This window comes from Panthera leo, chromosome A2 (genome assembly GCF_018350215.1).
Source record: "Panthera leo isolate Ple1 chromosome A2, P.leo_Ple1_pat1.1, whole genome shotgun sequence".
In the NCBI taxonomy this organism is placed as follows: domain Eukaryota; kingdom Metazoa; phylum Chordata; class Mammalia; order Carnivora; family Felidae; genus Panthera; species Panthera leo.
Genome location: NC_056680.1, coordinates 43,457,875 through 43,746,232, shown reverse-complemented (window position 1 = coordinate 43,746,232; position 288,358 = coordinate 43,457,875). Strand labels below are relative to the sequence as shown.

At 36.3% G+C, this 288,358-nt stretch overlaps 1 protein-coding gene and 1 pseudogene across 1 annotated transcript; both read right to left on the bottom strand.

Annotated features, from left to right (window-relative positions):
• Positions 1 to 3,768: 3,768 nt before the first annotated feature.
• On the bottom strand, positions 3,769 to 5,485 carry LOC122213413 (T-complex protein 1 subunit zeta-like). The gene is given in 2 exon segments (XM_042927537.1): positions 3,769 to 4,723; positions 4,726 to 5,485. Coding segments are annotated over 2 exon segments (1,590 nt in total). The 3' UTR covers positions 3,769 to 3,893.
• A 73,761-nt stretch (positions 5,486 to 79,246) lies between these two features.
• Positions 79,247 to 79,986, bottom strand: LOC122213411 (annotated as a pseudogene).
• Positions 79,987 to 288,358: the final 208,372 nt, after the last annotated feature.

The following is a 288,358-nucleotide window of genomic DNA, read 5'->3' as shown; positions in this document are numbered from 1 at the left end:
AGGAAAAGGTGAAAAAAATTAAAATGTATCAAAATATAAGAAACAACATTTTGAAAAGCATGATAAGATTACATTTAAAAGTCTTAGTGGCTTTCCTTCAACAGATTATCAAAACAGCCAACAAGATCCACAGTTTTTCCCTCCACAGCAAGGATACAATTCCATGTCATTCATTATAGAGATCCAGAACAGTTTCCAAATTCAAACCATTTTACTTGTTTGACTGCTTGTCTTGTTTCTGTAATCTGTTGTTATGGAAATGACTAAGATGTCAAAACATTGTTCTGTTTGATCCCACAGGGGAAGGAAGAGTTTTAGGAGGAAAACTCTGAAAGAGGTTCAGAGGCAAACTAAAAACAAATTTGGACTTTGCACTTAAAAATCAAAACACATTTTTTTGTTTGGCTGTGCTTTGATTTTCAAACCACTTCTCCCATGTGGACACTTAATTCTCTGGTTTGTGAAAGGTTCATGAAGCCCATTTTCAGTTGTTTACCATACACTTGTGAACATGAATAAGTCAATGACACCATTTCTGGCTTTGCACCTCAGAAGTAGTTCAACCATTTTGATCGAATTGACCAGCCAAATATTAATGAAATAAATCAAACCAGTTATTTGGAATAATGGATAGGCTAAATGAGTGCTTAAAATACATGCAGTCTGTCAATAGCTTACTTTCTTTTATAAATGTAGACATTTGTTCCAAAGGTCAACTTTTTATCAAGAGAAAATCTTTTATCCTGAAATGTTTATTTTAAAGATCAAATGAGTTGCTATAACTTCAATATATGCTTTAAAATGAAAAAAAGAAAAATGAGCTTCAAAACACCATTATAAAAAATGTGTTCTTGTAAATGCTTTTATTCATTCTCATTTTAGGATTTAAGGGAATGATTGCAGTAACCACATTCACCTGTCTGTTTTTTTGTAAAGACTGGCTAAGTTAGTTATCTGTAAATAATAAACTGAAACCCTTGCCCTCACTGCCTGCATGCCATGGGTGGAGGAAAGAAAGATAAAGATAAAAGTATAAGATAGCATTTGCTGGGGGCACTTGGGTGGCTCAGTCGGTTAAGGGACTGACTCTTGATGTTGGCTCAGGTCATGAGCTCATGGCTTTTGAGTTTGAGCCCTGTGTTGGGGTCCATGCTGAGCATAGAGCCTGCCTGGGATTCTCCCTCTCTCTTTCTCTCTCTCTGCCCCTCCCCCACTCTTTCTCAAAGTAAATAAAGTTTAAAATCTATTTTTTAAAGATTAAAAAATAAAATAGCATTTTCTGGCCAACAGTCCTCCATTTGCCAGTCGCCCTTCAGAAGGGTAAATCCCCACATGTTTAAGTCTTTAGAAGCAGATTCCTCCCCTGGAGACCACATGAGACATAAAGCTGCCATCATTTGGCAGGTACTAATCTGTCACGGTGATCTACAAAATGATAAAACTGAGGAAGCCTAGAGTTGAGTTTTACTTGTCAGACAAGCCACTGACCCTCTGTGCCATCTTCATCTTGAATTCTCCCCGTGGCCTGTAAGCTGTACAGTGGTGGGGACTCTATCAAGATTATTTAGCAATGGACACAGAGCTCTCCTAGCACAGTGCATAGCACAGAGTAGTTTCACAATAAATATTTGTGAAATGAGATCTAGTGAATCTTAACTTTCCTCAGGGTCCATTTACTGATCTGTAAAATGGGAGTAGGAGAAACTATGACTCAAAATGTGGTTGTTGAGAAGAAAGTGAGACTATACCTGAGGATGTATTTTTTTTTTTTTATTTTTTTAATATATGAAATTTACTGTCAAATTGGTTTCCATACAACACCCAGTGCTCATCCCAAAAGGTGCCCTCCTCAATACCCATCACCCACCCTGCCCTCCCTCCCACCCCCCATCAACCCTCAGTTTGTTCTCAGTTTTTAACAGTCTCTTATGCTTTGGCTCTCTCCCACTCTAACCTCTTTTTTTTTTTTTTTTTTTTTTTCCTTCCCCTCCCCCATGGGTTTCTGTTATGTTTCTCAGGATCCACATAAGAGTGAAACCATATGGTATCTGTCTTTCTCTGTATGGCTTATTTCACTTAGCATCACACTCTCCAGTTCCATCCATGTTGCTACAAAAGGCCATATTTCATTTTTTCTCATTGCCACGTAGTATTCCATTGTGTATATAAACCACAATTTCTTTATCCATTCATCAGTTGATGGACATTTAGGCTCTTTCCATAATTTGGCTATTGTTGAGAGTGCCGCTATAAACATTGGGGTACAGGTGCCCCTATGCATCAGTACTCCTGTATCCCTTGGATAAATTCCTAGCAGTGCTATTGCTGGGTCATAGGGTAGGTCTATTTTTAATTTTCTGAGGAACCTCCACACTGCTTTCCAGAGCGGCTGCACCAATTTGCATTCCCACCAACAGTGCAAGAGGGTTCCTGTTTCTCCGAGGATGTATTTTTAAAAAGGAAGGCTACTCCTATATTTGTTACTTTATAGGTACTTTTGCTTTTCGACTACTTATGGCAGGCATATATAAAATATATACTTTCTTCATTTGGAAAAGATTAGTTACAGGAGGTGTTAGAAAAAAAATTAACTTTAAAACCAGGTGATTTTTTCAACCTTGGATTTTCCTCGTGCAAATTTGATGGGTTTTTTTTTTTTTTTTTTAGTGGAATTATTTCTGCATTATTATGAACTTCTGGCAATATTACCGTAGGCAGTTTGAAATTATTTCTAGATAATTAAAGTATTCTATTATTTAACTATATCATGTTACTAGTCCCCTTACTGAAAGAATATTCTGTGGTTGTGTATCCTGGAATTCTCTAGGTAATGCTTAAAATGCTTAACATTGCATCTTTGCATATTTTATACTTTTATTCAATTTAATTCTTCTCTTTGAGTGTTTAGTTCCTCTGTGGTTTCTACTTATCTTTCTTAGTTTCAGTCAACTACACATAGGTTACTGCTCTAGTCCCCAAATAAGGGAATTAATCACAAGCTTAATGTTGATAAATTGTAACATTAGTTATTCAATGATCAGTCTTTATTATACCACAGAAAAGTTCTCATAAGATAGGGACAGACTGGGGTGCCTGGGTGACTCAGTCGGGTGAGCATCTAACTTTAGCCTGGGTCATGATCTCGCGGTTTGTGGGTTCAAGCCCTGTGATGGGCTCTGTGCTGCAGTTCGGAGCTTGTAACAATGAAAAAAAAAATATCTCTCACCAGCAACCATCAAATTTATGTCATTTTTCAACTGTAGTATACGTGTATGGTGGTTTCAGAATTGTCAACTGTACCCCATGGAAAATAGTTTTACTAACTAGAATACAGTGCTTATGCACAATTCTTTTTAATTTTAGCCTTACAGGTTCCACTCATGTATAAACTTGCTTACACCAGCACCTTTTCTCCCAGCCTCTTCAGTGACAAAATTCTACACATTTTTAATACTGTTAGATTTTTTTTGGTCACTGTCTACATTCCATCCTTTACACCTCTGACCTCCTAAATACTTATATTTTATTTTATTTTATTTTATTTTATTTTATTTTATTTTATTTTATTTTTTTGCTTTTCAAAGAACATTTAATAACAAGGTAGGTAACATACTTGTCTAACATGGTACCTTTAGATCATGGAAGCTAAAGCAAAACATCCTGTTCATTGGGTGAAAACAGCCTGCTTAATGGTGTACACTGCAGTGAAATTAAAAAAAATACTGTAATTATAATTTCAGAACTTCAAAATTTGAGTGTCAGTGTTCTCTTTTTCGTATGGGAAAGGAAATGCTTTTGAAAATCATTTGAAGCTTGGACGAAAATTCCATGGCTATATTCTTAGGATCACTCTGTAGTCTTCATGATACAGATGACACAAGGGAAGCTTCAATTCAACCTTTTAGAGAAGACATTCCAGCTCGCATGATCTCATCAACCAGGAGAATGTTGGTGGCAATCACAGTGCAGGAGTGAAGAAGCTGTTTCTTTACACAATGGTTATCCCATATGCCTACTTCAGCAGCTACCATTGGCTCACCTGTGTTCAAGTCCACACCTACAAGTTGACCTGATTCTGAATGTTCTGCTTGAACTTTAACTAGTGTTTCTTGAAGGTCAAAACCAGAATTCTGAGCAAGAACCTTGGGAATAATGAGCAATGCATCAGCAAATGCTTGCACTCCAAGCTGGGCCCTGCCCTTTACACTGGGCTTATATTTAATCAAGGCTTCTGCCATTGCCACTTCCACTGCACCAGCACCTGGAACTACACAGCCATCATCAATAGCATTTTTAACAGCCCTCAAGCCATCTCTTATTGCATCTTTGATTTGAGTGAGTGTGTGCTTATTTGGTCCTTTGACCAATAATGTGACAGAGCGAGGGTTGTTACATTTCTCAATAAAGGTGAATTTCTCTTCTCCCAATGTATATTCATAGACAAGTCCTGCATGTCCCAAACAATCAGGATTTAGGTCATCAAAAGAATTTAGAGCTACTCCACCACAAGCAAGAGTCAGCCTTTCCATATTTCTCCTTTTAGCCCTCTGCAGAGCTACTATGCCTTCTTTTGCAAGAGCATCTAAGGAAAAGGGGTCAATTCCCTTTTGATTAATAACCACGAATCCTTTATCTGAATCACCACAGACTTTCTTTTTCAGTTCTATTATTTTTTTAACTCTATCATCAATGAATTTTCTTTCAGCTTTTACAAGCTTCTCTCTTCTGCACTCTTGTAAAAAAAGCCAGAATTCACTTCTGTTTTTTCATATTCTAATGACACATTGCATGTGAGGATGTATGCATCTTCTACTCTTTTTTTCATATCAGGATGCCGCGCCCCATGGTCTAAAACAAGACCTCTGATTAAGCTTGTATCAGTTTCAGATTTATGTTTTATCTCCATAATCTCAACCATGAAGAGGTCAATAGGTTCATCTTGTTTTTTAATAGCCAAAATGGAATCCACCACAGCCTCTGTTAAGACATCAGCAAGTTCAGCATGCACTTTAGTACGTAGAGATGTTCTGGCCACATCTATAAGTGTTTCTATGTCCATTTCTTTGCTTACTTTGACTTGTTCCAAAAACTGAAGTGCCTTTTCCTTTGCAGCTTCAAATCCTTCTGTTATTATTCTGGGATGAAGACCTTCAGAAATGTAGAGATCTGCCTGTTTCAGTAGTTCTCCAATGATTAGGACATTGGAAGTGGTACCATCACCAGTTATGTCATCCTGGGCTGTTGCTACTTTGGCTATTAAGGAGGCTGTTGGGTGCTGAATTTGCATTTCATGAAGCAGCACGTTGCCATCTTTAGTAAGCTTGATGTCTCCAGCACCAGAAACAAGCATCTTCATGGTGCCTTTAGGCCCCAAGTTGGTCCTCAGCACGTCCTGCAGTCCCCGGGCCGCGCTGATGTTGACCACCAGCGCCGCCTGGGCTCTGGCTACCTCAGCCTTGGGGTTCAGGGTCTTCACGGCCTCCATAGCTAACCACCACAGGAAGAGGAGGAGACCCGGCGTGCGGAGTGCCTAAAGCCGACTCAGTGTGGCCTCTAAATACTTATATTTTAAATGTCAATTATTCTTATCTAAGAAGCACCCTCACAGAAACATTCAGAATAATGTGTGACCAAGTATCTGGTCACCATGGCTGAGCCATGTTGACACAAAAAAATAAGCATCACACCTTCAACTTCTAGTTGGGTGTTTTGTTTTTAGTGTTTTTGTCATGAATGGGTTTGAATTTCATCAAGTTCTTTTAGTGTAGGTATTAGCATGATCATATGTTTTTTAGCCCAGAGCTGGGATTGTGTTTTTTGCTAGAAATGTAGATGTCCTTATACAATCCTGCTATTGACTTGCTCTCCAAATCTGGTTGATTTATGGAAGGTCTAGATCTACTTCTTTGACTGTAGAATTAAAGATTACATTTAGATGAGCTAAAGGGTCTCTTTCAGACCCAAAAATATGACCTCATTTCTACACATAACAAAACTTGAAATTAAAGGTTGCTTTATGTTTCATAAAGGTCATGGTCTTTGTATTATCTTATCCTCCAGACCACTCCCTGTGGTTGAGTAAAACAGGCATTTTCACTAATGATAGACGGAGTTACTGCAATTCGTAACAGTGATTCATGCTAAGATCATACTGTTTCTACATGGCGTTGGCAGGATTCCAAATCAAGATCTTTGGGCCAGCATGCCAAATATTTTCACTTTTTACAAGAGCACAGGCTTATTGCATTAATAAATAAAATGAACTCTCCTAACAAACTCATCCAAAGACATCCCCATCCTTGCTTTTAAAACTTGTTCCATACATGGAAGTCAAATTGTAAGAAAAGTTCCCTGCAGCTTGGACTTATTAAAAACAATGGGATTTGCTCCTAAGCCTACCTGTTCATTCTCTCTTTCTTGTGCTCTATTTACTAAAGTTCAGTTTTCTACTGCAGATGTAAATCATACGATTACATTTTTAATTTAATTTTTAAAACACAACTTGGCCGAATCAGCAAAAGTGTAACTGTTGTGCAGTCCACATTCCAAAATTAGTGTTAGAATGATATAATTAAATAGCAAGGGAGAGAAGGGAGAGCTTCTGGCACTTTCTTTCCCTTGTGGGAAGGAAGGACCCATGACTCGAATCATATGACAATAACCATCATCATAAAACAGCTACCATTATGAAGTGTTGTGTGTTATGAATTCTAAAAAAAAATACTTAATGCATTCCTTCTCACACTAAACATTTGAAGTAACTATTAATATTATTCTCAGTATGCAGACGAGGAAACTGAAGTTTAGAGAAGTTGAATTGTTGGCTAGATGATATACAGACACTAACTGGGAGAAGCAGGATTCCAGAAAGGTCTGCCACATTAAAAACTTCCTGCTGTTAGTATAAACATTGCATTGCTCTACTCTCTGAACAAATATGCAACATCAGAACGATAATGAATAATTTCTTAGAACCAGTTCATACTTAATTTCATGTACCATGTTGGACAGAGAATGCTAAAATAGGGAAAACCAAACAAAACAACAACAACAAAAGAAATAAACAAATATGGGCTTTACAATCAGAAAAAAATACAATCTTACCTCCTAGAAAGTGACACTGGCAAGAAAAGATAATCCAAAGGACTATTCTTTCAGGGTAGAATAACCAGAACTCTTAAAGCTATCTACCCTTTGGTGTATGCACTAATTTTCTATTGCTCATATAATAAGCTACAACATAGTTATGGCTGAAAATAGCACACTTTCATTATCTTATGTTCTGTATGTTAGATGTCTGTTACAGATCTCTGTGTGTAAAATCAAGAAGTCACAGGGTTGGTTCCTTTCTGGAGCCTCTAGAAGAGAATCTGCCTTTTGTACATTCCTTCTCTTGTGGACCCAAACCTCCATATTCAAAGCTACCAATGTTGCCTCTCTTTGAACATTTTTCCACAGTCACACCTTCTTTAGACCACAGCTGAGAAAGGTTCTGTGATTTTAAGAATCCATGTAATTATATTAGACCCTAACAGATGACCTTGGATATTCTCCCCACGTCAAGGTCCTTAATTTAATCATACCTGCACAGTGCTTTTTGCCTTGTAGCAGGACATATTCACACCTTCCAGCATTAGGATTACGGACATCATTGGGGGGTCATTATTCTGCCTCCCTCAGTGTACAAAGCTTGGGGCCTGGGGAACAGTGAGCTTGAGATCAAGCACAAGACTAGATGATAAACACAGAAAACACTGTGAACACCAACCTCAGAGTAAGATAATTTGCTAAACATTAAAGAGATGTGTTTTCAGTTCAGTCCACCTCTCTCATCTTAGAACTGTAAAAATACTCCCCTTACCTAAAGCTTGATGAAATCTTTTTTCCCCCCCTATTATTCCCTGTGAGGCACCAACAATGTTAGAAGCTGGAACAGTGAGGCACAAAGACACCATGGGCCCTATCTTTCCAGATTCTGCCAGTTCTACCTTTAGGCTGTGAAGACAGGGTGTCCTGGAGGGATAAATATCTGTGTCAACTGATCTTGCTTGGGAATAAATGGCCTTTCAGAGTTTGGAGGGAGCAAGATTCTAAGGACAATTCTATCTGGTTCAGATCAATAATAAGCATCATATTCTTCTTCAAAGAACACCTTTTCCAGTATTCACCCCTGCATTCCATATATATAAATTCCATATATATAAATTCCGCCATAGAAAGAAAGGAGAGAGGGTTGTCACCAGAAATTGCTAATAGGATAGACTTGAATCCTACTTCTTTTAACCTGTGTTTAAACATAACAACAACAACAACAAAAATACCCAAAGAATTCACATAGTAAACACTAATATCTAGTTCAGAAAGTCCTCTGAGAGAATCTAAAATACCAGACACCCTTAAAAATATGCAAACACATTCTCTCCAAGCCACAATCTCTATTCAAAAAAATGAATCGCTAACTTTTACATTTAGGGGATTTGTGTGTAAAATACGAATGAACCCATTCAATTTATCATCCTCGAATAAACCTGTCATAGTGTCACAGGAGTAGGGAATAGCCAATTGCTAATATCAAAAGCTGTAAAAACGGTCCAACTTAGGGTTCCTAGGGAGTGACCCATTTTTGCAGCAGAGTGAAAGTAGGTAGCACAAATTATGCTAGAACAATATCAGTGAAATGTTGAATTTGAAAATCCTACTTGGACAAAGGAAAGAAACCCATGAAAGCATGCTAACTGAAATATCTTAACATTGCCAGCATAATCACACGCCATAGGTTAGGAACCAGATACATTCCCCGCTGCCCCCATCATAATATTCTTCCAATTTAGGTGGGTTAATGTCATTGTTAAGCACCTATAAAAGAGGTCAAGGATGAGAATTTACTTAACATGACAGGAAAATTATGTTCCATCAAGACAGACGATTCTCAAAATTCTGGTCAGTTAGTTTTAAGAAGTTGGTAAAGTATTGGTTTACATCTCAGAACACAGCATACTAAAGGAAAAATTAGTACCACTACATTTAGTCAGAAAAATCTAGGTTGCACCAGGGTAAGAAATACGAAAACCTCAGTGGTTCACACAACCAAAATCTCTTTCAATGTCTGTTGTGGGTCTAGGTGACTTTCCAGGGCAAGTCTCTTCCATGTGGTCCTCAGAATTCCAGGCTTATCACATCTCCATTGTGTATGAGGCTTTCACTTTTCCTGTGATAGAAAGGACTCTGAACGGGAACCCTCTTGCACTATTGGTGGGAATGCAAACTGGTGCAGCCGCTCTGGAAAACAGTGTGGAGGTTCCTCAAAAAATTAAAAACAGATCTACCTTATGACCCAGGAACAGCACTGCTAGGAATTTACCCAAGGGATACAGGAGTACTGATGCATAGGGGCACATGTACTCCAATGTTTATAGCAGCACTTTCAACAGTAGCCAAATTATGGAAAGAGCCTAAATGTCCATCAACTGATGAATGGATGAAGAAATTGTGGTTTATATACACAACGTAATACTACGTGGCAATGAGAAAGAATGAAATATGGTCTTTTGTAGCAACATGGATGGAACTGGAGAGTGTTATGCTAAGTGAAATAAATCATACAGAGAAAGAGATACCATATGTTTTCACTCTTATGTGGATCCTGAGAAACTTAACAGAAGACCATGGGGGAGGGGAAGGAAAAAAATATGGTTAGAGAGGGAGGGAACCAAAACATAAGAGACTCCTAAAAACTGAGAACAAACTGAGGATTTATGGGGGGTGGGAGGGTGGGGTGGGTGGGTAATGGGTATTGAGGAGGGCACCTGTTGGGATGAGCACTGGGTGTTGTATGGAATCCAATTTGACAAAAAATTTCATATTAAAAAAAAAGAAAGGACTTTGGAGAGATACCTATTGGCATACACATAATACAAAATTCCCAGCCCATTTTGCAGAACAAGGTGCAGCAATGCAGTTGGGGGATGTGGTTTCAGTATAGTAGATCTGAAACCATTGGTGAGAACTGGTATTTTTGTCTACCATACACAGGTAGGTAAAACACCTGGAGGTTGTGAAGACCATGGCATATATATGTGACTATCTATAATGAAGAACACAATATTAGGATGTGGTTGGCATTCTATAGGATAGGTACTAAAAGTTGAAACATGATTCACCAATTTTCACTACTGTAGATGTTATTCTTTTATGCACAGTTTAAGTATAATTCTGGCGAGATGATGTAGGAGAAATTGATCTGTAACAACTTTGCTTATCTGTACATTGGTAAGGAAACACTGAGCCACTTAGTAGTTATAGGTAACATTGATTATGATCACTTCTGTCTCAAAGATGTTAGATGTACTGAGTATCCATGTGACAAGAATCTGTACTTCATATATGTTGTTTCTTCTTCCTTGTATTGGCCGTGGTTTAATATCTTTCCTTGGTTAATTTACTTGCTAATGATAAATTCCTTCAGTCATACAACATTTGAACTGCCTTCTTTCAGGATTAGAGCTACATAGAGATGTATCCTTTTATTTTCCAGTTATTTTATTTTTATTTTTTGTTCATTTGTGTGTGTGTGTGTGTGTGTGTGAGAGAGAGAGAGAGAGAGAGAGAGAGAGAGAGAGAGAGAGAGAGAGAGAGATATTGCACATGTATCAGTGGGGAGGGGCAGAAAGCGAGGGAAACACTGAATCTGAAGCAAGCTCCAGGCTCTGAGCTGTCAGCACAGAGCCTAACACGAGGCTCAAAGTTATGAACTGTGAGATCCTGACCTGAAGTCCAGTGCTCAACTGACTAAGCCATCAGGCATCCCTCCAGTTATTTTAAATGTGGGATTCATTTGTATCATTTTAAAACACGTCCAACTATTCATCCCGGCTATGAAGGAGAACATGGTATAACTCTTCGAAGTTGTAAGGAAATGACAGTGAGTGCCCAAATCTTTCAATGAGCCACATGATATTATTAAGTTTTCCTATAATTTTGCAGGCTGGTCTGGTCTCTGCACTAAATGTAACTGAGGCCATTTACCATGTCTGTAACAGTGAATGGGTGTGGGAAACAGAAATGACACATTCCCTCACAATTATTTAATAAAACATTGTAACAACTTTCCTTCCTGGTTCCTATCTTTCCTTTTTTCTCTTCCTGCAACGAATAATTATTTAAACATTTACTGTGTACAAATTAACTGTGCTACGTACAATGGAGTTTAAGACAGATTTGATATGGTCTCTGATGTAAAGGAACTTAAATAAGATCTTGTTTCCACAGGGATACTCTACCATCCACTCCAAAGCCCTTTTGTGATGTCATAGATAGTCCTAATGTTTCTTCAAGGCCATATTCCCTGGCAATAATAAAAGTACAAGTATGTTTCCATGGGGCTAGTTTTGCTTTGGCAGTTCAAAACGTAGGGTTTGCAAAAGTCTCTGATTTCTGGACCTGTGTTTTTGCAAAAAAATCCATGGTGCCTATTATAGTCCCTGAGCATTTTGAAATAATATGCTTTACTTTGCAAGGATAGAAATAGCTCCACCTGTGGACCACCTCTAGGCATTCTTCATTCTTTGGCCCCCTGAACACTTCAAGCAACTTTGGCTTTTGGTTCATACACCATATAAGAACTTACTCACTTGAAATAAAAAGTGATTAACAACATAAATTGTTCAATAAACACCCTGTAGTCATCACTCGGCAAAGAACATGTTCAGCCCACTTTCCCTGTGCTTTCCTCATTTGGAAAGACTGACGTACTGTGAAAGTCTAGTCAATAGTTGTTAGCATTTCTGAAAGCCAAGCGAGTGAATTAGAGATACAAAGAATTCTTTGGCAGACTTTCAAAGTCCCTGATCCACTAAATAACAGTTTCCTATAGCAAGACACTGTTTAAGAATCATGTCATTTTTTCCCTTCTAGATTGGCTTTCTTGAGCTATACTTTTTTTTTTTTTTAAGAACTTAAGCATTTATTAAACCTGAAACCGGTGTTATTGCACATGTGGGATTAGTCATGCCACGCACAGGACAGCTGTATGATGAAATATGACAACTTCAGAAGCTTGACAAGAAATGCAAAATGGAAGATCCTTTGTAAACTATTTTTAGAGGAAAAAGAAAAAAAAAGGTGTTTACAAACATTGAACAAGTGTGAATGTGTTTTCATCGTTTTCTTGACACAGTGTCTTTAAACTTGTAAAGGTAACTAGAGTATATGACTCACTGCTGGGTACAGATAGCTGGTTTGCATTTTGACCCTCTAATAAGAGGCACTGTGATCTATAGTTCATTAACAGTCCACTTAATATGGCACTTAGTACAGCCATGACACGGAAGCCACGTAAGGTGCTCTTATGAAGCTGCCATGAAGGCTTTATGATTATTGGTTTGTATGCCAAACCTTACGATGAATTCAGTAAGGACTAATCAGTATTTTTCAGATATCTGGGGATGAGGGAAGCAGGTTTGGTGTCAGTATGTCTGAAGCAGGATCTGGGAGCTTGTGTTCAAAACAAGCTCCTATGTAATGCTGATGCTGTTGGTCTATAGGTCATATTTGAGTAGCAAGGGACTAGATCTTATCTGAGAAAAGCTATACAAAGACAGAAAAACTCCCTGAAATAGAAAGACAGACTGTCTGGTGAATAAGCTCCTCCGAATGAGACTTGTTAAGTAAAGAAGTATAGATTTAAAAAAGTGAGTTATTGCCTGTAACCTCACTCGTGTCCATCCATGCCTTGTCTACTACTCAGTGAACACTGTACCATAAACCACAAGGACTCAGGTCCCATTGCCAAACTACATTGTGTAATTGATGCATCACAGAAATTCTGAAGCAATTAAACATTTTGTTTATTTACATCATCATCTTCTGATTCTCTGTTTGCTAGGAACTTTTTAAATTATAACTTACCTTCTCATGTAGGATTATTTAAAAGGAGAGAATGAAGCTAATGGACTGAGTAAGCTGAGAATTTCTCACTGAAAATAACAGATTTACAATAGGAAGAGAATCTGCTGATCAAAGAATGCCGGATACTCCAATATTTCTGACTGTAAATTTTTATTGAAAATTAACAAAATGGAATTTTGGTCAGTCTCATAGTCTTGGTTGATGTGTAATTGTATGAAATGGATTAACTCTAGAGTACTAACTAAGCAGTTTTCAGTCTGAAAAGCTCATGATTGATCCTAGACCGAAATGACTATAACGGTGATCTGGGGGAAATAATTTTAGGACAGACAAGGGTGAGGTAAAGATATTTGCCTTATCAGATACTAAAATTCATTATTAGGATTTAATAAGTAAATATTTCAGTATCTATGTCACTATATGCAACATAGCTCAACGGCAAAAGACAAAATGTAAAAAAAAAAAAAAATCCATAAAATACAGCATTTTAAACCAGATAGAGAAAGAATGAATGAGCATAATGATGTGGGACAACTGGCAAATCATTTAGAAAGAAACAAGCTTAAATCCTTACCCCACACTGTCTTCTCAAATGAATATTCTGTGGGTTAAACAAGGAAATCATAAAAGTAATAGAAGTACAGGTAAACACTTTAATTATATTTATTAGTAGGAAGGTCTTTCTAAGGATGGCATCAAGGGTAAAACCATCAAGACTGAGATTAAGAGAAATAACTCCTTTAAAATTAAAGGGCTTACATGGTAACGCTTTTAGCCACGTCTCTGCTATAATCAAATTATGAGTCAACTGATAAATATAAATGCAATAAAGTGCATCAGTAATAACTCTATAAAGAGCTTTTATAAATCAACTAGAAAAAGAGAATCAACCAGTACGAAGATGACCTAGGCGCTAGAATAAGCAATTATCAAAGGAAAGATCAAAACAAACAAAAACAAAACAGGCAAATGAACAAAAATACTTGAAGTGGTCAGTAAACACATTAAAATGCATTCGTTCCCAGATGTCAAGATTATTGTCAGTTGGTTTGTGATAAAAATAGCTATCAAATAGTGTAAAAACATGCATAAGTGTTTATGCAGTAGCTTCACTTTTAGCATGCATTCAAGGATGTTGGCTGAAATGTTAGTAATGGGTGAATTTGAAAAACAAAATAAAAAAAGAATAAAAACATAATGCATAAGTAATTAAATTGTAGTCTTTCATATATAATAAAGGTATCATTATAAGGGTATAGATTTATAGATAGATAGATATGAGAATATGCTCCTCCTATATTTTAGGTGAAAAAGACAGGGTCTACATTAGCATGCATTGTTAGACCGCATATACCATTTATATATTTATTTTGGATGAAACTTTTTTATGTTTAATTGATTTTCTACATTCCACTGTTGTGGATATCGTGGAATCAGGGGGCATCTGATTGAAGGGAAGAAGGAAAAGAAGAGAACATCTTTACTTCTTCACACTTAAAACGTGACATCCTAGGGCCTTTCTGCATACTCTCTTATGTAGCCTTCATTGTTCTACACCTCTTCTTTAAGATGCAAGGTTGCATTCATAGGACAGAAGAAAAATCTTTCCCTGTATTCTTCCACAAGTTTGTTAGGTCATTATTTACAGAAAATTCAGGTAGTCTAACAATGGTGCATTTCTAAATTATTTTAGAAACATCTATTGGTAATATAAATGCATGGTATATCATTCAAAACAGAAAAAGGACAAAAATAAGTATCATGATACACATATCAAGATAAAGGAATCACAAAGTCAATGCTTTAATGAATTTTGGATGTCCTTTTCAAAAGCTCATGTTAATTTTTTTCTATATTTATAGAAATTATTTATTCTTATAAGTTACTTATAATTTGGATCATGTTCATTTACCATTTAAAACCGTTATTTGTATATGTATAGGTAGGACAAAAATCCTAGAAAAATATATAGAATATTCACAGAAATTTCAGTAGCCTGTAGGATTGAAGATAATTTTTACTTTCATATTTTAGGTATTTTCAGATCTGTTTATAATAAACAGAAAATAGCTTTAAAATGTAAAGCAGTAAGGCTATTTCCACATTAAAAAAATAGGATGTAATAACAGATCTTTGGAGAGCTTTTCCTCATAAGTAACACCCACGCATCACTGAAATGGGGCTGAAAGTATATTTATTGAGAAACTTTAAAAGCAGGTCATGAGGCCTGGTGATTTCAGCACAAAAGTTTAATAGGACACCCAAATTTATTTGGTCCAAGATATACTGGGACATCTCACCACTATTTTAGATACAAGAAAGAGCATCAGAGCCTGATGAGGAGTGAAAAGTAATGGATACTTGGTATAATCTTACCAATACTTCGTATAATCCTAGTCCTCCCCTTTCATTCTTACACCCTTTTCTCATCTATTTTTCCAAATCTATTAGATGTATCATATTGTAAGTGTAGGTGTATGTTTCTACTCTAAGTAGACAGAGATTATTAGAATTTTCAATGTAAAGATTCCATTGGTGTTATCAGCTTAAGAAGACAGATATGACTTGTGAATGAGGGAAACAATGAAAATCTTTGTGGTAGAATATGACTTTCTAGAGAATCCAAGGATAATTTCAATAAAGACAGTAGGCAAAATGGCACTCCAGCCGGGAACAACAAAGTTACTAAAGGTAGGAGGGAGAATGCATGGCTTCTTCATGGATTAGAGAAAAGTAGTCTCATCACTAGACTGTGGACTATGAAATTTGAGAGGAAAAATTAGAAAGGAGTCCATCATAGAAAATCTTAATTGGAAGGCCATTTATTTGAAGGTTACAAGAAACAACTGAACTTGTGAGAATGTCTGCAGAAGTGATCACAGTCATAAGTTAGTGTGTGAAAGAGCATGGATTGGACTGGAGAAATGAACATTTATAGACAGGACAGCCACTCAGGAAATTACTGTGTTAATAAAGATGAAATTGTGGCTAGAGATGAGAATGCATTCTAGAGTTAATGCAGATGTAGAACAAAAACAATGAAAGATGATTAGAAATGGCAGGCAAGAGTCAAAGCCCTCTTAATAATGAATATTTAGAGGGGCACCTGGGTGGCTCAGTCGGTTAAGCGTCCGACTTCAGCTCAGGTCACGATCTCGCAGTCCATGAGTTCGAGCCCCCCATCGGGCTGTGGGCTGATGGCTCAGAGCCTGGAGCCTGCTTCCAATTCTGTGTCTCCCTCTCTCTCTGCCCCTCCCCCATTCATGCCCTGTCTCTCTCTGTCTCAAAAATAAATAAACGTTAAAAAAATTTTTTTTAAAAATAATGAATATTTAGAAAGATAATGGAAATGGAAACTTTGGGGGAAGTTCACCACAGGGGAAAAAGTTTATATTTGCTGAGTTACCGATGTACTGATGCGTCCCAGAAGTGGCATCAGTTTTAGGGTGGGGTGGGCTATGGAGAGGATGATGGGCATATAAATATATTGTGGGTGTCTTCAGCAAACAGGCATGAGAAAATGTATAGATGTAGTAAAATTGGTAGACAGCTCTGAGCAAAAAGGCCAAAGGTTCCATGTTGGAAGGTGAGCACATTAAAGAGGTTTGAGGAGGCAAATAGTGATAGAAGAGGTTTTGGCCTGTTTGGCTCACTGTTATATTCCCAATGCCTAAAATTGCGCTTGAGGTGTAGAACGCCTCGATAAATGTTATTGAATGAATTAATGTATAAAGGAGGTGGTTTCACGACAAAGGTGTTTGTGAACAGTGTGGAACACTGCCTAGAAAGAAAAGAAAATGAGGTCTTCTGTATTTAGGAGGTCAACACTGATCTCTGAAAAACCAAATTCAGAAGAAATGAGAAAAGACAGAAAAGAGACCCTTTAATAAATCATCCTTTTGGTTCCACTCTCGTATCTGAGTAGGTATTCTATCTTTCAAACCAAAAATTTTCTGTCTATAACATTCAAGATCTGAGATATGCATAACAGTATTTTGTTTTCTTTTTTGTTGCAGGAGGCTTTTACCCTTGGAGCTTTATGCTTTACTGAAAAACAAAAACAAAAAACCAAAACCAACTGTGAATTAATTAAATCCAAGTAGCAGCACAATGTCAGTTCAACATACAATTCAAAATACTAATTCAGTCCTTGGATAAAGTGGGCTTTGTCCTAAATGCTTAAACATTGATTTTGTAAGGAACAATAAATAGCCACCATGAGTGATACAGTTAATTATTTCCAGTTAGTTTCCCAAGCATTATATTGTGAGTCTCCTGTGTGTGTGTATATATGTGTGTGTGTACCTAGATGGTGATGTTGGTATATGTCACAGCTTTTTGTCTATGTGCCAAATGATTGAGGAATTCAGAGATCAGTGCAACTTATCTCTTTATTTATTTCTTTTTTAATTAAAACTTTTTTTTTTTACCGTTTATTTATTTTTGAGAGAGAGAGAGACAGAGCATGAACGGGGGAGGGTCAGAGAGAGAGGGAGACACAGAATCCGAAACAGGCTCCAGGCTCCGAGCGGTCAGCACAGAGCCTGACTCGGATTCGAACTCACCAACCGCGAGATCATGACCTGAGCCGAAGTCGGATGCTTAACCGACTGAGCCACCCAAGTGCCCCACAACTTACCTCTTTAAATAGAAGAGAAATTCATGAGGAAGTGCTTAGATTTGGAGGGAAGGTAATTGCATTCTAGTTTGAGAGATTTTATGTGTACCACTTCGGAGTGTGCTTTGCTTTTGTTGTTTACTCACACATTTTGGTTAGCATCATGGCATTAAAGTGCAACCTTTGAGTTCACCAGAGAAAAGTAACAAAAGCTTAGCATTAAGAAAAACATCAATTTACTCTGCAGGTACCAGCAGACTGTTTACTTCATACCTTAAAATGAATGGTTATACAATACTTATTTTAAAGCATATTTTATTACAAGACCATAGGATAGATTTTGTTAGATTGGACACTTTGGCAGTGCAAAAGAGATGAAAAATATGTGTAAATTTCACAGATATTCACTCACAGTTACAGGATGTGTTTGGTAGACGACTTACTGCAATTATGCAACTTTGAAAAGGAGCAGGAAACTGTAGTAGAGGAGAAAAAAGCTCTTGAATCAGACCTGTGATCAGTTTGCTTCTCTGTCTCTTACCCATTGTGCACCCACAGGCAAGCCACATAATCTCTCTGATTTCTGTTTGCCCATCTATGTGAAAGCCAATATGGCAGAGTCGCAATGTTAAGAGTCCTATAAAATATGGGTGTTTGGAAAGATAATGGAGATAAAAATTTAGGAAGAAGCTTATGGGGAACAGCTGCTAAATTCAAAATAGATTTATTTTGACTTATTTATTTTGACTATTTATTTATTTTGACTATTTATTTATTTTGACTATTTATTTTGACGTACAGAGGTATTGATGTATTCACGCAGAGGCATCATTTTGGGAGTAGAGACTATGGAGACTGTAAGGTTTAACACAAAGCTACAATAAAAGTTTATTTAGCACATACCACAATATATACAAGTATTGTGCTGAGTATTTTCATTTACTTTATAATTAGTGTATAAGGGAAGAAATGATTACAATCCAATTTACTTGTGAGAAATCTGAGGTTGTAAGATCCTGACACACGCAAGGTCATGCAAATAAATTGAATCAAAGTTCAAACCAGGGCTGACTGAGGTGAGACTACTAACCACCATGCACCCTTTCCCAAGTGCAACAGTACATGTGAAAGTGGGCTTGAAAGTAAAAATACTACCAACATATAAAATGAGATACCTACTCAAAAGCTATTGCACATGAAGACTGACTTAGTACAACAATAATAAATTCCAATATTTGTTGCATGCTACCCATGCAATTATATAAAATTATATATATATTATATAATTTTTTTTCCGAATTATTCAAGTTCACAGGAACTTGACTGCAGGCAATATGGTTTTAGAATCAGAACGTGCAACCAGCCGCCATGCAGCCTCACCTGTGCATGATGATACCATGGCAGTTAGGGATTTTCGCAGAGCCTGAGATTGATTAACTGTTTTGAGAAATTCCGTTTCTTGAGTAGGTTCGTGTCTTATAAAAGGAAAGGCTTGAGTGTGTGTAGTCACTTTTTCATGGAAGAGAATATTCTTGTCATAATAAGCTAAGTTGTTTACTTGTTTTGGTCTGATTTTATTTTGATTTGACTAACTCTGACCACCAGTTGGCGTGGATTTTGTGAAGGGAAAGTGTTGCACATCTCAGAGGAAGTAAGCAGCAGAAGCCTTGCCTAACATCTGGCCACCTTTCTGCACATGGAAACTGAGGAGCTTAAAGTCAGACTGGTAGTTTCCTAATGTCTACCTTCATAATCTGACTTTGACCTTTACTCCTTTTTACAACCCCTCTTCTCTGCTCTTTTCAATTAATGAATAAAATGCAGACCTTCCACTGCAAATATCACAATCCTTCTGTATATTGCAGAAAACTTTAGGAACAACGGTATATATTTAAAAAAATTATAAACAGGTGTTTTTCTTTTTTGGTCTTAAGGCACAGAACCTACTAAGATTGATTAATTAATTAATTATTAATCTTTTTAAAATCTTTTTTTTAATTTTTAGGAGTTTATTTATTTATTTGAGAGAGAGTGTGAACAGAGGAGGGGTGGAGAGGAGAGAAAAGAGAATCTCAGGCAGGCTCAGCACCAGCAGCACAAAGCCTGATGTGAGGCTCAAACTCACCATGAGATCATGTCCTGAGCTGGAATCAAGAGTCGGACACTTAACTGACTGAGCCACCCAGGCACCCATTAAATCTTTTTTTATAAGTAAACCCTATGTCGAATGTGGGGCTTGAACTCACAACCCTGAGATCAAGAGTCATATGCTCTACCAACTAAGCCAGCCAGGCACCCTTAACTTATTAAAATTTTAAATCAAGTATCTCTTTTGCTTACATCACATTCATTCTTTCAATTATTCATTAATTCATGTGTTAATTACATCTTTTCTATGTGTCATGCACTGAGCTAGTCACTGGGAATATTAAACGAATCTTTTCTTCTGAAGTTTTATTTTTGTACGTATTTAAAAATGATTAGTTTTGATTCTGTTTTTCTATTTATTATTTTGTTTAAATGCTATTATCATTCAGTGATTGGCAATTAAATATGTATATCATATCATTAAATCATATTATATAATACATACACACATATTACATATGTATATATGTCATATATATATATTCTTTTTTACAGCTTCTGGCCACTTATTGCACTAAGTAGGAGTACCACTGAATTCTTTTTGTTTATCAGAATTCAGTTCCTTCCTTTGTAAATTTCAGCTGTTGTTAAATTGCTCCTGCTTTATCTCACTCTTATTTCTTTTTGATTCTCTTTTTAACAGACTAAAATCCAGGGTGGCTCAGTGGCTCAGTCAGTTGAGCATCTGACGTAGGCTCAGATCATGATGTCATGGTTCGTGAGTTCAAGGCCCACATTGGGCTGTGTGCTGACAGCTCAGAATCTAGAGCCTGCTTCGGATTCTGTGTCTCCCTCTCTCTTTGCCCCTCCCCTGCTCACACTCTGGGTCTGTCTCTCAAAAATAAATAAATACTTTAAAAAGTAAAAAAAAAAAAAAAAAAAAAAAAAAAAAGATTAAAATCCAATAGGTTTTTAAACTGGTCATTCCCTCCCCTCTGAGTTCAAAGAAGTACTAGCCCAGCAGGCTTAATCCTCCTCAGTGGTAATGGAAAATGAACCCATAAAATTTATTAGGCAGAAAAGAAATCAAACATCCAAAAATATTTTACAACTCCCCAACCTGGAATCTACCCTAAGCTGCCCTAATAAGGTTATAAGATTTTTGTTTGTTTTATTAAACCCATTAGCACTGGAATATTGAGAAGGTTGAATCAATAGTGAATCAGTGATGGGATTTGGGAATTCCTTGCTCTTATTTCGTGGGTAGGTAGGAAACTCAGGGCTCTGACAAAGCACATGACAACATGGGACACATTCAGTAGTGAGCTTTGAGAATTGTTTCTACGTGAATGTCCAGATATTGTAAAATATCTAACTTCCATGACCATTTTGAAGTGGCTGAGCTAAGGAGCATGTGAAAAATTCACGATGATTTACAGATCTTTAAAAGCTAATGTTTCACCAACTAATCACTTCAGAGATGTGCATTTTCCTTTCCTGAACACAAACTAATCATGGAACGTTTTGCATTTCTAGTGCTTCTTTCTCTCTTCTCCTTTTCCAGCATGTGAAAGAAAAATTGCCTATGATGCACTAATGTACCTGGTGACCCAATTCTGTTCTCCAGGTAGAGATATTGGTGCTTCTTTTAGATGGCCTATAAATACAATGTTGGTCAAACTAATTTACAAGTTAACCTGACCTCTGAGACAACTGTCTCCAAGATCAATGGGGAAAAAAAACGAAGAGAAAGCTATGACTCCTTTAATGTTGGTTTACCTGTAACATTAAGAAAGGCAAATGGAACAATTAGAAGAGATACAGAGCTTGGTTATATTCTGAAAAAAGGCTGAATTAAAGAGTGCATTAGCAAAGGCTTAGATGGTACAGAAAGAGCCTACAGACCTAAAGACATATTACATCGTGTCATACTTTCGTAAATCTCAACCTGCCCTACAGAAACAGAGAGTGTTAGAGATGGACAGAGTTTGGGGATGACTGAGAACTGGGAATGCATCTTGAGTGTTGAAGGACCTGCTCTCCTACTCAGAAAGCAAGCAGGAAAAACCCATCTCTGGATCATCAGGTTGGTGGTGGTCTCTTCCCCACCTAGAGTTTATGTTGCTTCATGGTTAAGAATCATGAAACTAACATCTAGAATGTCAAAGTTAACCAATTTGGGTTATTTATAAAATGATAATAATAACGTTTACCTTTTGGATAGACAAATGCTTATAAGTGGAAAGATATAAACATTGTTAACTTTAGGAATTAATAATAATGGGCTTTCTGGTCACACAAATGTCCATTACACATGCATTGGAACTACAGGTATATATATTAACACAGGCTGGAAGTGGATGAGAGAAGGGTTCTGATACCCAGGGGCAAGCTAGCACTTGCTGCTAATAAATGTAGACTTCCTGCCTGATCATATACTGCTTCCTTTCTGTAACTCATCTGGGGCTTATCTGGAGTTCACAGAATGGGTAAAGTGCCCCAGACTGCATTAAATTATTTTCAGTGTTGCTGTTAACATGGGGAAAGATAGCCACAATTAAGTTAACCCAACTCAGCCCAAGGTGGGGCAGAAATAATGAACTCTCTGACTTATCTGGAATTGCTAAATTCAGTAGCATGAGGTTTACATTGAATAGAAAATGTATTTTTCCTCTGGACATGGAGAAATGAATATTTCACTAATGAAAACCAGGGAAATTCTGGCCCTGATTTCAAACACAAATCACAATGTTGGGTTATTGTGAAGTTTTGTATGTAAGTTTTAACTATCTTGTGAAATTCTAGGAAGGTGTATCACCATAGTAATGTATTCTGTTTGCCACAGTGTATGAATAAAACACCCATTTTATGAACACTGTAAGTGGGGTGAAAAATAAACTATCCCAAAGTCAAACAATCAAAAGGAGTATACAATTTTTGAGTTGATTTAGAAGTGATTATGACAAATGGACCATACAAATAACACATAAGGAGGAACTAAGACTTCCAGCATAATAAGAGGCAGGTATCTGATACAGACCATAACAAAACAAACAAAACAACCATGCAAGTCAACCTAGCTTATGCAAAATGAATGTGGAACCCATAAAATTAGTCCATTTGACTTACTTTCTACAAAACCTAAGTCCGTTCAAAGCTTTCTCAGTGCTACTTATTCTTAGCCAATCTAAATGACTACAATGCATTCTAATCTAGGTGGATTAAGCATGTTCAAATAAATATAACTCGAGTAAAATATATATTAACTGGAGGGCATTGCAAACTCATGCCCATCTATTTTTAAATTGTCTCTATTATAAATGATATTCTTTTGGCCTTCTGTCCTCTATGAGAATATACATTTCCAGGTGGATAAGGCCTTAAAAAAATCTTTTCTATAAAATTTGCTAACATGAAAATGGGGCTGTATTGGTCAACATAGGTCTTAAAGCATGTTTAGGTTCCTTGAAACTTCATGTGTAATTAAGACATAAGACATTATTGATGAAATTCAAGCTTTGATCTTTTTTCTGAAAAGATCATCTTTTAATTAATTTTGTTGTGTGAATATTTAAACTCCACTGAAGTGTGGACTCAAAAAGACAAATAAGATAATGCTTAAAAGAAATACACATTGATCTAAATACCCTAAGACATTTCTAAGTACCACAGTACATCATGCCACTGACATTTTCTTTTTTTAAATTTTTTTTTTTTAATGTTTATTTATTTTTGAGACAGAGAGAGACAGAGCATGAACGGGGGAGGGGCACAGAGAGAGGGAGACACAGAATCGGAAGCAGGCTCCAGGCTCTGAGCCATCAGCCCAGAGCCCGACGCGGGGCTCGAACCCATGGACCCCGAGATCGTGACCTGAGCTGAAGTCAGACGCTTAACCGACTGAGCCACCCAGGCGCCCCATCACCACTGACGTTTTCTAAGGCATAAATTAAGATCTTACCATGTTTCTCTGCTACACTTGAAATTTTCACAAAAAGATTGTGTGTGCCTACTGTATGTACAAAATTGTGTTCTCACAGGAGGGAAGAAAAACAAAGGTTATAAAAATGTTTTAATGTTTATTTGTTTATTTTTGAGAGAGAGAGAGAGATAGATAGGGAGACCGATCAAGTTGGGGAGGGGTAGAGAGAGAATCCCAAGCAGGCTTCCCACTTTCACTGTGGAGCCAGATGTGGGGCTCGAACTCATGAACCATGAAATCATGACCTCAGCTGACATCAAGAGTTGGATGCTTAACTGCTGAACCACTCAGGTGCCCCTAAGGGTTATAAATTTTCAATGAGTCATTAGATGTACAAAGATAAAATGTATTAACTTTTTAAAAATATAATTTATTGTCACAAAATTTATTAACTTTCAATGTAATGACTGAGAACCAACCATGCTTTAGTTACTGTGTTAGGTTATGATATAGGATAGCATATAAAAACAGTGTCCAGGCCACTAACAAATTTATAGTGGTAAATGAACACGCATAATATACATATAAAGTAAATCACAGCTGTGAAAAGCAGTGTGACAGAGGAGAGCAAGGTTCTTTGAAAGCACATGATGGGAAGAAATTGACCTACTTAGATTATAGAGGTCTTCCCTAAGGGAATGATAATTGAATGCAGATGTGAATTAAGAGTTCAAGTGAATTAGGTGAAGGGGACTGTGAATGGCATTTTAAAAGTAGGAACTGAATGTGAAAAGGTTCCTAGCAGAAGGAAGCAAGGTTAATTAGGAGATGTGAAAAAAGATTTTTGTGATTGTATCACAGAGAGGGGGAAAGAATTCTGTATGAGGGAGGATGGGTGCCAGGTCATGCAAATTTAAGTAGGCTAAGGATTTCAGTTTGTCCAGAAACCACTGGGAATTCCAATAAAGGTTTTGATAAGGGGTGGCCAGATTTACATTTTAATGTAGAATCAATCTGGTAATAAATTGAGGTAAACACAAGAGAGGAAATAGGGAGACGAATACATGGCTATTGCAGTAATCTATGTAAAAAATAATGATTTCTTGGCAACGCAAATGGAAACCATCCAGATTTGTTGATAGATTAGATATAGGGGTGTGGGAGAGGGAGGTGTCAGTACGTCTTCCCATTTTCTAGTTTTCTAATTTCACCCTTCTAGGAAAAATACATATTTACTTGGTTCTAAAAATTCCTGTGTGCCTGGCTAGCTCAGTCAGTAGGGCATGAGACTCTTAAAAATTACTAGTGTCAAAGGGTAAAAATCTGGTTCCTGTACCTAGACCTTCAACCTCATCAAGGATGAATCTGCTTTTTGGACAGCCACATGCAAAAGAATGAAAGTGAACCAGTTTCTTACACCCCGCACAAAAATAAACTCAAAATGGATTAAGACCTAAATTTGAGACCTGAAACCATAAAGTTCCTAAAAGAAAAGACATCTATGACATCAGGTATAGAAATATTTTTCTACATAGTCTTCTTTGGCAAGGGAAACAGAAGCAAAATTAAACTATTGGGACTACACCAAAATAAAAAACTTTTGCACAGCAATGGAAACCATCAACAAAACAAAAAGATAAACCACCAAATGGGAGAAGATATTTAGAAATGATATATTCACTAAGTGGTTAATATCCAAAATAAATGAAGAACTTATACTACTCGACACCAAAAAAGTCCAAATAATCCAGTTTAAAAAATGAATCTGTAAGAAGTAAGTAACAATATATAAACTGGGCAGGAAAGCCCTTCCTTACTCTGGAAGTGGAGTTTCCATTGCTGTCTGGGCCAAATTATCTCTTTCTACAATACAATTAAAAATTATTCTATAAGCATCTTTATAAAAAATGAAAATTGTCAAAACTTATCAAATCATTGGCAAGTAGCTGGTAATCCAAAACAGCATTAAAAAAACTGTTTATTTACTGGTTTTGATTAAATTAATACAAACATACCAGAATGCTGGAAGTAAATTAGTGCTCATTTATAGTGATTGGAGGGTTCTCATATGTCTTATGGCATTTTGATTTACTCTATTGCACTGACTGTCTTCTTCAACTTTTACTTTCCTGTCCTGATTGCACCATGCACACTTAAGTTTAGTTATAACATATCTTGTGGGTATTAAAACAAAATCACTGCATAATTTTCAGTTAGAATACTCTGAAGCAGAGTAAATAGGAGCTAATATATTTTCCCAGTGCCAAAGCTTCTATATTGCACTTGTGTATAAAAGTGAACTGGTAAACTACATGGGGCCAAATAAAAGCTATCATGTTCTATGTAGAAAAAGAATGTGTATTTGAATGTATGCTTCAAAATATATTAATAGAAGAATAAGTGTTGGAAGATGAGAAATACACACTAGGGATTCCATAAAGGAATGGCTCGTGCATTTATAGCTCCCAGTCAATAACCAACTCATATGAGGTTAAGTCCTCTACTCCTATCTTCTCATTTATAGAATATATATAAGAATGTGCAGCCTACTACTCTTAGTCTGTAGTAGAGTTCAAATATAATATAATTTGTGCAGCATTAGACAAAAACATTATGTATATATTTATATTTATTTTTTGGACAGTCACATGCCAAAGAATGAAAGTGAACCACTTTTCTTACACCCTACATAAAAATAAACTCAAAATGGATATATATACACATATATAGTATCTATCCTTGCCTGTAGAGCTGCCATAAGAAAATAACACAAACTGTGTGGCTTAAACAACAGAAATTTATTTCTCAGTTCTGGAGGCTGGAAGTCCAAGATCAGGAAATTGGCAGGACTGGTTTCCCCTGACGCCTCCCGCCTTTGCTCACAGATAGTGAATTTCTGGGTCCTCACATGGCCTTTCCTTTGTGTATACCTTCCCGGTGTCTCTTCCTATTATTGTATGGACACCAGAGGTATTGGGTTATAATGCCATACTTACGATCCCATTTAACTCTAATTGCCTACTTAAAAGCTCTATCTCAGAAAGAGTTACACTGAGAAAGGGCGTCAACGTATGAATGCGAGGGGGTGCAAATTTGGTCCATAACACCCTCTTTGCTGTTCATATTCTTCAATGAATACTGTACATTCAGGGAGACAAGCATCACATATTTCCCTCATGAACTGACTATAAGAAAGCCTCAAAACCTATGTATTGCTGAATGAAAACAGGAGTATAGCAGAGTTTATTTCTCTTCCTTTGTCTATCTGAAGTAATAATTAGAGGAGAGCTCTCCATGGTAGACTTGCAATAGACATACAGCTGTTCATTCAGTCCCTTTCAGAGCCAAACACACTAGGTAGGACACATAATTTCTAAGTATCTTTGAGAAATGAGGCAGGTGTGCTACAATTAAATGGCTAAAAAAATGTATCCAGGAAGAATAACACAGCAAGAATTCTGCTGAAACCATGCCAAAAAACTGCTCTCCTTTTCCCCATGTTTCAACAGTTGTATATTTGGAGTAGACCAATATGAAATTCCATATTTAGTAACGGCACACAGAGTACAATGTAATAAACCTAAAATTATTCTTTTTGATCTAGGGTAATTTCAGTAAAGTGGCACATTATAATTATAGACAACCTATAGTGTTGTTGTAGTTTAGAAAGTGTTCTTTTCCCCACCTCCCCAAAAATCTTGTAATTGTTTAGTTTTTATTTTGGAGAAAGAAAATTACTTTTCCTCTACTTCAACTGAGGAACATATGCAGGTATTACAAACTAATGTGGGCTTCTTCCAGATGGTCCCTGTATTTTCACATTTTTATCCAACCTTGGAATCTCCACATGACTGCACACAGGCTTGGAAACCCTGAAGTTATCAACATCCAGGGCACAAACAGAATGATCTAATAAGAGGGAATCTGGACGCAGAGTTTTGTAACTGGCACCGGGTATCAAAACAAAGTCTGAACAGTGGCAGAGAAGGAGGTCATCTTTTGAGTGGCTGATTGATTTATATAACTAACTTTCTTCCAGAAGATTTAAGGCAGCTTACACGGATATGTGAAACATAACAAGATATGATCAAGGCAAAGACAGAAGGGAAAGAAAAAGGGAAAACAAAAACGAGAACAGAAAATGAAAAGAGACTAAGAAAATGGCCTGTGATGCGGATTTTTACACTTGCGTCAGCATACAGATTTGGGCTAAGCTTTCCAGCAGCCTAACTTGAAGAGGGAGACACAGCCAGTCACACAGTTCATAGTCTCAAAAAGATAAACCAAACCAATTAACTGCTCATGAGAAGTACAATTATTCTTAGTACTAAAATTAGAAATTTCTACCATGGATACTCATAAAACAGGCAGTGTATGACTTGGTAACATCCCGTTAAAAGCTTATTAAACATCTTCATTTCCAGCTAGAATACGTCAAAGAAAAATCCACTGAAGAGAGAACGGCTGGCTTTTTCAGGGAGCCTTAAATACAATTTTTTAGACATCTGACCTGGTTTCTACCTATTGTCTCATCGTAACTATTAATAGCAGCAAATACACTCTTAAAAATGTCCCAGTTAGGATAAAAGATTATAGGCTCACTCTAGTTAAAAATTAAATGTTTTCTTTAGTATGTCAAGATTTATGTGACAGCCAAGTTACATAACTTTTTGACATTCTAACCCGCTCAAATCTAATATCAGTGGTACAGAGAATAATCATTATTCAAAAATTTTTTTCTCAGTGGATTAGTTTTTCCCTAGGACTGTCATAACAAAGTGCCACACACTGGGTGACTTAAATAAATTACAGAAATTTATTTTCTCACAATTCTGAAGGCTAGAAACCTGACATCAAGTTGTTGGCAGGGCTGACTTCTTCTGAGGCCCCTCTCCTTGGCTTGTACTTGGCCATTTTCTCCTGTGCCTTCAAGTGGCTCTGTTTATGTCTGTGGTCTAATCTCCTCTTCCTACACAGACACCATTCACATTGGCTAGGGCCCACCCATAGGACCTCACTGTATCTTAATCCCTTCTTGAAAGACCCTATCTGCAAATAAGGTCAGATTGTGAGGTCCTCTTATAGGAGTTAGAATTTCAATTTAGGAATTTGGGAAAGAAAACAATATGGCTGATAATACTTGGCATATATATTTATCTTGTTAGTATTACTGAAGATTATTTTATACCAGATTTCAAATGGACTTATAACAAAGCTTTCTGCATGGCTTTCCCCACTGTATGGTCAGAACACACACAGTTTCTACTAAGGTTCTGGTTGAAATTAAAGAGAGGGTAGAATGTGTTCTGTCCTCTTTGAAATACTTCATTCTAGTGTAGAGGCGATAGGTGTAAGTTCCCACTTTAACACCCTTATCTTTACATATTTCTCTGTATAATCTCTGATTTATAGGGCACTACTCCATTTCCCAAACACCCTTTGCTCATTCATGCCTCTGGGTATTTGTTTCCCTTTGATTTCAACGTTTTTCCACCAGTGTAGAAATCCTACATATACTTCAAATTCAAGATTAATAAGCTTCCCTGATTCAGCTCTTCATAATTAGTTGACCTTTCCTCTGTCTTACATTATGATTAGCTATGCTTTTAGAATATCCTTACTAGAATATGCAATTCCATGCAGATAGAGGTTATGTCTTTTTTATTTTTACACCTCTCTTCTCTGATCCACTTCCCTTTCCCAATGTTTCTCCTTCATCCTGGATAAATATTACAGCATTTAGTGCCCAGCTTCATGTCCTGTTTACCGTTACTGAATAAATCATGTGACCGACAACAGATATTTGCTATCTACACAATTATGTCTAGCATTGCCTTATCCCAAGGCAAACATCATATTCTCCACGGGCCATAGCGGCTTTTTCCCTGTCACTGGAAAACTCAATGTTAATTTATACTTCATGACATTTGGCATATGCGATTTCCTCTCCTAGCATTTCCTCCCTAATTGTAATTCAGATCTCAGTTAAACTGTCACATCTCCAGTAGCCTTTCCCTGATTACCCTAGTTAAAATAGTTTACCTGTTAAGTCATTAGTCTGCTTTATTTTTCATAGTATTCATGACTACTTGAAGTTATTTATATATTTAGATTTATACACTAGAATGTAAACTCAATGAAGGCAGTGGACTGTCTTTTCATTAGTAGGTCTGCATTGTCGGCCCAATGAGGGATGTTGTGCAGCAGAGGTGTCTTCGAAGCCACTCTGAAGTTAGGTGCCATGTCTGTATGAGGTGGTACAGTGTGGGCCCATCACCCGACCTCTCACTTGCGTTCTCTTCTGTAGTGTATTAGCACTGTTTATGAGGGATGCGTGATTTGAGAATCTCCATTTGGTCTCTGAGCTTGTCTGTTCTGTGGCCCCTGGGATAGCTTGGTTTGCAGTGTACTTGGAGGCTACCATTGCATCAAGGTGAAGGTACTACGGGCAGATGGTGGCATAGGAGGGCGCTGGGCTCACCTCGTCCTGCCAATCACTTAGATTTAACCCACACCTGCCTAAATAACCCAGCAAACCACCAGAAGACTAGCAGATAGGACTCTCCAGAGTCAAGTGTAGACAAGAGGTCCATGGAAGAGGGTATGAAGGGCGGAGAGGCTGTGCGCTACACGGACTGGTGGGAGGGATCCGGGGCAGTGGAGGGGCAGTCCACCCAGCAAGGCAGAGCTCCCAAGTCTGGCTTACAAAAGCGGAAAGGCTGGACTGCATGAGTTCTGACAGCCAACGGTATTTAACATCTGGAATGTTAAAAGTCAGCAGCTCTGCTCGGAGAGAGCAGGAGGGCGAGAGGACACCAGGAGGGAGAGGTGTTGAGCCCCGGAGGACAGAGCTCAGCTCAGCGGGGAACAAAGGCGATGGGAAGCGCCATCTCCCTCGTCCATCCCCCAGTCAAAATCCCAAAGGGAACCAGTTCCCATCACGGAACTTGCTTGCACCATGCAAACACCCAATGCTGTGCTTCTGTGGATCCATCCCTCCTACGGGTCTGCCTCCCTCCTGGTGCCACAGGGCCCCTCCCGAAGCAGACCACCAAAGGCAAAGTGAGCTGAGTCTGCCCTTCCCGCCCCTGTGCACCTTGTGGATCCACCGCAGCCAATACGCCAGATCCCACAGAAGCAGCACCACAAGCCTGGCAGTGTGCAAGTAGCCTGGACAGGGGCCACACCACTCCACAGTGAGTCCTGCCCCTGGGAGAGGGGAAGATAAGGTACACACCAGTTTGACTGTAACCCCAGTGGTGGGCTGGGGTCTGACTGAAGCCCCGCCCACAAACACAAATTACTCTGGACACCATAGGGGAAGTGCCCTGCAGTTTGGAGCCACTGCAGGGACTACCCAAAATGACAAAATGGAAGAATTCTCCTCAAAAGAAACTCCAGGAAGTAGCGACAGCTAACGAACTGATCGAAAATGATTTAAGCAATATAACAGAAAATGAATTTAAAATAATAGTCATAAAATTAATCGCTGGGCTTCAAAAAAGTATAGAGGACAGCAGAGAATCTATTGCTACAGAGATCAAGGGACTAAGAAACAGTCAGGAGGAGCTAAAAAAAATGTTATAAATGAGGTGCAAATAAAATGTAGGCGACCACAGCTCGGATTGAAGAGGCAGAGGAGAGAATAGGTGAATTAGAAGATAAAATGTGCAAAAAGAGGAAGCTGAGAAAAAGAGAGATAAAAAAATCCAGGAGTATGAGGGGAAAATTAGAGAACTAAGTGATGCAATCAAACAGAACAATATCCGTATCATAGGAATTTCAGAGGAGGAAGAGAGAGAGAAAGGGGCTGAAGGTGTACTTGAACAAATCATAGCTGAGAACTTCCCTGATCTGGGGAAGGAAAAAGGCATTGAAATCCAAGAAGCACAGAGAACTCTCTTCAGACGTAACTTGAATCAATCTTCTGCACGACATATCATAGTAAAATAGCAAAATACAAGGATAAAAGAAAATTCTGAAAGCAGCTAGGGATAAACACACTCTAACATATAAAGGGAGACCGATAAGACTAGTGACGGATCTATCTACTGAAATGTGGCAGGCCAGAAAGGAATGGCAGGAAATCTTCAATGTGATGAACAGAAAAAATATGCAGCCGAGAATCCTTTATCCAGCAAGTCTGTCATTCAGAATAGAAGGAGAGATAAAGGTTTTCCCAAACAAACAAAAACTGAAGGAATTCATCACCACTAAACCAGCCCTACAAGAGATCCTAAGGGGGATCCTGTGAGACAATGTACCAGAGACATCACTACCAACATGAAACCTACAGACATCACAATGACTCTAAACCCATATCTTTCTATAATAACACTGAATGTAAATGGACTAAATGCGCCAACCAAAAGACATAGGGTATCAGAATGGATAAAAAAACAAGACCCATCTGTTTGCTGTCTACAAGAGACTCATTTTAGACCTGAGGACACCTTCAGATTGAAGTGAGGGGATGGAGAACTATCTATCATGCTACTGGAAGTCAAAAGAAAGCTGGAGTAGCCATACTTATATCAGACAAACTAGACTTTAAATTAAAGGTTGTAACAAGAGATGAAGAAGGGCATTATATAATAACTATAGTGTCTACCCATCACGAAGAGCTAACAATTATAAATGTCTATGCACCGAATACGGGAGCCCCCAAATATAGTATGCCTCCATTGTCTAAAACAGCATATTATAATAACTTTAAAAATGTTTGATGAATGACTATGTGACAAAAGCTTACATTTTATGTTATTATGTACCTCAGAAAAGATGATATATATCCTTGTAACTTTATTTCATTTCGATGAAAACTATGTCATCAAAGTAACAATGGCATGTATTTTGTACAATTAATGAAGTCAAAATACTTTCAAACAAAATAAAAACTGGTAATACTCTTATGAATATTCATCCCAATACTCTAAAAAATTACCCTATGGATATAGAGTTACTGCCTGCTTACCAGTACTGCATGTGTGTGAATGTATGTATGTGATTAAAAAATATGTACACAACAAAAGCATAAGCAACAAAAGAAAAAATAAAATGTACTTCATCAAAATTTGAAACTTTCATGCATCACAGGATATTATCAAAAAAGTAAAAATAAAACCTGTGTAATAGGAGAAAATATTTACAATTATATATCTGATAAGAGTCTAGTTTCTAGAATAAAGAACCCTCCCAACTCAATAACCAAAAGAAAACCCTGTTAAATAGCGGCAAATGACCTGAAAAGACATTTCGCAAACATGATGTACAAATGGCTGGCAAGCACATGAAAAGATGATCAACATCTTCAGTCTTCAAGGAAATGCAAATCAAAACCACAATGATGTATCATTCCACATCTACTACAGTAGCAAAAATAATGATAATAATAATATTTAATAATAATAATGGATAATAGCAAATATTGACAAGGATGTCAGCAAATGGTAAACCTCATACATTGCTAGTGGGAAAGTGAAATGTTTTAGCCACTATATAATACAGTTTGGCATTTCCTTAAAAAGTTAAACATTATTATCATATGACCTTAAAATTCTATTCTTAAGTATATACCCAAGAGAACTAGAGCTACTCAACAAATACATGTACATACATGCTCTTAACAGCAGTTTTTCCAATTATAAAAAAAAAGAAAACAGCCCAAATGCAATTTATGCATGAACTGCAAAAACATTATGCTACGTGATAGAAACCAGATACCAAAGTTCATATATCATATCATTCCACTTCTATGAAATATCCAGGACAGGTCAATCAAGAAAGATAGAACACAGTTTGGCGGGTGCTAAGTGCTGGAAGAAGAGGGATTGGAAGAAACATTTTAATGGATAAAGTATTTTACTCTGGAGTGATGAAAACATTCTGGAACTAGACAGACGTGGTAGTTGTACAACAATGTGAATATACTCGATGTCACTGAACTGTAACTTTAAAATTTTATGTTATGTGAATTTAACCCCAATAAATTATTTTCAAAACTTATGGTTATGGTTTTTCTAGACAGTGATATTTAATTTACTTGATATAGATAATGAATAAATTTCCTAAGTAGGATACAAACTTTATTATGTATAAATAATTATGTAAATACACATATTACTTAAGCCTATAACACAACTCAGTATAAGTTGTTTAATTGTATTTAGAGAATGATATTTTTTTTTCTTTTAGGGTAAGAGAAGACTTCCTGTATTACAAAGAGATTTGCCTATTTAATTCCTTATCTCAACCTCTGGTAACTACAGCATTCCCTTTTGGACAATATTCAAAACTCGTAATAGGCACATTAGGATGTTCAACATGATTTTCTTGATCAGTAAGTATTCAAATGAGGCATTTACAATTAATTATTGAATTCTTCTAACTAGGTACTCTTTGGATCATTAAAGAAGCAATCCCATCAGCTATACCAAGGCATCCCACAGAGACCCCACAGGAACTAGTACATGCTGAGACTGGATGTCATATAACAGACCAGGAGGCCAATTCAACTTTGACTTGATGGGCTACAGACACCTTAGCCCTTTGACCCAAATTTCCCTCAATGTGAGAATATGTGAACAGTGTGAATTGCTCAGTCACTTCGCAGTCTGTGGTCTCTATAAGGAGACAGCTCTAACCAATCACACATATTCCACGTAAATCACCCCTATGATGGGTTGAAGGGTTGAACTGTCTCCTCCTCAAGTTCATATATTGAAGTCCTAACCCTCGGTACTTCATAATGTGACCTTGTTTAGATACATTCTTTGCAGAGCTAACAAAGTTAAAGTGAGGTCATGAGGGTGGGCCCTAATATGACTGACGTCCTTAAAAAAGGGAAAATCTAGTCACAGAAATAAGCAGAGAGAAAAGATGATGTGAGGAGACAGATAAAAGATGGCCATATACAAGTCAGGGAAAGAGGCCTGGAGCAGATCTTTCCCTCATAGCCCCAAGAAAGAATTAACTCTGTCGGCACCTTGATTGTGGACTTCTAGGCTCAATTTCTGTTGTTTAAGCCCCCCAGCCAGTGGTACTTTGTTATCATAGTCCTAGGAAACTAATACAATTCATAATCCTTTTCTCACTTGCCCATTTCCCTAGAAGGACTGGAAACAAGAAAGCAAACAAACAAGACTTAAACTTAATATTCATTTTCTCTGTCTTCATTATGGTGGAGGAATCAGAACACTGTTCAAGAATGATTGGTTTCTACTAAAAAAGATATAAACATAAATTTAACTTCAGTCAGCAAGATTAAAGAAGAAGTCTTTTGTGAGAACTTCATGGAAAGCTTGAGTTTTCCTGATAAGAGGAACATATGTCACTGGTCCCTGTCCTTTCTATTTTTTTCTTTCCTTGAACCAGACAGCAAACCAGGGGCTTTAGCAGCCACCTTGGCAGCATGTGGGGAGAAGTTGGTCCATTAAGGATACTAGAGTGGTAATACATAAATGTCCCAGATGATAATATCATGAAGCAGTTGCATGAATACTTTACTGACTACCTCAGTATCTTCTTATTTATTATTATTATTATTCTTGCTGTTGTTTGTGAGACAGAGCACGTGTGAACACAAGTGGGGGAAGGGTGGAAGGAGAGGGAGACAGAGAATCTTAAGCAGGCACCAGAGTGGAGCCCCATACAGGGCTTGATTTCATACCATGAGATCATGACCTGAGCCAAAATCAAGAGTCGGACACTTAACCACTCAACCAACTGAGCCACCCAGGCATCCCCACAATATCTTTGATATGTACAAAAATGAACTCTTAAAATAAAAATCACTCAGTTAACCATTAGTCACCTGTAGTCAATAGTTTTCCTGATACATACACTTAAAACCTTTCTCCAATAAAATAATGTAGACCTTAATTTATTCTTTTTACTCCACAATGCTTTCATCACATCCTCTTTTTTGTTATTGCTTAAAAGGCTCTTCATGTCTAATAAGAAAACCTAAATGAATAAAACTATTTGTTTATTGAAGCTGGAAGAAAATACTTCAAAATCATGGCAATAATTATTCTTGAATATAGGAAGTATGGGTACTTTTTATTCCTTATGTATTCTGTATTTTCCAAGGCTTTTTTTTTTAAGGAACTTTGTTTTCCATCAACCTTATTTCTATTTTCTATTTAAGAGTCTGAGCAAGTACAGTATAAGACTACTTACTGGTTGTTCCTACTGTGGTCTGAGCAGTGGAAGCCGTGGACCAGTCCTCCAAAGGGAACTGCTGGAAAGGCACCAATGGTACCTGCACACCTTCAGACAGGGTGAGTAGCAACAACCTCAGGAGGTGGTGTGGTCTATTCATCCTTCAATCTCTCCTTAGTCATGGCTTTTCAGCCATGGCTTCTCTATAGAAGCAGAGATCAGGCACAACCACCCACAGGTATTCACCACAGATGGTGCCACACATGCATAGAAATTCCCAGGCCAGGACCCATCACATCAGACTTCCTGAGTGCTCTTGTGGTACCACATGGCAATGTCCACACAGCACAGATCGACAGTAGACAGGTTAGCATAAGATGCCTCTGTTAGGTACTGGTAATCAGTCCAGGGATCAGCATCCCCTGGAACTTGTGGCTTCTGGAAAGCTGCTTGGATTGGTTAGTGAAGTTTCCAGGAGTGAAGTGGCCAGCATTAGGAATGTCTCTAGTGGGAGCAACAAACTTCACGTAGATCGCTGACCAGTATTCCTGGATAATATTACACTGACAGATCAGATATGAAACTGAAATCATCAGTTTTCAATGACAACAATAGCATGAGCTGCCAGCTGAAGCCTCTCCCAGGTTTTCTTGAGATTTATGATGTAGATGCCATCACCTTTCCTATTGTAGATGTACTGTTCCATTTCAAAGTCAATACTGGTGTCAAGGTTTCTGCTGCAAGGAATTTGAGGACATCCTCCTCCCTCATTTGCCTGGTATCAAGGGCTCCAGACACTGTGAAAGTTTCCCTTTAACTTATGATGGGAACCCAGAACAACGCCATATGGACCCCTCTCTGGTTAAAATTCCAAGTTTTTTTTTTTAAGTGGCATATATTACTTTGTAAAGTCAAAATAAAATAATGTCACATAAAAAACTAGAATAATGTTAAATTCTATGAATGGGGAACAAAACAGCAATTACTAATTTAAATATATTAGTTTTTATATCAGACAAGGATAGTTGCTTAAATATTCACTCATCACTAAAATATTTTCCATCAGGTTAAGAGCTTATATTCAGTTAAATATTGCATCTTTCCTCACTCACATTTTGATGTGATTTTTAAAATGAGTATCCAGTTACCATGGCAATAAATGACATAGGAATGCATAGATTAAATTGGAATGGAATCAAAAACCAGATAAATTCAGAATGCATGCAACACCTTCATTTCAGACAAGTACTTTTTCTATCCCCACCATCTTCGTAAATGGTAGTCAATCCAAACAATCTGTCCTAAAAAAATATGATCCTAAAATATGCATTTCTGGTGACTGGAGTCCAACATAGTCACTGCAAAAAAATTATGGTGAGATTTTATGTAGATCACTTAATCATGGGCTTTTTGACAAGAGGATAAATAGTTACCAGAATTCTGTGGCCAAATACAATTAATCCTATTTCCTCTGATAAAAACAAGTGATCCTTGAGTAATTAGGTAGTGAATTAAACTCAGAGGGATAAATACTTAATGTATTAGAAATCATATTTTGTCAAAATGGCATATATATAATTTGTATATATACGTTATTAAAATTTTCTTCGGATGAAAAAAATCATACAGCTTTGAGCTAAAACAGAACAATTTCCTCCTTTTTTATTCTTTCAACATGAAGCACTTTTTGTTACCCATGTAGATAGTAAAATGTTTGGGAAAACTGATGAACTTATGAATTTCCTTAAATATCTGGCTAAGAATCGAACTCTATTTTATTTGACTGCAACTATTTTGCTATAATTACACATTTTTCATTTATTAAGAGCTGTTGAAAAATCTTTTAAAGGGACTTAGGCTTACAGGTTGACTAAACTATGAGTCTTTTCCACTCTCCTAACAAAAGGCTACAAGATACTGTTGAAAGTTCGGGGTGGTTTCTCCCTCAAGCAAATAGTGTTTCCAGAGAATAGCTGAGATTCTCCAGTGTTTTGACTGGTTGATCTCCCAGTCATCTTTTAGCCACAAGCCATAGGGATATTGGCAAACATTTGTTTAGTATAAAAATAATAATAATCTTTATGAGAATGTCTATACATGACTAAACCTGCAGGGTCTTAAGAAGCACAAAGTGATTGTGAACATAGGTCCCCTGGGTTAATAGCAGCGAATCAAATGCATTAGGAAGTCCAGCAGGAAGGGGCTGATAAGAAAAATTCTTTGTTCCTTTGGATATAGCAATACTTAAGATAAAACTCAAGTACATTTTAGAGTGTGTCCAAGTCTAACTTCAGAATAAAATATGGAGTGAATATTGAAAAGAACAGCAGGAAAGCATTAAAAAATTTTGTTCTAAATATTTGCAGTTCAAAAAAATTATTTTCTAGTCATTTTAAGGACTCTCTAGTTTTGAAATCACATTGACAAAGAACTGTCAGAAATCTAAAAGAGTCACATGGAGCACTCAATATTTATAAAGATAGAAAAACATTACATTTAATATGACTATCAGAATGTATTTGCTTTACGAAATAAGCTATGTGCGTCATGGGTGGGTTAATGTATTATATCATCTTTTTTTTAGTAATTTCAATTATAAAATTAATCCACACTATCCTATATCCCTGATATAATCACTCTTATAATCATATGTCCCCAATTTTGTTGTTTATCTAAACATACACAATTGTTTATGTGCTACATAATTTATATTTACAAACAATATTGTACTTTGTACCTGTGGGAATAAATGAAAATCAACCAAATGAGAGCAAGCAAAGAGTATTTATTCAGAACATGCTATAAAATATGTTATTTGGCTGCTAATTTTATCAGTAAGGCTTCCAGTCAACAGTAGGCTATTAGTAGTTGAGTTTTGGGGGAGCCAAAAGATATATGGGAGTTTTCAATTACATGGGGTTAGCACCCCCACCCCTGCTTATTGTATATACAGTCTCTCTCTCTCTCTCTCTCTCTCTCTCTCTCTCTCTCTATATATATATATATATATATATATATATGATATATCTTAACTAACCATGGCTGAAAAGCCATGACTAAGGAGAGATTGAAGGATGAATAGACCACACCACCTCCTTCCAAACTTACACATATGGAAACATATACATATGTGTATATATGTATATATACACATATATATACACACACACATACATATATATATATATACACACACATATATATATGTGTGTGTGTATACACACACACCCACACACACACAGTCTAGCATTGTCCATTTGTTTATTAAGTCTCCAATAGACTACTCATAACTTGATATTTTTCACTTCATGTATGTGCTGCCAAAGTGAGCACTGATATTTTCTCTTAAATGTAAATTGCTGTCAGACCTGCAAGTCATTGCTTGTATGTTTTCCCAATTTTTTGAAGAGCTGCATAATAATATACCATAGTAAAATATACCAACAGTTGTAGTCAACTGTTCTGAGGACATCCAGATGGCTTTTAGTATTTTGCTATTTCAAAAAATGCTGTAATCAATGTCCTTAACTAACCATCTTAACTTAATGGTATCATTAACAATATTGGTCAAATTCCCAGATTTTAAATTGCTGAGTCAAAGGTTATGTTTATTTGAAATTTTAATACATACATATGCATCATTTTAAGTGCTTTTAACAAAGTCCCTAAAATGGCCATCACTGTTAAAAGCTGACACCCCTGATGCCCTAGCTCTTGACCTGTAGACATCGATACAAATTAGGTGATAGATATTCATTTCAGGGTGGCAAACTAAGCATACCTGGAAAGTCCATAGTACTCCATTCCTAAAAGTCATATTCAAAAAATAAATGGAACAAGGGAATTTTGAGCAACCACTGACAGAAAGTGAAGAGGGAAACTGCACCCTGAAAGATCAAGGGATGTCACTATTTCAGAAGGAATGTTGTGGTTTTAAGAAAAAGTGGGAGAAACCCATGGAACAATGTCCTAGGTCACTGGAGCAACCTGACAGTTTAACCTCTGCCAAATGCCTCTTAGGACAGGCAGTGAAAATCCAATATTCTGCTTCCAAGATGAAGTGATGAGTGAATTTACATCAGAGACTCAGGGTAGTTCCTTGTTATCTGGCAATGAATGCCTGAGAGGAATGAGATCACTACAGAGTCCTAACTGTTCTGTCAGTGTCTAGTTCTGTATCTTATCCATTCTCACTGATAAGTGACAGAAGGAAAGACCATGGCTGGAGCTGGTGAGCTGGACAAAGAATACAAGATATAGTCTAAGAGGAAATTGCAACTACTATGATGAATACACAATCTCAACACTTGCAGTGAGGCCATGCCATTGGGACAAACTTACACATATGGAAACAAAGTAAGAGGACAAGATTTTGAAAAATTAAAAATAATGTTTTTAAAGGGAGACTACATTTTATGCAATAATAAGATTAGATAGATAGAAGGAAGAACCAACAAAAGCTATAAAAATAAAAACCAATTTGTTGAAACAGGCTAATGCATGAAACACACATAGCTGTAAACGAGAAAGCTGGAAAACAGAAAATAGAAAAGAAAAAACAGTTCACAAAAGAAAATTTAAGACGTGGGTAATAGGTCCAGAAATTCCAGAAAAAGTCATCTACATGGAGCTTCAGAAAAAATAATATGAATACAGAGCAGGCAATATTTACAGAGATAAAAAAGGAACTTCTATAAAGAAAGAATGATATGAGAGATAAAAGGCACACTCATTGTTGAGGAGGGTTTCCAAAGTCAAAGCAAAGCAAATCAAACAAAGCAACGTAAACAAATCCAAACCAATTAGTTCCAAATATATATGTATATATCTGAAATTTCAGAACATTTAGGTTTGAATGAAAATCCTAATAATCTCCAGAGAAAGTACATTGTAAAAATAACGACTGATGTCTACAATTAATTTATATAATTGGTCTGTTGGGAGGCTGCCCCATAATGTGCTACAGAGGATGGTGTATCTGTAAGGCACCCTGAAAGGGCTCTGGTGGGCACCTGTGTCTTATGGTCTCTTTGCTCTAAAACATCCCATCTCTCTGTCCACTTGTCACTTTCACTTAAGCTTCAGTTCGTCTGTTCTTCTGTACTTTGACTCAATACCCTATTTGCTGTCTTATTTCCTCCCAAAAAAGATTCTTCATGAAAAGATCTTGTGTTCACTAATACTACTTTTCTGGGTTGGCCTGAGGAACTGTGGCCATGGCAGCTCCTATTTCATCACCTTATCAATGAACACTTAGGTTGTTTCTTTTTTTTTTTTTTTTTTTTATTTTTTATTTTTTAATATATGAAATTTACTGTCAAATTGGTTTCCATACAACACCCAGTGCTCATCCCAAAAGGTGCCCTCCTCAATACCCATCACCCACCCTGCCCTCCCTCCCACCCCCCATCAACCCTCAGTTTGTTCTCAGTTTTTAACAGTCTCTTATGCTTTGGCTCTCTCCCACTCTAACCTCTTTTTTTTTTTTTTTCCTTCCCCTCCCCCATGGGTTTCTGTTATGTTTCTCAGGATCCACATAAGAGTGAAACCATATGGTATCTGTCTTTCTCTGTATGGCTTATTTCACTTAGCATCACACTCTCCAGTTCCATCCATGTTGCTACAAAAGGCCATATTTCATTTTTTCTCATTGCCACGTAGTATTCCATTGTGTATATAAACCACAATTTCTTTATCCATTCATCAGTTGATGGACATTTAGGCTCTTTCCATAATTTGGCTATTGTTGAGAGTGCCGCTATAAACATTGGGGTACAGGTGCCCCTATGCATCAGTACTCCTGTATCCCTTGGATAAATTCCTAGCAGTGCTATTGCTGGGTCATAGGGTAGGTCTATTTTTAATTTTCTGAGGAACCTCCACACTGCTTTCCAGAGCGGCTGCACCAATTTGCATTCCCACCAACAGTGCAAGAGGGTTCCTGTTTCTCCACATCCTCTCCAGCATCTATAGTCTCCTGATTTCTTCATTTTGGCCACTCTGACTGGCGTGAGGTGGTATCTGAGTGTGGTTTTGATTTGTATTTCCCTGATAAGGAGCGACGTTGAACATCTTTTCATGTGCCTGTTGGCCATCCGGATGTCTTCTTTAGAGAAGTGTCTATTCCTGTTTTCTGCCCATTTCTTCACTGGGTTATTTGTTTTTCGGGTGTGGAGTTTGATGAGCTCTTTATAGATTTTGGATACTAGCCCTTTGTCCGATGTGTCATTTGCAAATATCTTTTCCCATTCCGTTGGTTGCCTTTTAGTTTTGTTGGTTGTTTCCTTTGCTGTGCAGAAGCTTTTTATCTTCATAAGGTCCCAGTAATTCACTTTTGCTTTTAATTCCCTTGCCTTTGGGGATGTGCCGAGTAAGAGATTGCTACGGCTGAGGTCAGAGAGGTCTTTTCCTGCTTTCTCCTCTAAGGTTTTGATGGTTTCCTGTCTCACATTCAGGTCCTTTATCCATTTTGAGTTTATTTTTGTGAATGGTGTGAGAAAGTGGTCTAGTTTCAACCTTCTGCATGTTGCTGTCCAGTTCTCCCAGCACCATTTGTTAAAGACACTGTCTTTTTTCCATTGGATGTTCTTTCCTGCTTTGTCAAAGATGAGTTGGCCATACGTTTGTGGGTCTAGTTCTGGGGTTTCTATTCTATTCCATTGGTCTATGTGTCTGTTTTTATGCCAATACCATGCTGTCTTGATGATGACAGCTTTGTAGTAGAGGCTAAAGTCTGGGATTGTGATGCCTCCTGCTTTGGTCTTCTTCTTCAAAATTACTTTGGCTATTCGGGGCCTTTTGTGGTTCCATATGAATTTTAGGATTGCTTGTTCTAGTTTTGAGAAGAATGCTGGTGCAATTTTGATTGGGATTGCATTGAATGTGTAGATAGCTTTGGGTAGTATTGACATTTTGACAATATTTATTCTTCCAATCCATGAGCAGGGAATGTCTTTCCATTTCTTTATATCTTCTTCAATTACCTGCATAAGCTTTCTATAGTTTTCAGCATACAGATCTTTTACATCTTTGGTTAGATTTATTCCTAGGTATTTTATGCTTCTTGGTGCAATTGTGAATGGGATCAGTTTCTTCATTTGTCTTTCTGTTGCTTCATTGTTAGTGTATAAGAATGCAACTGATTTCTGCACATTGATTTTGTATCCTGCAACTTTGCTGAATTCATGTATCAGTTCTAGCAGACTTTTGGTGGAGTCTATCGGATTTTCCATGTATAATATCATGTCATCTGCAAAAAGCGAAAGCTTGACTTCATCTTTGCCAATTTTGATGCCTTTGATTTCCTTTTGTTGTCTGATTGCTGATGCTAGAACTTCCAGCACTATGTTAAACAACAGCGGTGACAGTGGGCATCCCTGTCGTGTTCCTGATCTCAGGGAAAAAGCTCTCAGTTTTTCCCCGTTGAGGATGATGTTAGCTGTGGGCTTTTCATAAATGGCCTTTATGATCTTTAAGTATGTTCCTTCTATCCCGACTTTCTCAAGGGTTTTTATTAAGAAAGGGTGCTGGATTTTGTCAAAGGCCTTTTCTGCATCGATTGACAGGATCATATGGTTCTTCTCTTTTTTTTTGTTAATGTGATGTATCACGTTGATCGATTTGCGAATGTTGAACCAGCCCTGCATCCCAGGAATGAATCCCACTTGATCATGGTGAATAATTCTTTTTATATGCTGTTGAATTCGATTTGCTAGTATCTTATTAAGAATTTTTGCATCCATATTCATCAGGGATATTGGCCTGTAGTTCTCTTTTTTTACTGGGTCTCTGTCTGGTTTAGGAATCAAAGTAATACTGGCTTCATAGAATGAGTCTGGAAGTTTTCCTTCCCTTTCTATTTCTTGGAATAGCTTGAGAAGGATAGGTATTATCTCTGCTTTAAATGTCTGGTAGAACTCCCCTGGGAAGCCATCTGGTCCTGGACTCTTATTTGTTGGGAGATGTTTGATAACCGATTCGATTTCTTCGCTGGTTATGGGTCTGTTCAAGCTTTCTATTTCCTCCTGATTGAGTTTTGGAAGAGTGTGGGTGTTTAGAAATTTGTCCATTTCTTCCAGGTTGTCCAATTTGCTGGCATATAATTTTTCATAGTATTCCCTGATAATTGTTTGTATCTCTGAGGGATTGGTTGCAATAAGTCCATTTTCATTCATGATTTTATCTATTTGGGTCATCTCCCTTTTCTTTTTGAGAAGCCTGGCTAGAGGTTTGTCAATTTTGTTTATTTTTTCAAAAAACCAACTCTTGGTTTCGTTGATCTGCTCTACAGTTTTTTTAGATTCTATATTGTTTATTTCTGCTCTGATCTTCATTATTTCTCTTCTTCTGCTGGGTTTAGGCTGCCTTTGCTGTTCTGCTTCTATTTCCTTTAGGTGTGCTGTTAGGTTTTGTATTTGGGATTTTTCTTGTTTCTTGAGATAGGCCTGGATTGCAATGTATTTTCCTCTCAGGACTGCCTTCGCTGCATCCCAAAGCATTTGGATTGTTGTATTTTCATTTTCGTTTGTTTCCATATATATTTTAATTTCTTCTCTAATTGCCTGGTTGACCCACTCATTCGTTAGTAGGGTGTTCTTTAACCTCCATGCTTTTGGAGGTTTTCCAGACTTTTTCCTGTGGTTGATTTCAAGCTTCATAGCATTGTGGTCTGAAAGTATGCATGGTATAATTTCAATTCTTGTAAACTTATGAAGGGCTGTTTTGTGACCCAGTATATGATCTATCTTGGAGAATGTTCCATGTGCACTCGAGAAGAAAGTATATTCTGTTGCTTTGGGATGCAGAGTTCTAAATATATCTGTCAAGTCCATCTGATCCAATGTATCATTCAGGGCCCTTGTTTCTTTATTGACCGTGTGTCTAGATGATCTATCCATTTCTGTAAGTGGGGTGTTAAAGTCCCCTGCAATTACCACATTCTTATCAATAAGTTTGCTTATGTTTATGAGTAATTGTTTTATATATCTGGGGGCTCGGGTATTTGGCGCATAGACATTTATAATAGTTAGCTCTTCCTGGTGGATAGACCCTGTGATTATTATATAATGCCCTTCTTCATCTCTTGTTACAGCCTTTAATTTAAAGTCTAGTTTGTCTGATATAAGTATGGCTACTCCAGCTTTCTTTTGGCTTCCAGGAGCATGATAAATGGTTCTCCATCCCCTCACTCTCAATCTAAAGGTGTCCTCAGATCTAAAATGAGTCTCTTGTAGACAGCAAATAGATGGGTCTTGTTTTTTTATCCATTCTGATACCCTATGTCTTTTAGTTGGCGCATTTAATCCATTTACATTCAGTGTTATTATAGAAAGATATGGGTTTAGAGTCATTGTGATGTCTGTATGTTTTATGCTTGTAGTGATGTCTCTGGTACTTTGTCTCACAGGATCCCCCTTAGGATCTCTTGTAGGGCTTGTTTCGTGGTGACAAATTCCTTCAGTTTTTGTTTGTTTGGGAAGACCTTTATCTCTCCTTCTATTCTAAATGACAGACTTGCTGGATAAAGGATTCTCGGCTGCATATTTTTTCTGTTTAGCACACTGTAGATATCGTGCCAAGCCTTTCTGGCCTGCCAAGTTTCAAAGGAGAGATCAGTCACGAGTCTTATAGGTCTCCCTTTATATGTGAGGGCACGTTTATCCCTTGCTGCTTTCAGAATTTTCTCTTTATCCTTGTATTTTGCCAGTTTCACTATGATATGTCGTGCAGAAGATCGATTCAAGTTACGTCTGAAGGGAGTTCTCTGTGCCTCTTGGATTTCAATGCCTTTTTCCTTCCCCAGTTCAGGGAAGTTCTCAGCTATAATTTCTTCAAGTACCCCTTCAGCACCTTTCCCTCTCTCTTCCTCCTCTGGGATACCAATTATGCGTATATTATTTCTTTTTAGTGTATCACTTAGTTCTCTAATTTTCCCCTCATACTCCTGGATTTTTTTATCTCTCTTTCTTTCAGCTTCCTCTTTCTCCATAACTTTATCTTCTAGTTCACCTATTCTCTCCTCTGCCTCTTCTAGCCGAGCCATCGTGGTTTCCATTTTGTTTTGCATTTCGTTTTAAGCGTTTTTCAACTCCTCGTGACTGTTCCTTAGTCCCTCGATCTTTATGGCAAGAGATTCTCTGCTGTCCTGTATACTGTTTTCAAGCCCAGCGATTAATTTTATGACTATTATTCTAAATTCACTTTCTGTTATATTATTTAAATCCTTTTTGATCAGTTCATTAGCTGTTGTTATTTCCTGGAGATTCTTCTGAGGGGAATTCTTCTGTTTGGTCATTTTGGAGAGTCCCTGGCGTGGTGAGGACCTGCAGTGCACTTCCCCTGTGCTGTGGTGTATAACTGGAGTTAGTGGGCGGGGCCGAAGTCCGACCCAATGTCTGCCCCCAGCCCACTGCTGGGGCCACAGTCAGACTGGTGTGTGCCTTCTCATCCCCTCTCCTAGGGGCGGGATTCACTGTGGGGTGGCGTGTTCCGTCTGGGCTACTTGCACACTGCCAGGCTTGTGTTGCTGGGGATCTGGCGTATTAGCTGGGGTGGGTAGGCAAGGTGCACGGGGGCTGGAGGGGCAGGCTTAGCTCGCTTCTCCTTAGGTGATCCACTTCAGGAGGAGCCCTGTGGCAGCGGGAGGGAGTCAGATCCGCTGCCGAGGTTTGGATCCGCAGAAGCACAGAGTTGGGTGTTTGCGCGGAGCGAGCAAGTTCCCTGGCAGGAACTGGTTCCCTTTGGGATTTTGGCTGGGGGATGGGCGGGGGAGATGGCGCTGGCGCCTTTGTTCCCCGCCAAGCTGAGCTCTGCCGACCAGGGGCTCAGCAGCTCTCCCTCCCTTTGTCCTCCAGCCTTCCCGCTTTCCGAGCAGAGCTGTTAACTTATGACCTCCCAGACGCTAAGTCGCGCTTGCTGTCGGAACACAGTCTGTCCGGCCCGTCCGCTTTTGCCAGCCAGACTCGGGGGCTCTGCTTGGCCGGCGAGCCGCCCCTCCGCCCCGGCTCCCTCCCGCCAGTCCGTGGAGCGCGCACCGCCTCGCCGCCCTTCCTACCCTCTTCCGTGGGCCTCTAGTCTGCGCTTGACTCCGGAGACTCCCTTCTGCTAATCCTCTGGCGGTTTTCTGGGTTCTTTAGGCAGGTGTAGGTGGAATCTAAGTGATCGGCCGGACGCGCTGTGAGCCCCGCGTCCTCCTACGCCGCCATCTTCCGGAACCCACCACACTTAGGTTGTTTCAAAAAATGTTTTTATAAAAAGTTCTACAATGTACATTAGTGAACACTGCAGGTGTTTGTTATTCTAGAGCACATGAGCAGGAGCAATGTTGGATCACAGGACCCTCAGGTTTGAAATTTTAATACATGGTGCTAAATTCCCCTACAGGATTACTGTATAGATTGACTTTCTCATTAGCAGTTAAAGAGAGTAACCATCCTCAAACTCTCTTAGACACTGGTTATCAACCATTTAAAAGCATGCCAATTGATTGGGTGAAAAATGAAGTCTCATTGTCAATCTCCATTTGCCACTTTATCATATTTTCTTGTGTGTCCTTATGATTTTTCACAAAATTAAACCTAAAATCACCGAAGTATGCAGTCTTACATTTGTAAGTACCCTGAAACCTGAGAGCCACAAATCATTTCCATATATTTGAAAGTAAATTAAGTTTTCCTAATGAAGTTTTCCGTCAAGAATCTCTCACCCATGGCTAAATAAGGGAGTGTTCTTCCAAAATTAGTAATACTGTGTATTTGTCACACAAAAAATTAAATCATAGAACCAAATTTAAACACAGTGGAAGCTAATTGAAATGTCTGGTCCATGAATTTCAAAAGTTATGGGCCACATTCAGGTTCTGTTCCATAATTCATTGCATTCCAGATATATTTGTATTATGCTTGCATTACTGACATTTTATGATTTGTTTTATTTGTTTCTTCTTTCTTTCCTCTATTATTTCTCATTTCCTCAAGTGTGTTACATGAACAATTTTTAGAATTCTATCTTGATTTATTTATAGCAGTTTTCAGTGTATCACTTTGTACAATATTTTTAGTGGTCGCTCTGAATATTAAAATATGGTCTATTGGTATGTTCATTTAACCACTTTAAGTGGAGTATTAAAAACTTCCTTTTAGGCCCCTTTACTCTTCCAATATTATATGTAATATTATAATATGTATCTTATTATATACATGTGATTGTTTTAATCATTTCCTCAGTGTATTGAATGACACAACAAATGTTTCTATATTTTTATTTCTTCTATCAAATATAACTTAAGACACTCATCAGGAAAATAGTTTATTATATGTGCCCCTATTTTTATCATTTCATTATTCTTCTTTTCTTCTGACATTATGAAGTTTTATACCTTCTGTTATCATTTCTTTTATGTTGGAAAGTTTTCTTCAGACATTCTTTTCTTGTTATTTTTTATTAACAAAATATTTTGATGTTTATTTTTGAAAGAGAGTGAGTGTGAGTAGGGGAGGGGCAGAGAGAGAGGACAAAAGATGCTAGGCATGCTCCACGTTTTGAGCATAAAGCCTAATGTGGGACTCGAACTCATGACTGAGATCATGATCTCAGACAAAACCAAGAGTTGGCCTCTTAACCAACTGAGCCACCCACACACCTCTAGACATTCTTTAAGGGTATTTATGCTTCCAACACATTTTCTCAGTTTCCCTATATCTGAAAATGTCTTTGTTTTTCATACATTCCTGATAGACAGTTTCTTCTAGATATAAAATTCACATCTGACAATTCTCTTCTTTCTGCTCATGAAAAATGTTACGCTCATTTATTCTAGTCTCCATAGTTTCAGATGAAAATTTGGCTGTCATTTGATTTGATATCCCTTTGGTTGCTTTAGAATTTTTCTTTCACTGTCTGTACTTTTCAGAAGTTTAATTATGATGTGTCTTGGCTTGGATTCCTTTGTGTTTAATCTGTTTGGTTATGCTAAGCTTTTGAAAAGATAGGCTTAGGTGTTCCACCAGATTTGGGAAATTTTTAGCCATATTTTTTCAAATGCCTTTTCAGGCCCAAGATCTTTCTTCTCTCTTCTAGGACTCTAATAATATGGACATTACATCTTTTGTCATTGTACCATATTTTCCTAAGGTTCAGTTCATTATCTTTTGCTGGATGGGGGTTCATTTATTCTCTCTCTATTGCTCAGATGGAGTAAATTCCCCTGTTTTGTTCTTAAGGTTCTTGATTCTATCCTCATTGAACTTCACTTTACTACTGTGTCTATCCAGTGAATTTTCAATTTCGGTTGTATTTTCAGTTCTATAATTCCCATTTCATTCTTCTAAATCATTTTTAGAATAGATATATTTTAGAATAGCAAATAATATTGCTAGTATTTTTTTTCTTTTTATTCACTTATGTTGGGGATTTTTAATTACTTTTTGAAAACATGGCTGCTTTAAAGTTTATGTCAGATAGTTTCAATGTCTAATTCATCTCAGTATTGGCATCAACAGTCTTTTCTCATTCAAGCTAAGTTTTTCCTGGTTCCTGGTACAACACGTGATTTTTGGTTGTATTTTGGACATTCTTGATACTATGTTAAGAAACCCTACATCTTATTTAAATATTTTATTTTAGCAGAAAGTCCCTGTTAAGGTTTAACAAGCAGGTTATTGCCTACTTTTCTGGGCAGTATCCTAATGAGAATTCTGTTTTCTGATTTTTTGCAACATTAATCTGGTCTCCTTCATTCTTCTGACTGTGTTTGAATTCCCAGTGAATTTTGCTGGAGTCACCTTGGGAATGGACAGTACTTCTGTGGGCCACTGGGGGAAGGATGCTGGACTCACAAGAGAGTGCTTTCCCTGGCCTATTCTTTAGCTGTCTAGTTCCAGTGCTCGTCCTCTGAAGTCTCTGCTTGTGTCTCTGAGGCAGAGTAGGTAGGCGTCCCCATTCCCAATCTTTGCCCATAGAGAGGAGGCTTTTCTTCTTTCTTTTTTCGTGTTTTCTATGCCAGTTAGCAATTTCAGATCACAGCCATCTGTGGTGCCCACTCTAAGATAGATGATATATGAAAAGAAAATCTAGAAAATTACCTGTGGTTTTGTTCTTCTAGTCTTGAGGTTCCTTGCCAGGGCAACATCTTCTTTCAGTTCTTTTATGACTGTCTGTAAAATTATTTCTAGAGTATTTAGCTGTATTTAGAGAGGGGGAACAGGAAAAACTGAATCTATGACATTTTGTCACATGAAATAATTCTTGAAATTGCAAAACACTCACCTATCTTCTCAGGTGTTTCTCACCAAAGTCCGGTGGGAGTTGCTCTTAGGAAAGTACAACTCTTTTCATAGGTAAAATTCAAAAGGGCTGGATCTATTATAAATATATCTGACTTTTAGGAAGAAAACTGCTAAGAAATAAGCTTCTACTGTAAAACAAAACAGCCAAAATTTAAGAGCTTAAAATAATTCTTCAGCTCATGAGTGTGTGAATAAACTGGGCCATTCAGAATTGGTACTTGGCTAATCTCTGCTAGACCTGCAAATGTGTCTGTGGTCACTTTTTAGGTTGACAAAGTCTAGAATGGCTTCACTCATATGTCTTACACTTGTTGGTTGTTTGCTGGTGTGATGGAGATGATAAGCTCAGATGTTTTCTTTCCACAGACTAGCTCTTTCTTTATGGAAGTGGAAGGATTCTAAGTAGAACAAGAGGAGGCAAGCCCCCCAAAAAAGCATTTTTTTAAGTCTCTGTTTGCCTTATGTTTGATATTATCCCATTGCTTGAAGCAAGTCACAAACCCAAACTTAAAGTCAGTATAAGAGTTAATTCTTAAAGGTGTGGATGTAGGGAGAGGAAGAATTTATGGCTACTGAACAATCTACCACAATCAAGTTCTGACCCAAACACCATCACAAGTTACCTCCTATTTGCATTATTTTACAATTTGTAATGCCTATCATGTCTATTATGTCATTTATGTCTCATAAGTATCAGATGCTTGCTATGTGGAAGGCATAATTGTCCTTCTTGATATAAAATTCAATATGTTTTTGGCTAGTCCAAATGTAGCTAATTTATATTGACAGTTAAACAAACAAACAAAAGAATAAATAAAGGTTTGATATACATTATATTAGGGCATTTTGCAGGTTCTATGAAAGGTTGGGTATAATGTAAGACCTGATGTTTTTATTCTTTGTTTTCTCATCCAAGCTATAATGAGATTGGCTGCATTTATTTTTAAATTAAATTAAATTTAATTTAATATTTATTTTTTAATTTATTTTAATTTAAGTTATTTAACATACTGTTTCCAGAGTGGCTGCACCAGTTTCCATTCCCACCAACAGTGCAAAAGTATTCCCCTTTCTGCACATCCTTGCCAAGATCTCTTGTTTCCTGAGTTGTCTATTTTAGCTATTCTGACAGGTGTGAGGTGGTATCTCATTGGTGTTTTAACTTATATTTCTTTTATGATGAGTGATGTTAAACATCTATCTTTTCATGTGTCTGACAGCCATCTTAATGTCTTCTTTGGAAAATTGTCTATTCATGTCTTTTGCCCATTTGTTCACTGGATTATTTGTTTTTTGAATGTTGACTTCTTTAAGTTCTTTATAGACTTTGGGTACTAACTCTTTATATATGATATGCCATTTGCAAATATCTTCTCATATTCCATCGGTTGCCTTTTAGTTTTGTTGATTGTTTTATTCACTGTGCAGAAACTTTTTATCTTGATGAGGTTCTCATAGTTCATTTTTGTGTTTGTTTCCCTTGCCTCTGGACATATGTCTAGTAAGAAGTTGCTGCAGCCAAGGTCAAAGAGGTTGATGCATATTTTCTCCTGCAGAATTTTGATGGTTTCCTATCTCACATTTAGGTCTTAATTCCATTTTTAATTTATTTTTATGTGTAGTGTAAGAAACTGGTCTAGTTTCATTCTTCTGCATGTTGCTGCCCAGATTTCCCAGCACTATGTGCTGATGTGACTCCTTTTTTCATTGGATATTCTTTTCTGCTTTGTAGAAGATTAGTTGGTCATGTATTTGTGGTATGAATTTCTGGGTTCTCTATTCTGTTCCATTGACACATGTGTCTGTTTTTGTGCCAGAACAATTGCTGTCTTGGTGATTACAGCTTTGTAATATAGCTTGAAGTCCGGAATTGTGATGCCTCCAGCTTTGGTTTTCTTTTTCAACATTACTTTGGCTATTCATGGTCTTTTCTGGTTCCATACAAATTTTGAATTGTTGTTCTAGCTGTCTGAAGAATGCTGATGTTATTGTGATAGGGATTGCAATGAATATGTAGATTTTTTTGGGTAGTTTAGAGATTTTAACAATTTTTCTCTTCCAATCCATGAGTGTGCAATGTTTTTCCATTTCTTTCTGTCTTCTCATTTTATTTCATAAGCTTTCTATAGTTTTCAAAATTCAGATCTTTTACCTGTTTGGTTAGGTTTATTCCTAGGTATTTTATGGTTTTTGGCACATTTGTAAATGGGATCACTTCCTTGATTTCTCTTTCTGCTGCTTCATTACTGGTGTATAGAAATGCAACTCATTTATGTACATTGATTTTATATCTTGTGACTTTGCTGAATTCATGTATCAGTTCTAACAGTTCTTGGGTGAAGTCTTTCAGGTTTTCCATGTAGAGTATCATGTCACTTGCGAAGAGTTAAAATTTGACTACTCCTTGCCAAGTTGGATGTCTTTTATTTCTTTTTGTTGCCTGATTGCTGAGGCTAGGACTTCCAGTAGTTTGTTGAACAACAGTGGTGATAGTGGACAGCCCTGTTGTGTTCCTGACCTTAGGGGGAAAGCTCTCAGTTTTTGCCCAATGAGGATGATATTAGCTGTGGGTCTTTCATATATGGCCTTTATGATGAGGTATGTTCCTTCTATCCCTACTTTCTTGAGGATTTTTTATCAAGAAAGGATGCTGTATTTTGTAAAATGTTTTTTTCTACATCTATTGAGAGGATCAGATGGTTCTTATCCTTTCTTTTATTAATGTGGTGAATCATGTTGATTGATTTGTGAATATTGAACCAGCTCTGCAGCCCAAGAACAAATCCCACTTGATCATGGTGAATAATTCTTTTAATGTACTGTTGAATTCAATTTGGTAATATTTTGTTGAGAATTTTTGCATCCATGTTCATTAGGGAAATTGGCCTATACTTCTCCTTTTTAGTAGAGTCTTTGGTTTTTGAAACATGGTAATACTAGCTTCATATAATGAGTTTGGACACTTTCCTTCTGTTTCTGTTTGTGGGAACAGTTTGAGGAGAGTAAGTATTAACTGCTGTATTAACTCTAAGTATTAATTGCTGCTGTGTTTTAGCTACTCTTTCCCACTGGTCAGAACCCTGCAGAGCCCCTCCTTGCTTGCAGTGGTGAGTGTTTGGACCTGTAAACATGTGTGCTTTGATTTGTTATTAAAAATAAGCCTGGAATAAAGGGGAAAAAGAAAAAACCCATGATCCCCCCAAAAGAGAAAAGGAAGTGAACAACAAAAAACCCAGAGAATCAACAAACTATAAGACTGATTCAAAAAAAAAAGAAAAGAAAAAAGAAAAAGAAAAAAGAAAGAAAGAAAGGATAAAAGAAGAAGGCCAGAAAAAAGAAAGAAAAAGAAAATAATAAAGAAGCCTGATCCAAAAGCAAGAGAAAAGGAAATGAAAAAACAAACAAACAAAGAAACCAAACAAACAAGAAACTATGAGCTTGGTTCCAAATGGAAAAAAAAAAAAAAAAAAAAAAAAAAAAAAAGATTTAACAATAGAAAAAAAGAAAAAAAAGAATTAAGCCTGGTCCTATTTCCACCAGAACTGCAGATGTCATTTTGAAGCATTCTATTTTTCAGTGGACTGAGTGCATCGGGGGTGCTGGCTGTGCTGGTCTTCCAGAGGAGAGGCCTAGTGCACTGGCTCGGAGTCAGTCTTGCCCCAGTAAATAAGCACTCGCCAGGCACAGGAAGGCAGGGCTTGGTGTAAGTGGGTCCTATCTCCACTGGGCGTCGCTGTGTTGCTCTCTGAAGTCCCAAGGTATGGGTGTTGGGGAAGATGGCACCACCCCAAACTCCTGTCCCCAGACTGGGGATCTCAACCCCCCTGCTGTTCAGGAAGTTCCCACAGATATGTGAGGGCAGTCAACTTGTCCTGTGCCATAACTCTCCTGAGTTTTTTTCCTTTGGCAAGCCGCTGGGATTTAAAACTCAAAGTCTTAAAGGACATGTCACTGTGTGGACTCAGTCCTTTTCCACAGTAGAGCCTCTCCAGGCTTTGCCTGAAGACCTTTGTCCCTGAAAAATGCCTGCACAGTGCATGGAATCTATCATGTGGCACCGTTAAAAGCAGCAAGATTATATTCCCTGTGGGTGCACCTCTGTCCCCTGCTGATGAAAGGCCTTTTGCTGGCACCTGCAAAGTTGTTTGTTCTTGGGAAGGCAATATTTCCTCTTTCACAAGTACTCCAGGAAGGGGCATGTTCTGTCCCAACGCATCCCAGAGATCCCTACACCACGCTATGCACTTTGGGGCCAGTTTCCTCCTCCCCTGGAGTGTGTGCCACAGCTCAGTTCCAGAGATAGTAGCTCACTTACAAACCCTCTGAGTTTGAACTCTAAAAGCTGTTTGTAAAAAAAAAAAACAAAAAACAAAAAAAACCACACAAAACCCTGGGACACTCAGTACCTCTCACACCCCAGTCCATGGTCCAGATAGGTTTTCCTCCTGTGCAAACCAATGCCACATTCTTTCAACCCCTCTCTCCCTTTTGTCTCTCCACAGAAAGTGTTCTCTCCTCTCTGCTGCACCGACATTTTTCTATACCTCACTTCACTTTCACACACCTCACACCTACACATTTTCTCCCTCCAGCTGTGGAGATCCTTCAGCCATTCCACCGATCAATTTCCTGGGTTTTCCAAGTGATCTCACCTCAATACAGCTGTGTTTGAGGGATGAGGAAAGCCCAGGGTTGCCTTACTTCTCCACCATCTTAACTCCTCTCCTTGCTTAATTTTTTTGTTGTAGGCTTTGTTGAAAAGTCCATGGCTACCTTTATCACATTTTCCATGAGTTTATACGAAAACTATATAAACTGCACTACATCCTTTGTGCAGGTGGAAATAATGCTTACTTGCAGTCTATTCTTATATACAACTCTTAAATTTATTGATCATATTTATTGTGAGATGCAAAACCACTGAAACTATCATTGTGTCTTCTTTAAGGGGCAGTTATAACAAATATACACTTGCATGTTTTGATTTACTGTAATTTATCCAGAAGTAAGGAGAACACTGTCTTTGATGATTGCTTTGGTATTGGTATTATCATCTATATTTTATTCTATTAAAATATCATTTTAATGTCTGTCTTCAGAATCATTAGTCTAATAATTTCAATTTAAATACTATAGTTCTAGTTCTTCTCTAGAGTTAAAACTAGTAATTTAACATTCATTGTTTCACAAAAATTATTTAGATTTCCTCTTAAATATAACACTCAACTGTAGTTGGGCCTGTTTCTGGGCTCTCTGTGATATCCTTATGAATTCTTTCCACAGCTTATCTTCATCAGCTTGTAACTACTTCAGATGAGCTAAGCATCATCTGAAAACTCACATATTCCATTTTGCATATATTCTTTTAAATCAATTATTACGTGAGAAGCTGAACTGCTTTATTAAAATGTGAAACAAGTCTAGACACAGTGTATACTCCCAGGTACCCTACTGCAAACAATTCTCCATCCACAAAATTAATAAGCTATCCTTTTTCTTTGTTTGTTTTTTTTTTTTCTGTTACGTAGGTGGGTATCTATGAAGATGCCTGCCTTCTAACATTTAATGTCAAGAGTGGAGGGAACCAGTGCTTAGTGAAGGTATGAGATTTTGATACATTGCCAAGGGCTTATAAGACTCAGTAATTGACAGCTATCTCTTCCTTTGGTCTATGCATTTATTTTTCCTCTTGGCAAACCCTAGTAAGGAAAGATTTATACTATTTATCCTTCAGAGTAACAATGTGACATGTTTTCCACCCACCCCCCTCCAGTGTAGGTTATGCTTCCTTAAGTGTGCAATGAACCACTCTATCTTATATATTGCACCAATCAGTTAGGCATGCAAGTGAGTTACTGGTCTGAAATTCTAAATCTTTTCACAATGCTTTTTTTTATAGGTGGTGTCAAAACAAAGGCAAATTCAAAATAAATAAAACCACCACTCTCATTTATAATGTTAGGGCTTAGAACAAGCAACAACAGGCACAAATATAACAGTCCATTCTAATTCACTCTTTCTTAGTCATTACTGATATTGACACCACCAAGATCAGACTAGCCATACGTCACCAGCTGAATGAAACATAAGATGCAAGAAACCTCCTCCTGTGGTGATTACTTCATTTCTCTGGAATATTTGTTTATGTCACTGATTTTCATCTGGGAGAAAATTTGCCCACTTTGGGACATTTGGCAACGTCTGGAGACATTTTTGGTTTTCACAACTTCGGTGTGATGGTTTTACTACTGTCATGCAATGGGTAGGGGTCAGGGAAGCTGCTAAACATCCTCTATTGCACAGGTAAGCCCCTTACAACAAAACACGTGCCCCAAAATGTCAATACTGCTAAGATTGAGAAACACTGGTTTTACATCATCTTTTACATGTGTTCACTGATTTGGTTGGCAACCGCTGCCCACGATTGCCAAAAATTCACCATAATCATGAACCCTGACATGTGTTTTTATAAGTGTTCTGCTGTGTATAGGATTTCACATTTGTAGAACACATGTTTTATAACATATCCACATGAAATACATGATTTCGCTTTTATCTTAAATGATCTGATTATTGTACTTAAATAAGCATTGTCTTATAGTATATTATCTTTGGACAACTCCCATTGACTCCTGTGTTTCCCTAAAACTAAAACACTGCTATCATACTGAAAGTAATTGCAACACTTTTTAATAATGGTCTAGATATCTACATCCAAGATAAATCTGATTTTGAAATTATCCCCATGAAAGTATAGTGTTTCATAGTGAGCATCACACTTGGAAATCACAGTCCACAGCTTCTTGAACTGCATTATAAAGTACAGAGACGGATCCAGCTAGAAGAGCAGGGTTTGAAAGCAAATAGTCATTTTCAAGAAAATCTGACCGAAGGTAAAGTAATTGAGACACAGAAATGATCAGATGTCCATTAGGTCCACTCTTTTAATTCATTTAGACCAAATTTAATTTCTTTCAAGCTAAAGCATAAGAGGAAATGCTAATTTGCATGGGTGCTTTAGCAGTAATATTCCGTAAGACTATTACAGTTCACTGCAATGTCAAAAGATACTCTTTTTTTTTTCTTTTACAAGCTGATATGTATTAATGAGAAACTTACTGACCCCCCTTTTTCCTGTGTGTGACCCATGGAACAAGAAATCATTAGGATAAAATCAGCAATTTCACAGTTCTTATTCTCTGTCAAACAACTACACACTGACAGATCCTTCAAGTTTGATTCATTAGGCGAGTTTTTCGCATGTAAGGCTAATATGCTATGACTTTTAGCTCTCAGTGAATTTAATCATTGTACCATTTATGTGTGCTTATTCACTTTACTTCACTTTACAGGAGGCATATGTGCTTTAAAATACAGTGCCCCATGAGCACAGAATCAGAATTCTAGGGCTTGAGATCATTGAGTCTCAACCTGTCATTTTACAGAGTAGAAACTGAGGCATATAATGAATGCCAGATGGCACATTAATGAGTCAGACTGTGAATTGTCAGTTCTTAACTCATTGTTAAATACTCTTTGTGCTACCATTTTGCTCCTGTCATATGACTACAAAATTAAATTCAAGGTTGATTTTATTACATGATTATTCTTTTCCTACCAAGAACTTTCAAATAATCATTTTATATTATGGATTATAGATCTAGTGAAAGATTTTTTAAATTATGGACTATTTTGTAAAATCATTTTTTTGCAGTATCAAAATTACCTCAGGAATGATTGCAGTCTTTTACTTTTAGAACATGTCTTTTTCTACTATCTTGTATGTAAAGGAGTAGTGGACATATCAGATATTAAAAAAAAAAAATCTACTCCTTACTATTTTTGCAACTTTGGGCAGGTAACTCAGTTTTCTTACTATCAAATGATGAAAACATGTTATTAGCCATGAACCTCACAGAGAGTAATAAAATAAGGTAAATGAGATCACCTTTATAAACTACAAACACCAGATTAATATAAGTTAATGTCATCATATTATTAAAACGTATTTTGCTCAGATCCAAAAGTCAATCCTTTTGGGTTCTTCTACTCTATTTCTTCTTGTATTGCTTACTTTTGTTATTCAAACAACTATAACTAATGCATACTGTCATATATAAATATATGAAAAAGTTGCTAGCAGTCGATTAAACCTTATGCAAGATTTTTTTTTTTAAAGCAGACTATTTTTCGGAGTTCCTGTGTGGCTCAGTTGGTTGAGTGTCCAACTCTTAATTCTAGCTCAGGTCATGATCTCATGATTCATGGAATTGAGCCCCATGTTAGGTTCTGCGCTGGGGATGAAGTCTGCTTGGGATTCTCTGCTGTTCTCTCTGCTCCTCCCCTACTTGCATGTGCGTGCTCTCTGTCACTCAAAATAAATAAATAAACTTTTTAAAAATATATACTATTTTTAGAGAATATTTAGGTTCATATAAAAGTTGAGTAGGAAGTACAGGGAGTTCTCATATCCCCGTGTCCCCACACATGCATAGTGTGCCCTACTCTCAACATTCCCCAACAGAGTGGTACATTTATTTTTTTTAAATTTTTAATGTTTATTTTTTATTCTTGAGAGAGTTAGAGAGATGGAGCATGGGTGGCGGAGGGGCAGAGAAAGGGAGACAGAATCTGAAGCAGGTTCCAGGCTCTCTGCTGTTAGCACAGAGCCTGATGCAGGGCTTGAACTTGTGAACCAGGAAGCACAACCTGAGCCAAAGTTGGATGCTCAACCGAGTGAGCCACCCAGGTGACCCAGAGTGGTACATTTATTACTATCAATGAACCTGTGTTCACACAGGTTTGCATAAAACCACAAATCAAAAACCATTAATAAATATGCAAAGAATAAAGAGAAAGATATCCAAATATACCACTAAAGAAAACCAGCAAACCATGAAAGAAAGGATCAAAGAAAATCTTCACAATCACAAAACAAGTAATAAAATGTCAATAAATACATATCAATAATTACTTTAGAGAGAGTCAAATCAAGAAACAGATTCAACTAGAATCAGAAACAACCTCACTGATGGTTACCAGAAGGGAAAGCTAGAAGGATGGGTGAAATTGGTGATGGGGATTAAGGAATGCACTTGTCATAATGAACAAAAGGTGGTTAACATGAAAATTTTAAATAAATAAATTTAAATATATACATAAATGAATAAAAGAAGAAAAACAAGAAATTTTATTTCACACTGGCTTCTTTTCTAATGTTCTCCCTTTCTTTATATAGATGTAAATTTTTGACATTTATCATCTACATTTAACATTTTTGCAAGGGATGTCTACTTGCAATATATTCCCACAATTTTTGCTTGTTGGCGACAGTCTATTTCTCTTTTCCTTTTGTAGGATAATTTCACTGGATACATAATTCTAGGTTGGTAGGGTTTTTCTCCCCTCTCTCAATACCTTAAATGTTTCACTTCATTCTCTTCTTTCTTGCATAGTTTCTGAGGAGGAATCACATTTGATTTTTTATTCTTGCTCCTCTATTGGTATTCTCTGGATTTTTTTTCTCAATCTCTTAGGGTCGCCTTGATGGTTCAGTCAGTTGAGCTTTCATCTCTTGATTTTGGCTCAGGTCATGATCTCACGGTTTGTAAGCGTGAGCCCTGTGTTGGGGTCTGCACTGACAGTGTGGAGTCTGCTTGGGATTCTCTCTCTTCCTCTCTCTGTGTCCTCCCCCCCATTTGTACTCTCTCTCTCTCTCTCAAAATAAATAAACATTTTTAAAAAATATTTCTTTCTCAATCTTCGATTTCTGCAGGTTTAGGACTCACTAATTTGAACATTTTCATCAGGCTTTGATGTACAGAGGCTCTCACTATTTGTCTGGACCTGACCCTGGGATTATTAGAGCAGATGACAGTGGCCCAGAGTGTGAGAACCACTCGTGAAAGTGGTTGGGCTATGGACACTAGATTGATTCATTTGCCTGTGAAAATCATGTTTATGGGTGAATGATTTACTATTTCTAGGAATTAGCTAATTCTGAGAGAAGCAGTCCCTCCAGAGACAACAGGGCCATAGATGTCACAGCATCAGAAATACAGAAATAAAGACACGGTTAAGATACTTCTTTTGGTCTTCATTTAAAAAAAAATATTAAACAATTCTTTGGTTTTTTGGTGCACCTAGGTGGCTCAGTTAGTTAAGTGTCTGACTCTTGATTTTGGTGATGATCTCACAGTTCAAGATATTGAGCCATGCATTGGGCTCTGCACTGACAGCTCAGAGACTGCTTGGGATTCTCTCTCTGCCCATCCCTGGCTTGTGTTCTCCTCCCTACCTCTCTCTTAAAAATAAATAAATAAACTTTTAAAAAGTTTGCTTTTTTCATTGTCCTATTTACCCCTCCCCCCAAATTATTTAGAAATTATATGCTTTATGTTTATTCCTTAGTGGTTACCTTGACAACATTGATCCTGCTTCTTTTTTAAAAAAAATATTTATTTACTTTGAGAGAGAAAGAGGCAGGGAGAGAGAGAGAATCCCAACCAGGATCCACACTGTAAGCACAAAACCCACAAACCGTGAGATCATGACCTGAGCCGATACTGAGTTGGATGCTTAACTGACTGAGCCATCCAGGTGCCCAGATCATGTTTCTTAATGAAAATCTAAACCAAACAACTTCATTACCTCCTGAACTTACACAGGAGTCTCAGTTTTACCTTTGTGTTAATGCTTGTCTAAGTTTTATTCTGCTGATAGTTTGCACTGTTAATTTGCCATATACCTTTGCTGAATCTTAACTTTGCTTGAGATTTGTTTGCTTGCTGTTCATTATTCCCCATTCTAGTTTCAGCTTATCTTAGATCTGGTGAGCCATGAAATGCATTAGAGACTCTTCATGAAGGAGTCAACGTTTTTGAAGGAGACAGATCTTTTACAGTAACTAAGCCACTTTACTGTTGATGTCCAACTCATTGTAGTTTACAAATTCCCTTTGGCTAAAAGAGCAAGCATGACTACAAGGAGTTATTTCCTAATCTAGAAAATCAACAGTTTTTAACAAAGGGCTGTGTCAAGAACACATGAAGTGACAGTGATGAGACTCCACACCTCCAGCAGCACAGTCAAGAAGGAACTCAAGACTTTGTAAATCTCGACAATTTTCTCACCTTCTCCTCCTTCCTTCCCCCTCACTTTCTGCTCTGAGGTAATCATGAATACCCGCCATTCTCCTGTTTGTCACTCACGAAAAGAAACCCAGCACTCCCACATTGTTTCTTATCTCTTTTCCTCTAATCTCAATGCTGCTTTGCACATCCCACTTTCTGACCATATCTTCCACACGTCCCTCACTAAGATCAATCCTTAGCAAAATCTCCTGTATATCTAATGCCTTTCAGAATGTTTGCTTTGTTATTCCCTTACTTAAAGTGAGCCTGGCTACCTGTGTCCCAGGGTACTGCTTCCCCTGAACTTTATCAAGTAGTGTCTTTTTTTTTCTTTCTGCACCCCTCATTCTGAGCCTAAAAGTGGAATGTATGTGCTTCTTGTTCTTCACTGATTTTCCTTCTTTCCTCCCTAAACTTTCCAAATTTGTATATAAACCATGAATCTTCCATAAGGACCTCCAGCACCCACCCACACAATGGCATCTGTACTTGCTGTTCTTTCTGCCCACTAATTCACATGACTTGCTCCCTCATTCCCTTCAGGTCTTTGCTCAAATGCCATCTTCTTGGGAAAGCCCTTCTAGGTTGAACCTGACAGTCCCTTTCCCTTTTTCCAGGCTTCCTTTTCCTCCATAACATTTACTACCACCCAATATATTATAAAACAGATTTTACATATTTATTTTATTTTTTCTGTCAACTGACTTGAATACACCCTTCAAAAGGGTAGAAATTTTTGATGTTTTAAGAAAGTCCCCTAAATTTCCAGTATCTAGCATAACTACTGGAGCATAGTAGGCACTCAGTAGAGGTATTTAAATGTGTGAATGAATGAAAAGCAGAGTGTTTATCTAGGTGTCACTAGGGGCAAAGACTTGAAATGAACTTTAGGAGGTCATTTGCTCTTTCCCTTGAATTATGTCTTATTAGCTTAAATTCAAGACTTTGCTTGCTATAGAGCTTCTATATCAGAGATCTATGTCTGTTTCCTTTTGATTTATATATGTCTAGATCTAAATCCTACTGTTAGCTCCACCCCCTTACTGCATCCATTTAATTTTCCCAGCATACTTCACAGAAAAAAATTCCCACAATTCTCTTTCTGCTAAAGAAAGAAAGGCTGTAAGGCAAACCTCCCTCCTAATTTCCAGGTTAGTGACAGCCTAAGAACCTATACTCAAGGCATGTGAGTGATGAGAATAGAACATGTGTGTTTTATTTTTCCTCTTGAGAAACTGAGCAGAGCTAGTCAGGATGAATTGCTTCTAAGTGCAAATGAGTTTTGACAAAAATTAATTGTACTATTAACATTTTAAAATCTAATATTTATATTAAATTTGACTCTTCAATGAGGTTCTGCAGTCTGGTACATGTTAAACAAATTCCACATTTCAAAAGATATAATAAAAACAATTTGCATAAGATAGTTGTTAGAAAGATAATTCTATTTCAACATACTCAAAGTAAATGTAGAATCTGGTTTTAGATGTATTTCCTTTTCTCTTTGCCCATTCTGTGAATAACCTTGGTAGCACAGGAAATTCTAATATTATTTCTCCTAGACAAAATATTTTTGGTCAGATGAAACATCCATTTCTTTATGTCTGCTGTTCAACAATGAATGGTTTCAACCTATTAGCAGGACAAAATAGTGTCATATGTTGGAGAGAAAACATCTAAGACATGACAGTCCATGCTGGAGACCATAATTTAAGAGAGACATCGTCAAAATAGGATATGTCCTTTAGTATAGCATATGGTTGAATGAGCAGCTTCTACTATAGTCAAACTGACCTGATTCAAGCTGTACTTCCAATATTTGCTCTATTTGCAATTTGGGGTAATTGATATAAATCCTCTCAGTCTGAAAGGGCTTAAATTGGTAAAATGTAGACAAAAAGGGAACCTAATTTATCAGGTTGCTGTAATAATTACATGAGAAAGTACATGTAAATGCATAAACGTATACACACAACCTAGCACATTGCTCAGTAAATGTTACTTATTTCTGTTATTATTTTTTTTTCTGGGCAGTGAGCAGATGTAAAACTACATCACGAAGTGATTCAAATAACTATAAGCTTACAGAATCGGGGGAGCCATGATAGCTGTCTTCACACATTCCAAAGGCTGTCTTGTAAGAGATGAGTTAGATTTATTCTGTGTGGTTTCAGGGGATACAATAAGCAGTATTGGATGGAATTTAACTGGGAGAAACATGGAACTTAACATCTAGAAGTGCCTTAAGCAGCATAATGGCTACATGTCCACACTCAATCCCTGTCACCTGCAAATACGCTGTGTAACATGGATAGGAATTTACATGGCAGATACGATTAAGGTTGCTAATCAGTTGACCTTAAGATCAGGCGATTGTCCTGAATTCTCCAGAGGGGCTGAATGTAATTCAGTTCAGTTGTTGAGTGTGGAAGAGGTGGGTAGAAGAATCAGTGTGAGAATTATGTGGCATGAAATAACTTGACCAGTTTTTGCTGACCTGGAAGGAGATTGTGAGCATCTAGAAGCTCTAATACTAAAGGAACAGATTTTATTCTAGAACCTCCCAAAAGGAGTGAAGCCCTGCCAACACCTTGATATTAACCCAATAATATCCAATGCAGACTTCTGACTTCCAGAACAAGGGGATAATAAACGTGTCTCATTTTAAGCCACTAAGTTTCTGGTAATTTGTTAAAGCAGCTGCAGGAAAGTAATAAAAAGAGCACACTAAAAACATGAGCTACTTAAACTAGAAAATAAGTATTTCCTGCAAACAGGATGTTCAGAGAGTGGATATTGTTTTGGGGGGCAAGTGTTCTAACAAAGGATCTAGACATGGAATAGAGAGTTTGATTATATGAAGCTCAGTTTTGCTTAGCAGAAAGTATAGTGAGAAAATCATAGTGATTTTTGATACATGGATTCAGCTATTATTCTTGGTAATTCAAATGAAGCAATTACTTATATGCATGAGGTTAAATGCATCACTCTCAAGATGGAGAGCCTATCTTTCAGTGAAGGTTAAAATGTCCCCAGCCCCCTCTCTCTTTTATTTTTCTTCTACTACTTTGAATTTTGAGTCTTTCTCTTAGGCAACAATATAAATGAGAAAGGTGCTTGTCTATTTGACTCTATACCCATATGTACCCTGAATAAGTAACTAAGCAAGTGCAGCTTTTTCTTACCTTTCTGCTTTGCCAAGCCCTTTTCTCCAACTGACGGATGTCATATCTATTTCTTTAAAGGGGAAGCAGATAAGTTTTGACTTAGTGTGGAAACATCTAACTCAGTTAACAGCACCATTTTCTATACTTACTGTCATGAGACAGATGTATGAAGTGAAAGCTAGGTACATTTTGCTGATGAGTAGATTTTTGGTTCACTGCAGAAGTGAAAAAAAAACCACAGTACACTTAATATGGCAGAGGTCGTCAAAGGTAATACGTACATTTGTTAAAGAAAAAAAGTGAAAAATACAAAAGATTGTGGAGTCTGCAAAGAAAACTCAGCAACGTCAATTCCTTTGTTTATTGTCACTTGAAAAGAGAGTAATGATATTTGAAAACCAAACAGTGGATTATAGAGAAACAGCCTAGCATTTTTATTTTTTGTTGGATGACAGGTGAACACTATTAAATGAGCATCCTCAATTTTCATATATTATGTGTGCTTGTGGTCCAATCTGTCATGAAAATTATACTCCTCATCCTACCATTTACAACATAGTGGTGGCAGAGAAACAGGTTTCTGGTACCTAGTGAGTTGATTGGCCTTTGGTGGAACCTACGGATGGCTCTGCTTTTCCTGGAGTACCGGCTGCTGCATGACACAGTCTTTTATGTGGCTTTCCTTTCCATGAGTCAGGGCAGTTTGGCAGCATTTAGCCCAACCACATAATTTGTCACCTCCCTGTGTATTTTTAGCTGGATTATTCCGTCGTTACTACGGGATGCTAAAAATGCAACATTGAACCACTTTACTAACCCTGCAAGAAAACACCCCCACTTTTTCCTCCTCCTCCTTCAATTATTTTTACTACCAGCGGGTAGTGCTGGTACTACTACATCTACTGGCAGTTAACACTGATCAAGAATTCACGAAACACAAGCAGTTTGCGAAATGCTTTACGTACTTCATTTAGTTTTTGCAAAGCATGATAATTATTACCACTTTACAAGTGAGGAAGTTGGGATACAGAGAATTTTGATAACTTGCCGCCAACCACACAAGTATGCAACCATATCTAGTATTGGGCTTAGGGCTGGTGACTCCAAAGTACTGCACCTAAAAGTTTTTCTGTTTTTCTATACTTTTAACTATGTGTCTACTGGTAACACCTGCTGTTTTCAATGAATTCTTTCTCCCAAACAAAATAAGGTAGCTCCAAGAAAGGTTTAGAAGAGGTTAATATAATCAGTAACATCACAATGGATTACTTCTATTCATTACTGGATATACTCTCATATTTCCTCTTCCTACATTTCTCTCTTTCTCAGAAGGATTGTATATACACAAAGACTTCCATAACTGAAAGCCAAGAGAAGCTTCTGTTTTAGACCAGATTTTACGCTTTAGTGACTAAGTCAAGAGATATAGGATAATGATACAGTTAAGAAGAAAAAGCAATCTAAAACTCATGAAAAGAGGAAACTATCACTGAAGAGTTTTGTTTTCCAACTCTTTCCATTTTGTTTCTGTCACATCATTACTAAACATTTTCCTTGAAAATGGAGAGTGTCACCCAGTCTATGCTTTCGACCTAGTCACACCTCCCATCTCTCTTGTTCTTTTTAAGATTCACTACCAAAGCCAGCACTCAGGTGCCAAACAAAAGTGCAACCCTGGTAAATTGCTCCCAGTAGCTTCCTTTTACGCTTTTCAACACGATGTAGAACAGAAGTCTATTCTCTTTAACTCTGGCATCTTTTATTTGGTCACTTTTAAATGGACCTCATTTTATTTTTCTTTTTGGCAGATATAGCATATCAACAGACCTCAGCTTCATATAATTATTAAAACAGTGATACTGGAATATGGTGCCATTAATAGTTTCCCAGTGGTTCACTAGGGATAAACTGACTTCTGGGTTGCATTACCCCATTATTTATAATGGGATACATTTATTTGGGATTTATAATGGGAGACATTATTGAAAACCTAAATCACTTGGCAAATTTCAAGGAGGGGAGAGGAGATTGGGATTACAGACTGGATGAATGCTCCTACATTCTTAACTTATTAAGAATTACACTTCTTAACATATTCTGAAGTGTAGACCATCACTTCTGTCTTCCCACATAATCTTGCTCCCTGCTTTAGAGGCTCTCAAATGAAAGAGATTTACACCACAAATGTATCACATTTATTCCAAAATTTGGCTATCTCTTTTTGTATCTTGATCTTGTTCATAACAAGATCCCTTGTTAGCATATGGAACAGCCTATATTCTGTTTTGCAGAATTGAACACAAAGAGGATATGCCTATCAATATGACTGGCTAGAAAATCCATGATTAAAAGTTATGTTACTCATTACCATGGAAAAATCAAAGTGGGAACAATGCTTACTGACCACTTTTGGGAAACAATGTCTTGCTCATTGCTTTCTGGGATCTTTCTTGAAAGCAAAGCTGTAAATTGCCACATTTCGTGGAGATGGCAACACACAGTACAATTTGTGTTTATGCAAAAAGATCCTATTACTCATTTTTCTTTGAGATTAGTTTCTAAGAGTTTCTACTTGAAGAAGTGCTAACACTGGTAATTATTTTAAGATGTGTTAGCTGCTATTTTACCGATCAAAACCTCCATGTTTTTGGGTTGACAGAGAGCCATCAGTGGTCTTCATTTTCCCAAGGATAATGGCTGGAACATGTGAGTCACAAAATCAATAACGTGAATGATTATTTGCCAGTGAAATCAATAAATATAACTCCTAATAAATGTGTCCATCATGAACGAAAAACATTATGATTATGAAGATTCATATTGGCATAGAAAAGTGAACTCTGAGAGCCCCTCAGTTTGTTTACCTGCAGACAGATTTGGAACAAATATAAGAGCACAGAAGTAAAATAGGCTCAAATATAAATAGGTCTTTGAGGGGTCAAAGGGTTGTCACATGGCCCATGTAAAGCCTGGCAATTCTTATTTGCTATGTACCCCAATAAAATATTATGGCATATTGACATGAGAATATATTATCAACTTTAGGTGACAAATGATATTAAATGTCACTGGATTCAATCCTCTATCTCATACTTGTGTTTCTTTTACTGTGATTTTTTCCAAGTACAGTGCAATACCTCCAGAGATGGGGAACTCACTCTCTTTCCAAGCACTCCAAAATAGAAAAAGACAGCAGGATTGGATTAAACAGTATGGGAGTCCACAGGTAGAGCAGTTCTGTAAGGGTCTTCAACAGTTACATTACAAGGAAATCATCACTCATTCAGGAGGAAGGGAATTATTTATGAGCTACATTTTAAAATGGTGTCTATAAAAATTGTTGACATTTAATAATCATAATTTAGGGGACAAAGCATTAGTGTTCTACAATATTTTATCATATATATCAACTCCTCACTTGTTGATGAAGAAAAAATGAAGCCTCATCACATTAATTTAAAAATCTACACAAGGGCTCATCATTGCAAAGCATCTGTTTGGTTACTGTAAGGTGAATGAAAGAGACATGATGTTTATGAATGAGCAAAATGGCATTAGACCTTTCAGGATTGGGATCAAGAGGGTAAGAAAAAAACAAGGTAAAAAATGTCATTTTTAAGTGTACTGTCATGATCTAGGTTGAACTATCAACATTTTAGCCCTGGTGTCATTGGCATCAAAAGCTATCTGACACATAATGAGGACAGTTGGGATTGACCTATGGAGGAGGAAATGGAATATATACCAGAGGCAAATCAGGGCTTCCACTTAACTTGGCAAACAGCCTATTTCTCAAATTACCCATACTGCTTCCCAAGGAGACCCTGAATACTAATGATAGAAGTTAGATTTAGGAATCTCACCAGCCTAAGGACAAGTACTTAGCCCAGGTCACCAGAATTACATCTCTATGAATCCAAAGGGCAGATACTCACCCTTAAACTTTTTTTCAGTTTAAATTAAGGGACCATCTTTCTAACTAACGGAGCTGTCAAAAAAATGTGCAGGCTACTCTATGATATGATAGCGTGATAACCACTCTGTGTGGTTACTATGTTTAAAAAATTGCATGACCACTGTTACTGACGAGTTTCATGATATTTAGATGATCTCTGATGGGCCCTTCTACCTGTTTAATTCTAGTCACTGACTCATTCTTTCATTCATACAATCCAGTAACAAAACTTGATTCCCTGATTTTCATACAAAATGACCTTTTATTTTTTTTATTTTTTATTTAAAAAAATTTTTTTTTAACGTTTATTCATTTTTGAGACAGAGAGAGACAGAGCATGAACGGGGGAGGGGCAGAGAGAGAGGGAGACACAGAATCGGAAGCAGGCTCCAGGCTCCGAGCCATCAGCCCAAAGCCCGACGCGGGGCTCGAACTCACGGACCGTGAGATCGTGACCTGAGCTGAAGTCGGAGGCTTAACCGATTGAGCCACCCAGGCGCCCCAGACCTTTTATTTTTTATTATGTCTTTAAGTTAACTGGATATTGTGAAAATCTGAAAGAATCAAGGAAGTGAAATATATCTAAGTGTTCGGTTTCATTTATTTTGAGAGAGAGAGAGGGGGCGAGAGAGAACGCACAAGTGGAGGAGGCAGAGAGAGGCGTAGAGAGACAGACAGACAGAATTTTAAACAGACTCCATGCTCAGTGCAGAGCCCAACACAAAGCCCAACATGGAGCGTGACATGAGGCTCCATCTCACAACCCTTTGATCATGACCTCAGCTGAAATCAAGAGTCAGAAGCTTAACCCAGTGAGCCACCAAGGCACCCCAGTTTCATTTTTCAATGTATAGAATCTTAGAACCACCAATCTATTCATTCACTTGATCTGCAAAAAAATAATTGTTTACTAATTCTTGGGTTTCATATAGATAATAAATCATGCTGATTAGTAGTATTTTACAGATTGTATTCATAGCTTGTTCCCTCACCTTGTACAAGGCCCTTTTCAAATGTCCTCATATTGGAAAAGCCTTCTTTGGCCTCCCTACGAAAAATGGCATTCTCACTCAATCACTCTCTACTCTAGTCCTACTTTATGTTTATTGACAAAATTTATCACCTTATGATACTGTTGTTTATTTTCTGTCCTTCTCCACTAGATTGTAAATTCCCTGAAAATAAGGATTTGATTGTTTTGTTCACTCTTATCTTCCTATTGCTATGATAATATATGGCACATAGGTGATGCTCAAAAACATATGTTAAATGAATGAGTAAATAATTGGATGAATGAATAAGTGAATGTAACTGCCTGAATTAATAAATTACTTTGCATAACACGAGTGAGTTTTGATTGCAAGATACATAAAATAGTCAACATAAAATAAAGCTATTGTTTTACTTTACATTTCAATGCTGATTTACACTAATACAAGTAAGCTGAAAATGACTAAAGGAATAATTTTTTTTTAAGAATTTTAACCACCCCCCGACCATTAGAATTCCATATTCTATCCTGCCTTAGAAAAGCAAATGAGACTAACTTGAAACACAAACATTCAAAAACTGTGTCTAAATTTCCAGGTGTTTCAGTCAAATTTAAAGTTCCAGCTCAAGTCACATAAGACCCAGATCAAATTTAATGAGAGAGACTTTTGAAAGTAATTTTTACAATGGTTAATTCTCAAAGGCATTCCATTACTCTGTATCAATTCATGCTACATGACTGCTGGAGAGGATAGAGATTCTAAGGAAAAGACATTGTTTTAATGCTTTGTTATGCATTGGGGATTCTGTAATATATCAAAATGTGTGAGCCTATTGACATTTTAAAATTACTGTGATCTATATAATATTTTCCTGACTGTTGGCCCATCATGATTTACAGTTTCCTATGATCATTTTAGTGCTGAATACTAATTTTCAAAAATAAATAATGTTTTCCATATACATGAAAATATTTTTCCTAGTTATGATCTATTCAGTTGTTTATTTTAGGTACTGCACTATGAAAACTAAATATGGCCAGTGGAGTTTTCTAATTATCTTTTATATCAAATTCAACAATGCAGCTTACTTAGAACATGGCAAATACATATTACTGTGAATAAAGAAAACTAAAATTCCCTATGTACATCAGCAAATTGCACGAATACAGGAATGAATTCCTAAACAATTTTAGAAGAGATTTTGTGATTAGGTGCTAGAAAATGAAATATAAATCAGTAGGTCTCAAAATACTGTATTTCATCTTTTACATTTTTTAATGTTTATTTATTTTGAGAGAGAGGGAGAGACAGATTGTAAGGGGGGGAGGGGCAGAGAGAGAGGGAGACACAGAATCTGAAGCAGGCTCCAGGCTCTGTCTGAGCTATCAGCACAGAGCCCTAGGCAGGGCTCAAATTCACAAACTGCGAGATCATGACCTGAGCTAACGTCAGATGCTTAACTGACTGAGCCACCCAGGTGTCCCTGTCTTTCATTTTTTAAAGTGGCAATGTAGCTCAACCTTTTGCCTCATACAAGAAAAATATTATTTTTCTAATTAAGTTCAAGTTTGAAAACTAATGTTTGCAAGTAGAAATAATATTTTGGTAGTTCTTGTTTTCTTATTATGAAAGAAGGGCAGCATTGTACAGAAGCAGCACTGGGTGACAAGGAATTTTGGATTGAAAGCATATGTCAGCCAATATTTATCTGTGCAACCCTGAGTTAGCTTTTAAAAAAAATTAACGTTTATTAGTTTTGAGAGAGAGAGAGAGACAAAGAGAGAGCAAATAGGAAAGGGGCAGAGAGAGGGAGACACAGAATCGAAAGCAGGCTCCAGGCTCTGAGCTCTCAGCACAGAGCCCGATGCGGGGCTTGGACTCACAGACCACCAGATCATGACCCAAGGTGTAGTCAGTCAGCCGCCCAATTGACTGAGCCACCCAGGTGACCCTTGACTCGGATATTATTAACAGAACTACACTTGTTTCTACCTAGGTCTGAAATGCTATGTAAATATCAATTCATAGCATCAATTATTGCACTTAGAAAAATATAATGCAGAATTTCTGTCCCTGATGCCTCTAGTCACTAGAATGATGCAGGAAATTAGAAGAGTCAACTTTAACAAAATAGCAGAAAGTTGAACCAATACATGAAGTTAATGTTAGAGCTTCAAGGATCGTGGAGATCATTATATCTGACCTCATCATTTTAGATTTGAGGAAACTGTTCTGAAGAGGTAAAGTGGCAGAAATCCATACCATTGGTAATAAGACAACATGAATTAACAGATAAAAAAACAATACTTCAACAAATTTCTCAATACTTCTTTTTCTTTTCTTTTTTCTCCTTCTTCCCTCACTTACTTTCTCTTCTTTTTTTTAATATTTCCTTTCTGTAGCTGATAGTTAGATAACTTTTTGCTTCTCCATTTTTACTAAATAAACACACACAGTGGTAAATTCAGAAATCTAGAGAATCAAGAAAAAGTTTTCCATAATATTATCATTCAAAAATTTCCATCATTTTCTGTAATGGGCCTGTTTCATTATCGATAATTAGGACCATCCTTTATTAGTCATCGAATGGAAATTTCAAAATGCAAAAGAAAAAATTGCAAAGGAAAGTCATAATGGTGAGAACATTCAAGCCTTGCTTCTCTGACTGTAGGAAAACTTTCATCTGTATAGCATTCTGAGACTCTTTAGGCAAAGACCAAGCCTGCTTTTACATTGCTATTCCATTAGCTGACAATTGGCTGGTGGTATTTGTGTAGCATTTATCTTTGGGATTTTCCACTTCATATCAGTTGGTTTGAGCAACTAGACATATGGAAGAAGTAAAGGCTGTCAACTCTTCAGTTTCCTTAAAACTGCTACGTAAAATATGCCAGTGTCCGTGAGTTTAGACAAGGCTGAAGTGGAATATTTAAGGCATCTTATTGGTCACTGAATCAACAAAACTACTTTGCTTTTTTTGTTTTTTAAAAATTATTTTTAGGGATGGGGAGAGATCATATTAGGGATAGAGCTATAATTCATTTGTTTAGTACTACATAGATACCACCTATATGGCATTGTTTGGAGACTCCATTCAATTCCAAGTAAACTCTTATGTCAAATGCAAGTTTGAAGACATGCTAATATTAATAAAGATCTATTTCTTCCATAAATAACAATAGATAGGAAACGAGCAATTGGATAGGGCTGTGCGCATTCAGATAAGCTCCTCATTAAAACAAAATTTACCAATGGTAGTGTTGTCAGTTAAGATACCATGACACATACACAATGAAATCATATATAATTTAAACTGTTCTCACTTTACAAAATAGACAATTGAACAACTGTAATTGATTCATGTAGTGCAATTTTCATTCCATTAGTTGGAATATATATCGAAAATTGGGGCTGTCAATCAGAGAAAATGAAGCCATGTTTTATATTTCATAATATTAATTGGAGGAGGAAAAATCATTCTTTGTATTTAAATTCAACAGGGCTATGGACATTTTAGGTAATGTAACAGTAAATATACATGTTCCTTCTAGTCATATAATTAGTTTCAGCACCTTGGTAAATATATGAAAATAGGTTAGTATAAAGCCCTGTGAAATAATTAGACTGGTTTTCATTTCATTTGAATTCACTTTATTGATTGTATTGCTATATAACATTGTCATTTTACTGACTCCTGTATTTACTTTTGTATTTTGGAGGACTCTGCTTTTATTCAGAGTCTATAAAACTATCCTGACATACTAACTCAACATGGTCATCTCATACCTCTGAGGATCAGTGGACTGAAAGATTTTTGTAATGAAATCTGAGACAACACACACACACACACACATACACACAGATGTAAATATTCATGTTACTGAATTCAAAGGTAAGAGTTTTGCATATTAACTTTCTCCAAAGCATACTCTTTCCCAGGTATTTTTAATTCTTGAATTATTTATGATGTTTGACATATTTTCTGTGTATTTAACTCCAGATTCTTCCAATAGCCAGTTTTGAGCATCATTTCACATATACCCTAAATATACCAGGTGGTAAGTGACATATTTATGTTTTAAAAATCAACTAGCATAAGTCCAGATTAATTTTAAAAGAGCAATGGATAAGCACAAGTTTGGTGGAGGTGTCAAGCCTAACTTATCATATAATGAGTCTTAATTATGATAAAATCCATCTCATTTCCTCACTGTCATGGCATTTTTAAATTTTTCTTTGTTATTCTTACTAAGATAAAAATAATGTGGAATTTTTCACCATAGTGTGGTGAGACATGTAATAACCCTCGAAGAGCACACAGATTGAGAGCCATGTATGTAAATTTAAGTTTCAGACTTGATATACACTTGCTCTATGCACTAAATCTCTGAGCTTTAGAATCGTCAGCAGAAAAATGAGAAGATTCATTCTATTTGTGTTTCTTCACAAGGAAGCATGATAAAAATTGCAAATCTTTGTGAACTTAATGACTTCAGTAGGACAGTGTTGATCATACTGGAGACAGATACAAGACTTGAACATACCTGAGCATTTTGCATTTCACTCCATACAAGTGGTACCTGCAGTCCTTACTCGTGTAGCTGCAGTTCCTTTAGGTCCCAGAGATTCTCAGAGATGAGCAGATGACTCTGTATTTCAGAATTAAAGTAGGATGAGAAACTGTTTTTATTATGCCTAGGACAAACGATAGGAGAACAAATCATAGAAATGTGATCTCTACACTCACCTCAGAATAATAAAATTTAGTAAGATTTTTCTCAGCTACGTAATCTGCTATGGCCTTCTCAGTCTTTTGACTTGTCCATTTACCACAACTCAAGCCACTAGTCAAGAAAGGCAAAGGACAATCTTCCTATATCTCTCTTCCCTAGTCCTTGTCTCTGTTTAGAATTTATTTCTACTAGCCAATCAATCATCTGTTCACCTGTTCTCAGTTTACTCATTCATGCGGTCTATTGATTCATTCCTAAAATGGTTGTTGAGTTCATGGTATGCGGCATACAATCTGCTGAATACCAGGGATACAATGACAAGGTAAGGGAGAAAGCCTTTGCCTGGAAATATTATGATCCAGAGATTAATCAAATAATCACAAAAATATTTCATTATAATTGTGTTAACTGCATCAGTGGGGAAATATAAAATGTTAATACTTTTGATGACAGGGGCCTCAAACTGGATATATGTTTGGAAGGAAGGTGGGGGAAGTGGCAGAACCATCAGAATAGGCCGAACATGTAAAAAATTAGTTAACTACAATACAAAATGTTACATCCTTCCTTAGATATAGGTCTTTATACATAAAGTTAAGTGGAAAATTTTGACATTAGGAGATCATGTGGATTATCTGGGTAGACCCTAATGACCAGTTTCTCTTATAAGAGAAATAGAGAGGGAGGTTTGAGAGAGACCTAAGAGGAAAGGACACAGAAGATGTAGAAACAAAGTGACCATAGAGGCAGAGACTGGAGTAAGGCTGAAGGCCAGGCCAGTGACTGGTAGCTGGAAGAGGCAAAAATCAAAACCTCCGCAAGAGGTCACCGAGGAAGCAGGCATGGTCCTGCTAACACCTGGGCTTAAGACTTGTAGTATCCTGACACATGAGGCAGTATCTTTCTACTATTCTAAGCTACCAATTTTGTGACCATTCTGGCAGCCACAGGAAACATCCAGGATGCAACCTCCTCTCCTAATATCACAGTTTAAAATTTTTACATCCATAAAGGATAGTATTTTTTGCCAAGTCAGAAGTTGTAGTCACAGAATTCAAACTTAAAATAGTCATGAAAACTTCAGAAATGAATGTGTGTGTGTGTATAAAATCTGTAGCTAGGTAGATGTAAATAGGTATTCTAAATATAGCATATACACAGACAATACCCTTCAGGGAATGAGAGATAATTAGCCAAATGCTATGGGGCTGAAGGGCTGCCTCCTTTGCAGGTTTGAGTCTGAAGGGAGCGTTCGGATACCTTTTGTGACAAGAACTACAGTGTGCAAGGGGCTGCCTTGAATACGATTCGTAGACAAAATAGGTAGCTGTGTCACAGGGGAGGAGGGGGGAAGAAACTTACTAGAAAAAATCATGTCATTATTTGCATATGCTACAGATCTTTTCAAAAACAATTGTGGGGTGATTAGCAGAATAAAACACCATACACATCTTTGATGTTCTCTGGAATCTAAGAGTCTTGATTCTCTATCATTTAAGATTTAAGTTAGGGAAACATGCACAGCATTTGAGAAAATAGGAGTGAGCATTTTGGGACACAACGTAGACCAGTGGTTTGCAAACCACATTATGTAAAGAAAAGCCCTGAGGTTTCATTTGCTGGGCGGGGGGTGGGGGGGGTGGGCGTGGGGAGAGGATGGGTTAGGTATGAGAGTCAATGAGCAGAGCAGCCCACAGACTCTCTCTTGCTGCTGTATTTCACAGCACGTCTACAGTTTTGTTTTACATATACTGGCTTTTGTTTTATATTTCTTTTGTGCCATAGGACTCCATCTCCATACTACATTCGAAAAAAAAAAAGCTAGTCTAGATATATTTACTTGGCTCTAAGTGCTCATCTGTGAAAGCAAAAACTGAATGGTGTGGAGCTGAGCCATCTTTCCAATTCTTAGTTTTAAATCATTGTGAAATGAGTAGAGTTCAAACCATATGTTTTCCTTTATGAAATAAGTAGTAGAGGGAAACATTTTTTTACAACGATTAGTTTGTTTCTCTGCTTCCTGTCAACATTGAAGAGAACGATTGTTAAAGACACTATAATTTCTCCTAAAGATGTTCCTGATTTTGAAGGAGTGTTGTTTAACTTTCTGAATGTTACAAAAGGTTTTGAAATCAGGTGGTATTAACTTTTGACCTCAAAAGTTGAGGCTAGCCCTATCAGAAAACAAAGACTTGGTTTACTTACTATCATTGGTAGATCAATGTGGACACTTTGATACCTCTCTTTCCCCCCCAAGTAAAAATTCCATTCTTCCTCTTCTAGACAAATTCTCACTCCTCCTGTACTTCAGGATAATCAGGGAGCCACATTCAGATTCACAAAGTGGATTTTTAGTTTTTGACATCTTAATTGTTTGAAAGTTCATCAGACAATGACCTCATTTTCATGTGAGCCTGAAGACATTTCCTGCCCAGGCCCTGCCCTGTGAAATTTCCTACATATAGCTGCATTTCCTGATCAAATTAAATTTTTCTTAGCTGTATCATTCCTATTGTTGCATATTAAATAATGCTTGCTAGTTCAAAGTAGATGTCCTCTCCACCTTCACTGCTTTCATAGTAGTATGGGTTCAGATTAAAAAAAAAAAAATCTACCTAGGTCTTCCCACATAATGCTATTTCAGTATTTCAATTGATAGTGTAATCCATACACCAGACTCTGTGGCAGTTTCTGACCTAGATTATATCAACGTATTAATCAATCAACATGTAGAGACATTCAAAGTAAATCCCCCCTTGACAGTCACAAAGTTAAGAGAGAAGGCCAGAGGAAGGAAGCAGCACTTTAGATAACACAAATCAAATGGGTTTAGAAAAAACAAACAAACAAACAAACAAACAAACAAACAAACAAAAAACACCTTTAAAGGTCAGTAGGAAAGGAATGTTACATGACAGTTCTCTGGTTTGGTCAACATTTTGAAAAGCTACATTTCCTCCTGTGCCAAACTTAGCATAATGTGCCTAGGTACTGTACATTGAAAATATAATAAATTGGAAAAGGAACCACCATTTGCACTGTTTTTTAATGAAATTGCATGGTATTGTTCTAGAATGTTGCCTGTTCACTTGTTAATTTTGTATAATACTTGGGATTATAAATAATTTAGCAAGAAAACAGAGACATAAATTTGCCATTTGAAGATGTCAGACTGTAAACAATAGCAACTTAAAAAGAAAAATATAAAGACTTATTTGCTTATTCCTACTTCATCATGTTAAAGGAACTTCAGCTGACCTACACTAGGGCAACTCTGTTAGGGAAAACTTTAATGAGAAAGAGTGAAACCGCTTTTAATGATCAAGAGTAAACAGAGATCAGCATGGAGGTTACTGAGAAGCCTGTTTTTCTTACTTAACTAAACAGAAAAATCTTTTACTGACAAGGATGAAAAATTGAAGGTTCAATTTGTTTGCAATTTTCCACAAAGGAACACTGAGTAATCAAAGAAACAACGATGACTGAAACTTCGGAATGGCGATTATGGGGTTATGCTCATTAAAATATTTTTAAACTTTTTTTTAACTTCAGATACTCTGAAATTCATGAGAAACCATAACCATCATCTCTGCAATATTGGTTTCTTCCTATTATTTTGAAAAATTATCATCTTTTCATCCATCCTCCTCATCTACACACAAGCAGGCACTATAAAGTATTTAATACATGACCTGAGACCTAGGAGATTCCTTACCAAAAAAAAAAAAAAAAAAAAAAAAAAACCAAAAAACAACAACAACAACAACATAGTATAGTTGAATATAGTTTTTCTCACACAGATTTAATCACATGGAGAACACTGACCTAGCCTTTTAATATTTTTTCTCCATTAAACCTTGTGTTTTTTTTTTAAATTTATTCTTTTAGCTGTGTATAACTCTCATTCACTATTTCTACTGAATTATATTCCACTAAACAACCCACTGTGTTTATTTTATGTATCACCTTCGTGGGACATCTAAGGTGCTTTCAATTCTCTGCTTGTGTAAAACAATGCTGAAAAGAACACTGTAATGGCCACCATATGGTTCTATGCATGAGTTTTCCTCCGGGCAGTCAGGTTGTGGGGTGGGGAGTAAAACCAGCAGTGATATTAGATTAATGCACATTCAATTTCATTATATCTGAAGGATTGCTTTCCAGAAAGTCTGTGCCCGTTTACATATCACCAGCAGAATCCCAAATGGTTCCATTTTTCACTCATCACCAGTTGAAATTCTCTCACTTTCTCATTGTTGTCAATGTGATGGCATAAAATTATATCACATGATAGTTTCAATAATCTTTTTTTTCTAATTACTAAATACATGGAATCTCTCTTCATAACCACTTTTTTATCAAATTACATTTTTATTTTTTTCTTAAAATTTTTTTAATGTTTATGTATTTTTGAGAGACAGAGTGCAAGTGGGAGCAGGGCAGATAGAGAGGGAGACAGAGAATCTGGAGCAGGCTCTGAGCTGTCAGCATAAAGCCCGACCCGACACGGGGCTCAACCTCACAAATGGTGAGATCATGACCTGAGCTGAAGTGGATGCTTAACCGACTGAGCCACCCAGGCATCCCTTTATTCTTTTGTGTTGTTGTTATCAAGTTTAACAACTTTTTTTGGTATTGTTGATTTGAAGGCATGTATTCCAAAAAGTAATACCTTATTTTATTTTAGATATTAAAAATATATTCTTCCAGACTCTTAATTTGTCTGTGACATCCTATGTAGAAAAGAAATCCATAATTTTGACCTGATCTAATCCATAAACATCTCACTTTGCTGTTTATTCTTTTTTGCATTCTTCAGGTTATCAGTCCTATTTACTTATTTGAGCAACCATCTGATTTATAAAAATATCCAACAACATTTAAAATGATACAAAATATCAAATTCAAAACAACATCACAAAGTGAGTGTATTTAACCATACTCAGCTTGTAACAGAGCAAATGAGTAAGTGGAATAATTCATGCTGTAGCATATGGCTATATGAACTGGCAAGAGAGAAAGTTGGTAAAGGTAGAGGAACTCTATCTTTTAAGAGTTACAACTGAGGAGAGCACCTGGGTGGCTCAGTTGGTTAAGAGTCTGACTCTTGATTTTGGCTCAGGTCATGATCTTATGGTTGTGAGATGGAGCCTCGTGGTGGGTTCTGTACTCAGAGCACAGAGCCTGCTTGGGATTCTCTCTCTTCTCTCTCTGCCCCTCCCCTGCTTTTGCTTTCTCTCTCTCTCTCTGTCTCTCTCTGTCTCTCTCAAAAATAAATAAATAAATTTAAAAAAGAGGGGCTCCATAATCACCTAGCATCCTCTCAATATTGTACCTAAGGTTAGAAATATACATGATGGGAACTCCAGGAATATTCCAGACCCTTCAAGGTCCTGGTCCTGTATTCCTGTATGTTTGTATGTGTACGTGTATGTGTATATATATGTATGTATGTGTATGTGTATGTGTGTGTATATATATATATATATATATATATATACACATACACTGTGTATGTGTATGTGTGTATATATATATATATATATACACACATACACATACATTTTGGCACAATATAACACTTGAGCTGAGTTACTCTGTAGTAAGCAGTCATCTGCCTAGGTTCCCTTGAGTGTGCATGGTAATTGTTCAAATTGGATCCTAGGCAATCCTTATAGCCACTTGATATTTCTGCCCCAATTTCTCAATTTTGGCCATTACACAGTCAGTTATACAAGGGATACAGACGGTCTGATCAGTGACTGTACTAAGTCAAGTTTGGCTTTAATGGAAAGGTTGATAAAGTTGGTGTCAACCAGGATGAGGTAAGGTGGGCCTAGCTGTGTGCTATATGGGAAAAATTAACAGGAAGGATGTTAGGGGACTTCTCTTTCCTTGAGTGTACTAGGATCTTTCTTTTCTTTCTTTGTAGGTTTTAATCTATCCTTCTCTTTAAGCATCTGATCTCAGAGACTAAGCATATGCTTCATTGTCATATACTTTCCTGGTTTCTTTTGCTTCCCCATGTTCATGCTGCACACTTGTCTCTTAGTCCTTACTCTTTAAACAACTTTTTCATTTGGCTTCCAGGACTTGACTTCCTTTCCATTCATTTTAACCATGTCTCTGGCTAATCTTCAGACTCCTTTTATTCATCTTCTTCAGTCTACCTCTCAACATTCCTCACAGCTCCATTTGCTATCTCTACTCATTGCACAGGAAATTGCATCCAGTTTCAGCTAGGATTAATACCTACATGCAATATGTAAGTTTTGTGTTTGATTGACTAACTGGTGACTCTAGCCTAGTCACATGGATACATAAAACCACCAGATGCACGGAGTATATTTCAAATCAAACTCTTACTTCCTTTGTCTTCCTCACCCCAAGTCATCTCCTCACATAGTTTATGCCATTTGAGTTTATGTCAATTCTATTTCGCCAGCTCCTTCCATCAGAAACTGTAGAGTGCTGTCAATCATTGTGTTTTCTTACACTTTGCAAAACTTGTTAGCACTACCTTCAATATATCCATAATATGAGCAATTCCTACTAGCACTAAAGAAATGTGGTTTAAGCCTCAATCAACCTATTCCCAGGTTGATGGTAACAACCTCTCAAATAGGTCTCTGTGCCTTTAAGCTTTGGTGTGCAACGGTGTCTTGTCTGTGCAGCAGGCCACATCCAGATCCTGCCAAGGGAAATCATGTCACTGCTCTCTTCAAAATGCCTAGTGACTTCCTATTACAGGGAAAAAAGTGAAAGCAAGATAATTCATTTTTGTTTAATGAATTAATTGTCTTTATTTTCTATGATTTAAAAAAAATACTTATTTTGAGAAACAGAGTGTGAGAACGAGCGAGGGAGGGGCAGAGAGGGAGGGAGAGACAATACCAAGCAGGCTCTGCATTGTCAGCACAGAATCCAATGCGGGACTTGATCCCATGAACTATGGAATCATGACCTGAGCCGAGATCAAGGTCATATGCTTAACTGACTAAACCATCCAGTCTCCCATCTTTCTATGATTTTTTAAATGGGGGAAGAAACTAATTTGTATGTTCAATACTTGTCCTGTACTGCATAAATGTTTTAATTAATAAGGAGAGTAATAGCTAATATTTATAAAGCACTTACTATGTGCCCTGGCAGTGTTCTAAGAACTTTAGTTATTATCACAGTTAAGCCTGTGACAACACTATGAAACATACTTTGATTGTTACCAGTTTTCATTCAAGAAAATTGATGCATAGAGAGATAAGTATCTCGTCTAAATTCACAGCTTGTAAGTAATGGAGCTTGTATTTGAACCCAGGCACTCTGAGTTAAGTGCTTGTACTGAAATTCATTTATTGTGGGAAGGGGCTAAAATCTTTGTTTATAGGGTTAAAGAAGTTAAGATAATAGACAGTAAGGGAGGTTAAAAATTGTCCAGAGCTTCCAGTATAGTTATAAATCACAAAACCACACACATTTACCACCCAAAAACATGTGAAATTTGCTAAGAAAGATAGATTTATCCAAATTTTTGTGGAAATAATTGGTAGCAAAAATGACCAAATAAACACTGATGGGGTGTATAAATTGCTTGAAACATCTTAGAAAGGATGCTTTAACATGACTGAATTTCTTCAGTATTATTGGGGAAATGATGGGTCTTGCCCAGTCTGTTGCCTGCTTTTTTTGTACTTTAATAACATTTTTATTGGAGAATATCTACCATTGTTTGTTTACATATTGACTGTGGCTGCTTTCATGCTAGGAGGGAGAGTTGAGTAGTTGTGTTAGAAACCATATAATCTGCAAGACTGACAATATTTTATATCTAGCCCTTTACAGAAAAAGTTTACTGACCAATGCTTAGAAGAAAGCCCTTTGAAATTATTATTTAAAAAACACTTCTGCTTTGTTTTTACAATTGTCCCAAAGTGTCCAGTTGGCTTTGAGGTGAATCTGGTCATAGGGTCATGAGAGCAAATACATCCCCCCAAAATACAAGTAGTCATTATGGTTTCTTACAGGTGTTTACATTTAGATAACAAATCTACTCAAAATCATTTAACACAAGTTGCAAGGCAAACTTTGAGCTTTTAGAGTCCTCTGGGAATCATTTGTTTGATTCATTGACTGTTAAACAGATGTCCTCACATTAGAATTTCAGGGTCCATAAAATGTGATAAAATCTGGGAATGCATCTAAAAAAGAGACCATTAAAGGCCAGCTCTCTTCTTATGAATTTCTGTGAGCTCTTCTCCCTATCTGCTAGTCCCTACTTTGTCTCTTTCTTTGCTTGTTTTTGCTGCCCAGGTACTCAGTGGTTAAGCTCTCATCAATTTTCCTACCATTCACCTACAAAAATTAGTAATCCTAGATCATCGGTTGCATGGTTCAGAAACATTTAAAATGTATATTTTATATTTATTATTAAAAATAGAATTTCTTGCAAGGTAAAACAGAAGTATTTAGAGGAAGCTTCTATTTAGGTGGTAAATGAAAACAAGCTCCTGTTGATTTATATTGTTAAAAAATTTTTCTTTTAATGTTTTTTTTTTTTTTTTTTTTTTTTTTTTTGAGAGAGAGACAGAGTGTGAGCAGGGGAGGGGCAGAGAGAGAGGGAGACACAGAATCTGAAGCAGGCTCCAGGCTCTGAGCTGTCAGCACAGAGCCTGATGCGGGGCTCAAACTCATGGACCATGAGATCATGACATGAGCCAAAGTCAGACACTTAACTGACTGAGCCACCCAGGTGTCCTGATTTATATTCTTGTTCTATGGTAAACACTTTGTTAAAAATACACTTATGATATATTTTTATAAATATAAAATTTTATATATAAAATATATATTTATGATTTTTTAAATGTTTATTTTTTGAGAGAGAGATTGACAGAGTGTGAGCAGGGGAGGGGCAGAGAGAAAGAGGAAGACACAGAATCCGAAGCAGGTTCCAGGCTCTGAGCTGTCAGCATAGAGCCCGAGGCAGGGCTTAAACCCACAAACCGTGAGATCATGACCTGAGCTGAAGTTGGACGCTCAACCTACTGAGCCACACAGGTGCCCCATATACTTATGATTTAATAAGTATGGGGAATTAATAAATATTAAATCATTTATCTGCTTTAAAGTTTTTCTTTAGTTTAAAAAAGCAAATAAAAACATCCTCTTCCCCACTGGCATCAAATTTATGTATTTATTTTTATTTCAGACTACATCTATGTGTGGGAAGTCTATATATGAACTTACAAAAGGACTAAATTGGAAATTTCTTCATTCAACAAACATTTCCTCAAAAGTTGCCAAGTTATGAACTTTCTGCAAGTGATGTAGGATACAAAAATTGTTCCAAATGTAAAGAATATAATCCATTAAAAGTAGTAATATTGAGAGCAATAAATATCAAATTATAGGGTCAGCAGCCAAATTATATTCAGAGAACTACTTGTGGGTTTAATTTTTTTCATTCTTAGAGGAATGAAAAATAAAGAATTCATTCTTTCATAAAGAAGAAAAATGATAAGGAAATTAAAATAAAGAAGGAAACAATAAAAAGAAAGTAAAAAACCACCAGTTTTTAATGAAAAATACTATTGTTAAATCTAAGAGCTAGGTTTTGGGGATGAAAGGATCAAATACAACATGACTGTAAGCAGTAGAAAAATATGATCTCCAGACAAAACTCATCAATTAAAAAGAGAAAAACAAAAAAAGATGACAGGAGGGACCTAAAAACACAAGAAAGAGTTAAAAATAAGTTATAAATGAGTGTATGCAAACATATGTTGATCTATGGTAGCCTCATTTTAAAAAGATACATGATTATAGTTTTCAAAGCCACTAAGTTATACTCCCAGATGGTACTTTACCTATAAATTATTTTAAAAATTATTAAAAATTTTTTTTTTAATGTTTATTTATTTTTGACAAAGAGAGAGACAGAGCATGAGCAGGGGAGGGGCAGAGAGAGAGGGAGACACAGAATCGGAAGCAGGCTCCAGGCTCTGAGCTGTCAGCACAGACCACGAGATCATGACATTAGCCGAATTCAGACACTCAAACGACTGAGCCACCCAGGCGTCCCTTTAAAAATTCTATAAAAATATTTCTTAAATAATTTTATACGTATTAATGGGAAGAAGTAAGAGAAAGATAGATTCTTCTATTCTGGGGTAAAGCAGAAAGCATTCTTCCTTTAGATTCTAGCTAATGCTTGAAAGCCAGAGAACTTGTAGATTCTCCTTGGTGGCTAGTGTTTTTCTGTTTTTCTTTTCTTTTCTTTCTTTCTTTTTTTTTTTAAACTCTTAAATAGACTTTATGTTTCAGAGGATTTTTAGGTTCACAGCAAAAGTGATCAGAAAGTAGAGGGAGTTCCCATATACTCCCTACCCACCCCCACAACAGGGCTACCCTCCCCTACTACTAACATCCTTTACTAGAGTGCTACATTTTTCCCAAATGACAAAGCTACATTGACACATCATAATTGTCCAAGGTTCATACTTTACATTAGGTTTTATTCATGGGTACATTCCATGGGCTTTTTTTTTAATATGACATTTATTGCCAAATTGGTTTCCATACAACACCCAGTGCTCATCCCAACAGGTGCCCTCCTCAGTACCTATCACCCACCCTCCCCCACCTCCCACCCCCCATCAACCCTCAGTTGGTTCTCAGTTTTTAAGAGTCTCTTATGTTTTGACTCCCTCCCTCTCTAGCCTTTTTTTTTTCCTTCCCCTCCCCATGTCTTCTGGTAAGTTTCTCAGTATTTACATAAGAATGAAAATATATGGTATCTTTCTCTGTATGACTTATTTCACTTAGCATAACACTCTCCAGTTCCATTCCTGTTGCTACAAAAGGCCATATTTCATTCTTTCTCATTGCCACGTAGTACTCCATTGTGTATATAAACCACAATTTATCCATTCATCAGTTGATGGACATTTAGGCTCTTTCCATAATTTGGCTATTGTTGAAAGTGCTGCTATAAACATTGGGGTACAAGTGCCCCTATGCATCACCACTCCTGTATCCCTTGGGTATCCCTAGCAATGCTACTGCTGAGTCATAGGGTAGGTCTATTTTTAATTTTTTGAGGAACCTCCACACTGTTTTCCAGAGTGGCTGCACCAGTTTGCATTCGCACCAACAGTGCAAGAGGGTTCCCGTTTCTCCACATCCTCTTCAGCATCTATAGTCTCCTGATTTGTTCATTTTAGCCACTCTGACAGGCGTGAGGTGATATCTGAGTGTGGTTTTGATTTGTATTTCCCTGATGAGGAATGACGTTGAGCATCTTTTCATGTGCCTGTTGGCCGTCTGGATGTCTTCTTTAGAGAAGTGTCTATTCATGTTTTCTGCCCATTTCTTCACTGGGTTATTTGTTTTTCGGGTGTGGAGTTTGGTGAGCTCTTTATAGATTTTGGATACTAGCCCTTCGTCTGATATGTCATTTGCAAATATCTTTTCCCATTCCGTTGGTTGCCTTTTAGTTTTGTTGATTGTTTCCTTTGCTGTGCAGAAGCCTTTTTATCTTCTTGAGGTCCCAAAAGTTCATTTTTTGCTTTTGATTCCTTTGTGTCCAGTAAGAAATTGCTGCGGCTGAGGTTAGAGAGGTTTTTTCTTGCTTTCTCCTCTAGGGTTTTGATGGTTTCCTGTCTCACATTCAGATCCTTTAGCCATTTTGGGTTTATTTTTGTGAATGGTGTAAGAAAGTGGTCTAGTTTCATTCTTCTACATGTTGCTGTCCAGTTCTCCCAGCACCATTTGTTAAAGAAACTGTCTTTTTTCCATTGGATATTCTTTCCTGCTTTGTCAAAGATTAGTTGGCCATACTTTTGTGGGTACAATTCTGGGGTTTCTATTCTATTCCATTGGTCTATATGTCTGTTTTTGTGCCAATACCATGCTGTCTTGATGATGACAGCTTTGTAGTAGAGGCTAAAGTCTGGGATTGTGATGCCTCCTGCTTTGGTCTTCTTCAAAATTACTTTGGCTATTCGGGGCCTTTTGATGTTCCAAACAAATGTTAGGATTGCTTGCTCTAGCTTTGAGAAGAATGCTGGTGCAATTTTGATTGGGATTGCATTGAATATGTAGATAGCTTTGGGCAGTATTGACATTTTGACAATATTTATTCTTCCAATCCATGAGCACGGAATGTTTTTTCATTTCTTTATATCTTCTTCAATTTCCTTCATAAGCTTTCTATAGTTTTCAGCATATAGATCTTTTACATCTTTGGTTAGGTTTATTCCTAGGCATTTTATGATTCTTGGTGCAATTGTGAATGGGATCAGTTTCTTTATTTGTCTTTCTGTTGCTTCATTGTTAGTGTATAAGAATGCAACTGATTTCTGTACATTGATTTTGTATCCTGCAACTTTGCTGAATTCATCTATCAGTTCTAGTAGACTTTTGGTGGAGTCTATCGGGTTTTCCATGTATAATATCATGTCATCTGCAAAAAGTGAAAACTTGACTTCATCTTTGCCAATTTTGATGCCTTTGATTTCCTTTTGTTGTCTGATTGCTGATGCTAGCACTTCCAACACTATGTTAAACAACAGCGGTGAGAGTGGACATCCCTGTTGTGTTCCTGATCTCAGGGGGGAAGCTCTCAGTTTTTCCCCACTGAGGATGACATTTGCTGTGAGCTTTTCATAAATGGCTTTTATGATGTTTAAGTATGTTCCATCTATCTTGAGTTTCTTGAGGGTTTTTATTAAGAAACAATGCTGAATTTTTTCAAATGCTTTTTCTGCATCAATTGACAGGATATGGTTCTTATCTTTTCTTTTATTAATGTGATGGATCACATTGATTGATTTGTGAAGGTTGAACCAGCCCTGCAGCTCAGGAATGACTCCCACTTGATCATGGTGAATAATTCTTTTTATATGCTGTTGAATTTGATTTGCTAGTATCTTATTGAGAATTTTTGCATTTGTATTCATCAGGGTTATTGGCCTGTAGCTCTCTTTTTTTGCTGAGTCTATGTTTGGTTTAGGAATGAAAGTAATGCTGGCTTCATAGAATAATTCTGGAAGTTTTCCTTTCCTTTCTATTTTTTGAAACAGCTTGAGAAGGATAGGTATTATCTCTGCTTTAAATGTCTGGTAGATTTCCCCTGGGAAGCCATCTGGTCCTGGACTCTTATTTGTTGGGAGATTTTTGATAACTGACTCAATTTCTTTGCTGGTTATGGGTCTGTTCAAGCTTTCTATTTCTTCCTGTTTGAATTTTGGAAGTGTGTGGGTGTGTAGGAATTTGTTCATTTCTTCCAGGTTGTCCAATTTGTTGGCATATAATTTTTCATAGTATTCTCTGATAATTGCTTGTATTTCTGAGGGATTGGTTGTAATAATTCCATTTTCATTCATGATTTTATCTATATGGGTCATCTCCCTTTTGTTTTTGAGAAGCCTGGCTAGAGGTTTATCAATTTTATTTATGTTTTCAAAAAACCAACTGTTGGTTTCATTAATCTGCTCTAAAGTTTTTTTAGATTCTATATTGTTTATTTATGCTCTGATATTTATTATTTCTCTTCTGCTGCTGCGTTTGGGGTGTCTTTGCTGCTCTGCTTGTATTTCCTTTAGGTGTGCTGTTAGATTTTGTACTTGGGAGTTTTCTTGTTTCTTGAGGTAGCCCTGGATTGCAATGTATTTTCCTCTCAGGACTGCCTTCACTGCATCCCAAAGCGTTTGGATTGTTGTATTTTCATTTTCATTTGTTTCCATATATTTTTTAATTTCTTCTCTAATTGCCTGGTTGACGATTCTTTCTTTAATAGCGTATTCTTTAACCTCCCTGCTTTTGGAGGTTTTCCAGAATTTTTCTTGTGCTTGATTTCAAGCTTCATAGCATTGTGGCTTGTAAGTGTTCATGGTATGATCTCAATTCTTTTATACTTATGAAGGGCTGTTTTGTGACCCAGTATGTGATCTATCTTGGAGAATGTTCCATGTGCACTCAAGAAGAAAGTGTATTCTGTTGCTTTGGGATGCAGAGTTCTAAATATATCTGTCAAGTCCATCTGATCCAATGTATCATTCAGGGCCCTTGTTTCTTTATTGACCGTGTGTCTAGATGATCAATCCATTTCTGTAAGTGGGGTGTTAAAGTCCCCTGCAATTACCACATTCTTATCCATAAGGTTGCTTGTGTTTGTGATTGTTTTATATATCTGGGGCCTCCCATATTCAGTGCATAGACATTTATAATTGTTAGCTCTTCCTGATGGGTAGACCCTATAATTATTATATAATGCCCTTCTCCATCTCTTGTTACAGCCTTTAATTTAAAGTCTAGTTTGTCTGATATAAGTATGGCTACTCCAGCTTTCTTTTGACTTCCAGTAGCATGATAGATAATTCTTCATCCCCTCACTTTCAATCTGAAGCTGGCCTCAGGTCTAAAATGAATCTCTTGTAGACAAAAAATGGATGGGTCTTTTTTTTTTTTTATCCATTCTGATACCCTATGTCTTTTGGTTGGTGCATTTAGTCCATTTACATTCAGTGTTATCATAGAAAGATATGGGTTTGGCGTCATTGTGATGTCTGTAGGTTTCATGCTGGTAGTAACGTCTCTGGTACTTTGTCTCACAGTATCCCCCTTAGGATCTCTTGTAGGGCTGGTTTAGTGGTGATGAATTCTTTCAGTTTTTGTTTGTTTGGGAAAACCTTTATCTCTCCTTCTATTCTGAATGACAGACTTGCTGGATAAAGGATTCTCGGCTGCATATTTTTTCTGTTCATCACATTGAAGATTTCTTGCCATTCCTTTCTGGCCTGCCAAGTTTCAGTAGATAGGTCTGCAACGAGTTTTATGGGTCCCCCTTTATATGTTAGAGCATGTTTATCCCTAGCTGCTTTCAGAATTTTCTCTTTCTTCTTGTATTTTGCCAGTTTCACTATATGTCATGCAGAAGATTGATTCAAGTTACGTCTGAAGAGAGTTCTCTGTGTCTCTTGGATTTCAATGCCTTTTTCCTTCCCCAGATCAGGGAAGTTCTCAGCTATGATTTCTTCAAGTACACCTTCAGCCCCTTTCTCTCTCTCTTCCTCCTCTGGAATCCCAATTATGCATACATTATTTCGTTTAATTATGTCACATAGTTCTCTAAGTCTCCCGTCATACTCCTGGATTTTTTTATCTCTCTTTTTCTCAGCTTCTTCTTTTTCCATAATTTTATCTTCTAATTCACCTATTCTCTCCTCTGCCTCTTCAATCCAAACTGTGGTCACCTCCATTTTATTTTGCAGCTCATTTATAGCATTTTTTAGCTCCTCATGATTGTTTCTTAGTCCCTTGATCTCTGTAGTAATAGATTCTCTGCTGTCCTCTATACTATTTTCAAGCCCAGCAATTAATTTTATGACTATTATTTTAAATTCATTTTGTGTTATATTGTCTAAATCGTTTTTGATCAGTTCGTTACCTGTCACTACTTCCTGGAGTTTCTTTTGAGGAGAATTCTTCTGTTTTGTCATTTTGGATAGTCCCTGGAGTGGCGCGGAACTGCAGGGCTCTTCCTCTGTGCTGTCTGGAGTAACTTGTGTTGGTGGGCGGGGCCGCAGTCAGACCCGATGTCTTCCCCCAGCCCACCACTGGGGCTACAGTCAGACTGGTGTATACCTTATCTTCTCCTCTCCCAGGGGCAGGGTTAACTGTGGAGTGGTGTGGCCCCTTTCCTGGCTACTTGCACAGTGCCAGGCTTGTGGTGCTGCTTCTATGGGATCTGGTGTATTAGCTGGGGTGGATCTGCAAGTTGCACAGGGGTGGGAGGGGCAAACTCAGCTCACTTTGCCTTTGGTGGTCTGCTTCGGGAGGGGCTCTGTGGCACCAGGAGGGAGGCAGACCCATAGGAGGGATGGATCCACAGAAGCACAGCATTGGGTGTTTGTGTGCAAGCAAGTTCCGTGATGGGAACTGGTTCCCTTTGGGATTTTGGCTGGGGGATGGATGAGGGAGACAGCGCTTCCCATCACCTTTGTTCCCCGCTGAGCTGAGCTCTGTCCTCCGGGGTTCAACACCTCTCCCTCCTGGTGTCCTCTTGCCCTCCCGCTCTCCGAGCAGAGCTGCTGACTTTTAACATTCCAGATCTTAAGTCCCGCTGGCTGTCAGAACTCATGCAGTCCGGCCCTTCCACTTTTGCAAGCCAGACTTGGGGGCTCTGCCTTTCTGGGCAGGCTGCCCCTCCGCCACCCCGGCTCCCTCCCGCCAGTCAGTCTTAGAGCGCCTAGCCTCTCCACCCTTCCTACCCTCTTTCGTAGGCCTCTTGTCTACGCTTGGCTCTGGAGAGTCCTATCTGCTAGTCTTCTAGTGGTTTTCTGGGTTATTTAGGCAGGTGTGGGTGGAATTTAAGTGATCACCAGGACGAGGTAAGCCCAGCGCTCTCCTATGCTGCCATCTTCCTCAGAAGCTCCATTCTATGGGGTTTAACAAATTTATAATGACATTTGTATACCACAACGGTAACATGGAAAATAGTTTCCCTGTCCTAAAAATCCTTTGTGCTCTGCCTATTCATCTTTCTCTCTCCCCTAAACCATGGCAATCACTGATTTTTTTTTAACTGTCTACATACCTTTACTTTTTCTAGAATGTCCTACAGTTAGAAACATACAGTACCTAGCCTTTTCAGACTGGGTTCTTTCAGTCACGAATATGCATTTCAGATTCCTCCATGTCTTTTCATATCTTGCAGCTCCTTTTTTTTGTTTTATTTTAGCACTGAATAAAAGTCCATTGTCTGGAGGTACCACATTTTATTTATCCATTCACATACTAATGGATATCTTGGTTGCTTCTTAATTCTGGCAATAATAAATAAATCTGCTAAAAATATCTGACAGCAGGTTTTGTTTAGACATAATTCTCCTACTCGTTTGGGTCAATACCAAGAGTACACTTGTATAGTGTTTTTTAAAGAAATTAAATGTGGAAATTAAATGAGACTTGTTTTCTCTAGTTTACTATAAATGCCAGCATTCTGTATTATTTTATACCCAGCCCTCTTACATTTATGTTACTTACTTTGGGCATTTGGAATTTAACTATAATAGCTTAATGGTGTTTTATTCATCTTATGGCAAGAGAGAAGTATTTGTCATTGAAAAGGAGGGAGAAGGAAAAAATATATAAATCACACTTACTTTAATTCATTTCTGATTTTGGTAAACTAGTCTGAGGATGCCCAGCAAAGAAACCTTTGACTTTTACTAGGTGTCTTCAGGAGAATGCAGAATCTTATTCTTTAGAGATCTTTAATAGTGAAATTGATTCATTTTCTGGTTATATTTTGCCAAGGGCTAGATAGCAGCCTTAGAAAACCTGGTTTTGGTCTGAGTGTTGCAGAAAACAGAAATACTCCACTTCTGCCTATTTCATGATTTTTTAAGGAATATATAAACTAAATAAAAGCTTCATGTGCTATACAGATATCAAAGGGAGCTCTGAATGACCTTTCATTGTGTACTCTATTACTATAACTCTGAGAAATAATTCCAACTTCTCAAACAGTCAAGGCCCAGTTTATCAAACAATTTTCCTCTGGGTGATAGGATGGATTAGATTAATACATTATGAGGACGTTACATGGGGATATTGCTTTGGAGTCACTCCATTCCAGTAGAGTTCATACCACTCTGAAAGAGAAAGCCTGAGTGGGGAGGCACTTGTTTACTGCTATAAATTTGTGTTGTCCTGATATATTTTATAGTGGCAGGATCTGCTGACTGAGAGTATAAGGTGTGAAGAAACCAATAATAGAGTTTGTTTAGATAGTGCCAAGAGAAAGACATGGAGGTAAGAGATGGTAAAAATTTGACTTTGCCTCTAGGTGGAAATGTAGTTCCTTGTTGAAGAAAGTGACATTTTCTAAGTAACGATTATCTACACAGCTATGTGTCTTAATGACTAAACTGTGTGTGAAAATGGCATACAGATATATCAGGGAGTACAGGCATAGTTAATCATGTCTGAAATAATAAATATATGATTTTCACAGGATAAGGTAAACAGCCAATTAAAATAAGATATGATACACACTTTCTCTACTCATTAGTCAAAGCATAAAACATTTTAACATTGCCTAAATAATTTACCTCTGTTAAAATAAAGGGAAATGCTTAAAACATTAATAGGGTACTTTACAATCTTGAAGTCAATAAGTTGTTATATGATGGTTATGTAAATAATTCACAACTCCATTCAGCAGAAGAGGACTAAGGCTTTTCTGCAGAGTGCTAATACTTCAAATTTGCCATAGATTTCTTCACTGGGTCAAGCTATCTTCAATGGCTTCTCACAGATGAAGCTTGGAGACATTTTTATGCTAATATTCTACTTATTTTTCTCCCCATGGAAATATTCCAAACTATGAACTTTTACTGATTGCTGCTATGATCCCAGCACTACTCAGGTGCTATATAAAGGGACAAATACTGTGTGATCATATTTAGCTTCTTAAGGAAAAATAAAATAGAGTTAAGCCAAAAAATTAAGTAACAAATAACAACCTACACACAAATCAGATAAAATTCCCTTTCAATATTCAAATCTCAACAGACTTCATAATTTAGTATGCAAGAGAAACCTTATGTCTATGGAATAATTTGTCCTAATATAATTCATAAAATAGATTACATGCCCCAAATAAAGAATACAAGTAAGAGGTCAAGAAGGCAAAGGATCACAAAACACCTTCAGTAGGATTCACTTGAGAAGCAAGTGTGGATAAAATTTGAAGTCAGGGGGAGAAGGCAAACTATGTCAGAGGGAAGGAGTGTGCAAAGTAGTTCAAGTGAAGAAACTATCAGAGAGGAACACTTGGAATCTTGCTCTCTGAAATGAAGAGTTCTAGCCAACATCCCTGCTTTTGACTAGTTTATACAGAAAACAACATCGTAGATGTGGATCTCTACAGAAGATGACATGTTCTCAATATGTCACCTTATGGAACATTTTAATTCCCCATCCATAATGATCTCATCTCAAGTGAATCTTCCCAAAGTTTTAATTCAATGACTTATTTGGGATATAAGTCTTTTAACAAATATCTAAATGCTTGAATGAAACAGATTGCTAAACCAAGAAAAAGATATTGGCTTATATAACAAAGGTGTGACTACTGCCATTTTATTTTGACATTTCCAACTATAGGGAGCAAACTACAGATCACTACATTATATACAATTACCATGTGTGTTCTTTGATGGCAGTAGGAAAATACAGGCATCTCTGTTTAAAAAAAAATCAATTTTGTAATTGGCTTACCAATGCATCTACACTCTTACCATCCCTGGACTCTGATACATATTTGACATGTTTGCTCTAAGAAATTTGCCACCTTTTTCTGAACAGTTCATAACAGCAGACTGGCCAAATAAGAAAAAAATAAAGTATACCACTAACCCGTTTCTCATCACTAATAGATTCTATAATGGAGTGCAATTGCATCTAATCTCTTCTACTTAAGTGTGCTTGAAGATGCAGCCAGAGAATTAGAAGCTGATACTAGAAAATACTTCCGTTCATGAGGGAAGCCCTTCTCCATCTACAGACTACAAGCATTATCACAATTTCTGGAGACAGACCATTCATCATTTTCTTCTACCCTACCTAAAACTACAACAAGTATTCACCATGCGCAAAACATGTGATTTCCAAGTGAATGCATACACACTCTCCATCACATTCCTTTTGGGACATGATGCTCAAGAGATGGTAATTAATTCAACAAAACATACAGTTCGTAGCTATAATGATCATCACAAAAAGAAATGGCTGATTTTTAAAAACTTAAGCACAACAGAAATACACCTATAACTGAAACTTTACAGAGCAGCATTTCAATCTTCCTTCCTTATAGAGTATTTAAATAATGCAGAGTACCAGAAAAAAAATTGCTAAACTGATTGTTATATTTCACTGTACATTTTAGAAGTTTATAAAGGACCATAATATTGCTGAGTTAACTATTTCAATATATTCACGGTGACTGCTAGCTTTTTTTTTTATCATTTTGTTCTTAATTTGACAAATAAAAGACAATATTCAAAAGGGGATTTCATTTGAGTATTGTTTGTTTGGATTCCAGGCAAATGATAATTTATTAGATTTCTAAAGTTTATATATTGATTAAAAACTACCAAATCACTGACAACTTCAAAGTAGTAAACTCTCACAATAATGCGATTAATATAGCTCTTCCAAATTTGAACAGTTCTGTTTCCTTGCTTTTATAAATGTGTTTGTGTCTACATTAGAAATGATGTTTGAATGAACTATTTTTATGATAACTGCATGTGTTTTGAAAATGTGAAACATCTAAAAATGTCATTAAAATACTTAAAATATGTCCCTGAAAAGTGGATTTGAGGTATATTACCCACTTAAAGCTTGGAATTTTCAAATGATTTTGCCTTTCTGAACACCATGACTTTATTTTCAATATACAGTGTCAATTATTTTCTTAGTACCAGAGAGAAGATGCCTCAAATTAACGCCACAGCGATTGGGGGCACAAGTGATTTGGAAAGTAATTTTTTTTTCCTATTTCCTATATCTTTTCAGGCACACAACATTAAAACAACATCCTATTAAAAAGCTTCATAAAGTCATAATAGGCAAGACGATCTCAAAGTCAAGTGTGTCAGCTAATAAACCTACAGAACCATTTAATCTACGATTTTACCAGCCACTCAGTTTACACCCTACCAAAATAAAACTTGTGGAAATAAGAGGAGCAATTTTAAGCTTCAAATATTAGATGACAACATATTTGGAGTAAGATGGAAACTGAGGTTTTTACTTTTCTAGACGCTATATAGCATGAACCTGAGTAGGGAAGCAGGGGTAAATCACCATGAGAGTAAAAATGTTGGTGATTGAGTTATGTCATATAGTAGACACAGGTATGTCCTTCGGCCCTGTAGCCACTGTCCACACACAGTGAAATTAAACCAACTGAATATAAACTAAGTAACATTAAACTAATTAAAAGGATTGACTGATTAAAATAAAGTAAAAACTTCATTCGCTCAGTCACTTTAAATGACATTTCAGTTGTTTAATAGACACACATGGCTACTGGCTACTGAATTGGACAGCACAGGAACGAACACATTGATCAATGCACAAAGTCTTTTAATTCAGCCCTGGGTAGAATAAAGGAATCACAAATTAGTGTTTCAATTTAATATACCTAATGTTTCAAATAACCTGAGCAGACCGACTCTTTTTAGTCCTAGGAATATGCAAAGTTTGCAATCTTTAACACAGATTCATTTTTTAATATGTTTTGCTAAATATGTAGACAGAAAACTGAGTATGGCTGTCAATCTCCATGAATTTTCACAAAGTGAACTGAGTCCACCCTTGTAACCAGCACCTGAATAAAGAAACAGAATTCACTACTGGAGTCCCAGAAGTCCCCTTCCTCCTTATCACTACCTCCACAAGGTAATCACTATTGTGACCTTTACCAATACCAATTATTTTACTTATTTTATTTCATATAAAAGGGATCATATATTATCTAGTTTTCTGTGTTTGACTTTTTTTTTCCATTAGATTATGCCTGCAGGGCTCATTCATATTATACTGTGAATCTGTAAATGACCAATTTTCATTGCTATATAGCAGGAGCCAGTATGTATATACATGTATATATTTATATGTATATATGTATAATTGTATATATGTATATAGACATATATATATGTATAAATGTATATACATATACACACATGTATGTACATACATACATACATACATACACACATTTTTAAGAGACAGCAAATATTTTCAGCTTTGTGGGCCATATGGTCTCTTTCACGACTACTTAACTCTGCCATTGTGGAGTCAAAATAACCATAGTCAATGTGTAAATGAATGGATGTAGTAGCCATGTTCCAATAAAACTTTATTTATAAAAGCAGGCAGTGGTCTCTACCTGTGCCATGCTCTGTAGTTTGCCAATTCCTGCTGTTTAATTTTCCATTGTGTGACTAAACCACAGTCTATTCATTTTACTATTGATGGCCATCTAGAAAATTGCTAGCTTCAGTTATTGTTAGTGTTCAGGAAGTATTTCAATACATATTTTTGGTGAATATTTGTAACTTCCTTTTTACGCCTCCTCTACTTTCCATGTCTCCCACTCACTGTTCAGGTATTTATCCTTTGGCACATACTCTAAATCTCACCCCCTATTATAGGATCACATTGTGTTCCCCCCAAAGTACTCACCTCCAGTACTGTGAATGTGACCTTATTTGAAAATCGAGTCTTTGTGGATGGATGGTCAAATTAAGATGAGGTCAATAGGGTGGGTCCTAATATAATATGTCTGTGTCCTTACAAAAAAAGGGAAATATGAACCAGTGATAAGCGTAGAGGGAAGGCAATATGAAGATAAAGGAAGAATGCTATCTACAAGCCATGGAAGGCCTGAGGCTACTAGAAGCTAGGTGAAAAGCATGGAAAAGATTCTCCCTCACAGTCCTGAAAAGACACCGACCCTCTGACACCTTGACCTTGGACTTCTAGCCTGCAGGACTGTGAGACAACAAATTCCCACTTGTGAATTTACACCATTCATTTGTTCTTTGTTATGCAATGCTAGCAAATTAATATACCACCTGAGAGAGGTATCCCTTGAGCACATATCTATAGTAGCACTCTTCCCCTTACTATCACTTGGCCTTATTTTACTCATCACTTACTTTTCTTGGTTTTTTATTTTCCCTGCTAGGATTAATTTCTATGAGCAAACACCTCATCCAATATTTGCTCCAATTTTCCTTACACAGCATACCTAGATGATCAATTAATATTTTGAGATAATGGAATGCGCAGGACAGCTGGTGTTGCAATTTTTCTAAAGTATCTAATACTTTAGAACTAGAAGTAGCTGGAATAGTCAGATCCACAAGCCCAAGTCAGTTAAGTGTGGACAAATTAATAGATTTACAAGGCCTGGACTGAGTGACATTAGTATGAGCAGATTAGGGAGAATTTTAAGGAGTGGAAAAATAGAGTTAGTCTCCAAAATTAGTATGTATTGGGGTACCAGGAAACCATTATTATAGCAGGCACTGTCATGTTCTACTGCTATATCCTAGTTTATATAACTTCTGCAAGCCAGGTTCTTCATGTAGGCAGTGAGGAAAGTAGTAATGCCTGCCCTACAAGATTATCACATGGAATTATTTAAAAAATGGCTACAATTTACTCTGCACATGGCCCAATACAGAAAGTGTGCAATAAATGTGAATTTCCCAAATTCACAATGCATTTAATAGAGGCACTAAGCACTGACAATGCCCATAGTCCACAGCTAGTAAGTGCTAGAATCAAGTTTTGAATCCAGGATTATTTAGCCTAACTGATCACTCTGCATTCCTATTAAAATTTTTTAAATGTTTATTTATTGTGGGGGGGGGGAGAGTAGAGAGAGAGGGAGACACAGAATCTGAAGCAGGTTCCAGGCTCCCAGCACAGAGCCTAATGCAGGGCTTAAACTCACGAACGGTGAGATTATTACTTGAGGTAAAGTCAGATGCTTAACCGACTGAGCCACCCAGGTGCCCCTCTACATTCCTAACTATATGCTCTTTCTGGACATTTTTATAGCTATTGGTTTGATTAGTATTCTTTTTGAGAGAGTAAAAGCCTTTTTCTTTTTTTTTAAGAGAAAGCAAAATTGGCTGCTTTGAAAGCTTGCCTCAGTTATATTGAAATATGGTCACAATAGGAGCCTTGACGCTTATGTGTCAAACTCAAATTGTAGACCCCAACGCTTGAAGCAACCATAGAAGTTTAAGAGCTGTGTGTCAGGTCAATTTAAATCCAGCTTGGTAATGACAACATCACAGAGCTCTTTCTGATTCTATGATTTTATGCACTCAGAGATACTTTATTTGGAGAGATTTCAAAGTGTTCACTCTAATGATGGAAATTTGGAGATTTGAAATCTTAATAGAAAAACTGAAACATGATTTTCATCATTGCCAGCAATGACCAGGAACAAAGAGCAATTTTCACTATGATAGATGTCAGTCAGCAGAGGCAAATCATGGTCATCATGAGCGGTTGTGCAGCCTTCAGAAATGAACATAACCTTGGCATGACAATCTGGTAGGTTTGTTTTATTGATTATTTTTTTACTTACTTACTTACTTACTTACTTACTTACTTAAGAGAGAGAGAGACAGAAAGACTGTGAGAGAGAAAGGGGCAGAGAGAAGGAGACACAGAATCTGAAGCAGCCTCCAGGCTCTGAGCTGTAAGCTCAGAGCCTGACACGGTGCCCAAACCCACAAACTGCGAGATCATGACTTGAGCAGAAGCTGGATGCTTAACCGACTGAACCACCCAGGTGCCCTTGGTTGGCTTATTTTCAAAAGACATTGATTGCCTTTATCTTTTGCATCTAATACAATATTACATTTCTCTGGCAATAAAACAGACAAAAATGTTTCATGTTTGTGGAAAATCAACCTTTTTCCTATTGATTTTAATACATGCTGAAACTAAACTGCAGGGACAATAGATTCTTAATTGTAAAGTAGTGATAGTCAGTACTCTAGCCATATACCCCAAAATGCAGCTGTGTATACGAACATATATCTACAAATAAAACAATGATATAGATTTTGTACATTTAACGTGATTTTTGCTTTTTGGGAAGTTTATGTTGATAAATTTCTATCCCCAAACTCAAACCCTCTGTAATTTAAGCATATTCATGGCAAGAAAGGAGGCCCAGAAGCATCTAGTAGGAATTGTTAATGGTCTCTAGTTTCAGTCAGACCAGGCATCTGGAATAACGATTCCATCAATGTGTATGAAAGTCATGTAGACAATGAATCTGAGGGTATTTGCCATAAAATATAGGTGATGCTAAGTGAAATAATCGTAGCATCTTTGAAAGCAAGAACTTTTCCCACATTAACTCAAGGTCCTAACTGCATGCTATTTTGAGATTTTCACCCTAAATAATGGTCCAGTCTTTCTTTCTCATTCTCAATGTGTAGTTGACAAAAAAAATTACAAAGGATTTTGGCTTTGCAATATTTGTTAATCAATGTTTTATTGTGTTAAGGAGACATGAAGTCATTTTATATTACGAATATAAACTTTGTCCTATGGAAGAAATATATATATAGTGTGTATGTATGTATGTATATATGTATGTATGTATGTATCTATATATGTATCAAGAAAGAGAGGGAGAGAGAAAGGGGGGGCAAATGTGTGAAAAATGTGCAACTATGTATCTACAACTGAATACCTAGCCCTTCCTAGAACCAAACGGCATAAAATCTTTGTGTTTTAACTTTTGAGCTGCTCTTGGCTGTCTGATTCAGTGTTTCCTATTCAGGGACATGTCTGCTTCCTTCGGGACATTTTCCGCCTACTGACAACAAGGATGCTGTTCCAAAATGAAATTTGGAACCTGATTTTAAATTGAATCTCACCCTCCAGAGTAAACAATAGATGGAAGCTGCCTATTAAATCATCAACTTTTAATTAAATCCTTTGCAGCTGTAGGATCTCCATACTCAACAAGGTGATAAATGCATTGTATTTTTAATTTAGTTATTTTTTTGTGTTAAACTCAAGGCAAAAGAGAGAGAGAGACAGAGACACAGTGTGTGTGTACACGATATGTAGCAAGTTACCAAGAATGGATTCACGATGACTTCTTCATCACAACATAGTGAAGTGTTTTAAAACACTGGAGTCAGCAATTTAGAGTCAAATCTTGACTCCAGGGCCTACTAACTCTGTGACCATGGACAAATCAAATGATTTCTCTTAGCCTCAGTTTCTTAGGGAGGTTGAATTACTGGTTCCAACTCTCCCTCCAGTTGTCTCTATATCCTCACCATTGTCAGGGCCTAATTGTGAATGGCGGCTATCACTCCTGAACTTGACTTTGAGCTTGAACTTGTTTTCACCAAAGAAAGGTGAGTGGGGGTCAATGTGCCACTTCTGAACTTAGGTCTGAAGAGGCCTTGTGTTTCTGCTTACTCTCTTGCATTCTGTCATCACCAAGAGAAAATTTTATCCTGGCAGCTGCTTCTCTTTATCCTGAGTTTCCTGATAGACATGTGAGGAGTGGAGCTGTCCCTACCCTATCTAGACTAGATGAATTGTCCCAGCTGACTTGCAAGCACATGAATAATAAACACATATTTTATGACAGAGATACTGTGTTATACAACATTAGTAATAGGGAACTGATACGATTTTCTTATTGAGGAAATGAGAATTAGGATGGCCTTTTAGTCAGAGCTTTTGGAAAAATTAACAAGAGCACTCACTCAATTAAGGAATAATAAATAAATGCCAACTATCCATGAGAGCCTTTGGTACAAACTGAGGAGATAAGAGAGATAAAGTCCATGCCATTAGGAAGACTATATTGAATATATAATGTGCATATTTAAATATTCCAAACATGGGGGCGCCTGGGTGGCTCAGTTGGTTGAGCGACCGACTCTGCTCAGGTCATGATCTCGCAGTTCATGAGAGCCCCGCCTCGGGCTCTGTGCTGACAGCTCAGATCCTGGGACCTGCTTCGGATTCTGTGTCTTCCTCTCTCTGCCCCTTCCATGCTCATGCTCTGTCTCTCTCTGTCTCTCAAAAATGAATAAACGTCAAAAAAAATTTAAATATTCCTAACATGGTAAGCATAGTAATAAATACTGAAATAATGACTATGTAAAAAATGTAATACTAATTAATGTTAGTAATTCTGTTACATGTTGATGTAATGGAAAATGACAAACCTAAAATGAAACCATAACATGGCATGAAAATAGAATACCTAACAATGACCTTCTTGAACAAAAATTTTCAATAAATAACTTGTTCAGCAATGAATAATTTGTGAAAAAACTGCAACATTATGAAACATATAGGTCTTGAAATTAGCAATTACTGTACAGGTTTTTGGAGAGTGAAAAATTTAAAGAAGTAAGTTAATTTATTGACATCACCTAGTATGATGGCTAGTTTTATGTATCATCTTGACTGACCCAGTCAAGGGGGCCCAAACACTTGGTTAACTATTGTTCTGGGTGTGTCTGTGGAAGATGTTTCTTGGATGAGATTAACATTTGAATCAGTAGGCTGAGTAAAGCAGATTGTCCTCCCCATTGTAGGTGGTCACTATCCAACCTGGTCAAGGCCTGAATGAACAAAAAGTTAGGCTAAGAGACAGATTTCCTTTCTGCCTTATGACCATGCAGCTGGGACACCTATCTTTTCCAGCCTTTGGACTTGTACTAGGACTGGACCTTATACAATTGTATCTCCTTGCTTGCTGACTGCAGATTATGGAACTTCTCAGCTTCCATAAAAGCATGAGCCAATTTTTATACCCTTATTTTTTTATATCCTAATAATAAATGTCTTTTCTTTCTTTATAGATATATGTGTGTATGTGTCTATATGTGTGTGGGTACATACACACACACACACACACACACACATATATATATATATATATATATATCTTCCCACACACACACACCCTATTGATTTTGTCTCTCTAGAGAGCCCACACTGATACACCCAGAATATAGAAACGGCTCTTTTCTCTTTGACATTCTGTCAGACCACATTTAAACACTGCAAATCTATAAACACATATTCCAAAACAAACGCAAACAACCACAAAAGATATCTCAAATGAAAGAGATGCCATATATTTCCTTAGTATTTTAAATTCTTATCGTAGAGTGTGCATACAAAGAGATAACCTATTTCTGTACTGATGAAATAATAATTTTTAAGTGACACCAGGAAATCTTTGAATGTTACAGTTGAAAGGAAAAATCAGAGAATTACTCATTCATCATTTTACATGAGAAAATTCCCCCCTGGGGGGGAAACTGAAATTTGCCAAGGTCACAGACAATGTCAAAATTGAGATAACCGTACTAGGAAGACATATCATTAATTGAGTTCTTATGTATCTCCCACATGATTTACTATCATCATTACATTGGATAATCACTGAACAAGTATGTGAGTTATGTGTTATGATTATTCTAGTTTTATAAATGACAAAATATCTTAGAAATGTTAAGCAACATCATGTGTGGCCCACAGTAGGGGTCAAATCAGCCTTAAGCCATTTGACTTCAGAGCAGTGTTTCTCAAATTTTAATATACATACAAATCCTTGAAGATTTCTGTTAAAGTACCTAAACCTCACCTCAGAGAGTCTGATAGAATTGGTATGCTTCCAGTATTAGCATTTAAAAAAATCTCTCCCAGGTGATTCTAATGTGCAGCCCTGGTTACAAGTCTTACTTGGAGGCTGTATGGCTAAATTCTTTTTATATCTCCCTTACCCTTTAGAAAAAGCATTCAGAATTAGGCCATTACAAATTACAAAGTACACAATCTCCTTGTCCTTAATATTCGATTTGACTTTTAGCAAGGAGGGGAAACTGGAAAACAGGGGAGTCATTAAAATATGTTATAATTAGGATGGAAAAGGAAGCCACTTGGGAAAAAAGATGTTAATATAACAATGTTATAAGCCAAAATAATATCAATAATATTAACAATAACAATGTTCCAACTGTTTTAGACTAAAACGTAACACTTCTCTTCCTACAGTGGTAGATTGGCTTAGTCCTTCCAATTGATTTTCCCCCTAACATAGAATTAAACATTCAAGACCTTTGCCATGTGGATTTCTAGCACCTCTACCAGAGTAGGCAACAAGTATGTCCTGCCTCTTACTCATGTAGGCACTGCACGCTGCTGGGGCTTTAAGTGCAGGTGCAGTGTTCACACAGATCTTTCGTCCTTCTGCCATCAATTCTGGGAAGATTTTGCCCCAGGTAGTGACTGGCACCAGAACAGGAGTTTCACAGAACAGATCTGAACCCAATCCCCAGCCTGTCTCATCCAAGCCCTGCAGAATCCCAGCTGATTCACAGAGCTGTGAGTGAGGAATGAATGCTTACTATGTAAACCGCTATGTGTTGGCGTTTGTAATTTAGTATTGTTAGGTAAACAAAAACCAACAATACACAAAAACCAACAACAAAAAACAACTAATACAGCTGCATTTAAATAAAAACACTCTGTGTTACATATTGATTATTCTTGTCACCCAACAGCTTGTGAAATACTCCATACCTTCCTAATGTTTCTGGAATGGCTGAATGAATTCTAGTGGAAGGCACACTCCTGCCTGCTATCAAAATGAAAAAGGCCAGCTAGGGTATGAGCACATGCCCAGGCTCAGCACTCAATTATATTCAACTGGTAATTTAATTTTTGTAATGTTTATTTTTGAGAGAGAGAGAGAGAGAGAGAGAGATAGAGAGAGAGAGAGTGGGGGAGAGGCAGAGAGAGAGAGAGAGGGAGACACAGAATCTGAAACAGGCTCCAGGCTTTGAGCTATCAGCACAGAGCCCAACGAGGGGATTGAACTCCAGGATGGCGAGATCATGACCTAGGCAGAAGTCGGATAGTTAACTGACTGAGCCACCCAGGCACCCCTCAACTGGTAATTTGAATCTCAATATAGTTAAAGCAGCAGAAATTGTGGCAAATTTCATTTCTGGGGAACAGGAAATGAAATGCTGTAAGTGATAGCATTAAATTCTGGTGATGGAAGGGATACACTCATGGAGCTCTATATTCAAAGGTGGTTGTAGCATGGTGTCCTAGCTGGGCTGCTTCTGGACACTATTTTGGCTGGACTTGGGCTGCTTCTCCTCTATTTTCTCCTGCTCATTTTCCATGTCTCATTTCTTTAAAAAAAACCAACAACTTTTTTTTTTAATGTTTATTTATTTTTGAGAGAAAGACAGAGAGACAGAGTGCAAGTGGGGAGGGACAGACAGAGAGGGAGACACAGAATCGGAAGCAGGCTCCAAGCTCTGAGCTGTCAGCACAGAGACCTCAAACTCATGAACCGTGAGATCATGACTTGAGCCGAAGTCAGATGCTTAACTGATGAGCCCATGCAGGCCTTATTTCAAGTCCCTCATAGGTCTCCTCTGAGCTGTCGATTAATCTTTCAGTAAACATGACTTCTGCTTAAATCAAGCAGGGCAATGCTTCTCACTTGCAACTAAAATCTTTTCCTGTCCTATTTGTCTTTGTTCATTTAATTCTCAAATATTTATCTAGTACCTGCTATGTATCAGGCACTGTGCTAGGCTCTAGAAATAAAGAGTGAGGCTCTACTGTCAAAAGATACATACGTATACACACAGTTGATTCTTGTTATAATTATGTTTTACCAAGTTACCACAAACACCCATTATTAAATGTCATTTAATAAATGTTATTTATTCATTAAAAGTTGGGGGGCACCTGGTGGCTCAGTCGGTTAAGTGTCCGACTTTGGCTCAGGTCATGATCTCATGGTTCGTGGGTTCAAGCCCTGTGTCAGGCTCTGTGCTGACAGCTCAGAGCCTGGAGCCTGCTTCAGATTCTGTGTCTCCCTCTCTCTCTGCCCTCCCCTGCTTGTGCTCTCTTTTTATTTTTCTCTCTCTCAACAATAAATAAAACATTAAAAACTTTGAATCATGTCAGTGGCACTATAACTCACACCCAAATACAGCTTATCTCACACCTACATTTTCTCTGTAAAGCACAACACAGCATTCCCATGCTTAGTGATACTAGATAGCACTTCAGCCCTACACTTGAGGGTCATTTTAAACAGTAAAATCATCAAGAAAAATCGCAAAAATGTGAAAAATGGGCACTAAATATATTCTGAGAGGGACATGTATTTATAGCATGAGAACTGAAAAAAAGAACTGAAAATAACGTATAGTAATACGCTATTCTCCCTCAACTGGGGATGTACATGTTGGGTGACACAAATTTGTCACCCATCTGTGCATATCTGTGAATAATCATGAAAGCCCAGTGAGTATTGATTTGGGGATTAAAATAAACTCTAGCATATAGATGAATTCACAAATATGAAATGAGTTAATAATGAAGATTAATTATATATAGAGATAAAGGTATATAGATATATAGGCATGTGTGTGTGTGTGTGTGTGTGTGTGTGTGTGTGTGTGTGTGTACAGTTGACCTTTGAGCAACACAGGGGTTAGGGGAGGTGACTCAATGCATAGTAAAAAGTCCACATATAACTTTTGACTCTCCCCAGACTTAGCTACTAAGTAGCCTACTCTTGAGCAGAAGCATCATTGATAACATAAAGCAATTGATTAATACATACTTTGTATATGTATCCTGCACTGTGTTCTTACAGTAAAATAAGCTTGAGAAAATGTTATTAAGAAAAGCATAAAGAAAATGCCACACTATATGTGTCCAAAAACCACATGTGCATGGAAGTGAACCTGCCCAGTTCAAGCCCATATCATCCTAAGGTCAACTGTAATTTCAATGTATGATGTGTTTGTAGTAAGAATATGTGAGACATAAGGTTTCTGAGAATGCAAAGAAAATCAGAGGACAGTAAAAGAAGGAAAGCCCCATGTGTGGCAGGCATAATAAGGCAGACTTAAGGCATCATATTCGAAGTGTCATTTGGAGATGAACAAGAGGTAGGCTTTCTACACAAAGGAAAGCTTATGCAAAATTCTAGACAGGAGACATCACAAACTGCTCTAAGGGAAAAAAAGGTAATGGTGATTGAGTAGGAGAGGAAGGTAAGTTGGGTTCTGAGAATACATCTTAAGTCACACCAATGAGAACAATGGACAGAAGAGGATATGCTCAGATTTGAGCTTTGGAAAGGTAACTTCACAGAAAAACATTAGCACCTTTATGGGTTTCTAGATCTACAGCAGTGTAGATATCCAAAACATGTATGTGGGTGACCTAACTATGATGTGATACTATAAAAATGTATGCCTGATCACATAATATCAATGGTTTCTAGTTAGTGTCCAATAGTAATCCTGAGTGGAAAGTCTTGGGTACATGTTTCTTTTTATTTTATAAATTGACAGAAAAATTAAGCACAATTATAACCTAATTAAAATTATATAGGCAGCACAGTCTTTAGGTATAGCACTATCTGAACTATGTTTTGCGGACCTTTCAAATTAATTAATTATGCTTTTGCTATTTGATGGCTTCCCTTAGCTTATTTTTGTTTTAAATAACAACTTAAGCATAAGGAAACACAAACAAAATAAATATAAAGGCCAACAAGTAGGCAAACTGGCAAGCATCATCACATAAACTCGAAAGCTATCAGAAAGAATGAATTCTGTAACATAGTTATCACTCACAAATCCAAGCTTCAGCCACTTACATAGAATGTGTCTTGTTAATTCTTGCTGGCATGCAAAAATGGAAACCTAGAAGACTGAAACTATCAGAAGATCAATCCTAAAGCCACTTAGGTCATTCCTGTGGGTGGCGGGGAGGGGAACTTCTGCAGTTAAGGAATAAAGTAGGAGTTAAACTCTAATATAGTCATTTCAGAATTTTCCCTCATCACTTACTCACTCAGCAAGTATTTATCAAGCGTGGATTAGTACATATCTATGTTCCTGGCACTGCTCCAGGAGCTTAGGATGTATCCGTGAAGAAAAGAGACAAGGTTTTGCCTTTGAGGACCTTACATTCTACTGGAGAGGCAGAAAATACAAAGTAAACATAATACTAAGTAAATTATCTGTTAGAAGATGATAAGTACCATGGGAAAAAAGAAAGAGTAGAGTAGAGTAAGAGGATTAGGAGTGCTGGAATACAGATTGCAAATATTCACCAGGGTGGTCACTGTAAGCTTCTTTGGGAACAAAATGCTTGAGCCAAGACAAAAAGGAGAGAAGGAGTTAAGCCAATATCTGGGGAAAGAACTTCCCAGAAAACATGAGTTGGAGCAAAGGACCCAAGGCACTACATTCCTAAACATTTAAGGAACAGTAAGAAAGTCAGTGTGGCTGCAGCAAAGTAAGAGACAAGAATAGAAAAGAAGGAGCTTATAAAGGTAACCAGGATCCTGATCAAATAGTGCTTTGTAGACCTTTGAACGACTGTCTGTAGGCCTAGACTTTGACAATGAGTGAAATGATACTCTGCTGATGGGTTCTGAGTGGAGGGATATGATACAGCCTTTAGAAAGGTACCTCTGGCTGCTAGACTGAGAATGAACTGGAGAGGAACAAGGGTAGAAATAGGGAAAACTGAGGTGATTGCAATAAATTGTTCTGCCTTTAAACAATGTTAAAACCATCAAAGCATAAATGATTACATTCTGCCAAATGATTAAAAGAAAAAAAGATTGTGTATAATTATAAATGATGAGGAAGAAGTGTCCCTCTTTAAAATTTTTTAAATGTTTATTTGAGAGAGAGGGAGAGAGAGTTTATGTGTGTGTGTATGTGTGTGTGTGTGAGAGAGAGAGAGAGAGAGAGAGAGAGAGAGAGAGAGAGAGAGGGAGAGAGAAAGAGAAAGAGAAAGCAGGGCAGGGGGAGAGAGACACACAGAATCCAAACTAGGCTCTCGGCTCTGAGCTGTCAGCACAGAGCCCCACACGGGGCTGGAATTCACAAGCCATGAGATCATGACCTGAGCTGAAGTTGGACACCTAACCAACTGAGCCACCCAGGCATCCCTGCCCCTCTTCTAAATTCAGGGGAGACTCCACACATATAAATGAATAAAGGGAATGGACAATGTGGCTTCAGGGTGGAGTTAAGTGGAGACTGATTTGAAATCAGTCAATTTTCAGGTTTCAAAATGTTCTCCCCCCACCCCAGTTCTACTGATATATAATTGACATAAAACATTCTTTTTCTTTCTTTTTAAATGTTTGTTTTTGAGGAAGAGAGAGAGAGCATGCGAGCAGGTGACAGGCAGACAAAGAGGAGGACAGAGGATCTGAAGCAGGCTCTGCACAGACAACAGTGAGCTCAATATGTTGTCTGTGACAGGAACTGTGAGATCATGACCTGAGCCAAACTCAGATGTTTAATGACTGAGCCACCCAGAAGCTCTGCAGTTTACACCTTTTGACCAGCTTCAGTCATTTTTCCCACCCCCAACCTCTGCTAATAACACCAACCTGTTGCTGTTTCTGGATTAGATTCCACAGATAAGTGAGATAGTACAGTATTTGCCATTCTCTGTCTTAGTCCACTTAGCATAATGCCCTCATGGTCTATCCACATTGTTACAAATGGCAGGATTTCCTTCTCTTTTATGGTTGACTGTCTTGACCAAGAATTAGGAGTTGGAGCAGTAAAGGTGTAACTTTCTTATAAGAAGTGTCCCAGAAATGTTATTATCAGTAGAGCATCCTACACATTTTCCTAAGTTATTTTGGTTAGCACATGGTATTTGTTAGCCTTGTGGTTTCTTCATTAGTAAGGTAACTTCCTAAGTGAACTATAGTAGGTACTCCAAGTGCACTGGTCTAAGCTCTACTCTGTAGAGCCCTGATTTTTCTTTTTAGTTTAGCGAACATTTAAACTTGTTAATACTTATTGGCATTATACAACTCCACAGTTTTTCATCACTGAAAATGACCCCAGGAGGAGCTGGAAATTGGATGTACTTTTTAATTCTCTTTGGAGTCCAAATCTAAATCTTTTCTTCCAGCCTCTGAACTGGGAGTTAATGATCTCAAAAAGAAGTACTCCTCCCTCAGCTCCTATTTTGCACCTGTATTTGGAGAATGAATTCAAAGAGGCCCACTCTAAACCACCTTGCTCATTCATATTTAATTGATGTACAGTAGGAAGGGATGCTCAACAGATCCATCCATCTATTATCTTTAAGTGCTTGGCTGTGATTTTTTTCTTCTTCATCACTGAGTTTCTTCCCATATTCAAATCCATATTTAGTAGGGTGATCATCACTGCCTGGCTAAACCCAGGGGACAGCCAACCTGGTGTATGCATCCCACAATTAAATCCTGCATTTGGGAACATGGCTGGGCACATAATACAGCCATAGGGCTTTTGCCCCCTGTAGTGGTGATTTCTATTGCATTTTATGCCTCTATATAAATGTCCCAGAAGAAAAGGACTAAATGAAACATGTGTGAAGTCCTTTGAGCTAACATTTAATGAAGAGCTTTGAAATTCCCAGGTGTAAAGCACCATAAAAGTTTTAAGCATTATTATCTTCCTAATAAATGACTCTTCCATTTTCTTTCCCTTGTGACATTTTTATTGCTGATTTCCCCCTTCATTTGAATTTAATTTTTAAATGAACAAGAATGTCTCTTACAAACTTATTTTTTTAAAAATAAGAGGAACACTTGACTAAACTGCTTATATTAATCAACAGCATTTCAGAAAAAAAATACTGTTTCTCCCTCTCTCTCTCTCTCTCCCTCTCTCTCTCACCAGAGCACTGCATTTTCCTTTCAACTTTATGCTAGGCTATTGACAATTATATTAATAGGAACCTTCCCTCAGAGAGTTCAAAGATGTATTTATCTTGAGTGTATGATCATAAAATGGTCAAATACTAAGTGTTTATATAATTCTCAACACTTATTAAATCCACATTAAAAAAACAATTAAAAACAGTACACAGATAAATGTGTTGGAAAGGGAAGATGATGGATTTCAACATGGTTTCATTTTCCTTAAAAATAGTTTAAACTATGTTAAGAGATCTATTGGAAATTAGGTCACTACCCTTTTTTCTAACACAATGAGTCAGATATATTTTGTATAATGCTAAAGTGGTAGATGGTATATAGAAAATATTACATGTAAAATATGTACTATATGTAAAATGTTATCATTTGTAATACAAGATACTATACCCCAAATATATTATTCAAATTTTACCAAATACGACATGGAAGGAAACACTTCAATTTAAAGGGGTTTTTATATTACTACATGTATACACTTTGCTAGTTTTAACTTTGCTTCTCTAGAAAGCACTGGGAAAATAAAAAGCAGTCTAAGAATACTACAAAACAACAGATAATTAAGAAGCCTGATTAAGAAACTCTTCTTGAGAGGGCAGTATGTTGATTAGTTTGGGCAAAGAGCTTCTTGAGCAGAATCCGGCCTATTTTGCATCCTGAAAATATGGCCATACATTGTGGGTAACTTTTTTCCTAAATATTTTCTCATCAGCTAGCCATGGTGGAAAAGATCTACTAGAGATCAAACAGAGCTCTTGACTTTTCTCCCACAGCACCCTCGTTTTATGGCTGATTCCACATTCTTATCAATGTTCTAGAAACAAATTTTTATCTCAAGTGAATTTTTTATAAGTCTTTGTGTTCTCCACATAGGCTCCTGCCTAGCCAGACTTTTTCCCCTCCAGCTTTACTTTTCTTTCTTTTTTTTTTTTTTTTTTAAATTTTTTTTTTTTTTTTTTTAACGTTTATTTATTTTTGAGACAGAGAGAGACAGAGCATGAACGGGGGAGGGTCAGAGAGAGAGGGAGACACAGAATCGGAAGCAGGCTCCAGGCTCTGAGCCATCAGCCCAGAGCCCGACGCGGGGCTCGAACTCACGGACCATGAGATCGTGACCTGAGCTGAAGTCGGAGGCTTAACCGACTGAGCCACCCAGGCGCCCCTCCAGCTTTACTTTTCTAAATAATCCCTTAAAAAAACTGGTGGGCAAGATCAACTTACACGTTAGTAACACAATAATCTCCTGTCCATTTTAAGCTTATGCTATATGCTCCTGTCCATGCTATCTTGTACCTCAAGTCCCATATGTAAATGGCTGCATCAAAACCTCGTCGTCACTTCCCATTCCACCCCAGATTGATTTCCTTGCCAGCAGCCTTGACATTTTCCAGATATCCAAACTCTCTTCTCCACTTACAGCCTTCCTTTGCCCTGTCCAATTTTGTTACTAGTCCCTGTGCCATATGCTCCCATTCCAAGATATTTAAGCACTTCTGCCTAAACATTCTGTTGGAAGCAGAAGAATAAAGTCTGGAGGTGAAGACAGAATATGGGAGAGTGGCTTAGAGTTTGAACTTTTGAATAATACTATGTCTGAAGCTGGGCTCTAACATCAGTAGCTATTTTATTCAGGGCCACTTATTTGATGCCTTGATCATTCAATTTCTTCAACTAAGAGTCAAACAGAGAAAATAATATTATTGAACTCCTATTTCTTGGGTGAAAGGATGAGGTGATTATTGTAAAATCCTTGGCACACTAGCTACTCAGTAAATCAGCATTGATGTTATTATCACTAGTGGTGGTAGCAGGGGTGGAAGTGATTGCTCACACTTACTTTTCAGGAATGGGTATCTAAACCTGTAATCCAATATATTCTGACATGCATAGCTTGACAAATGTTCCAAAGCCTAGAACCTTCCCCACTCCTTCACTAATAGGATAGAGAAAGAACAAAGTAGGAATGAATTTTGTGTTTACCCATTTGGAATGTGGATAGTCTTATTCTTGGGAGGTCTAACTGTCTGCATAAGTCAAAAGTCCATAGAAGGTGGAGTTGACAGAAGTTTAAGGCAGACCTTGCTCTTGGCCTTTTTTTTTTAGCTAACAAGAATTATAGCATAGGTTAAATCCAACATCAGGATTACTGAATGAAAAAGGTGGAGAGCCTATTCTTATCACTCTTTCCTGGACTGTGATAAAGCTTTAGCAGCATCTTTGGGTAGAGGCCTGAGGAAAAGTTCAAATGCCGAGTAATAATAGGTATAATGAACTGTAAACCCCAGTCCAATGGAACACATAGCTGCTACTATTTTTGTATAGAGTTCCCAAATTAAGAAAGAAAAATTTCATTATATTTTAATACATTTTCCAAGTTTTTAAATATAATTTTGTAGAATTTCAAGTAAAATTTAAATAAACCAAATCATCCATGGTTCAAAAAGGTAAGAACTCTATTTCCCTTGTTCACTTTAAAAAGATGTCAAGAACAAGAGGCCCTTAATAAGCAATATTTGATAATGATCATAAAACCATATAGTATAAACCAAAGCAAAGGGATAACTCTTATAATGAGAAAGATACCACACTTGTGGGTATAAACCAAAGCAAAGGGATAGCTCTTATAAAGATACCACACTTGTGGGTGGAAGATTAACTATATAGTGCCACAGGATGAAGTTAATTCTTCAAACTCAACAATACTGTAGTGGTGATATTAATAAGCAGAAGTAAGCTATGTATGGACTTAACCCTTGTAGCCATACTGAACCGAATGTTTTGTGAAAGGTTTGGTATTGTTTTGAATAAGGTTAACAGTCTATGTGATGCCCTGACCAAAGTGTATATTATGCCAAAGTGACCTATTTTTTAAATCTTCTAATGATAAGGTTTTAGCTATTTTATTGAGAAACTGAATTTCAGTTTAGCTGAGTGCCTGAGGGTATATGACTCAGTATAGTTGGTACATGTAAAGCACTCAACATACTGGCTGCTTATGTGAAGATTCTAATGTGGCAGGGACCTCTCCAGCTCAGCCTAGAACACTTTGAACATGAGATGACCTGGGACTTTTCACAATATCCACACCCAACATTCTCCTTCCAGAAAGCAAGATGAAAAAGATGAGGTCAATGTTACACAACATGTATACCAACACTTTCCTCTGTTTCTGTGTAACTCCTGATAATGAACTATGATATCCTTTACCTCTCAACAGGGCCTTAGTCTTAGACATACTCTCAGATTTGCATTCAGGGAGCCACTATTAATCAATAGATTAAAGGAACATACAAAATAAAAATTGTTTTCTATCTCTTGGCTAGAGAGGTAGAGAAGAGAAACATTTACAAAGAAATGGATGTTTAAATATTCAAAAGGTTTCATTCCAAATGCACACTAAATATTAAGTGCATGATTCTGCCCTTTATTATAGATGTAACCGTCACTGGAAATTCCAAATACACATAAGCTTTTATTTTTAAAGAAGAATGAAAAGGATCCTGTGATTTCAACAAAGCCAATGCTTCCTTTCCTTTTAGCTTCACCATAACTAAATAAATTAACATATCACATGCATACATTTTCTGAACATATTTCAAAGCAAATAATGATGCATTTTATATCTGCTTAAGTGCACTCAGAAGCTCACCAAAATCCCTCCATATGAGGAGTTAATGTTAGTTTTTCAAAATGCACCAACGCTGGGTAAATAACAATTCTTCAGTTTGGTTAAAAAATGGCAAAACTATTAGAGCTAAGGAATTAAAACACAGAAAACATGGATAAATATGCCAACAGTGCCTATGTGAGATGGAACTGATAAAACAACAAGGTGTGCCCTCCATGGTAAGTGGAATACACTATTTAAACAATGCAAAAAAAGAAAGTAATAAAAATTATGAAGGAGAATAGTAAACCTGCCAAAAGTGTGGCCCCCAACTATCAAAATGTTCAGTCAGGTTCTACTACTGATGCCTGAGCAACTGAGAGTAATTAGGGGATTAGCATCATGTATAAAATTGAAAGCATTATTATATCCTTCACTTGAAAAAAAAATCAATTTAGTAAATGACTCCCAGATGTCTCTCTATTTTGGAATCGCTGACTTCATATGACTGGGGAATGTTTCGTTCAGCAGACCTCAATAACATGACCTAACCTTTGCTGAAATATACATAACATCCTAAGATAACAATAAAAATTTTGACTGGATGATAATACTAATAAAATAACAAAACCCTTTTAAACATTGATCCTTGGATGTAAGAGTTCTGATCAATGATTAAATGGACCACTTTATCTAGTTCCCTGAAGACTACTCAACCAGGAAACTCTAACCTCTTCTAGAAGGACAAGTATAGCAAAAGGCAATTCAAAGAACACTACATTCTCTTTCTACCACTTAAAAGCAGTTTGATGTTGGGTAGCTTACTTAACCCTTCTCAGGGTTACATCTGCTTTCCTGATATGTAAAATGGACACTCTTACCTTGTGAGGACCAAATGGCTTATTTTATGGAAAGTGACTTGCATAAAATAGTTCAGCAAATGCTGGTTTCATAATCACCGCTGCCATAGTTTACAGATAGAATTAAACTTATTTCTCACTAGAAGTAGGTCGCGTCAGCTCAATAGTTTCTTTGAACATTCTGTCTTTCAGTATCCTCCAGCTTAGATCAAAGATCGAGAGCTGAAAACTACAGGGAGGTAGTTGTCAACTCACTCTAAGGAAGAAATCTGTAGTTGTGTCATCTTAAAATCAATGAACTTTGGCTTGTAGTGATTTTCCAACAATGAAGCAGAGACTTCGAGACCTTTTGTTGGGGATCTTATTGAGGGCTGTTGCTGTAAATCAATTCCTAAAGACATCCCAACATATTAATTCTTTAAATTAGTTACTTGTGATTCACTTCCTTCCCCAATCACCACTCTATTACTTTTCTATTGTCAAACAACAAATTATCATAAATTACTGGCTTAAAACAAAACATATTTATTATCTCACAGTTGCCATAGATTGGAAGTCCAGCTTGGTTAAATGAGATCTCTGCCTAGAGTCTAATAAGGCTAAAATCAAGGTATCATGTGGTTGGGCTTTTATCTGGAGGCTCTTTGGAAGAATCCACTTTCAAGCTCGCTCAGAGTGTCAGCAGGATTCAGTCCCTAGTGGTTATAAGACCAAAGACCCTGTTTGCTGGGACTTAGCCTGGGGCTGCTTTCACCTTCTAGAAACTGACTGCGTTTTCTTACATGTCCCCTTCCATCTTTAAAGACAACAACAGTGTGTCAAATACTTCTCATGCTTCTGATCTCTCTGATTTCTTCTTCTGGTGCTAGCAAGAAAAAAACTCTCTGCTTTTATAGGGCTTACCTGACTAGGTCAGAACCATTCAGATCATCTGTATATATTCAGATCAATGGACTTGAGACTTTAATTAGATATGTAAAATCTCTTCACAGCAATACTATATTAGTATTGTCTGGACAACCAAGAATAGAAGTGTTGGAAAGTCACCTTCAGAATTTTGCCTACCACACCTGCACAAACCTGGATCAAACTTTTTGCCCAATATCTCATTGTAAGATAATGCCACCAACCACACAGAGTATCCTATTTACATTTTATATGTGCTTATAAGCACATATACCTTTTCTGTTTTTGAGAGACAGAGAGAGAGCGCGTACACAAGGGAGTGGGCAAGCAGAGCGAGGGGCAGAGGGAAAGGGCCAGAGAGAGAATCTAAAGCAGGGTCCATACCCAGCCCGGAGCCCCACACAGGGCTTGATCTCACCCACATATGTGAAATCATGACCTGAACTGAAATCAAAAGTCCGACACTTAACGGAGCTACCCAGGCACCCCTCTCACACCATTTCTTTATGGCGCTTGTTCTTTTTCATAATTATATATTTAGTTTTTGTGATTATTTAAGTTACTGTATACCCATTTGACTTTAAGACAATTCTCTTTATCAGCATCATATCCTCAACACCTAGCATACTGATTGGACTATGACAGGTGTTTAGTACACATATATTAAAAAAGTAATTCTGTTACTATACCTGGATAGAAAAGTCCTCCTTTTTGGCTTGCCAACTTTAGCAAAGCCGAGTAAGAGGGCAAAGTTGGCGTCTGTCCCACAGCTTGAGCAAGGCAGAGGGAAATTGCTAACATGGATTCTGCCAGCATCAGTTCCTGGAGAGTATCTCTTGCCCCTCAGGCGTACAATTTAAATTAACAAGCCTTTTCACACCGAGTTTGGGTGCTTTTAAAAGGCACCTTCCCTGGGCGCCTGAGTGACTGAGCTTGTGATGGAACCTTCTAAGAGCCAGTTCTTCTGGACGCGAGCCTGGTAGGTTTTCAAAGCTAGGTGTATTAGGAGCTCATTTCTGAGGTGCAGTTCTTAAAAGTTGGAGTGTCCTTGTGAGGTTCAAACACTTTGCTCCTCAGGGAGAAGTTCCAGGTTTTGAGGTGGGCCCTGATCCCTGCCCAGGGATGGGGGTGGGGCTAATGGCAAGATTGGGTCTCAGCCTTTCCTACCTGCTTCAAAGTGGTTTCCTTATCTTTCCCCAAATGCAGGAGTTATTCTGTTAATTTCTAGGTATTTTTCTACGGGGAAATTGTCCCATATGTAGCTGTAGATTCTGTGTGTCTGTGGGAGAAAGGGGGTTTAGGACCCTCCTATAACACCATCTTAAACCTGAATCCTTCCTTATTTTTGCAATATAATGTTTTCAGAACTACAAAGTACCACAGGTGAGTTTTGTTTGTATTTTGTGAAAAATACCTCAAAGGGGGACACCTGGATGGGTCAGTTGAGCATCGGACCCTTCGGCTCGGGTAATGATCCCAACGTCATGGGATTGAGCCTCTCATTGGGATTGTCCTGAGCATGGAACTTGCTTGAGATTTTCTCTCTCTCTCTCTCTCTCTCTCTCCTTCTTCCCCTCCTTTGCTTGTGCTCACTCTCTCAAAAACAACCCACAAATGGAAAGGGGATAAGCAAGATTTTCCCTTAACTTTTCACACAGCATCTGATACATGGCTGTCACAACAGATTCCCCATTTTCCCCATTTAAATCTCTTCTTAGGTTAGAAAAATCTTCTGGAAAAATCTTCTTAGGCTGGAAAAACCATATTTTATAAGAGACTACAAAATAATAACCCATTCAAAGACTTCTCTAGTTTCTTTTCATAAACTAAGAAAATATCTGTCACAATCTGTTCTCTCTTGATCTTATATTTTTAGGCAATTCTTACCCTTATACTACTCTCTGCTGTGAATTCCATACTTACATTTGTACTAAGTTTAATAGCATCTTCCCAAAACTCATGTCTATCTGGAACCTTAGAATGTAATCTTATTTGAAAGTATAGTATTTGCAGGTGAAAATAGTTAAGATGAGGTAATACAACATTAGGGTGAGCGCTAAATCCAGTATTACTGGTATCCTTATAAGAAGGCCATGGAGACACACAGACCCCGGGAAAAAGGCTGTGTGACTTGGGAGGAAAAGGCTGAAATTAGGCTGCCAGAAGTGAAGTATCACCAAGGATACCTGGAAATCACCAGAAACTAGGAAGAGGCAAGGAAGGATTTTTACCTAAAGCCCTACTGATGATGAGGGAACATAAGGCAAGCTGAGTGGCAAAGCACAAGCTAACACCACCGCCTCCACAGGCAGGATATGTGTGACATTCCTCCAACACTCCTGGCTGCCTCATAACAAAGGAAAAGGAAAAACCAATGGCTAACTGAAGATCACAGTCATACAGAACATGAGTCTCCATCTGTTTACAAATGTCTTAGTAAATTATAAGAAAAAGGCAATTTCACCAATAGCTTAATCTCCAGAAACCTATAGACTTAGTTTCCTGGAGCCCTAACATCACCCTCCCGTCCATAGTGATGTGGGGACCAAAGGCAAGAAGAAAATTAAAATTAAATTTCTTTATAACCTGAAGCCCATTGACAATTATTTGAGATAGGCAGACTAAAACATTCCTCCAATAAACTCCCAATTGTCTTGCCTTCATGTCAATGCCTTACTAGAGGAAAAAATAAGTTTAGCTCAACAATAGCAAGACCTCCATATCTTATGAGTCCTCTCTGGCATATAAAAGTTCTTTTGGAAACCTCTCTTTTACCTTTATCTCCCCCAACTCCATAGTATATCATGAATCACTCCTCACAACCCCAGTGCAGCTCTTTCTGCCCATGGGTCCTGTCCCTATGCTTTAATAAAATCACCTTTTTGCACCAAAGACATCTCAAGAATTCTTTCTTGCCTGTCAGCTCTGGACCCCCACTACCACTCCAGAACCACATCACTGACACATTGAGTTTGGCCTTCTATCTTCTAGAACTGTGAGCAAATAAATGTATATTGTTTTAAATCAGGAAGTTGTGGTGCTTTGGTACAGCAGCCCTAGGAAAGTAACAGAGAAGGATATTATGTCTCTTAAAAAGTTAAGCTCTATTTCATTTCAAGATTTTTGCACAGCCTCTTTCCTCAGTGGCTGGTACTTGTAGGGGAATGCTTTGTGATACCTTGTGCTTATTCTGTGTCCCATATGATAGCTGGCATTAATCTTTCAGGAGAACTTAGTAAAGAATATCTATCTACCCTGTAGGTATACCTGACTCTACTCCTGCAATGTTGTCTCCATGTCTCTGCTCACAAGTTTTGTGATCCCTGCATGACTAGGCTGAAAGAAGAGGCAAGATAGATGATAACTTTTCTGGTACTAGAATTAGAAACTCTAGCCAAGTATGTGTTGGGGGAGAGAACAGATAATCCCCTAGATAGACATACCAAACGTATGCTATACAATTCCAGAATAGCAGTTGGAAGCCCAACTCCATGGGATCAAAGTCATTTCTGTGAATTATCTTTATTAGTACACGTGAGTTTCTGAGGAACCAGTGAGGTCTTTTTTCCTGCTTACTGCTTGGTTTATTGTCCTGAGTGGCAAATAAACACTGAGGAGAGGCCACATGCAGTTTTAGAGTTGGATTCCAACATTTATAATATTTTCTAGTTTCTGCTACCTTCTGGCTGACTTCTATTCACTTGAACGTGGACAGTGTGGACATAGTCATTACTTCCTGGAGAAAGTTGTCCCTGACATCCTGAGACTGGGGTACCTACATTGTTCTCATGCTTCTCTAGCATAAATACTCTTCCCCATAATGGCAGTGTTAATTGCTCACTTAATTGCCCATATCTTCTACCAGGCTGTAAGGGCCTTTTCCATTGTCTATAATAATGGTAGGAAAATAGTAAGCACTACATACAACTTATTGAAAGGAGAAATGAACTCGTCTGAGGTTCAGAATAATGGAAAAATGCTTTTGGCTTTCTTAAATAGGTCTATGTGCTATTTTTCATGAGGCATATAATAAAAACTGGAGAACTCATTTCTTACTTATAGTGCCAATGTTGTTTTTCAACAGTAGCTTCTCCAGATGTCTATCCTTAAAAGGGCAATAACACTCCACACTTAAAGGATGGCTATCATAAAACAACAGCAATGAAAAACACATACAAAAAACCCAAATGAAAAATAACAAGTGTTGGCAAAGATATGAGGAAATTGAAAAACTTGTGCATGGCTGGTGGGAATATAAAATAGTACAATAAAAAATGTTTTTTTGTACAGTACAGTAAAAAATGTTTTTTGTTTTACAGTACTGTAAAAAATGGTATGGTGGTTCCTCAAAAAATTAAAAATAAAATTACCATCGACCTAGCAATTCTACTTCTGGGTATACACTCAGAAGAACTGAAAGCAGGGACTTGAACAGATAGTTGTCCGTCCATGTTCATAGTAACATTATTCACAATAGCCAGGGAGTTGACGCTATCCAACTGTCCACTGGTGGGTTAGTGGATAAACAAAATGAGGTGTATACATACAATGGAATATTATTCAGCCTTAAAAAGGATAGAAATTCTGACACATTCTACACTATCAATGAAACTTGAAGACATTATGCTAAACAAATCAGACACTCACAAAAGGGCAAATACTGCATGATTGCATTTACATGAGGCATGTAGAAGTCAGATCCATAAGGACAGAAATTAAAATGGTTGTCGCCATGGATGAGAGGGAAGGGGAAATGAGAATAACTTAAACAGTAACTTATAAAAATAAATGTTTAGGTAATTTATAAATAATAATGGGAACAAGGTTTAGTGTGGGAAAATGAGAAAAGTCTGAAGTCAGATGGCGGTGATGGTTGTACAACAATGTGAATGTACTTAATGCCACTGAAGTGTACACTTGAAAATGGTTAAGATGATAAATCTCATGTTATGTATATTTCATCACCATTAAAATTTTTTTAAAAATCACTGAATAATGAAAAGAGTGTCACCAACTGTTCAGGTCTCTCCATTGATTACACTATTTGGAAGAAGGTACCTGTATGTATTCTCCCTAGTACCTAATGTGGTGGGATTCTGTGCTTAACAACATAATCAATAATGATGAAATGTTCTGTTTATTAATAAAATGTATCCAATATATTAAGATGTTTTGAGCTCCTCTTTGACAAGGTTATTTTACAAACACACATTTCAGAAAGTGCTGTGGAATGAAATTAAAGGAAAGCAAATCAGGGAGAGTCACAGGGTTTCTACGTCAGTCCTCTCTGTACTATCTTGCATATTCATATATTCCCTGAGTGTTCCCCACATTGTTGGTGATATCTTAGCACTGACACCCTATCATTAGATCGTTCAAGAAGAAAAGCTTAATAAACTGAAATTTGAAGTTTAAGTTTCTCGATTTTCCACATGAAATAATTTCCCAGGTTATTTAAGTAGAAGCTAAGACAGTCTAGAGAATTATTTGAAATAAATATTGAGAAAGAGAATTCATTTAAATGGAGCTAATCCTCCCAGAAATGGATAGCAACAAGATATTTAATCACTACATATCCAGTTAAATCACATTCAGAAACTGTTGGAAATGGAGTCTAGACAACTTCCTTAATTTAGAGGACAGTGTAATGCTTAAGACTTTAATCCCCTTATGATAGATATTGGACTTAGGACTTTGGCACAGTTTTCATGATAAAACCTTTACTCTTATTAAGATGTTTTATACATGAGTCAGTACAAGTCATTTGTAAATCAACAAAATTTATTCAGGTGGTCTTCTAGTCTTCTCTTCTTGAGAAAACATGAATACTGACATTTAAAAAATATGTGATATTATTTTTTGTTTATGGTTTGGAAACCTGTTTCCTAAGACTGATTTAATTTTTTTTTAAAAATAAGTGAACCCTTTATTATACAAGATTGGAGATGCCTAGAGTCTGGAATCTGTGTATTTGTTTTGAGTACAAAAGAAGACGAAGGAAAGAAAGAACGAAAGAAAGACAAAAAGAAAAGAAAAAAGAGAAGAGAAAAGAAGAAAAGAAAAGGAAAGAAAAGAAAAAGAACACATAATGGCCAGTCAGACTAGTACAGAGACCATAGGGCTTGGGCTCTTTTACTAAATGGAATTGGAATAGTAAATTTTGATCTGATGTATGTCATGTAAAAGTTACAAAGCATTCTCCATCAAAAGCTCGAGAATTAAATTAAAATCATATATCTTATCCCCATTCCAGTAGGTAATATAACCTCAGTAGTGAAATAAAGTCCATGAACAGATTTCTAATTAAATCCCTCATTGTATGAAAATAAAAATCATAGAAATAATACAATTTATTATATGATTTGTCATAAAAAATGCTATAGTAAAGCTTATATACACTTGCATGACTTAATAAATCTTTACCACAAAGTAAACAACTTATAGAATTAAAACTCCCCTGTGAAAAAAGTACAGTAATTTATTGCATCATATAATACCCACATAAGCTGAATAAAAATTACCTTTAAATATCTATAGTCTCTAATGTATTTTAGGAAAGAAAACAAGAAAAAAACTACTTATTTCTAAAGATCAAGTTGGCAAATATAACTGTAAATATATTTTATTACTTGGGAGTAGATCTTTAGAGAAAATAAAACAAAGTTACAGCTTGAGAATATGCATAGTGGATTATTTAACTAAATTAAACAAGTACTTTTCAATAAACACAGAATTTTCCATGGATCTTCACAGAGTCCTAGAAGGAGTAACATTTGCATTTGACTATTGACTAATCTTCAGGAGCACAGGAATATGAGTTGTTTTTACTTTTAATTTATGAACCTTTAGGTACATGACTATATTTATAAAGAGTAGTTATTTTCCTGGTCCAGGATTCAAAAAAGACTTTTACCTAGTATTTTATTTTCAAAATAAAAGTGGTTTTATTGTGTTTGTTTTATTATGAAATATAGTATGCTTAGCCACTCAGAGAAGTATAAAGGAAAAAGTGACAGTCATATATACTCCACAATTCAGAGATCACTAGTATTCCTATCTTGGAACATATGTTTCAAAACTTATATCTATGCATAAGTGTACAAGCATATACATACATAGAGCATGTATTTACTTAAGGATGGGATATTTACTGAAGGAAAGTAGCTGTAGCTTTGTGACTATTTTTGAACTTTATATTTTTGGCATAATCTACATCAATAAAACACTATATCAAATTTTCAATTAGCTGCTTCCTATTCCATTATAGGCAAATATGATTATTTATATTATTATATAATAATATATTATATATTTATTAATATTATTATATTATATATAATATATATAATTATATATATACTTATAATATATAATATATTAATAAATATATTATATATATAAAATATATATATTTTTATAATTATTAAGATATATATTCTATAAAATATTTTATAATTATATATTATGCTATCTATTATGATCTATAATTATTTAATCATCATTTATTTATACAATCACCCAGTGATTATGCTGTTTTTTACTTTATAAAATACAAGTATAGAGGAATTCTTAATCCATCTGTTTCAGAAACTGAAAGGTCAAGTAGATAAAAAAAATGCAAGGATACACATATACACACATATGAATATATATATATATATATATATATATATATAATGACACACATCTATATAATTATAGATGATTAAATAATGCTTTGGACAATAGAATCAACAATCTTGATGTTTTATACACATGCACACAAATACATATTAATGTTGTTTTTTCCTGTAGGATATATGTATTTCTCATTTATGTCCATGAAACAATTAGAAAAGAAATCAATAATGAAAAGAAGTCATTTGGCCACAAAGAGAACTCCCCAAAGTAGAAATTTTATAAGAAAACTGCTGCTCATGTACCTTCTACTAAATTAATAATCTAAAATGGCATTTAATAACCCCATTTCAAGGGGCAAATAAAAATGTAAATAGTGCTCCTTCCAGACTCAGAAACAAAATACTTTTATCAAAATCCATGGGAGGCAGGAAAAGCTATTCTTTGAAAAAAATGTATACAATCTTTAAATGCTTTTATCATAAAAAGAATAGTAGTTACAAAAAAAAAAAAAAGTATTGTGGTTTCTCCAGGGCTAACAAAATGAAATCTTAACTTTTCTGATTCAGATTGAACCTCTACGCATATCACTCTTGGAATTACCTATTTTCTCCATATTTCCCCCTTTCCCCTTCTTTTTTCACACATCTTAGTTTCCACTTCCTGCATCAGTATTTATGGATAAAATGAGCTTGCATTACCATTAGTCCATTGCTAAGTCTGACCCCCTACCATTCCTTGTGGGATTGTTGTCATATCTTTTACTTCTATATATATGATAAGCTTCACTTATAGTACTATTTTTACATGAAACTTTTTAAGATGTTAATTCAAACTTTAATTTCAAATTTTAATTTCTTGAAAATAAATTACAGAAAGAAAGAAAATAAAATCTTTTATATTTACCCATTTACTTACATTTTTGATCCTCACCATTCCCTGTTTTCATATTATCTGTCTACTTTCCAACTATAAGGACAGATTTAAGTACTTGCAACAGACATTGTATGGCCCACAGAGCCTAAGTATTTACTGGACATATATTATCGAGCAAGTTTTCTGATCCTTACTCCAGACCACAGTATTTTATGCAAAAGACATGGATTTTGCTTTTAGCTGGACGCAACTGGTGTTAATGAGAGATGGATAAGATTGTGTGATGCTGGAATGGTACTGACTTTTCTCTAGTATTTCTATTCTTCTATCAAACCCAGAGCAGCAATTCCCTGCTAAACCTCTGGCAGTCTTATCCCACCTGCACAGGCACCTAGCCCTCAGCCATACACATGTGAGGACCTGCATGCACAGAGACATCTGGAAGTTTCTGTCTGCAGAGATCCTTCCTCCTAAGATGCCTCAGTCCACAAATTCCAGTTCTTTGGCCACCCCAATCTCTGACTCTGCAGCTTAGCAGGACACCATGCTCTGCTCACTGTCCATCTCTGCACTCCATTTGGGAAACTCAGTCCAAACTGAACAAAGAACTCACCTTGAGAATTTCCCTTCTCTCAGAGATTGCAGTCTGGCATTCCTACTGTCTATGGTTTCCTCATATATTCTCTCTAATTTAAACTTGTTTATAATGAGGGGAGTAGTGTGGTATTGATTGATATATAATAGCCAGAAGCAAAACTCCCCTTAACAGGCAGGTACTTTCTATAGTTTCTATCAATTTAGTAATGTAAATACTTCAGGGACATGTTACTGTACTTCCATTAATTCCTTAAGATAAATGCTGAAAACGTAACTGGTAGGTCCAAATTATTTTCCTCCTATAGCTCATCTATACCAGTTTGTTCGATTCATCAATTAATCTTCTAAACTTCCTATTAAAAGTTCTATTTTTTGACAATATATTTTCAAATTTGAAGCTTTTTTTTTTTGCCTCTAACTTCTTTCTTTCCTTCTCTTACTCTTCTCTCTTTCTCTCTCCTGTTATTTCATGAGTACAATACCTTCCTTCCTTTCTGAGTATTTAAATTATCACTCCTTTTCCCTTTTCTGTTTCTTCTCTTAGGTTTTCTTTTATCCTTACAGAGCTTTGTTAGTATTTTGTTTCTATGTCTTTATATCATATTCTTACATATCAAAGACTATTCTTAAATTTCTGGTGATCCTGCGTTGTTCTTCCATATTTAATCGTGAGCCACCTGAAAGCTAACTGAAGTTCCATGTATATGGGGCAATTGGCATTTACACTCTGGTGGGTTTCTCTACAGTGTGATCTAATTAACCAGCTTAATTTTTTCTTCAGGAGACTCTCAAAAGTCTTTCCATAGATCTTTTTTTTCCCCCTGAAATATTTCATCTTCTCCGCAGAAGAGTTCTTCAATATGTTTCTTAAGAGAGGTAAAGAGAACTGGGTGTGTACGAGCCTGAAAAACCTACTTTCTTAAAGCCTGCTGATGAGATGGAAGAGGCACTCAATGTTCACTATTAAAAATTTCACCTAATTCTACATTTTATAGTTCAGTGTCTTATTCCCCACTCTCCTTGGATCCTGATACCCCAAGTTCAAAGCTCTTTGCCTCAATTTCTCCAGATAATCAACCTCCATTTCTGTGGGAAGTTGATACCTACAGGTAGAAGAGGTGGGTATCTCTGGTTCTATCTCTTTATATACATATCCATCCAAACCAGGATGTTGAGTTGGAAAACCCTCATGCCTTTTCTTCCTTGTATTCTCTGTGGTATTTGAGATAGTTGGCCACTGGTTTGGCTGCAGTCGCATCCCCTACTTCTAGGATAGCTGATCACTCCAAGGCCTGGGTCTTTTGGAGCTTTTCTGGGAGTAACAGTCTCCATAGCAAATATTTAAATTTAGTTTATTCTTCATGGTTAAATCATTTATGATTCCTCTGTCTACTTTCCACTTACCAAAAAGAGGTATATTTTTATACTAATACTGTTATATATTAACCTTTGCTGTTGTACATTTATACTTTTTAAAAAATACTATTCTAGGGTGCCTAGGTGGATCAGTCGGTTGAGCGTCCGACTCCAGCTCAGGTCGTGATCTCGAGGTCTGTGAGTTCGAGCCCCGCGTCAGGTTCTGTGCCAACAGCTCGGAGCCTGGAGCCTGTTTTGGATTCTGTGTCTCCCTCTCTCTGACCCTCCCCCATTCATACTCTGTCTCTCTCTGTCTCAAAAACATTAAAAAAAAACGTTAAGAAAAAAATGAAAAAAGAATATATAAAAACAATAAAAAGTACTATTCTACCTTTGGAGTGGGGTTTTAGAAAGGAGTAAGATAAGAATAAGCATAAATATAAATAAAAAACATATAGAATAGATTCCTTCATTGAGTCCTCATAAAAGTCATAAAAGTCAAAAGCGGATGGTATTTTGATTTTTAGTCCTTTTATGGTTGACAAAACTGAGGCTTAGTGAATTTAAGTACTTTTCCAAAGTCCTTACTTTCCATAATGAGTAAATCTAGGATTCAATGTCAAGAAATATGACTCTGCAGCAACTTTGGCTAATATATTGCTACGTAACTTGGGCTACAACTCAGTTTCCTCATTTGTAAGCTGCTTGGCTTGGTGTCTAAGGTTTCTTTCAGGTCTAAAAGTAATGTACAAGATGGACAACAGTGTCAAACACCTAGACAACTGCAAGGAGAAGCCAGCTTGAAGGATTTTATATCTAATGTCCAAAGACACTGTGGCAGAAAAGCAAAGGATGAGCCCAAGTTAGATGTGAAATGCAGTATATTGTTTTTTAAAGTTTTATTTGGTTATGTCACATGTCCTTTGGAAAAGTAATAGGAATTAAAAAAAAAGAAAATATATCTAAGCTTATATAGTAGAGAACAAAAGGAACCACATATTTTACATGAGGTCTGAGGACTTTTTATTTAATGTTTTATTTATCTGAGAGGAGAGTGTGCATGAGTGGCGGAAGGAGCAGAAAGAGAGGAGAGAGAGAATCCCAAGCAGGCTTGATGCTGTCAGCACAGACCCCAATGTAGCGCTCAATCCCTGAGCAGAAATCAAGAGTCGGATGCTTAAACAACCGAGCCACCCAGGCAACCCCAATCTGATGACATTTTAAAAGTGACCCTCTACCTGCAGTTTTTCCCACTTCTAATATTTAAGAGTTTTTCAGATGTACATGTAATTGGCTTCTTTACTGGTCAGGATCTGTTTACCATAGAATATTATGTCAACATGTTTGCCAATTAGGAAAATAATTATAGTTACCAAAGAGAGACAATGAATTGTTGGTTCATTTTTGCACTGGTTATTCCAGGAGGTATTAGAAAAGGTATTCTCATTTTATTTTTTATATTAAATGCTGTCACGTTGTGCAGCAGTGTGTGAAAATTATGAAAATGACAATATTTCAGGTAAGAGAACTTCTGTTTCTGGAATAATACCTTTAGGAAAAAGAGAAAATTGTTGAGAGTATGTAAAAAATGAAATCAATGAAGTTTTCTTCCTTCTCTCGGTATTTAAACCACATATATGCATATATATGTATATATATGCAATATGTTTATATATGTACATATTTAATGTAATTTGTTTATGTATATACAATCCTATTGGACATGAATTAATAATTGTTTCTAATTTATCCTCAGTGATAATTTGTACACATATCTTTTCTTGAGGACGATCGGGATTTCCCTGAAGGAGACAAAACTATTATAATGGTTGTAATCAGAAATGGGAACATATTTTTTCTTTAAGAATTAAAAACAAGCCATGGAGTTGAGAAGAGAAAAATTCTACATGCAATTTAGAATAGAAGGCTAATATGGGGTATTTTTAAAAATTTATTTTGAGGGTGCGTGGAAAGGACACATTTAGTGAGATCACTCTGTATTTTCAAATCTGGGGCCAAATGAGAGATAGGACAGAAAAAAAAAAAAAAAAAAAACAGAGACGACTATTAGCCTTATTAGCGGGAGATGCACAACAAAAGTCACATGCTATTATTCCATCTCTCAATCAACTAGGTGGATGTACCCTAATACAGGCAGCGCTGGAAAACTGCCAGCTTCCCTCCTGAGAGCAGGGTCTGTCCTAATGAGCTTATCGCATAGCTGAGAAGGGACAAGAATACACCCACTCTGCCACTTGGCAGATTTCCAAACAAGGAACCTAGGAGGAGCAGAGCTGAATATACTCAATACTTCTAAACCCACCCATCTCTTTTGTCTTTTCTTGTCCCTTTAGAAGAAATAGAGAAACGCAGTGAGGGGCCAAGCTAGGTATATGACTTTTGCCAATGTCCATCCATATGGTATCCTGAGCCCATGGAAAAGGAAGCTAGCCTCCAAAATAATGCTACCAAAAGGGCATTTCTTATCTAAATTATATTTTTTGATTGGGGGGTATGGAGCTTCATGTCACTTAGAACCTCAAAATCAACTAAAATTAATTTACAGCGATAAAGGCTATGGAAATTCTCAGAACTTCACAGACACAAAATGGAAAACTGTCCCACCCAGAATTTGGACTTCCACCATCCAGGAAATAAATGCACTGAATCATCATAGTAATAACTTTTATGGTCTTTGATGAATTTGCCATAAGCTTAGGTAAGACTATGGGCCACTGGTAGGAAACAATGACCACAAGCCATTAGGGGAAATAATCCTTCATCATGTAATATTGAAAAAAGCCACTCATTTAGATTGATGCCTCAAAATAGATTTGTACAATCAATAGATGCTGAGTAACAAATAGGAAAAAGAAAGTAATTATGCTGTCTTATATTCCATTTACATTTTCCCTTTCCTTTACAAACCGTATGAAGTTTGGAAATAATGGAAGAAGTAATACTGAAAACTAAAGTAATTCAAGAATGTGAGGTTTGGATGAGTGAATATTGCTACTGAAAAAATAAGTGTCTGATTTATTATATATCTAAATAGGTTGCTAAAGACTTATAAACATAATTTGAGTAACATTTATTGGGTACTTATATTTTGTCAGGGAACATTAAAGGACCCTTATAATGTATATATGATCCCTATGAGATAGTTACCATTATGGTCTTTGTTTTATCCTTGTTTGGAAATGAAGTTCAGAAAAGTCCCTCACCTGGGGCACCTGGGTGGCTCAGTAGGTTAAGCGTCCAACTTTGGCTCAGGTCATGATCTCCAGGTTTGTGGGTTTGGGCCCCACATTGGGCTCTGTTCTGACAGCTCAGAGCCTGGAGTCTGCTTCGGATTCTGTGTCTCCCTCTCTCTCTGCCCCTCCCCTGCTTGTGCTCTGTCTGTCTCTCTCTCTCTCTTTCTCTCAAAAAATAAATGGATATTTAAACAAAAATTTAGAAAAGTCACTCACCCAACTCTCATGACTAGCAAGTGGAGAGTCACAGTAGAGAACAATGTGACTTAATACAATGCCCAGGAGGCATGGTAGGTTACTGTTATATAAAATATATTAAGATTGAAACCCATAGATTAAATAAAAGTATGATTCCAGCAAGTTTGTACAAGCTAAATACATCACCAAAGGGAAGTAACTTTTATTAAGTACTTACTCCATGTATTTTCTCAATAGAAGCACATCCTCCCCTCCTGTGATTAAATATTTCTAAATAAAGAAGAGAAGTGAAAAGGATTTGTATCAAATACCTGGGCAAAAAGTGAAAATTATTAGTCAAGTAAGTTGGTTTTTCCAAACATTTAACTGTCTAAAGAACGATTACACTTTTTTTCTCCACCCCCCCCCCCCCTTAACTGGTCATTCAGGTACATGTTGCATTACTTAATTTCCCTGGGTTTGATTCCTGGCATGGCCACTTACTTGCTACTGGCATTGAAGCTAATTATGACCACTTCTTAGAACTTACTTTCCCATTTGCTGTGATAGCAGGATAAGGACTCCTCTAAAATATCATGTTTTAGTCCCCAGAGCCTGTGAATATGTAGGTCAGGCAAAGTGGAATCAGGTTGCAAATGGAATTAATATTACTAATCATCTGGCCATAAGATCGGGAGACTCCAACGCAGTCACAAGGACCCTTTAAAGAGTTGTAGAAGATATGACTGTGGAGGACCAAAGAGATAGCACCTTGAGAAGTACCCGGCCTGTTGTTACTGGCTTTGAAGTTGGAGGAAGAGGGCCATGAGCTAAGGCAACCTCAAAAAGCTGGAAAAGGCAAAGAAACGGACCCTCCTCTACATCCTCCAGAAGAATTTATGGCTCTTCTGACACCTTAAGTTTAGCCTAGTGAGGACTCATTTTAGACTTTTGGCCTTCACAATCATAGATGAATTTGTGCTGTTTAAGCCACCAAGTTTGTGGTAACTCATTAGAGTTGCAATTGGGAACCAATATATCAGCTAATTCAGGATATGAAGAGTATGGTTGTTGGGACAATTACATGGCATGATCTCTGTGAAGCGATTAGTGAAATGCCTGGCACAGGGCAAAAAGTCAATAAATGGTATCTGCTGGTAACCTAATTATTTTTATAAATATTAATACATTATTATTATTATAATATTCATAAAAACAGTCAAAACATATGTGGACTGAACTACATTCTGCTAAAAACAGTAAGAACGCCTGGACCCACTGGTATGTGTTATTCCAGAGAATGATTGAAAACCTTAATATTTATGGTAGGCAGGATATAAACTGTGATAAGTATTAACATTTAGAGAAAACAGAAACCACAGGAGAGTCTCAGTATTTTTTTTATCCTACTGAGCACTTTAATGAATATATTTAAATACTTGGAATAAATCTGTGTTTATTTCAACAAAATTTGATAGCATCAAAATTCCTAAGGGTGTAAGATACTTAGAATTTCCATTTTTATGAATAGCCTCATTTTACAGACAACTGAATATATCTAATCTCCATAGGTTGAATTTTGATCGAAATCATTTTAGCTAGCACCTTGTCCCCCAGTCCCAAGATGAGTGAAATCAATTTTAACAAAGAATTATATTCCAAATGACTTCCACTATCCAGTTTCAAAAGTGATTATTCCATGATATAGGTGAAGTTTTTTTGTTTTGAAGTAAAGCATATTTAATGATACTTATTACATTCATTTACACAAAAATAGTGCTAAAATATTCAGGTTCTGTGTTTTAGTATAATCCTTAGCTTTTCACTTCTGTTTTCTTTGACATGCAAGTTGATATTTTAAGCTTAAAGCAGATTTATTTTCTTTTTCAGAATCAGGGAAGAGTTTTGAGCACTAAGCTTATATTTTAAATTTCTTTAGTGACACTCCTCCTTAAAAACACATTTTTATGGCACTGATACTGGGTAATAAATTCTCTATTGCTCTTCCTCATTCAAAGCATTACTCTGAGCAGCAAATGAACTGATGTAACATGGGTAACATAGATAATGTGTTGCATAGAACAGCAATTTAATGGTCAGAGACTTAATGGCCACTCTGTAGGGATTGTCTTTAGTCAACCCTTACATAGGGGACAATAGAAATGGATGGACTTACCTTGGGTTAAATGGATACAATGCATTCATTCACTCATGTATACAATATAAATGTGTTTATTACATAAAAATATTTTCCTTGGTACTAAGGGGATAATACAAAGATAAGTAAGGAGTAGTGAGCAACTCACTGAATTCTGCCAAGAAGAAGGTAGATAAGATTCAGGATTAATGCACACAATTTACACAGGGAATAAGATGTAGAATACTGTGAATAACAAATACGGAGTTAGGAGACTGGTAGGTAAGGAGAAACCTCAATTCACAATAGAAGTTTTCAGAAGCGTTGTATTTGTGGCACATTTTCAGATACTCAAATTATTGCCACTCATGTGAAATTAGTAAAAGATATAAAGCAATTTTTGTGGTGGTTTCATAACTCTGAACATCCACAATTTTTAGACTATTCTTGGTAGCCTCTTAGCAAATAACCATGTACTGGTAAAACAACCCTTTTTGTTTACCCACAAAGACACACCTTCTTAAATATGTTGGTAGTATTATCTTTTGGGGGGATTTCCTTGATGATGTCATTTTCTCTTTACTTTCCATTTGTCTTATAATCTGGCCAATCATGTTCTCTGTTCTGCTTAAATATAAAACATTTAAACATCCTCTTCTTGCTTCTTGGATATTTCATTCAATCTTTATATTTGCAATTTTTCTTTTTTTTCATTATATATTTTTTTCTTCATAGTTTCCGTTTTCTCTTTGTCTATTTTCTCTTTCGGTGTTCGTGGTATTCGTCAGGTGTCTAGCAGTTCTTCTTTGTGTAGTCATATTTGAAAGGAGGCGCTGACAAATTCTTTGGGAACTCTGCAGGGAATTTACACTTGCCCATTTGGGGCATCTATCTAGGATGGTCTGGTTGAATCATTATGTTGGGTACCTCTAAATGTTTATTGCCTTAGGTTTATTCTTTGGGTTGGTCAGGTGCCCAAGGGGGCAATTTTATTGTCTCCTGTCTGATTCACAGTATTCCAGGAATTGAGGGTGGTCTGATTCTAAGCATAATGTAAACATACTTTTAGAGACTTACAATATTTTGTCTGGGAATAAAGAAGTAGGCAAATCCCTAAGTGTTTTTGAGGATTTCTAGTACAAATGAGGTTGTCGCCCTATCCCTACAACCAACTTGATATTTATTTTTCTTTCTCCCTCTGCTTCCCAAATTACAAATTTTTCTTTCCTTCCTTCTTCCCTCCCTTCTTTCCTTCCTTCCTTCCTTTCCTGCTTCCTTTGTCCCTTCACTGCTTCCTTTATCTTCTGTCATCTATCTATCTATCTACCATCTATCCATCATCATCATCCCCTTTCCTCCTTTCTTTGTTCTTGTGATTCTATGCTATTTGGTAACAATGAAGGATACACACATGTGCACATGTATTCCCAGGCACTTTAGTGAATTTGAAAAATTTCCTATGCTGTAATTTTTATCTCCCTTATTTATTTTATAACTGGAAGTTTGTACCTCTTAATCCCCTTCACCTGTTTCACCCATCCTGCCACCTCCTCCCCTTTGGTAACTACCAGTTTGTTCTTTGTATTTATGAGTCTGTTTCTGGTTTTTGTTTGCTTATTTGTTTTGGCTTTTAGACTCCACTTGTAAGTGAAATCATAGAATATTTGTCTTTCTTTAATTTATTTGATTTTGCATAATACTCTCTAGGTCCATGCATGTTGTTGCAAATGCCAAGATCTCTCTCTTTTTTTTTTTTTAGTGTTTTTGCCTTTAATTTATTCTTGAGAGAGAGAGAGAGAGAGAGAGAGACAGAGTGTGAGTGGGGGAGGACCAGAGATAGAAGGAGCTTAGGCTCCAGGCTCTGAGCTGTCGGCTGTCGTGGGGCTCAAACTCACGAACTAAGAGATCGTGACCTGAGCTGAAGTCGGATGCTTAACCAACTGAGCCACTAAGGCACCCCATGATCTCATTCTTTTTTATGGCTGAGTAATATTTATATATAGTCCATATATAGTATGTCCACTATTTTATAATATTTTATACCCAATTATATATTATATATAGTGTATCCAATATTTTATTATATATCCATATTTTATATTTACATATGTGTTAGTATACATACACATGCATGTACCACATCCTCTTTATCCATTCACCTATCAGTGGACACTTGAGTTGCTTTCATATCTTGGCTATTATAAATAATGCTGCAATGAGCATAGGGGTGCATTTATCTTTTCAAATAAGCATTTTCATCTTTGAATACTCAGTAGAATTACTGGATTGTACATTATTTCTATTTTTAATGTTTTGACGAATTTCCATACTGTTTTCCACAGTGGTTGCACCAATTTACATTCCTACCAACAGTGCATGAGGGTTCCCTTTTTCCCACATCCTCACCAACACTCGTTATATCTTGTCTTTTTAATAGTACCCATTCTGACTGATGTGAGGTGATCACGTTAATGTATTTTTATGGAGGGAAGAGAAATTTTAAAAAATGTTTTAAATCACTTTTTAAAAGAACTGTTGGTCTTTTAAAAGTTTTTTTTTAAGTTTTTTAAAAAATTTATTTTGAAAGAGACAGAGAGTGGGGGAGGGACAGAGAGATAGGAAAAGAGACAGAATTCCAGGCAGGCTCCATGTGTCAGCGCAGAGCCCAATGCAGCACTCGAATTCACAACCCGTGAGATCGGGACCTGAACTAAATTTGGACACTTAACCAACTGAGCCACCCAGGCACTCCTCTGTTAAAGTTTTTAAATTAGGTATTGATGTTATAGGTAATGCAAGAATGTGGACTTCCTCATGTGAAATGGTGCAGGCTAGGGGTTCTGCATTCTTATGGATACCTGTTTCCATTGATACACTGAGGATTGTTTAGGCAAAAAACACAATTCTGTCTTTTCCTCCCACTGTAAGGTGCATGGCCTTAATTTCCACGTTTACATAGGCAGACCTTAACAAGTGAGCACAGTGGCATCCATCGGATTCAATTTCCCTTGCTATGGAAGGAATCCCCTTCTTTTCTGGAAACTACATATTTCACATTATGGTTATTTTTCCATATTATGTGTTTTTAAATGTAAACCTATATTTACATATTTTGAAAGACATATATACTGTATCAATTGTATGTTTGCAGTGGGAGTGGAGGATTTTCACATCAAATCAATTCTCCATCTTGATTGCAGTCTTCTTGTTATTAAAACACATTAAAAATGGCAATTTATAATGCTACCTCAATTATTAGGCATAAAATAAAGCAGAAATGAGGCAAGTTTGCTATATGCGAATAGATGACACTTACATTTATATTTTCAGCTTACATTGATATGTTTATGTTGCTACTGGCAGCAGAGAGAAGCTCTGTTCCGCTCACTCACTATGAAGTTTAGTCTGCTAGATCTTTTGATACTTTACTACTCGGCTAATAACATTCACGACATTCCCTGTCTTGTGTCTTGGGCGGTGTTTTCACCCCAGATAATCTTTCCAATCAGTATTTTTAAGCATCTTTACCCTTGTATCTCTAATAAATACTTTCATCATTAGTTTCTGGAGTACCTCCAAAATTTCTAGAGCTCCATTCATCAGCTGCCAAAACCAGGGTAAGGCACATAGCTATCCACTGACTAGAATGACAAGAGAGGATAGGAAGAGGGATTATCACATCCTTGCTTTTCCCCAATAGTCTTTTAAAAATTTCTTTGTTTTTATTCACAGGTTTAAACATTTGGCCAACAAAGTTTATAACTTTCATCATGACTGTTTTTGATGTTTCACAGTTATATTTGCATGGGGGCTTATCTGTTAAAATTCTGCACAGTGTTTTTACTGGGAAAAGAAAGACATTTAGACGATTTGATACAAGATTGACCGACAGCCTACAGGGAACTTCATATATCCTCTTGATTCACCCCAGTGCCATTTCTGAGGAGAAAGTACAAGTACATGAAGAGGAGAATATAAATGGGAAGTGAAGAATGAGGGATGGCTGGACAATTCATTGTTGTCTTTCAGCCAGAAGTGACAATATGCGCCCTGTTTCTTGGGTCAACAGAAAAAGATAACCAGGTCGTGAGCTTACTGTCTTACACTACATTGGTTCCAGTTAGCTCAGGAAATCACACTCAGTTTCTGAAGTGGAGGGCAGAAACGTGCATTTTATGTCATATGGAATATTTTTAAAAAACACAACTGTTTTCCTTCTTCAAAATTATGTTTTAAAAAGGTCGCATGTACACTCTGGAAGAATTGGTAATACAATTAATTCCAGTTTATAACGTAATTAAAACAATTCAGTACATAATTGTACACAGCTTTTTCATGGACTCTAAAGGTGGTGGTATAAAGAGGACGCATCATTATTTTATGTCTGTCAGTGCTGGATGTTAAGCCATTGTGTCTTCAGGCCCATCCTTTGATGCTCTGCTGTACTGGTGATGCTGGGACTCTGAGACCACGCTCTTCGCTGCCAGCTGGCTCACTTTCACATCTCCCTTCAAGAATTGCTGGAGGGAGAGTGTACGTCTGAGGCAGAAAAAGGGACTGACTCCTTCCTGTTTGTTTTCTTTTCTTCTGTCTCTGAATCCCTTGTCACATAAATGTGTTGAAAATATTTCTCTCATCCATGGTTTGCCTTCTCATTTCCCGGGGTACTTGCCATTTTAGTATTTTCATTTCGATGAATTTACCAACTTTTCTTCTACTTTTAATACTTTGTGTCCCATCCAAGAAGTATTGGCCTATCCCAAGGTCACAAAGAGACTCTTCTGTTTCCTTTCAGCAAAACAGTGCTGCTGGGTTTTACATTGGCAGCTACGCTCAAACTTAAAACAACTCTTGTGTACAGGATTATATAGGAGTTGAGACTCTTTTTTTTTTATCATATGAATATTCATTTATTCCAGAATCATTTGTAAATAGAGGCTTCCTTTCCCACTGAATTGCCTTGTCATCTCTGTTGAAAATGACCAACATGTATGAGAATTTCTGGAGTTTTGTTCATTTTCAAATACCTATTTGTGTCTCTATACACCAATACTACTTTTGTTGCAATCAGGAGGTTTAACATCTCCACATATGTTCTTTTTGCTGTTGTTCTCCGTCTTCTCTTCTTCCTCTTCCTCCTCCTCCTTCTTTTTCAACTGTTTTGTGTATTCTAGAGCTGCTGTCCAATATGGTAGTCAGTTGTTCCATATGGCTTTGAGCACTTGAAATGTAGCGAATCTTATTTTTTTTTACATTTCTTTTTTCAATATATGAAATTTATTGTCAAATTGGTTTCCATACAACACCCAGTGCTCATCCCAAAAGGTGTCCTCCTCAATACCCATCACCTACCTTCCCCTCCCTCCCACCCCCCCATCAACCCTCAGTTTGTTCTCAGTTTTTAAGAGTCTCTTATGTTTTGGCTCCCTCCCTCTCTAACTTTTTTTTTTCCTTCCCCTCCCCCATGGTCTTCTGTTAAGTTTCTCAGGATCCACATAAGAGTGAAAACATATGGTATCTGTCTTTCTCTGTATGGCTTATTTCACTTAGTATAACACTCTCCCGTTCCGTCCACGTTGCTACAAAGGGCCATATTTCATTCTTTCTCATTGCCACGTAGTACTCCATTGTGTATATAAACCACAATTTCTTTATCCATTCATCAGTTGATGGACATTTAGGCTCTTTCCATAATTTCGCTATTGTTGAGAGTGCTGAAATGTAGCGAGTCTTAAATGAGATGTCATCTAAGTATAAATGGACACTCATTTCAAAACATAGTTTGAAAAAAAATAATGTAAAATTTTTCACTAATGATTTTTAATACTGGTAACATATTAAAATGATACTTTGATTATATTAGATTGAATAAAGTTTATTACTAAAATTTTACAGTTTATTTTTTACTCTTTAATGTGACTACTACAAAAATGAAAATATGTAGCTTACAATATATTTATTTTGATTAGATACTTGTAATTCTTAGATCCTTCTGGTTTCCATACAGATTTTAATATTAACTTATTTTTTTCAAAATATTCTAAGTTTTTAATATGAATTGCAGTGCATCTTTAGGTCCATTCAGAGAGAATGAGTGTCTTAACAATAGTGGTTCCTTCAGTCAATGTTAGACCTCTGCATTTGTTCAGGTCTTCTTCAATTCTATTATTTGTCGTTTTCACTGTAGGGATCTATTTTACCTTCTATTTTTTTTCTTTATGTAAAGTGATAGGCATTTAAAAAAATGTTTTTTAAATGTTTATTATTTTTTTTTAATTTTTAATGCTTATTTATTTTTGAGAGACAGAGAGAAAGAACATGAGCAGGGGAGGGGCAGCAAGAGAGGGAGACACAGCATCCAAAGCAGGCTGCAGGCTCTGAACTGTCAGCACAGGCTCTGAACTGTCAGAGTCCTTTGTGGGGCTTGAACTCATGACCCTGAGATCAAGAGTCACATGCTCTACCCACTGAACCAGCCAAGCACCCCAGAATGATAGGCATTTAATGTGTGTCAATGTTCTGTGAAAAGTGTTGTTTTTAAACATTATTTGTAATTTTTCTACGCTTCTTGTAGGAAAACAATTTAATTTTGCATACTAACCTTTATCCTATAAGTTGAATACATTTATTCATTAGTTTTGTTTGTAGATTTCTTTAGCTTCTTTATGAACACAATAATTTTTTCATTAACAAAAAGCAATTTTTACTTTCTTCTTTATATTCTTAATGCTTTTTCCCTCTTACATTATTGTAAAGGCTAGGGCACACTATAGCAATTTTAGGACAAAATCATTCAGCCTATCTCCATTAAATATGACTTTAGCTGTAGATTTTTTTTTAGATGGCCTTTATCAGGTTGATGGAACACTATTTTATTACTAGTTGTCCAGATGTTTCTATTATAAGTGAATGTCGAATTTTGTCAAATGTTTTTCTTGCATCTATTGGGAATATCATGCAATATCTAATATCTAATATCATTAGAGTTATGGTGGCCTAGTAAAATGAATGGGTAAAGGTAATCTCATCCATAACTTTCAGAAAGAGATTATGTAAGAATTATTTCCTAATTAATTGCTCGGTGGAATTCACTGGTGCAGTCTTTGCAAGAGTTTACTTACATGAAAGTTTTTGTAGAGATATAATTTTTCTTTTCAAATTGGAATTATTCAGAGTTTCTACTTATTATTTTGTCAGCTTGAGGAGTTTATGTTTTTTCAAAGAATGTTAGTTTCTTTTTTTTTTTTAATTACTGTTTATTTATTTTTGAGAGAGACAGAGACAGAGTGCACTCAGGGGAGGGGCAGAGAAAGAGGGAGACAAGAATCTGAAGCAGGCTCCAGGCCCTGAGCTGTCAGAAAGAGCCCGATGTGGGGCTCAAACCTACACACTGCGAGATCATGACCTAAGCCGAAGTTGAATGCTTAACTGACTGAGCCACCCAGGTGCCCCAAGAATTTGTTAGTTTCATCAAAGCTATTATAGTGATAGTCATGAAGATGTTTATCAATTCTCCAATTCTTTCAGTGTCTAGAGGTTATGAAATGATGTTCCTAGGTTTTTTTTTTTTTCCCTTAAATTAGTATTGTTGGTTCACTCTATGTTTTCTTTATCAGTCTTGCTCTATGTTTATAATTGTTTTTGCTTTTTTTGGAGAACAGCTTTTAAACTTTGTTGCTGTTTTTTTTCCTCTTCTACTTTATTGATTTTTGTTCTTAATTTTAATATTCCTTTTCACATTTTATAGCTCCCATCGCTCTGATGAAATTCTCCACATAGGTACACAAGTGAGCCATTCTTTCCACTAGATCCTTTACTATATCATATTTATTTTAATGTTGCTATATGATAATTCTAACATCTATGCCATTTCTCATATATTTCAATTGATAATTTTTATTTAACCATGTGTCATATGTTTTCTTACTTTTTTATGTGTCATGTAATTTTTACTAACCACTGGACATTTTGTGTAAAAAATATGGAAACTGAATAAATAATATTTATCCCACCAAAATGGCAATGCCTTCTTTTCTCAGGATGCCAATATGGGGGACTATATTCTAGCCTATAGCAGAACTTAGTCTGTTCTTTGTTGTGGTTTTAATTATTTTCAGTTCACCACTTGCTTCAAATATTTTGAGATGAGAAGAATAAATTTACCTTCAGCGATGCTTGGAATCTGAGCATTGATAAGACTCCAGAACTCTCTTTATGCTTTCCAGTTGAGCAAATACCTTTCTGAACTGTGGGATATATTTCTGTTCTTTCCAGCTGGATCCCAGATTTTGGATCACTGGGGATTTCTTTTTGCTCTTCAGTCCTTCTGCCACATTTCTGTGACTTCAGAGATTTCTTACGACTCTGCTGTCCTGCTCCCAGCCTTTCACGAGTCTCTGTAGTATTCCAGTAAGGACCCAGAGAGCCATGGAGGAAGTGTTCTTAGCTATTATGCCCTGACCTCAGTCTTTGCAGGATGACTGTAGGGCACAAAATGAAGGTCCAGAACTTACCCAAAATAAGGGTTATCTCTCTCTTCTCTGCTGCCCTGCCCTTAGCTTTTCATTCCTTAATGTCTAGTTTGCTATGACAAAATTTCTCTTGCTACTCCGTCCTTGGTGAAGACACTCTTTAAGTCTCTCTCAGTTCTTCTTCCTTGACTCCAGCCCTGGCAACCTACCCCTGGGGACTTGCTTAAGGTCACTGGGGAGAACTGGCAGGGCAGGAGACATTTTCTCAGTGGTAAGACACTTTCTTCATACCAGCCACATATTGCTGTAAAAATAAGTTTATTAAAAGACTGGCTGGTTTTTAATTTTCCTCTTCTACTCACCTTCAGTCTGAGATGGATATCCCATTTTTCAACACTCTGGCAGATATTAAAAAGAAAAAAAAGGCCATGGGTTTCTTCTTGGCAGTTTTATGACTTTCTAGAATTGGATTTATTTAGACTTCTTTATATTCTTAAATTTCAGTTGGGTTTTTTAAATAACAAAACTTTGATTTTATAGTTCATATGTCTTGTTGTCACTGTACTGGCAGAGGTTGGTCACATGTAATGTTCTGCTTTCTAATCAGAAGGAGGAGCAGTCTAATATGATTTGTCCTAGACTTACATTTTAATTTTTCTTACATCACCAACTTGACTTCTTTTACTCTTTGCTCTTTATAACCTCAACCTATTTTTAACTAACTGCTTCTCATTTCTATTTCAAAGAGCCAACGTTTTCTGCAACTTATAAAGATACAAGACCGTTTTATAAAATTTTTATCAATAAAAATATTATCATTTATCAAACATCTAGGCTCTATATAAGGAACTTTACCTGAATTACTTATTTAAATCCTAATAATAATTATGAGGCATTTGTTGTGATTCTTGCTAGTCAAAGCTGTAAACTGAGGCATAAAACCTCTAACTAACTTGCTTTACATCATATCTTAGAATTAGAATACAATATGACTAGGATTCTAATAGAGGTCTGTCCAATTCTGAATCTTGTATCCTTAAACAGAATGCTATATTGTCTGTTACTATACTTTCTTTTGGGTTCCTATTCAGAGGCGTCTTGGAATTTATGAATCTTTAGAATGTCCTTCTATTTTCTCTCCTGTTTTTAATAAATGACATGTTAATTTTACTATCATTATTGTTCTTTGTTGTGTTATAAGGAATAATTATGATACTTAAAATGTTTTTTTGGTTTTTTTTTTTTTTCCATGATCAGTCAGGTACAACATGGATTAATGTCAAAGGGAGACAAATGAAAGGGAGAAAGGCAAGGCATGCCACTCAGGCAGCCATAAGGGGGCTGTATGGGAGCAACATCAAGGGAGTGGACTTTACCAGTATGTGGGGAGATGAGAGAAAGAGAGAGAGAAACACCTATGGACAAGTACCTTTACTGGGAGTCAGGATGGAGTACATAGGCAAAAGGCATGAGGGGATTTCACTGGAATGCTTGAATGTCACTAGGGCACAGTTGGGAGTGCAAGGAAGTTGAACTTGTGGCAGGGACTTACCTTGGCTGCATGTGTGGGGTACTCACAGACTGTTTATGGGGATGTTGAGGCACCAGGAAAATGAAATTTACAAAAATTTATTCACTGTCTAATGTAGAAAAATCCAGCCAAATTCCGGTGTTTGCCAAAGATATTAAGGGTAAAAACTGCTTCACTCTCTCACAAATTTTGTTTAAATCCCCTTCTCAGAGATGACTGTCCTTAGCTCCTGGTCCAATTCTGTTCTGATGGCTTTTCTCCCATATGCTCTGCCTTACTCTCTGTAACTCTGTACAGATGGAATACTGGAAATACTAATATCAAGGCTCTTCTGTCTCCATTCCTGCATACATGGTTTTACTTGTGGGAATTATACCTTGCCAGCCACATTAAGTTACAGCCATTTGCCTTTCTCCTAACATTTTTTGTTTGTTTCTTTATTCGTTTTATTTTTAGTTATAGCAATATCTAGCCACATGCAGAAAGAAAGCTTTGGCTTTCCTCAAAAACCAGTGCCCACTCACCGGGGTGAAATGTCCATGTGTTTTAGTAACTTTAGTAGATACAGGTGTACTGTTTGGTTTTTTTTGTTTGTTTGTTTTTTTTAATGGCTGTTGGTTAGCCTATATGAGCAGATAGTAGATTAGCTTTCAGAGAACAATGGCTCAGATGAGTTGACAACTGTAATTTTGAATTAAGCTTTAAAAACTCTAAGTAAGTGGAAAATTTCCCATAATATTATATAATTACATGTATTTTGTGTGGATTTAAATTTCTATATTTTCATATATCATTATAAATATTTTAACAAAATATACAGAGAGGCTGAATTCATAATTGCCAACCAGATGCTGTATTAAACGAAAAGCTCTGAATTAGTAAGTATAGACTATTTTTCTAAGATCTTCTGAGAGCTCACTGAAAACCTCTGAATGAGGGATTTTGCCAGTTCACCTTAGCAAGCAACCCTGTATTGGAATAACAAATCTTTTAAAAAAATCTGAATAGTTAAAAGACACACTTTTAAAAACTTATAGCTTATATCTAGAAGTCAGAATTTAAATTCTCATTTTGGGGGCACCTGGGACTCAGTTGGTTAAATATCCGACTTTAGCTCAGCTCATGAGCTCACGGTTCATGGGTTTGAGCCCCGTGTTGGGGTCTGTGCTGACAGCTCAGAGCCTGGAGCCTACTTCAGATTCTGTTTCCCTCTCTCACTACCCCTCCCCCACTCACGCTCTGTCTCTGTCTCTCAAAAATGAATAAACATTAAAAAAAAATTAAATTCTCATTTTTACTTAGTTACACTTTGTCTCATTCCAGAAATAAAATATAAGGCAACTCACAAAATATTTACAAATTCAGTGGAATTTAAAAAATGGTGAATAATTACTGCATAGTAAAAAGAGCATAAAACAAGGGATAAGTTTGCACAGAAATTCACTTTATAATATCCTACAAATTATTGATAAGCTATGAATGCAATCTGTTTTGGTAGTCACAGTGTCTTTATAACAAATATAAGCCATTTCCTCAGGAGAAAATGAGCTTTTCTTGCTACCGGAGAAACAAAATAATTATCATGGACCTTCATAGAGAAGACCATCTATGATATAGTGAACATCATCACATATTATCCCTCACTGCAAAAAACCCCCCAAATGTCATAATAGCAAACTTGTCTCAGTAAAAGCAGATCTACAAGAAATACAAAACACAGTGTGAATTTTCCTCTTGACAAAGATACGGTCTAATATAAGGATAGCATTTAACATATAAAGTAAGTCCCAGGCAGCAGATTCTGTTAGGCTCTTTTATTTCTCATGTCCTAGTTTTGAAGAAGAGTTGTGAGATTAAGTTTACAGTCTCTGGCAAAAACACAGATTGCATGTATTTTATGTTGACAACTAAGAGCATCGCCATAGATTTGACCCTCAATACTGAGAATAGAGAGATCTGAGCAGAATTACTCTGTAATGAAAACATGATATCCTGACAGTTTGCCTAGGGTGTGGATTTATTTTTCCTCAAAAATACTTCCAGGTTATTTATTTATTTATTTATTTACTTAATGTTTATTTATTTATTTTTTTGAGACAGAGAGAGACAGAGCATGAGCAGGGAAGGGGCAGAGAGAGAGGGAGACACAGAATGTGAAGCAGGCTCCAGGCTCTGAGCTGTCAGCACAGAGCCCGACACGGGGCTCGAACTCACGAACTGTGAGATCATGAACCGAGCCGAAGCCGGACGTTTAACCCACTGAGCTACCCAGGCACCCCACTTCTAGGTAATTTAGGTGCAGAAACATGTTTATTTATAATTATTTAGAATTATTAATAAAGTGACAAGCAGAATGACTTGGGAACAAATCAGCCAACAACATCCCTTACAACTGTACCCTGAAATAAAAACCTTACAAGTATTTTTACGTTTTTAGAGCCACGTAAAGTGATTTTAGCTTTTTTCCAATTTCTAAAATTTAAATGCTACATTGACTAAAGCAATTCTTTATTTGTGTTCCAGCTATAATCTGGCTCCTGCATGATTTAGAGAGCCCTGAATCTTTAGAAAGATACCCGTACATAACGTGCATTATTAATGTCTTTCTATCTCTTCCCAAAATTCATATTGATTATGCCATATATTGTAGAGAATCATTGATCACTTAACTTATCAATTCTTTATGCAGAGTGATGAAGTCCAGTCTATAAATCTATGGCAGTAAATTTGTTGGTCCAATTTTTTCACAGGAACTTTGCAGCATTCAAGTTAATGAAGAACTTGATTGTGCCCATTTCCAAACACAATACCATTTACTGACAGCCAGGAATTGATTGGGTGTGTGTCCCTTTAAATCTTAAGATTGCCTGGAGTTGAATGATTTAGGCATCAGCAGAGTGCACTTTAATTAGCCCTGAGGAAATCACAGTGGGTATGAAACAAGTTGGCTTGTTATTTTTCTGTTTGTACTAACGACAAATAAAAGCATGTAATTGGATTTTTTAAAAGCACTGTCAGTCCCCTAGAGTATGCCCTGTTTACGGTTATGATAGCCTTATCTAATATGAGTGTCACACCTCCCTAAAAAGGGCCTTTTGTAAAGTTGGAGAGGTGTTGCACCAGGAACACTATTTAAATTGTGGCCCCGCTGTTTAGACCCCCATTTTATACATTTAAACGAAGGGCCTGTCATAGTATGCAGTATCCAAGATGCCCTCTGTCACAGCTGTGCTGCCCAGCCCTGGTACACCAATGTGTTTCACACTTGGAACTGCAATAACAGAGAAGGGGAAATCAATGATGGATAAAAGTTACAGGGGTCTATTTGGGCACGTAAGCAATTTAGATGCTTCTCTATACTTCATACAAGTCACAAGGGTCTAGGAAAGAAAACTCTCTTGTATCCTCTTGGGCACCCAGCGAGCATTCCTTTCTTTCATAGAATGTCAGTCTTAACTGGAGAAGTTTGAAGCATACACAGATATCACATAGTGAAAAATATCTTAAATACTTAGATTAAAAAATCATTCAAATTAGGAAAGAGTAAGTATTTTCTCATTTTTTTCCCACTCCTAAATTACAAACTTAAAGTATAGATATATTTTAAACTCTAAATTTGTTGGAACAAAACATTTAGGGCTAATACTTCTGTGAAATGATTTCTTTTGGATTTGCTCTCTTAAGTGAAAAATAAGAAGGCATTCTTCTAAAGAAATTGTTTGAATTGAATGATGGAGAGAGGTCTTTGAGGAATTAATTTTTTAATATAAAACAAGGCATAAAAGGACAAGAAAACTACTGACCAGTAGCCCTTAAGAATAAACACGCAAAAATCCTTAACACAATATTAGGAAGCAAGATCCAGGATTATGCAGAAAATAAAATACTATATGATAGTCACTGGGATTTACCCTAGGACTGCAAAGTGGATTTAATATTTGAAAAATCAATCAGTATAATACATTATATTTACAGAATAAAGGAAAAAAAAACATATGATCATCACAATAAGCACATATAATTATTTGACAGAATTCAATATCCATTCATGATAGAAATCTTCAATAAACTAGAGGTAGAAGAAATGTTCACAACCTGATAATGTGGTAGGGTCCCCTCCCTAAGGAAAGAAAAAAAACCCAAAAACTTCAAGGCAACCTGGCTATACGTGTATGTGACAACATCCCTCAAGGCCTTGTAACATGAGACCACTTAATCAGATTGCATGTTTGTGTGTTACCATATATGGTAAACAAAGTAGTAAAAAATGTATAAAAAACTACTCCACGTGGTAGTTCTTTGGGTACAAACCCAACTGAGCTGTGCTGGCACAAATAAAGTTCCTTCCTGGAAAGAAAAGCCTCTGTGTCATGACTCTGTGTGAGAATCCTACTACAATAAAAGCTAAAATTGTTGGAGTAGGCAGTTAGGTTCTAAGAGGATGTCTGGAGACCAGCAAAGAGGAAGTCAAGGCCAACTACGAAGTCAGAGGCCTGTCCTGGAAGCACTCCAAAAGGGCAAGAAATTGGATCAAAATAGACAGACCCAAGATGGCTGACAAACTGGGCCAAAGTTCACATCATTCCTTCATTATATTACATAAACATACTAAAATCTCCCCCCAAGAGTGCCTTGACAGGAAACTTCTGACCAAATAAGGAAGAAAAGGCAGTGTTTCCAAGAAAACCCTGTCTCAAGTAATGAATATTCTACCCTTTTGTTTACAACTGTTCTTAAAAGACAAACCAAACCCCATGGGCACAGCTCTCCCTTAAGCTCACCAGCTCTCAAATGTACTTTCACTTTAATATGCTTTCCTGCCTGTACCGCTCATCCACTGTGTTGTGTCTGTACTTGAATTTTCTACTGATAAGACCAAGAGCCTCCAGTGACATCTTTTGGATGGGCTAGGTGGAGGCCTCAAGGTCCAAGGTCTCCCCAGTCCACCCAGAAGCAGCATTATACTTTACCAGTGAAAACTAAGACGGGGAATAAGAAAAACAAGTCCATTCCCACCACTTTTATACAACATTTTATTGGATAACTTAGTGCCTAAGGGAAAAAGCAGGGGATGAGTGTCATAGGCAGACAAATTGGAAAGGAAGCAGTAAAACTTTTTCAAAGACAAAATGATTGAGTGTGAACAAAAGGAATCCACACAAGAAGCCGTTAAAACTAGTCAGTGATACATGATCAATATATAAATAACTGCCTTTTTATATATTAGCAACATATTTAGGAAACTAAATTTAAAAAGGAATGCCATTTACAACAACACCAAAGATATGAAACAATTAGGGTCACATTCAATAAGAAATATAAGACCTATACACTGAAAATGACAAATGTTGCTAAGAGAAATGAAGGGAAACCTACCAATAAATGGAGAGACAAGCTATGATCACAGACGGGAAGATTCAATATTGTTAAGATCAATTGTCCCCAAATGGATGTGTACTTTCAATACCATATTGTTTCAGATTTTACTTTCTCTAAAAAAAAGAAATTGAAAAGGTAATTCTAAAATTAATGAAGAATGCAAAGGGACTATAGTAATATTTTTTATGAAAAGGAACAAAGTTGATCAAAAATAAAATCACAATTTGATTTTGACACACTGTTATGCTATAAAAATCCAGATATAAGTAAGACATGCAGATTAAGGGAACAGAACAGTGTCCAAAACTAGACTACACATATCTGTTCAACTGATTTCCTAAGAAGTAGCCATCATAATTCAATGAAGGAAAGAATAGATTTTTCTACAAATGGAGCTGGGACAACGAGATATTGGTATAGAAAAAATGAATGTCAACACTTTTATCATGAAATGAGCAAAAGTGATTTCAAAATGGATTATAGTCCCAAATCTAACAACTAAAACTCTACAACTTCTAGAAAATCATAAGAAACATTTAGGTTAAGCAAAGTTTTCTTAGGACATGAAACAGAAAAGATGAATTGATAAATTGCACATCCTCAAAATTAACTACTCTTCTTTAAAAGCAACATAAAGAATATGGTAACGCAAACTAATGTATTTATCTATGTTTTTATATCTCAAAGGACCTGTATCCCTAATATATAAATGACCCTTATAACTCAATAAAAAGACAATGTCCCCACCACGATTGGCAGAATATTTGAACAAATATTTCACAAAGGAAGATATACATAAGGCAAATAAGCACATGAAGCAATACCCAATATCATTATTTATCAAAGAAATGCGTACTAAAACCACAATGTGGTATTACTACATACTCATTAAAATAAGTAAAATTAAAGACAGTACTAGGTGTTGGTGAGAATATGCAATAACTAGAACACTCATCCATTGCTGCAGATAATGTATAATAGTAAACTTACTTTGAAAACATGGTTTTGTAATTTAAAAAAAGTTAAATATATACAACAACAACAAAAACCCCAACAACAAATATACTACCTGGTGTTTCCTTACAAGAAATGAAAAAAAAAACCACCCATTTATTTACATAGAAGATGTATATAGAATATTCATAGATGCTTAGTTATAATATCCAAAAATGCAAATAGCCTACTGATCCATACCAAAGTGAATGGATAAACAAATTATGGTGTATAGATAGAAATGAATACTATTCAGGTATTGTTTTTTTCTTAAAAAGGAAGAAAATACTGGAATATGCAACAACATAGATGTATCTCAAAAGCATGCTGAACAAAATAATCCACCCCCTCCAAAGGAATACAGGCCTGTTATACATTCTGTTTACCAAATGACTTAAAAAAAGTCATAAAATTATTACCAGTGTGATAAGGAAAGTACTGCTGATGGGGCACTGGTATCACTGAGTTCAGTGGAGGATGTCCTTTAAGCCATGGGTAACTACAGGAGACAATGTTATTGAAGTGAGTCACTTAGTAACTACTGGGCTGATAGAAACTCATACTAGTAGTTTTCAGATAGTAATAAGATGAGTGCAATTATTCTAGTGAGCGGCAAGTTCAGATAGAGTCAGAGTGACTGCCAGAGCACCTGACAAAGAGTTATAAGTAGGTTAATGGAAGATGGTCTTCTTAGGGTGTCAAGTTAAGGATGTATAATCAAAGGCTCAGGTTAACTCCCCTAGTAAATGTTTCCCATCCTGAGTCATTTCTCAGATTAACAACCCATAGATTGAAGGAGAGGCCAAGATCCTAGAGGAGGGACCATTCAACACCATAGAAACACTAATGATCCTCCCCATACCTTCCCCAAACAAACCACAGCCATATGTTGAAGAAACATGCACACTGAAGAAAAAGGAACACCCGGGCATTTTGTTGGACACAAAACCCAAGTTGACACTGATACTCTGGAGCCAAACGAGTAACGACGGCCCCAAGTTAGAGTAGTGATAAATGATGACTATGTAAGAAATTGAGTTTTGACTCATGTCCAGTTCATTTTTGGGGTTATGAACTTAATTAGTGATCTTTTCTCCAGTCACCAGTATAATTGAAATGGGACATATTTAGTAGTAGGAAAAACCTTCATTTTGGTTCTTTGGCCTATGGGGTCTGTGATGTAGGAGCTATTACAGTGATGAAGGCTACGTGGTAGCCTCTAAATAGCACAGATTAGTGCTATTCTTAAGTACTTAAAGGAGTAATGGTGGCTCTCATCACACCCTTATTTAATTCAGCTGTGTGGACTTCCTTCGCAAAAGAAAATTGCATACTGAAAGAGGACTGTGGATTACTGCAGAAGAAAATAGGTAGACCCCAATTTCAGCTTCTCTTTCAGAGGATATTCTTTTAATTTTTTTAATGTTTATTCACTTTTTGAGAGAGATAGAGTGTGAGAGTGAGAGCGAGAGAAAGAGAGATCAAGCATGAGTGAGAGAGGTTCAGAGCAGAGGTGATATTCTTGTTAGAGCAGAGTAATACAGCCTCAGGCTCATGGTATTTGGTCAATAGTTGGGCAAAGGTGTTCTTTTCTACACTATCAAAAGGAAAAAAGAAAGGATAAGAAGCAATTTCATTCAAATGAGACAGGCAACAGTATATTTTAAATTCTTGGACCTTAAGGACTATATTAACTCTTCTGTTCTCCTTTATAATATAGTCCATAGGGATTTGTTCCATAGAACAGCATGTCACTACATTATATCAATGGCATCCTATCAATTTGGCCAGTGAACAGACGTAGAAAATGTGTTGCAGTTCTCAGCACGATACATGTTCTTCACAGAATAGGAGATAAAAGCTAAAAGATTCAGGGATCCAATGGTTACTTCCAAAATTGAGTACGAGCAATGCCAGAGAGCACATGAAAACTGCCCGAGTGGATTGTCAAGAATACCATGTCATTTTTCACTATTGTACTGATGTCTCTCCCTTAGCACACCCCCATATTCTCATAGAGAGTCCCTCTGTCAAATGGATGGAAGAGGAACAACGTCCAATTTGGCTCATGGATGAGTTAGCTCAGTATGTGAATACAGCCAAAAATGGACTGCTGTTGCAGTATGGTACCAGTTGGCAGAAAGATAGCAGTGACAGAAATGCTCCCAGTACACTGAGTTCTGGACTGGTTATTCATTTTATTCTGGTTAACCATTTTATGTGGAAAGAAGAGTAGCCTAAGGTAAGAATATACATAGATTCATGGACAGTGGCAAATGCCTCACCTATTTAGAACTTGGGATGAGAAAGATCCAAGACCAAAGACAAGGAAAACTGGGAGAAAAAAAAACCTCTAAATGGATTTATGGAGTAAGCAGAAAGATTTTTTATCCCATTTTAATACCCGTCCAAGACAACCCACCATGTAAGAGGCAATAAACAACCAAAGAAACAAATGAGTCTGCCAACTGACTTTTGCAATCTTTGTCATAGGCTACTTGAGTGCTGGCCCAAAAAGCTCCTGAAAGAACCAGTCATGGTATAAAAGCATCTACCCATAGATGTATGGATCCAACATTATGAGCTTCTGCACAATAAAGCTAATTTAGCTACTCTTGAGCCTGAATATCCAATCTGCCAGCAACAGAGACTGATTATGAGTGACTCTGATATGAAGTGATCATCTCTAAAGGAGACTAACAATCCTGTGGTGGTAAGTTGATTACATTAAAAAACTCTCTATCCTTAAGGGGCAGTAATTCGTTCTGATTGGGACTGACATATTTTGAAGGTGAGGGTACCTTTCCTGCCTGCAGAAATGGGAGCAGCGCCATTATCTGAGAACTTACAGAGCATTTGATCTTTCAACATGAGATCTTGCATAACATTTTTCTCAGACCATAAGGTCCATTTTACAACAAAGGAGCTCTGGCAGTGAGGTACATAACCTCGGAGTCCGTGGATTCTATCACCAGGTACCAACTATGTAGGATATATGAGTGTGAGAATCCATGGGGGGAGAGAGAAGAGCTTTCTTCTCCACAACTTTAGGCTCTGGGGCTCTGGAGGTCCTCTTTCTTCTAGAACAGGTAAAGTTAGAATTCTATCCAGGTTTAGCTTTTGTCTGCCATCTGTTCATTTTAGGCTCCTGATGCAAAAAACCAGTAAAGAAAGCAATCATCACATTGGTAGGGGTAATTGACTCTAATCACCAAAAGGATATAGTGTCGCTATGACACAATGGGGGCCAGGAAGAGTAAGTTTGACAGTTGAGCGACTCTTGGTACGCTGTTGACTGATTTCAATGGTCAATGGAAAAGGACAGTGGACATAACCTGAGAAGTACACTGTGACACTTGTCTCAAACTTCTGGGTGAAGAGATTGTATGTGACACCAGTAGATAAGACAGTTTGAACAGCGGCAACATTAGCAGAATATGAGGGAAATTTAGAATGAGAAACAGAGGAGGAAGATGAGGCGCAGCCTTAAAAGAGCCACAGCAGAGATGCTGTAATTCACCCCCATTTAATTTCCCCTGGTATGTCTCCATAAGAATGCTGGAAAAACAGCTCCCAAGGAGGGTGAACTTATTACAAGAAACAGATTCATCCCAGTAGCACAAAGGGTAGATTGTAGTGGATGCCACGGTATGCTGACCACGTCCCTCCTTAGAACTGAGGCACCCATTTGCCCAACTATCAGAATTGTTGACTGCTGATGGCTTACAGATGTGTTAGCCTGCAAGCATCACCCTCAGGCAAAATAAACTGCTCGCCAAAGGTTATGTCCTGTTTCCCGGATTAATTTCCGCCCCAGTATCTACCTAGTATGGAGATACAAAGACCCAATAACGCTTGCCTCAATTCAGAATAACTCTGAAAGGCCATTCTAGCTCCAGATCACCTGAAACCTCTGTTGTCAGTGAAGTGCTGTTCAACTTGTCCTTCTGCCTGATCCTGCTGCCCTCTTTTACTTACAGGTGTTGCTGCTCAGTGAACTCAATATGTGGCCTGTGCACAAATCTCCATCCCAGAGTCTATTTTTAGGGATGTGACCAAAGAAATAGAGCATATTGGAGATAGCACTTCCCAGACTCCTGCCATTAAGTGGGGGCATATGACTCTTAGGGCAATAAAGATGAGACTGAATGAAGGATCATTTCCTGGCTGAAGCTACAAAGCCTAGGTTTGAGTTTTGGTCCTATAAGAGTTTGGCTCCATTTTTGCCCTTGATACCATAAAGCATACTTGGTCCTTTGATACAATTCTTTTCTGTTTACATTTATTTAACTAGATTTCTTTGCGACCAAAAGTGAATATGATGACTACCTCCTGTCTGAGGCTTAATTTAGTACCAAGAGATAATTTGTATAGGGGAAGAAATTAGAATGTTTATACTCTTAGCTTTGTTTTTTCTTGGATCATTAATGGGGCAGATTGCCTTTTGGTCAGAGACCAACAGTTTGCTATTGACCAGACCCTTAAAATCAACCTTTTCCTGCCAGGAGTTTCTTGTGGGCCTGAACTGTCCAGTATAAATAATGAGAACACTTAGCTCCATTTAAGCTTGGTTTTGCTTCAACCAAAGTTACTACATGAACTTAATGCCTTTCTTTATTCTACTACACAGGGGTCACCACTCTGAGATTTATTTGATTTTGCAGTCTGGCTAATTAATTTGTTCATTCTGTGCCCTCAGCATCAGCAATGGTTTTTTGGAGCAGTGCTACCAAAGCAATAGATTAATTTACACGGTACAATGCATCTAGAATAATCATTATCCCACAGAATTGTTATTGTCCGAATTCTGAAGAGAGAGAAGATATTACCCACGGATGTAAAAAATTTCTATTGTAAATTGCAGGAAAAAAAAAAGAAAATAGAAATGTATGCACATTTTTTTAAATAGCAGGGCTTTCTGGAAATTTTAATTAATATACTATTTTGCTAACCATACTGGACAAGGAGCTTCAAGTTGCAAGGAACAGAAACCCACTAAATCTATCATAAAGATAGGGAAGAATCTTCTAGAAATTTTATGGAGGACATCTAGATATCTAGAATATATGGGAGACATATAGATAAGTTCACTGGATAAAGGCACCAGGACTGCATATTTCTATTTCTCAGTTCTCAAAACTGTATATCTCTTTTCCATGCCATTCATACCTCCCTGTTTCATTTTTATCTTTGTGCAATTTGCTTCTTACTTTCCCACATCTATTTGGATAAGGTCCATTCTAGCTTACCAGAAAATGGCAGCCTAAGCCCCTTAATCTTCCATGTTATTAGCTCAGCTACCCACTCTCCTTAAGTATCTCTGATGAATCTGACTGACTTAACTTGGATCAGGTGAATACCACAGTTCAATTGGCCAACTGGCTATCAGTAATCAGGGATCTCATCTGGTTCTGTAAGTCCACTCCTTTAGCAGTGACATTTAGTGGGCAGGCAGGCCCAAAACATGTCTTTAACACTGATCCAAAATTTGTCAAATTTTCTGGGTCCCATCTAGAAAAAAATAAAAATGCTTTTATAATTGAGTTTATAGCTGGTTTTAAGGAAAGCAATTAATTAAATTTATGGTGCCAAATGATGGTCCATGGTGTAGAATGCACTATTTAAGCAGGTCAAGCTAACAATATCAGCTGATGTACAATAAGTAACCAAATGTTTAAAAAAAAAAAAAAGAATGAAAGACAAGCTGTCACAATGGCAGTCATTAGCTGCACACAGATGCACTAAGGTTTGGCCTATACAGCAAATATACGCACAAAAATAAAATATCTAGAAAATCCTTTTTTGTTTTGTTCTAAATTATATTTTGTAACATAAACATTAATTGACAAAGAGACATTCAGAATATGATTCATATGAAAGTTTGTTATTTTTTGCCCACTAGAACATTATTTTTAAGTTTATTTATTTTGAGAGAGAGAAAGAGCATGCAGGAGCAGGGGAGGATCAGAGAGACAGGGAGAGAGAGGATCTCAAGCAAGTTCCACGCGGCCATCACAGAGCCAGATGCTGGGTCTGGAACTCACATGATATCATGACCTGAGCCGAAACCAAGAGTCAGATGCTCAACTGACTGAGCCACCCAGATGCCCTCCACTAGAACATTAGCACAATATATAATTAAGGTATGAAAGTCTTTCCAGAATTTCTCATACTGTGAACTACTATTGAGGTAGGAAACAATTGCCAACGCTGAAGCAAGTGAACATTTCTCATAGATGGAGTTAGTAGTTGTGTATGGTCATCCTAATCTTGACCCTTCCCATCTTTCTCAGTCTGTAAGAACGTTTGTTGCGTTTTTATCTAATAATTATATGACTACAAATCCTATCTGGTCTAATAAGTGCAAAAACAATCGAGTGTTGAAGCTGCTGTAAGCCAAGATTTATCATTACAATTAAAAGAGAAAAAAAGAAAACTGAACCAAGTCTAATACCATCAAAATCCTACAACTTCTATTGAATTTAACTTTTCATAGATATGCATATGTCTGTAACTTATATAGTATTTTAATGGGCATAGGGATAACACATACCCACACACTTTGGGAATCTATATGTTCATAGAGGAATTTCTATTTGTGTATGATGCATGCATATCTCTGAATGTACTAAAAAGTTAAATCTGAGAAAAAGAGCTTTTTCCTTTCAACAAAATTGTTTTTCCATCTTCCTTAATTCCCCAATTTATATAGTTTTACCAAAAATGCATCAAAGACAGATGTTAAATCAAGTCAAAAAATGAAATTATTATACTTATAGACAAAAATATGTTTCCATTATCTAACCATTAGAAGTAAAAGCTAGTTATGCATAATATTGTTAAGATGATTGCTAGATAATTTCCTAGCTTGGTTTATGTTATACAGCAAACTAAATCAATGTTTTTTCAACCAGTAGAATATGAGAAATATTAAGATGTTGGTTGTATATAGAAAACCATCCAGAATGGAGACTGAAAATCATAGAACAAATTAAAACCACATTTATTGAACATATAATTTCCCAAATATACCATTGTATGTCAACTGTACTTCAATTTAAAAAAAAGGTATTTCCCCACACCACTATGTTCAATTGAACTATTACTATTTCATTCCTGTAATAAAGCTTTATTGAGTAACGATTCATATAATTCATATAAAAAGTGCACAAAGTATACAACTCAATTTTCTTTAATAAATTCAGACAGTTGTACATATATGTCACAATCAACTTTAGAGTATTATCACTTCCAAATGGAATCATACAATATGTGGGTTTTTTGTGTCTGAATTCTCTCACTTAAACTATTTTCACAATGTATCCGTGTTGTATAATGTATCAGTAATGGATTTCTTTTTATAACTGGTATTGTACATATGGATATACCATACAGTGTTTACCCATAAGTTGAAGGACATTTGGGTTGTTTTCACATTTTGACTATTAAGAAAAGTGTTGCTGTGAACATACATGTAGAAGATGTGTGTGAGCATATGTTTTCAGTTCTCTTTGGTATATGTCTGGGAATGGAACTGTTGCATCGTATGGTGACTACATGTGTGACTTCTGTGAAACTGCCAAACTCTTTTCCATTTTCATCATCAATCATTAGAATTCCAATTTCCTCACATCTTCACGAACTCTTGTTATCTTTTCTCTTTTCAAAAACAATTTTTTTATTGTTTATTTATTTTGAGAGAGAGATAGAAACAGAGACAGAAACAGAGCATGAATTGGGGAGGGGCAGAGACAGGAGACACAGAAGCAGAAGCAGGCTCCAGGCTCTGAGCTGTCAGCACAGAGCCTGAGGTGGGGCTCGAACCCATGGACCTGGAGATCATGACCTGAGCTGAAGTCAGATGCTTAACTGAGTGAGCCACCCAGGTGTGCCATATCTTTTTTACTATAGTCATCACAGTGAAGTGACATCTCTGTTGATTTACATTTCTCTACAATGACTAATAATGCTAATAATATTTTCATGTGCTTGTTCATATTTCTTCTTTGAACAAATGCCTATTCTAATTCCCCATTTTAAAATTAGATTACTTTTTATTGAGTTGGAAATTATCTTCATATATTTGGGATATAAGTCCTTTATCAGAGATATGATTTGCAAATATTCTCTTCCATTCTGTGGGTTTTCTTTTCACTTTTTTGATTGTCCTTTGCAAAACAAGGTTTTAATTTTGATGTTACCTATTTTTTTTGTCACTTATACTTTTGTTGTCATAGCTAAGAAGCCACTGGTTAATCAAAGGCCCCAAAGATTTATGCCTAATTTTTCCTAGTGTTTTATGCTTTTAGCTCTAACGTTTAGCTCTTTGATATACTTCATATAAATTTTGTACATAGTAGGAGATAAACATCCAACTGCATTTTTTTTTGCAGGTAGCTATCCAGTTTTCCTAGCATCATTTGCTGAAAAGTGTATTTTTACCCCATTGGATTTCTTGGCACCCATGTTGAAAATCAACTGACCATGCCCGTGGAGATTTATTTCTGTTTTTTCAATTCTATCCCAACGATTTATGTATCTGTCCTGGTGCCAGTACCACACTGTCTTAATAGTGTTGCATTGTAGTTAGTTTTGAAATACAAAAGTTTGAGTCTTTTTTATTCTTAACTTTCAAGAATGTTATGGCCATTCTGGGCCCCTTGTAATTCTATATAATTTTAGAGTCAGCTTATTAATTTCTATAGAGAAGTCAGCTAGGATTCAGATGAGAATCACACTGAATCTAAACATCTATTTGGGGAGGACTGCCATGTTCACAATGCTGAGTCTTCTAATTCATGAACATGGGATGTTTTTCCATTTATTTAGATCTTCTTTAATTTTTCAACATTTTGTAGTTTCCAGAGCCTAAGTTTTGCAGTCTATTTGGCAAATGTATTCCTAAGTGTTTTATTCTTTTTACTACTCTCATGAAGAGAATTTGTTTCTTAATTTCATTGTACGATTTTTCATTGCTAGTGTAGAATTACAATTGATTTTTGCATATTGATCTTGAATCCTGCAACCTTGCTATATTCATTTATTAGTCCTGTGTGTGTTTTTGTTGGTGTTGTATTAAGGCTTTCCTATATGCAAAATAGATCTTTTAATAGAAATAGTTTTTCTTCTACTTTTTTCAATCTGAATGAATTTTATTTTTATTCATTACCTTATTATAGTGGTTAGAATTTCCAGTCCTATCCTGAGTAAAAGTGGTGAAGCACACACCCTTGCCTTGATACCAACCTAAGAGGTAAACATTCAATCTTTTCACCATTATGTATGATGTCAGCTGGTGTTTGAGATGGCTTATATTAAGGAAGTTTCCTCCTATTATTATTTGTTGAGAGTTGTCACAGAGGTAGTCCATGGGATCACTTTGAATTATTTCTTACAATTGATTTTAATCATAACTATCTTCAAAATTTTTCAGTTAAAATAGTAATTAATTTTTAATGTTTTTTTATTTATTTTTAAGAGTTAGAGAGAGAGGATCCCAAGCAGGCTCCACACTGTCAGCACAGAGCCTGACATGGGGCTCAAACCCACAAACCACAAGATCACGCATGACCTGAGCCAAAATCAAGAGTTGCAAGTTTAACTGACTGAGCCACTCATGTGCCCTAAAACAGTAATTATTTTAAGTAATGTCCACATGTCTTCTCGCTATATATTTTCTTTTATGGGTATTAGTATGGATTATGCTTAATCACAAGAATGTTTCCGCTCTCTTAGAAATCAACATGGATTGTTCACATTAAATATTTATGCCAGATTCCTCTAAAGCATGGCTAAAGTTTGGCTAAAGCTTTTCTAGGAGTATTGATTATTAATTAAAAGGCATTTTATCTTCCTTTGAACACTAACTCTTGAAAGGGCTTGGATAAGACACTTTCGCTGAGAACCAAGTAGCAAGCCAGTATTTTCCTTCCCTCAAAATTTATGGCAATTTCTATGGTTATGAGTTTATGAATCATCTTTCCATGTGTTAATAACTCCTGATGGCTTTCCTTCCTTGCCAGGGAAAAAGAAACTCATATAGGCCCATTAGGCTCTGATTTCACCATCACTGGCTTTAGGCTCCTTATTTTCATAGCCTGCCCTCCACTATTCTGACTTTCTAGCTGCTTTTGCAGTCTTCATTACATTTGAAAATGAGAAAGAGACTTCTGTGTTATGATGAGACAAGAGGAAGCCCAGAGCAAATGTGTCTGGGGCCCAGAGTTTTACAGCTCTTTTAATTCACTCAGCTGATCAATTTAAATCCACTCCACCCTAGAGCACTTGCTCCTTCAGGTCAGCAGCTTCAAGATAGTTCCCAATACCAGTTACGAGCTTTCTAAATCTACCTCCCACAACGTGGGAACTTAGGTCCTGAGCACCACGAATAGAATCTGGGGAAATATAACATAACCTTTCTTTTTCCATGTAACTCTACTCTTGGTATTTTTTATATGATCCTATGTTTATACACTAAAAATTTTGCAAATAGATAGGGACTGCCTAACTATCTTATGTATAAGGATATTTCTATTATATTTTGTCCGTGTCCAGCAGCAACAGATTAGAGTACATGAACACCAAAATTACATACATATCAGTTATGGTCAAGGCAGAAGCTAAACCACTTAAGAATGGAGAAAATGCAAATTCCCATTGATACACTCTTTAAATAGGTAGAGAAACTGTGAGCTGGATTAGTGCCTAATTAGTGAAAAATACACCACAGCCAAGGCAGGGCCCTTTTCATGAGGGCCCATAAGTCTGTAGCTCTCCTGGAGAATGTATGCTTAATGAGGAACCCTGGCCTCCACATTAACCATTTTAAGTAATCGTCCATATAACTCTAGGAAATAGGAGTTATCTGCATTTTATAATTAAAGAAACTGAGGTTAAGAGTTATTATATAAACAACCAAGACAGGTAATCAATGGCAGAGTGGGAATTTGAACATAGGTCTTAAAGATTTCAATGTGCGTACTCTTTCCATTACATCTCACTGACAGCCTATGAATCATTACCAAATGTGAAAATAGTTGAACTAAAATACCTGAAAAGACAATGAGAAAATGTTGAAAACAGTGAGTTAAGTAACAATTTATCTAATTTTTAAAGGCATTCAATTTGAATGTTTTAAAATGTTTTGCAAAAAGTACAAAGGGTTGAAAGAAGAAATTCAAGCAGGGGCGCCTGGGTGGCTCAGTTGGTTAAGCGGCCGACTTCGGCCCAGGTCATGATCTCACGGTCCGTGAGTTCGAGCCCGTGAGTTCGAGCCCGTGAGTTCGAGCCCGTGAGTTCGAGCCCTGTGTCGGCTCTGTGCTGACAGCCTGGAGCCTGTTTCAGATTCTGTGTCTCCCTCTCTCAGACCCTCCCCTGTTCATGCTCTGTCTCTCTCTGTCTCAAAAATAAATAAACGTTAAAAAAAAAAAAAAAAAAGAAATTCAAGCAATGAATAGTTAATTTATTATACCAAAGGTAATTCATTAGGGAAAAGGTTCTATTTGGAAAATGGTGCTATAATAATTAGATAACAATATGCAAAAAACTAACCTAAGCTCTAATGTATAACCATATACCAAAATTAATTTGAAATGCATCATAGATCTAAACATAAGAGATAAAATAACTAAACATCTAGAAGAAAACAAAGGAGGAAATCTTTGTGACCTTTGGTTAGGCAAAGATTTCTTAGGACATATAAACCATAAACCTAACAGAAAATTTAACAAATTGGAATATATCAATAGTAAAATATTTTGGGTGATTTCTATTACATATAAGTCATACCTCAATAAATCTGAATAAAAAAACATTTTTTTCTGAATGTACACTGTAAGTTTATAGGCAGTGGGTACACAAGGAATCCAGTAAAATCCCTCCTTTCAAAGAATTCATAATTTAATGACATCATCTAGACAAATAAGAATAGCTACATAAGAGTGTGTTCAGGGTTATACCAGAGGAATATCTTCAGAGGCTGAAGAAACATATTGTCTACTTTGCCTTGTGAGAGTATAGTATCTCCCCCCCTTATAGATAAGGAAACTGAAACACAGAAATGTTAGGTAACTTGTCCAAGGCTTCACAGGAAATCATACAAATGCTTAAAAGAAAAAAATAGGGGCGCCTGGGTGGCTCAGTCCCTTAAGCATCAGCCTCTGGGATTTGGCTTGGGTCATGAAAGTATCAGACTCTGGGATTTGGCTTGGGTCATGAAAGCATCAGACTCTGGGATTTGGCTTGGGTCATGAACTCATGGTTCTTAGGTATGAGCCCTGCCTTTGGCTCCACACTGACAGCACAAGGCCTGTTTGGGATTCTCTCTCTTTGCCTCTCTCTCTGCCCCTACCCTGCTTTCACTCTCAAGCTCTCTCTCACTAAATAAATAAAAAACTTTAAAAAAAAATAGGAAAATGTTATATCTGAATGAAAGCATGTTTCTTAGGATAAGAATTTCAGAGCGCTTAAAAATTACTGAAAAAACTGGATATAAAAATAAAAAATATATCCATATGACAAAACATTAGGTAGGAGGCTAAGAGACAATTGAGAATTGAGGAAAATGTTTTTGTAAAAAAATCATAAGCATAGAGACAACTAATTTTCTTAACCTACAAGGGATGCCTAAATATCAAAAATAAAGTATTCAATAAATATAGGTAAAGAATATGAACCTCATTCCTAGAAAAGGAAATGTAAAATGCCTTTAAATGTAAACAGGGGCTAAACTGAAGTTGTAATAATAAAAATAGAAATTAAGCAAGATGCTGCTTTTTACTGATCAGATGTGCAAAGTTAAAAAATTAAGGGGTGCCTGGCTGGCTCATTGGGAACAGCATATGACTGTTGATCTCAGAGTTGTGAGTTTGAGCCCCACGTTGGGTACAGAGATCATTTAAATAAATACAGCTTATTTTTATATTGGCGTGGTGTGGGGCAACACGGATAATTATACATTGATGGTGAAAGTTGAAAATGGTGAACGTAATGGATAGTAACTAGCAATATTTGTTAATATTTATAACGTGCACACTCTGTATAAGTAACAACTTCTTATGTTTACTTTCTATTTAATTTTCTTTCTATTAAAATTTTCTATTTAATTTACGTTCTATTCAATTGTGTACAAAGGTACGCATATAAAAAAATTTTACATGCTCCTTGTAATAATAAACTAATAATAAATAAGAAAAATAAGACAATGAAATAAAATTTAGGCACAGGCAATCAAACAGGCAAAATTATCAACAGCCAGCTTAAAAGAAAAAAAATGTTTGCAATCTACCTAAGCAGAAAAGAGAAAATCACCTAGAAGGGAAAAATCAGGCTGGCTTATCACTGCCACAGCCTCTCACCACTCCTGAACAAAGGACAACGTCTACCAAACTGTGACAAAAGAATGCTTTAACTGTGAATATCGTTATCTGGCTAAAATATTATTCAGAGATAAAGATCATGGACAGAAGCCTGGAGATAAAAAACAAAACAAAACAAAAAAACCCCCCAAAAAACCCCAAAAAAACCCAAAACAACAACAACAACAACAAAAAAACAACTCAGGGAAGAGTGTTCTAAGAGAACTTCCTGAAAAAAAAAAAAAAAAAAAGAAAAGAAACCTACTAGACAACAAATTCAGTCAATTCAATCCTGCTGGAACCAAAACTCAGAATCAAAGAAAACAGGCTGACTGACTTATAATTAATGTTGGGGGAAAAAAATCCCCCAAATATAGAGTGCAGGAAAATGGGGAAATTTTTTTTTAAATCTTGGAGACAAGAGATGACAGGCATGTGACAAATAAGGAAACAAAAAAATGTCTTCACCCTTTACAATGGAGTATTAAACAAAATATTCTAGGATTTTAAGCATTACCAGTTGTGGCAGTGATTATTTTCACTTTTTTTGATGATTTTTAAAAATTTTAAGAATTTTTAGAAATTTATTTTAAAAATTTAAGATAGTTAAAATTTACTGTCTTTAATGTAACTGATTTCTCTTTATTTAGGTTTAGTCCTAGCATAAGGAGCATCATTTCAGAGTCACATGTCAATAAGTATCAATACGGACAATTAGGCAATAATGATAAAGAGGTCACATTCTTCATAAACCTGAAAAAAATTATATTTATGTAATAATATACAAATAATACAGCATTACATATACATATATATATAATTTGTATATGCTATAGATAAAGGTAAATTTATATCATAGTAATATAGTTATAAATTCTTTACATAAATATATGAAGTCACACATACATGTAATACAGGACTTTCTCACTTACAAATAAAAAGTAAACCTGTGTGTATGATATATGTGTATATGTATGTATATATGTGGGTATATGATATATATATAGAGAGAGTGCAACACAACATGCTTAGTATAGTTTAATAGATAATAGATAATAGACAAAAGCATGGACTTTGAGGTCAGAATGTTAACAGTTCTAGTTTCTCCAAAATTTCCTTAATCTGTGACCTCAGTCAGGTTATATAAACTCCGTAAGTCTCAGTTACTCTACCTGTAAAATTGGGCTAATATTATCATCCATATCACAGTACTGGAATTAACTTCATATAAAGTGCCATGCACAGTGCCTGACAGGACAAATGCCTAACATGTGTATGTAGTTGTTCAGATATCCTGCATGCTAATATCATTAGAAAACAGGTTCTCAAAAGGAAGGCGAGAAGGGGAGCCAATCTCTGTCAGCATGGTGAATGGCAGATACATGTTAATTTGACAGAACTTGCAGATAATCCTTGTATCCTTTTCTGTCCTCTCATGTGAGAATTGCTGGCATAAATAGTCCTTCGCCAAAGGGTAGAATGGAGGCTACAATTCTGTAATACTCTTCATTAACTTCCTTACAAGGAATTCTTGTTGTTGTTGTTTATCCAATCATTATTGTTTGGTCTATATTATCTCAGTATAGCAATAAGTAAAATATAAATGACAGGACATAATATTTGTTCACAAAAATTACTTTTAGTTATTGGATTGTATTCCAATTTTTTTTTTTTCCCAAATAACTTACTTTCCTCTTGTTCATTCAATTCTAGTTCCTGAAAAACTTCTAATTAGCTACCTGGAAAAGAGCTCCCTGCCCTTGTTTTTGGGCCACTTTATTAATTTTCTGGATTTATTTCAATGAAGTATTTATTTGTAGTGTTTCCTGGTATATACTTGGTATTTCAAAAGCTGGCATTTTTCTTGCTTGTTTCTGGACACTAATATTTAATCATATAATCATAGGAATTGGAGATGTTTGAGACCTAACAATTCAGTCTTCATCTGCCTGCCAAACGTGCTGCTGTTTTCCCTATCATTTGGCATTGATTTCTATAAAACTGGTGATTTATCCACCAACATAGTTTTAAATGCCATATTTTTGCACATATATCAGGAATATTTACTGCCCAAAGTTGTATGTACATTCTAGGGCCATTTTTTTAGATGACTATACCTCTAATAGTAAGTGGGTACTTGTGAGAAGATATCTATATCTATCTATCTATCTATCTATCTATCTATCTATCTATCTATCTATATACATACATACAGAATGTCCAAATCACCAACCATTGTGGTTGGTTTAGTGCACCTGTTATTTCAATGCGCAAAATATAAACCAAACAAATGGCTGGGACAGAGATGAATAGCCTATTCAGCCAAAATTTCAGACCCTCCTCCAAGTTATCACTATCATCACTGTATGATTTTTAACAACAAAATACTTTCTCAACATTTAAAAATGCATTACAGATTTTATGGTCTTCCACTTCTAAAGAATAAGTTCTTCCATTTTAAAGCTTCTAGCACATTCTAGAGAGACATGGTTCAGGGGGAGGTTTATTAAATTTCAGATGCATAGTGGTAAATGGATTTAAAACATCAAAAGCAATAAATATTACATTCATCTCCAAATATTTTCCTGCCTGAGACTTGCATACACTTGCTTTGAGTTTTATTGCACTTATAAGGCTTCAGTCCATTAAGCAATATCACTGCAAGAATATTTAGAAAATTACCTCAAACTATAGCTTTATGAAATTATTTTTACAGAAGAATGTGATTTATATATGACCCCTTCTTGTAGCTCTTACGTATTCATAGGTAGAGAACATTCTTAGTCAAATGACATAAACTGACAGACTGAAGTCTAAACCAATCATCTTCTGCTAACTTTTTGTCCAGGACTTCGAACAGTGGATTAAAACACTTCTTTTCTTCCACACAAATCATGATTGTCCCCATTTGAAAGACAGATGATGATAAATCAATACTTACCCCCCCCCCCCACACACACACACTGTACTTCACTGAAATGCACCTTAACTTTATTCATTCTCCTGCATTACTCGTGCGCCAGTCTGTCCCCTACACTTGATGGTAAGCTACTTTGAGGGTAGTTAGATTTTCCTTCAGCATTTCCTGCATTCTGCACACTGCATGTGCTTTATATACTCTAAATGAAAATACATTAAATAAAATAAAAACCCATCATTGCCTCTTAATAATTTGCAAGAAATTACAAGATTTCCTATAGTTCTTGTGTATATCAGGTGGCGAAGTGGTTAGGGAAATTACCCCAAATTAGAAAAGATTAACCAGTCTTTGGGAAATTTTGTGTATCTCTAAGTTAGACAAGGTTAGACTTGCAGCTGATGGCAAAAAAAAAAAAAAAAAAAAAAAAAAAAAAGTTGGCAGAAGTAACGGTGAACTGACAAGATCCTCATTAGTCTTGAAAATTCATATTCCTCTCAAACTCTTATCCCAACATAAAAAAACCAACACAAATCTTCAAATTAGTGTACCACAGTATCTTTTTTCTTCAAAGAGACACTATCACAACCTATAATAGAGAAATACACTTAATTTACATTACAGAGACTTTAAGAGCTTGCCCTGAACTTTAAAATCAGCATTTGGGGAACATCTGGGTGGCTCAGTCGGTTAATCATCCAACTCTTGATTTTGGCTCAGATCATGATCTCACAAGTTCTTGAGATCAAGCCCTATGTGGGGCTCCAGGCTGACAGGGTAGACCCTCTTGCAATTCTCTCTCTTCCTCTCTCTCTGCCCCTCCCCTGCTTGTGTGGGCATGCACAGGTGCGTGCTCTCTCTCTCTCTCTCTCTCTCTCTCTCTCTCTCTCTCTCTCTCTCAAAATAAACAAATAAACTCTAAAAAAAATACAATAAAATCAGCACTTAGATAACATCTTCATTCCAACTCTTGCTAACTATAATTCCATGAGAGAGTCAGTTAACCTCTCTGTACCTCATTTTCCTCATCTACAAAATAATGAATGGCTATGCTTTCCTGGTAGGAATGATATAAACATAAAATAAATACAATGCTTTTTATCACAATGCCTAGTATATAGCAACTGTACAATAAAGGACAGCTAAAGTTATTAATGTTAACACAGGAGTTACATTTTCTTTCTGATTACTTCTTCTTACTCTCCAAATAATTGTTTCATTGGGGCATGATAGAGAAATCAAAACAAAATACATTTATTTATTTTAGAAAGCAAGAATAAACACATTGCTTATTGAAGAACACAATCCAATGCTATCCCTTAAAAAGTGCTGAATGGGTAGTAAAAATAATTTGAATAAATAAGAAGAGTCATCGCCAAGTAAGATTTTCCATCTTATTAATTAGTAATTAACATCTGAGGAGATGACATCATCTTCTTTCCATATTCTTTGGACTAATTCTAGAGATGTGACCAAGGAATTAATTTTGGAAAGAGGAGAGTTTTAAGATGCCTCTAAGAAAGTTCAATAAAAGAAAAGGTGTAGAGTGTACATGTTGCCCTATTCTGAATGTTTTGCATTAAAATAACTTTAATGGCCCTAACTACTCCTAACCAGGTTAAATACTATGTATTCAATGGATTAAGAACCTGAAATATAAAACATACCATTATCTCCTAAACTAACACTCTAGAATACTTTTGACATTAGGAGATATGTCTTTTTTTTGGAGAGTCAACAAAAAATGAAAAAGCACATGTAAGCATTTATTCTGGACATAAAGAACAAATCCAGAGAGAAATAGAAAACATTCCAGACAAAAGTATGTGTGTGGCTTATTTTAGATCAGCAAAATCCACAGATATAGGAGTGAGCAAGAAATGTGCAAAGTTTTATCTTGGAATCATATAAAATGTGTTAATTCTTTGAATCCTTTTTAGAAAAAAATTTTTTTGCCCCCAATCTGTCCAAAGCTATAATGTCGCTGTCATCAATACCTACCTCATTTCTTCTGTGGTGACCAATGAGACATTTGATCTAAATTTGGTACTGTCTTTTTTGCTCCTGAAAACTTTCAAGAAGGTCTACTTCGAATAGTAGATAGAACGGTGTTTTTGTCTCCCTATATATTTCTAGAATTTTTGTTTCATTAAAGAGAAATAATCATCTTTTCACTTTCTGATAATTCTAAACATTTGTTCAGTTCTGTGTTCTTTCTCAAAAGGTTATTTTGAGGAAAAAGAAGCACTTATAAGCATAGAGAGATGCATAATTATTTAATACTAGTCCCAATGCTCTACAAGAATATGATACATATATAAGCATATAAGCATATAATATACATATATATATAAGGATATAAGCATATGATCAGAATTTATATATTCTTATCTATAAACATATGTAAAGAGTATAAACACTTGTTGCTTTCTGGTGATATACGTACTTGTTGATATCTGATATTTGTTATACTGATCACACCTACAAATATCTCATTACAATGTTGCCAATTGTAATACCCACCACCATGTAATTAATCAATAAACATCATATAACATTTCTGCAGGAGCTGACAGCATAGCAGTGGTAAAATAGATGTGATTCTTGCTCTCATCTCACAGAACTATATTCTGGTCAAAAGAAATAGTCTGTGAATAAGTTACCAAATAAGAAGACAAAATCTCAAGGGAAAGTGATGGAGAATATATTTCAGGCTAAACTGGTATGAGTGATAAAGAAAGGGTGCTACTTTACATGAGTGAAGATTTAGATAAATGTAAAGACATATGCATACACACATGCACATACATATTTCTAAAATAAATTACACTGCCCATATTGTTCCACACTTAAATCTTTATGTTTTCGAAAAATTTCATTGTTTAAAATCTTGCCAATATGTATGGTGATCGGCATTTTCCTCCTTCCAGCAGTGTTGTCATGAATATGCATGTACTTCCTTTGTTCACATATGTAACTGCTTGTTTGTAGTAATTCACAAGAAATGGAATTGCAGGGTTAAAAGTGATGTACACTTAGAATTTCAATAAATATTAATGCAAATTTTGATCTCTTAACGGAACTATTTCCCCGTATCCTTGGAAGAATATACCAAAGTTTTAATGGCTGCTCATTTGGTAGGTAAAAAAATGGACACAGCATGGGCGCCTGGGTGGCTCAGTTGGTTGGGGGTCTGACTTCAGCCCAGGTCATGATCTCAAGGTTCGTGGGTCCAAGCACCGCATCAGGCTCTGTGCTGACAGCTCAGAGCCTGGAGCCTGCTTTGAATTCTGTGTGTCCCTCTCTCTCTGCCCCTTCCCTACTCACGCTCTGTCTCTGTCTCTCAAAAAATAAATAAACATTGGGAAAAAATTCTTTAAAAAATGGACATTGCTATTTTAATTAGCATTTTTGTGGATGTTAGTGAAGTTGAACAAACACCTTTTTCTTCACTTTTAGGATCATTTTTATTTATCTTTTTGACTTTTTCAGTTGTCCAATCTTTTACCCATTACTCTTGGATTTTTATGTATTTAAAAAAATTTTTTTAAGCTTATTCATTCTTGAGAGACAGAGAGACAGAGCATGAGGGGCAGAGAGAGAGAGGGAGACACAGAATCTGATGCAGTTCCAGGCTCTGAGCTGTCAGCACAGAGCCCCATGCGGGGCATGAACCATGAACTGTGAGATCATGACCTGAGCCAAAGTCGAACACTTAACCAACTGAGCCACCCAGGCGCCCTGGATTTTTATGTATTTTTTATTGATGTTTGTGTGTATGTATGTATAATAGTTTGAATATACGCTATTTATATACAAATAACAGATACACTACACACATACATTCATATTTTCTTGTGTGATTATATATATATTCACATTGATATGTATATGAACGCATAACCACACAAGAATACAAAACATTGTACATGTACAGTACAAATATCTCCTTTACTCTTGCTCTTAACATTGTTTAATGCCATTTACTACAGATTGATTTAAATATCATACAGTTAAATTTATCAATGAAATCCAATGGCTTTTATGTTGTATTGTTTTTATTTTTGTTTTATTCCTATTGTAATGTTACATAATAATGACATTTTCTTCCAATATATTCATACTTTTGATTCTTACATAATGAAATTTATAAACTTGAATTTATTTTTGTGAGTTACACGAGGTTAGGATTTCTTTTTCCTCCTATTGATAGACAATTTACCCAGCACTGTTGATCACCACTGTACTTTTTCCCCACCAATTCAAACTACCACCCTTTCATACACTGAATTCTCACAGGTCTGTTTGTGGACCATCATCTTTCTTTATTCCTATGTCAATGTTACATTTTCTTACTCAAATTATATACTAAATTCTGACATATGGTAAGCAAATCTCTCTTTTCTTACCCTATTGATCTTCTTCAAATGTTCTCTTGGCTTTGCTGGCATATTTCCCTTCTAAGTGAAGTTTATAAGGAGGATTTTGAGTTTCATGAATAACACTAATGGGATTTTTTTATTATACTGCAGTGTATTTACAGGTTAATTTGGAGGAGTATTCTTATCTTTACAATATTGAGTCATCCCATTCAGAATATGGTTTAGCTCACCTTTTATTCAAATCTTCTTTTATGCGCTTCAGTAAAATTTTATAGTATTCTTCATATAGGGCATATAGTTATTTTTACTAGGGTTATCTTTATGCATTTTATAGTTTGGTGGCTATTGTGAAGCAGATCTTATCATCTATTATATGTACTATCATTGCTAGCATACAGGAAAGCCATAGAAAATTGCATCTCTGCCATATGCTGAATATAATGGCAGTTTTTCTTCCTCCTTTTGAAAATTTATACAATTTATTTCTCTTTATTTCTTTCAATACTTATGCATTTTATTTTTTTATTTCTTGGCTTGGTTGGTACAACATTGATTAACAGTAAGATAGTAAACTTTCTTTTCTTGTTACTGATTTTAAAGGGGAATGCTTCCAATATTTTACTACTACATGTGATATATGCTCTCTGGTTACTTGATAGATAAAATTTATTAAATCAAGAAATATTTATAGTCAGCTAAGAGTTTTAATTATTAATTTTTAAATCAGAATTTGGTGGAATATTTTCTAAAACAGCTTTAACATGGTTTTTCATCTATTGTAGACATTTTAATACAGTAAATTATCTTGGTCCCTTTTTACTTCAGAACAAACCTTGCCATTTCTTGGGAAACATATACTTGGTGATGATATGTTATTATTTTCAGGCTCTGCTAGAATTTATTTGCTAGTATTTTAATTAGGATATTTACATTTGTGCTCATTAGTAAGAATGGCCTATGCTTTTATTTGTTCTGTTGTTCTCGCCCAGTTGTGTCTACTGGTGGATTTTTTTTCTCTTTTACTTCTGTAAAATAAATTTAGAAGAACTACATCTTCATCTGTGATCTAAGCAGTTTATATAACATGGGGGTTTTAATCTGTTCTTTAGCAGATACATTACATTACTTAGATCCACCATTTTTAGGAGAAGATGATACTACTTTGCTTCTTAAGTTTTTAAAATATTTTTTAATGTGGTGTGCCTGGGTGGCTCAGTCAGTTGAGCTTCCGACTATGACTCAGATCATGATCTTGCGGTTTGTGGGTTCGAGCCCTGCACTGGGCTCTGTGCTGACAGCTCGGAGCCTGGAGCCTGCAGCCTGCTTCGGATTCTGTATCTCCTTCTCTCTCCGCCCGTTCCCCACTTGTGCTCTGTCTCTCTCTCTCTCAAAAATAAATAAATAAATAAAAGTAAAAAAAATATTTAAAAAAATTTTAATGTTTACTCTCGACAGAGCACAGGCACGAGCGGGGGAGGGGCAGAGAAAGAGGGAGACAAAGAACATGAAGCAGGCTCCAGGCTCTAAGCTGTCAATGCAGAGCCTGAGTTGGGGCTTGAACTCATGAACCACGATATCATGACTTGAACCAAAGTCGGGCACTTAACCAACTAAGCCACCCAGGTGCCCCTGTTTCTTAAATTTTTAAATTCTCTGTTGATCAATTTGTGTTTTTTATATGATTTTGAGCCATCTGTTATAACATATATTCTCAATCGTTTCATGTAAGTTTACAAATTTGTTATAAATAAGATTTTATGTTGTCTTTGTCACAGATTTTTGGGTTCCTCTTGTAATTGTTTGCCTACTTTTTCATATAATTTTTTCACCTTGTTTTCTTTGATCTTGAAAAAGACTTGTTAAGTTTTTACCTATCTCATAAATCATAACAAGCAGCAGGCCTTTGGTTTGTTGATATTCTTTACTTAGTTTGATCATATTGTCCTAATTACCCATCTCTGTTAAACTGATCTTATCGTTGAGTAGACTATTAAATTCAGCCCTTTTATCTCTATAGGACTCCAAATTATTATATATTTTCAGACAATGTTTTGAGGGGTGCTGCAGGGTAAAAACATGTTCACTTTCAAAGATTTATGATTTACCTTTTTTCTTTCTTTTTTTAAATTAATGTATTTTTAATTTATATCCAAGTTAGTTAGCATATAGGATTTCAGAAGTAGATTCCAGTGATTCATCCCCTATATATAACACCCAGTGCTCATCCAAAGTGTCTTCCTTAATGCCCCTACCCATTTAGCCCATCCCCCCACCAATAACCCCTCCAGCAACTCTCCATTTTGTTCTCTGTATTTAAGTCTCTTATGTTTTGTTACCCTCCCTGTTTTTATATTATTTTTGCTTCCCTTCCCTTATGTTCATCTGTTTTATATCTTAAATTCCACATGAGTGAAGTCATATAATATTTACCTTTCTCTGACTGACTTATTTTGCTTGGTATAATATCCTCTAATATCCATGTAGTTGCAAATGGCAAGATTTCATTCTTTTTGATTGCCGAGTAATAATCCATTGTATGTATATATACCACATCTTCTTCATCCATTCATCCATCGATGGACATTTGGGCTCTTTCCATACTTTGGTTGTTGTTGATAGCAATGCTATAAACATTGGGGTACACATGCCCCTTAGAAACAGCACACTTGTATCCTTTGGATATATACCTAGTAGTACAATTGGTGGGTTGTAGGGTATTTATATTTTTAACTTTTTGAGGAAACTTCATACTATTTTCCAAAGTGGCTGCACCAGCTTGCTTTCCCACCAGCGGTGCAAAGTAGATCCTCTTTCTCCGCATCCTTACCAATGTCTGTTGTTGCCTGAGTTGTTAATTTGAGCCATTCTAAATGGTGTGAGTTGGTATCTCGTGTGTGTGTGTGTGTGTGTGTGTGTGTGTGTGTGTGTTAACATTTATTTTTTATTGAGAGACAGAGAGAGACAGAGCATGAGCATGGGAGGGGCAGAAAAAGGGGGAGACACAGAATTGGAAGCAGGCTCCAGGCTCTGAGCTGTCAGCACAGAGCCGGATGTAGGGCTTGAACCGACAAACCATGAGATCACGACCTGAGCTGAAGTCAGACGCTTAACTGACTGAGCCATCCAGGCGCCCCTCTCATTGTGGTTTTAATTCATATTTCCCTGATGATGAGTGACAGTGAGCATTTTTTCATGTGTCTGTTAGCCATGTGGATGTCTTCTTTGGGAAAGTGTTTATTCATGTCTTTTGCCCATTTCTTCACTAGATTTTTTTGTTTTTTGGCTGTTGAGTTTGATAAATTCTTTCTAGATTTTGGATACTAACCTTTTATCTGATATGTCATTTGCAATATCTTCTCCCATCCGTTGGTTGCCTTTTAGTTTTGCTGATTGTTTCCTTTCATCATCATTGGGGAAAAACTGAGAGCTTTCCCCCTAAGTTCAGGAACAAGACAGGGATGTCCACTCTCACCAGTGTTATTCAACATAGTATTGGAAGTCCTAGCCTCAGCAATCAGACAACACAAAGGAATAAGAAAGGAGGAAGTCAAACTTTCATTCTTCGCAGAAAACATGATACTCTATATGGAAAACCCAAAATATTCCACCAAAAAACTGCTAGAACTAGTCCATGGATTTAGCAAAGTTGCAGGATATAAAATCAATGCACAGAAATCGGTTGCATTTCTATGCACCAATAATGAAGCAACAGAAATATAAATCAAGGAATTTATCCCATTTATGATTGCCCCTAAAACCACAAAATAAATAGGAATAAACTTAACCAAAGGGGTTAAAAATCTGTACACTGAAAACTATAGAAAACATACAAAATAAATTGAAGAAGATACAAAAGAATGGGAAAATATTCCATGCTCACAGATTGGAAAACAAATATTGTTAAAATGTCGATACTACCCAATGCAATCCACATATTCAATGCAAGACCTATCAAAATAATACCAGCATTCTTCACAGAGCTAGAACAAGCAATCCTAAAATTTGTATGGAACCAGAAAAGACCCTGAATAGCCAAAGCAACACTGAGAAAGAAAACCAAACTGGAGGCATCACAATCCCAGACTTCAAGCTGTATTACAAAGCTGTAATCATCAAGAAAGTATGGTATTGGCACAAAAACAGACACTTAGATCAATGGAACAGAATAGAGAACCCAGAAATGGACCCACAAATGTATGGCCAACTAATCTTTGACAAAGCAGGAAAGAATATCCAATGGAATAAAGACAGTCTCTTCAGCAAGTGGTGCTGGGAAAACTGGACGGTGACATGCATAAGAATGAACCCGGACCACTTTCTTACACCATACACAAAAATGAACTCAAAATGGATGAGAGACCTAAACATGAAAGAGAAGCCATCAAAATCCTCAAGGAGAAAGCAGGCAAAAACCTCTGTGACCTTGGCCGCAGCAACTTCTTATTCAACACATCTTTGGAGGCAAGGAAAACAAAAGCAAAAATGAATTACTGGGACCTCATCAAAATAAAACTTCTGCACAGCAAAGGAAACAAACAGCAAAACTACAAGGCCAACAACAGAATGGGAGAGGATATTTGCAAATGATACATCAGATAAAAAGTTAGTATCTGTTCTTAAGGGTCATTTTCGGTCTAAGCTCATTTCTTTCATTTAGAGTCTTACTAAACCCTCCAGTAAGGAGCCAACATACCTCAGCAATGTGCTTTTTTCTATCATTTTCCCCTAATTCTACAGCCTCCATAGGTCAATCATCGGTGTCCAAAATACAAAACATGTGACAATTGAACCAAATATTTTGGGACCATCCACAATCGTCCTTAAAATGCCAGCTTCAAATACTGGGTCTTCAAGTGCCTTGACACAGATAATTTCATGTTTTAGATTATTTTCTTTCCAATACCCCATTTGTTATATTTTTGTAAGGCAACGTTCATTTGCTTCAGTAACAAAAACCCTTCTGAAGCCCTGGCAGCTGCAGGACTATTATTAAGCCAGACTCTACCTCACCTTCTCTGTGGTTCTCTTGCTCTACAGTCCTCCATCTGTTGTTTTCATCCACATGCCTGCCTGAATTTCAATGTGATACAAAGTCATGATCATCATGGCAGTTCTAGAACAATGTTTATTTTGTTGTCCTAGGAATGAGAAGATTGTTGAGACATCGTGCTAGGGGTGGAGTGTGGGTGTGGTATTTTGGGGAAGGGAGGAGAGAAAGAGGAGCTGGCTATTGTCTTCTGTTGTAATCATTTAATAAAAAAGGACTTTATTTTTGCCTTGCCTCAGAGGGATAGCATGATTTAGTAATCTTTTGTATTACCGATTCAATTATTCTTTTGTTTTTATCTCTGTTTAATGCTGATTTTAAAAATTGTCAAAGGTAAGCTTTTTTTCCTAAAATGTTTTTGCTTCCGTTACGCTGCCACTCTTCTTTGTGGCTATACATAGTTATGTTTGCATAAATACTATTGGTGGCTTTCTATAGTTCAAAGTAGCCATTCGTTTACAAATAGGCTCATACCACAGTTTAAATTGTTTATATCCTGCTTGTTGTTGACAACATCCAAGAACAAATATCCTATTTTTCATCCACGAATTCTTATGTGATATCATTGTCCTTTTTTCAAGAATCTGACTTGACTGGGGTGCCTGGGTGGCTCAGTACATTGAGCGTCTGACTTCGGCTCCAGTCATGATCTTGCAGTTCGTGAATTCGATCCCCACCTTGGGCTCTCTGCTGTCAGTGCAGAGCCTGCTTTGGATTCTCTGTCTCTCTCTCTCTCTCTGCCCCTCCCCCAGTGTGTGTGCACGCTCTCTTTCTCAAAAATAAATAAACATTTAAAAAAAAAAGAATCTGACTTGACGACATTGGAAGAATAGTTGCCAGTCAGTCCCTCTAATCAATCAAGTAAGAAATAATCAAGTGCACTGACAGGTTTATTGTTTACTTAATGCCAAATGTTTGCAGCTAGTGTGTTTAAGCTAAAATATAATCAGTGATGTGAATGTTTGGGCCGTAAAATTATTTAAGGAAACAGTTTTAGGAAAGTCTTCCTCTAACCTACAAATCGTGCATTGCTCAAATTCTGAGAATAAGTGATCGAGCAATAAAGTTTTGGCATCAGAATGTCCTTACCTGGCACAGAGAGTTTTCTGCTGAGATTCCTTAAGCTTACTGTTTTGTCTTCTTTCTCAGCGAAATTGCATTTTTGCATTTCTGTATGTGATGCTAGTTTTTGGTTTATTATTGTATTTTAATTTTCATTTTTAAGCCTCTACCTTCCTAACTCTTGTGACTTTTATAGCTTTTGCTCAAATTAGATAAGAGAATGTACTTTCCAGACCACCTGCTAACTTTCTAATCCCTATACCGCTATTTCCTTGCCTCAAAAATCTACCTTGTGCATTGGCTGCAGGCTACCACTCTCCAGTCAGGCTTGTTCTAGGCCTATACTAGCTTCCCACACTCCCAGGTGTGTGTACTTGGGCTCTACAAGTCATGTGCATCTCCGTACCTGACTATTCCACAGTTGTGTCCGACTGACTTGACTGAGTTCACTGAATGTAATGATGTAGAACTTTGACTCTCAACCCTTAGCATAGGTTAGAATTATGGGGGAGCTTTTAAAAATTGAAATAAATAAATAATCAAGCATCTTGGTCAGGGGCATTTAAAAAAAATCTTTGGATAACTGTAATGTGCAACCTCTCCTGAGGACCATTGCTTCAGAGTTAAAAATGAAACAGTCAGATTCAGGGAGCACATGTGTATTCCCTCTGTTTAAAGGGACAGGAATATGGGGCTCCTGAGTGACTCAGTCGGTTAAGTGTCTGACTTCGGCTCAGGTCATAACCTCACGGTTAGTGAGTTGGAGCCCTGCATTGGGCTCTGTGCTGACAGCTCAGAGCCTGGAGTCTGCTTTCGATTCTGCGTCTCCCTCTCTCTGCCTCCCCCCACCCTGCCCCCTCTCATGCTTTTTCTCTCTTGGTCTCTCAAAAATGAATACATGGTAAAAAATTCTTTTTAATTACAAAAAAAAAAAAAAGGACAGGAATATATAACCCTGTGACAGCCTCATCTTTCTTTTTTTTTTTTAATTTTTTAAAATGTTTATTTATGAGATAGAGACAGAGTGCTAGTAGGGGAGGGGGAGAGAGAGAGAGGGAGACACACAATCCAAAGCAGACTCCAGGATCTGACCTGTCAGCACAGAGCCCGATGCGGGGCTCAAACCCACCAATCATGAGATCATGACCTGAGCCGAAATCGGACACCCACCAACTGAGCCACCCAGGTCCCCCCTCTCTTTTTTTTTAAGTTTATTAATTTACTATGAGACAAAGAGAGGGAGAGAGTAGGGAGGGGCAGAGAGAGAGAGAGAGAGAGAGTGAGAGAGAATCCCAAGCAGGCTTCACACGTCAGTGCGGAGCTCCATGTGGGGCTCGAACTCATGAATCATGAGATCGTGACCTGAGCAGAAATAGAGTCAGATGCTCAACCAACTGAGTCACCGAAGTGCCCAACCTCTTCGTCTTACTAACACTGTTTATTGTCCCTTTTGTTACCTCCCTAGATCACACATTGACACTGGTGAGAGAAGTCACATCAAAATAAAGTAATGATTGACAGCTAACCAGGAAGGGAAGAAGAAAAGAGGTCTCTCTTTTTTTTATTCTCCCCTCACTCACCTGTAGCCTAAACTATAGTTGTATGTCAGCTGTAAAAGGCAAGCTCCTTAACTACAATATCCTGTGTGAATAATATCCAAAAGGAAATTTTAAATCCATCTCTGAATATAAAAGAGCATCACTAGAGAAAAATAATTTATGAGTTAGACGCCAAGGGATACATTCCATAATTTATTTTTATATCATGATCTTTGCTCAGACCACTGCAAACTCCTCTTCAGAAAAAGTGCATCAATTATGAGCAAAAAAGGGGGACTTTAATACGAGAATATATATCTTTCATACCTACTATATGCTTATGCATACGCACTGATAATAGATACTTTGTTGGTTCAAATCATTACAAGCTGTGAACCATGAAGAGAAATGAGCAATAAATAAAGGTCCCTGCTTCTTTTAATAAAATGTCCCCATGTCACAGCCTGGAGAATGCATTGTAACCACAATGAGCTCAAATATGCTCTACCCAATTCTTGAAAAGTAAATACTGTGTGGCTGTTTAAAATTAATTTTTGGAATGCCTTTAAAGTGCCTTACATATGCATGATCAGAAAATTTAGAGGGTGACTATACACACAAGATGAAGCGATTGGACTTTTGGTGTGTAATTAAATCAAACCTCTACATATTTATGGAAAAGTCCCTTTTAGTGTTATTAAGAACAGTTAATATGTAGTAAGTATTTTTTATGGTTAAACACATCACTTAGTATTTTAGACATACTAATTTATCCACAGCTATCAATAATTCAGTAATATCAACTATAGAAAGGAGAAAACTGACCAGAGAGAAATTAAGAGACTTGCACAAAGTCACCCAGCTAGTGAGAGCTGGAGCTGGGATTCTGATCCAGGCAGGAGAGCTCCAGAGTCCTTGCTCAACTATTGTGGTATATTGTCTTAGATTCAATGCTGCTATAAAAGCAATCATTGTATTAGGACGTTTGGAAAGGATTATTTTTTTAAGGTTTTTATTATCAATTCCAGTTAGTTAACATACAGTGTAATATTTGTTTCAGGTGTACAATACAGTGACTCAACACTTCCATACATCACCCGGTACTCACCACAAGTGCATCCTTAATCCCCATCTCCTGTGTCACTCCGCCCTCTACCCACCTCTCTTCTGGTAACCATCGGTTTGTTCTTTATAGTTAAGAGGCTGTTTCTTGATTTGTTTTTCTTTCTATGTCTTATGTTTTCCCCTTTGCTCATTTGTGTTGTTTCCTAAATTCCACTTATGAGTGAAATCATATGGTATTTGTCTTTCTCTGACTGACTTATTTTGCTTAGCATTATGTTCTCGAGCTCCATTGATGTTGTTGCAAATGTCAAGATTTCATTCTTTTTAACAGCTGGATAATACTCCGTGGTATATATGTATGCCACATCTTCCTTATCCATTCATCAATTGGTAGACACTTGGGCTCTTCCATATCTTGGCTATAGTAAATAATGCTGCTATAATCATGAGGTGCATGTGTCACTTTGACTTAGTATTTTTGTATTTGTTCAATAGGACAGGATTACTATTTAACTAGCTTCTAACTATGAGCTGTGACAGGAGAAAGAGCTGCAAGAATTCCTTATATATGATTTCCTTGCATTGTGGAAGCTTTGATGTTTTCTCATGGGAGAACAGAAGATAATATTGACTAGAGGGTAATGAGGTTATGAAGAGAATGAGATTATTTCCAATAATCAACACTCATTAAAAAGTGAGTTTGCCTTAAAAATACAGGATCTAATAGTGTGAAAGTTACCTTGAGCTAATGGCTGCTCAGGTCTGGGAGGGAGCAGGCATTAACCAAAGACCGTATATACATTCAATTATAGTAATGACAAATGCTGGTGGGAAGGAATGGATACTAAGTGCTAGAATAACAAACAATTGGGCATTTAACCTAGTCTGGGAAGGTTGGGACACAGTGAGGAAGTCCTATTTCAGCTAAAAGATGAGAAGGAATTAACAACTCTACTCCCAGTGTAGGAGCATTCCACACGGCAGGGAACAGCATGTGCAGTCTTGAGAGAGGAAGGAAGGAGTTAAGGATAGTTAAAATTGTGGTCTCTAAAATGGCATATTCATTGGGTATGCAAAGAAAATGTTAGAAATTCTATTTAAATTTACTTAATTCATTTCAACCTCTAAAATGTTTCATTTTATGTTCTTTTATAAGATATATACTGTATTAGTGTATAAACACATATTAGGATTTCATGCTCAAAATATTTATTGGAAATATGTAGAGTGAAACATGTTTGAGAAACAATGGTTTAAACAACCACAAAAGGAACATTATGAGTGAACTCAGAGGTTGGTGGTGATGGAGAAGTGAAATAGGAAACTATACTGGATGGCCCTGAAGATCATCCACATAGGGCCAGTGGGGACAAGTGAAGTAGTCAAGGTTTAACAGCAAAGGAAACCAACTGAAAGGACTGAAGTCAGGAAATGCACATTTGACTATCTGGAAAACAATCTCAGATGGCTACAAATTAAACCATTTAGAAACAGGTTAGAGAAGACAAAAAGGTAAGCTTCATAGTGGATTCTAATCTGCCTTTTTAAAATTAATTTCTATGCATCTTTTATCTTGCCACATGAGAACCATGTACTGTAGACTGAATGTGCTCCTGAAAAAAATAAAATAAAATAAACTTCGTATGTTCAAATTGCAATCCTCAAAGTGATGGTATTTGGAAATGGGGCCTTTGATAATGACCTAGATAATTAGGTCTTGAGGGCAGAGCCCTGATGGTGGAACTAGCCCTTACAAGAAGAGAAGAGAGAGCTGACTTCCTGGCTCTGCTATCTGCCATGTGATGGTACAAGGATAGTCTTCTTTAAACCAGGAAGTAGGTTCTCACCAGATCCTAGATCTGCCTGCACCTTGATCTTGGACTTCCCATCCTCGAGAAATGTAAGAAATACATGTTTTTACTTTAAGACACCCAATCTATGATAATGTCATAGTAGCCCAAACTAAGATGCCAGGTGAAACATGGTTGGTTCATCCATTACTTACCTCCTCCCTTTATACGAGCTGTTATATGCCCCCTCCAGCTAGGCAGCAGAGTATTTGGCCTACAGTAAATATGCAGTAGGTCTGGTGTATGAATTACATGATGATCTCAAGGTTAGCATATTCCAAATGGATTTCACTTTTTTCCCCTAACCATGCTTGTGAACCTATATTCCCTATCACAATGAATGGTACACACACACTCAGGACTCCAAGTTAGAATAATTATTTCCCTTGACACCCTTATACCCCATATCTAGTCAGACACTAAATTTAGATTATATCTAAGAGAAGCTACCTTAACCTCACTTCTCCTTGCCATCTCATGGCCGTTGTCACAGACCTCACACTCTGTTTAGTCGCTCAAATCCACACAACTCTTTCCCTGTACTTATTAACTAAACATTTACTGGATTCTAAGTTTATGCCACACACATTTAAGGCATTAAATGCATTATCTCCTTTAATCCTCAATATAATCCAATGAAGAGAGTACAATTATTACTATTCCTTTATTTTTGGAGGAATTAAAATTTAGAGAGTTTAAGCAACTTTTCCAGGTTTGGCCAGTGATTAAAAATAGGGCAGCTATTCATATAATCAGTCTTGTCTACAGCTCATATTCTTACCTACCCTACTCCTCCCACCCACAGTTTATTGCAACGGCAGTATATTCACCACAGGTAATTCACTGATTAGTTTGTTCCTTCACTCATTCATTCATTTTCTACCCATTCACGTACATATACATTTAGTGGGTGATGACTCACTTTTATCTATTTTATATGTTGTACAACTAAGACTCTTGTGAAGCATACTATCTAGTAAGGGGCAAACATTAAGCCAAAATTACTCAAATAATGTAATGGCAATAAATGCTAAGCCAGAATATGATCTTTTACATATAAATCTGATCATGGTATGGTATTCATATTTCTGCCATTGAAGAAATGATCTTTCCCTCAAATACCCTTCCTTTTTGTCTATGAAAAAAAATTGTGTCGTCCTTAAATACTCAAATGTACAACTTTCTGTCATAATGCTGTCAGAATTCACAGTTCCCACCTTTGTGTCCTCGAAGATAATACTTATTGGAGCCTCTATTGTAGTAATCATTATACATTACAGCTCCTTAAGTAGATTTCTCAGCATTCTTCAATTTACTCAGGAATTTTAGTGGCATTTCATATACTTTTGTGGTTAATAAAAAAGATAATGCCTGTAAAGTACTTGGCATATGGTAAATTCTTGATAAATACCAAATATATATGTATCTATTTTACCTAATGATATGTCTAAGCTCATCATGGGTGCAGTTGCTGTCTTCATTCACACAGACTCACACACACACACACACACACACACACACACACACACACACACAAAAGTTATCCACTATACATAAGACACTACACTTGTAGGTGATGTGGATAAATCTATGTAATCACCTTTGGTAACTTGTCCACTTTCTACTATCTGTTCTTTATCTTTTTTGTCTTTTCTATTCTCATATTAATGCTGACAGCTCAAAGAAGACCAGTTACCACAGAAGGTAGAAATTTGGTAACAATCCCTCATTCCTTAATTTCTCACTGCATCCCTTTAAATCCATCAGAAAATCTTGTGACTTCTTAATAATTATATCCCAGATCTTCACTTTACATTTCAGAAAGCATCTGAAAATAGCTGTTAAAAAGAATGACATAGATCCTCAGACACTAACATAAGCACAAGTCTAAGACATATGATTAAGAAAATATCCCTTAATTTCAAAGTGTCATGTCTAGAATTCAAATCTGAGAGAATGCATGAGTAAATCTTTTTTTCTTTGAATCTTGATTCCTACCATCTTAGTGCAGGTGAACAAGGATCTCTTATTGTAACTGATTTCAATCTCCCTACTTCTACTTTGTCTAATCTTGAATCGCTTTCCCATCCAGGGGTAAGAGTGATTTCAAAATATAAATTCGATTATGTTCCTTCATTGCTGGAAACTATTCTGTGAATCCCTATTCCATATGGAAAACAAAATAGGTCTACAAATCTCTGCATTTTATGGTGTTTGCCTAGCCCTATTGCCCTATATTGTGCCCCTTCTCCCAACTCACGTCACTCTCAACTTCTTCCATTTCCTCAAAGATGCTGTACTCATTGGTAGTTTAAGAGACTTTGCACTTACTGTTACTATAATTATCCTGTAATATCTTCCATGCTTCTTTTCAAATGACTACTTCTTTCATTCCCACAGGTCTTAACTGTCACCAATGTAGAAAGAGCATCCTTGACCATCCTACCCAAAAGAGGGAAACTCTCACCATCATTTTCTATTGGAGGCTTTTATTTGTTACCTTAGAGTACTCAGTGCAGTTGGAAAATATTAAATCCATTCACTTCTGGTTCTTTTAAAATTATTTGCCACTTATCTTAGTTTGGGCATTCCCAGAAGTAGATCCTGAGACAAGAATATGAATTCAAATAGGTCAATTTGGGTACTGTCCCAGAAAGCACCAGTAAGAAAATGTAGAAGTGAAAGAAGCTAATTCATGTACATCACTGGACAGGCTACTAATATGGGTGAATGATTCTTAGTCCCACAAAGGAAGTTTGGGGATAGTGGAGACATGCCTCAGAGTGGGGCGAGGGAGCTGGAGTTTTTATGTATCCAATCTCATTTCAATGACTGAGAGGTGATCCCTGATGGTACAGGGGAGAAAGTGGCTACCACAGTTTTCAACAGCCAGAGAAATTTCTCATGCAAATCACTGCAGTGCTTTAGTCAGTGTGCTTGAGAATAATGAGCATGGGGAGAATATGGCTGCATAATGAAAAGCACCGGTTATTGAAGAGTCTAAGAATCTAACTCCATGGACACAGTGGCAGAAGTCTTGTTTAAGATTGTATACCCTGGTGCTTGGCACAGAGCTGGTGCTCCACCAATTAAAATGAAGAGATAGAAAATAGGGCTAATGGATAATAATTTATTATAATCCAGAGTTTGAAAAGATTATTAAAGTCGGTCTAGATCCTGTTCACGAGAAGAGAATCAGACGGTTCAACTTTGTGATGTAATAACCAGAGCTAAATCTAGTAATGAGTTATTTATGTTACAAATCTGTATTCATTTCCTAGAGCTGGCACATCAAAGTATCACAAAATGGGTGGCTTACAACAACAAAAATTTATCATCTCAAAGTTCTGGAGCCTGGAAGTCTGAAATCAAGGTGTCTGCAAGGACATGCTCCCTTATAAGAAAATCTTCCTTGTCTCTTCCTAGCTTCTAATATTTGCTGACAATCTTTAATGTCCCTGGGCTTGCAGCTGTATGTCTCCAGTCTCTACCTTTGTAGTCATGGTATCTCCCATCTGTCTTGTAAGGACAGGAGTCATACTTGATTAGAGGTCCATCCCACTCCTTATTCTCTTCTTTACTTAACTAATCACAACTGCAAATTAAATTTCCAAATAAGGTCACATTCAGTGGTATTAGGGATTAGGATTCAACATCAGGTTTTTAGAAGACAGTTTGGGGTCCCTGGGTGGCTCAGTCAGTTAAGTATCCAACTCTTGATTTCTGCTCAGGTCATGATCTCAGGGTTTTCTGTGCAGGGTTTGCTGCACAGAAAGCACAGAGCCTGCTTGGGATTCTCTCTCTCCCTTTCTCTCTGCCCCTCCCACACTCACTTGTGCTCTTTCTCTCACTCTCTCTCTCTAAAAATAAATAAATAAACATTAAAAGAAATACAAGAGACATTTCAACCCATAACAATATCCTTGAAGTTAAAGTCTAGGGAAGAACTTATTACATAGTGAAAAATACTGTTGCTGTGTTTGTCTCAAATCAACGTCCAAAGTCAACCAAAAGAGTGTGTGTTCCAGGAAAGGCGGGGGGAAAAAAAGCTTTCAGGGTTTTAAACGGCCTAGGCTCACATACAATGTATGGGTATGTTGGTCGCATATCTGCTTGCCAGGAGGCAATCTGGTCTGTGCAGTGAGTTCTGGCTCCAAAGGGACAATACGGAGAACATGTGGAAAGAGGGGCAAGATTCAAGGGCAACTCTTGGATACCCCTGTGATCTCATTAAGGAGACAACTCCAGGGCTTTCCCAAGGAAAAAAAAAATTCTTTACTCCTCAATTCCCACGTGCTTGCCATAGGTTTTTAGGAATCATTTATTCTAGTAATCATTTTCAGAAATTATTGTTTCTGCTCATGATAATTTGTAGATAATTACTCTATGCTTGTGTCAGGCTTATTAGAGAAACAAATAGAAATATTTACTCTTAGATTTACTATATAATCAAGTGTCTTTTCTATCCTTACATGTAATTTTCATGAAATCTAACAATAAAAGACTATTTTGCACTTTGCTGCTAAGACTCATTTTGTCACTTTGTATAAGAGCAAAATGTTTGATCATGGATCTCAACTTCTCTTAGAAATCAATGTGACACTTCAGATAAGAGATACTCAAAGTAAAATACATACAACTCTATTTAAGATGACAAAGTTCTTGTTCCACATGTGGAACATTCTTGTTCCACACTGATCACTGTAATGATTCTAATTTACCATTTAACCCATGATTTTAAGGCAAATGGAACTGCCTTCATTTCTCTAAATTATGAATAGCAATATTAGCAACAATATTCATATGTGATTATACAGGTAGAGTGAAGTGATGAATAAAACCAACTATAGCTAACAGTCAGGATTTAGGGTTTGTGTTTGTGTTTTTAATAACTGAGACTTGTTTAGGTCACATGGCTGATAGCTTTCCCCACATAATTTATTAACCCACATTTTATAAACCAAGTAGCAAAGTTACACTTGATTTTGAAGAACAGAAACCTTGTAACATTGTACAAGTTTTCAACTATTGTAAGAGTCCAAAATTAATACTTGCCGAAAAACAAATAAGCTTATATCTGACCAAAACTTTCCATGCAAGTTGAATGAGTTTATTCAAAAGCAAAGTCTTCTATTTGTATGTCACAACTTTAAAGGTACAAAAGTCACAAAATGCCAAATAAATTAAATAATCCTTACTAAGAATATGTTGTGCCACTAATTTAAAAAGAAATATGTTTTCTTCATTCTCCAGAAAAATACAGATGGGAAGTTAGTGGACAGAGATCAAAAAGAGGACAATCTTCTGTGTAATATGTACTATTTTTCACAAAAATAAATAATGCCTCATTCTGATCTATTTTAAATATTTCACTTTTCATTTCCCTAAATAATTTACATCTGATACACAAATACATAAAAAGTGAAAAATCTTGGGGCACCTGGGTGGCCCTGTCGGTTCAGGTCATGAACTTGCTGCTCATGAGTTTGAGCCCCACATCGGGCTCTGTGCTGACAGTTCAGAGCCTTGAGCCTGCTTAGGATTCTGTGTCTCCCTCTCTCTCTGTTGCTCCCTCACTTGAGCACTCTCTCTCTCTCTCTCTCTCTCAAAAATAAAGATTTAAAAAATTGCTATTTTTTTCTCTAAAAAAGTTGTATTTTTGCACTCAAAATGAATTACACATATATTTTAAATAGAAAGCCATTTGGGCCATATGTTTTGTTGTTTTTGTGTGTGTCTTTACATAATTAATCAATTGGCTGTCTTAAGGTCTCAGGTCATTATTAAGCTACTTGAGAAAGATGATCAATGTGAAATGAAGGTGGTAATTCCCAGAGACTTCAGGAAAAGTTGGAAAGCAAACAAACCAATAAGCAAACAATGGATTTAAATAGTAAGGCAAAGGGCTTTCCAGAGACACCACAGAAATGCTAGCCAGAAAAATAACAGTAGAAACTTATTACTTGAAACTTAGGAGAAAATAAAAGACAAAGAATCAATCCCTCCTCTAATAGTCTACCTGATGAGAGGTAGGACTTGGCGGGGTGGTGTTAAAATTAAAGGAACAGGAAAAGAGACTACAGACTCTTTCAATTGCAGATTCATTTAAGAAGCACTTACCTGCTAATCATAGAAAGGTTTCTGACACTGAGTGAAGGAAACTTCAGTAGCTAGCAAAATAAAGAATGGGCAGAGGAAACAGGTAATAGACATAAGTGTGAGCTGGTGAAAATTATTCTAACTTTTGGTGCAATAATTCTCCTAAGATAAGGAACTGCTTTTCCTTAGGAAAGTAGCTGATGACATTAAATGGAGGGTAAGGCTTTAATGCCATTGACTGAAAGGACAGAGTAAAAAAAGAGATATATAAATTGAGTTTCCTGTAAAAGAAGAGGAAGTGAGATATGAAGAAGGGGAGAGAGATAAGAGCTCACTCTTAAGAGAGAAGGAGCGAGTCACTATGTAGTCTAGAGTCTGCAGAAGAAAATGATGAGTCAAGAATTGACATTAAAGAAGTAACTATAAGACATCAAGAACTAACATCTGTAATCCAATTTTAAGTTTCAAATGCCTAATATCTTTAGAAAGGCCTCCAGAAACAGGCTTATCTGTGTGAGAGCAATGACAGAAGCCAGAAATAGGATGTGAAATCCACATGAGACGTGAGATGGAAGTACAGCAGACACGGAAACCAAGGCTGGAAGCAACCGTGAGAACATAAGGGGCTCGCAGCTATCACAAAACACAAGGAGACCTTCGTTCCACATTCCTAAATTGTTCAACATTCCTAAAACTGAGGGGGACCTCAGTAAGAACCTAGATTACAAAAATATTTATTGAGATTCAAAAATAAAACACAAACGCAGCTAATAATATGTCCAAGGGAAAGAGTGGTGCACTACGAATTGCAAGACCTGGTTTCAATGTTTCATTATCTTCCTTCTGATAGCAATGTACTCTTGAGCCTCATTTGTAATAAGGACACCATAACATCAGTCCATCATTGGGTAGTTGTGAGCAACAAATCTAAGATTGTGTATAAAGTCTATATAAAATATAACATCATTGTATTAAAAGTATTACCACCAATAGTAACTACTTGTGTATTTGTATATCTTTATTTACAGCAAAAGAACTTCCAACTTTCATGGTGTCTGGAAAGAGAGAAAAGTTACTTTGACTCCTCCTTGGCCCCTGAGAGTTTCTAAATCTCTAGAATAATAATGGACACACATCAAGGAAGAACCCAGACAGGTTATCTAATTAGTGCCTGCTTTTTACAGAACCACTGCCACCATCACCTGTGCTGTTTTTGAAGCCCATTGGAGAAGGAGAGTCCAAATTTATCTTCCATATCCTATCCCAGGGTTAACAGACCTCAATATCATCAAGCCTTCCTCCATCAAACTCCAATTATTAGGCATTAGCAAGTCTATCCAAAAGGATTGGGAAGTACATCACATACTTTCAAAATTAGACTTCGGAACCAAAGGGCTTCTATTTCCATTTTATTGCCATTTCCTTCAGTTTCTTAGTTTGAAAATCATGAGACAATCCTAGTTATGAAAGGGGATTTCTTTGTATGAGTTTAATATACAATCTCTGTTCCCCTCTGAGATAGCTTAGAATCTAGCTTTGTTTTCTAGATGTTCATATAATTGTCACAGCAACACTCTTGAAATTTGTTTTATCCCTGTACAAATTAAACAGAAACTAAATAAGCTCTGTGAAGTAAAATAGTCCTTCAGAAATGTAAACACTTCCTGTGGGAATATTAAAAGATTTCCACTTTTTTTTTTCCTTCAAAGCTGCATTACTTTAGATTACAATAAAAAATAAATGAGAGATGGGATTTACTCAACACTATCAGCTCTTGAAAGAAAAGAGAAAAGTAACTTGATCTCAAACTCCTCTCTACATTCCTCTTTGTAAGCTTTCTTCACCAGGTCAAGAGTGATGATAAACTCTACAAGACATTTACATCCCAGGGGAAGGAAGACAATTCACACCTCTTCACAGCCAGAAGGAATTCTGAGGAAGCAGCATATACAGTTGGGAATTCTTCTCAGTAGGGTCTCCATCAACCCTGGGATGCATTATCCCCTAGAAAGGAGGCTTGAAGCTGTAATAGATATGCCAGAAAGGTTGACTCTGATTATCAATGGAATAAGAGAAAATACAATCACTAGGGCTCTGCTACAAATAACACTTTCTCCATTACATTGATTTTCCATTTTCTTTTATATCACTTAAGCCTCTGCATCCATTCTCCATCACCAAAGACAGAAGAATGGTCAACCAATATGGAAATGTCTAAATGACCTCTGCTTATCTTCGAAAGTCCTAACTATCTTATGAAAAGTGACTTACATTAGTGCAGAGTCAGCCTCTCTAATAACGATTCCTAACTGTAAGGCATTAATTCTTTCCTACTACAGGAAATACTTTACATTGATCTTCTTTATCATTGATTTATCATTGATCCCTGCAGCATTTTTGTCAGAGGAATGAAACATTTCTCAGGACAAAAAAATGGTGGAGGTTTGAAATGCTGGCCATAAAATAACTCATTGTACCTAAACAGTATGATTTGTGCACCATCAGCATTGGCAATAACAAGAAATTTGTGTTATTAAAGAGTGTTATTACTCATTGCTTAAGAGCTTCATGTCAGTGTTGCTTTATAGCAAAGCCCTCCTGCTAACCATTGATTTTAAACAGGAGGTTTACTTCTAAAGGGGATGTCTCCAAACTCAATCTCACTCAACCCCAAACAATCTACTGTGAATGGAGTCATTGTCAATAAATGCAGAAGGCTCTTAAATTACAGATGCAGGAAATCTATTCTTTGCCATGTTTGCCATTTCACTAAAGCAGGGGGTTGCTACTTCAAGATTTATCTTCATTTTTGAATATCATTATTTCATGAACGAATCATTGCAAATATGATAATTGATGGTCATTTTATTGAGGAATAAACATTGAGAATCAAGAAATATGGGTCAAACTGTTGGGCTGACTGCTTGGTAGGTGTGTGCCTTGAGAATGTTTTGGAGTATTCCTATGTCTTCAGTAAATGATCTCCAAGTTTTCATGGAAGTCTCCGATTCCGTGACTCTATAAGATTAAATATAGTGGTTACTGCCTTTAAAAAGTACACTCATGGGCTCAAGTTTTGTCTGCATATCATAGGGAAGATAAAAGATACTAACAAACCCTCAATTCAATGTGTTAACGCAGTCTTTCCTTTGAATGGAAAAAAAAAATAAAAACACACTGGAGCAAGCAAAATAAGTATTTTTCCAAACAAAATCTTTAATTTTTTGCCACCTGCTAAATATCCCCCTTAACTAACAATTTCTGTGGCTTTTAAATCCATTTCTAGAAGACTAGTTTTCCTAAAGCGGTCCAGTCAATAAAAGTACCATATAAACAAAATGGAAATAATCAGTTTAAAGAGCTGGTAATTATGGTAATTACACACTGCCTCTTTTGTTAAGCCAGGAAGGGGCAAATTTTCCAAATATGTACTGGGGATTCAGCCATTTGTCACCCATTAAAGTTCATTGAAATCACAATCTAGGGGCGCCTGGGTGGCGCAGTCGGTTAAGCGTCCGACTTCAGCCAGGTCACGATCTTGCGGTCCGTGAGTTCGAGCCCCGCGTCAGCCTCTGGGCTGATGGCTCGGAGCCTGGAGCCTGTTTCCGATTCTGTGTCTCCTTCTCTCTCTCTGCCCCTCCCCCGTTCATGCTGTCTCTCTCTGTCCCAAAAATAAATAAAAAACGTTGAAAAAAAAATTAAAAAAAAAAAAAAAGAAATCACAATCTAATCCTGTCCATTACATTGAACTTTATTTCTAAAATTTATTTAGAAGGCTAGTGACTAATTTCCTTTTCATGAAAATTTTCTTTAATACTAGCATATATTTTTAAATTTTGTGTGTACATACACACGTGCACACATACACAAATATCATTTTGGCCATGTTGATTAATATGATAATCATTTATTTTCAGATTATTTCAAACTGTATATGCACACACACACAAATCTATATATAAAATGAGTAATATTTAAGATATTATTTTAGTATTTAAAGGAAAGATACTAGAATTTATTACCCAGAAGCCATACTAAAAATGACTGACAGATAATACTGTAAAATTTTTAAACTCCTATCATGACCCTTATTTTTAATATTAATAATCAATCAATTTTGGGAAAATTTTAAGAGACAACTGATGTCTTTTTTTTACAACATTAATTCATAAAATATGTGATTTTGACAGTCACAGTCAACAAAAAAATGACTGTAATAATTTTGAATGTTTAAAATGAAAAAACTACTAAGAAAATAAATTTAAAGAAAATGTTTATCATAAATATCTGTCAGGGTTTTCTGCATAAATGATAAAGAATGCATGACATGAACAAGACAAAAAAGAATACAAGTTGGAGAGGTTCTGGAATCTTGCTGGTAAAACTGTCAGAGTCAATCCAAAAAAAAAAAAAAAAAAAACATTAAACAAAATAAATTGCTGTGTGATAAAATATTTAGAAAAGGAATATGCACTGGTATCAATTGTTTGTTGACATACCGTATTCAAAATTCTCTCTTGAAATTTGCTAGTTCCAAAGGTGAATAAAAACCAGGGAGCTATCTAAGTACTAAAAGACAGATTCCATGTACATGAAATTGAATCAGAAATTAGAGGTTTATGTGGAAGTGGTTTTCACTCTTGTTGGAAAAAGGTATAGATACATACATACATATATATGAAGGCATATAATAGGTATATACACACATACACATACACATAAATAGAAATATACTTATATATTCAAGATATATCAATTGTTTTCACTGTTATATAACCATATACACATGTGATTCTCTGACTAATCTCCAAAGGTGGTGATTCTCTAAAACACCTAAAGAGGAATGATTCTTATTAAGACAGTGCTAAAAGAGGCTGAAAAATTAATTGAAAATATAACTTCCTGAGACGTGGACCTCAAACTGTTTTTTCTTTATTCTTTCTCTCAAAATTCCAGTTACAAAATATAAAAAGAGAAGCCAACCAAATCCCATTTGCATGCATAGTAAATAGGAATCAGCAAAAGATAGTGTAGCTTATTAAATTTGCAATGTCTTTTATGAACCGGTCTGTTCATTGTCTGTCTTGAAGAGCTTTGCATTTCCTGTAAAGGATGATAAATATAGCAGTAGGTTCCTTTTAAATGTTTAAGTTCTAGAGACCAATAAATAGCTTCTCTGTTTCCTACTGGAAATTATAAAAGTAATCATCATGCAGACATAAAAATGGCTGCATTTATTCCTCTAAATGGGTTCCACAAGATCAGCTGCAGGAAGTTGAAGAAATGACAGTACAATGGTGATTAAAAAATATATTTTTTAAGTCCAGCTCCACATACCAGCAAATAATCTCAAAACCAAGCCTTTTAAAAAGTTTAATACACATCATCAATAATCCCTATGCACTTCAGATAAAAATAAAGCAGAAATCAGTATTTGTCAAAGAAAGTTCAATGAGGATTCCCTCAGTGGCAAAGTTCAGAATCTTGGCAAGAACTCAAGGCGACCGAATACTGTTTGTGAGCTCTCCCTGACAGGATAGTAAACAGACTTTAAAGCAGTGTTTCCCAAAGGATGGACAGAAGGCTACAAGGCTCCTCCTGGTGGATTCTAAATTGGCATCTAAACCAAGTGAAGACAAAAAAACTTGGTTCAGATAGACAAGGATGCAAAACGGAGTATTGATTAAAAAGTAAAGGTTTCCGTGACTCGGATGACCAGGTTTGAATACTAGTACCATAATTGTGACTGTGGAAATGTATTCGATTTCTCTAGATCTTTGTTTCCTCTTCTGCAAAATGGGAAGAAAAGGAAACAGTATGTGCCTCTTAGAGATGTTATGAGGATTAAATGAGCTAATGAATATATGGCATAGTCCAGTGCCGGAAACATAATCATTAAAAAATAATGGTTGTTGTGATTACTATCATTATAAAATAACCTATGACAAAGGACTGCTTTCTAGTAACCTCAGTGAATTATCAGAATTGTTAAGTATATTAATTAAAATTAAAGAATTTTTAGAGTTTATGGAGGATATTTAGCACTATTGCAAATAGCTTACTTAGGCAATTGAAATGTTCACAATTTTTAGTAACTTTATGATCATTGTGGTGTTGGACACGTCATGGTTTTTAATTGCTAATATATGTGTTTACTTTTAGTCATCATTTGCTTTTAAGTTCTATGGAGCTATTACCTGCCATTGCAACTCTCTCTGTTCTTATAACTCATTATTTATTCCCAGTGGAAAATGAAAACTGGGATACTGGTCTCTGTAGTTCATTCTCTCGCCTATATTTGTTTTAGGACTTTTGTTCTTCCTAAGTGGTGAGAGTCAGAAAAAATTAAGAACCACTATTCTACAGACCTAAGGGAGTTGATGGATTTTCAGAAAATATTCAACTTTTTCTCCAGGAGAAATAGCACAATGTGACCTAGATAAGTATTCCTTGAACAGAGATTTAAGTATGCCTTCAATATCTGTTATGATTTATTCAACTCTTAAAATTCATTCCACCTGCCAGTGACTTCATTTTTGTCCTCTTACTCTCTCTAAACTCAACTGCTACAGAGCCTTATTTTCCTTTTCCACCGATAATCTCTACCTGCTGCATTTCACGTATTTGCAGTTAGCGCTTTTATTTCCAAATAGCAAACCCCTGAAATTTCAGTTTGAGGCTGTTATTATTTTGGCAAATGCAAGCAGATATAATGGCAATGACCAACAGATTTTGCTAATTAATAACAGCAATTTTTACTCCTTAAGCCAGTATGATAGATATTCTCAATAGCAATTATCAGGCAATTGCTACAAACCAAAAGTGAATGGCCATCTTCAAGAAGGATATGAAGGTGGAAGGGAAGATCTTTCTAGCTTACTAAACTGTTGCAAGATTATAGTTTAGTTTTCTTGGTTAAAAAAATCCTTATCTCCAGGAATAATCCTACTAAAAGCCATATTTTATTGGGAGAAAAATATAATATAATGACGGTTATTAGGCATTAATGTCTTACTTGAAATTAATTTCTATATTAACCAGTCACTTAGCAATATCCAAGCAAAAAGAGTAAGATCCAGAAAAACATTTCATTCTAGAAATTTCCTTCCTTTTCTCCATCCCTATTTCCCTCCTTTATTTCTTTTACCTAAATTTTTGTTTACTGATCTTCGAAAATATACCAGCCATTTGATGTGAGTTTTTTTTTTTTTTTTTTTTTTTTTTTTTTACAGAAGAACATATCCAAGTCATTGATTTCCAAGAACTTTTTTTTCGAGGTTGAGGAATAAACCAAAGATTACAGATACAGGGAAGACTTCAGAGATAAAGTGACATTTTGCCTTAGTCTTAGAAAATGGCAGAATTCTCAGGTGGCATCAGTGTTAAGAATGTACTAGGTGAATGAAACAGCTATCAAATTCATAGTTGGTTCTCTTATCTTGTGGACCCCTTAAAAGAATTTGACACTGTTTATCGGTCCTTCCCTTTAGAACCCCTTTGGTGGCTTCCTGGTCACTGCTCTTCCTTTAGTCTCTTCTTATGTAACCGGTTGCTCCTTAAGGGTCTCATTATCTGTTTCCTCTTAAATGTTTGCGTGCAGCCCAGACCTCTCCCCTAAACCCTCATCTAGGATATCCAAATGCCCACACAACATTTCCATGTAGTTGCCTAACAGGCATCCTGAGCATAATTTTCCCCAAACCGAACAAATGTAAAGCCTCTAAGGAGGGAAAATGCTCATTACATTCAAGCAACAGCAAGAAAGCTAGTTTTGTTGGAGCAAAGTAAATAAAGAGAATGATAGCAGAGAAAGTCTGAGAGCGACCCAGAGGCATGGTTTTCTCTACCCATCTGATCCCTGCTTAAATCTGCTCAATGATGGCAGAGTACTGCCAAATTCAAGAAATGGGAGATTTCCACATGCTCAGGGCAAATGTTTGGAGTAATCTTTGAATCTCCAGCTTCTCTCTTCCTCTTCTCTTCAAAAAAACACAGCATTAGTTCTTCTTTCAAAGTGTATGCAAATTCTGGGGCACCTGGGTGGCTTAGTCAGTTAAGTCACTGACTCTTGATTTTGGCTCAGGTCCTGACATTGAGTCCCCCCCCTCCCCCCACAGGTGTAGAGCATGCTTAAGATCCTTACTCTCTGCCTCTTCCTCTGCTCCTCCCCTCCCCTACTCTCTCCCACCCCCCCACCAAAAAAAGGAAAAGTATGCAAAATCCAACCATCACTAACCACTCCATTGTTAATACTTTGATCCAAGCCAGAGTCATCTCTTGCCTGGATCACTGAAATAGCCTCCTAATTGTTCTTTCTGCTTCTCTCTGTTCCGGTTCCTTGGCACTCTATCCCCTTCACACTGGCAGGAGAGATCCTTATATGACCAGACAGTGTCAATATTCCATCCAAAACCTTGTCGGGACTTCACTCAAAAAACCAAACTCCTCAACCTCCAAGATCCTATATGCTCTAGCCTTGGCTATGTCTCCAGTATCACTTCCCACTCTTTTCCCTTTACCCACTCTGCTCCAGTCTTGATGGCTTCCTTGCTGTTCCATGACATTCAAAACCTTGGAAATTATCATCCATTTGTATTTAATTATTCTTTCTTCACATATCCTGTTGCCATTCAAATCCCTTTCAAATGCATAACATTCTACATTAGAGAACACTACTTCTATTCCTTTCTTCTCTATCCCCTTTATCCTGCTTCATGTTTCCAGTTAGCACTATTGCCATCTACTATACACTTATAGTTATTTGTACATTGTCAATAGTCCTATAACCTATATGGTCTTATTAATCCTAAAGGTCCTTCAGGATACGGGCTGTTCCATTCTCTGCTGTGTCCAGGTCCTGGATCCTTGCCCAGCTAATAATAATTGCTGGGGAAAAAAGTCTCTGAATAAATTTTACCATTCATACCATAAAGGTATGAGAGAAAATTATTTGAGAAGTATTGTGAAGTTTGGGAGCAGAGGGAAGGTCACACAAGGCATGTGAAACTTCAGTTGGGCAAAAAATAATCCATATAGAGTTTTAGGTATCATGAAACTACCGGCACAGCGAGAGTGGAAAGTAAGAGAGGTACAAATGTAAGGGAAATAAAAAAGGCATTTCTCATTTGAAATTGTGCCCAACTTCATCTCTAGCTGTTCTTATAAATAAATCTAGTGTATCCATGATCATATGTAAGGGCAGGCATGCTGCCCCATCTTCTTTTCTTAATTTTTATCCAACAAAATTATTCCTTTATGTTAGCGCGGAAGTGATGGATAGGAATATTTGCAAAACATGATTTTCATCCTAAGAAACTTAAGTGAGGATTTACAATTGGCTTGCAATAAAATTAATAGAGGAGATTTATTGCCAACCCCCTTCTTCTGTATTGAGTTAGGCTGGTTATGATGGCTCTAAGGTCTTTGAGCAATTTACTCTAAGTACCTCTTATTTTCCCATGGCTCATTTATTTCTACTATATATTGCTTATGCTAGGAATAATTTGGTTTTCTTCCTCTGTACCTGCTGATTCTTTCACAATTAAAGCAGTTTCTTTTCTCTGTCACATCCTGCCTTGGGCTCCTGCTCTTTGGTAGTTATGCTGACATTATTCCAAAATGTCCATAATAAAATTATGATGCTAATATAGACAATGGGTCAATTAGTGTCAGAGAATTCTGTTGATTTGTTTTTCTTCATTTACAGATTGACATCATCAATTCTCATACTAGAGAACAAGACATCACTTTGAAAAAGTGGCAGTGAAACCGTAATTTTTTTTGTCATTAAAAAAAACAAACAAACAAACCTGAACTCTTGGTTCTGTTCCAGTTATCAACAACTAGATACCCACTATGGTATCTTCCAATCATAAACTGATTGAGAAGAGATCATTTACACTAATCCTCTCACTTAAGATATGAAGACACTGAGATGTGAAGTTAACTTGACCAGGGTCATATTAACAGAAACAAGAAGTGAAAAGGGGGAACTTTAGATATGATAGCAAATACAGCATCTTTTAGGGAACTAAACTGCTCAGAGCATTTTAAGATAAGAGGTAGGGGCCCCTGGCTGGCTCACTTACAAGAACATGTGACTCTTGATCTCAGGGTTTTGAGTTTGGGTCCCATATTGGGTGTAGAGATTACTAAAAAATACTTAAGTAAAAACTTATGAAAAAGAGAATTAGAAAATCACCTTAATTGTAAATAGTGTGCAATACATCCATATTTTACATATAAAAAATAATGATTGGATGTTTTCATTACTACATGCATGTATTACTATATGTGTTTATGTGGTAAAAAAAAAAAAAAACAAAAAAAAAACCAGTGATACTAGCTATATCTACATAGGCAAATAAAAGGGACAATGCTGAACAATATTAAATAAACCACTCATTGTGACTAAATCCCAAGCCACTTTTTCAGTTTTCCACATCACTGTGCCCCTTAGACACATTGTATATCATGTGTTTGTTGGTCTGCATGAAGGTGGTTCCATGGGTAAAATCTATTTAATTATTTTAACACTTAAATTTAAGCGTATTAAAGGAAAGAAAAGGAAATTTATTAAAGGAAAACAGGTTTGTTCTTGCAATTTTGTGTCTACTCAAGTCTTTTTACAGCTGATAGAACTAACTGTTGAGTATAAGTCACTAAAAATTGTTTATTCAAACCTGTCCATATATAAAGCACTTCTATATTCAAGTGGTCTCTGGTCTGAAGTTTTAATTTTTAGTGCAAACACCCATAAACGCTATTAGCAAATTTACTCAAACTCATTTGCATTTCAAAATGACAAAACAAAGATATTAAATATCTTAAATTTAGCTTATATACAAATTAGATATACTTTTGTTTGAAGTTAAAAGGATAGATAAAATGACCCATGATTCTTCAGATAGCATCATGCCCTTCGTGAAATTATTTTAATCTAAAATGGAACCAAAGGATATAAAATGGAAAAATATCACACATACACCCTCAAAAGAACAGAACTTAAGAAATGAGAGACTGATTTTTCCCAAATGCCTGATTTATAGCAGAAGAAAACTTGTCGCCTGATCAATGAACATCCACCAAGAATCTCTATCTTCAAGCCAATGAACTTATTGCTTGGACTCTGGCTGGACTTCCTTGTTTTTGCACTCCTTGCCCTTAAATACAGTCCACCTCAAACCCTCAAAAGACTCACAGTAGCTTGCTCCCAGCCTGTGTTTCTTGAATTGCAATTCCTTTGCTCTTCCTGAATAACCTCAATTTGTGGTAATTCGTGCTTGCCTAAATTTAACTATTTATTTAGGTTGATGTCTTATTTCTTGGTATAAGTTCATGGATCTATCAACTAGAAAAAAAATTCCCAGCAGATAGGAACTTTGTTGACTTAAAAACAAATTTGAAAATGTTTTAAAAATGGTTTTCTGATAGTAAAATGGAACAATATGTGTAGGATAATCATGCAAGTTGGAATTGACATATATTTGTTTCCGCAGGAGTCACAAGAAAGCATCTCACTGTGACCAACATAAGTAATTAAGAACTATTTCCAATATATACCTCTCTTACTCCTTACTCCTTTTATAAATCCCTTTATACTCAGACAAATTCCAGCCCTTCTCCTTTTTCTCTTACCTTTTCAGCATTGCTTTTTTCTGCTTTTGCATTCCAAAAGATCAGAGAGGGAAAGGATGTGGGCTGAAGTCAAGGAATAGGGAGTAAAGATTCTTATTCATTAGTCAATTATATCCTCTTCTGTCAAGGGGGTTTGTAGATGCTTATATTATTGTGTAAAAGAAGTGATAATAGACCTCAAATGGTATGTGAGGTAAGATTGTAATGTCACTTATAGATTTGCTAAATTTGTTCCAGTATAGCAAATCCCTTACAGGAATGAATCAAATTGCGGAAAAAAAAGATTTCAACTGACCAAATGTAATAATGAAAAAAAATATAATGGATAACTATACAGTTTGGGGCATGAAATCAACAACTGGACCATTGAAACTGTGGTGGGAATGTGATTCGAGTAAGGTAATTTAAATGGATAAGAAAATGCAGGGGTGCCTGGATGGCTCAGTAGGTTAAGTGTCCCACTTCTAATGAGGTCAGGATCTCACAGTTTGTGAGTTTCAACCTCAGAGTCAGGCTCTGTGCTGACATTTGGAGCCTGGAGCCTGCTTCAGATTCTGTGTCTCCTTTTCTCTATGTCCCTCTGCACTTAAAATCTGTTTCTCTCCTCAAAATAAATAAATATTTAAAAAATTTTAAAAAGAAAAAAAAAAAAGAAAATGCAACTCTTCTTTCATTGGCCAGTGGCATGATGTAATTGGCAGGATGTTGTGACCAGGAAAATAGAAGAAAGGAAGGAGAGATGGCTGATAGATGGGATTCTCTATCATGAACTTCTTAGGCATTGTGCCTACTTCTGTGAAAACTTGAACACACTCAGTATAAAGGTACTGAAATGGTGAATTGACTAGAAATCATTTTAAATTAGAAAGCATGGTATATAAAAAGAGAAGACATGAAGGAGAGATTTAATAGCTGTTTTCAAAATCATATTTAAAGTTTCATCAGATGGAACTCAGAATAAATTTATTTTATATGACTTTCATATATAGAACGAGAGTCAATTAAAGAGAGAGCGTGATTCAAATTGAAGATGATAAGGGAGCATAAGGCAGGCTGAGGGCAAAGTACAAACTAGCACACCCACCTGCCCCCACCTCCCCAATATGTGTGAAATGTGTGATATTCCTTGGACACTCTTGGCTACCCAAATACAGGAAAGGACAGAAAAACAAATGGTTAAACTGATAAGACTCTTTACCAGTTTACAAGAAAAAAACAATCCCATCAACAGCCTCAAGTCCAGGAACTCCCTACTGTCTTAAAGTTAATGCCTTGCTAGAGGGAAAAACAACCTTAGCTTGACAGTAGCTAGGCCTCCAGTAATCTGTGAGTCCTTAGAATATGAAAATTTCTTTGGAAACTTCCCTTTTGACTTTACTTCCTCCAGCCCCATAGTATAAAATAGTCACTCTTCACACCCAGCACAGCTCTTTCTGCCCAAGGGTCCTGTCCCTATGCTTTAATAAAATCACTTTTTGTACCAAAGACACCTTCAAGAATTCTTTCTTGGCTGTCAGCTCCGAACCTCACGGACCTCACCATCACCCCAAACCTCATCAGAAGAGGCATTTTCTATTATCAGATACTCTAAGAAGGAAATATGTTTGTCAGGGAGTACTGAGTACCTGGGCACTTGGTGAGAATGTTCACTTCAAGAAAAACAAGGTTGGAGAAGGAAAAATCCAAAAGACTAACAATCCCTACTATGCTGGACACTTTTAGATTAAACATAACAAGATGATCAAATAAAGTGTTCTTTACTCTAAACAGACTTTCTCTTCAAGTGTCTGTGTATTTTTCCAAGACTTCAAAATTTTAAAATTTTATCTCCTGAGATAAACATATCTATCTATTTTATGCCACAGACATCTAAAGGCATCATAACTACAAACATAACCATAGTAACAAAAATAATAACAAAATTTACTATACATGAAACCCTCGATAACTAAGCACTTTACAGACATCTCCTTCACCTAATTCCCACAACAGTTCAGGTAGATAGGAGGGGATTGATGAATGTGACAGGGCACAAGCCCGGTAAGTAGCAGAGCTAGAATTTTGACTCAGGTTTGTCCAAATTTAATCACTATGGCTAACTATTATACTATTGTTATTCCCCGTACTGTAATTCTCCTTTAAATGAAACATGAATAAAAGGAGCATGGCAGCCAATATTATAAAGAAAACTTGTTAAACTACTCAGATATCCCCAGGTATATACCTGCAATTCATAAATTTTCAAAAAGCACTCTATAACAATGTGGACACCTGTCTTAAAATAAGCCTCACAAGTGAACCAAATGGGCATTTTATGATATAAAAGTCAATTCCTAAGATATTACCTCCTAAGCTTAACGCTATCAGTGCTCATATGAAAAATCAGGAATAATTTATTACAATTCTCCAATGAGGTGAACTTGTTCATTATAATTCATAAATATAGAAAGGTTTTACATCTTCTAGACAAAACCAGTTGTTTCTCTGCATCCTTGGGAATGAAGCTAGTCATACAATAAGAATATCTTCATGAAACTTTATAGAAGAAGGAGCAAAGTCAAAGAGCAATGTGTTTTGCATTTTTTTGCTTCTTTAAAGAAATTCTTGTTGAATTTTTAGAAAGGTATAGGCAGTGATTGTGTTAAAGTAGTTTTTTTTTTCTTTGAATTAAACCTTAAATAAAAGAGCAAAAATAGAAATGACAATAGCATGTAGACCAAACATAAAAACAGCCATTCAGTAATGCTTCATTGACAGTTAATTTCTCATGTATGCAGAAAGTAATTAATAATCTGAAATGCCAAAAATAGAATCAAGAATGTTAGAGAAACAACAATAACAAAACAATAGCAAAATGTGAGCTCAAACTCTATACATCATGGCTGAGTGACTCTACCAACATAAACTTATCAGGTCCTCCTTAGATCCTTTTATGCCTTGAGTACTGATTCACAGAAATGTGTAAGACAGAAAAGATTGCTTTAGGCAAATCAATAGTTTAAACTCAAAAAGATGACAAAAATATCATACAATTATCCTCAAAAACTTAAAACATTCATTTTGAAATACCATGTTTTTGGAACAATAAAAACTGTATTGGCTGATGTGATTTTTCTTGGTATCTCTGCCTCCCCATAGCAGATAGAAGCTCAAGACAGTGTCTCAAATTAAGCCTTCTGCATTCGGGAGCTGGAAGACAGGTTGTTGATTCGCTTCAGTGAGGTTGCTTTTTGGCACTGTGAAAGCTGTCTGCATGCTGGCCAGTACACAAATAAGCAGCAAGAAAAAAAAATCCACCATGCCTAAAGTGGCCCCTCACAGCCAGGAAGAGGAAGAACAAAGAGAACATTCAGAACAAACATATCACAAAATTGAGCTGTAGGAAGCAGCAAATAAGAACTGGAGCAAAAAAAGTAGTGAGGCCAGTGGATGGCTAAGCATAGCACAAAGAAACGTCTTGGGACTGCAATTTATGATTTTGCAAAAGCACTCAGTAGGCAAACAGAAAGCCAACGTGTTAAGAAACAGTAACAAGGACAAAAACAATCCAAAATAAACTTTCCAAAATTTAAAATTATCATTGTAAATATATAGAGAGGGATGGATAGAACTCTGATAAAGTGATACTTAAACGAGTCAGTTCAAAAATTGACTGATACAACAAGACAAGCGGTTTCATTTCCTCAACTGAAAATGGACACCACATCTACTCTGTCTGTACTACGGAGTGGTTGGGAGAATCATAGGAAGACATCTCAGAGTGCTTTAATTTGCAAATTGTTACAAAAATGGGATGATGATGATGGTGATGATAAAAATATGCCACACTAATGAACAGCGCTCCCTGTAGAATAAAACACTCTCTGGAAAGTTCAGTTATGAGGGTAGTATAAATGTAAAGCCAAATTAGTGGTTTTATTTATGTACTGAACAATCATAAACACCAAAACACATTCTTATTAGAAATGAAGTATCTTGGGCGCCTGGGTGGCTCAGTTGGTTGAGCATCTGTTTCTTGATTTTGGCTCAGGTCATGATCTCACAGTTTCTGAGTTTGAGCCCCGAATTGAGTTCTGCACTGACCCTGTGGAGCCTGTTTGGGTTTCTCTCTCTCTCTTTCTCTCTCTGCCCCTCCCCTGCTCTTTCTCTTTCAAAACAAATAAATTAAAAAATAATAAATTAAATAAAATTTGGAAAAAAATGAAATATCTTACAAATCAAGGAGAAATAAACTTTTAACAGTTTTCTTTCTTGATGGGTGTTAATGTTAGAGTCACATGTCAAAAAATGTTTTTTTTAAATTTAGAAAATATTATTCCAGTAAAAGCAAGATGAAGGGGAGTTTTTCTAAGATAAATGTGTTGAAAAATGGTTCGTTCTTTCTTCCTCTCTCTCTCTCTCTCTCTCTTTCTCTCTTTTTGTCTTAAGAATGTGTTTCTAAGATGTGAGAAATTCTGTCAGGAAAAAGAAATATTTTAAGTGTGAACTTTCCTTGATGTGGCTTCTGTTTGGGTCATCAGAAATGGAAAAAGGTCACATGGCTATTCCCTATTCCTTTCTCCTTCAATTGCAATTGATTTTTATTAGTAACCATGAGCATCAGAGAGTTTCTGTTTCTGTTAATGAACTGAGGCGTGCAGGTGCATATGATATGTTCATATGAATCAGGGCTCTGAAGTGTGCAGATTCTCCCCAATTTTCTACAATATTTTCTGTTTCTTATCATTATGAGTAAATAATGATGGCAAAACTAATGATGCCATTACCCTGTAATTGGGAATTGAGGCTGTTTAGCAATGATAAAGCATGCACTGAGCAGAGTTAATGGGCCAACCAGGCAGCCCCACTGGGTAGCTAGTCCACAGAGCACGAAGACTGAACATTTGCAAGGTAGGATGATGTTCATAAAAGGCAGTGAGCATCAGGAAATATTTCTCACTGATTATTGTCTACTGCTCTATCAGCCTAGGGAAAGTTAAGAGTGCTCAAATAAAGATTTGAGGTAATTCCTGATGTCAAATGTAAAGAGCCCTTCTCTTCGTGATTCAATCCTTTACAAACATCTCAATGATGTTACTTTCAACAAAATAATTCATTATTTTTTAAAAAAGTTTTATTTTTAAATGTCTATTTTTTAGATAGAGACAGGGTATGAGCAGGGGAGGGGGCGGGGGAGAGAGAGAGAGAGAGAGAGAGAGAGAGAGAGAGAGAGAGAGAAAGATACACACAGAATCCAAAGTAGGCTCCAGGCTCCCAGCTGTCAGCACAGAGCCCAGCACAGAACTTGAACCCACGAATCATGAGATCATGACCTGAGCTGAAGTCAGACGCTTAACTGACTGAGCCACCCAGGGGTCCCAATAATTAATTATTTTTTTAATCCAACCATATTTTGTACATTTTACCTCCTAATTTGTACGTGGATGATGCTATAGATCTTAGGGTCTAAAGGCACATATGTTTATAATACTTTTTCCAGCACAACTGCTGTAACAGAGTAGGTGCTCAGTTAGCTACTGGTTCAATCAATACCCTTACACTTTTTATTAAAAAAAGTAAAGTAATACCTTTACTGTGGAATATACCATGGTTCAATTTAGTGCAAGAAAACTGAAATTCTTGAGGATTTTAATATTAAAAAAAAAGTTTTCCCCAATCAGGTTATAATGAAAGTAGGTTCTCTTGGTTCAGAAATAAAGACTGGGAGCCATGGAGAAAAAAAGCCCATACAGAGTAGCTTACCCCTGAAACTTTTCCCAGGATTCTGATGCAGCAATAGCAGGAAACATTTCCCCAAGGGACCATTCCCTTTTCACAAACAAAGCATGTTCTACAATTTTTGTTTTCACCCAGGTTAAGTGAAAACTGAAATGTCACTAGTGTTATTGGAACAATAACTCCCATTTAGTAATAATAATTACTACTTTTTGCAGGCATTATGGTAAACACTTTTGACAGATTATTTTACTTAATCCTCATAATAATCCTATAAAGGGAGCTCGATTAGCTTCCCCATTTCCCCATTTTTCAGTTTGGAAGCATGGAGCTTAGAGAGGTAAAGTTAGTTTGTCCAGGGGTATACTGTCAGTAAGTGGAAAAGAAGAGAGAGAGAGAGAGAGAGAGAGAGAGAGAGAGAGAGAGAGAGAGAGAGAGAGAAAGAAAGATTTAAAAGAAGTCTGATTCAAATCCATGGTCTTACCATTAGACCATATCATAGCATATTGTGCAAAGAGCTTTTCACACACTGCCTCAAGTGAACCATTCAATGTTTCTTCAGTTAGGTTGAACTGGTGCTTTGAGCTCCATTTTACAGATGGAGGTTTTAAGAAGTAAATAACTTGCCTATGATTTACACAGCTATCAAGTAACAAAAATAGGTCACAATCCATTTTTTCCTCTCTCAGAAGCCAGTGTTCCAGGACGTGTAGTGCCTTACATAACACTCCTCTCCAATCCTCAGGCCTGGCCTTCAGCACTACATGTTAGAGGAAAGCTCCTCCTCTTTGAAACCTCTCAAACGCTTTCCTTCTGCTAAGAAGGGACATACTCACCTTTGCGTCATTCTTTCCTTCCAAGGAGAGAGGATGCTGCAGCCCGGCCCAAGGCTACCTCTCTTGTCTCTTTCAATCTCCTCACTTAAGCCTATTTCCCCCTCACTCACCAAACACATCTGAATCTATGCATTCAGTTTTTCAGGTCATTTTAAGGTGGATCTGTTATCACAGCTTCTGACTGTACAGAATTCGAAAGGACATTCTGCTCTCAATTATACCCATCAGAATGGTCGCTCTTCATCCTATAGTCCCTGGGAGGCATCTTTCTGTGGTTTGGGGATTTAGATATTAGCAGAAGCAGCTGTGGGTACAGTAACATTCACCCAGTTGCTACTGTCACTCTAATCATCACAGAAGCAAGCCGCACCACATGCCACAGAAGCAGTCACAGCACAGAGCATGGGGACTCTGGGGATGCAAGCAGCAGCCAGGGCCAGCTCTGTTAACCTTCTACAAATTTCTGACTGTTGTTGCTGTTGTTGTTTACTTCACTCAGGGTTGCCTGAATTAAAATACTATGTCCCATATTCCTCCAGAAATAATTCTGATCAGCCAAGTGGCACAGGTCAACACAAGACTTCAGACTAAACATGTCTCTATCCAGAAGAGATTCAAATAAATTTTCCCTTAATTGGGTTTTCCAAGATTTGGCCTCTATTATAGACATGTCTTGACACATTCTGGACACGCAAATAAACAAAGAGTGAGAGTATAACCAAGCACTCATGTAGCCGGGTATATCGATACCAAATAGGATAATTTAGTACATAGTTATTCTAAACCTAAAAACTTTTATAGATGGAGACCTGGCTGAGGTCCCAAGGAAGCATCATAGATTATGATAGTAATAAAGCACCACCCCAGGTGCATGTAGACAAAGGCAGGTGAAGTTAAAGGCAGAGGGAAGGCTAAAAATGTAACATATACAAGAAAGTACATGGTTTCTTCTTTTTTGTTGTTCATTTTTTTCTTCCTCCCTTCTTCTTTCTTCTTTTTCTTTTTTGGCATTGTTCATGAGTTTTGTCTCCTTCACCTATGATGCTTGATGAAAAAATTTCATTTAAGAATGCCTTTGTAATTTTTTTTTTCTTATGAGCAGTTTTTTTTTTCCAACGAACTGCATCAGAGAATCTTGACTATAGGTTACTATTCAAGATACCATGGAGACTTAGTTCCAATTATTCATGAGTCCATTAAACCACTGATTAATTTCCTATTGTGTATTCTGAGCAGTTGCTGAGGATTGAATAATGAGTGCTGGTAATAGGAAATAGAAGCAATAGAAGAGTACTTATACAAACTTTCACCCCCAGGAGCAACTGTACCTACATTCTCTGCTTCCATTCATTCCTCTTAATAAAGGTACATTGTCCATACTCCTAGCTAAGACTAATCCTCAAAATGTATACACGGTGCCAAGCCTTTTCATCTACTAAGAACCATCACACCAGCAAATCCCCTCCCTCTCTAATTTTCACTGTTGTCCTCTCCCTACTGAATCACGTTAATCAGTGTATACATATGGTGTTATTCCCCTCCAAACTTGCATTGTTCTAGTTACTGCTATTGTATTTGCTGCCATATAGTTTCTTGAAATAGTTTATATATTCTGGCTCAATGAGATGTTTACCCTTTACTACCCTCTCCATGACCCAAAGTTGGCTAGTTCCGGTAGGCATGATTTTCTTTTATTGAACCCAAAGTCAACTCTCATCATCTTATTGAACCAGCAGCAACATGTGCTAGAGCAGAGAACCCTCTTCCCAGAAATACTTTCTTCTCTTGACATACTGGATCTCTTTCTCTCTTTTTTTTTTCTTTTCCATCCACCCCCACTCTTCTTCTTCTTCCTCTTCCACTTCTTCTCCTCCTTCTCCCTCATTGGCAGCTCTTTCTATACCTTTTTCTCTTTTTCCTGACTTCTTAATGGTGGATTACTCCAAGAATCATAGCTTAGACTTCTCTATCTACTCCCCTTGTGACATCATATAGTCTAAAGGCATTAAACACTATCTGCATGTTAACCATTCACAAAATATATCTATGGCTTAGATTTCACTGGTGAATTCCAGATTTCTTTGTTCCTCTTCTTATTTGATACTTCTTACTTGGATGCTAATATATATCTCAAGCCAAACGTGCTCAAATCAGCTTCTAATCTTTCTCTTAATACCTTCTTCAATTATGTCATAGCTAATGACAAGTCAATCTTTGCAGGCACCCCCTAAAGTGAGTCATTCTTTTTTTATTAAAATTTTTTTAATGTTTATTTTTTTTTTTTGAGACAGAGAAAGACAGAGCATGAATGGGGGAGGGTCAGAGAGAGGGAGACACAGAATCTGAAACAGGCTCCAGGCTCTGAGCTGTCAGCACAGAGCCCGACGCGGGGCTCGAACTCATGGACTGCGAGATCATGAGCTGAGCTGAAGTCGGCCGCTTAACCAACTGAGCCACCCAGGCGCCCCTAAAGTGAGTAATTCTTGATACATCTTTTTTTTTTTTTCACACCACATAGCCAGTGAAAATATTCTGCTGGCTGTCCATATCCAAAGTCAAATATTTTTCCCTGTCCCCACTGCCAACAGTATCAATTCTCCATTATACTATTGCAATCACTATCTCTGCCTTCTATTCTTACTTCTCTTTGACCTTTTTCAGTTTCTCCCAAACACAACAGCCAATAATCCTTTCCTAAACACCAACATCTCCTTTTGTTCAGGCAGAGTAAAATCCAAGTCCTTGAAGTGGCCTCTAAATCATAAAATAATCTGTTTCCTCCCCTCCTCTGTTACCTCTCTAACCTCTTCTAATATTACTTTTCCCATGTTAATTCCACTCCAACAACATTTTTCTATTCTTTGTGCCTCAAGCACACAAGACATATTTCTATCCTAGCACTGGCTGATCCATCATACTAGGATATCCTTCCCACAGATATGAACAGTACTGAAGGCTCATTTCCTCACTTCTTTTTGAAATAAAATTTATATCTTAGAACAGTTTAGGATTTACAGACAAATTATGAAGATAGTATAGAGAGTTCCCATATACCCCCCACTCACTTTCTCCTATTGTTAACATCTTACATTAGTATGATATATTTGACAGAATTAATGAACCATTAATGATACAGTATAATTAACTCAAGCCCGTACTTTATCCAGATTTCCTTAGTTTTTACCTAATGACCATTTTCTTTTCCAGGATCTCATCCACAATATTACATACATTTAGTTGTCTTGACCACTTAGTCACACTTACAACATTTAGTTGTCTTGACCACTTACAACATTTAGTTGTCTTGACCACTTAGGCTCCTCTTGGTTGTGACAATTTCTTGGACATTACTTGTTTCTGATGACTTTGACAGTTTCAAGAATTTTACATTTGTAGGGGGTCCCTCTATTGGGATTTGTCTGATATTTTTCTTATGATTTGATTTGTGTTATGGGTTTTTGAGAGGAAGTCATAGAAGTAAAGCACCATTTTCTTCATATCCTATCAAGGGTACGTACCCTCAACACAACTCATCATTACTAATGTTCGTTTTGGTCACCTGGCTGAGGTAGTAATTTTCAGATTTCTCCACTGTAAAGCTACTCTTTTTCATTCCCTATTTGGTATTGTACTTTCTAGATGGAAGTCACTATGTAGGACATACTCAATACACAGGTAGTTATGCTCTACCTCCTTGAGGGTCAAGTATTTACATAAATCCTTTTCATGGGAGATTCTTTTGCAGAGGATATTTGCCTTTCTCCTCGTTTACCTAGTTATTCAATAATTTATTTATAACAGTATGGTCTCATGGATATTTACTCTCTGCTTTGGAATATAATTCACTACTAATTTATTTAGTCTGTTAAACAAATCGTTGCAGCTTTGTCCACTGGGAGGAAGCAAACCAAAAGGATCTCAACGGCCACTTCCCACCACTCCACTTGGTACTCAGTGACTAGAGTGCAGGTGTGTCTAGAAAGAAATTTGCCATTGTCCCCTCCCCAGGCTTCAGAGACCTAGCTCAGATTTTGCTTGGGTAAAGAAGCAGACCTTAAAACAGCTCCTATTTTCACAAAGAAACAGACTTCATTTGCAATAGAGTGTGGAAAAGTTTAAGCATGCATGCACTCTCAAGAACACTAGAGGTTGTGGTAAAAGGAACCTTAGAAGAAATTTGTAGATTTAATAAAGATACAGCATAGACTACAGTCTGGCTAATTTGCAGGGGAGAAGCAGTGAATAAGACAATTGAGAGGGGCCCTCCTTTGGTCAGAAAAATTATAATTCACTGCCATCAGAAACTATTCCTTCAAAGGAGACACAATTTAATTCAATTTGTTTATAGAGCAATTTATATTCTAGAGAATTGCTTCGACAATAGAGCAAACAACTCTCCAATTAGTGGAGATTAACAGCTGGGTGTGATTAGGGAAGGAGAGCACTACCCAAACCACTGTTATCCCAGGATGACTATGGGCACACCCAGAACTATACATCAGAGGCTTAAAAATGCATGTTGGGGGAGGGGTTAGACTTCACTAAAAGCATCCAGGCAGTCATTAAAAATAAATAAGAAATAATAAAACGTCAGGGACCTTGGCATGGAGAGTAGGTGTAGGAAGAGAGAAGGGGAACAAGTTGCTACAATACATTGTCTAAAAATTTCAGGTTCCAACAAAAATTTATGAGACATGCACAGAAACAGGAAAGTATGATCCTTAAAATGGGGGTGGGGGAGGAAAGCAGGCAATATAAACTGTTGGTGAGAATGACCAGATATAGGATTTAACAGAAAAAGTCTTCAATACAATCATTATCAATATATTAACAGAATTAAAGGAAAGCAGATATAAAGGAAGATATAGTTGACAATTTATATCAATAAAGACAGAAATTATGAAAAGGAGTCAAAAGGAAATTGTGAAGTTGAAAATGATAATAATTCAAACTTTTAAAAAAGTCACTAGAGGAGGGGCATTTGGGTGGCTCAGTTGGTCAAGTGCCCGACACTTATTTTTGGCTCAGGTCATGATGTCATGGTTCATGAAACAAAGGCCTACATTGGGCTCTGTGCTGACAGCATGGAGCCTGCTTAGGATTCTCTTTCTTCCCCTCTCTCTCTGCCCCTCACCTGTTCATGCATGCTCTCTCCCTGTCTCTCTCTCTCTCTCTCTCTCAAAATAAATAAATAAACTTTAAAAAAAGTCAAGAGAGGAGCTCAACAATAGATTGGAACAGAGGGAAGAAAGTATTAGTGAACTAAAAAACATAGATCAATAGAGATTATGCAAGATTAGGCAGGCAAGCTAAAAGGCAGAGAAAAGGAAAGTGAACAGAACTTCAGAAAAATGTGGGATACTATTAAGCACACAAACATGAATAGAAAAATGAGAGGTAGAGAGGTGCCTGGGTGACTCAGTCAGTTAAGACTCTTGATTTTGGCTCAGGTCGTGATCTCATCCAGCCCTGCATCAGGCTCCAAGCTGGGCATCGAGCCTGCTTAAGATTCTCTCTCTGCCCCTCACTTGCTTGTGTGCACACATTCTCTCTCTCTCTCAAAAAAATTAAAAAAACAAAGAAAGAAATATAAGAGGTAGAGGAGAAAAAGAAATGAACAGAAGATAATAATAAAATAATGACCAAAACTTCTGAAAGGTTTTGAAAAACAGGAACCTACGCATCAAGGAAAACTCAATAAACTCTACGTGGGATAAATTTAAAGAGATCCACAAATAAACACATCATAGTAAAAAGCTGATGGTCGGAGACAAGCAGAAAATGCCAAAACCAGCAAGAGAAAAATAACTCATTATTTACAAGGGTACCCCAAGAAGATTAACAGCTAACTTCTCAGCAGAAATAATGGAGGCAATCAGGTAGTGGGATAACACGTTGAAAGTGCCTAAAGATAAAAACTGTCTATTAGGAATCCTATATCCAGCATAACTATGTTTGAAAAATGAAGATGAGGAGCACCTGGGTGGCTCCGCAGGTTAAGCATGTGACTTGATTTTGGCTCGAGTCATGATCTCACAATTCATGAGATCAACCTCCTTGTTGAGGCTTGGAGCTGACAGCACAGAGCCTATGTGGGATTCTCTCTCTCTCCACCCCTCACCAACTCACATGTGTGTGTGTGCTCTGCTTCTATTATACCCATTGTATACCTAATTTATTTAAACAAATAAATAAAATGAAGGTGAAACTTTACCAGATAAACAAAAATTTAGAGAATGTGTTGCTACCACACCTATCTTACAACAAACACTAAAGAAAGCTCTTGAGACTGAAAGTAAATGATTTCAGATAAGAAATCAAATCCACGTGAAAAAAGACCACTATTTAACTAATTATGTAAATATGAAAGGTAGTATAAAAGCATATCATCTCTTAATTGATTTAAAAAGCTCTTGCATTAAATAACAGGTATATAATGTCAGGCAAAAAAAATACAGAAATGCAATATATGTGTAATATACTTGCAAAGAATAGTACAAAGTAGGAGGGTGGGACCAAAGCTGTAAGGGGCTATAGAAATGACTGCATTTGGTTCAGTTATAAATACAACAATATAATGTTTGATTTGTAACATTAATAGGTGTAATGTATTATCAATAACACACAAAAAAGGGGAGAAGGCAACAGATCTACGTAGAAGTGGTGCTTCTGTATACCATGGTAAGTAAACTAGTAAAAAATGAAATTAATTCTCTTAAGTTAAGATGTATATGGTAAATCATAGAGCTACCATTTCAATGGTTTTTAAATACAGTGAATAATCATTTAAAAATTAAAATACTATATTGGAAAATATTCAGTTAATGCAAAAGAAAGCAATAAGGTAGGGGGACAAAAAGTAAAAATGGCAGACACAAACCCAACTATATTATTAATGACATTAAATGTAATTGAATGAAACATTCCAAACTAAAAGCAAAGATTGTCAGAATGGATAAAAAATGATGCAACTGAATGCTATCTCAAGGAAATATACTTTAGGTTCCATGATACAAATAGAATGAAAGTAAAAGCGTGGAAAAGATAGATCATACCCACAGCATCACAGTAAAGTGGAGGGGCTCTGACACTCAAATCAGACAAAATATAATTTAAAACCAGGAATGTTACTAAAGATAAAAAGGAACATATCATAAGGACAAAAATCTCAGCAGCAAGAAGAAATAAGCGTTTGCTTATATTATATATAGGCTGGTTTGGGCTGCAGCAGCTTAGCTGGGGGAAGGGGGTGTGCACCACATGTTCACTCCTTTTCCTCAACTAGCGGGCTGTCCTGGGCATGTTTTCCTCATCAAGATGACAGAGCTGAAGCCAAGCAAGTGGTGACACAAAAAGTCTTTTACGGTGTTGATACAAAACTGGCTCACTCTCACGTCTGTCTTTCTTTAAGCAAGTCACATGGCAAAGCCCAATGCCAAGGGGCAGGCACCAATGAATAATAAAGATCTTTAATGTGGACAAACTAAAAATTTACATGGCAATGTGTTTGAATATAGGAAAGGACGAAGATTTGGGCCAGTGACACAATCCATCCTCCACGTTTCCATAACACACCACCTCCACTATCGATGTGGCAGTGGCGATAGAACCCCAGCTTCTCAGTGATCCTCTTTGCCTCCTTTTTTTAATGTATCAGGCCAGAAGCAAAGGTGAAAGCAGAGCAAAGCAAGCGAAAATCCTGAGCCTGTGTAAGGAGGGCAATAACCAAGTCTCCATCAGGGTTGCTAACTTCTCTAAAGCAAACAATGAGGTTTCTCTATCCCAATGATCTGTGCCCACTGCACATACGTTGGAGGCATCAGGGCCTCCCAACAGTGAGCAACTTCATTTAGTGACCTCTTAACTCAAAGATGAAAATTTTCAGAGACAGGGGATGCTATTATACATTACCAATCAATCTAAATGTAATTTCTTATTACATAAAACTAACTTCACGGACCCAAAGACTGATGTTTATTTTCAGGATATAGTAGTCAAATTTGAATATTTATAATACCATTAATCTAACTTTTAAACAGATAATCAGTATACAGCTAACCCTTGAACAACACAGGGGTTAAAGACACTGACTCCTATTCAGTCAAAAATCCCTGTTTAACTTTTGAGTCCCCCAGAACTTGACTACTAATAACCTACTGTTTGTTCACCAGAAGCCTTACCAGTTGCATAAACAGGTGATTAACCCATGTTTTGTATGGGTTAATGTTATATACTGTATTCTTACAATAAAGTAGCTAGAGAAAAGAAAATGTTATTAAGATGATACTAAGGAAGATAAAATATTTTTGTGGTATTGTACTATAAAAAATCCGTGTATAAGCAGACCTACAGAGTTCAAACTTGAGTGGTTTAAGGTTCAACTGTATTTCCTTTTCATCTATCTTCTATAGATCTTAAATTTTTCAAAAAAGAGAAAAAACAAAGAATTACAAGTACAGACAATGAGAAACTATGACTAACAAAATGACATTTGCTCTCAAATGAACATCTCTTGCTAAAATTGCAAAAAGTGAAAATATGGTATTTTTCATAAGGCATTTGACAGAGGACACAAGTATCTGTTGTAATAAAGCAATATGGTTTGAACTTAAATTCTTTTTTTTTTTTTAAATCATGTAGTTTTAGTTCAGCTCATAGACTATGAAAATGTATGAAGGTTACTCTGGTACTCTTACCAAGTTTAAAATATGAATCTGAAACATTTAAAAGATAAGACCTAGCGAATTTCATTAAGAGCCCACTGTATACTTCAAATGACACTTCGTGTATTTGAAAGTGAATTGAGGCTTGGGTGTTACAGAAGTGCAAAACCATCCATAAATTATCTATGAATGTGGTAAAGCAAATGAATTCTCAGCCTTCGATTATTTTTAGAATCCTCAACTCCTCAGTCTAACATGCAACCATGAAACAAAACACAGGATCTTCCTAAAATGTATCTATGCATAATATAATTTTTCAGATATCATTTTAGAAACGTTGCTTTATATCTGGGACTTCTCATCAAGATAGAAAACTCTTATCTTAATATATGTTAACTTTGGTACTGTTTTTTCCTTAAAATTGTCACCTATATTAAAACACAGAGACGCCAATGTTTTTGCTCAATTATGTGATTTTGATGATTGAGACATACATACCCACGTAAATATGTCAGTATAAGTTTCTCTATACTTATTTTATCATTTAGCCAGTTAAATAAATTAATTCATGGTTGACTACAATTTCTAATTTAGATAGAGTTAAGAAGTTATGAAGAGATGCATTTTCAGAGCTAGAAATGGCTTAAATGTAAATCGTGCCCATGGAGAGACAGTGATTTACACAACACCAAGCCAGAACTGCAATCCAGATGTACATGTCCCAAGCCAGCTTTTATCTTTATGGATAACGATTTATGTTTTGGTTAAAATTTTAAACTTTTTTTTATGTTTGTATATTTTATGTTTGTATATGTTTGTATATTTTTTTTATGTTTGTGAATTTTTGAGACAGTGTGACAAGGGAAGGAGCAGAGAGAGAGGGGGAGACACAGAATCTGAATCAGGTTCCAGGCTCTAAGCTGTCATCACAGAGCCCGATGTGGGGCTCGAACCCACGTGCCATGAGATCATGTTCTGAGCTGAAGTCCAACGTCCAACCGACTGAGCCACCCAGGCATCCCAAAAATCTACCTTTATATATTTTATGATTTTTTTTTGGTTAACACTTATAAATGAATGAAAGTAACTTAAACCATCACTGTAGAAATAAAAACTGGAAGATTAATTCCCTTTCTCCTTTAAAAAGATCAATGACAGTAAATAGCATCCATAATCCAACACCAAGAATTTGATTCGGACATTAATCAACTATCCAGATTCTAGAGCTTACTTGTTGTTAAAGTGCCAGTTAGAAATTGTACTCTTCATAATTAACCAACTTACCCAAGAAAGTGACATAGCACTAGATGAATGATGGTTACCTATGTAAAGTCATTTTATCGTTATTCTAATTGCCTATGATCGATTTTCATTGTTTTATCTATTCCTCCCACATAAGGTAAATACATTATCATGTTATCTCCAATTCAGAAGTTTTCAATTCTCTTTTTGGCCTGTGGCACTGAGTGATGCCATCCATGTTTATAGTTACTCGGTTCCAATCCACTTCAAACCTCAGAGGTGAAAAGATGACATTTCTTACACATTAAGATAAACAGTGCATTCCTTCTATCACTTCAGGGAATATGTTAGTCAAGTGCTATAATTTTTGCATTTTGCTCTTTATAATATTAATAGCTATGCAATAAGATGGATACTATCGAACTGTCAAGAATGATTTGTTACCAGATGTTAGCATAATTTGCCAGCTGTCAGATTTTAATAATTTTTATTTGCCTAAAATGTGACACTTAACTTTCATGGTAAATCAAAACATATAGTGGAACTTATTTGATATTACAGAAACTGAGGGAAAGCTAGTGTGTGGCTTGAATTGAGCACACCCTTCACAAATGGTATTTCAAAAACATCTTTTTGTCATAAGTTGGAAAGTTTGTGCTTTGTGTTTTTAATTTACTGTGCTTTCTGTAGAGCTAGACAACTTTTAGGTCCTCAAAAATTACAAAGCTACAAAATTTACTTCTAGATAATGTCGTGCAGTTGCAAAAACAGGAAAAATGATCCCTTAAAATAAACATGCATTAATGTTTCTACTTTAAAATATTTACGGTTTTTCATCTACTATGTACATAAGGTTAAATAATATAAATTCAGTCTACTAATAATTTTTCCAGGCTCCACAGTTACCCCTCTTTGATGCTATGGGCCTTATTGCCCTAGGACTATGCTAAAGCTTGATTTGGTCAATCCACTCAAGTGAGTTGCAGCCTAGCGGGCAAAAAACAACCACCACAACAAAAACCTACCTCCAATGGTATTGACTTCTTTTCCATTACTTTGCAATACATTTAAAAATCTTCAGGGGAACCTGGGTGGCTCAGTCAGTTGAGCATCCGACTTCAGTCCAAGTCATGATCTCCCGGTTCGTCAATTCAAGCCCCACATTGGGCTTGCTGCTGTCAGCACAGAATCTGCTTCACATCCTCTGTCCCCTCTTTCTCTGCCCCTTCCCCTCTTGAGCTCTCTCAAAAATAAATAAGACATTAAAAAATAAAAATAAAAATCTTCAGCCAGCGAGATTGGCAATGAGAAAGAATTAAAATTATCTATCAATTTCCCAAATCTGAGTTGTTTTTTTCTTCTTCTCCATTTTGTAATCTGTGCCTGGGAAAGCTAAAAATCTACACAGTAAGCTTCGCTAAATTCATATGCAACAGTATCTTTGCTGTTGACTTAGTAAACTTATTGAACCTATTATCACTGAAATATTCAAAGGAATTTACAGTGATGAAGAACAAACATATTCATCTTTAATGGAAACATAAGAATGAGCATATTTTAAACAAAATTATCACTGAATGATACAAAATAACAGAGATCATAATATACAAGTGAACCTAATATACCATTTGTGTTTAGCTTCCAAACATGTATCAAATTCATCCACATCCCTCTATCTCTCCTGATGTCAACCTAGATTCAGCTCACAATTTTCTATGCTGCTACCTCTAACAGCTGCCTGACTTTAAGTAGGTATTTCATTTTTTTTAATTTAAATATTCTCACTGTTTCTTTTACTGTATTTACTTGAGCTATTTTTCTACGGCTGCCCTGAAATTTAAAAATGAAAATTAACATCTTAAATCATAACTGTCTTGTTTGGATTCTTATCAACTTGCCTCCAATAGTATATAAAACCTTATTCTTGTATAGGTTCATTCCACTCCTCCTCTGACCTGTTTTTTTTTTTTTTAATACAATTACCTTAGATACACTTTAAGCTCATCAACAGTTTTACATTCATTGCATTATGAAATTACCTTCCAAATAAAATAAGATGAAAAGAAAGATTACAAACAAACATACATCACCTGTCTTTTATTTGTATAACTATTATTGCTTTTATTTTTTCACGTGGATTCATGTTATTGTCTTGGGTCTTTTCAATTCATCCTGAAGTATTCTTTTTATTACTTATTGTACGGCAGGTCTATTATAAATAAATTATCTCTGTTTTTGCTTGTTTTTAAAAGGCTTTGCCCCCAAATATTAAATCCCTTGTTCATAATCCTTTTCTTCAGTACTTGACTATGTCATCCCTCTGTCTTCTGGCCTCTGTGGCATCTGAGAAGGTTCAAGTGTTAATTTTGTGGTGATTTCTCGCTTGCTGCTTTCAAGGTTTCTCTTTGTCTATGGCTAGTTGCTCAGACTAAATTATTAGATATTATTCCTTCATATATTCTTTCTTTATCTTTCTGTTTCTCATCTCCTTCTGCAACTTGCATTATGCATATGTTGATATTCTAGATTGTGATCCAGAGGCCTCTGAGGCCTTGTTCATTTGTTGTTGTTGTTCTGCAAACTCTATCTCCTAAACTATATTCAGATGTGTTGTTCTTTCTTCTGCTAGAAAAAGGCAAATCTACCCTTGAACCACTCTACTAAATTTTTATTTTAGTTAATGTATGTTTCAAGTCCAGAATTTCTAATTGTTTTATATATATATTCTTTATTGACATATTGACATATTGTGAAATCATTCTCATTTCTTTTGGCTCAGTAGACATGATTATCTTTAGCTCTTAAAATAGCAAACTCAAAGTCTTTGTAATAAGTACAGTAGATGGGCTCTTCAGGGACACTTTCCATTGACTATTTCTTTCCTTGTATATCAGCTCTAGTTTCTGATTTCTTTTCATGTCTCATAATTTTTAGTTGAAACCTGGATACATTAAATAATATGATGTCGCAACTCTGGAAATCAGAATGTGCGCCCTCACTGGGGTTTGCTATTGTTGCTGTTTGTTGTTGATGTTGCTCTCTTTAGTGGCTTTCTTGAACTAGTTCCACAAAATTTCAGAGATCTCTGAAATCTCTGCTCAGATTGTCTAGTGGTCAGCTAGTGATTAGAATGAGATTTCCTTAAATGCCTGGAACCAGTAAGTCTACCATTCTTTGCCAGGTGCTCTTAGTATTTATCCAGGGCATGCCTTCAACGATAAGGCAGAGAGTTTACAATTCTGCATTAGCTAGCTATCACTTCATGCTTCACAAAGCCTCAAGGCCAGCCAGAGGTGAGAGATTAGATACTCTTAGTTCTTTCCTGGGCACGTGCCCAATCCTCCTCATTTGTTTAGCCTACTACATCCCCAAATATCTTGGAGCTCTTCAAAGAACTCTATGTATATGTTACTTCCCATCTTTTCTTTTTAAGTTTTTGGTCAGATTCATGTTTCCTCGAATGATAATGTTATCACCATGTCAGATAGCTGCAATGCTGATTGTTTTAAATAAAAATGCCCTCAAAAAAGGAGTTTGCATGAAAGACATACTCTGTGAACTGTGGTTCCTAGGGAGCTGCCAGATAGGTCAAATCATGACAATTTTCTGGAGATGGGGCTTTGGGGATAGTCAAAACCATTTACTGTTTCTATTGGCTGTTGTGCTGCTGTTTTTCATGACTACAATAATTGAAAGCCTCCTCATTTTCAAGGATATCATAGAGCAGGGGAGGAGAAGAAAAGGATAAGTTAAGATGCCACAAACTTCACTGCTATTACTAAGATTTATCCATTTTTCTTGAACCAGTGTTCCTCAGATTGGGGCCTTTAGTTCATTTCCAGAGCAGATTTTGACAATTTTTACTAGTTCTTATTGCTTTTATAGATGAGTAGGTTTTGGAAGTCCATACTTTGCCTTTTCTGTTGATACCACTTCTCTTCATGGTTCAATTTCAATCCATAAAGTTTCATTTAGAGTGGTTGGGTCTGAGGTATCTACTTCCAAGATGGCTTTTTTACTTACTGGTCTGGCACTGTGATGTATCATGAGTGCTTTATCTGTTTCTTCACATATCTTTTTGTGTGCTAGAACCTCTCCACATGGTTTGGGCTTCCTAACAGCATGGTGATGCAGTCAGCTAGAAATATCTGGAGGCACTCACCTGAATGCTGGTGAGCTTCCCACAGACATCTCCCCTGTCCAAACCAATGTTATGACTGGGCCTACCTTTGGCATTCTTATTATGATTGCAAGATGACCTTCAGCAAAAATCACTAGGAAGCCCTGAAGAAAAAAAAAAAGTTTATTTATTATAAGCCCTGTAGTGTAGGAGGGATGCCAGGGGGGCACACCAGTGAGGTCATGTAGACAAGGAGGAAGGGAGGGAGGGAAGGTGGAGAGAGAGAAGGAGGGATGAAGGGAGGGAGAGGGGGCAAAGGAAGAGGGAGAGAGAGCGATTATGAATTTGAAGCCTTGGTAATAGAAAAAAAAAAAACAAGTGGCCTAAATGTTCAGTTTTGGAAATCAACCAAGATCTTTAAAACAAAGGAGCCTGAGTGAAGAAAGGCATCCTGGCTCTTTATCCAGTCTCACAGCTGACAGTGTGTTTATCTGAGATAGCCTTCACTGAAGTACATGCATGCCTCTTCAGAGTGGATGCCTCAGCAGTGAAAGCTGAAGAGAGGCTCTTGCATTAACAAAACAAAACAAAACAAAACACCAATGAATAGTCAGAGCTTACTACCTGGTATCAGGGTACTTTAAGACCATGACTATGACTTGCTTTCACAACACCAAGTCAAAAGCTGCTGGTCTTTTGGAAGGAAATATCATTTCCACCATACCTTCTTGGGTAATGCAGTTACAGACTAGCCCAAATCCAAGAGACTCAAACCTTTTAAGGGAAAGAGTAGCAAATGATTTGTGGTAATCTGCCTATGTGCCCCATATACATCACCTATTTTAATTTTACAAAATTGTATGGGATGCGTATTATTTTTATCACTTTATAAAAGCTTAAAATGAAACTAAATAAGTTAAAATACATATAAAGTATGAAATACTGATTTGAATCTATGTTATGTTGCTCTAACTCAGAATTTGCATTCTCTAATGATTTTAGAATGAGGAAGCATTTTTCCAAAAACTTATTTGCAGGAAAGAGTACTTGAAATTTTTCTGAAAGAGAAAAGTGCTAGGGAATGAAATATTTCAAAAACAAAGATAAAATCAGCTTATTTGTTTTTTTTATTATATGAAATTTATTGTAAAATTAGTTTCCATACAACACCCAGTGCTCATCCCAAAAGATGCCCTCTTCAATGCCCATCACCTACCCTCCTCTCCCTCCCACCCCCCATCAACCCTCAGTTTGTTCTCAGTTTTTAAGAGTCTCTTATGCTTTGGCTCTCTCTCCCACTCTAACCTCTTTTTTTTCTTTTTTTTTCCTCCCCCTCCCCCATGGGTTTCTGCTAAGTTTCTCAGGATCCACATAAAAGTGAAAACATGGTATCTGTCTTTCTCTGTATGGCTTATTTCACTTAGCATAACACTCTCCAGTTCCATCCACGTTGCTACAAAGGGCCATATTTCATTCTTTCTCATTGCCACGTAGTACTCCATTGTGTATATAAACCACAATTTCTTTATCCATTCATCATTTGATGGACAGTTAGGCTTTTTCCACAATTTGGCTATTGTTGAGAGTGCTGCTATAAACATTGGGGTACAAGAAAATCAGCCTATCTGAACTCCATTTCAGAGGCTGTCTATTTTCAAGTAAGGTCACTTTCACTCCACAAAATAACTATTATGTAAATAACATCTATTATATTCCCATGAAAAATTCATGGAACACACTTTAGGAAAGACTCAGCAGATGATCATTCTTAACATTTACTAAATTAGCTTTAAAGGGGGCAATCATTAGCAAACATCCCTGAAGTCTTAAGACTTAAGAAAATTGCTATGTTTCTAGGTATAAAGTTGAATTATGTGTTTTAAACAAGGAGGTGGAGAGGGTAGTGTTTAGGCACATATTATTCATTTACCTTATAAGTAAGCTTAGCAGAGCTCAATTACTGTGGAAAGAGATTGTGTTATATGGGTGACTTGGAACATAGCACTTAGGTATATAGACTAGCGAGACTATAACTGCCACTTTTCAAATCCTAGCTTCTCCTCTGAATAGAAGAATTAGCCTTGGACAAATTATTTAAACCACTGCCTCTTGATTCCTTAGTGTAATATGAGAGTAAAAATAATGCTCACTTCATAGAACATAAGGTGAAAAGCAGAAATGCTTATAATACCCTGGGCACATTGTAGGTAGTCATTAGTATATATGACAGTGGTAATTACAAATTTGGGGTATTCAAAAGTCTAACAACAGTCTACTGCGTTCACAACACAATTAGCTTGATACAATAAAGTCAATAAACTAAAGCCAGGACAATTTTTAAGGCAGACCTCAACATGCATACAGAGAGAAACGCAAATTAGTTTCCTCAATGCTTCACACATTTCAAGATATATTTCATACATCAAAAGTTGCTTACTCTAGTATTTACAAGAATAAATTGAAGACATGAAATTAGAAGACAGAAATGACTTTTTTTTCATATTTAGAAAATCCATGTAAGTTTCAAGCTATGCTCATACTAACGAAGTATTTTTAAAAATCCAATAAATATTGAATTTATCCATGCTTAAAATATATTACCAAATGAAAGGGATCAGTTGCAAACTAATATGTACATGACACTATTTTTATTAGAAAATAAAAGATGCATACAGTAAAAATGGAGAAATATGGATCAAACTATCCAAAATTCTGTATCTTTATCTTTGGGGAGAATTACATGGAATTGCATGAAATTACTTTTGCTAATATTCCTCAAGTACTTACATTTTAATAATTATATAGATTTTTTAGTTCAGAAAACATTTATTTTAAAAAATGGAATGTGTTCACATAACAATTTAGAAAAAAATTAAAACAAATTGCATGATTTCAAATATTAACTAGCTGCACCCTCCAAATGTCCAAATAATTTCCTTTCTGGTTAAATCCAAAGTCTTTTCCAAGACTTCCAGAATAAAAACATAGTGTTGATGTGTGATTATTAAAGATGAAATTTAAAATGTCATCTTTATTAATATATGCAATTGGAAACAAAGAAACCTTAAAATAACTAAATTTAAAAATATGTTAGTAAACATTTTGTGAGTCATATGAGGATCTCACTTCTTAGGAATAATTAGTTAATATAAAGATTCCTTAGCTAGGCAGCATGGTATAATACCTTCAAATAAAAATACTTCAAGTAAATGGTAGAAATAATATTATTTTGAACATTAACCTGAGAAACTAAGATATTTGCATGTTTCCTACATACAAATGGTTATGGAATAACAGAAAAAAATAGAGGCCTACTTAAAACAACTGCTGAATTCTATCAAATTTATTTGAAAATGATCATTTTGCCCCCAAAGATTAAAGGCTTATGAATTCATCAATTTAGCAATTTTGCTTCAATTAAATGAGCTTGAGATTTGCATGTCATTTTAATTCATGTCAGAAATGCTCATGATAATGAAAGTTAAAAAAAAAAATCCAGTGGTGAAATAGTATCAGAAACATCAAACACATTTATTGCTTGCCATAAAAATACGACATCATATAAAATGCAGTGAATATATTAAAAAGGCATCTTATTTATTATAACAATTAAAATAGCAAAAGCTTAATAACTAATAAACCCTGAGAGAACTTTGTCTTCTAATAAATTTTGTGATAAACGTAATTTTGACAAGCATGTTTTCCATGATATACCTACAACAATGGCAGCTATTTATTGTACTAAGTGATGAAAAACACATTTCCTTACATACAAATAGCTTAAATATGCATTCTGCAATCATCTTGAGAAATTTTAGCTAACTTTAATTAAATGTTTCTAATTAAAATTGTGTAGATAGGAAGGAAATTAATGGCTTTGTTTGAACTATTTGTTTATTTCATTGTCAAGTGTACTGGATATAATTGCAATGCCAAGAAGAAATCATCAAAATTATTCTTTACCCTGTTGATTTTCTGTTATATTAATTCATTTCAGAACCTTCATTTTTCCAGCTTTAAAGGAAAATTGAAACAGCTAAATATAAGACCTTGACCTAAGGGCTTTTCCCCCCCAAAAAACTATTAGCTAGAGATAACATGTATTCAACAAAATAAAGGTTAAGCTTCAATTAAGCATTCTAAATATATTTAGTAAGATATTGAAAAACTCATAATGCTTCTATCTATACAATTCATAAAAAGCTTTGAATAAAGTAAATTAGAACAGAAGCCAAAAGTGTGCTCAGATGGTTTACTGTATCATGTGGTCCGTGGTAAATTATAGTTGCCCTTACATTATATATAGTTGTTTCTATGAGGGAAAAAACAAAACAAAACAAAACAAAAACAAAAACAAACATGTATTCCAAAAATAAATAAATAAACTTGTTTCATAAAGCTGCCAATATTACAGAAAGTCTTTGAGGGAATAGCTGAATTTAAATCCAGGTAAGTACTTATTTTCTCCTCCCCAGAGGTGAAGTTTTTCTAGAACCTAAAGCTTGGGTGGAAACCAGCTCCCCTACTTGTTACACTTAAGCTCATTGTTGCAACTAGCATACTAGAAATTTTATTCCCTGCCAGAACTGGAAGAATTAATCTATGGCTTCAAACTCGGGACAAAAACTCAGCACTAAAGTATAGATTGAGGACAGTTTTGCAAGGCGGAAGTAGAGATCATCCCATGGTCCTGGAGGGAGCCATTGTTTCTCTCTGCTGTGCTACTTCTGATAAAGATTCAGGATGCCGGCTAGAGTGCAATTTTCTGATTCCTCACTGTGAGTCAGCTTGGCACGTCTTTTTCCAGCAAAATTCTTCTCTCTGGTCTGAAACAGGTGTTGGGATTTTAGCTGCCGGTCACAGAGTATAGTATAAGGGCTTCATTATCATAATAGTCTCTGAAACAGTGGCTGAGCAGCTCATTCCTCCCCTCTCCAGTTACTTTGGGTCTGTGTCCGTGCCTCTCCCCAAATTGCACAACTCAGACATTTTGCAAAGAATATCTAACAATGTAGTGGGGAAAATGATCCAAAGAGTTATTCGGCATTGTGTATCTGCTCACTCACTCTTCTATTCTGAGAAAGAGAATTATGATCATTGTAGGTGTGCTCAAATTGAATTTAAAGAGCTTAAGTCACATATCTAAAATCATGTAAGTGATTAATAATCAGGAGAGCCAGGAATCTAACCCTGGTCAGTCTTATTTTAATGCTTATGCTTTCTCCAGTATATTTTATTGCCATAAAAGGTTTCTGTGTTTATGTGTTTGTGTGTGTGTGTATGAAAGAGAGAGAGAGAAGGACAGAGATAAAGAAAGAAAAAAAATTTATCTTCCTAATATTTGGATTTTCTTTGCTTTTCATAACTACATCTGGTATCTTTATTGAATTTAACTTCTGGAAAATGTGTTTATACTTGGAATCCTTGAAATAGGAAGATTCATTTTAAGGACACCTATTTAGATGTGACAGTATCCAAACATGTTGTGGATTCTTCTTTGTGTCAATTAAGCCAACCTGGGACAATGGTTCAGTATTTCTGTTCCCTATATGTATAGTATCTGATTAGTATGGACCAAAGGAGACATTTTACATGAGATATGAAAGGCAAAAATAGAAGAGTGAGTGAATGAGTGTGTGCATGTGTGTACATATTGCCAGACTGCATTTTTTAGAGCAGTTTTACATTCAAAGTGAAACTGAGTGGAGGCACAGAGATCGGCTAATAGCCCCTGTCTCCACATATACATAGCCTTCTCCCCTCCTATGGACATCCTGCATGAGAGTGTTACATTTGTTAAAACTGATGACTCTACATGGACTCCACATTCTCACCCAGAGTTCACAGTTTACATTAGGGTTCCCTCTTAGAGTTGCATGGTCTATGGGTTTGGACAAATGTCTGAAGACATATATCTACCGTCATAGTATTATACAGAAAAACTTCACTGCCCTAAAAATCATGTGTTTCACCCATTCATCCCTCCTCTCCCACTAACCCTTGACAACCACTGGTCTTTTTACTGTCTCCATAATTTTGCCACCGTAAGATTTTCACACACAGAAGTTAGCTGTGTGGCATGTGAAACTGTTGTAGTTCTCACAGGCTGTTGTATCTCTTCTATATTATTTTTTTTGTGATGGACAGAAGCAGTATTCCAGCTCCTTCAGCTTGTGCATTATTGCCTCTTTCAGCTTCTATGACTCTTAGGCTCCAGGTATATGTTTAGATCTGAGAAGAAGAACACCAAGTTTCTCCCGAAGGATCTGCCTCTCATGAAATCTGGAGCCTTAGAGGTGGTTAGAGCCTGATGTTGGTTCTAGTCATTCCTCACAGGCTCCTGTTTGGCCATGCCTGTCCCACATCATGTCCACCTGTCCTCCCCAACTGCTCCGTGGATTTCAGACATAAAGATGGCAGTTTCACTTAGAATGTTAACCAGCTCTCAAAATAGCATAGCATAAAGTCAAATCTATACAATGTAGCTCCTGTGAGATGGAGCAGAGCCTAGAGAGATGGATGGAGCACAGACACACCTGCAAGAGAGAATGAGCTCTCCTACAGTGATTCCATTTCTCTGTTCTCAGATTGATACAGTGTCTGTTCATCTCCCGATTCCTCATTCTCCCCTCCACCACATACTTTGGTTGGTTTTATCACTATTTTGTTTCCTCTATACATATTATAGATTATTTTCTATTTAGTTTCTTCCTCTCACGGAAGTTAATTTTTTATATGTTGTCTCTCTTTTATCTTCTACTTCTGTTACCTTTTCCCCACATTGTAAGCATAAGCATGTCTTCTCTTCAATTCATATCAATTTCCTGAAGCTGACCTTATTGATCTTTGCTATGACTTGGAGAGTGCCTTCCATTTTGTTTCTTTCAATGTAACTTGTGCTTTCATTGTCTATCTCTTCCATTTCCTCACAAATCCCTTTCAGTTTACTTATTATGTTCTAACTCTGTTGTTTCTTTCCTCTTCTTTAAACCCTCTGAAGCTTTGAAATTCTAATTTTCATTATTTTTCAGATTTATTATTTATTCATAACTCTCAATTTAAATCTGCTTTGCTCTGCAGCTTTCATGATTCAAATTGTTTTTCTTCCTGCTGTTTTCCAGGTCTCTCATTTCTTGTGGAGAAATTTACATAAATTCCTTGCGTTTGTTGTTGTGGTTACTCATTTTCAAATGAGAGCACTTTTTGTTCTGGACCAGATAATTTTGAAGCACAGTGTCAGGGAGTAGGTGGGAGTGTGAGGTGGACCAGCATCTTGGAATTTAGTCTGTTGTTTTAGAACACATTTTCAGAAGAAATCTGCTCCGTGATGTATCTCTATTCTTTGCTCAGATTGAAACCTCATTTGTTAAAGTTTCTTCTTCTGATTTACATTGGTTACTCTCCACTTTAAAGAATTTTTTAATTTTATGACACCGAGATCAAGAGTCTCACATTGTACCACTGACTGAGCCAGCCAAGGGCACCAACTGCTGTCCACTTTTAATCGGCACTCTGTCACAATGACATTCTGATTTTGGCCATGACACCTTATCTATGTTTCCTCACTTGGCATGTGATACTCACATACTGTTGTGCTTGAGGGTAGGAGTTAGGAAGGCTCTACCAGTACAACTAGTACTTTGATAGTCAGTGAAAGGAATTTCCCTTCTTCCAGAAGATGGAAAAGATAGCTTTGAAGAGCTCTGAATAGTTGGTCTACAATATTCATAAACAAAATCATGGTGTTTTCTTTGTCTAGTTTTTAATTTTCAAAGGATTTTTAGCCCTTTCTTGATTGTGATTCAGTATTATTTCTATTTTTTTTCTGAAGAAACCTCACTTATTTTCTGTTTTTTTCTCCCTTTCTCCTTTTTATTTTTAGTGGGTTTATAAGATTAAAGCTAGAAAGAGACTTTTTACTTAGAAATTTTGACTAAAGCTTACATTATTTTTAACCATGAAACAGAAATAATTAACATGAGCAACTGTTGATTGCTTCCAGTCCTTATTATATTTACTCACTAGTAGTCACTTAAGGACTTCAACTAGCAGTTTCTGCTCCATTGAATCCAATTAAAATTAAAAGTGATTTAAAAAAAATTAGGAGTTCAAGCTCATAAGAAAATAAGCTTTTAGATCAAAGTATATAATATAATATGTCTGGAGATGAATTGCTTGTCATTATCTAGAGCCTCTTCATATTTCTGATTGGTGGCTAGGAGCATGTTTTCATACAGCCCAAACACATGGCTGGTAAGCTCGTCTATCAAAAGTGGTTAATGGAAACCTGAAACAAATGAATATGGTGAATACTGGTGAATATTGATTTCAATAGTATCATTAATATCTGGAATCTTCTGTTGACCTGTCTTCCCAATCTCATCATTATGCCTTGGAGATCTATACCGGTTCAAGCTGGACAGAAGTTCGTCAATCAGAAATTGTGACTTAGCATGTGTGTCAACATTAAAGGAAAGACCGATTCTATAACCAAGTTGTATCTCACACTTCTGGCCTATTTACTCCCTTTCCTTAGCAACTATTTTCTGAGGTTCTTGGAACATCCTTCATTAAACCACACAAGCTATATCTACCATATTGTAATGGGGGGAAAAATCAAGATCGAAGGTATACTCTCCTTTAAGGTGATGGACACCATGTACAGAGCAAATTCTCTATTGCAAAAGTGTCACTCCTGATAAGACAGGGAAAATGTAGGTGATGAATCCAGTTTGATATCATTCTTTACAAGTCAGGAGTTCAGTTATATCATTTTTCATGAAAAGCTGAGTTGTCTTAAGTCAGTTCCTTTACAATGGTACTGGCTAACCCAGTCACTTGTAACTCCATCACTACGATTGCCTCTTCTTCCTTTTTTTCCCCACCCTAGATATAAGGAAAAGGTGATGGATGACTATAAGCACTGAATCTCTTTACACAAAAGCATTTGAATAGTATTATATTGTTTGTATACACACACATACATTATCCCATTTAGTCTGATTTAATGGAGACTGCTTGGAGCTGGCATGGATTACACATCCATGATAAACCTTATATGATAACCAGAGAGAATTTGAGAGAATTGTCATTAACTTTTTTAATGTATAATTATTTCAGTGAGAAAGAAAGTAGTGACAATATGCATCCTTATCTATTATTACAAATTTTGAATAACTATTTGCTAGGATGAGTGATAAAGTCATAGTGAGTAATTTCATAAGTGAATTCAGCATAAGTTATACATGTGAATTTGCAAAATTCATCTAATTTCTCATCCCTTTTTAACCTTTCATGTTAAAAAAAAAGTTTTCCCTGACTCAATGGTTAAAGAAGATGTTTGGATTAAAGAATGACCATGTATGATGAAATAAGTGTAAGTCAAACATAATAACAAAGTCAGAAAGTCTTCACACAGGAGGTACCATCTGAACCAGATGTTGAAGGATAAGCACAATTTATGCAGATGTAGACATGTAGAAAGGGGATTTCAGGCAGACAGAACAGTCTATGCAAAGGCACAAAAAGGAATGATAGGAATGGGTAAAGGGGAAATTTAAGCAGCTGGGTGTGAATTAGACTGGAAGGAATGAGGGAGTTAGACATCAGATAGGTAGACAGATTGTTGCTTTATCTCATGCCTCCTATTTTAGGCTATTTTAACAAATTGTGTTCAAACGTTATTTTCTTTTTAATTAATTAGGTTTTTAAAAGTTTATTTATCTGTTTTGTGAGAGACACACAGAGGGTGAGCAGGAGAAAGACAGAGAGATAGAGAATCTTAAGCAGGTTCTGTGCTGTCAGCACAAAGCCCAACATTGGGCTCAAACCCACAAAACTGTGAGATCATGACCTGAGCTGAAATCAAGAGTTGGATGCTCGACTGACTGAGCTACCCCAGTGCCCTTTTAATTAATTGGTTTTACATTGAGTCATCTGTAATTCCAATCTTATGGTGATGATGATGACGATGTGTGTGCGTGTGTGCATGTGTGTGTTTTCTACAGCTAGCACTTTTGTTTCATACAATTTAAAGATGTAAAAGAAATGCTATAGCAAAGTAGCTATAGGCAGCATATAGCTACATTTTGCTTTCTTTTTAAGTTCAATCTGACAATCATTGCCTTTTAATTTTTACATTTTGTCCATTTATATTTACTATAATTTATATTTACTATATATGGCAAGCCTGGGTTTCAATATACTATATCTTGCTTTTTGTTTTCTATATGTAACATTTGTTTTAATCTACTTTTTCTCTTTTATTGTTTTGTTTTATATTTAGTATAAAAGAAATATTTTATAGTAAAAATTTTTTATAACTCCATTTTATTTGGATGGATTAATAATACATTGCTTTGGAGTTTACAGTATACATTTTAATGAGTCTATGTTTAAGTAATATTATAGCACTTCAGTATATTATTTAAGAAATACAATGATATATTGAAGAACTTAAAAATTCAACACCCAAAGAAACAATTAATACAATTAAAAATTTGACAGAATGCATGAACATTTTCCAAAAGTAAACATAGACAGCCAACAGACACTTGAAAAGATGCTCCACATCACGTATCACCAGGGAAATGCAAATCAAAACTTCAATGAGATATTACCTCACACCTGTCAGAATGGCTGAAATCAACAACACAAGACACGAGGGGTGTTGGCAAAGATGTGGAGAAAAAGGAGCCCTTGTGCACTGTTGTTCAGAATGCAAACTGGTGCAGTCAATGTGGAAAACAGTATGGAGGTTCCAGTGTGGAAAACAGAACCACGAACTTGTTGGGATGAGCACTGCGTATTGTATGGAAACCAATCTGACATAAATTTCATATTAAAAAGAAAAAAACAACCAGAACTACGATCCAGCAATAACACTACTGGGTATTTACCCAAAGAATAAAAAAAAAAAAAAACCCAAAAAAACAAACAAAAAACACCATTCAAAGGGATACATGCACCAATGTTTATAGCAGCAATATTTACAATAGCCAAGATATGGAAGCAGTCCAAGTGTCCACCAATTGATGAATGGATAAAGAAGAAGTGATATACCATACATATATATATATATATATACATATATATATATATACACACACATATATATACACACACTATATATAGTGACATACTATATATATGTACATATATATATACACACAATATTATTATATTATCTATATATTAATGGAATATTATCCAGGCATAGAAAAGAATGAAATCTCACCATTTGCAATGATATGATGAAGCTAGAGACTATTATGCCAGGCAAAATCAGTCAGTCAGAAAAAGACAAATATTATATGATTTCACTCATATGTGGAATTTAAGAAAACAAATGAGCAAATGGAAAAAAGAGAGAGACAAACCAAGAAACAGACTCTTAACTATAGAGAACAAACTGATGGTTACCAGAAGGAACGGGGATATGGGTTAAATAGTTGATGTGGATTAAGGAATGTGCTTGTTGTGATGAATACCAGGTAATATGTGGAATTGCTCAATCACTATATTGTACACCTGAAACTAATAAAACTGCATGTTAACTAAGTGGAATTAATAATAATGCAAAACACACAATGGTAGATTTTCTTTACCACTCTGTGCTATTGTTTACCTATTTTACTTTGTCATATTTTATAAATCTCACTACATTGTTATTATGTTTGCCTTAAAAAGTCATCTTTTCAATAGCCTTTAAAAATAAAGAAAATATAATACATTTACGTACAAATTTCCCATTTGCATTGCTTTTCATTTCTCTGTGAAGACCAAGATTTCTACATGGCTGCCATTCCCTCCTGCCTCTAGGACTTACTTCAACAGTTCTTTTAATGCATGTCTGCTGGTGGTAAATGCTTTCTGCATATTTATACCTGAGGAGTCTTTATTTCATTTTCGTTATTGAAAGATATTCCTGCTCTGTATAGAATTCTAGGTTGACAGACTTTTTCTTTCAGTACTTAGATATTCCTCCAATGTCTTATGACTTTTGTTTCTTCTGAGAACTCTTCTGGCATTCTTATCTTTGCTTGTCTTTATGTACTGTGTATATTTTTTTTCTCAGACTGCTGATAAGATATTCTCTTTATCACTGTTCTCCAGAAATTTGTTTCTGATGTGCACTGGTGTACTTTTCTTTATATGTCACATCCTTGGGTCTTGTTGTGACTCTTAGATCTGTGTGCTTATAGTTTTTATCAAATGTTGAAAATTTCAATCACTAATATAATTTTCTTTTTCTGTTGCTCTTTCTCCTCATTCTCCTTCAGGAATATAATTACAAATACGCTAGGCCATGTGAAGTTACCCCAACATTAGTGATGGTGTGTTTACTTTTTAGCTTCTCTCTTGTTCATTTTAAGCAGTGGCTATTTCTACATCTACATTTCACTGAGCTATTAATCTCTTCCTGGTATCCTTGTACTTCCAGCTCCATTTCCTCAACTCAAGGTATCCACCGGACTCTGCCTTAGTTTCCTCTTCCCTTACTGCTAGGTGTACACACTCCATATAGTCAACTGCTTCAATTCGGAACACACTTCTCACTCTGTCAGGGGTTGCTACCCTGCAGTGAAAATGTTTAATGCAGGAAATAGTTGTTTCACATTTTGTCAAGTTTTCTAGTTGCTTTAGGTAGAATGGTAAATATCTTAGCTGAAAGTGAGGTACTCTTTAAAACCCACTTAAAATACACAAATTGGTTAACATTAAAAGGATAAAAAAAGAGATCATCCTTAAATTAATCAACACAAAACTGGAGGGTTTATATTGGTATCAAGCCAAATAGATTTCAGAACAAAAATATTACCTGGGATAAAGAGGGTTATTGGATTATTTTTTTATCATAATCCAATTCTGTATGATGATGTAACAATCCAAATATTTATATATTTGGGTTGGAAATAACCCAAATCTCAACAACAGTTGATGGGATATTACTCACAACAAATGAATGAACTATTAATACACAGAACAGCAATGGATTTCAAAATCATTTAATTTTGAAATAAGTTCAAAATTATTTCATTTTGAAATAAGTTCAAAATTATTATTTCAAATTAATTATGTTGAGTGTAAAAAGCCAGGCCAACAACCCCAACACATTCTATGATCCCATTTACAGGAAATCCTAGATATGAAAACTAATCTTTAGTGACAGAAAACATACCAGTGTTTGTCTGATGATCTGTGGGGAGGGCAAAGGAGAGAGTGACAAGTGACAGTAAGGGGAACATACTGTTATGTTCATTATCTTAATTGCAGTGATGATTTATGTCTGTATGCATATATCAAAACCTCTCAAGTTTTATACTTTACATATGGAGCCACTTACTGATTTTTATTAATCACAGCTCAGTCAACCAGACCAAAAGCTTAAAACAGGTATGTGAACAGATTCAGAATTTCATCTCTCTTTGTATTGTCTCCCATCTCAGCTCCCTATCAGTAATGCTAATAATTCAGAATCATTATAAGGAAACACTTCAATCACTCATTCAACAAATATTTGTTAGTTCCTGTAATGGACCAGTCTGCACTAGGAGGTCTCTAGACTCATTAAGATTACATTTTGTTGGGACAGAAAGACAGAAGTAAAAATAGAAATAATTGCAATGAATGCCATCTAGAGTACAGAAATAGAGAATTAGAGAGACTTACATTAGAATGATCAGCAAGAGACTTCCCTGGGTCTTCTACTTCTCTGAGTCGAGTTGAGGTCTGATGTTTGAGGACTCATATACCAAAGATAATGGAAAAGAAAAATCCATGTATAAGGCTAGAGAGTATTAAGGCTTGCCAAGGAGAATAAGCTAGGCTTTTTTTCCAGAAAATGAGAGAAGGTCATTGTGACTCTTCCTCTAGCAGCAACACCTACAAGATCTTGATTCCATGCTAATTATTTCACTGTAATTTTGCAGACTGGGCCTTCCTCTCAGAGGGGTCCTAAGTATCTTCAGCAACCATTTATAATGTATTCCAAAGCATACATTCCAAACTTAAGTCACTGTGAAAAACTGGTGGTGGGGGAGGAAGATCTTAGAGCTTTGAAATATTAATAAAGCCACATATGTTGGATGAGAAAAAAATCTTGTTTAATATCATTTTTGCTCTACCTGGTTTATAATATCAATTTAAAATGAGAACAAAGATTACCTAATTACACCAAAGTTCCTCTGGGATGAATTCTACTCTTATGTAGGGCATCAGAGCCAATACCAAAAGGATGGATGGATGGATGGATGGATGGGTGGAAGGGAGGAAGGAGGGAAGGAAGGAGGGAAGGAAGGAGGGAGGGAAGGAAGGAAGGAAGGAAGGAAGGAAGGAAGGAAGGAAAGGGGAAGGAACATCAAGGATAGGATTAAAGGAACAAATTTACTTTGAAATACGTGTTTCAATATTGCCCATAATACCCATCATTACCTCTTCAAGAAGTGCTAGAAGGTGACAATAATATAAAAATAGCAGTCTGTCTATACTCCTTGTCAACGGGAAGGATGCATCAAGAACACTAAAAATATCAGCACTTGTGTTCTCACTAGAATAATCACATATTCTTCATTTGTGAATGTGTTCTAGCAAAGATGAGGATGCTAAAACTGTTTGCCAATATTATAAAGTACAAGTCAAGGATGCCAAGTGACTATTAACTAACATAAAGCAATCAATAAAGTCCAAAGGTTGCCTTCAAGGAATGGAAGTAATGGTTACAAATATGTGACCCAGCTGCCAGGAAGCAGGATCTGCAAGACTAGCAGGACTGGCCTCCAGACCAACACAGAGATTAATAAAACTGAGAAATGTTTCTGGAGAGAAACACAATGATAAGGTGAGTAATTTCTAAAAAGTTCCTAATGTTCTTTCATTTGGTAAAAATTAATCTTAAATGTTTTCCAAATCGAAAGCTAGTGAACTATATTGAGAAGGCAATTATTAAGGGAGAAATCTCTAACATAGCTATCCATGTTGCCTTGCCTTGAAGTTTCTCTTAAGGGCTAGTACCTAAGGGCCTCTGTTCTGTTAGCTTAGCCGGGATAGCAGTTTGGAATTAAACAGCTAACTTGGTAGGACCCGTTACTCAGTGGGTCAACAGGACAGTGATCGTCAATCCAAAGTGGTCAAACACAGTATTGGCTTGTATTATTCAAACAACTCCCGCTGTGCACAAAAGTAGAAACCCCAGCACAGCTCATGTCAAAAAGTAAAAAAGAACCAGTTAGATTATCCCCACTATTAAAACAAGCCTAGATGATTATGACCATGATGAAGAACCATACAGAAGCCAGATAGTTCTGGATCCATCAGTGAACCTTGGACAAGTCAGATTAAATCAAACATACCTGTTTCACCTTTAAAATGAGGCCACATTTTCCTACTTTACAGTTATAGTGTGAGGATTAAATAAGATAAATAATATAAAAGGACAGTGTACATTGTAAAGCCCACACAGATGTTAGCTATTGCTATGGCAATATAGCCAGGATGGCACAGTGTTCTGTTTGTCATCGTATTACCGTGAGGAAAGGTTCTGGCTCAGAATAAATTTGGACGGCGACATAGTTTAAGTCAACCAGTACAGTGGCAGAAAAACAACAGCTGGTTGTCTATATTAGTCTCTTTCACTGTTTTCTTCAGCACTGGTTTCTATCACAGATAATATAGCCCCTAATTATCAAACAGCATGTGGCTTGGAAGGGCTCAGTGGTTTGTGAAATAAAAACCTTCCTGAAGACTCACCATGGTCATAAGCTCAAATGGATCCAGAGGGGCTTGTCAAGAGGCAATGCATGCTTTAATAACTTTTTAATTTGCTTTTTTTTCTCAAAAGAACTGGATTCTTTTGTCTCATTGAGCAAATAAGACTCTGAAAAGAAATGTGGCCATACACATACAGATGCATATTAAGAGATAAAGGGGAAAAAAAAGACATAAAGGGAGCACCTGGGTGGCTCAGTTAAACATCAGACTCTTCATTTCAGCTCAGGACATTGTCTCATGATGCATGAGCGGGAGCCCCACGATGGGCTCCGTGTGGATCCTGCTTCAGATTCTCTCTCTCCCTCCCCCACCCCTTCTCTCTGCCCCTCCCATGCTCTCTCTCTCTCAAAATAAATAAATAAACTTAAAAAAAATAGAGAGAGATAAAGAAACCTGTCAAGGTGAGCTATAAGTAGTGAACATGGCAAGAAAACTTAGACTGGGCTCCTGGGATTGAGACCTAAAAGAAATCATGCTGTGGGCAATTATGCATTTTTATGTAATTGGAAACCCTATCAAAGCTTTAGCACTATAACATTTTTGAGGCTACAAAAGATATTTTGCCTTAACCAGAATTCCTGTGATATTGGGAGATACAGATGAGAACTGATAGAAGGGCTGGGCTAGTCCCCATCATAATTCAATACCTGGTATTTGCCCCTGCATATTCTTTCCAGGAAATCTGTGTTGCTAAATACCCATCTCAACGAAAGAAAGCTTAGGTGATTTTTATGCATCACATTTCACTCATTGAAACACATTTTGAGCACCTGATATGCCTAGGATCCTGGGCTTTTTATGCTTTATCCAGGAGTTACAAAGACACCAATGTGTATATGGTATCCCACAATAAAAGCAGATATAGGATATCATAGTAGGCTTTAGAAGAAGAGATCATTTCTAACATAATTTCTACTGTTACTTTTTCTTGGGTGCACAGCTAACCAATGTGGAGTCAGGGTATAAATCTTACATTGTGGCTCAATCCATGTGCCTAACTACTAAGTTATACTGCTTCTCATGTATTCTAAAGAGTACTATGGACTGAACCATTTATAGCATCATCCCCATATAGATGCCATGGCCAAGCATAGCTACAAAATAAGTCAGAAAGTTACTCATAAAAAAATTCATATAAATATAACTTTCTGGTAGGAAGGCTATTCATCAAAGAGGAACCAATGAAAATATAACACTTAAATTTACCAGCATCTGGCTAATTATCCAAGAGAAGTCATACCCCAAAGATGCTATGAGGTTAAAATCAGCATTGCCTCTTTCCAGCTGTGTGCCTTGTGATAGGACAATGATTCAAGCTTCAGTTTGCTGTTATTTAACATGCGGGAACAACACTTTAGTTAACTAAGTAAAGTACAATATATATGGAAGATATAAGTAAATAATTTTAATATAAGATATAAAAGGCTAAAGACAGAAAGGTACAAATAAAGTGATACTATAGTCTAATACCAGCTGGTATGGGTCTGTCTCAAATTGCAGGTAATAAGAAATACCCAGATAAAGGTGACTTTAAAATAAAGTTTCACTCTTCCTATGTAACAGGAAGTCTGGAGGAAGATGGTTGGGTGGCATAATAATGGTAGGACTCTGAATGGACTTTCCTGAGATGGTCTCAACATCCCCATCAGAGTGGCAAGTTGGCTACAGAAAATCCCTATGACCGTATCTCAGTTGTACAACTAAAGAAGTAAGGAATGGAAGGGACTTTCCTTATGTATGCTAATATTACCATGGAAGAAATTCTTTCCTAGCAGACTTTTCCTCATGGTGCGAGACTTTTCCTTTTTGGTGTGTTGGCCAAAAACTGGTCACATAGGTAGATACCATAGTGATAAAGAATAAAATCCTTCTTGTCTTTAAACTGGCCTTATTCTCAATGAACAAAGGTGGAATAACAGCTGTTGGCGATGCCAGCAAAGCTCAGACACAGGAAGGAGCTTTCCTGAAACAGCGAATTGCAGAGGCAAGGCATAGATGGAGAAGAACTATGGAGTAGGCTCATGGTAGTAGTAGTACTCAGGAAGATAAATGTATTGGTTTAACTGCAGCGTCTGTAACTTGAAAGGAAATAACAGAATGAGATTTTTGTTTTTTTCTTTCAGTTACCAATTCCCAAGTTGTTTTTATTCATAGGAGGTATAGTTGTACCTATAGTCCGATTGTTGAAGACCTTAAATGCAAGGTGAAATGATTGTGCTGTAAATACAACATTTAAAGTTTGAAAATACTGAGAATCCTAAATACTAGGGCATAAATGTCAGCTGACTGATGCCAAGATGTCTACAGCAATTAGTGAAAGATTGATGACGAGAATCAAAGAAAAAAATGAGCAAGAAGGCTAGTATGTATTTATAAACCTCTATTTTCTCTGAAGAGCTAAAATTCCCTAAACGTCCTCAGTGTGCTGACATATTACACAGGACTGAGCCGTGGGGCACACATTGTATAAACATGCTCTCCAGTGCTTTATGCTATACTTCCCTTTCCTGTTGTTTCCTGGGAAACAGCTGGCTTTCTGCATCCCATGGGGACCAAACTGTACCTGTGACTGCGGCTAGGCATTTTGTATATTCATGAACTTTGTCTCAGGGAGGACCAACATAAGAGATACATTTGTACAAATCTACCCATACTACCAGAAAAAGTAAAAGGATCTTGACTACATTGATGATAGAGTATCATTTTTACCATATATATGTTGTGAGTTCACATACCTCATTTGTCTTGTGCCTTCCTATATATTTCTACAGCCTAGAAGGCAAAAAGCACATAGTAGGAAGCCAGGCGGTGAATGATAATTATTTTATTAAGAGATCTATTTACTAGTTATTAGTTTCCCATTCTGATATTTTAAAGGATAGATAATTGCACTGAATAATTATCTCAAAATGAGCCAATGTCTGGGAGTCTGGAGGTATGTGTCCTTTTCCTAGATCTAAAACTAATTCTTTGGGACCTGCAAATTAACTTTCATGGACCCCAAAGTCCTCATCTATCAAATAAGGATATTTGACCCGTGGTTTCTGCATTAGCTTAATTTCAGCAAACAGGTAATATTTATAAGGACATAAAGAGGTCCCACAACACTCCAGGACAGAATTCCAACAGGGCTTCTGAAAACAACTAAACCAAGGGAAACCAACTAAACCTTGGGAAAACTCAGCAAACACTATCTCTCGTTTGAACATTTGTTTCGTTTCTCTCGTATTTGTTGATCTGCCCTATCTGATTCTGAATATGATAAGGTGCTAGCACCTACAAAGATAGATTTATTCACTGAGTCCAAATTCAGAAAATGTTTAGGAAAGGTATTATAGTCACATCTAACTTGAATTAATTATCTATATGAACATCAAAAATGAGGGCTCAGAAGATGGATGATGATAAATTGCATGAAATGGGAGGATGGACTCCACTTGTGCCTTAGGAATGCACAGTCACCAACAAGGCAGGGGTTGTTACGAGCTAAGACTGGAACACAATAAGGTCTCCTAACCCTAGTAGTTGAGACTACAGTATAGACTTCTGTGCAACCTTCATCAGCTGGCACTGCAATGCTGTCCTGAGCATCAGAGAAAACTGAAAGGAAAGATATCTGACAAATAAGAATTTATAACCTGAAGTTGAAATAGTGTAAGCACAGAGATTGGTATACTTCTGATTATCAAGTAAATGAGCCATGGCATTAAATAATCGAAAATATCTGATAATGCAGAGATGATACCTATTTGTCTCGGGGAATGCATTAATTTTTTCTAGGAAATAGATTTAGCCATTTAAGTGTTTTTTCAGGCTAATATTAAAATTAGTCTGCATTCCCTAAGCACATATCAATTGCTGGAACAGAGAGTGGGATCAGATGTGTGCTGGGAGGCAAAAAGAAAATCAGTCTGAGATTAACCAGTTCTGAATAATTCATAGATGGGTAATTGAGATATGAGTGACAACTGGCAATTGACTGACAAATAACCTTTGCAGGTATTTATAAAATTTCTGTTAAGAGCACAAGATATATTTTAAATGGTAAAGTACATGGTGACATTTTCCCCACTTAAAACACATTGTATTTGTCAGGGTTCTCCAGGGAAAGAGAACTGATAGGATAGGATATATACACATCTCTCTGTCTCTGTCTCTGTCTCTGTCTCTGTCAGTCTGTCTGTCTCTACATATTTTTAAAAAGAGATGGAGATACATTAGAGAGAGATTTATTATGAGAAATTGGCTTATTTGATTATGGAGGCTACAAAGTCCATGATCTTTCATCTGTGGGATGGAGACCCAGGAAGGCAATGGTGTAATTCAGTCCAAGTTGGAAGGCCTGAGGACCAGGGGAGCCCATGGTGTAAATCCCAGGGTCAGGGCAGGAGAAGATGAGATGATGCCCCAGCTCAAGTAGTGAGGCAGGGAAAAAAGGAACTAATACTTCTTTCTTCTGCCTTTCATTCTGTTCAAGCCCTCAATGGGTTGGAAGATGCCCACCCACGTTGGAGAAGACAGTCTACTGAGTGAAATGTAAATCTCATCTGGAAACACGTTCACAGACACACTCAGAAATAATGTTTAATCTGGGAATCCCATGGTAATCAAGTTGACATATAAAATTAATCATCACACTTATGGTCCCAGTCTTCTAACACCAATTAAACCAGAGGTTGAATAATTTGCTGGTATGTTCAGAAGTGTAGGGCATTTGGCAAACTTTAAGCCTTATGTGACTTGGTTTTGTTTTATGTTGTGGAAGTTTTTCAATAGGATTGTAAAGTCATTTTAGAGATTGTATTAGTTTACTAGGGCTGCCATAACAAAGTAGCACAAATCAGATGGCTTAAACAGCAGAAATTTATAGTCTTGCAGTTCTGGAGTCCAGACATCTTGAAATCAAGGTATGGGCAGGGACAGTCCCTGCTGAGCACGATAAGACAATCTGTTCTGTGATTCTCTTCTTGGCTTCCAGATGTCCTTCTCCTTGTATCTCCTAACATCTTCTTCCCTTTATGTGACTCTCTCTGTATTCCCAAATGTCCTCTTTTTATAAGGACAGCAGTGACAATGGATTAGGTCCTATCCTAATGACCTCATTTCAGTGTGATTATTCCTTTCAGGACTCAATTTCCAAATAAGATCACTTCTGGAAATAGTAGAGTTTGGGATCCCAATATATGTTCTTTGGACAGACACAATTCAACTTATAACAGAGGCAGTTAATCAAAATCAAAACAAATAATAAAGCAAAACAAATACCCATACAAAGTATGTAGGCCAGTGAAAAATACTATCAAATATTAACTCCACGTGAGGCATGTAGGTAATGTAGGACATATATATATACATATTATTATATTTAAACTCTGCCCTCAAAGAGTTTATGTATGTGAAAAGTTAAGCAGTAATACTTAATCTGTAATTGAAGGCAATAAAAGAATTTTTAAAAATGCAACAGGGAAATTCATGTATGATCGACTAATTAAATTTGCAGTAGTGGTTGTCAGAGTTCAGAAAAAGAGAAGTACCCTGTTGACTATGTGATAAGATGTTCCAATGCTTTCAAGTAGGTTACAAGCTTTGTCTACATAAGTCTAAAACCTATTTAAGAAATATCCAGCTATCCAATAGTTGATGCTTCTATTATACTGACCTGTTCAGTTTGCTAACCAGTGGTCCACAAGTGCCATGCTTACTTTATTTCTCTGTCTTTGGTCCTATTTAGATTAAGATGTCCTGTTGAATCTCCCCCCATCTCTTCTGTCTTTCCATTTTTTTCATCTTCAAATTCAAATTTGTTCTTTAAACTTAAACCCATAAAGCCCCAAATGATTTTCTATTCACCTATTTTGTGATATGTTGCCCTATATCTGTATTACTGCCTATACCTCCCATTAGAATATTCCAATTATTAGATGATAAAACATGAGAGACTACACTAAATAATGTATCATTACAAGTAAATAGTTCTCCATTTAAGTTGCCTTGAAGTTAAGGATCATGTTTTATTTGTATCTCCAAAGCTTAGCATCCTATTGGTGAAATGATTTAAAAAAATTTTTTTTTAAAATATTCCACATGGGAAACTGAAGAAGTAAAAGTTCCTTCAATTCACAGTCAGATGAAAATTCCACTTTTAATATGTCTTGAAATGGGTCTGGAATTGTCTACATGTTGGTCAGATGAATTAAAGCTGCTATGGCTTGAGAGAGCCCAAGTGCCTACAACTCAAAAGCTCTGGTTACTAATATCCTAGCTATTCATATGCACAAGAATGCCTGCTCTGAGGGAAAATGATACAGTGGTTGGTTTTGTGACCATCACTGTTTTCACTTTCAAGAATAAAGAAAAAGAAGAAAATCTTTGAAAAATTAAAACCTCCTTCCTATAGGAACACCATATGTCTTATCTAGAATCAGATATGTGGTTTGAAATATATTGAGCAAAGGGTTCAGAAGAGGAAAATAAACTTGGTCTGTTGTGATATGTTATACCGATCTAATTCAGCTTCCTTATTTCACAGATAGTGATAATAACTAACATTTAAGGGCCATTCAAATGGCAGGGAGCATGTTGAACACTTTCAGTGGATGAAGAAAATGCTCAGATTTCATGAAGCTATTTGCAAGCATATGATTATATGCAAATGCAACTTTAAGAAGCATTTTCCATTCAAACAGCACTACTTTTTATATAACTGTTAATCATAAATGTAAGAGAGATAATAAACCAGTGAAAAATGCTATCTCATTTTTATGTATCATGAGATTCTATCAATAGAGACTTTCCCTGTGTTTTCCAAGGATCATAAGAAGTTTTCAGTGGAATGGTAAACAGAATGCCAAAAAAGTCTACAGAAATGAAATATTGTTTTCTAATTTGCAAGCTACAGAATTTTGTGACTATATATATATTTTAATATTAGCAACTACAGTTTGGAGGTAAAACAGATCAATACATTATAATTTCACCATATATCTCTGCTCTGATGTTTATGTCCTGTTAAATCAGATAATGAATTCATTCTATATTTAGAGTACGACACAATTAATTTCTCTAAATCGGGAGTTTTATGACTAGAGAATTTTAATGGTGAAACTACAGAAAGAAGGATATTTACAATTTAACAGGATCATCTCAGTGAAGATAACCAAAAAGTACCAGAGGAAATCAGATAATTCCATGCTTCTAGTACAGATTTTTTTGGACAAACTAACTTGTCTCATTCTAAGGTATATACTGATAAAGACAAACTGAGAGACCAAGTCATCAGTAATTGATTGAATCTACAGTTACTCACCCATTCTGTCATCATCATTTTAGAATGCTTAATTGGAACAGGAAAGCTGTCTTGTCTTGAATTACTTTACATAGTATAAACCAGCCAAAGAGTAAAAAATATCTGCTGAAAGCTTATTTAATTGGAAAATATTCCCTTAGAAACAAGAAACTGTCTTTAGAATTCTAAGTATGTTAATGTTATAGATGCTGCAGTAGTAAGGATATGTTTTTGTTGATTTCAAATTATACAGTAAGATATTGGAAATTATAATAAAATCATTCTCTAATATTTTCCTCTTTCATAACTAGTTTAGGTATTAGGTCATAGTGTACTAACGCTTGTTCAATTCTTAGATGGCCATACCAGTTCAAATTAACCTTAGAAAACATACTGAACTTGACCAAGTATAACTGTCATTTGAATACTGAGCCATCAGGATACTGACAGATACATTACTTAGACCTCTTGGAAGTGTGGAGGAATTATTGTATATGAAATTGAGAGGATTTCCTGCATACAGCATTCAAGAAAACAACAATCAAAATAAATTGAAGGAAAGGGCTAAAGGAAGCTCAGATACAGATAAGGCCAAAGCCCACATGATTCCTGAAAAAGTATGTTGTCATTAAAGGCAAGTGTTTCACAGCTTAAACACTTAGGCTTGGGTAAGTGACTTCACCTCTCTTGTTTCCTTACTTGCAAAATGAGGAAATTCAAATGAATCAAAGGAGATTATCTCATGGTTTGAGGAGACCCTTGAGAGTACTCAACCAAACGAAGCTAAGATAGAAGATCCACTGTGGGTAGCCATTATGGCTCAAGTTAAAGAGAACCTATTACTTGGTTAGATGGCTTGTTCCATGAAGAGATAGTTCTTATAGGTATTAATAACATATTTGAAAGTATTGAAATTTAAAAGATGCTTTCATCCATATTACTTTTGATATTCATCATTTGGAGGGATAATCACTTGATATGTTTTAACAAACCCAATCTTTCAAATATGGGCTTGACAACTCAAGTGTCTATCCATAGATGAATGGAAAAAGAAGGAGTAATACAGACAGACACACACACACACACACACACACACACACACACAGGAATATTACTCAGCTATAAAAAAAGAAATGTTGCCATTTGCAACGATATGGATGGATTACAGGGTATAATGCTAAGTGAAATAAGTCAGTCAAAGAAAGACAAATACCGTATGATTTCACTCATCTGTGGAATTTAGGAAACAAAACAAGTGAACAAAGAAAAAAAGAAACAAAAAAAGATACTCAAGTATAGAAAACAAACTGGTGGTTATCAGAGGGAGGGTGGGAGGGTGGTTGGGTGAAACGGATAAAGGGGATTAAGACACGTACTGAGTAATATACAGAGTTGTTGAATCACTACACTGTACACCCGAGATTAATACAGCAGTTTGCATTAACTATACAGGAATTTGATTGATTTTTAAAAATATGAGCTTGACTCACTGGAGGATCTCTTTAAGGAGCCATTTTCTTGCAACATATAGATAATTGTTGATATGCTTATAAATATATTTGATGGAAAGATTGTGGTGGGGAAAGGAATTAAGAGGGAAATAAAAATCTTAAGTGTAATTTAGAAAAAGCCACTGCTAATTATAAATACATGAGAAATTGAGAAGATACCATTCTGAATGAGATATTTAGAAAATATAAGGTAACATTGTGAGGGTAATGGTTTCAGTTAGTCTAGGAAAACTTCATGGCACGGATGAGTATTTTCCAGTATGTGAATTAGAAAATATTCCATGCAGTGTAATTCTTATGAACTTTGTAATCCTATTGTTAGACTTCAGAAAAAAAAAATCTGTCAAACGGAGGGAACAAAGTGAAAGCATCTTAAAGTACGATGAAGTTGGAAGGCTGCTGCCATCTTGCTTCTACCTGTTACATCTTACACGACAGAGAAAACTCCATGATTCTCATGGAGGACACCTCAACTTGGTGATCCTTTTCCTTTCCAGAAGGTACTCCAAACAAATGGCATCCTCATCCATTTACTCCACAAATATAAATGTAACACCTTTTATGAGACAGTTCTGTCAGAGACAGTCACCCGTCAAAATGTAAGTCAAAATGTAAGTTACTCCTCTACTGATTACAGTTATGGCTGGTAACTGGCTGTCCAGGCAGAAAGTACATTCCCCAGCCTCCCTTGCATTTAAATGGCGTCTTATGACTATTTCTTGCCAATGGATTGTGAATGAAAGTGGCATTTATCACTATGTCGTGACATGGTTACAATGTATGAATGCCTTCTCTACCCTCTTTTTGTCCTCCTTTATTCTGCCTGAGCACAGAGGACTCCAGAATGGAAGAGAATAAGAGAGTCCCAAGATGGAAAAATATGAGTTCCTAAGTCATTAGATGGAGTAAAGCCATATTCTGAGTAGAAACCCTGTATCTGAACTGTGACCCAAGAAATAAGCTTCAATTGAGTTATGTCACTAAAATTTTGATGTTTATTTGTCACATCAGCTTGCATTACTCTAGTTAATATAGAATGGCCCTGGTGAATAAGATGGATAAAAGCTGAGATGAGCAAGAATGGGATAAAAGGTCTAGGTTTTGTTGTAGATTTCTTACTCAGTATTGGACATCATGTCTTAGAATGACTTTTCCAGTATGCAAGTCATTTCATATTATATTTTCTATATCTTTTGTAAAATTTCCAAATCAGCAAATTTTTAAAGTTTAAACTCTTTTTTTTGAAGTTTTAAAGGTGAAAATAATTAAACATGTTCAATTTTTTAATGTGTCTTGCTCAGGTTCTACTGAAGTTTCATATGCATAAAAGCACCAGAAAAGAACATGAATTCACACTAGCTTCCCTTTCATTATTTCATCCAGAGAGCATTTGTACCATGAACTCTTCCACTAACTTTGGATTCTTTCCCAGTTTTGCTCTCCTACTAATATTGATCACTAGAACACTCTCCTAATATACTCATTATCAGAGAAGTGCAAAAGATTCTGAAAACAACCCTTAATTGTGTGAGCATTTAAGATTAATTTGGTTTTCATTACTCCATTTTAAATTAGGCTTCATTTTTGCACTAAAAATAGTCATACCTTGATTTCATAACATAACTCATTCACCCCCTTAACGATGTATTTTATTTTTTAATTTTTTTAATGTATGATCTATCAAGAGATCACAAAAGTACAGCAAACACTATTTAACATCTTATTGGCCATCTGTCATTCTGTGAATGGTAGTCAATAATGATTTGTCAAACAATTAACAAAGTTAATAAACAGTCACAGAGTAACCTATTCTGCCCCCCACCAGTAGTCACTAGTTGGGAATTAATGTGCTGAAACTATTCAGCATCACACCTGATACCCAACCAGATGGAGAGCAAACTTGACATAACAGATGATGATTAATGATAAGGATAATATAATTCACTAATAACATTTTAGATACTGGAAATCCTTTCTCTTCTCTCTCCTCATTAAGTTTGTAAACATGTATCATATGGGAGAGACTAGGCAGAATGGTACAAGCTCTTAGCAGTTTTTGTAAAAACACATATATTAATGTATAAGATAGAACCAAGATCTAAATTATTTGTCAATTCTTCATTTGAATCATCCCATGATATGAAAAATTAGAATGCATATTATTATAAAAATTAAAATGTTAACTTTTATCCAAATCACCAGGGAACCAAGCATTCATGTTTGTAAAAAAAAAAAAAAAAAAAAAAAAAAAAAAACCCTCTCTAATGGCATCTTTGAGATATATGTATAAGTGTATGTAAATATATATAGATGGGGGGGTGGAAGGGAAGGAAACAGTGATGGCAGGCAGTATTGCTGATTATTCAGAAACACGGGCTTTCAATCAGATTATCTCAGTTCAAATCCAAGTTCTGCCCTCTTTGCTATGACCCTGGGCAAATTATATATACTATTCACCTTCCATAATAAAAAGATTAAGTTAATTAATGAAGATGGCCTGGCACATGAAAAGTACTTAGTGGATACTTTACTATCTAAACTGTTCTTGAACCTTTGCAATGGAGAGAACTTCATTTCTGCACAAGGCAGATGACTCATGACTGACAATGCCAAGTTGTTAGACACTTCCGTCTTATGTTGTATGTAATATTTTATCCTTGTTAATCTATACATATTGACCCATATTCTATCCTTTAGTATAGCAGTTTTCAAAGTGTGATTCTCAGACCAGCAGCTTTAGCATCACCTGGGAGACTTGTGAAAGATATAATTTCTCCAGTTCCCCCACAAATGACCATATCAGTTAGAGTTCAACCAGAGAAGTATGTGTGTTTGTATATGTGTATGTATATGTATATGTATGTATATGTGTGTGTATATCTATCTATATAATTTGTACATGTACTTGTATGTTACATATACTACATACAGAGAGAAATTCATTATAGAAGTTGGTTTACACAGTTGTAGGAGTTGGCTAAGCAAATTCAAAGTCCTTAGGGCAGTCCTTAGTTAGGAATGGAAGATCACAAATAGGTTGGTAACCCAGGGGCATGGGATGAAGTTATTGCCCACAGTGGGAGTTTTATTCTCTGTGTCTCTGTGTCCTTGTCTTTCTCTTTCTTCTCCTCTCTGTCTCTCTGTCCATCTCAGGTCTAAAGGCTCTTTGAGGACTTACAGCTAAGTAGGTCAGGCCCACCCAAAATAATCTCCCTAATTCAGTCATCTAATTAGAGTTTTAACTGCCTCTGCAAAACCCCTTCATAGCAGCACCTAGATTAGCGTTGGACTGTTATCAGCTGCTGCTCCCCTCCTTCTTCCTACTCCTTCAAGTTGTCTCTTGTAGCCCACCTAACCAGAAACACACACAAAAGGGATTCTGGGGGAGGCAGTTTAGCACAGTCAGACTGACACACAAAAGCACATCCAGTGATTCAGAAACTCTGAAAACAGGCCCTAGCAGCCTTAACAAGCCCTCCAGGTGATCCTGATCCAGGATAAAATTTGAGAACTTGCTTTAGAGCAACATAGCAATGTTCAGTTCTTTTTTTCCATGACAACCATTAAATTATTTGAATGTGGTTAGTATATATTCTTAAAATACATGCTTTGACATCTGTATGGAAAACCTTTGTGAGCTAGTCAAAAAGTACAACATTTTGTCATATTGTTTCAAAAGCACAGGTTTTTTTTTTTAAATACACTATTTTTTTGCATATTCTCTCTGATTCACCTGATTCACTCTGTACTCCTTACATATTACTTATAGTATTTTAAAATTGGTTAAACTATGTCTCTAAGAATTCATGATAATATGACTTTATTATTTTTCCATAATAAACACATTATTTGAATTAAATTTCATGCATTCTATAATCTATGTTCCTATAATCATACATCCACAGATATCAATCTCACAAAGACACATCAGTTTATTCATTCAAAATTTCAGCAATGATTATGTGTGTTCCCATGATGTCCTAACATGTGGAGGTAGGGCTTTATGTGTGAAATGAGAATCATAAAGTCTGTTGAGAAAAAGGAGTAGCCTATATAACCTTATCTGTTAACAGCACGATCTTTATTTGAGTGGTACTTGAATTAGTCTGGTTCTTTTTAAGCATTGAATTCATACAATTGATGCCCCCTGTTTTATTTCTGTGTTCACCAAATACTTTTTCTGTTCATATTCATCATCTTTCACAGCACTGTCAATGGAGAAAATATATTATACCTACTGATACAAGACTAGTGACTTGATAGTTACATTTCTTATTGACATTTAACCATTCTCATAGTGATAAACCAAGAGCATCTGATTTTACTAAAAATCTTAGATGCAGGAAGTGAACTCAGATCTATGGAGAGATTATCAATACATATAAAATCAATGGAAAACATTATTTTCTCTTGTGCACCCAAAGTGTGGGCACTTCAGTATTGTTTTCGATATTAAAAATGAGACATACCCTAATATCTATCAAAAAAACATAAGTAGTTTACACAACAATAATCCATACTATGAGATATTATCTTTCAGCTAAAAAGGAGATAGATTCATAGAAAGATCTCCAAAGCATGTTTTTACATATAAATTATGATATTTTGGGAAACAATTAATTCTATATCAAGGATTGGCCAAACACTTATTAAAGAGCCCAATAGTAAATATTTAGGCTTTGCAAAACAAGAGACAAAATTGAGGTTTTCGTGTGGTTTCTTGTATAACTATTTAAAATGTAACAATTAAAAAACATAAAACCACCCTTAGCTCACAGGCTCTAAACAGATGGCTGACCAAATGTCACCCAGAGGATAGAACTGTAGGATCCCTATTCTATATGATCCCATTTCTATATACATAAATGACAAATAAATGTCTATGTATAAGTCTGGAAATATGTACACCAAATTGATAGTATACATATCTGGGGAACAGAAATGATATTGGGATGGGGGTCTGGTAGTCTAGTGGTTATTGCTGTGCCTATATTACTTGAAATATTTACACGGATTTTATGCAAACACACACAGATCAACATTCAAAATTGTTGGGAGATGATACAAACAAGAACACTCTACGTAGTAATCTGGCTGGGTACTGCACCAATCCCAGGGCAATTTATGTAGAGCATTACACTCAACTTTTCAGCTTTTCCTCATATATAGGGCCTCCTAAAGAATCAAAGAGCAGAGGGGTGACTATGTGAAGATTCAACTTCCTTCATTACATACTCAGATTTGGTAGAGTCCAGGGGGAAATCAAGTCTCTCTTGAGGGCAAAGACTTAAATTTACCCCTGAGCATGTAATACATTTCCTTCTGATTCAAGATACCCCTTTTTCTCTGGAATATACCTCCCTTTCAAAATCCCTTCCAGATTTTTACTCAAGATGGAGCTAACTAGAATATATACAGCAAGGCTTCTAATTATTGTTTGTTTCATCTGCATGATGTTATCATGAACATATTTTCATGCTCATGAGTTAGAGTCTGCACTGGCAGACTTAACTTAGATTTAACTCAGTTTGGTCAGGTTTCTGCTATGATCTCAGTCTTTCTCACTTTTGTGATCAAAAGGATGCAAGCTATTTGACAGTTACGCTTGTTTTCTTATTGTATTTTTCACTTCATAAGTTTCTTTTGGTCTATAGGTTTTCTCTGGAATTAACTAACTTGATTTCTCTTATTTCCAGAAGCTAGCCATAATGTCTTCTCCTTCTATTACACAGGAGATTTTTCCACTGTCTTTCCATTATAATTAGTATTTCACACTTAACATTGCAAAAGTTGTCTCTCTTGTGAAATAAGCTATAAAGTTAAGAGGGAGTCATTTCAGTATTCTTCCAAGGTGTCAATACATAGGGTGGTGTAAGTCCTCCAGAAGGGCTTTTGTTCTTGTTGTCATCTGTGGTTCTCTTTAAGAAATTTCAAGAGGGGCGTCTGGGTGGCTCAGTCGGTTAAAGCGTCCGACTTCAGCTCAGGTCACGATCTCGCGGTCCGTGAGTTCGAGCCCCGCGTCGGGCTTTGGGCTGATGGCTCAGAGCCTGGAGCCTGCTTCCGATTCTGTATCTCCCTCTCTCTCTGCCCCTCCCCCATTCATGCTGTGTCTCTCTCTGTCTCAAAAATAAATAAACGTTAAAAAAAAAATTAAAAAAAAAAAGAAATTTCAAGAGGATTTGGTTGGGGTTAATCCTCATAAGCAGAGTTGATCTTTACCCCACTCAATTTAGGTTAGATTCTAGCTCTTTTCAGCATTCCAGCAGGAGCTCTATTACGCATCCTATCTCAAGCTCCAATATTAAAAAAAAAAAAAAAAGAATGGAACATACATGGAACATACATGAAGCAACAGATTCTTTTCTAGTACTTTCTATTAAAATTACCAATCCCTATAATGATTTCAGAGACACAATGACAGGCTCCTGGAACCATATGAAAAATAGGTTAAAAACCTCTATGTTGTAACTTGTGTGAGCAAAAGACTTTAAAAAACAAAACAAAACACCCTTTAGATCAGTGCTTCTCAAGCTACCTGTACTGAGGAATCAGTATGTTGAGAAACAATATCTATGAGATTGTCATGTTCCCACATGTCTTATGGGTGAACAAGACAGATCTTTATTTCTAACTATCATTACAAGGATGTTTGTACAATAAATAGCCTTGTTGGATTAAGATAAGGGTCTCCTGTGGAATAAAGCACAAGTTTGCTTACAATCTGGAATGTAGAGATAGCATCTCCCTTAGGAACAAAAGGTAAGTTTATAGTTTATTATAAAAGATTTAGGTTCCCTAAATTTGGGATTCCTGTAGGGCAATCTGTAACATGTCCAAGTGTAATCTGACATTCTTCATATCATCTGGCAAGAACTGAGTCAATGAAACAATGCAAAAAAATGCTGATGCTCTGGCTACTCTTTTTTTTTTTTTTAAAGTTTATTTGTTTATTTTGAGAGACAGAGAGAGCACCAGCAGGGAATGGGCAGAGAGAGAGAATCTCAAGCACTGACAGTACAGAGCCTGAAGCAGTGTTCAAACTCCCCAACCGAACTGTGAGATTGCAGTGTGAGCCAAAGTTAACAGTTGGAAGCTTAACTGACTGAGCCACCCAGGAGCCTCTGGCTACTCTTAGTGCTACAAGTAATAAACTGTCCTTTGTCTCTGAGCTCAGAGTCAGCTGTATTCCTACTAGATTCATGAAATTGTGGCAGGTTAACCTGTTAAAATCTCAATTCCTTCATACTTCATGACACAATATTGTTTTCCATTTAAAAATTAAAAATTAAAAAAATTTTAATGTTTATTTATTTTTGAGAGAGAGAGACAGAATGCGAGTGGGTTAGGGGCAGAGAGAGAGGGAGACACAGAATTTGAAGCAGGCTTCAAGCTCCAAGCTGTCAGCACAGAGTTCGAAGCGGGGCTCAAACTCACGACCTGAGCCGAAGTCAGACGCTCAACCGACTGAGCCACCCAGGTGCCCCTAAAATTTAAAAATTTTTAAATTAAAAAATTTAAATTTAAACATTTAAAAATTTCCATTTGGTCACAGACTGGTATACTTGTAAAATATAAGCCTATAGTAGGTAACTTCTAAAATAACTCCCAATGATCCCTGACTCCCATGTAATATTCCCAAAGATTGGGCCAGATGTTGTGACTGTTTTCTAGTGACTAGAACACAGTAAAGGGGTAGGATGTGACTTCCAAGATAAGCTCACACACAGATTCTGGTTTCCATCTTGAATTTCCTTTTCTTTCTCTCTTGCTTGCTCAGTACAGTGAAATCCAGATTCCATGATTTGATTTTCCCTATGGAGAGATCCACATGGCATGGAACTGACAGTCACCTCTATCCTACAGACAGCGATACACTGAAGTCCTCTGACAACCCACTAGGAACTGAACTTTAGTTAAACTCATGTGAGTGAGAATGGAAGCAGATCTCCCCTATTTGAGCCTTCAGACGAGAATGGACTCCTGATGGAAATTTTGATTGCAGCCTGGTGAAAGACTCTGAAACAGAAGTCCCAGTCAATCAATGTCCAGATTCCTGACCTGCAGAAGCTGATAATCAATATGTGCAGTTTTAGTCCGGTATATTTTGGGGATAATCTGTTAAGTGGTTACACAGTTCAAAGAGTGGCATTAGTTCATGGAGCACACTTGCTCTACTCTAGATAATAAGTTCTGTGAGGGAAGGAGTCTAACCTGTCTTGCTCATGAATGAATCCCTACATAGGTTATGGTAGATGATAGGTTACTAAAAATTAATTTTGAAAAGATTAACGGACCACTGGCCAAATTCAATTATGGCCAGAGTATCTGTTAATGAGACATAAACTGAAGATTGAAAAGTGTGAGGGGAGGCGAAAGTCAGGTGGGACAGCTATTGTATTATTAAGAGGATGGTAGGTGACACTTTAATGGATGGAAGAGTTTGGAAGTAATAGTTTAAGTAATAATGTCTGAGATGTATTTTTGATGCACACATAAACATAAATGAATCTAAACACATATCTAAGAGATGTGGCTCAGATATTTGCATATTTAAACAAACCCCTTGCACCTCTCCTTAATTTTCTATCGTGTTTAACTTCCATTTATAGATAGAGCTTTAAAAGATCACCATTTTGTTAACAAATCAGCGCTTAAAAACAACTAGAGTTCCAGGCTGTTTCTATTGATTGTATGACTGAAGTTATTTAAACCATGTGGTCCACAGTGACTAAAACTGTAAAAGAACACTCAGTTAAATGGTCTCTAATGTCTCTTTTAAAAAGTAAAAGTTCTGTGAACCCCTCATCCTCCTACAAAAATTAAGTCAGCACATACTGACGCTTGGCACTTGGGTGGCTGAGTTGGTTAAATATCCATCTCTTGATTTTGGCTCAGGTCATGATCTCACGGTTGTGGGATCAAGCCCTACGTTGGGCTCCGTGCTGATAACGTGGAGCCTGCTTGGGATTCTCTCTCTCTCTCTCTCTCTCTCTCTCTGCACCCCCCCACTTGTATACTCTCTCTCTCAAAATAAAAATAAAAACATTAAAAAAATAAAAGGCAGGTTGAGATCTAATTTAAGGCAACCCTGTAAATTTCAAAAACCAATGTTTTTAAAAATAGAGTAAAATAAGTGTTATTTTACTAAAATAAGTGTTATTTTACTAAAATAGTAAAATAAGTTCTCAAGACTAAAGGAATTACTTTCCAAAAAGAAGCAATTATTTGGGGGTCACCACAATGTCACTTATTTCACAGAAATGGTCACAGGGAACATTTCACTAAACTTGATACTTTCCTTAAACTATCATTTTAAAAATTTAATTCTTAACCTGTTTTAATTTTATGTCTTTCAAGGGGTTTTATGTTTACTTTGGATTGATTTCAGCTGACAGAATGTCTATCATTTAAAGTTTTTTTTAATGTTTATTTATGTTTGAGAGACAGAGTGTGAATAGGGGGAGGGGCAGAAAGAGAGGGAGATACAGAATCTGAAGCAGGCTCCAGGCTCCGGGGTGTCAGCACAGCTGGGCTCGAACTCACGAACCATGAGATCATGACCTGAGCTGAAGTTGCACGTTTAAACCACTGAGCCACCCAGGCATACCAAGAATATGTGTCATTTTAGCTTATGTTTCTTCTCTATTGTCTGATATTCAAGTGAATTTATGACTTGTAAGTAATAAATCAACTAAGAAATTCCATTATGTATTTATAGAAAAATCCATATTTTGTACTAATAAAATTATACCTTATTTCCAATTTTCTCTAATGGATTTTCTTATTTTATATATTCAAATTTTCCCCAGTGGATTTCAGGGAAGCAAATCTGTTTAGGTAACAGGCTTAAAAGCTACCTGAAGTTGACTATCACATTTTAATTCAATAAGAAAGATAGAATAGTTACGGTTTAAGAAGTAAATGGATGAATGTAAGATTAAGAAACAATTCAAATTATCAGTGAATAAAAATTTATAAATGAAGTCAACAGTAATTTTTTACGAAACATAATTCACAACAGAAAAGAAAAATAACATCTAAAAGTCTACAGAAATTTTGTTTCAATAGTAAAAGCTTATAAATTTTTAGGATTTAATAAACCAAGGAATGAAAAGTGCTGACTTAGGAGAGATAAAGCACTAAAGTTGTAAATTAAAAAAGTTTCTATGACTTTTACTTTTTTAAAAACACAGTTTCTTTGCTGATAAAAAGCAAATAAGCATTGAAAGTGTTTATATTCATAAAATGGCAGATTTTGACTCTGTCCACAGAATTCCTCCATATGTTGGGTAGAATTTATACAAGGTGACTTCGCTGAGATTGTTTACTTTTTATGGCAATGTAGTTATTTCTCAGGTTCTACAAAAACACATTCTCTTACCAGGATATAATTGGACAAACCGAATTTGTAACTGTGAACACAACCAGAAATGTCACATTTTAATATAAAACTCAGCTAATCTGCTGTGACAAGCTTACCATTAAGGGACTGGGGCTATACTTCATATGTGGAAACAATGCTTTAAAAACCTCTCAGGAAACTGAGGCATTAAGTATTGTTTTCTGGCATACCAGGGTCATTGGCAAATCTGGAAGGCCTTGGTGAGAGGGGGGAAAATTCTCTTGTAAATACTGAAGACAAAAATTGGTGGAGATAGATGGTTCTTTTCTCAGAAAATTTGACTTTACAAAACGTTATAAAAAGAAAGACTTATGATACTCGCAGACTCACCATATGGATATTCTATAGGGCTTTAGATTTACTGATCATAGAACAAGGGGCTTTTGCGTATTAACACTTTTTGCAACTATATGGATAAAAGTGGCTACAATGGATAAAGCTCATATCACATGACAACATGAACTCATATGCTGTATCAAATAGCCACCGAGATAATTTTGGAAATTATTTCCAAATGTGGGGAAGTTATTCAAAGTAATAATATCATATGCTTATCAAAATATATGTTGTATTTTCAAAATCAGGTATGAATATTTAATATAACTAACGCTTTAAAAAGTTCTTACAGTAATTTAAAGGAGACAGACAGAAAAACAATGAAGCAATATATCTATAGAAAAATCCTATCACAAGCATAGAGTTCTTTCCGAAGCTTAGATTTTAAGGTTTCCAGATGGTCGAAGAAAAAATTCTGTAGTGGTTAAAGAGTACAAGTCTCGTAATATGAAAAAAAAAAATTAAATGCCATTCTGTGGATAGGCTGGTTTGCGTGAAAAAATTTTGAAATGAAATGAAGACAGCGAAAAATAAATTTTCTTAATTATATTACAGTTTAAGACACTACATATGGTCAAAACTTCAGCTTTTAGATACTGTGTTAGTTTCTTAGATACTATGAAAGTAGGACTTTCTTTTATTTATTAAACTATAAAATATTAATATTATTGACCCAGTGTTAAAATGCATTAATAAGAATAGTACAGCTTATGACCTTAAAATTTAGCAGTAAAACTGTGATGTATATATGCAACACACCATACACACAATTAGAAAATTGTACTGAAACTGATTTCTCTGTTCATGACCTCCTTTCACTCTATTTCAGTCTTTGGAACAGAAATGCACACTTATCAAATCTTTGTTTTTATTTCTCTATGATATTGAGATTAAGGCTTCCAAATCTTTTGAAAATATGAGTAGCTCCCCAAGATAAGCTTATTATTCCACAGAATACAAAAAGTGTTTTCTGGGCTCCGATAATACCACCAGACATGAAGTGAATTCATTGCATGACATCAAATAAAAATGACCAATTCTGCCTTTGGGAAACTCCAAATCTTACTAAGAAGTCTAGATGCGACATATAAAACAATACAACACATAATTGAGCAATATCAACTTAACACTGAAGAGAACATTTTGATTACATTTTGTGATACACTTCATAAATCACTCAATAAAAAACAAGAAAAATAACATTGTGAATTTCACGATTAGAATTTTTTTTAGTTTTTTTAATGTTTATTTTATTAATTTTGAGAGAGAGACAGTGCAAGCATGGGATGGGCACAGAGAAGGAGACACAGAATCCGAAGCAGGCTCCAGGCTCCGAAGTGATATCAACAAAGAGATTGATATGGGGCTCAAAACCATGGACTGTGAGATCCTTACCTGAGCTGAAGTCGGACATTTAAGTGATTGAGCCACCCAGGTGCCCCATGATTATAATTTCTAGTTAAAACAATAGCCACTCATCTCCACAAAATATTATCTCATGAAACCATTAAAATTGGCTTCGACGGCTGGGGCGCCTGGGTGGCGCAGTCGGTTGAGCGTCCGACTTCAGCCAGGTCACGATCTCGCGGTCCGTGAGTTCGAGCCCCGCGTCGGGCTCTGGGCTGATGGCTCGGAGCCTGGAGCCTGTTTCCGATTCTGTGTCTCCCTCTCTCACTGCCCCTCCCCCGTTCATGCTCTGTCTCTCTCTGTCCCAAAAATAAATAAAAAACGTTGAAAAAAAATTAAAAAAAAAAAAAAAATTGGCTTCGACGGGGCACCTGGGTGGCTCAGTCGGTTAAGCGGCCGACTTCAGCTCAGGTCACGATCTCGCGGTCCCTGAGTTCGAGCCCCGCGTCCGTCTCTGGGCTGACAGCTCAGAGCCTGGAGCCTGTTTGAGATTCTGTGTCTCCCTCTCTCTCTGACCCTCCCCTGTTCATGCTCTGTCTCTGTCTCAAAAAAAAAAATAAATAAATAAATTAAAATTGGCTTCGTATCTGCAGTAGATTCTAGGACTGTAATGTATTTTGAGATATCTGAATGGACTGCATTACATCACCATCACTAATGACCATAGTTACTAGGAGCAATTATGTAAGAGTCTAAAATGAAAAGAGAATTATAATGAACTACAGTGACCACTAGAATATATTATATCTCTCTCTACTTGTCTCCTTTCTATGTTCATACTAGGAATAGATAAGAACTTGGGTTCATGATAGTCAATTTTTTAAAATCTTAATGCTTTACTACAGCAGCTTGTAAAACTGTATTTCATAAGCTAATAAAATAATCTTTTTAAATAGGTCTTCCACAGACCGAATGTTGTGTCCTCTCAAAATGCATACATTGAAACCAAATTCCCAAGTGATAGTATCTGGAAGTGGGACCTTTGGGACGTGATAGGTCATGACAGTAGAGCCCTCATGAATGAAATGAACACTTTTATGAACAAGGTTCTAGAGGACTCCCTCACCCCTTCCTTGATGTGAGGATGAGGTGAGAGAATGGACTCTGAACCAGGAAGCAGGCCTTCACCAGACATCAAATCTGCTTCTAACTGGATCTTGGACATGTGGGCCCCTGGAGCTGTGAGAAGTAGGTTGTTGTTTATAAGCTACTCAGTCTATATGGTATTCTCTTTCACCAGCCAGAACTAAGACAGGATTGTTGTCATAGTTTTGCTCATTAAAAAAATCATCAAGTAAAGACATAATCTGAAAACTAAAGGCAATTCTTTAAATTAAACAAATTTAGCTCTATGGGAAAACTTTCACTGAAGGGTTCTTATTTTTCTTTTTTGCCACAAACCTCTGACTCCACTGGGGCTGGGTTTGGGGATTATACTGCTTAAGGGCTCTTTCTCCCATAATCCACATTTTATCTTCCTTCTTGATGAGGACCAGGCTTTTTGTTCCCTAATCTATGACACACAATTAACCAGAGATTTATGAATATTAGATGATGGGAAAATGCATCTGGGCGTTAAAATCAGCACTACCAAAGGGCCCAACTCTAAGAATCACCTTCATATCGTGTTCTGTGTAAATGCTTCCCCCCTCCAAGAGCATGGGGGATACCACATCAATGATAGTTTTGAATCTGAAGAACACAGAACACACCCCCTTGAAATGGAGGGCCCTCTGGAATGTGGACAATATCACTTAATTGGTAGATTTGGATTGTTAAAAAAATACCTTTCCCTAAAGCCACCAGAAATCTTTGTATTTTCTTTTTTCCCTTCTTTTTTTTTAAGATCACAATGGGACAAATGTTATTATGGAAAAGCAATAGAAAAACATGTGGGGAGAGACTAGAGAAGATACAGTTCACCCTTAAACAACACAAGTTTGAAGTGCACGGGTTCATGTATGGGTAGATTTTTTTCAAAAAACACATTATATTACTATAAATATATTTTCTCTTCCTTTGATTTTCTGAATAACATATTCTTTTCTCAAAATAACTTTCTTTTCTCTAGCTTAATTTATTGTAAGACTATAGCATGTAATACACAGAACACACAAAATATGTGTTATTGTTTATGCTATCATTAAGGTTTCTAGTCAACAGTAGGCTATTAGTAATTAAATTTGGGGGAAGTCAAAAGTTACAGACAGGAGGGGGGTTGGTGCATCTAATTCTTGTGGTTTTCACAGGTCAACTGCATTTTGCAAATATTGAAATGTTTCGATTATAGTATTCTTTGTATCAGTCAATTAAAGGGACATATTCTATGTTCATGATGTACTCCCAGGTGTTATGAAATCAGGGGAATTCTCAAGGATTCTGTGAACGAGAAAAGGTTTTAACACCTCAGTATTATGTCAGTAGTCTAAAAACTGAGGACAGCCTGTAGAAATTAGTAATACTATTACCACTACTTACATATCTAGCCAGGTATCCATAAAAGTATGTCATTAGATTATTAAAGAGGGGTGCCTGAGTGGCTCAGTCAGTTGAGCATCTGACTCTTGATTTCAGCTCAGGTCATGATCCCAGGGTCATGGGATGGAGCCCCACAATCAAGCGCACGGCCTGCTTGAGATCTCTCTCTCTCTCTTTCTCTCTCTTTCTCTCCCTCTGCCCCTCTCCCTCCGACTCTCTTTCTCTCTCTCTCTCTAAAAAAGGAAAAGTTACCAAGAGATGGGTCTTTATGGCATCAGTAACAATCTTAAGTAGAATTGCTAAAAATCTTAGACCTAAAACCAAGTGGTTTACATAATCTGAAACCCTAATCTTAGAGTTTATATGTGTGAATACATCTATTTCAGAAAACCTGGGTTGCTTAGTAGATTCTCCTGCAACATTCTAAGAAGTTCTAATTGGAAGTTACTATTGGATAACACTCAGTTATAAAAATGATTTAAATACTTAACTGAATTTTAAGTAGAACACCAGGAGAGAAAAAGATTTAAGCAAATGGTTTCTTTTTGTCAAAAATACATAAACCCCTTGAAATAGTACCAGACAGACTCTTTAAAACATAAATCCCTGAAAGTAGCGATGACTATAAGTATGACTGGTTTGGGTATAAAATTGAAAAAGGACAATGTACATTAGCTATTAAATGGACATAATTTTTCCATCATGTAATAATAAAGCTATCACCCACTCTACCTATACACCTCTTAACATTAAAATTTACCTGAAATTGGAAAGATTATCTTATAGGATATTTTGTAGATAATGTCAATGCTTATGTAGACAGCAAATCTATACCTTATACTTGCGGATTCTTTGAATTGAAGGCAAAAGCCATCACTGAGGTATAAGCAATATGTAGAACCTTAAAAAGATACTTAATTTTGTCTTATTTTCAGAAGAAGAGGATTAAAAAGTAGATTCTGCAAATATCACTGCAATCTTATGTAGAGAGTTATCCAGAAAAAATATTTTTAAAATATAGTTTAAATAATCTACTTCAAGGACATCCTTGGTCACTTAATTTCATTTCTATTTTCAACATTAAGGTATTTTTTTGTAGAATTTTCCCGATGTGATGAAAATGTATTGCTATTTCAAATGAAGCTGAGGAGTCTCAAAAATGTTAATGAATAAATTCTCAACTTCTTGATCAGAAATAGTGTCCTACCGAGAAGACTAGTATGTAGCATTAAGTCCATAATTTCTCAGTGAGAGAAAAGAAATAAAGATAAATAATCTCTAAATGGACCCAAAGAGGATGGAAACAAATGATGTCAGATGACTTCTGAATGCATGGGAGATAAAAGAAATTGAATCCCATTATAGGATTATTGCTAATGTACACAAGTGAGAGGAAGAGAATAGCATAGGACAAAGATGGCTCAATGAAGAAGGATGATTTGAGGCAAACGCTATTGAATTGAATTGGAAAGAACTAAACCAAACAATGTCATATATCTGCTGCTTAATAAATGAAAAGTGAATGAGAAAGAGCCATGTCAGAAGACAACTGCTGAGCAAATGTGAATCAAACCAAGATAAATAATGTTCAAGGATTGTTACTGAGACCAGCTGGGTGAGGTAAGATAGATGATACAAAATATCAATCTATAAATGAAGTAGTGACAAACAAAAATCAATGTTTCCACATGTAAAAATAAATAAAAAAGGGAGTATCCTGCAGTGGTATTTAGAGATACAATTACAAAGTTATAACTAATGGCTACTATTGACTATTCCAAATGTATCTTCTATCCTTCTTCCTAACATATCCTTAGTTTGGTTCAATTAGCTTCTCACTTCCAGCCAGCCCTTCTTAGCCAGATTGGGCAACAGAAGACCTAATTTCCAAAGACATCTGTAATATATGATGAATTAATATCTCCCATTTATATACAATGGTACCAGCTATATCACCTTTCGGAAAATAGAGAAATTGTTCACTTAAATTAATTTCTGTATATGTCTCCCTCTGGATATAAACCAGGAAGTGTCTTTCTCTAGCAGCTATGGGAAGCCATCTCAAAACCCAAAAGACAGCAGCCTTACCATGAAGCCAATGGTTATCAGGGCAGAGATTACACAGAAACCATCATTGGACACTGAATTAACCAACCCTGTGACTTTCCTAGGCTTTTAATTTCCAATTATATATGTTTCTTATTACTTAGGGCAATCTAAATGTGTAAATTTTTTGTTATTTACAGTAGAAAGAATTCTAAACGGTATGCTCCTTTCCTGATGTAAAATTACTATCTACCATCACCCTCCAACACACACACACACACACACACACACACACACACACACACACTGATAAAAAAAAAAAAAACTACCTCCATTTGAAAAACAATTTTTTTTTTGCAACGCTTCTCTTTCAACTGCTTAACATTCTTTTAGTTGCTTAACATTAAGTCTCCTAATTTGGACTGATTCTTGAAAAGCCCACCAGTATAAATTGTGAAATCTACTGCTCAGGTGTTTGGAGACAGACAAGACAAGTATTTAGAACCAATCAGCTTGTGATGAATATGGTCTAGGTCATCCTACACACTAGGACCATGTTGTTACATCCACTGGGAGCTAACCATGACCACTACCTCTTTCAAGTTTTTTAATGAACAGAGACTTTACTTGAATGTTTATATAATAAACTTAAAGAGCCAAAATTATATAGAGAAAATGATTTCTGAGAGAAAAATCTTCAGGATCTTATTCGTCTATATGTCATATGATGAACTATCTATTCACAAAAAAATCTCAAGCCAAAGCAATTTTGAGAAAGAAGAACAAAACTGGAGATATCACAATCCCAGATTTCAAGATATACTACAAAGTTGTAGTAATCACAACAATGTGACACTGACACAAAAATAGACACATAGATAAGCAGAATACAGAGTCTAGAAACAAACCCACACTTATGTGATCAATTAATCTATGACAAAGGGGGCAAGAATATACAATGGGACAAAGACAATGTCTTAACTAAATGGTTCTGGGAAAACTGGATAGCTATATACAAAAGAATGAAACTGTTCCACTTTCTTACACCACACACACACACACACACACACACACACACACACACACAAAGACCTAAATGTGAGACATGAGACCATAAAACTCCTTGAAGAAATTATAGACAATAATTTCTATGACAATGGCCAGAGCAACACTTTTCTAGACATGTCTCTTCAGGCAAGAGAAACAAAATAAAAAATAAACTACTAGGATTAAACCAAAATGAAAAATCTTTGTCAAAGCCAAGAAAACTGGCAACAAAATAAAAGGCAACGTGGTACATGGGAAAGGGCATTTGCAAAGGCATAGGAGATAAGGGGTTAATAAGCAAAGTATATAATGAATTTATACAACTCAACACCAAAAATTAATTTGATTAAAAATGGGCAGAGGATCTGAAAGGAATTTTTTCCAAAAAAGATGTACCAATGGCCAATAGACACATGAAAAGATGGTCAACATCACTAGTCACCAGGGAGATCCAAATCAAAACAATGAAATAGCACCTCACACTTGTCAGATGGATGAAGACATAGAGAAAAAGGAACCCTCATGCACTGTTGGTAGGCATTTAAACTGGTGGGAATGTAAACAGTATGGAATGTCTTCAAAAATTAAAAATAGAAATACCATATGATCCATTAATTCCACTACTGGGTATTTACCCAATGAAAATGAAAATGAAAACACTATTGCAGAAAGAGAGATGCACCCTTATGTTTATAGCATCGTTATTTGCAATAACCAAGATATGGAAGAAATCCAGCAGATGAATGGATAAAGAAGATATGGTATGGGGAAGATATGGAATATTGGCCAGCCATAAAAAGGAGGAGATCTTGCCACTTGCAGCATGGATGGACCCAGAGGGTTTTACGCTAAGTAAAATAAGTCAGACACAGAAAGATAAATACCATATGATTTCACATGTATGTAGAATCTAAAAAGTGAAATAAATGAATAAACCAACAAAACCCAGAAAGAGACCCATAAACACAAGGAACAAAAATGGGAAAAATGAGTGAAGGGGATTGAGAGATACAGGTTTCTAGCTAATGAATAATTGACAGGAATAAAAGGTACAGCATAGGACACATATTTAATCATATTGTAATAGCATTGTATGGTGACAGATGGTAGCTAAATTTCTGGTGAGCATAGCATAACATATGGACTAGTCAAATTACCATGTTATGCACCTGAAACCAATGTAACATTGTCAAATGTGCTTCAATTACATATATATAATATATATATATATATATAATATATATAACATGTATATATATATGTATCATATATATATCATATATAATATAACATGTATATATGTATCATATATAATATATATGATATATATAACATGTATATATATCATATATATATCATGAATATTTTTCATAAAAAATTACTATAATTTCTGCATAGTTTTTCATTACGTGGAAATGTATTAACTAATCCTCTTTTATTGAACATTTAAATATTCATTTTTTCCTATTTCTAATAGTACTTCTAGAAATATTTTTTTTAGTTTTTATTCAAATTCCAGTTAGTTAACATACAGTGTGATATCAGTGTTCATCATAACTAGTGTCCTCAATAAATATTCTTACAGCTAAATCTATCTCACATAGTTCCATCTTTTCTGCTAAGGGATATATTCCTCATAAGTACAATTGTTGGATGAAATGACATGTACTACAAACACACTTTGTTAAGCCTACAGAAAAAGGTTGGGGGGGGGGGTGAATCTCAGCATAGGTTCAGTGAAGGAGTCTTGGAGAACACCAGTCCCTTCACAACCCTTACATTCAAAATCTAGGCATACTCTAGGAAGGTCCCGCTCTAAGTGCTCAGTCTGAGTCTTCTATTCCTCCCATTCTCTATTTTCTTCTTTGAAGGTCTCTTTCACTTACTGGGTTTGAATTCTCCAAGAAGATGACTCCTCATCTATGTCTGACCTCTTTCCTGAACTCAGTTAAATTATTCTCTTTCATTTTCTTTAACTATGCCAACATCTGACGCAGTTGATGACTTTAACTTTCCTTCTCTTTGGCATTAAGATGACACCTAAGGAACGCTTGTTTAGTTAGAGACAGAAGGTTTTGCATGAGGTCCCATTATCCTTGCAGTGTAATTTTCAAGAAATTTAACTAGAAGACTTCCAATCTATGACTCTTCCTCTGAGCTCCAGATTCATAATTCTAATGAGCTGGGTAAGATCAGAGAAGAAACTAACTTCCAGAGCCTCAATTTCTTCAAGTAACTTGACAACTTTACAAGTTGCCCCGGGTATCAAAAAGAACACGTAAATGTCATCTGAAAATTGTAAAGTTCTATTTAGAGTTATGTGATTATCGTAAAACACTTCTTTGAAACTCTATTTCCTTTCTCATCTCTCATCACAGATTGGGTTCTTAGGGAGCACATGCTGAGTAGAGTTTGGAGTGTAGTATTTTTTCCACCATGAATCAATACCTGTGAAGGGAAGGAGAAAAAGCAGGATGGTGCCAAAGAATCTGAATTGCAATGCAGGCCTGCTTGACATAGTCTTGGCCAACTATGTGGGGGCCAAGGGGTTCTAGAATTATCTGTTGCAAATGCCTCCTGTACAGCCAAGATGGGAGATCTTTGCTTTGTCCAGTCACTGAGTGGGGGCTATATTTGGCATGTTGTTACCTTGCGTGGACCAGCTTTCTGAAGCTCAGGCAGATCTTGAAGCTGACAGCTGGAGGGAGAATGTCTTCTCACTGCCTCTCCACAATAGGACACCTTCCATTGAGGAGGAGCTGAGGGACACATTTCCAAAATGCATCTCTTACATAAGTTTGCTGTATCTTCTAATTTCTCTGACATCCTTGATACAGGTCTCTGTAAGGATTCAGTCTGAGTCTTCTATTTCTCCCATTCTCTATTTTCTTCTTGAAGGTCTCTTTCACTTATTGCATTTGAATTCTCCAAGAAGATGACTCCTAATCTGTGTCTGACCTCTTTCCTGGGCTCTAGTCCACATTTTAGTAGTATTGTAAATGTGTTGAATTTGATTCCATTCTAAAAATGAAATCTTTTTAATCTTTCCTATCCATCTCTTTCCATTTCCATACTTATCATCTAAATTGGCACCAAATACTATAGTAAACAGGCCAGAGATCTTCTCACATCACATTCTTCTGCCTCCATCTATACTTCCCAACAAATTATTTGCTGGATTTCTGAGTAAATTTAGTTTTTTCATTCATGAGCTTGACTTAAATGACCTTTTGGATTGTGATCGAAAGCATCACATTCATAATTTCCTACAAAAGTTCTCCAGTCTGATCTGATCCAGACACCATCACCTAGAAAACCCATAATTGACACATTTGCATATTGGCTCTTGTGCCCCACCCTTTTTAAGTAAGCTCTATGCCCAACATGGGGCTTGAACTCACAATCCCAAGATCAAGAGTCACATACCCTGCTAACTGAGCCACCAGGTACACCATTGCCCTTCTTGTTTTCTGAAGTGTCATTATGCTCTTCTCTTTTACATAACTTTTGGTCATTCATCATCTACCTTAAAAAAATGCATTTTGGTGAGTCTAATCTTTTACTCTTTCAATTTTGTGTTATTCCTTAATCCTCTAAATTGTAATGACATTATTTTTACTATTCGTCTAAAAAAATGAAGAGTATTTTGATTATGAAATCAAACTGATATTTTAATAATTCTAAAAATTCTTATACACTAATTATGGACCACATATTATATAGGTCTCAATATTCTAAACTGGGGTGGGGGGAGTTGATGTACAGGCACAGAGTACACTTTAGTGGGTAGAGAGACAATCAATCGTTGGATAAATAAATGTAATACTGTTATTAGGTCATTAGAATGGCACGTTCTTGGAACTCTGAATGTACATAAGAAGGAATTTGACGTTATCAATAAGGCCAGACAAAGATTTCCTTAGAAATTAACTACTGAGCTGAAGTCTACCTAATGAATAGGAGTGAATTAGTTGAAAATGGTAGGATAGAGCTGGCTAGAGAAAATCACATATGAAAAGATACTTTAAGGGGGGAAAGCATGGGAATTAAGAGGACTACACAAAATGTTGGTGTAAGAGAAGCAGCAAGGCAAGGGGACTAGGACATGAAGTGAGTCTGCATATATAGGCAGGAGCCAGTACATGAAACACCGCGAAAGACGATGAAGGTTTTTCTTTGGTCTTCAACTAAGGGCACTAGGAAGCCATTGCAAAATTTTTAGTGGTGGTATAATAGTAGATTTTTCAGAGTTTAAGTGCAAATGAAACAAAACTCCACTCACATCATCTTTAGCTCTGGTGTAGAGAACAGACGGATGGGGTGCAAAGATAGACCTGAGTAAACTGTTTAGAAAACCATTACCTTATATCTGGTAAGAGATAATGGTATCATGGCTTAGAGTGGAGGTAGTGGAAAGTGAGGGATGCAGAAAGATTTATGTTGTATTTAGAAGGCAAAAGCCCCAACACTTGGTGTTCAGTTGGCTATGGAAGTTGAGGGAATGGAGATTTATGAAGGCAATGCTTCTGTGTCTGGCTTGCCTACCTGAATGTTCCACTGGTATAGAGAACAAAAGAAAAAAAAAGATCAGGATTACAAAGAAGATCAAGAAATAAGAATGAGATGGCTAAGTATGAGATGCCTTTAAGAACCACAATAAGAGAATTTAAGTGAGGCAGAGGGAATTATTGTATGGAGCTCAGAAGAGAGATACAGCCTGGAGATATAAATTTAGGAGTTAAGTACAAGCAAAAACAAAATTTCAAATTCAACTCCATTCTTACTATAAAACAGTGCACAAATATGGCAAATGAATGTACTCCCTAAAAGTATGTTTTCCTTATGCTTGGACATATGGTCATGTAGCTAGTGTTATACTTTGCAGGCCCTCTTATATCTAAGTGTAACCATGTGAATAAATCCTCACAAACAGAATGTGACAGAATTGATGGGACCAACTTCTAGGTGGTTTACTTATTTAGTTAGTTAGTTAGTTTTTCTTCATAAAAATAACTCCCCTGATTTACCCTTCTCATTCAAGTGGCTGAAATTAGGTACAGTTGAGCCATCATCCCAGTGCTGATATCCCTAGAAAGACTTTCTGTAGCAGAAACTGCTTACCTGCCTGATGCCACCACCGCTTTAGAGAAATAAACTTTTATCCTGTTGGATCCACTGCAATTTTGGGGTCTTTCTGTCACATCGGTTTAGCGTTTACTTAAATTTTTAAGAGCTCAGCTATAATATAATGAGCAAATATATTTGGAGAAATTTATAGGTGCATGCAATTTTCAAGTGAATTTTTTAGCTTATGGCACCATGTAAGTAATTGTTTATATTTCTATCTAGTTCTGCAAGTTAGGTTTCATGATTCCTATTATATAGATAGTAAAATGAAATTCAAAGAGCTTCAGTAAATTGCCTAATTGAGCTGACAGGTGATCCAGGATTCAAGTACAAGCCCAACTTCAAAGATAACATTGTTTCTAAGACTTTCTGTTACTGGTTTATATGTCTAACTGTTCTAATACCTTGAGCATCAGTACCTCATCTTTTATTTTTTATTTTCCTGGGGGCCTAACACGAGGCCTCACACATGGTTGGAACTCATTAAATATTCATTTATTTCCTTAGAATACAGGCCTAACAGTCCAACTAGAGAATTCACTTCCTTCCATAAAATTCAGTAGTGAGAATGAGCCCAAAGAGACTTAATTTTATTTCAGAGAATCCATATCCGACACTACATCACTGTATATTATAATCATGGTTTATTTGCAAAAGGAAGGCTCTGTTCTAATCTGTCTGAACTCTCAGCATTTTCCATTTTGCTCAGGCATGTAAATCAGCATGGAAGCAAACAAAAAACTTTCAATAACCTACATAGTTGTACCGTTGTATTATTTGTTCTGTTTTTATTTTAACCAGCTGGCCTCATTGCCAAAGAGCACATAAGCACTGAAATCAGCATTTCTCCAAACCACTCACTCAACAAAAAATAATTAAATAAATGCTCCTCACCTTTGAAGAATAGTCATTTTCAAGAGCAAATCATTCACATACTTATTGTTAATACCCGACCACTGTGTTTATTGGAATTATTATAATTCCATATGGAATTACTGAAAACCTCTCAGTATTAGATTCTGCATGTTTAACCATCTTGACACTCCTTTTCTTTCATTAGTATTCCTGCAGCCTTGCAAATGGAGAAATAACATAATGAAAACTTAGCCTAAATCAGATCCATATTCACACGGGCATACATGGACTGGGAAGTTCATTTTGGCTGAATGCACCAGCTCTCTGATTTGCTTCTTTATTAATGCTTTCCTTGTAATCATTAATATAGTTTTATTGCATCCTGGGAACAATGTGGGAGTTAAATACGGCCATTAAATAAATTGAGGCATGTGGTTCGGCTTCCCTGCTACTGTACAGATGGCAAGAAAAAACAGAGAAATAGATGTATAAATCACACATGTACAGTCATACCCACTTCTTTATGCCAATAACATGACTTATCAACAGTTCACAGTTGGATATTTAGGGGACTTTCTTCAATAGTGTACAGTGAATTAGCCCATCCTTTACACCCAATTACTAAAAACACTAACAAAAAGGTGTCCAGTAACAACACACACAGGAAACAAATGCTTGCCTATACTGTCTGAACAATGATGTTGGCTGCCTTTGATATTCTGTAACTTTTCCATTTATACAAAAAAAAAACTTAATCTGCTTTTCCAACTTATGCAGAGTGTCAAAAATTGCCTGATCAATTATGAGTAGTGTAAAAGAAACTGAATGCATTAACAGGTGGAAAGAGTAATTATAATCAATTGGTATCTTTGAATTCAAGTTGTAGGATGATAACGTGTTGGTCTTATACAAACACCCTCATTTTATCCTCTTAGGCTAAAGATAAACTCGTAATCATATAGTATGATTACTAAGGAAAGTTAACAACAGACTTGAACTCAGTTCCTTTTATCAATTAGATTAAGACCACTTTCTTATGAAAAGATCCCAAGAGGCAACAGATTAACAGTTTAACTCTGGCAAGCCATCCTGAAAACCCATAAACTTCATAAAATGTAGCATAATATTTGAGACTGTGTTCGCTCTTACATTTCCTTTCTACATACTATGCATCTTACTATTTCAATTATTTCAGTGATGGTTACATCCCTAAATATGACAAGGATCATATGTCCATAGTTATCTATTATGAATTCCAAGGGCTGTGCAGATAATTGCTCAGACCTTAAGTAAATGCAAAAAAGAGAGATGCCTTAAGAACAAGGATCAATGAGGGATGCATTTTTCAGTATACACTGGATTTTGCGACCATAAATAGGAAACTATTTAGTTCAAACAGTGAAGGGAGAGACAACTCCATTAGGAAGGGAAAACTTTTAGATTAAATGTGTTTAAAAGAGGAGGTCTTCCCTCTCTCTTGATGGAGGAAATGACACAATGTAACCACAAAGTGCATGAAAAGTAAAGCAGAGAATGAAAAAAAATGTTTTCTTTTTCTCTTCTTGGCACATCATGCCTTTCTGAAACATAAGAAGGAGAAAGGGAGAGAGAATGAGGAAGAAAAAGAATGCAAGCTGATGAGATTATAGAATAAACACTAAACCAAATTGTTGCTTAGCAAAGAAAGTATTCATACTTCTGTGCGCTGGCTTGATATAAATGCAGATGTATTATGAAAATAAACTTTAAAACGTTTACTTGAGGGGCCTCATATAATTTTAACAAATGCATTTCCATGATTTATATTTAATAAACACAATTTAATCTACTCTATCCACATACTTAAGAAATGGAATGGTAAGAGATAGGTACCTCCGGCCAATTTTTTTTTTCTAGCATATTTCCACCTTCCGCTTTGGGTGAGATAGTTGTAAAATTAGAGTTTGAACAGCAAAATTTGTGTAAAAATCTGTGCCCATAGTTGCAACAGGAAATATATAAATTTATGTATTTAATTTGTCCCTATATGTATGGATGTATATGATATATATCCGATATATAAATAATATGATCCTATTCTAATAAAAAGAGCTTACCCTCATTTACTGTTGATTCTAGCTGTCTTACCTAAAACCAGAAGGATAGGCAATAGGTTTAAATCAAGAACAGTTAAGCAGGACTGGGTAGATAAGAAATATATGTGGCATTTATAAATTCTGTTTTGAGATACACTTTTCTTTTCTGAAATCAGAAAATATTTTGTTGACTTTCCTTATCAGTTTCATGACCACTGCTTATCCTGATTCTTATCTACAAGAGTATTTCGATGAACCACACAATGGCTATCTAGCTATTTTTCATTTATTTTGGCCACTGTAAGTCCAACTGGGAAAGTTGCATGTAATAGAAAGAACGCTGGATTTAGAATCAGATCATCTGGAAATAAAAATCCAACTGGAACAATTACTAGCTGTGTGATTTTTCAAGTTATTTAAAATATCAGAGCTTCGGTTTTTCTTATATAAAATGGCAATACTCTCTACATCTTCATACTATTGTTAGGATTCTCTGAGAAATTTTTTTTTTAAAGCTTTTTTTTTTTTTTTTTTACACAGATGATGTTGAATAAGTAGTTACTGACCAAATAAATAACTACTTATAAAAGATGTTGAGTTTTACTTGTTTAGTTAAATGTTTCCATTTATCAAAGTGCTGGACCGCTTTTCACACTGTGATCCTGATGTTTCTTGTGAAGATGCAATGTGGTATGTTCTCTTACGCTTCCTTTGGGCGTCTGCACTGAACTAAGTGTAGTGTTGGGTACACTGTCCACTTCATGCCTTTGTATTCTGATAATTCTGCATTCATCTAACATAGGAAGTTCATTGGGTTGCTTTCCTTCTTTGCCCCTCTCCCTCGTTGGCAAATTACTTGTGACTTTCCCTTTTTCTTAAGAATCTTAAATCAGATGCATGATACCCTATTGTTCTATACTAGGCCTTCAGGAGGGCTGCTGTCCAGAGTCTAAATGAAGATTGAACAAGTAAACAAACATTACTGAGAACTTCACATTTAAAACCACTCTTAGAAACGGCAGCAGAAATGCTTTGGCAACATGATTTATTTTTATTTTTTTAATTTTTTAATGTTTTATTTATTTTTGAGACAACGAGAGACAGATCATGAGCAGGGGAGGGGCAGAGAGAGGGGGAGACACAGAATCTGAAGCAAGCTCCAGGTTCTGAGCTGTTAGCACAGAGCCTGATGCGGGGCTCGAACTCACGGAATGTGAGATCATGACCTGAGACGAAGTCGGACGCTCAACCAACTTAGCCACCCAGGCGTCCCAACATGCTTTATAACAAAAACAATGTTGGAATAAAAGTAGAAAACAAAACTTTAACATCAAAAGTCCCCCTTGTGATAAACTAGGTACAAACAAAACCGAAAGAGAATACAAAATCAAAATTTTTTTAAAAAGAAAAGAAAGAAAACAGAAATAAAAGAAAATTTGAAACTACTTAATAGCAAATGGCTTTTTAGAAATGGTGCTCTCTTAGGATAGGTTTATGTGCATTCTCTGCCAAACTTCAAAAGCACAGCATACTTTTTTTATGCTTTTGAAGTCAGATCAGTGTTCAGGAATGGTTAGAGTGTGGCCAGAAGCAAAACTGACACTTTGTTGTTGTTTGGGGGGAAAAAAAAGTGCAGAAGGCCACAAAGGTACATCCCATTAAAGTAGCTGGGGAATTTCTCTAAATGAAGAATTTTGTAGAGGTCCTTTAGGCCCCACTCTACTGAAGCAAAAGACATAAGCAATTAAAAATGACACCTTGACTATAGTCAGAGATGCTAAGGATACAATTTTAAATTATTCAAACAAAGTATATGTGCATCAAAATTATACTTGGTTAGTAACAGTCCTGATGAAACCTCTTCCTACTTCCCACTAAAATATCCTTAAAGTTTCTAGAAAAGATGCATACAAACATCATGGAAATGGTGTGATGGTTTTCCTACAAAAATTCCCAGAAAGAACTCAGGGCCCATGGAATTTAATAAGAAATTAAAAAAAAAAAATCAAAGGTGAGTCCCCTGAAATTCTTATCCAGACACAGAGCAACTTTGAGGGAAGATTTCTGGATTTGGCTTATTCACGCAACCATTTTGAAAACCTACTATGTGCCAGGCACTTCCTGGGCAGTGGAACAAAACAGATGATTTCCTGGCTCTGAGGGTTTACATTCTGGAGAAGGGTGGCCGAAAATACACTGATCTTGCATCAGTTCTTTGAGCGAATATGGAACAAAATAAACAGATACAGCTGTTCCACTGAGAGTCATTTAACGTAATTCCCTAACTATTGTCCCAGAATCCACTTTACTCTATGGTCACTGATTCTTCACTTAAGACGTCTAGCATTTGTCCGTGAAACAATGTCCCTATTCTGGGAGCTGTGCTCTGCGGAGCCTGCCATGCAGGGATCCTCTATTCTCTTTTGTTGACCAAAATCCTATTCTTTGGGTTTCAAATTATTTGTTTTCCAGTTATTAATAAAACACGCATGTCTTCTGAAACCACTGTCCAGTCAGCATGTACAACATTCTTTTAATGGAGAGTGGAGAGGGAAGAAACTGGAGAGAGAAAGGGACAAGCTTGTAGGTCCCATTTACCCTCCTATACACATAGATTATTGATTTTTATTGTCTATACTTAAGTCTAAATAAAAAGTTTTAAAAAAATCCCTAAAAATTTATTTTATAGTCAGAAAAATTTAAACTGTTGAATATTTTAATAAGTATTTTAAATTTCATGTACATTTCATAGACATTTGTTCTTAATTCTAAAAGTAAAAAGGAGAAACAGTGGGTATGTATGTCCTCTTATTAGTTTTCCCAACAACTACCAATTGTAAAATACTTTAAACAAAAAATTATGGCCATGCAAAAATGTAAGGTCATTTGATCTGTATATTAATAGATATAACTATTAAATAAATACATGGCACAATATTAGCCTTGCTAATAGTAAAAAATGCAAAATAAAACAAAATTGCACTGTATAGCTTGAAGAGCCTGTAATGTTTAACTTGACTATTCTTATTTGTGAGGTTGATAAAATCACATACTGTTGACTGGAAGTGCAGTTGAAGCTAACACTTTGAGAAAACACAATCATTCAAATGTTTATTCCTTTGATACTATAAGAATATTTTCAATTTGTTTCTAAAATAAGTATTTAAAAAAAAAATAAAAAAAACAATTCGATGTATACAGACACTGCTATGTTTGTAAGAAGAAAAATCTATACAACTTAAATATTTAACAGGAAAATGGCTAAGTAAAAAATTTCACGGTATTTCATTTCAAGAGATAACAGGCAGCTATTAAAAGAATAACTATAGAGATTACGGAGTAACATGGAAATTTTGTATAATAAATTACAGTCAAAATTAACTATATACATATGTATACACATGCATGCATGTGCTCATATACGGAAATTTTAGGGGAACATGATGCATAAAAATAGACTAAAGGGTAGACACGTGAAAATATTTAACTTTCAACAGGATGTAATTATGGGTGATTTCTCATTCTATTCTTGTCTGTTATTCCTCTTGCTATATCATCATCATGTTTGTATAATTATACTTTGTTAAAGTGACAGAACAAATGCCAATTTATTCTAGCTTTGGGGCCTGTTTATTCTCTCTCTTGGAATCCTGACCTCCCAAATATCCGCATGGCTTTTTCATTCATCTTCTTCGGGTCTTCATAGAAATGTCACCTTCATAGTGAGGACTATCCTGGCTATCCTGTTTTAAAATTGCATATCTTGCTACCTGCCAAATGTTCTTACTTCGATTTCCCTTTTTAAAGTTTCTCCTTAACACTTATCACTCTGTAACTTAATATCTCTTTTACCCGTTTATCTGGTTTATTTTCGGTCTTCAACACAAGAGTGTGAGATAAAGTCTGTACTTCTTAACCAGGAAAACAGGGCCCTTCATGATCTTATCTCAGTCTGCCTTTCCAGATGCACCGGTCTCTAAAACCCTTCTTATATCCTTCATTTCTATCACATATTTTTGGAAATCTTCAAAAAAATAAGAAGCATTGAAGAGAATCTATGGACAGAATACATATAATAAGATGTTAACTGCTGAATCTACTTGGTAAATATGCATTCATCATTCTTTTTTTTTCATCGGCTTTGTAGTTTTGAGATTTTTCACATAAAATGCTGGGGAAAATCCCATGAAAGAAATGTCACATAGGGAGCTTATTTTGAACTGACTTGAACAAACTAACTGCAACAGTATTATTGTAGCCAACCAGGAAATATGAACACTGATGGGAAATTAGCTGATAGTAAGGAAATAATGCTATCAGCTTTTTATTTTTTTAAACATTTACTTTGAGAGAGAGAGCATGCATAGGGGAGAGGCAGAGAGGGAAGGAGAGACAGAGATTCCCAAGCAGGCCCCATGCTGCCAGTTGGAGCCCAACGCTGGGCTCAAACCAACGAACTTGAGATTCTGACCTGAGTCGAAATCAAGAGTCAGATGCTCAACCGACTGGGTTACTCAGGCATTGCATTATTAGCCTCTTAAAGCATCATCATTTAATATTTCTTGTGATTATCTTTTAAAAGAACTCATCTCTTAGACAAACATATTGAAATGTTTAGTGGATAAAATGCTATTGTGTCTAGGATAAGGTTGAGGAGAGCATAAAGATAAAAAATAAAAAGAGAGTTTGCTATACATTAATAACTGATGGAGCTGGTAACTTGGGGTTTAATTTGCTCTTCTTTCTATTTTTGTGTTCATTTGAAAGTTTCCATAATAAAAAAAAAAAAAATAGGGGCTCCTGGGTGGCTCAGTGAGTTAAGCATCAGACTCTGGATCTCAGCTTAAGTCATGATCTCATGGTTTTTGAGGTTGTGTCCTGCACTGGACTCTGTGCTGACAGTATGGAGCCTGCTTGGGATTCTCTCTTTCCCTTTCTCTCTGCTCCTGCCCCACTTGTGTACTCATGAGCTCTCTCTCTCTCTCTTTCTCAAAAATAAATAATCTTAACAAATTTAAACAACACTCTTTTCTCCTTTATCATACCACATGGAATCATTTAATTCTACCTCTTTTGCTGGACCACAGTACAACAATAATTTTATCTCCAATTCCTAGCATAGTATCTGCGACTATGGTAGAGGCTCAATGAATAGCCATCAATTATTGAATTGGAAGTGTTAATAGTAGTATAGTGTTATAAATATTAAGTAAAGTTCTAGCAAAGCTACTTCAAAACTTTTCATTCTTCTCTCACTAAGTAATACAGATGGAAGTCACTTTGCAGATTAAGACTACTAATAATCCTCAGAACTGTATGTGACTCTAATAGTATGTTAAGAAAAATTATACTAAGATTCTTGTCCACTACTTTTCCCAATGATCCTCACTTTCTTTCACTTCATACCTACTGTCTAGCTTTCACAACATATCTTTACAAAGAATCAATTAAGTGATTCTCTATACTTCTCTTGATAAAACTCAGGTTTTTTTTTCGTAAGTTTTTCTTTTCTTCCCATCTCCTAGATAAGCAGGTATGCACTATGAGCTGCACCGGGAAAGTCAGAGCTAAGAGAACTGCAGACTCCTTCCCTCTCAAGCAGCAAATCAACAACCATTCCTCTACTTCCTGGATTTTAAACAGGTGCCAGAGTTCATGGGACAAAAATTATCTTGACTCTCAGAAAATTGCTTCCTGATATAGAGTTGCTGCTACACACACACACACACGAATAGAGTGTCTTTGTAATGCATTTGATTCTATATTCTCTGAGTTTTGCTATTCCTTCTGCTCAGTACGTAACTGAAGGTTTCAAAGGAACCATTCCTGAGGAGCTCTAGGAAAGCGAATATAAAGCAAATTATGCAACTGTGTCATCACTAATGCTATTGCATAGACAAATTACATTAGTAAGCCTTAAGGGACACTTGTTGATGTGTACACTTAGTTGACAGAAGATACCCATTTTTTTTTTCCAGAACCGAAGACAGTGCATAAACCTCTCCTTAAGCATATGCAGTTGCAATGGAAAATGCTAACAATAATGTTTTTAGAAAAAATAAAGTTGCTTAAATCCCTGTGTAACAAACAAATTTACAACATGTAACATTTCCTGCAAAATATGTTATTTCACTTTTAATTCCACATTTCACTAGTTGCCTCAGATGTGTAGTTTTCTAAGACATACAACTTTAGTTCCTCAGAGTAAATCAGGAATTAACTTTATAGTGCTGAAAACTAGAAATTATATAGAACCAGATGATTCATGAAAAACAAGTGGTGGGCGTCAGTACAAAACCTTTATGACCTTCCTTACATTCACAGGAATGCTTCTGAAATGAGTTCTACTCTGAAGACCTTTATAAATCTCTAGTGAACAAACAATTGGGATTTTTATTTGGTTGCTGGCACATTTTAGAGACTTATGGAATGAAGTGTGTTGTCTGTTTTCTCAACTGAGCAATTCATAAAAATGTTCCTTTTATTACCTCCCCTTCAAAAAAAATAATAAAACCCTCAGAGAGAAGAACTTTATATTTTTTGTAAATTATAACTGGGAAAAAATTATCTCTGTCCTGGAATAGCAATATTTAACGTCTAGAGAATACATATTATATGATGTTATACTTTCCTTATTCCACAAACAGAACTGGTCATATATCTATCTACTCCCCCAAATTCATCACTGAATCTTTTCAAATGACCAAATGTTTGAATAAAGTAAGAAAATATCAACATGACTGATTAAATTTTGATTTGTAATTAATGTTTGATATTTTATAAATATATTTGATCATATCCTATCATATATTCACTATGTACATATATGTGCAAAGACAAATTCTTATATGTAGATTAAATGCAATTCAGAAAAAAATCAGTGTTTTACAAAGAGAAAGCCATTTAGTATTTATTGAATTTATTATAACAATCAAGATCATAAAAAAATTATTAATGGAAAGAAGAAACTTTGTCATCGTATGTATTTGGGAGGAGGAAGAAAATTATACACTGAATTTCATACGTTTAAAGACAAGATGAACTGTTCATGACACATTTCTAAACTTGGGAATATGACCATGTTAATTTTGAAGTTGCATGCAGTTGATTTAATAATTTTTTTTGGAGGGCAGGGAGAATATATGATTTTATGTTCTATTGTCCCCTGTATTATTTATTCTACAACCTTAAAACACTTTGAAACCATGGATAAATAGATACTCATTTATTCATTAGTTGATCAAAAAAGAAAAAAAAAAGAATTCACACAGATAAGGTTGTAGTGTTTCAGGCTTTAAATCTATAAGGAGTACATGTAGGAGATTGTAATCACTAGAGTGGTATTCTCATCTGGAACCTTCTGTGACACTGGGTTGAACAAATATTAACCTTATCCAAGAAAAATTCAAAGGTACAAGTCCAGTTTGTGACTTTCCTGTCCTGATTTCAAGCTGACCTAAAGATTCAATTTTCCTTTGAGCTATAGAAGGTAGAAAGTTTAGATCATGTTTGAAGGAAATCAAAATCTGAAAAGAAGGCAAGGAATGTGGCATTGCAGAACACACAAAAAAATGGACAGTATTACTCTCTAATATCTAGGAAGTAGTAAATATTATTTAAAATATTATTTAAGAGGAACAACTATTATTTTTTAAAAAAACTCCCGCTTTAGGTTTATGTGTGTATATAAGCTATGATATTGATATTGCCACCTAAGAGCAATTTGTAACCATAGGTCTTTCAATACATGGAATTGTTTAATTTCTGTCTTGAATTGTACTGACAGAGTTCTTTCTAAACTTAAAATTTTTTTTAATGTTTATTTATTTTGAGTGAGGCAGAGACAGAGAAAGAGAGGGGGGAGGGGGCAAACGGGAGAGGCACAGAGAGACAGAGAATCCCAAGCAGCAGAGAGCTTGACACAGGGCTTGAACTCAAGATTGAACCATAGGGCTCGAACCACAAAATCATGACCTAAGCTGAAATAAAGAGTTGGACGCTTAACTGACTGAGCCACTCAGGCAGCCCTAAACTTAAAAACATTTTAAAGAAGCTTACAATTGCAAAAGAAAAATGTAGCCTAACCATTTACACTAATAGTTACTTTGCCTTTTGTCTGAGGAGACTTATTTTTATTAATTTTTTTATATTTTTAAAAGGTTTTGTTTTAATGTTTATTTTTGAGAGAGAGAGAGAGAGAGAGAGCATGAACAGGGGAGGGGCAGAGAGAGAGGGAGACAGAGAATCTCAAGCAGGCCTGTGCTGTCAGTGCAAAGTCCAACACGGTGCTCAAACCCACTAACCATGAGATCATGACCTGAGCTGAAGTTGGATGCTCAACCAACCGAGCCACCCAGGCACCTCTGAGGAGACTTATTTTCAAAACTAGAGAAAATGTTAACAGGTCAAATTATATGAGAGAAAGATGGAGGGGTGAGGGAGGGAGGAGAGAGGGAGAGAGAGACAGAGGCACAGGCAGAGGCAGAGAGAAGTAGAGGAAAATGCTAAGGAGAAGTACAGCGTGTCTGAAGGAAATGGTGTTTCAACATTTGTGATTTGCTATCATACTTTGCAATGCCTTTCCATCTCCAAGGGACCATGGCTTTCTGAATTCGTGATGGCACCATTAAACAGCTGTGCACCACTCATTCTGAAACAAAAATGCTCAAGCAGGAACACTGAAATTAACTGTGGAGAATACAAATTAGCTAACAGATTTATTCCTCATCCTGACATGAGAAACAAATATTGATGGCTTCCTGTGGTGTAATACATCCTTATTCATTGCTTCACAACTCACTCATAGCTCCTTCATTTTCTCCTCAATGCTTCTAAATGGGTGATTCATCCTATACTTCTCGAAATATTAGTCTGTTTACAGTCTTCAGATAGCTAACAGATTGTATATCATTAAAGGAGCTCGGTGATGGCTTTCACTGTAGATTGTTGCTCTCTTTCAATTTATTTGCTTTTTTTCTTTTGAAAGTTTTTTAAAAAGAGGGGAAAATAAATGGCATCTTTTATTTAGCAATAACATTTTGATTGTACATTATGGTATGATCTTTTTAATAAATTTTAGTTTTCCAAATACATCTTGCATGGCTAAAGTATAAACTATTCAAAGTAAAAATCCATAACACAAATGTGTATATTTTCCTTTTTTATGTAATATCATAATCCTCCTGCAATTGTATAGTCAATTTGAATGCAACAGCTCTGTCCACCTTTCCATTTAGAGTAATGCTGAGATAGAGAAAATGTCCCTATTTTTCTTAGGATTTTTTTTTAAGTATGAATGAAGTTTTCACATTTCTACATCATGGAAATGAGTTGGCACTAGAAATACGTATTATACTGTCCATCCCTGAATATTTCATATTTTGTTTAAGTTAGAACTGCTCTCTTAAACATGGGTAGGCACACCATAAAGGGATAAGAGGACACAAAAGAGGGGAAAAGTAATTTATCCCAAATTATGGAATATATCACATTAAGCAGTAACACAAGCCTTAGAGTTTACTCATGTAAATTCTGAGAGGCATATATTATCTGTGCTTTAGAAAGCTGAACACAGGCACCTTGGAATGGAAAACCCGACACTCATACCCTTCATATTCATTTGCTCATTGGTTGAACATGGACCAAAATCACTGATTCCTATGAAATTTTTATCCCTTACAGATTGCACACTAGGAATTAATGGCAAATATGCCCATTAATGATAATGGACATTCAACATAAATAACTGCATTCATAATTTATCCCTAAGTGTTTACACAATTGTATAGTCAAAAAATCTCATTCTACAGTGTTACTGGGTCTAAATTATTATTAAAATGTATTCTGCTTTGGAAAAGATGACAAGATTAGAGCTAATGCAGTAAAGGGTATGTCAGTCACAATTTGGTTGGAACTAATAAAGTTCCTACAGATATATAATCAAGAACTATATAAAGTATTGCATTTGCTTTCAATTCAATATTCTTCTCACTGTAATACCGGTATTTCAGTTTGATGATGCAGGAACATTCCACTGAGCTCAGTAAATTTAGATGTTACACTGGAGTAACATATATTATTAAGTGTTCAATGATAACAAGACACAAAAAGGAACCAACTACAGATTTTCAGAAGGAAGTTATCAATATGTATGAATCCAAATAGCTATACATCCAATGTCATTTATGCTAAGGAATAACAGGAAGTAATAAGATAATTGATTAAATATTCATATTTATGTAGGTAATGGTTTTGTAAGAATATAAATGTGGCACCTGAAATGATTTGCTACCAAATATCCAAAGACAACATTAAGGGGACAGTTATGCTCTGAGGACTGATTAAGAATGGTATGATAGAAAGAAATGGATTCTGACTCAGACATCCCAAACTTATAACCCAGCTCTGCTACATACTTAGCAAGTGACTCAATGTCTCTGAGCTCTACAATTTCAACATTGGTGAAATGCACAATAGAGCAAGTCTCAGAAGGGTCATCTTTTAAGGAAATATAAATGAAATCTGTTGTAAACTTAAAATATATATATATATATATATATATATATATTTACACTTATATATATAATATAAAAATATATATAATATAAAAAATATATAATATAAAAATATATAATATAAATATATATTTACCATCATACATATGTTTTATATAAATATTATATATGTAATATTATAAATATATAATATATAAATATTGCATATATATTATAAATATATAATATATAAATATATATTTTATATATATTTATAAAGAAAGTCAATTAATTTTGTTATTATACAGCATCTTGGCAGAGAAACATATGGCCCTTGGTATCTTTGTCACATTCCCCACTAGCATGCATTTCTTCTTTTCTGCAAAATCTACCCTCTTCATGTCAGTAGGAGATGAATGGGGAACCATGGAGGATTGCATTTTGCAATGCATCACATACAGCATTGTGTACTACTAAGATATTCTTTAACAACTGCATCTTATTGGGTTAATCATTTAATGTCTCTAGACCTCAATTTCCTTGTATATAAGTCACAAGAAAAGATTATCATTTATGATGTGAATGGACTAAAAAAAATATGGTATGATTACAGAGTGGCTCCCCAAATAATTGGTATTTATCATAACTTTATGCCAAATTCTTGCTGATAACTGATTACTGTTAACATACATAAATGATCTAATGTTTGGATTCATAGCATCACAGATGTCCGGATCAATTTTTTGTATGTCCTCATTCTTTTAAAGATAGTCTTGATCATAGCAACTAACGTGATGAGAGTCAGGATGTGCTTGTAACCACTCCAACCTCATTTCCTACAGTCTAGGTATCCTTCTGGATAGGAACTAGACTCTCCAAATGCTATTTATATAAACACCAATAGGTTCTACACATCTCCTAAACACTGAGACGTTTGGGTGCTATGTTACTATAATTACACTCCTTATATATACAAACACACCCACATTTTGCAAGTTGTGAATAAATATTACAGGACTTTCAAATTGCTTTCACATCAATAATCGGATTGTCTTTAAAACAGCTCTATTTTACATATGAAGAAATCAATGCTCTGAGGTATTAAGTAATTTGCTTAAGTCACCTAACTGGTGACTACCAGAGCAAGATATAGGAACCAAATTGTTTATCATTTTATCTTCTTATTTAAATATGTTACTAGAGCTTTTGAAAAGCCCTCAAGACTATCATACATATAATATAAATGGTATGTAATACGTATTATATATTTTCAAATTGTGAAATTCAAGATTTTAGGGATAAAATAAAATGAAGCGGTTATATGCACTTTTTAAGAATTTTGAAAGCAATCCCTTTAACTAGAAAGACTTTCTAAACCATTTAGAGACATGTGTTTCAATGTCTCTGTTGCACTATTACATACCACCATCAGGATCCCATATTAACTTTCAAATACTTCATCTTAAAGTGAGGGATATGGGTCATTTATAGGTCAATGGCTATTTCTAGCAAAATCAATTTGTTCAGTATATTGATTAGTTTATCTGCTCAAAGGGTTGATTTTTTTTTTCTTTTTAAAGTGACTAGCTTTATTATACTATGAGCTCTCTTTTAACATTAAAAAATAAGTCATGATATTACTCGTTTATTAATTTTACATAATCCCTATGGATTTAGAGAATACTCACTAAGAGCTAGTTGAATGGGCTGTACTAATATGTTAACAGGTCTACCTCTCCAACCATGGTTCAAGCCATTATCGTCTGCTGTCTAAATTATTTCACCGGGCTCCTAGTTTCTGTATCCTCAACATCCAGATCAAGACCTTATATGTGAATCCTGAGAAACTTAACAGGAACCCATGGGGGAGGGGAAGGAAAAAAAAAGAGGTTAGAGTGGGAGAGAGCCAAAGCATACTTGACTCTTAAAAACTGAGAACAAACTGAGGGTTGATGGGGGGTAGGAGGGAGGGGAGGGGAGATGATGGGCATTGAAGAGGCCATCTTTTGGGATGAGCGCTGGGTGTTGTATGGAAACCAATTTGACAATAAATTTCACATATTAAAAAAAAAGACCTTATACATAGTATGCACTCAATATTTACTGAATAAGTGAATAAATGAGTCAATCTACAGTATGAATATATTGTATAATATAAATATATGTATATATGTGTGTATATGTGTGTGTATATATTTATATATTTATATAAATATAAATTTATTTATATTTTTATTTATATTTTTTATTTATTTTTATTTATATTTTATTTATATTTTTATTTATATATTTATATTTAAATATAAATTTATATAAACATATAAATACACACACACACACACACACACTTATATAATATATAAGCCCTAATACAATGCTGGGGAGTCCAGTCATAAGTTTTGATCTGAGACAAGGTTCTAGTCATCATCATATATCTAACCCATCCTTACTCTGGCTGCAATTTGGGGATAAGCATTTTAACAGCTGCTTGTAGACTCTGACACAATACTTCCTAAGCCTCCCCACTATCTACTGGGCAGTCTACTGTTCAAGCAGTTAGATATTAGGGTTTGGGAATTCCACTACGGTTGTTATAATTCCCATGAACTGATTAGGGTTTTACCTTTAGAGTCATCTTGCCATAGCTTGAATCCAATATGATCAGAATTTACCTTATCAAGGCAGTTCATGATTAGCTGCCTCTGTCATTTCCATCTTTATGCTCATCTTCAGAGAAATCCACAGCACACATGCTCTGAGGCAATTTCTCTTACAGAGGAAACATCATTCCTTGTGTATCCCCTCAAAATCAAAGGTTGTCTTTAAAGTCCTATAAATTATAGATAATATAGCTCTTGTGTTCCCTGGAGAGTTGATCCTGTCACTGCTGTTCCTGTTTTAACTTCCAAGGTAGGCTCCAAATGCAAAGCTACAGATAATATCTCTCTGCAACATAGCATCTGACTTTCTGGCAGCCATTTCTGACATTGTCTTGGCAGGGTATATGTTCCTTCCAGGTCTCCTCATAGCCTTGGTGTCTGCATAGGGCTGCTTTCTTGGATGAATTGTTTTAGGCTTTATAGGCTTTCTAATATGAGGGTCATCCTTTTTTTCTGGACTATGTATGAAAGAAGCAAGTCTAATTAAGCTTGCACATTACCCTAGAGGTCCTGTCCCAAGATTGCCATTTCACCTCCTAGACTTTGGGCCAAGAGTCTGCTCTGTGGGCCAAGAGGCACACATTACATTCTGGGCATGTCACATAAATCTGTCTCCTGCCTTCTGGGTCACTTTCTGGTTTTAGAACAGGCACGGGGCAGCTGGCATCTCTATTAAATTTAAGTGGTCCTCATCCAAGTGCAGAACCTCTGCTGTGAGTGAAATTAACAGCAGGTTTGATGCATGGCTGGGACTCCACTAATATGGATTTTTTGACCACACAGCATAGTTATTATGACTGAAGTGTTCAGAAAATAAACCCTTTATGCAAGTTCTGTTCTTGTGGTCAGACGGGATCAATACCTGTCCTAGAGGTTAAGCAAAACCCGTGAGGTTGTGACTGTCATTGTTTCAATTTGGGAGTATGATTTTTTTTTTCACTGTATATAATTGGTAAATGCTAACTTAGTAACTAAAATTGAAAGAGACTATTTTTTCACATAATGTTAGGTCTCACCGTGTTGTGAGCTGCTTGAAAGATATATAATGTACCCAGATCCAACAGTCAGAAATTGAGACAACATGAACTGTAATTAAGGCAAAAATCCATGTTAGATTATAAGAGTGTCATATAAGGAGATCTCATTATGGGATACACTAACAGGAAAGGCTTTATCAAAGGTATAGGATTTGAGTGGATCTTTGAGTTGGTGAAGTAGTAAATTCTGAAATAAACCGTGTGTACTCTTGAATTCAAATTATTAACTCCAAATCTCTTCAGTTCTATTCTGACCTACTCTGTTTACAAACTTAACCACATTTTCATGTACATATATCTTTATCACTTCAAACTGCTTTCTTTCTTTCAGATTCCTGCGGTTTCCTACCTTTGCATCTGTTCACAACACAACATCCACACATTAAGGATTTATTCCTACTTTATAAGTCTCTCCCCAAACTCAAATTTTTCACGAACTCTTTTGAGATCATTTGAATCAGAGTGAATTTCTTCTCTCCTTATGCTCATCATAGTCAATAATATTCTTGTAAGGCACTTTGGATTTTGGCAGCACTTTCTTTTGGTCTGACCAGATGAAAATTCCTGAGTGTTTGTGTTTATTTATTGTTTTTTATAGAAGATTGAAAATTTCATATATTTCTGTAAAACAATACATCCTACCTGTGCAGGAAAAAAAAGAAACCAGGAATCCCTTTCAAAGACAAGCAAATATACCTTTTTACTTTATAACCTTGAGCACACAGAAACATTACATATCTACTGTCTTGAACTGGTTTTAGAAAATGGCTACACAGGAGTGAAAGCACAAGGAGATCTGCAAATTGTATTAGGAGAAGGCCACCACAGCTGCCTTTTCCTAGTTCAGTTTGATTCTGTGGATGGCAAAGAGTATGCATTTCCAATGAAGATGGAATTTTACAATGTACATGTCTAGTATCATCAAAACCTTTGTGGGCAGGAGTCTTCATGAGAACCTGTTTCCAACAGCAAGCTTCATCTCATCCCACAAGAGATAAAACAGAATCCTTCCTTTTGTGGAATTATTACTCAAAGAGGCAATCTTACATTTTGCTTATGAGACTTGGTCACTGGCTATTGGAATCCAACCTACAATCCTGTGCATGGATCCTATTCTCCCATCTGCTGGGGCATAGCAGAGTTTGCTCTGGGAAATTAGTTGCTGCTTTGGTGCATTCCAAGTGCATCAGAAAAAAGATGTAAGGATCAAGCATGTAACTTCTTATAGTTTTTTTTTTTTTTTTTGTCTTTTCAGGCCTGAGGTCGAATCTATAACCCACATTAAGGTATAACACCTGCAATAAACAAGACAAAGATGCTGCAGCCCCCTTCCTAATTGACATTCTAAGGAGCTAGGTCAATGATATCATTATCAATATAAAAATATAAAAAAGAGCCTTAAAATAAAATAGGCTTCACTCTTGGTTACTTTTCAAAGGAAGTTAAATTGATATAATAATAAATAAAAAACACATGGGTTAAAAAAAAAACCAAAAAAAGCACAAGCACACACATACACACTGGCTTCATCCTAATAGCCCTCATTCATCCCCTCCTGAGCTGACAAAGTTAAGTAGGACAGTCCCATAGTGGTTACTGTGACATACATCCTAGTTTGTATCTTGGAGAGGCTGTCTTGGCAATTGATACATTTTTCTTGGTATCCTCTCCCTGCAGACTTTAAGGAAGGCCTCCAAGGCTCTGTAAACCCTTCATTTACATTTGAAGAATGCTCCTGTGAGGAAGTCTATAGGCTCATATAATGTTGAAGCAGGAAAGCCTCTGCGAGTCATTAAGCCAAACCTCACTTCAGAGATCAAAACTAGAGCTCAGTGAGGAGAGAGATTTGCCCAAGGTAACCCAACAAATTGATGACTGCCTCTTCTTTGGCCTACTGATTCAAAGCCTTGTGTTATTTTTCCATTCCTATGGCTGCCTCTTTCCAACATTAAGCAAGGGTTGCCTTAAATACTTACCTACCCTTTCTCAAAAGCCTAGTGTTTTTTTTTACACTACATTCATTCCTTGTACAAATTCCCAGATATGAAATGCAAGCAGGTTCTTATATCTATCTGACATTTATTTCTCTGCTTCTCATCAAAAATTTCTAATTTGGGTTCTATTCCCTCAGGATCTTATTAGGTGACCACATAATCCTGGTCCACAATACCACTCATATCTCAGTAGAGTACAGATGATGATATGTACCATATCATCTCTAGGTAGGCAACCAGGTTTTTAATGAAGCCCTTACAGAGACTCTGCCTTAATCAAGTATTAATATCACCACGGGAATTTTGACCTGTTAATTCTCCTGCTTTGTACTTGAATCATACTTTGTCTATTACCACCATGTAATTATTAAGTTCCTTCTATAGGTTAAGCCCTATGGATCCAGGAGTGAATGAGACAGCTATAATTCTTACCTATTTGGAGTTTTTATTCTAGTTGGGAGAACTGGGAAATGAGGTGGGGTATGCTACATTAGCCAAGGATATTAGAGAAGGCATTGGTTATGGTGATGTATTTCATTAGAGATCTATAGAAATGGAAGGGAGGCAGTCATACAAAGTAGTGATGGAGGTCAGTGGGAGGATAGGCCAGAAAGAGAAGGGATTTTGAGCAGGGTTAGAAGTTTAGACTATATTCTTATTGCTGTAAGAAGACTCACTTCAAACAGAAGAATGTTGAGTAGATTTATTCTTTTAAGAGAGAACTTCAGTTATTGTGGAGGAAACAGCCTCTAAGATGACAAAAGTGGAAACAGACAATTTATTTAGAGGGTTATTTCAGCAATCCATTGAGGGATGACACGTGGACAGGGTCATTATCTGGTCTGGAGACAAATCAACTGCAAAACTCCTGTTTTGGGTGAATTGTGCAATTAATTTCCTGAAATAGGGAAGATGGACATTACAATAATCCAGATGATTATTTTTTTTCACCCTATGGCTACAGACACTTATTCATGTAACAGTTTCTTACTGAGCGAGCCACTACAGACAGGAGGATTATTCTTTATAGAGAACTCACTGGTTGTTCATCCTAATTATTTTTTTTTAAAAAAGAGATATTACTTATTAAGCATTTCTTATTTGTAAGCATTGGGCTAAGCACTTGCTGTTCCGTGCATTTGGTGTTACTGCCTTCCCTGCCAAGAATCTCTACTCTCTCTTTCTTGTAATTTTCTGATTATAGTTAAAAGTGGGTGCATGACATAGAGAGAAAAGTAAAGTCTTTTCCTGGGATTTGTGTGCTAGAGCTTGAAGGGAAGACCGATTCTTCTTTTGGCGGCCCTTCCTTTGACACATGCAAACATTGAATAAATAAAGATTTCATTTCTGTTTTAATGAAGAAATTATGGGCCAAGAGAGACAATTCTGTTGGAGATGAGTTCACAAATACCTGAAGACTTATGGAGTTTCCTGGATTCTACAGTCCTTCGATCTGTGAACTTCCCTAGTTCCAGGACACTTGCCAGAGTCACCCTTATATATGTATATCTGTGTATCTGTATATCTCTCTATCTCTCTCTCTCTCTCTATCTCTATATCTATCTATATCTCCATGTATTTTTACTTAAAGAGAGTTCACATTATATTCCTATCTCAACCGACAAAGGCAGGGCATCTATATCCTATTTCACTCCATAGCAACTAGTTAAATTGTAACTATTACCCCATTTCACAGAAGTAGAATTAAAAAGCCTTAGTTATTGGTGCACCTAAGTGGCTCAGTCGGTTAAGCGTCTGACTCTTGGTTTCAGCTCAGGTCATGATCTTATCATTCAGGGGTTTGGGCCTTGCATCAGTCTCCATGCTGATAGTACAGAGCCTCCTTAGGATTCTCTCTCTCTGCCCCTTCCTCTCTCTCTCTCTCTCTCTCTCTCTCTCTCTCTCCCTCTCTCTCTCTCAAAATAAATAAGTTAACTTAAAAAAAAAAAAAAAAAAGCCTAAGCTGACCCTAGCTTTCACATGGTGATCTAAGTTCCGAATTTTGGATCTTTCTCTGCGTTAAGTCCATGTTACTGATAGTCTGTTTAGTGTTATGCCCTATACCCTAGGTGAAAGGTGGGTACTTATGTATGTGTAGGGATCAGAGGATGGAAGAAACAAAACTCAGTCCGGCCACGGTCCTGTCCTCGAGGGCATTATAATTAAAATGTTATAAACATAGCATATACATAATAAAAAAACATGAACATGAAATAATGTCTCTAATAGAGGGTCAATGAAAGTGAAGAGGAAGGATGATTAATTCTGATCAGGATACCAGGAGAAGGTCTTTGAACTGGACCTTGAAAGACAAACAGTCCATTTATTATGCCTCCCCAGTCTATGCATATTACCTATTTTACTCATCTATTGTTCATAGCTCAAATACAAGTTTTCCTACCAGTTATTTTTTTCTAATATGTCTCACATGCTTGAATGTAAATGTTGTGTCTATATGCCCCAAATTAAAACTATAGAAATTATCCAGTTCGTTTGACCCATAGAAATAAGTGAAAAGAAAATGTACTTTGATTCAAGAACAAATTATACTGATAGTTGTCAAAGCTGAGCTTTATGTTATAAGATGAAATCCCAGTTTCCTGTAGACCTTTATAGTTATTTTCCCCTAGCCAATTACTTTTTCATTTTTCCACTGCTAACTACATTTTTTGCCTTATTTCTGATTCTCATCCTCTATTCCAACCCTTTTACTGGCTCATGCTAACACTTCTAGCTTATTTGGAAATTGCTTCAAATAGATAGCACTGCTTCTGCTCTTGTATACTATTACTTTGTACTAAGGAGGGAGTAGAGAGCTCACGAATGAAACTTATTTGGAACTCTTTCTTTTGCACATTTGACAGCTTGTGTTTTTTTTCAAACATTTGCATTATAAGTGAGTTTTGTTTTGTTTCTGCATGTATTAGTGATTGATAATAAATCCCCCTTAAACATTGCTGTGTATTTCACATTGCCTGTGGTTCCTGTAGGTGACACTATTTTTATACATACATTTCAGTTTGTCCTGACCAAATTAAGAGCAGATCAGATGTGAATTGCTTCTGGGACTTCGTGAAAGCTCACAACTTGGAGAAAAAACAGTACAGAGGGGTGTCTGAGTGGCTCTGTTGGTTGAGTCTGACTTGGTTTCTGCTTAAGTTATGATCTCATGGTCTCACAGTTCGAGCCCTGCCTCAGGCTCTGTGCTAGCAGCATGCAGCCTGCTCGGGGTTCCTTCCCTCTCCTCAGCCTGCGTTCGTTCTCTCTCTCTCTCGCTCTCTCTCTCTCTCTCTCTCTCTCGCTCTCTCTCACACACACACACAAAATAGATAAACATTAAAAAAAAAAAAACACAGAACAAACATTCCATACCCCGCATGATCTTCTGTCTGTTCTGACTTTCTACTTCTCTCCTTTTTCTCAGCCTCTCCAAGGCCTTGAATTCCCTCCATCCATTTATTCTTATTTTGTTTAATACTAGTCTGCATCTTCTTGACATTAAATCCAAGTGAAAGACACTTTGAAGACAGACTCCTATTAAAGGTTCAGAATAAGAAAAGGGCACTGAATGACATCAAGCGTTTCCCACAGTATCTTGACTATCACAATTTCACTTAGCTATCAATTTAATACAAAATTCATGCACAACTAGACTGTTCTGAAGCTTCATTAACAATATTTGGTGGTTGTCAGGTAGTTTAAAAATGAATATGCCTTCATAATCTCCCAGCTTTCAACTAGGCAAAGGTAACATGTTTTCCCCTTTTTGCTCATTGCACAAGAAAGCCAGAGATTTTTATAGGACTACATCATTGTAATGAAATAGAAGAGTGGGAATTGGATTACGCTGGATTATCCTTTATACCTAATTACAATCTAGCCCTTCAGGTGAGTATTTCCAAATCCTTCAGAAATGATTCTGAATCTTATTATCAAATAATTCAGCAATCTTATTGCAAGTGACCAATAATCATCATGAATTTAGCCCTAATTTGCTATGATGGTCTCGACATCAATGGCACTTTCTTGTCAGCGGATAGAAAATAAATATTCTGTAAGAAAATTCCCTTATAAATCTCTTGTAAAAGATTTATTAAGAACCTGAACACAAAGAGATTATTATTTAAAAGAACCACAAACCAAACATACACTGGCATCAGCTTTGAATACGCATTCCTGGTTCTCTTCTGCCCAGTATTTAGCTCTGCTTAGTATCAGACCCTCCAGGAAGCTCTTCCTGAACACCCCTGCCTCACCTGGATAAAATTTCTTGCTTCTTACTATCAGCAGGACCCTATCAGTATCTCTAAAATGGTCCCTATCATAGGATGACATTCTGTATTTAAATACCTCTCCCCCCCAAAGAGAATAAAGTATTAGAGAGCAGGAAATGGGTTTTATTTATTCACTTCAAACAAAATTGCTGACATGAACTTGCTCATTCATTTCTCACATCAAGTTTGTGATATAAATCCTATTTTACAGAGAAGAAAATTAAAATTTTGAGCCTTGACCCAGCCACATACACAGCTAGGAAGAACAGGAATAAAATATGAACCCGGGACTGCCTGACCACAAAATCTACACCTAATGTAAGGCATTACAGCTATCATGGGTCAGAAGGATTAATGCTACTTTGGTCTACCTAAGATATGAAGACACAAATTGTTAAAAATAAGTCCACACATCAGATAAAACATTTGTACCTACAATTTATAAAACTCTAACAAATTTGTAATAAAAAGACAAAAATCCATTTAAAAATGAGCAAATGGGGAGGTTCCGGAAGATGGCGGCGTAGGAGGACGCTGGGCTAACCGCGCGTCCTGCTGATCACTTAGATTCCACTTACACCTGCCTAAAGAACCCAGAAAACCGCCAGAGGATTAGCAGAACGGAGTCTCTGGAGCCAAGCGCAGACGAGAGGCCCACGGAAGAGGGTAGGAAGGGCTGCGAGGCGGTGCGAGCTCCACGGACTGGCGGGAGGGAGCCGGGGCGGAGGGGCGGCTCGCCGGCCAAGCAGAGCCCCCGAGTCTGGCTGGCAAAAGCGGAGGGGCCGGACGGACTGTGTTCCGACAGCAAGCGCGACTTAGCGTCTGGGAGGTCATAAGTTAACAGCTCTGCTCGGAAAGCGGGAAGGCTGGAGGACAAAGGGAGGGAGAGCTGCTGAGCCCCCGGACGGCAGAGCTCAGCTTGGTGGGG